At 49.0% G+C, this 288,358-nt stretch overlaps 1 protein-coding gene across 1 annotated transcript; it reads right to left on the reverse strand.

Annotated features, from left to right (window-relative positions):
* Positions 1–14,955: 14,955 nt before the first annotated feature.
* Gli2 (GLI family zinc finger 2) lies at positions 14,956–236,301 on the reverse strand. The gene is made up of 14 exons (XM_021165818.2): positions 236,224–236,301; positions 184,899–185,074; positions 71,533–71,638; positions 48,244–48,446; positions 46,839–47,024; positions 35,981–36,182; positions 34,993–35,209; positions 33,822–33,944; positions 28,700–28,834; positions 26,193–26,342; positions 24,615–24,779; positions 21,648–21,929; positions 19,503–19,839; positions 14,956–17,422 (listed from the first exon to the last, which is right to left on the reverse strand). Exons 2-14 carry the CDS (start codon positions 185,041–185,043, stop codon positions 15,030–15,032), a joined length of 4,644 nt encoding a protein of 1,547 aa, XP_021021477.1. The 5' UTR covers positions 185,044–185,074; positions 236,224–236,301; the 3' UTR covers positions 14,956–15,029.
* Between the last annotated feature and the right edge of the window lie 52,057 nt (positions 236,302–288,358).

Below are 288,358 nucleotides of genomic sequence, written 5' to 3' on the forward strand. Positions count from 1 at the left end.
CCCACCAACTTACTGCTTCACTAATCTAGACTCAGGTGAGATGATACTGTCTGTGAGGGGCCTTATCTGAGGTTAGTGGACATTTGATCACCTCTCCCCAGGAAAAGTTAACACACCATCCCTCTCTCTGACTCCCAAGTGAAATATGACAAGAGGCCAGTTAGCAGTGTCTTGAGAAAACAGTGATCACCACAATGGAGACAAGCCACACCAAGAACCACAAGAGGAGAGCTGGCTTGGAAAGAAGCAGAGGTACCTGCTCACCAACCCAAGAGGCCCCAAGTGCCACAGACCTTGTGATGTCCTAGGCCCACAAGGATGTCATCACTGTGATCAGATACCATGCCTTTCTTGTAGAAGGTTTGCTGGTTGCAGACGCTGTGTCTCCTGGCACCCTTCTGGATCCTGCTGCTGGAAACAGACGGTGGCAAGTGATGTTAGGTTGGTCCTAGGGCCTCCTAGAGGGCTAGCCCCTTCCCACCTTCCAGGCAAAGAGTTCACACACACTGGAAAGAAAGTCTGGAAGGGCAGATTCGAGAGCACTGGGATTTCCACTGGTTTGTGGAACCCACCACTGGCCTTCCTAAGGGTTGACTGTCCTTTCTGCTGCCTTCTCCCTTGTGTAACTGCCGGGACATACCATACTGTTGGTGCTGTGTCAGTGCAAACAGAGCCAGAGGCTGAGCATCTCTCAAGATGCACTTGGGTGTTGGACAGGCAATGGCTGTGGGTAGAACACAGATGAACAAGGTCCTTGCCATCCGTGTTAGAGACAGATGAAGGTGTTGGCATCTTGAAGTGAGATAAACTTTAGGTAAAAGGGAAAGTGGAGGGTGGCCTGGAAGGATTAGTGTGGGGACCAAGACCCTTCCTTGCCAAGTTGATATTTGTAGAGGACTGAGAGGGGATCCCTGCTTTCGTGTTACCCCTACTAACATTTATGCTGAGAGGTGAACTCATTCCAAGAGCAGCTGGAGAACAGTCTATTGTAGGTAACAGAGTCTGGGAATGACTGATCAAGGGACAAATGAAAGTAAATAATAAAACAGTGGGCTTAGGTACAGCTCATTGGGACCATGCAAGGCTCTGGGCATGATCAACAGAACTGCAAAACCAACAGAAAAACCAACAGCAGGGACAGAAATCTACCTTAAAGCCACAATAAAGCAAGCAAATGGTCCAGTTGCCCTTTTTACTGGCATCTAGGGCCAGCAATTCCAAACAGCATTGGCAGTAAAATTTTCCTCTGTGAAAAACAAAGCAAAACAAAACAAAACAACCAACAAACCAAATAAACAAAACCCCCAATTTTGTTGGTTTAAGGTCTAAACAATTGCTGTAGTTAACTTGTTCTCTCCTCTCCTCTCCTCTCCTCTCCTCTCCTCTCCTCTCCTCTCCTCTCCTCTCCTCTCCTCTCCTCTCCTCTCTTTTCTTTTCTTTTCTTTTCTTTTCTTTTCATACAAGAAAGATGGCTCAGTAGTGGTTAAGTGCACTGTTTGCTGTTCTAGATAGCCCAGATTCAATTCCCAGCATCCACACAGTGGCTCACAACTGTAACTCCAGTTCCAGGGGATCGGATGCCCTCTGCTGGCTTCCACAAGCACCAAGAATTCAAGTGGTGCACAGATACACATGCAATACACATTAAATTAAATTATTATTAAAAAAAAAAGAATTTGTACTGATTTTTCAGAGGACAAGTGTTCAATTCCCAGCAGCTAGGTTGGGCAGCTGATAACCACTTCTAACTCCCATCCCAGGAGATCTGGCACCCTCTTGTGGTCTCTATGGGTATTGCATTGGTGTGCACATAATCCCACTCACATGATTTAAAAAATTAGTCATATATCTAGGTATGATGATGCATCCTTTAATCCCAGCAGTCAGAGGGCAAGGGCTGGAAGATCTCTGTGATTTCCAGGCCAGCCTGGCTTATATGTCAAGTTCTAGGCTGGCCAGGGTAACATAGATAGACTCTCTCAAAGACAATGAATCAATTAAAATGTTTTTAATACACGGAAGCTGCAAATGAGCTGTTTTAGCAATTATTGTTAATACAGAAAAAAACTACAGCTGTCATCTCAGAAGGAATAAGAAATAGTTTATTCAGGACTCAAATACAAGTGACCCTCACCTGAAAACACGGATTTAGGTTCACAAAACTTCTGTATTTCAATGTGGCAATGGTTGCATGAAGTTTTTATTACTACGAAACAAAGGAAGTCATAAGTCAAGTCATTTTTTTTGAATAATTAGTGGGAACATCAAGTTGGTGGCTTTCAGCTAAGTGGGGGAAGCCTCCGCTCTTGGTCTCAGATGCTGTCTGATGACATTCTTGACCTTTCAGTTGGTGTGAGCTAGTCATTCCAAAGGTCTTACCAAATAGCCACAAAGGTGTTAAATCACACACAAAAGTGTTCAATACATGGCTACTTAAGGAACCAGCCCTCAAATAATTTGTCTGTGGAGCCAATCAGCCTAATACAGTGTTTGACATCGCCGAGGCTCCTTGTCCTGGAATTCTTCAGTTCATGTTACTCTTATATAATGCGTGGATATTGTTTGGAAGGTAATCTGAGAATATGTACATGCACATGCATACACATACATGAGCACACACACAAACACACATACATACGGACACATACAGACAGACACATATAGACACATACACAAACATACACATACACACACACATGCACACACAGACACACACATACAGATATACACAGACACACACACAGACACACAGACACACAGACACACACACACACACACACACACACACACACCTTGCCTCACTGCCTCACTGCAGGCAGGTTCACGGAATTTGGATTGTTTGGGAGCAATCATGCTTCCAGGTGCAGTAGCAATAAACTATCCACAAAGCTGAAGTCCTCAAACTTGGAAGTTGATCACCATGAAAATGGAAAACTGACCTGGTGCCAACTGTTGGGTGTAATGCCTTTGGTAAGTTCCGGGCTTCGCTGAAAGACCTTTTAAAGCTGAGTGTATATTCTCTGTGTTAATAAAGTAACACATTACATCACCATTAGACAGAGGCAGTACTCAATCAGACTGGACACTTTGCAGATGTTTTGGTTTTATTAAGTCCTGTATTGGATATGGGACAATTAGTTGCTTAAAATAGTATCACTTTAGCCAGTTGGTGAAGAATTAAAGTTGGTATGTGTAAAGAATATTGTAGTATAATAAGTAATATTAAGTAAGTACTATAATGTTGAATTTTTTCTTTACCTGAGTGATTATATGTGTATATTATATATGTATGTGTGTGTTATATTTAAATACATAGTTAATATGAGGTATCAAAACCCGATGTGGATGGCTCATGAGGAACAACAGTATGTGCGGTTGTGAGTTCTGTCTCACCACTCACCCTGCCCTTCAGGAGCATGGCAATTAGTCTGGGCTCAATGGAGGGCCTTGTACCAGTCTGAGATTTACCATACCCAAGGTTCTGTCTGAGAGTGGAGATCGCCATCTTACAGGGCTATTGGGATGTCCATGCACCGTCGGTCTCAGCACAACTGGTTCAGGCCTTGGTGGGGGAGCTGCGGGGTGAGGACAGAGGTCTGGCCCAGGGCAGGTCTGGGGTCTCCACCCAGGCAATGCTGCAAATGTTTATCCTGAAGCCTGTTTTCTCAGCTGCAGGAGCACAGTCACAGCTCCCTCTGCCTAGGGTTAAATGGGATAGCATAAGTGCAGGAGCTGGGCTCAACCTCGAGCTGGGGAGATGGCTCGGACAGGAAGCGCTTGCCTTATAAGCATGAGGACCTGAGTTTGATCCCGAGGACCCATGTAAGAAGTCTCATGTAGCCCAGGCTGGCCTCAAACTTGATATAAAGCCAAGGATAACTTTGAACTTCTGACCCTCCTGCCTCCAGTTCCTATATGACATGATGATTCACATGCATCATCATGCCTTGATCTGAGTTTTAATTCAACAGCCAGGGATGGAGCCCCTACCGTGGTACCCCAGTGCAGTTGTGCCCTGGATGCCATGCCAGATGACTGGTACCCACTCATCAGAAGCTGAAACCTGACCCAGGTATTCCCAGTCCATAGTGTGCAGAGCACAGATGGCCGAAGATAACTAGGAATGAGACCTACCTAACCCAAACTTCAAACATTATGAAACTTTTAAAAAATGACTTCAGTTGAACTTTGCAGGTAACCACATCATGTCACCCTGTCAAAAGGCTGGACCCGGGCCGGGTGGAGAAGTGACCGCTTAGCCTGTAACCTTAGCACTGCGTGGGGAAGGAGAGAGGCAGGGGCTTACTGGCTGCCAGCTCCAGGTTCAGTGAAAGACCCTGTCTCAAGGGCTAGGGTAGAAAGAGATGGAACAGCCCACTCAACATGACCCTCTGGCCACCACATGCGTGTATAGGTGCTCACACACACACATCCACACACACACACACACACTCCATACACTGACACACACAGTTGGGCATGCTCAGAGACAGACCAAAACCAGGTGGTTCAGTACTGAGATGGGCATATCCAAGTGGAGACATTACCCCATGTTTTGCAAAGAGAGTGGCTTACCTGGGGAGAAAGGAATGCAGGTTGATTTGGTAGGAAATGACCCACCTATCCCCAAAACCCTGCTCGTTGGGTGTGACGCAAAAACCCTATGCAGCAGGAAGTGAGTCATTTGATTTCATTTAAGTTTTATAGCCAGCGTATTTAACAGCTATTTCTGTTTTCCAGTGCCTGGCAAGTCCACAAAGCTGGCACATACAGCCACGGTCGTGCTCGCGGGTGCGCAACATACACACGTTTGTTTTCTAGCTTCCAAATTTCTTAAGGATTAGGTCATTTTCTTCCCTGGCCAAACGGCTGTCTGCAGGGTGCTGGGCCCCCCCATAAATCGTGCGGCCTGTGATATAAAACACAGCCCTTATTGACAGCCACTGTGCTGGTTGAGCCTACGCTGCCACTGCCAGATCGTAAAGCAGAGGCTGTGTCACCCCACCGCGTAGAGGCAATAAAGGACACTGGGGAATTACCTTGAGCCGCAGCAGCTGGCTGTGCCACGGGTCGCCCGAGGCTCTCCCTACACCTAGTAAAAACGTTGCACTGAGAAGCACGGAGTGGGGCAGCTCCCCCAAAGAAACCTTGTTCCCCAACAAGGCCCAAATAAGAGTCAGAGACATCTCTTGTTCCCGGACATCGTCCCACGCGGGCAGATGGACTTTTCCCAAGCCTGGCATGTGTTCAAAGCCCCGTCGGCAGCCCATACTCAGGCTGCAGCCAGGCCAGTGATAACACAAGCCTCAGACATCCTCCACGACTTGACCTGTATACCAGTTGGAACAAGGCTCCTGCTGGGCCTTGTCTTTCGTCCACATGAGTGTCCTTCTCTGTGCTAGGACAGCATTTTCTAGGCTGTCTCAGTCTCAAAGCCTCTTCTGGGCCCCTGCTTCTTCTTTCTCCTGGGACACAATTTTGACTCCTGTGTTGAGAGACAGGACAGCCAGCTTTTTTCCTCCTCAATTCCAACCGCCTGACCTCTTGTACTCTTATCTTCATCTCTAGTTCCAACAGGACACGCCCATCCTGCCCAGCAGCTTCCCCGTACACTGCCCTCCTGCTAACTCCCAGTGAGCACTTCAGTTCTCTCTCACACTGTCTACTGGGATCTATGTCCTCTTACCGAGAGTCTAAGAAATCGTCACATGCTTCTCTTTCCTTTTGAAGCGCATAACCAAGGGCTGGATGGAAGTGTGGCTTTGTTGGTACAGTGCTTGTCTTGCACACACAGGACTCTAGGTTCAGTCCTCAGCTTGATCTAACTCAGGTGTGGCACCACCCATCTGCAGTTCCAGCAGGAGGATCAGGAGTTCTAGGTTATCCTTGGCTACACAGGATACAAAACAAACACACAAACCCTCACCATCAAAGCCTCTCCTTCTATTGTTCTTTCTGCATCTTGGCAAACTTCTGGAGAGCTCCGTGACCAGCTGCCTTCATTTCCCTCCTCCCAGCCGGCCTGCACACAAGCTTGCCCGGCTCCCATTCCCAGTGAGCTCATTCAGTAGGTGTGAATTACAGTTTTGAAGGCCATCTGTGCTTTCGGGAAAGGCATAGCAGGTAATAGTTTATTTCTTTCTGGTGCTGGAGATCAAACCCAGAGCCTTCCACACACCAGGCAAGTGCTCTACCACGGATCCCCCCACCCCCACTGCCCCCAACCATTTAAGTAGGGTGGTTATGGGAGCAAAAGCCTGAGAAAGGTATGAATCGTTTGGCTGTCTGAGGGGAAAGCGTTCCAAACGATGGGAATGGCCATGCAAAGGCCCCAAGGCAGCATTGCTGGCTATTTACTTGGCATAGTAACGAGAATATACAGATCAAATGAAGTGAGAAGGTGAGGCCAGGTGATGAAGACCAAAGATCAGTGAGCCTTGGGACCTCGTTGGGGCGGGGACACTAAGCAGGAAACAGTGTTTGAAGGGATGCTCTGACAGGGAAGAATGGTGGTTCGAGACCAGGGTGGGGAAGGTGAACAGAGTTCTGTAAACCAACTCCATCACATCATTTTGGATTGAAGACTTTCATTTCCATGCACATGACAGTACCACAGGGATGCAAGCTTGTGAATCTATATGAGAGACTCAAGTACAGAGTAGAGGCTGGGAGGTGAGGGTGGTGATACAAAAGCTAGGGGCGGGGGTTGGGGGGCTGATGCAAAGGCTGGGAGGGTGATGCAAAGGCTGGGTGTGTGTGAAGGGTTCGGGAGTAGGTATGGAGATTTCCTGTGGCCGGGATTTAGGATGGGAGAGGAGGGTGTGTGTATGTGTATATGTGTGTGTGTGTGTGTAAGAGAGGGAGAGAGAGACAGAGACAGAGAGAGACAGAGAGGCAGAGAGAGACAGAGAGAGGCAGAGAGAGACACACACAGACAGAGAGGAGGTGCTAAGATGAGTTGGTGGTGGAAGAGGAGGAAGAGGAAAGCAAGGCTTCTGTGTTCCATAAAATGAGCCTCTCTGGCTAATGACTCCTGCCCTCCTGTGGAAGTTCCTGACCTGAGCCATCTGTCCCTGCTCTCCTCTTCTCTCAGGCCTCATATTTAGACTCTACCATCAGACACTGGGTCTTCTCAAGGCTCTGGAGACCCCTGTCTTCTTTGAGGACCCACACAGCCAAGTGATGTTCTCTGTGGTTCCAGACATCCTAACGTAGTACAATGGACAGTGTGACCCATGCCATGGCTTCCTGCCATGATAGATTGTGCCCTCAAACTAAAAGTCCACACGAACCCTTCCTTAAGCTGGCTCTTGTCAGGTGAGTTGTCACAGCACATTAATGGGCAATGAGACAGGAACCAGCACACTCCTTGACCACCTCCAGCCTGACTCTTCCTACAGAAGCCATCACTGCATCTTGCTGGGTTCACCCTGAGTAAACCCTTCAGCCTATCACCACTGTCCATTTCTGAGGCCCTGCAGTGGCCTGTGACAGGCTGTAGAGTTGCCTGGGACAGCCTGAGATGGGCTGTGGGGTGGCCCGAGGCAGTCTTTTATGTCTGGTTCCTCTCTGAAGTTGGATGGAGTTTTCCAGTATGTGGGCCTTGTTCACAAATCCTTTCTAATGTCAGAAGACACTGTGGGGGACACTGAACTTCCCCTAGCCTCTAAATAGGCTATGACTCTCTCTTCAGCCCCTCCTCTGTCTCCCTGAGCCCATGCTAGCTTTCCTCAGTGGCTTGCTTCTACTGTGCTCCTTCCCTCCTGCCTCAGGACATTTACACAGACTGTTCCTTTTATCTAGAATGCCCTTACCCACCATTTCTGTGTGCCCATTCCTCAGGCTCAGTGACGGAATCCTCAAAGAACCCTTTCTCACACTCTGATGTGGTCAAGTCTGCCTGGGATGTTACCACATGGCTCACACAAGTTCTGAGGCTAGGCCCTTAAGAGATCTTGCAAACACTGTATGTCTTCAGTTTTCTGACACCACCATAAGAAGAATCTTGCCTGGGTCACTGCTGCTCCTTGGTGACCACACACAGAACAGGACCACTGAGCCCAGCCTGGAGGCTCTGCTGTTTGGTGAGGACAGATGTCCCTTGTTTGTCATTGTGAATTTGGGAGGGGTTGATAGCAGCTTTCTATGGCAGGAGATGACCTTGTTGGTTCAGTGTCTGTGACCTGGAAGCATTCACAATGGTTCCTTCCCCACAGACGCTTTCCTTTCCCCAAACATCATCCTAGGCAGAGACACCCTTTGAGATAAGAGACAGATGGACGGGAAGCTGAGGCAGAGAGAGAGAGAGAGAGAGAGAGAGAGAGAGAGAGAGAGAGATGAAGACATGCTTAAATGTGAGATTGGTAAGCATGAACGGACGGGTGAGTGACGGGTGGCTGGAAGGTGGAGGAGAGGTAAGTGGGCAGATAGACAAGGTACAGGTGGGTGTATGAATAAACGGAGAGAGAGTTACATGGACAGAGCTGAGGAATGAGCCCATGGTTTTTGTTCTTGCCAGATAACTCATATGATAGTTATTAGTACAAAGCAGTCTAGCACTGAGCTAAGTCCCAGACCCCATGCCTAACTTTCTGACATTGCTACATCTACAATGTTCTATCATCTACAAAGTTCATTCTCATGAAGTACACACACACACACACCACTCCTAATGACTTAGGTAAATTTATGATTGTGTGCATCATAGCTATTCTGGGATGCATGCAGCCTGTGGGTTCCAGGCTGGACAAGCCTTTCAGAGCAGCCATTATTTAGTCTCTGGTGATGTCTGCTGACCACCTTCTGTCCCATGCCACCCATCTGTAATTTTACCATCTCCAATTCTGCTGTCTTGACGACGGCTGCTTTATAGGAAGTCTTAAAGCTGCATGTTTAAGGCTCTGGCCCCGCTCTCTGTGTGTGTCTTAATTGAAGCTTTTAGGCTGTTGTGTTTTATGTAGTTATCGATGGGACTGCGCTTAGTGCCGCTTGCTGTTGTTCTTAATTTATTTCCTTCTTTTCTGTTTTGGATTGCGATTTGTTCCCCATGTCCTCCCTTCTTCGGGCTATTTGCAGATTTTATTTTTATTCTGAGGTAGGGTTTCATGTAGCCTGTGGTCTCAGATTTGTTCTGTAGCCGGTGATGACCTTGGCCCTCCTGCATCCTGTGCTGGGATTGTGGATGAACACCACCAATACCAATTTCATTGGATGATTTTTAGTATTTCGATTACCTATTGTGTTCTTGCCCAGAATCCCCAGAATAGTCACTTCCCTCCCTAATCATACAAGGCATCATTACAATCTCCATACTGGAATTCTCAGTCTAAAAAATACGTATTTTACCATTTCAAAGACAATGTGACCGTGTAACCTCATATGGGTCACAGGTCTGCCTCTGTTTATGTGATTTTTGCCTTATGACATCTAAAGATATTGAGAACCTGGTTGGGAAGTGCTGCACTATGTGTGTTTGTATATGTATGTGTTTATATGTGTGTATGTATGTATGTATGTATGTATATATGTATGTATGTATGTATGTATTTGTATGTATATGGGTATAAGTATGTGTGTGTTTGTCTATATATTTGTGTGAATTTGTATATGTATGTGTTTGGTTGTTTTTGTCTTCTAGGCTTAGAATAAACTGAGACAGTCCCGCAGGATAGAAGGAGGCTGCTATATCAGTTAGTCTTGTAGCCCTGCTAGCCTGGAACACACTATGCAGGCCATGAATCTCCGAAACTATGGATGATGCCCTGCCTCTGCCTCCTGAGGGATGGGATTACAGACATGCATCACCACACCCTGGTCATGCTAGAGAATGTGATAGTTATTAATACTGTCAACTTGACAGGATCCACACTCAGTTAGGAGACACACCTCTGGGCATGTCTGGGAGGGAGTTTCCAGATTAGGTTAGTTGAGGAGGGAGGATGTACCCGAAATATGAATGGCATCACTCAGTGGGCTGGAACCCTGCACTGAATGAAAAGGAGCCTTGAGCCTTCATCTTTCTCTGCTTCCCGATTCTGATGTAACGTACCAGCTTCTGCTTCTGCTTCCAACCCTTCCTTTCCTAAGCTGCTTTCATCAGGTGGTTTGTCACTAATGCTGTGGTCTTATCACGAGAAAGGCTTGGTGGGAAGATGGAAGGGTGGGTTCCTCCGATATTCAGTGCTCTCATTCTTATCTATGTTTCCCAGGCAATTGCTTTCTGGCCCAGCTCTGTGATTTGCTTCTGGTCCCTGGTCCAGTCCTGAAGAGGCCTCTCATGTTCTCTCTTTCCTGTTATAATGTCCTTGTCATTAGATGTCCTCAGGAGCAGAGACAGGCCGTCTTCTGTGGCCACCCAGGTAATTCCACCCACTCTGCCACTTCTGAGCCACATCAGAGCTTCCTGCTGGTCACTGCTTTTATTTGGCAGTACTCATTAGGCTAAGGTTCACATATATAGAATGGTCATGAATGGGAGATGACTATTCTTATATATAACACCTAGACTAGGAAATGAAAAATAAGGAAATTCACTGATGGTTATAAAAGGGCAAGAAAAAATAGTGTCCCATGTGGAGAAACGCTTGGTGAAGATTTGTCTATAAGCTAGGAATGTAGCTCATTGGGTAGACTTCTTGCTTAGTATTCAGGAAACCATGGGTTTGATCCCTAGTATTACACAAACTGAGCTTGTTGGAACCTGTCTATAAACCCAGCATTAGAAGGGAAGGTAGGGGGATCAGAAATCCAAGGCTATCCTCATCTAGATAGTTAATTTGGGGCCATCCTGGGCTCCAGGAGTCCCTGGGTAATTTTGTTTGTTTTGTTTTTGTTTGCTTGCTTGTTTTTTTTTTTTTTTTTGGAAGGCGGGGGTCGAGACAGGGTTTCTCTGTATAGCCCTGGCTGTCCTGGAACTCACTCTGTAGACCAGGCTGGCTTCCAACTCAGAAATCTGCCTGCCTCTGCCTCCCAAGTGCTAGGATTAAAGGCATGCACCACCACTGCCCCGCTGTCTTTTTGTTTTTTTAAAGATGTCTTGAAGGATGCCTAGAAACCTTCAAGACATAGTCTGTAGCAGGCTGATAAAATAAGTAAATATATCTCTAGAGAGAGATCACCAAAGGAAATTCGGTATGGCTTTTGAGACAGGGTGACCCAGTGTGTGGGAAACCACTGTGATGTTTGAGAGCGAGCCATGGTCAGCGATTGTCACTGTGGACTGAAAGGTTCCAAGATCATTGGGAGGTGGAGACCCTCAGTCTCAGGGCTAGGGAGATGACTGTCAGGAAAGTGCTTGCCTGTGAATTCTAGGACCAAAGTTCCGACATTAAAAAAACAGAGGCAGACATGGTGGCACATGCCTTTAATTCCAGCACTCGGAAGGCAGACTGCTGAGCTTGAGGCTAGTCTGGTCTACAGAAGTGAGTTCCAGGACAGCCAGGCTACATAGAAAAACCCTGTCTCGAAACAAAACCAACCAACCAATCAAACAAAAATTAAAAATAAATAAATAAATAGCTAGCTGTGTGTGATGGCCTGTGCTAATGCCAGCACTGGTGAGGATGAGACAGGTGGACCCTGGGCTCGCTGGCCAGCCAGCTGAGCCTACAGGCCAGTGAAAGACCCAGGACTAAAACAGGAAGTGGACCACTGACTGAGAAACGAGAGCTTAGGCTGTCCTCTGGCCTCTACATGTTGTTTTATTAAAAAGTTCTTTGCTTTTAATATTTATTGGAGGTGTCTGAGCATTTTGCCTACAGGTATCTGAGTATTTTGTGTGCATGCCTGGTGCTCAAAGAAGTCAGAAGAATACATCGTTTCCATGGAAACGGAGTTATGGGTGATTGAGAGCCGCTACGTGGGCTCTGGGAACTCAACCTGGATCCTCTGCAAGAGTGAGATGGTTACATCTGTCTATTTCTTCAGCCCTCTATTTTAACTTTATACGTATCCGCGTGTCTCTGTGTATGTACACATGCATGACAGTACCTAGAGGTCAGAGGAGAATGTCAGATCCCCCTAGAGCTAAAGTTACAGTGGTTGGGAACCTTTTGACATGGGTGCTGGGAACTGAACTAGGGTCTCCTTCAAGAGCAACAAATGCTCTTAATCACTGAGCTATCATCACAGCCCTTGGCTTGTTTTTAATCTGTGTGCACTTGCACTCTCCCCACACGTGTGTGTGTGTGTGTGTGTGTGTGTGTAGGCATGCACACTCCCAGTGTAGATGTGCAGGTCCGAGGACAACCTTGTGTGTTGGGTCTTCCCTTCTACCTTGAGAAGGGGGTCTCTGGATTTCTTTTCCACTTCATAGGCCAGGCTAGCTGGGGAGTCTGGTTTTGGATTCCATCTCCCCATAGGTATGCTACTACTGTGTCTTGCATACCTTTTAATTGGGTTCTGGGGATTTGAACCAACCAAGCTATATTTCCTCCTTCTGAGGCTAAAGTTGCCCAATCACTGCCCAGGGCTGACTTGTCAATTTGCTGATCCAGGGTTCTCCCTGTCTCTCTGCCAGGAGGCTTTCCTAGGCTCAGGGTTCTAGTCACAGCCCCTCTCCCCTGGCCCTTCACCTAAGGCTGGTAGCGATGTATCCAGGGCTTCCCTTGCCTGCCTAACAATCTCTTTTGCCAACTTTGGTGGCCTGTCCCCTTTCCCACTCTTCACTCCCTTCAGTGATTAATCTCAAGTTCAACCTGATGGGTTCTAGGATCATCAGGAAACAAGGGAACAAGCCTGTGGGCATGTCAGCGAAAGATAATCTAGATTGGGTAAACTGTGCTGGGAAGACCTACCTTAACCATGGGCAGCGCCATCATACTGGTTGGGGTCCCAGACTGAATGAAAGACATTGAGCTGACCATCAGCATCATCTTCCTCTGCTTCCTATCTGTGGATGTCATGTGGCCACGCACCTTACGCTCCTGCTGTTGTACATTCCCCACAAGGACAGACTGACTTTGACCCAAAATAAACCCTCCCCCTCCATTAAGTTGCTTTTGTCTGCTATTTGATCACAGTATGAAGAAGTAAACAAAACACCCCCAACTCCAAATGGGTATCACCACAGAAACCACAGACTGTGCCTGGGTCTGTATTGAGATCTGGCATACTGGGACTTCAGCTACATGACTCAGATGTGCTAAGCTCACTCGCATCCCAGTCTTGGTAAACTGTCTGCCCCCGCCCCAAAGTGACAGAAAGCAAACAGCCAGTAAATGATTTTGAATTAAGCCTGTCTGGGTTAAGGTGGGGTAGTCAGTTTTGACACTGTTATGAAAAAAATACAGCCTAATTTTTGTTCAAATGCACCAAATTTACTGCCTGGATTCTCATTAACTACTGTCAAGGGAAAAGCAGATCAACAAGATAAATTATGAAAAAATTACTTTTAATGTACAAAAAGACTTATTTACAAGTTGAGCATGTCATCTCAATTTATAGCATGTAGAAAAAGCTAAAAATGTTTGGCAATATAAATTTGGCTGGACCAAATTTGGATTCACCCACAGTCTATTCAGGCAAGACGATGTCTACACAAAATAGATACAGACAGAATGGGAAGCTAGGGTCTATGTCAGGCAATGAGCCCACACCACAAGAGCCAGAGACCCAGGGGCGTGGCCCAGAGCTGTCATTTGGAGTTGGTCCTGTCTCTGGATTGTAAACAGAGAAGTTTGCTGCCCTGGGACACAGAGGGTCCAAACTCTGTTAAGAAGTTCCTCACCACAGTCAAGGTCATGGCCAGAAGGAAGCTCTGATTGGTGAGGTTTGGTTGGCAAAAGTTTCCATTAACTCAAAGGGACAGGTTTGGGATACGCACATGTCTGTGGTGGTGGTGGAGGCATGGGTTCACCCTGCAGTGTGCTCTGACTGACTCTTTTTGGAGTCAGTTTCCACATGCCATTTCTTATCTGGGGCCAGGCCATACTGAACAAGCAAATTCAGTTAAGAGTTCCTCAAAGTCCAAGAATCAATCCCTCAACCTTCGGCTCAACCACAAACACCATGCATGTCATCACTGGTCCATGCCAAATAACCTGGAGAGGAGGGCAGAGGGCAGGGCCAGAGAGTGTGGAGGCTGCAGTGGTCGCTCAGGGTTGTCTGCTGGCCATCAGCCGGTGTGGAGGAGCCCTGGGACCTCCCATGGGAGTGGTCAGATAGTGCACTGGAGAAATAGGAGTGGGTAAACATGTGACTTCCTTTTCCTGGGGAAGGCCTCTTCCACCTCGAGGCCCTGCCCATTCCTAGTCCACAGCAACCCAAGGCATGGAGACACAAGTCTTCTTCCCAGGGAGGGCTTCACTGTATACCTCAGAACACTGTAAACAGGCCAGGAGAGACCCCGCGCCTCCCCATAGTAAAATACGCGTTTTATTAATTCTTCTCCACTCGGGAAATCTGCTGGTCCCACTCTACCTAAGGAAATGGAGATGCTAGCAAGTAACTGAGGAGACCATCATATCCCAGGGGATGTGCCTTTCTCCTCCGTGGTGAGCAACCTTGATGAGCTTCATGGAAGAATCCAGGGGAAGCAGTAATCCCTTTTCCTCGCAGGTGGCAGAATGGCAAACTCATCTTCTCAGAGCAGAGAATATCCAGCATGGTCTCAGATTCAAACCCAGAGTGGCTCCCCTCCCCTCTTTGGGCATGTACTTGGAAAGCCCTTGGCCCAAGTTCTCTCTCATTAGCTGAATGATAGAGGCAAAGGAGCCAGAACCTGGGAATCTCACAAACACCAAAGGCTGGCAAGCGTCATGTGAACGAGTTTCTTTTTGAATAAGACTTTGGGTGTCCCCCACCCCCACCCCAAATAGGCCAAACAGCAGAGAGGATGCCCCTTAATCTTTTCTTAAAACATCTGCAAGAAGATCCCTGGGCATGGATGGCCCAGAGCTGTCATTTGGAGTTGGCCATTGCCCAACCCTTCTCAGGCCTAGTTAACACTTTCGGACAATGAAAACAGACCAGACCCTCATATTCCAAGGAGCTAACGTTGCTCAGATCTCCTGTGCCAGGAGCCAGGGCCTCTAGGTCATCATGTTTAAAAACTTGCTCTCTTCAGCCAGGCTGGTGAGCATGGAACTCATGTCCCCCACGGCCATGTTGCTGATGCCCGCAGGGATGGAGGGCAGTGTCAAGGAATTCCGGGGTGTGGTGAGGCGTGAGGAATTCTGGGAGAGATTGTGGAGAAGGGTTGGGCTCAGTGCACCAGAAAACAAACTTGAGTGATCACCATCATCCATGATGGCATCAAAGTCAATCTGGGGAGGCTCCAGGAGCTGGGAGTCCACGGTGCTAGACACCTGGTTGACTCCCGGTGAAGGCAGAGGCTCAGGCTGGATACTGTCTGAGCAAGCTTGTGGTTGTGGCGGCTGGGGCTGCACGGCTGGGCAGCCTCCATTCTGTTCATACATGTGGATCTGGCCATAGTAGTATAGCGTGTTCTGATCTTGTGCCTGCCCTGTGTCCTGAGATGGCTGAGGAGCTAGGGATACCATGGTCCCTGCTGGCCCCTTGGGCATAGCTTCTGCTGTCTCTTGGTTGGCTGATGTGGCCATGGGTTGGCCAGTGGTCCTGGCATACAACTGCTGTTGCCCAGAACGTACTCCACGGTGACGGCTGGCCGTGTTGGGTTCCAGGGGTGGCCGAGGCTGCATGAGACCAAAGCCCGTGTTCTGCTGGGACTCCATGAAGCCAGGCTGATGGGATGACAGAAGGTTGGAGCCCTGTTGGTAGCTGTCCTGCTGGGGATAGCTCAGGACTGGGTGAGGTTGTGACACCGCAGCCAGGGATGAATTGGGAACCCCAAGCTCCCGTTGATGGCCATTCATGATGGTGGCATTGGGGACAACTTCCATTTGCTGAGGGAGTCCCAGGTGGCTGGGCTTGGCTGCCATATTGCTACAGGAGGGAGAAAACTGGTTCAGAGATCCGCTGACAATGTTTGGGCTCAGCTGGGGGTGGGCTTGGCTGTAGCTGGTCTGCGGGCTCATGGCCGCACTCATACCCAGGCACTGACTGCCTGCAGCTGGCTGTCGAGGCTGTTGCGTGTAGCTCCCTCTTGATGCAGAGGGGGCTCCTCGAAGCTGTAGGTGTGGCTGGGTGCTGTCTAGACCTCCAGAGCTGCTCTGCACGGATTGTGGATTATATCCTGGATACTGGCCAAAGGCTGGCTTCTGTTGGACCACCGCCAGGTTGCTGTGAGGGAAAGGAGGTGGCTTCACCTGGGTAGGTAGGGCATCCACGGTGCCAGAACTCACCTCATTCCACTGCACAGGCATGTTGCTCTTGTTGAGGTTGGAGGAGGGGCTGTAGCTCAGCTGGCAGCCCCCGAGTCCAGGAGCAGAAGGACCCATGTTGGAGTCGGCAGCGGCTAGCCTGCGGTGGCCTTGTAGCCCAGGACTGGGCAGTTTAGAGTTCTCGGGGAAGCCAGTACCTTCTGTGGGATACCCCTGCCGAATGCCGTCATCCAAGGTACCACCGGTGTGAGCCTTGATGTACTGTACCACATCATCTGGCAGCACCAGCTCATCTTCCACCAGCCCCAGGTCGCACTCTAGCCCTGGGCCGTCTACCCCAGCAGCCACGGCCTCCATCACCACGTTCTCATTGATGCTAGGGGGTCTGGGAGAGTAGGCGTTGCGGGTCAGGTTGCTGTCTACGCTGGGGTGGCTCTGTACGTGCAGGCCACGCCGATCAGAGCAGGGTGGCAGTGAACCTGGATTCATGTTGTGGGTACTGTGGAAACGCTGCACTCGAGGCAGAATAAGGGGGTCAGGGCGCCGCACAGGGTCGCTGGCCCGCCGCGTGCTGCTGTTTGGCCCCTCGTGGGGGAATGCTGGAGCTGCACCTACATAGCCATGGCCATGACCATGGCTATAGGTAGGCCCGTCGCTGCCACGCCGTGGCCCCAGTGGATGTGGGCAGGCGCCAGGCAGTGCACGCTCAGGAGCATCCAGCAAGGCCAGGCGGGTACGAAGGCTTACACGATCGAGGCCCGGCAGTGGCGTGGGCGGTGGTCCACCTGTGGCCGCTGCGTACTTGGCACGCAGGTTGTACTGCTGCGCAGGTGTGAGGTTGAGCAGCCCTGGGCCACCGCCACTGCACTGGCTGGCTTCACTGGAGCGCCGAGAGGCATCTGTGGAGATGGGGTCATACGAGTCTGCTGAGCTGGCGTTGTGCGGACGTAGGCCACCGAGAGGCGAAGCCTCGCTGGAGCGACGGCTGGAGAAGTATGGGGAGATGCCAGAGGAGCGGCGGCTCACAGTGTAGGCCGAGCTCATGGTGCTGGTGGAGCTGTCTCTTCGTTCCTGCAGCTGGCTCAGCATCGTCACTTCGGTCAGCTCTGGTAGCCGCTGGCCGGGCAGCAGTCCTGCTGGTCCACCGCCCCCAGTATTGTTGAAGTTTTCCAGGACAGAACCTGGGGAAAAACAGAGGGGTTACAGGAAGCCAAGGGCTATGCTCCGCAGAACCCAGATTCCCTGAGCGGTTTCCCAAAACTAAAGGATCATCTACATCTTGTCTAGTAGAGGTAGTAGAACTAGTAACCAGTTCGTCTACCACCCCCTCTTGACCAGACTGATCCTGGAGCCCTATCACAAGGCCAGGTACACAGCAGGCACTCGATGATAGAAGAGTTCTGGGTTTAAGAAAGGATGCTGAAAACCAGGTGAGGTGGCACACATAATTCCAGCACTTGGGAGGCAGAGGCAGAGGCAGGCAGATTTCTGAGCCCAGCCTAGTCTACAAAGTGAGTTCCAGGACAGCCAGGGCAGCACAGAGAAACCACCCCAGTTTCTTTAGCTATACATAAAATTCATCTGTACCTATGGGGTTACTGACAGCAGGGCTCATGAGGGCCCTGGCTTGAAGACTCAAGGTCTTAGGTATCCCAGGTTGGCCTGCAACCAAAGATGACCTTAAACCTCTGAACCTCCTGCTTCTACTTTTAGAGTGCCGGTGTTACAGGTGTGTACCACCACATGCTGTTGAGTTGGTAATGAGGATTGAAGTTGGAACTTAGGGCTGTGTGTGTATGAGGCTAACACTCCACCAACTGAGCTATGCATCCAGCATTTGGTTTGTTTTGAGGCAGGGTCTCTCTATGCTGTATAGACTGATCTCAGAGTAGGCAGAGGAGAAGTGAGCCCAAGATTGCAGAGGCCAATCAAGGCCTCTCATAGCACTTCAGGTCTGAGACAGGTGGTCACCTTCCCTATGAACAGTCATGACCTGAGTGCAGGCAGCTGTCTGCAATCCAAAAGATTCCAGACGTGCAATGTTCACAGACTCGTGGTAGGAATCCTTCTAACAGTGGGGCTGGTGGTGTGCCAATGTACACCACCATAGGGGGTCAGCCTGGTGTCTATGTGCCCAGCGGCACTCCAGAGATGCTCTTGGAGATAAAAGAACCTGCTGAACACAAGCTTACCTCCTCTGAGAAGCCCCCTGCTCGTTCCCCATGGAAGGCACCTCCTCAGTACATCAGTAACCCAGCACGGTGATGCTTTGGTGCTCTATGGCTTGCTCTGCATGTGACTCTGACCCTGGGTCCTTTGGGACAGCAAGCATACTGCCCTTCTTTCCTTAAGTCTTTGCCTTGATACCCTAAATGCTGAATGGTTAGATAATGAAGGAGACACAGCCTATGTTTAGAGGCTGGCAGCAGCACGCAGCATGAAGAACAGCATGCACATTGGGGCTGCACAGACCTGAGCTAAGTCTCACTTACTGCTGGGTTTGATTGAGGTGCCTCTACCTCTCTGAACCTGTTTCCTTTCCAAGGTAGGGCTGAAGCAGACAAGTGCGTGGAAGGAAGGCTTAGTAGTTGGGCATCACTTGGATCACAGCGCACATACCCCTTTGCCAGGAGCTTGCCCTCCACTGAGCTTCATCCAGACCCCTCTCCAAACAAAAGAACCCAGTCACTTTGATCTCTCCCTCCCTACCAACCCTTAGGAACCTTTGGAGACCAGACGTACAACCTACAACCCAGGTTGACCCAGCTTGGACTTGTTTGGGGTGCATATGCAGTAACGTAAACTATATCCTTTGAATGAACTTTTAGGGAGAATCCCCCATTCATCATGTTATACTTGTGTATGATTGAGTGTGCATATGGTTAAAATTAGGGCATGTCCAAACAAGTGACATAAGGCTTATGTCACCTAAGCCTGTCAATCAAACACAAAGCATCATCCACACCTTGCCCTTAGCAACCAGCGCCTCCCCTTCCTAGACTTCCTAGAGGAAGCCTAGGGCAATACCCAGGAATCTTGAGCTTGTAAACCTGCATGTGCTCATGCTTCGTTCGATTCTGAATAAAGCTTTTCTCTGTTTTGCAATTTTTGTGGGCTTCTTCAGCTCTTTGATTGAATAAGACACCAAGAACTTAGAAGCATCTGAGCTGCCCCATTGTGGGCAGCTAGTCAGACTGTGCGTGGAGCCAGGAGGAAAAAGCCCCAGGCTCTCTCCCACAGGGTCTGTTACACCTCACTCACCATTGGCTGGAAGGGGAGGCAGCTTGGTGTTGCGGGTGTGTGGAGCTGGGCCGGCCCACGAGCAGGAATCCTTCAGTGACTTGAGCTTCTCTCTCTTCAGCTGCTCAAAGCGATGCATGGTGGTCATGTGTTTGCGCAGCTGCAGGCCACCAGTGGAGGGTGCAGCCAGGGCTGAGGTGTCAGCTCCTGGAGATGTGTCATCCAGTGCTGTCAGGTCTCCCAGACTCCCGGGCCCTGTCCCCGGCATCTCCATGACACTGTCATTGTTGGGGGCACTGCCCAGGGGAGAGGGCTCACTGCTGCAGGATGACTGGGCCCCGGGGCTGGACTGACACAGCTGTAGGGACAAGGTAGAAGACACAGGGTCGGAGGGTGTGAGACGTCACCCGGTCCTGTAACCCATTCCACACTCCTACCATGCTCTGTATGCTTGGGCAGGGACATGAGGAAGCAGGGAACCGCTTTAAAGAGGCACTTGCAGCCCGTCCCTTGTGTGCCTGTATAAGGTCATTAAGTCTAACCATGTCCCTTTTCCCCAACTATAAGTCTGACCCAGACTGCCTTCCATGTAGCAGCACGTGCAAGGATTTGTCATATTGTAGGTAGAAGGTGGCTAAGTTCATCTAGAGAGAAGGTATTCAACCCAGCACGGCTGATGTGCCCACAGTGAAGTGAGGGATAACAGAACTCTGGTGACTTGTTGGCCAGCTGCCTTCTGCTGCAGAGGGTAGGGGCAGAAGACAAAGAGTTTGAGGAGCTGGGAGCTCTGGGGTGTGGCCATTGCTTGCATGGCCACGCCAAGCTGGCATGCTGGTTAGCTTTAACTATCAACTTGTCACAAGCTAGATTCACCTGGGAAGAAATCCTTAATAAGGAATTTGTGCATGCGTGTGTGTGTGTGTGTGTGTGTGTGTGTGTGTGTTTGTCTTAATTGTTAATTGAATGTGGGAAGACCTATGCAGAGTGTGGGTGGTAGGGGCTGTGTGTGTCCTGGACTGTCTTAAGAGTGAAGCTGATCGAAGCAGCAGACAGACAATGACACATCTATTCTCTTTGCTAGGGACTGTGGATGTGATGTGTCTAGCTGCTTGAGTTCCTGCCTTGATTTCCCCAGAAATGGTGGAACTGCAACTCAAATCCTCATCGCACGCTTACCCTGCCTTGCTTTTTCTCAGGGTCTTTATCATGGCAACGGAAATGAAACTAGACTCTTTGGCTCTCCCTCTGGGCTGGGCTGGGCTGGGCTGGGCTGGGCTTGGGTAGGCAGACAGATAAGGAACACCACAGAATTCTACAACATCCAGTGCTGCCTGAGATCTGGGTTGGGAAGCAAATTCTGTATGCAATAGTTTGAGGCTCATCTCTGGGTCAGATGATTTCCCTCTTCCTTGGGAAGATGCAATAGTGCTACACGCTGAGTTTAGGGGAGACAGTCCCAACAATCATGGTGCCCTTCACAATTCTTTGCTCTATCTAGTTTAGACACATCCCTGCTCTCTCTTGATCTCCACACCTCACCCCTACCCTCCCTTCTTTCCCATACCTGCCAGCCTCATTCTTGCTGCCTATATCCACCTATTCCCACAGTGCCACCTGATACCTGTCTCTCCAAAAGCCAGTTCAACCTCTGCCCAGCCAGGAGCACTAAACAGCACCCAGCCCACCCTCTCTCCCTGGATGCTCCCACCCCTACCCCATTCTTCTGCTCACCTCAGTAGCGTCTATCCTTAGGGGAGGTACAGTTGGGAAAAAGAGGTGGAGACAAAGAACAGGTGGTTAGAACAGAAGGAGCACAGGCTAGAGTGGGGAGGACACAGACAGGGAGAGAGGGCTGGGGACCCACAGTGGCACCCGGGTACTGGAGAAGAGGCAAATGCATCCTGTGCAGACTGGCCTGGAGGAAGGGCATCTCCCAGCCTCAACCTCAGTTGCCCAGCAGGAGCTGGGTCAGAGAAGGTGAAGGAAATAAGACAGGGTTCATGAGGGGGTGCAAGGTGGTAAATGAGGAGAGCTGAGCTGCAGTGAGATGGGGCATCGTTTTGTTCTGAGAAGGGGGTGCTCTAGCAGGACCCTCAAGAGGAGGTTGGGCTTCTGGGCCTCGTGCAGAGCTGAGCTCTGCCAGCTGGGCACCCAGCTCTGTCTTACCCCGGAGCTCTCTGTCTTGATGGCTTTGATATGTAGGCAGTCTTCCACAGTGTGGCTGGTGCTACTGGCCTCCACACTCTCCTCAGGTCCCCGGCCACCTGGCTCGGCGCTGGCCTCATTGTCCCCATTCTCCTTGAGCAGCGGAGCACGGACGTGCACATCATTACGCTGTTTCTTGGTGACATGGGCGTCTGGCCCATGGACGGTCTTCACATGCTTGCGGAGTGAGCTGGGGTCTGTGTACCTCTTGGTGCAGCCTGGGATCTTGCAGATGTAGGGTTTCTAGGAAGAGAGCCAGGCCTGGGTTATGGACGGGGACCCAAGGACAAACTCTGAATGGGTGCTATAGCTGTTCTGAAGTCATTCCGTGTTCCCTGGCAGCCCTGGAGCAGGGGTAAGTGCTCTAACACATTCACGGCCTGTGGGTTGAGTGCACCAGGTCAAGTCCGTAAGAACCTGGCCTTCCATCTGCCTTGTATACTACACTTGCATGCAGGGGGGTTACAGTGTCAAAAGAACTGCCCAAAGAGGCTGGTTACATAGATCAGAAAGAGTATGGGAAAGACCCACGTGCTCCCGGGAACTAAGACAGGGATGTCAGTCTCATTAGACTTTAGCAGATAGTCCTTAGCAGTTCTTAGTCCTTAGCAGATAGGACCAAGGAAACTTTAAGTCACCTGTCCACTTGGGGCACACCTGAGCATCTGAACATCTTGTTTCTGTCCTAGGCTTGCACACACTCAAATCTACAGACACAAACCACCACCTAATGTCCCTAAGCCTGCACATATCTTCACACATGTATAACATACATACACACATGCACATACACATATAAACCACCCTCATTCATATCCACACAAATCCGCACTTGGCCCTATATACACTACATATGTGCACCCCACCACACACATGCAGATGCACAACACATGCATGTAAATACCTCCAGACATATATACATGCTCCTATATCTACATGAGCATAAAGTAGTTATATACATGAACACCTTTCATCTGCACTGACATATGCACCATTTTCACACACACACACACACACACACACACACACACACACACACACACACACATATGCTAATCTTTTAATTCATGCATATGTAACATACCTTACTCCAACATCTATACATATGAATATAGATACACACATGTCCCCACATCATCTACCTGCATAAGTGCACACATATCTATCTGCAGGAGCCACACTCCTCCTCAAGGATGGCTTCAGTCTGAAGAGACCCCAAGGTACCCAGAGTCCTTTGGGAATGCCTCTCACTTCTAACATGCACTGAAGCAAGGTCTCTTTTGGAACAAAGTACATCCAAGCTGTTAGAAATATTCTTTCTCCCAGGGCTGGAGAGATGGGTCAGTGACTTAGAGCATTTATTGTTCTTCCAGAGGACCTGGGTCCCACTCTGAGTACCTATATGGTGTCTCACAACTATCTGCAACTTTAGTTCCAAGGAATCTGACCTTCCTCTTCTGGCTAGGCACATGCATGATCCAAAATATTTACACACACACACACACACACACACACACACACACACACACACAAATGTTCTATCTTTGGTCTGCCTGAACTACAGAAATTGTATAACTGAGCAGGGACTAGGGAGTCGTGTTGAGTTCCCTCTCTTGGGCCATCTAGGGGCTCCACTTGCTCCGGGCAGACAGATGATGGCCTAGTGGATCCCAGGCAGCCTAGCCTCTGCAGCAGGAGTTGCCTGCCACATATGCCATGTACCTATAACACTAGGGCAGCTGTTCTGTAGGCACATACCTACTTGTAGGTAAAGCAATGGCCAAGGATGGTTTCACAGCTTCAGAGTGGCCAGCAGGCCTGCCAGTAGGCCTGTGACACCCCCGAAGGTTGTGTCTCCTCTGAGTGCTGGTTTCCTTATCTGCAGCAGAATCCATTCAGTGGCCAGAGAAGCAGGTGGGGGAGGGGCACCTGGCATGTGGTTTGTGCTGGTTAGCTTTATCTATTTAGAATCATGTGGGCAGAGAGTCTCAGTGAGGGACTGTCTGTCTTGGACTGACCTGTGGGCATGTCTGTGGGATATTGTCCAGAGTATCTCTTAGGACATGCTCAGAACCTTGAGACCAGAGCTCTTTTTGGCATCATGCACCTTGACTTTTGAGAAGGGTCTCTCATTGTCCGGGATCATGCTAAGCTAGACTGGTTGACCAGCAAACCCCAGGGATCTGCCTGTCTCCAGCTCCCCAGCACTGGGATTAAAAGGACACACCACTACATCCAGCATTAAGGCCATTCTGTTTTTATCTCAGTTCCTGCAGTCCTTGTGGTGGCATCTATAATTGTTACAGACACGAGGGAACTGAGGTACAGAGAGTGTCAGTGTGCTAAAGGAACTTTATGGCGCACCTGCTAAATGGAGGAGAGGCTGTGGTATATAGAGGGAGACCCGCTGGCATGCAGAACTGTGGCTAGTGGGGGAGGGGCACCTGCATATGGTTTGTGATGGTTAGCTTTACCTTGTTAGAATCATGTGGGCAGAGAGTCTCAGTGAGAGATTGTTTTGGACTGGCCTGTGGACAAGTTTATTGGGTATTGTCTTAATTACGCTAATTGATATTGGAAGACCCAGCCCACTGTGGGCAGATCATTCCCTAGGCAGGAGGTTGTGAACTGTATGAAAAGAGAAATGGAATCTAGTACAAGAAATCAAGCAAGTAAGCATGCAGGCATTCATTTTGCTCTTGAAGAATATGATTAGCTGAAGTTCCTGACCTGACTTCCCCACAATAGACTGTAACTTGGAATTCTAAGTTGAAGTGAGTCTCTTTCTCTCCAAGTTGCTTTTTGTCAGGGTATTTCACCACAGCAATAGAAATGAAACTAGAACATGGTTATCCACTAGTCAAGGGTGATGCATTTACACACGCCAGGGCCACTGCATGCATTTCTGCATATCACAGCCATGCGTACCTCGTTGGAATGAGTGCGGTTCTGGTGTTTGGCCCGGTCTGAGGCATTGGAGAAGGCTTTGTTACAGCCTTCGTGTTCACACACATATGGCTTCTCCCCTGTGTGTGAACGCAGGTGTGTCTTCAGGTTCTCCAGGCGAGAGTAGGCTTTGGAACAGCCTTCGAACTGGAAAGAAGTGGACTGGTCAGATAGGACACTCCAGATGCATGGCAGGCAGCTAGACAGACCCAGGGGCTCCCCTGCATCTCCTTCCCTGCTCCCACTGCCACCCCCGTGGCACACATTCCCACTTGTGCACCCCAAAGCATGTGTTTTAGTAATGACAGTTACTCTCTCTTCTAGAAAATACTGAAAGGGTTGTAGTATAAAAGTAACTTGCACGCATCAAAGACCTTGGTGGGAGAGCTTTACTGTGAAATACAGGAGCGTGCATGTATTTGTGATATTTACATGAACAAAAGCACACATTTATAAGATGTCCAGTCCTTCACTATTTTATACGCCTGTCCGAAGCACATGGATGTTTGGATTTCTCTATAGTCTTATTATCTTATATTTTATGTGTACAGGTGGTTTGTTTGTATGTATGTATGTATGCACATTACATGTGTGCCTGGTCCAAAGAGCCAAAAGAAGTCCTCTGGACCTGAAGTTACAGCTGGTTGGAAGCCACCATGATGATGCCAGGAATTGAACCTGGATCCTTGGGAAGAACAGCGAGTGCTCTGAAATGCTGAGCCATCTCTCCAGTTCCTGTTTTGTTTTTAATCTTTGAGACAGGATCTCATAGAGCCCAGGCTGGTCTCAAACTCAGTGTGGCTAAGGATGGTCTTGAACGTCAGACCCTTCTGCCTCCACGTCCCAAGCTCTGGGGTTATAAGCATGCACCACCACCTCAGTGTATGTGGCCTGGGGATGGAAGTCAGGGCTCACACATGCCAGGCCAGCACTCTTACCATCTGAGCTATGCTTGTCCCTGACTCCTTCCAAACTCTTATAAGAACCAAAGCAGGAGGGTAGGCTAAGCCACTGTGACCATGGGTTAGGTAATCATTTCTTAGATTTGGCAGCTAAAAATTGGATTTTGCTAAATCAAGCTTTTGTGCTTCAAAGGAAATTATCAAGAAAGTGAAGACAACACACAAAAGTGAAAAAAAATATTTGCAAAAACTGTATGATTGATAATGATCTGGAGCCTGGTTACAAAAATAATTCTTATAACCAAGCAACAAAATAACAAGTATTGATTCCCAAAGAAGTTGTACAAATAGGGGTTGGGGGTACGGCTCTGTGGATAAAGGGGCTTGCTGTCAACCCCGATGCCTGGATGTGTCTCTGGGACTCACATGACAGAAGGAGAAAAGGTCCTGACAAGCTCTTCTCTGACTTCTATTTCACCCCTTTCTCCTCCTCTGCCATATAAATAAATGTAATTAAGATGTTTTTAAGTGTACAAATAGCCAGTTCAATATTATTGGTCATTAGAAAGCACTAACCGGGACCATAAGGAAGAGCAAGGGGTCAAGGGAAACAGGGCCCAGCCGTGTCCAAGTGTCTCTGCATGGGGAGGAGGCTCACCGTGCACTTGTGTGGCTTCTCACCCGTGTGTCTGCGCATGTGAACAACCAGCATGTACTGGGCCTTGAAGGGTTTCTGCTCTCTCGTACAGGCCTGCCAGCGGCACACGAACTCCTTCTTCTCCCCGTGGATGTGTTCATTGTTGATATGCTGGAGGGCAGTAAGACAAGGCAGGGTGGGAAGGTGAACGCGGCTCCCTCTCTTCAGCTGGGTCCATCCCATGCAGAGCCCCTCCTCACACAGACCTCCTCCTGCCCTCAGGGACCATCATCCTGTGCTAAAGCCTCTACCCTGGGGCCTACGTAGCACCCGCCTTGGTGAGGATGAGGAGCACTGCAGTGGCTGTGTATCTGTGTGTGTGTGGGATGGGGGTTACGTGTGCACACATGCGCAAGCTTGAGTACGCATGCATTCTTCTATGTGTGCACAGCACATACGTGGATGGGGCTGAGGACAGCTGCCGAGCCCCTCATGGCCTTGGTGGGGGAGGAATGACATGGCTCCTGCCCCTGGGACAGGACCAACTGGGCACAGGGGGAGTGTAGCTTAATGGTAGGATGCTTGTCTATCACTCATGAGACCCTGGATCCAACCCCTCCCAAATGCTTCTATGTGATATATGAGTGTGTGCATGTTTGTATGTGTATGTGCTTGTGTCTACAGGTGTGCATAGAGGCCAGAGGTCAACACAGGGTGTCACCCTGCCCATTTCCCCCTGGATTCTTTCAGATAGGGTTTCTCGGTTCTCCTGGGTTTATTAATCAACTAGCCAGTGGGATTCAGGGAGCCTCTGTCTGCACCTCCACAGTGCTGGGATTATAGGAATGCACCACACTGCACTCGGCTTTTTATGTGGCTGTCGGGGATCCGAACTCGGGTCTTTAGGCTTGTATGACAAGCACTTGTCAACTGAGCCATCTCTCTGGCTCCTCCTCTAAGTTTACTGATGATTAAAGGAGCCCACACATCCAGTTGAAGCTCAGGGCCGGACCTGTGTGGACATGGTGACTATGCGGATGCTCCTGACATACAAGCTAAGTGTGCAGTGAAGCAGACATACTGATCCTCTGGCTTGCGAGATGTATAAAGGAGGCATCCAATCAGTGGAAAATAGAGCTTCCTCAGCTCCATTTTTGAGAGAGGCTAGAGCCAGATCCTGACTCTCAGCTTCGGGCTCTAGGCACAGTGCCTTGCTGACACGGGCTAAACAGCCCTGATGAGTGAGGCGGGTCAGCCAAGGTCACACAAAGCCACAGCCTGACTTCTGCCTCTGGATTTTTACAAGGTACTCCTGGAAAATGTAAACCTGTGAGCTGTAGTCTCTCCCAGACAAATACATTTGCCATCTACACTGCTATCCAGGAGCTGAGTAACATGCTCTGGTAACACTATGTCCTAGAAGAGGAAAGGCCACTGGCCCGATGTCCTTTTGCAGCATCCCAACTGTCAGCATAGATACCACCACCTTGGGAGCCTGTAAGACAGCAGCCCTTTGAACGTCCAGAAAAATCTTCTCCTATCAGCCTCCCTTTCCATTCACAAAGCCTTTCAAATGAGAAAAATGCTTCCTGACTACGCCTTTCATTTTTTTTCTTATTGGTTTACTTAGCGACAAATTGTTAATAATGGACGGGGAGTCTGGCTTGCCATCCATCTTCCCAGAGAGCAGAGAGGCAGTGCTAGGCAAAGGCAGGTCCTCTTTGTAGAGCAGCCTGCTTTCCAGGGCCAGGTAGGAGTGATCCCCTAGGGCCACAGAGATATCCCTAAAGCAGTCCTCCTCAGGTCACAGCAGGAGTCTAACTAGGGGATCCTGTCCACTGGGTACTGAGGCAGAGACTCTCACTGGTCTGTAACTCATCAGGCCGGCTAGGGTGTTGGTATGCATCTTTCTTGGCCGCCTCACCAGTACTAGGATTAAAGGCATCTGACACCACCCCCAGCCCCTTTGTAAAGGGTTCTTAGGAACTGGAGCCAGGCCTTGCAAGCACTTTGTCCACTGAGCGGTCTCTCAATCATAGAGCACATCTTTTTACATTGTCACCTCTGTATTTTTGCTTGAGCCCAGTCCTAGCCCAAGCATTGTCCCCGTTTCCCCAACCTAAGTACTTGAACCTGCAATGCACAGTTCTGATCGCTATCTCTGCCTTCGCTTGCTGCAAAGAGATTGGAAATATAGATTCAAGTTCTAGAATGAACTTCATGTGCATGTGGACTGCAGTTCAGAGCACTCAGTTTTGCTGTGCACCTCCTGTGGGGTGTGTGTGTGTGATCTTCATTATTCCTTCCCCTTATTCTCACACTTCTGTATTTTCTTGGATCTTCATGTATACTACATATGTGTTTGGGGTAGGGTGAAGGGCCTCTAAGGCACCTGGTCACCATACCTCCCATTTTCTACGGGTGGGGGGTCCCCCTTCAACCCCTTTGAAGCACAGGCCTTGGAAGGCTCTAGGTCTATTGTGGTTGGGGCTCTGCATCCCTGGGTGGGAGCTGGGGACAGAGCTTACATGCACCAGCTGCTCCTGTGTGTCATACTCCTTGGTGCAGTCTGCCCAGTGGCAGTTGGTCTCATAGATGACCACCTCGGCCTCCTGCTTACAGTCATCCCTGTCCAGGTCTTCCTTGAGATCGGCCAGCTGCTCCTAGGATAGGGAAGACCACATCCACATGAGCCATGCCTGGTAGCCTGGTCCTAAGGCTAGGTTGAGATGAAACTCAAGGGTTCATACCAAGGGCCCAAGGCTGCACAAATGTGGACACACATGCACACATACAATATATGTACTTGTGCATACACACACACACATATGTACACAATGCATGCATACGTCTGTACACAAACAAAATAGGCACACAGAGTCACACTCCACAGCCTTTGTCTCTTTCCTCAGCTCAGCATAAGGGAACCCCTTGTTGCAGGCAACTGTCCTGGGCCCTTCCTGCTCTCTGGTCATCATGAAGAGATTCTAACCAGCACTGCTCCCCCCCACCCCACCCCTCATTTGCAAGTGGAAGAAAGGAATGTGGGTTTGGTTTCTGTTGTGGGTATCTGAGGCGAGCCCCACAATCACTGGCGATGTGGAGATGGAAACTCCATTAAGTGTGTGAGGTTCCTGCCTGGAGAACTGCCTCCCCCCTCTAAGTCCTTTTCCTTCTAAATATTTTTTGTCATACTGTTTCTTCTTTCTCAAGTGCACTATGGCCACTCGGCTCACATCAGCACAGTGCCAGCATCTGCCAAGTGCTCTGCAGAGAGAACACACACCCCTTAGACCCTTAGGCATGCTTCCCTGCCTCAGCCCTTCTTCACTCTTGTATCACAGTTAGGGAATCTGAAGCTCAAGGAGATGTGGCTTCTCCTCTCCATGGCTGATATGGGGACTGGAGTAGTTTAGATATGGACTTGTGTCTCCGTTCCTATTAAGGGACCCTCAATGGAGGGACTGTCTAGATTGGAATGGCCTGTGGGCCAGTTTGGGGGATTGTCTTGATTGTTAATTGATGCAGCAGGACCTGTGGGTGGCACCATGCTCCATAGGAAAGCTAGCTGAGCATGAACCAGTAGGCAACGCCCTCCATGGCTTCTGCCTTGAGTTCCTGTCTTGGCTTGCCTTGGAGATGGACCTAACTTGGACGTGTAAGGCAACAAACCCCTTTCTCTCCTACTTGCTTTTGGTCAGAGTATCTTATTACAGTGATGTCACGGAAATGGAGCACTCTTTTGACCACATTAGTGTTATGAGGCTATTTCAAAGATGAAACTTAAAGAACCAGCCTCATGTCACAGTGGACCTGTCTGGAATGGGGGTCATGACCAGGGATGCGTTCTCCAGGCTGGGAGGCAAGGTCCAGGGAGGGCTCATGAAGTCTAGTGAGATCAATCCAGAGTTTAACAGGTCTCCCAGGCATCCTGGGAGACAAAGTAAGGCCAGAAGCAATGTTACAAAGACAGCCCCCCCCGCCACCCCCCCGCCAGAAGCAATGTTACAAAGACAGCCCCCCCGCCACCCCCCCCCCGCCAGAAGCAATGTTACAAAGACAGCCCCCCCCCCCCCGCCACCCCCCGCTTTTTTTTTTTTAAGTTTTTTGAGACAGTTTCTCTGTATAATCCTGGCTATCATGTACCTCACTGTATAGACCAGGCTGGGATTAAAGGCATATGCCACCTGGCCATGTTCAACTTATTTTTAAAAACAGCAGGAATGTATCCTGACTCTCCTGGGTTGTGGCTTTAGATCAAGCCTAACACACATAAGACACCAGGTTTGATCCCCTGTGCTGCAAAACAGGAAAACAGACACAAGGAAGAGCTTCGGGGGAACAAGGACAGTGCTGGCTAACAGGGACAAGCTCTTTGCCAGGTTAAGGACCGGAGTGTCCACTGGCACAGTCACTCATGAATAGCAAGCTCATCTCAGAACGGCCACATTTCCCACAGTGGGCCACAGACACAGGCACTCTCTGATATTGCTACAACCTCTTCCAAAAGGGACCCCGGGTTCACCATCAGGGACCCTCTGAACAAGTGCCCTGGCTGTACAGAGAACAATGCTACTATTATGTCGATGTAAGCAACCTCTGCACTGAGGTCAGTCAGAACACCTTACTTCCGGGTGTCCAGCAGCCAGTGCTATTGAGATGACAATGTAGAGAGGTCTCCTAGTGCCCACAGGGCAACAGAAGAACATCTGGGATTATCTTCACTACACATACACTGCAGGCCAGCTGGACTAGCAGTGGGCTGCCCCAAGGCCAAGGCAAGAATCCTCCCAGTCTGCAATTTGAGGGCTTCAGCAGAAAGCACCATTACCACTCTATCCTTTCTGCCAAAAGGGAGGCAAGTGAACCACACATGGAACGATATGGACCCGACTCTGAGGGAAGACCTTCTGCAGTGCCTGTGAGTGGACTGCCTTCCCGGGCTCCCATCCCTTACTTATCTGAGAGAGGGATTCACAGAGAGCCAGCCTGGCAATACTATGCTGCCAAGGCTGGCCTTAATCCCCAGTCCTCCTGCCTCCTCCTTCAGGGCTGGGATCCCAGGAATGTACCACCATGCCCAGTTTGCTTTCATAGTTTCTTTCTCTGCATGTTCCTGGTACACAGGAACATGACTGACTTCTGTGTGCTCATTCTGTAGCCTGTCATTTTGCTGCAAGTGGTTTTCAACTTAGAGAGTTTTCCAGGGGAGTCTTTAGGGTCTCATCCATGTCATCTGCAAATAAGGATGTTCTGACCCCTCCCCTTCCTATTTGTATCTCATGTGTTCCCCATGCCATAATCTCATGTGCTGACTGAAACTCTAAGCACTGTGTTGAACAAGTGTGGGGAAAGCGGACACCCTTGTCTTCCTGATTATAGTTTCATCTAGTATCATGTCGGATGAATGTTACAAACTAATCACAGTAAGGAAATTAATTAATCGATCTCAGAAAGACAAATACTGCATTCTGTCTCTTACCTATGAGACCTTGACTTTATAGGTGCATAGAACCCTATCTGCACAGGTGACATGAGAGTAACAAGGCCATCAAGGGGAGTGGGGGAGGGGCTAGGGGTGAGGGTGGGGTGGGGTGATAGTGAGGGTAGAGGGAACTAGGCTATGGGGAGAATATGCTTGAACTGCCTTATGCACTTATACGAAACTGTTCTTATGCAAGTGTGTGTGTGTGTGTGTGTGTGTGTGTGTGTTTGTTTTCAGGTACACTATTGTACATGAATTGAGGGCCAGAGGACAGCCTTAGCTATCATTCTTCACTACCTACTTTGTTTTTGTTTGTTTGTTTTTGTTTTGTTTTTTTTTTTTAGACAGGGTTTCTCTGTGTAGCCCTGGCTGTCCTAGAACTCACTCTGTAGACCAGGCTGGCCTTGAACTCAGAAATCCGCCTGCCTCAGTCTCCCAAGTGCTGGGATTAGTGGCATGTACAAATGCCAGAGCTTGCTGATGCGGTTAGACTGGTTGACCAACAAGGCCCATGTCCCTGGGTCCAGCTTTTTACATGGATGCTAGGGATTCGAACTCAGGTCCTCACACTTGTATGGCAAGCACTTTACTGACTGGATCTTCCCAGCCCTTGTAAAAGTTCTTTCCTCTCTCTCTCTCTCTCTCTCTCTCTCTCTCTCTCTCTCTCTCTCTCTCTCTCTCTCTCTCTCTCTCTCCTCCCTCCCTCCCTCCCTCTTCCTTCCTAAGTGCTGTGGGCACAGGCAAGAAGAAGTCCTCTGGGTGGCTTTCCTAGAGCATAGGGCAGTAACGAGGCCCCACCCATGCATGGTGAGACTCCAAGGTACTTAGCAAGCACCCACCATAGTGCCCCTCCCTGTCCTCAACATTTCTGCATGTTTATCTTCCTGGATGTGTGCTGTCCTCATCAATTTCAGCACACACCCCTCCCCGTGATGGCCAGCCTCGTGGAAACTATGCATCATGTTCTGACTAGTGCCGGTGTCAGTGAGGGGAGAGGAATTTGTCATCAACCCCTCTGTTTGCCTGACAATAAGAGGACCTAATATTTCATGAAAATTAAGTGCCTAGAGCATGCCTGATGGTTTACAGTCTTGATAAAGGATAGGCCAGCAGATGCTGGGAGCCAGGGACTGGAGGGAGGCATGAGTATCCTTGGTGACTGCATTGTGGACTAACAGATGGAGACTATACCACTGTGAGGGCATAGGGCTCAGAGCTTTAAAGCCAAGGTCAGCAGCGGCTAAGCCTTTCGAATGCCAGAACCCTGCTCTAAGAGTAGCAATGGCCTGTGTGTCCTCCTAGGAACAGAGTGAGTAGTAGGACTTCCAAGGGCCCCTCCATAGAGGCTGGGCCCAGTCATGCTGACTCCCTTACTATCAGGAGTTATCCTTCTTCCCACCTGAAGTGACCCAGCAGCTGGCATTTAAGTTCCTCAAGTCGCCTTACCCGGGAGCACCAGCACTAAAGGATCTAGTGTGAGCAGTGGGCTCCAGGAGAGGGGGCAGCCTTGAGAACCAGAGCCACTCAGGGGAACGTGAGAAGCTCAGACTCAAGGCTGAGGCTGTATGTGTGGATAGTTGAAGTCTGAAGGAAGTGGAAGGGAAGAAAACGTTAGTACTCATTCATTAATTCAGTCATACATATAGTAAGATGGAAGGGTAGATCATTTGTTCATTCATTTACTCACTTATATTAGATAAAAATGATATATGCTAAGGCAAGAGGAACTGTGCAGGACATCTGTGAGCTCGCCCACACTAACTCTCTAAGTTCTGCAGATGGCCATCAATCCACTTACCCATTCTATTTTCCATCCATCCGTCCATCTATCCATCCACCCATCCATCCATCCATCCATCCTTGTATGAATGCATGCATCCATTCATCCATCTATCTATCCATCCATCCATCCATCTACCTATCATCCATCCATCCATCCATCCTTGTATGAATGCATGCATGCATTCATCCATCCATCCATCCATCCATCCATCCATCCATCCACCTATCCATCCATCCATCCATCCTTGTATGAATGCATGCATCCATTCATCCATCCACTGCTACCTCCTCCCCCATCCATTAACCACTAGGTGCTCAACAGCCAAACCAGGAGATCCAGCCTGGTCCCAGCCCAAGGACAACGGCACTGAGCAGCAGGTTACCTGTGTCAGCCCAAGCGGAGAGGCTGGACGCAGGCCCTCAGCCTCAGTCTTGACCTTGCTCCGCTTATGAATGGTGATGGGGTTCACGGTGCTGCTCACAGCTGACTCGCTGTTCTGCTTGTTCTGAGGGAGACGGCAGAGGACAGTCTGTCACATAGGCACAAGACAGAGGACCCCCAAATTCTATGGGCCGTGGCTCTACAGTTTACTCACATAGACCACCATTTATGTGTATGTGTAAACATATACATGCATGCTCATATGTGTGAAGTACACTGTATATCTGTGTGTATGTGCATGCACATACGTAGAGATAAGAGGTTCCTCTCAAGTGTGTTCCTTAGTCAGCATCCACTTTTTGAGGGTCTCTTACTGGGACCTGGGACTCGACAATTAGGCTAAGCTGGATGACCTGTAAGCCCAGAGATCCACCTGTCTCTACCTCCTCAGAGCCACGATTACAAGCATGCATCAACACGCCTGGATTTTCTTTTTCTTTTTTACTTCCTTATTTCTGAGACAGGGCCTTTTTGTGTAGCCCTGGCTGCTCTGGAACTTACTATGTAGACCAGGCTGGCCTTGAACTCAGAAATTGGGCCTGCCTCTGCCTTTTGAGTGCTAGGATTAAAGGCGTGTGTCCCCACTGCCTGGCAATGCCTGGCTTTTTGAATATGGATGCTGGGAGTCAAACTCAGGTTCTCATGTTTGCAAAGCATCTCGTCAGCCACTGACTTATTATCTCCCTAGCATTTCCTCCCTTCTGTAGTTTGAAACATCAAAAACTGAGTCTCTTAGATTGGTCCTCCAACCAGGGCCAGCCAAGATAGGAGTGGGGGGTGGGGGATGCGGGGTGAGGGGTAGGGGAAAGGGAAGGCACTTTGGTTCCCATGATGTATGTAGTGTCTCCATGCAGCACCCCTGCATGAGAGGGTTTCTCCATCCCTTTTAGCTTTTTGGACAGAAGACAGAACTGAGTGACTAGGAGCTTACCATGGGCCCAGGCCAGGGCTTCTGGCCCAGTTTAAGGCCCTTGCCATCATGTGATCTCTGTCCTAAAAGCAACCAACCAGTCAGGCTAAAGTGCAGAGATCTCTACCAGTTCCTAGCATGAACCGCCCTTGGGGATGGGGTGAGCAGTGAGGACCCACCCCAGTTTCCTGCACCCACCTACCTGGTTGGCATCATTTAGACAGTTGCTGCTACTGCTGCTGAGTTGGGTAGGCATGGTGCTGATGGAGGTGAGAGTCATAGGCTGCTGGGCCAAGAAGGTGGGTGAAGGCTGGATCAGGGGTGGTGTGTGTCCAAAGGCTGAGCCCAGGCCCCGCTGCTGGTTCAGGATCTGCTGGTAGGCCACGGGATTGATGGGGTGGGGGAAAGTGAAGGCTGGGCTGCAATGGAGAACGAGAGGATTGGGGAAGGATTGGGTTCACCACCAAACCAATATCCTTGGCAGAGAGGACCGTATTCTGAGGCTCAAGATGGCAAACATGCCTTGCAAACGGATGTCCTTAGCCTTGCTGATCACACCTAGCTCCTTGAATGCAACCTTGAGCTTGCAGGACTCTCCTGTCGCCACCTCCTTCAGCCCAAAGAAGTGCTGGGCTCTGGATACTTGTGCTATGCCTGGACATTGATGGGAGTTCTGAGGATTCAAACTCAGGTCTTTATTCTCACACGCCTAGTGTTTCTACCCACCACATAGTCTCCCCAGCTCCCAAGGAGGCCACTTTTGACCTTGGCTACCTCTGACATCATGACGGAGCCCCTGGTGGCAGACTTACTACCTAAGGATGTACTCTGGTGTTGGTGTGAGTGTGAGCTCCCTGTGTCACGATGGCTTTGCTGTTGTTCTTTACAGAATGACTCTCATGTATCCCGCTGTCCTCAGACTCACTAGGTGCTACGATGACTGGAATTTGTCACCATGCCTGATTTTATACAATGCTGGGAATGGATCACAGAACCCTGCATCCCAGTCAAGGACTGTACCAAAGAGCCACATCCCCACCCTCATTATTGCTTTTGAACTACCAATACAGTTGCTAGCATGTTGAGGCACTAGTATTAAGTTCTGTATTCTCCAGTGTAAAGCCCCACCCTGCCACGTGGCCCCAGACCGGCTCCCAGTTCTCAGCCCACTGCTTACTGTTGGGGCTCACCTGAGGGCACCGGCAGACAGATGTCCATAAGAGCCACTGGCTGCTGAGCTGCTCCTGGAGTTGTTGATGTAAGCTACCAGCGAATTGGGAGAGGTCCGAATCATGCGTTGTAGGTCGAGGCTGGCATCTGAGAGCGGGGAGATGGATAGAGCCCGCTTGCGGCTCAGTCGCGGGGTCACACGTGGACTAGAGAATCGTGATGCTGGGAGACAGCCAACGGAAGGCTTGTTAGTATCATAGATTCTCCCCACTCTACACATCATGAATATTCATGATTTCTCCATGCCACTGCATGGTGGTGGTGATGGGCCCTTTCCATAACTGAAGAGAATCTCACGAGGAGCAGACTGAACAGGGTTACAAGTCACAGGACCATGAGCTTTGTTGCAATGGTGGTCACACCAGAAACACCTCCCCAGGGGGGTTCACATCTGAACCCCTTGAAGGAAACTTACTAAGCAGAGCTGTGTGTGATGCTGGGCTCCTGGCTGAGACTTAGTCTCCTAGGATTAAAGGTGTGTACTACCTTGCCTGGGCCTAAGCTCTCCATGGACACTGTGCCTTGAGATCTCCATGGCAAGATCCAGGTCAGAAACTTGTGTCTCCCAGCCTCAAGATCTGGATCACAGGTGAGCCCTCCAATTCCACATTGTAGACTGGCTGCTCCGCAGAACCTACTGAGAAGGCTACCATGAGAGACCAGGGAGGCAAAAGAGGAGCAGCAGGGAGAGGCCATGTGACACACAGATGTGCTCACACTTGGAGACCCTCAGGTCTGGGCTACTGAGTGGTGGGAATGTGTTGTCTTAAATGTGTACACCTCATGATTATGCATGCATATAGCCCTGCATGTAGGTACACACACATATGCACTACAATGGCTATTCATGGTTGTCAACTTGACTATATCTGGAATGAACTACAATCCAGAATGGAGGACACACCTGTGATCCAGATCTTGAGGCTGGAGGACACAAGTTTCTGACCTGGATCTTGGCATGGAGATCTCAAGGCACAGTGGCCATGGAGAGCTTAGGCCCAGGCAAGGTAGTACACGCCCTTTAATCCCAGGAGACTAAGGCAAGGAGATCTCTGCGTTCAAGGTCAGTTTGGGACAAAGCAAATCCCAAATCCAGGTATGGTGGAACACACCTTTAATTTGGGCCACACCTTCTGCTGGAAGGTAAGGTCATCGGAAGAAGGAAGATTCACTCTTTGACTGCTTGCATTTACTTGCCAGCACATCTGTTGGAACCTACTTCTACAGAAGACCAGCTGAAACAATTAGCCTCATAGGCCTGAGCGACTACGAGATCCTTGGACTTCCCATCCACAGCTGCCCATTGCTGGGTTAGTTGGACTACAGACTGTAAGCTATGACAATAAATTCCCTCAATCTCTCAATATAGAGACATTGCATAAGTTCTGTGACTCTAGAGAACCCTAACACACCTGAACCATGCACACACAAACACACACACACACACACACAAACACACTCTGTTCTTTTCCCCATCATCATTACCCCCCCACCCTCCTAGGAATTCTGGATCTCTCCTTTAGACAAAGTGTCCTAGAAGTGGTCTGACATCACTAGATGACTGTAGTCCCTATTGCTTCTTCACTGCCTCAGCTCACACTTTACAGCAGGGGTCTTATGGTAGCAGTACCCTTCAGGGCTGCCATAAGACGTCAAGTTAGGTGATGGGTGGCCTGAACTGTAGCAAATTAAGGTGAATGCTGAGATGTGTCTTTGCCTTCTAGAAACCTACAAGGAGAAATGGCTGCCCTGCCTTTCTGGCCTCCCTCTGGAACCTCTGGGCCTTCATATATATGTGTTGGCTGCAGATGCTGCCTATAAGCAGTCCTGGTCCTGCCCAAATGCTGGACAGGACATCATACAGACATCCCCAGCTCCCCTCCAATCCAGGCAACATGCTGTATTGTGCATACTTGCTGTGAAGTCATACAGAGTTCCGAGGATGGTGCCTATGACCCTGTCCACATGTCTGTGTGAGCTGTCTAATTCCCAGGGCTTCTTTGAGGGGTGCAGATGGGCAGAGTGGACCTGCAGTTTAGGATAAAGGAAAGGCCCAAAGTCTAGAAAAGATGACTGATCCCGGAACAGTGAGCTACAGCACTTTGCCCGACAGGCCTCCATCTGGGCGTCCTCTCCTCTCTGACACCTTAATTTCATGTCTTGATAATCCTTATCTCATGGGGTTCTCCTACAGACTCCGTGTTATGAAATGAGGGGGACACGAAGATTCTAGCATCCACTAAAGTATGACTTATCCATGCCTTTGGTATACATATTTTCTTTGGGTATGTGTGTTTATGTGTCTGTTTGTGTGCACGCATGCACACGTGGAGGCCAGAAGACATTCCCAGGTGCGGTTCCTCAGGAACCGTCCAGCTTCTTGTTTAGACAGGGTCTCTTACTCAGATAGAACTCACCAAGGAAGCTAGGCTGGGTGGTCGCTGAGTCTCGGGGATTCACGAGTCTCCACCTCCTCAGTGGGTGCCCTAGCACACCATTTTTTCCCCAGCGATCCTAGGGAACCCAGGGCCCCAGGCTTGCAAGGCAAGCACTTTCTTGAGTGAGCTATCACCACAGCCCATCGTCATATATTTTTCAGAAAGAGATTCTGCTGCTAACACTCTGACTCCCACCCTCTCGGGTGCCCCTAACAAGAGGAAGCAGGCTCAAACTGACAGTAGTATTCATCTCCGTTATTCCTGGCCCTCGAGGGAAATGTGTTTATTAACGCGCCTCTTCCCTTGATAAATCACTAAATAGGAAGAAAAGCCTGGCACTCATTTCCTGTGCTTTTCCTGTGATTTATGTTCGGGGACTCGAGCATTCACAGCCACCATCCATCTGTGGTTGCTGCCTGTCCTAACACTGGCCAGCGAGTGACCAGCCACTTGCCTATCGTCCCTCAGAGGATGCCTGATGTGGCCTGTTCCTCCTACGTATCTCTGACTCTGTCTCATCTGTTAGTTCTCTTTCCCCTCCCCTCCCCTCCCCTCCCCTCCCCTCCCCTCCCCTCCCCTCCCCTCCCTCCTCCCAGGCCTCTCTGGCCTGGGCACACTGATTCAGCTAGGCTGGCTACCCTCCAAGTTTACAGGGATTCTGGTGTATCTGCCTTCCATCTTTCCACCACTGGGATGACGGGTGCGGGTCACCCTGCTGCTTTCCACGTGGATTCTGGGGATTTGAACTCCTGTTCTCATGCTTTCCAGGCCAAGCCCTTTATGAACTGGTCAAATCTTCCTCATCTCACCCCATTGTTTTTTCTTTTACTTTTTTGAGACAGGACTTGGTGTAGTGGAGGATGGCCTTGAACTCCTGACTCTTCCACTTAACCACTTAACCCCTTCCCAGTGCTGAGATTACAGGTATAATCCACTGCAGTTGGCCCAGGTCTTTTCTATACTCACTCTCAAGTTGTGTTCTGAGGAATTCAGCCCAAGTATTTTACTCATCTATACTCCACGGACTCAAGCCCCCATTCTCCTCATGGGGGAGCCTCCATGGCGAGGCTACTGAGCTGGGGACTTAGAGGCCAGTGGCCCCATTTTTCAGTCATGTCCCGAGGGCAGAGAAAGCCAAGGCCTGGGCTTTGAGTTCTCCAACTGAGGAAGTAGAATCGTATCCTGGTCAACTCAAATTCACCAAAGGGCCTCCCTTCCCCAGCTCATTCCCAGCCTGTGCTCAGCAGTCTGTGGGACCCATGGTTGTTCTCCTCTGCCTCAGTCTCCCCTCTGTGCCAGGATGGGCCTGGATTCCTGCCTGAAGCAGTCCCCTGAGACCCCAGCGATGTCTGCCTCTCCCCTGTGAGATCAATGCCATCGGTTTCTGAGCCTCCCCACCCTGCATAAAGAATGAGCATCAGGATGGAGGTGACATCCGAGGCACATTAGTGTCAATATGACAATAAAACACACAGCTGGTAGGAGTTATAGGGCTGTGAGCAGACAGTACTTCAATCAGGACATTTCAATCTTCTCAGGAGGGATGGGGGGTGGGGGTAGGCTGTGGCTGCTGGGGCCCTGCAGTTACACTGCCAGCATCAACAGCCTAGTTTGAGAATGTCCCTTGCTAGGGACTGGTGACAAGCAGTGAACTCCTCGCTCTCCACAGAGCCACCAGCAGAGGAGTGGATGACCTTGGGCTTCTGACTGGTTCTGTTTTCTTTTTCATGGCTCAGCTTCTGGTCTTCCTGCTGAAAATCAGGCAAGAGAAGAAGAAAGGACATGGAGGGAGAGGCGAGCCTGTATCAGAGCCTCAGGTTAGCCTCCTTTTGGACCAAGGTGGATGATGGCATTGGTGTCTGGACCTGTCATAGGCCTTGCTGTCTTTCTGACCCATCTAATGTGTCCCACATGTGGGGTGTACACAAAGTTCAGGAGATATTCTTGTGGTTCTCAGAGACATCCCCTTCTGTTACGGTTAAGTTTGCCCCTTTGGGAAGAAAAAGGAAAGTTCTAGGGATGGGGATATAGCCACTTGGTAGAGTCTATCATGTATGAAGCCCTGGCCTCCAAACCCAGCAACACATAAATCGCCATAACGGTGCAGGCCTATAATTTTAGCACTTGAAAAGTAGAGGCAGAAGGATCAGCTACATAGTAAGTTCAAGTCTAGCCTTAATTACATGAGTCCCTATCTTTAAAAAGTTCCATTTTGTGATGGGCTTTATGTGCATGGCCCAGGGGGTGGTACTATTAGGAGGTGTGGCCTTGTTGGAATAGGTGCGACACTGTGGGCATAGGCTTTGAGACCCTCGTCCTAGCTGCCTGGAAGCGGTCTTCTCCTAGCAGCCTTCAGATGAGGAGGTAGAACCATGCCTGCCTGAACACTCCCACCTTGAGGTTAATGGACTCTACTCTGAACCCGTAAGCCAGCCCCAATTAAATGTCCTTATAAGAGTTGCCTTGGTCAGCCGGGCATGGTGGCACATGCCTTTAATCCCAGCACTTGGGAGGCAGAAGCAGGCACATTTCTGAGTTCGAGGCCAGCCTGGTCTACAGAGTGAGTTCCAGGACAGCCAGGGCTACACAGAGAAACCCTGTCTCGAAAAACCAAAAAAAAAAAATTGCCTTGGTCATGGTGTCTCTTCAAGAGTAGTAAAACCCTAACTAAGACCACTTTTTAAGAAGCATTCATTTAATCCCCAAAGTGAAGCCAGTTATGAATGCTACACGCACTATTGTGCACTGGGTCCTTGACTCATATATGTCATTGAGTTGGAGAAGGATCCGAGGGCCTTGCCCACCAGCCTTCTGCTCAGGCCACCTCACATTTGACAGATCCTACTACCTCTGTGCCTCTATTGGACACACAAAGCCTTTGAAACATTCTCTTCTCTGCTGGGTGTTCCTGTCTCAAGACATGAAGGTAGGTGCTGAGAAAGGGGGCAGTCAGAGGTCAGGTCGGGTCAGGTCAGGACCTGCATCAGGGTGCTTACCAAAAAGACGCCTGGTGCCTGGCCAGACAGACTGAGAACTTGATGTGGTGTTCAGCCTCTTGCTTAGTGCCTAGAATTGGCCTGGCATGTTTACTTGTGTGTGTGTGTGTTTGTGTTGTGAACTTGCCACAAACTAGACTCATCTGGGAAGATGAGAGAAGAAGACTGTGAGATTGTCTCCACCAGCTTGGCTGTCGGCAAGTCTGTGGCAGCATTTTCTTGATTGATGATTGATTCAGGGAAGGCCTGGATCACTGTGGGTGGTGGCACCCCTTGGCAGGTGGTCCTGGGTTGTACAAAAAAGCCAACCGAGCAAGCCATAGGGAGCAAGTCAGCCTGCAGTGTTCCTGTGGTCTCTGCTTCAGTTCTTGCCACCAGGATCCTGCCTTGGCTCCAACCCTGGCTTCCTTCAGTGATGGACTGTCCCCTGGACATTGTAAAGGGAAATAAATCCTGTCTCCAACAAGTTGGTTTTGACCAGCGCTTTATCACAGCAACAGTGAAACCTAACTGGGACGCACGCTGAGTAAGCAGGTAGTGAATGAGTGTGCGCACCATTTCTTCTGTCAGAGTAAAAGGGAACTTGGTAAAAAAAAAAAAAAAAAAGATCTAAGTTTTCCATGAGGGGACTGAAGCATCCTATGGGGGTGGGCTGCAGAAAATGCAGCAGTTGGCAGGGGCTTCCCTGGCTCACGTGCTCTACTTAAGTGCAGAAGGAGGAAGGGGCAATGCTCTGGAGGCAGGTTGGGCAGGGCCCAGCCTTATTTAGCATTTAGCATCTTTTGCAGAAACACAGCAGATTGGGTATCTGCACAGGTACCTAAATTGGGTGGAAATGCCCCCAAATACTTTTAAAAATCTGAAGCCAAGTTTGAAGCTCTGCCTTCCACTGGTTTGGAAAGAGCTGGGTAGATCTGAGATGGCTGATGGTGGTACTTGCTGCCGAGTCTGATGACCTGAGTTCCATTCCCCAGTCCCACATGGTGTAAGGAGAAAACCAGTTCCCATGCGAGCACCGTGGCATGCATGCTTACACAGGCACAATAAATAAATAAAATGTAGAATGTAAGAAAAAAGAAAGAAAAGTCTGGGCCTCGCTCCGTGGTTAAGTAATCACACATAGTGTGTGAGAGACTCTAGGTTCCAACCTGAGAGAAAAACCGAACAGTGAGTCTGCCTGGAAAACTTCTGCTGAGAAGCACCAAGAGGAGAAATAGAAGACTGCTATGGATTGGTATGGTTTTCTTGGGTTTATAAAACCAGTCCCCAGCCGTCCCCCGTCACTGCCTGCCATCCCAGTGCTGCTCAGGTGTGTGGGAATCTACTGATCTGAATATAGAAGTGGAGAGAGGAGGTGGCTGTGTTAAGTTATCCACCAAGTGGTCACCAGTCTCACCCTTGGAGGTGGGTATTCCACCGGCCCATGGACTCCTCCTGCCCGGGGCCTTCCTGTTTCTTAGACAGGTGCAGTCAATGTTGGATGTTCTGGGGAACGGAGCTGTCCCCAGTCCCTTCTAGCCCACTCGTAGCTGCCAGCAGCTCCCTTGTCCATTCCAGTGGTTTCTGTTCTGTGCTGCATCTTTCTCTCCCTGGTCTTCTGTGTTGGCCACTCCTGACACATCAGGTCTTACAGGCTGTGAGCCACCTGGTATAGCAGCAGAACTGGCTGTCTTAGGTGAAAGAAATCCAGGTCGGCTAGAATTGGGTGCCTGGAATTCCCATGGTGCCTCAGGTGCCCAGGACTTGATGTCCATGATGCCTTTGGTGCTGCATAGCCCTTAAGCCCTCAGGCATGGCAGAGCAGCAGACAGGCAGAGCAGGAAGCATGAGGGGATCTGCTCTGGGAGCCAGCAATGAGGCTGCTGAGAAGACATTCTAAAGAAACACCTGTGTCCATCCCATTGGTTAACTGACAATGGATGCTAAACAAACAAACAAACAAACAAACAAACAAACAAACAAACAAAATGGAACTTCCCCCAGGAGACTCATGCTGGGAGAAGGACAGGGCTGAAACCTGGTGCTGCTGGAGGGGGAGGGGGAGCTTGTCTTCCAAAGAGATTTACCACAGTTGTGATAACTTGCCAGACCACTTTGCAGGGAGCATTTGATGGCTAGACCACACCTTGATCAGGACTGCTTAGCCGCGTGTGACTCTTGCCTTCCATGTAAACTTAAACATAAAGCTCTCTGTTCCTCTTCCCCGTGTGGCCACAATGAATAGGCACCTCCCCCCCGCCCCCTCCACCAAAACACACTTTTCTCTACTTCTGCTTCGTTTAACTGGCCCATTGAGGATGGGCTGCTGAGCCTGGTTTGTTATTGCTGCCACGCTGGTAACAACAGTGCAAGGGAGAGAGGGGACAAGCCACACACAGCATGCCCAGGGACAATGGATGGGGAGATGAAGAGGACATGATGCCCAGAGTGGTCCATGGCCTGGGAGGAAGCATGAGGTGATACAACTGGGGACAACTATGGGTCCCCAGTGATCAGGGCGGATCCGAGTGGGATACTGGCAGTGAGAGGTCACACCAGCATTAATTGAGCACCCAGTCTACATTAAGTAGATTATGTAGACAACATTTACCTTCATTCTACCTTTACTGCATTCTCCTTCAGCCAACTTCACATTCCCTGTGTCCCACTCACTGTCCTCTCTGGTGTCCCCTCACTAGTTTGCATACTGGCCCCCTTTGCATCCTGCCCTGCTGCTCTCTGCTGGATCCAGACCCAGCAGCCTTGCCGTCTTCTGGAGGGTAGAGCTCAGGAACTGGCAATGGATGGTATGGCCCAGCTAGAGCAAGGCTTGGAACCCCGCCTAGAGGCCTGGGGACTTGTTTGCTCGTCCTAACTCCAGCCATAGGAGAAATGCTCGCTGTCATTCCTCTCTCTGTCACATGTATGGCACTGCATGGAGATGCATGCCCAGTCAAGCACTCAAGATGGCTGTCACAGGATAACTCCTGTCTGCCCAGTTCTGCCTCTCCTGCTGTGTGGGCCACCTGCTCAACTTGGTCCCCTAGCCATGGCATCAACAAGTCTGTCTACTTGCCAGTGATGTCCACGGTCGGGCTCTGGGCTTTGGAGGGGGGCTTCCCAGTGTGGCAGAAGCTGGCATGTGGGCATGACTCTGCTCTGGATCTCCATATTCCTCTCCTGCTGTGTAGTTGTGGCTGGGTTTACACCGTGTCCAGGATGCACCCTCCCTAGTCCCTGATCTCACTGTGTCAGAGGCAAGGATGGGACTTAATACCATGCTGTGCTGAATCCTGGACCCAGCATCCTCCTAGGGAGGGAGAGACACTCAGCTGAGTGTTGGGGACACTGCTTTGTCACTCAGGAGCCTCCCATCAGGGAATGGCAGTGATGAGCAGAGCAACTTGACCTTGTGTTTGTGGTGGGGTGGTTCTTTAAAACTCAGAGAGGCAGGATGAACCAGAGGAGGCAGGAAGCATCTAGACAGACTTCCTGGAGAAGGAGCACTCTTGTTTCTGCCTCTGTGGAGAGATAGCTCAACTGGAGCAAGGCCCCTGAGCAGAGCTGCAGTGGTGGTTGTGGCAGGAAACCCAGGAATGGGGCCTATGATGTGAGCCGAGGCCTGGATGATATGGGCCCACCCTGAATCTTGCACCCTCGGCGGCCTCTTAACAGCTGCCACAGCCCATTTCCAACCTGCTACCCCGCAGGACCAGATGGCCTCTCTGCAGGTCTGTCTCCTCCCACCTCTGTGGCATGAAGATGCTGTTCCCGGCAGGACTAGAAGACAGCAGCCAGAAGGTGGCACCAGCCTAGAGTTTGGTGGTGGTTCCCCACGCCTCTACTCAGCCCACATACCAGGCATCCTTGGACAGCTCTAGGGTTGCCAGGTGGAGTGGAATCTAGTTGGAGGGGGGCGGGCAACAGCACCGAGCTTCAGTTTCCTTCTCATGACAGGGGTTGTATGCTGACCCAGGATCTCATAGTCAGGGGGCTAAGACACCCCGTGAAAACAGTCACCAGGACTGCTTCTAGTGAGAAGGAAGAGAGGGCTTGGCGTCTGATGGGCACTTAGGACCTCCTTGATCCAAGACTTCTAACCTCCTATTCTGCAAAGCAGTCTAGCATATGCACCGCCTGGATCAGTGAAGCCCACCCTATCACTTGGTCCCTCGATCCTGGCTTTGCCCTTGACTCTTTATGATGGTTTATAACAATTGTTAACTTGGAGAGATCATTATCTAGGAGACACATGTGCGGAGGATTTTCTAGAATGCGCTGACTGAGACGTACCCTGAACATGGGTTATTCTATGTGCTGGGGTTCCAGACTGAATACAAAGGAGAAAATGCCCTTTCTCTGCTTCGTGACTATGGATGTCATACACTCCTGCCACCGTGTCATCTCCACGATGATGGACAGGATCTCTTTAAAGTGTGAGCCACAACCAACAAGCCTGCCTAAGCTGCTTTCATCAGGATTTGTTTCCTGGGGGGAGTGAGAGGTTAGATACTTGGTCATAGCCAGAGCACACTAAGTAATGGCCTCCTCCTTCCGTGCACACCACACCTGTGCTGGGAATGTGTCATACATCTCTACCCAGGCAGTTCCCTTAACTGGATTCATCTACAGCTCACCAATGGGGTCCTACTGCTGCTCGTCGCTCCGACTTGGTTCTAAGACCAGCATGAACAAGATACTTTCAAATGGAACATCAGAGCTCTTTACTTCTCTGCACATCCTCCCCAAAATGGTTCCACAGCCTCATCTCACTCCAGCAATGTGCAAAGCCTTAGTCAAGTCCCAACTCGTTGGCACAGCCTGGCCTGGAACACTGACCCCAGTTAGCACTCCTGTCTTTCACCTGATGTCTGCTGATCACACTGGTCTCTCAAGCTCAGATCACACTGGGCTCCCAGCAGGAACACAGGCCCTTTGCTGGGACTGCTCTTCTCCAAGCCAGCTGGTGGGTTGGCCCTTCAGTTCTGTGCTGGAATAGCATCCACCACACCTTAGTGAGGGATACCTTGACTCTCTATGCCTTAAAACTGCATCCCACTACCCTAATATGCGTCTCCATTCCTATTTTGCTTACCTCATTCCCTCTTAGCTTACCAACCCCCAGTGGTGGGTGGTGTCTGTACTTCCTACTAGATTCTTCCCAAAAGTTAAGTGAGTGCATCCCATTCTTTGTGATGACCACAGGGTTCTTGGCCACCCATCCTATTACTTGGGCTCAGTCCCCATGTCTGGTAGTATAGACAGTGCTGGGACGCAGTGCAGACTTCTCTTTGTGTCTCTCACCTCCAAAGGGAGGGCAGACCTGTTTTCTATGACTGTCAGTCAGTCACCCTCATCCGCATCATCCCTGACCCCCACCCCATGTTACACCCTCTGGTACTCACCATCCACAGGGTTGAGGTAGTCGTGGAGATGGGGTGCGCTAGCAGCACCCCCGCTCTGCATTAGAAGGTCCCCATAGGGGGTGGGGTGGCTTGCCATGAGGGTCATCTGGTGGTAATAGTCTGAAGGGTTGGTGCCTGGGGCAGCGAGGCTAAAGAGTCCCCTCTCTTTCAGATGTTCGTGGGCCACTGTCACAGAAGGCAAGAGAAAGGAGCCATCAGAATCTACTGTCCAAGGGGTGGCTCAGCAGTTAAGAGCACATACTGCTACTGTAGAGAGCCCGTGTTCACTTCCCAGCTCCCATGCTGGGTGGCTCCCTACCACCCCTAACTCCAGCTCCAGTGGGTCCAATACTTGTTTCTGGCTTCTAGGGGAACCTATGTAAACATGCATGCACACCCACATAAAATGAAAATATATAAATAAAATCTTTTTAAAAAATTACTGTTTAAAGAAGGAAAAATAATTCACCTTTGGTCTGGGGTCTCAACGCTTGACCTCCTAGCCCATCCATCACCTTCTGTGCTCACGTGGAGACCAGAGATCAACACTGGGTGCCTTCTTCAGTTGCTCCCCACTGTCTTTGAGACAGGGCCTCTCCTTGAAAAGGGACCTCACTGATTCCACCAGACTGGCTCACAAGTGAACCTCGGTCCCTGCCTCCCCAGTGCTGGGATTTCAACTGCTTGCCACTGGGCCCTGTTTATTGATTACTTTCTTTTTAAAAATCCTGGGTTCTGGAGGACTGATTTTATACCTACCAACTGACCTGTCTCTTCAGCCCCAAGGAAAAATTTAGATCTGAGAAAGTAACTATGTTATGTGATTCTACTCACCTCTGGTTCAAATCAACCTGTTCCAGTGGGCTGGTCCACTTTCTCAAGCAGCTGAGCCTACTCAAAGTTATTGGTCTATCCCTGGGGGATGGGGCGCCAGCTGCCTGTAACTCCACCTCCAGGGGATTCCTGGGACTTGAGAGGCCATCTGTGCTGACCATCACAGGGACAGAAAACAGACTCAGGCAGCAGCCAGCTCTGCTCTGCCTCCCTTTTGATGCTGACTTCAAGGAGATATTCCCACACAATCTCTTACTTAACACTGGCTTCCGCAGCCTTTGGCGTGTTGCAAGCAGTAGTCTGTCCCTATGATGTGGCTGCTATGGTCTGGATATGAAACATCTCTCAGTGGCTCATGTGTTAAAAGCTTGGGTCCCCATTGCAATGTACAGAGGTGGTGCTCTGGGGAACTGACTGAATCATGAGGGCTTTGACCTAACCAACAGCTATATCTATTGATGAAAATTTAATTTGATGTGTAATTGGAAGATGATCAAAGTGGCTGTGTGGACTGAGTCACCCCTAGCACCACCCCCAATGTCCCTGCTGCCTCTGCTCCAGCACTACTTACCATCAGCAGGGCTGAGGCCCCTGGCGGCAGAGATCATTGAGAGTGTGGGGCTGCTGTGCACAGACCGGAGGTAGTGCTCCATATGGGGGTTCACGTAGGGGTGGTGGGCGCTGAAGGGTGATTCTCCAGGGCCAGCAGGGTGTGGAGAAAGTCGTATCAAGGAGATATCTGAGATGACAGGGCTGCCACTTAGGGTGGGAGGCCTGTGGAGGCAAAAGGTGATATTCTCAGAAAGAAGACCCACGGGGCACAAATACCTCACTAAGAACCCCAAACCACAGGAGTAGCCATTGACGTGTGCAGACACCCACAGACTTCATTCAGAAGCTTGCCATTTTAATTTTCTATGCCAAACTCCTTGTCAGCTCTAGCTTAGAGTCAGACCTTGAAAGAATCAGTCAGTGGACCCAGACTGGAAGCTCCAAAGGGGTTTGAGAGATGGCTTAGTGGGTAAAGTGTCTGCCTTGGAAGCCCGAGGATCTGAGTTCCATCCCCAGAGGTGACTGTAAAAACAGGGAGAGGTAGCTATGGACGTGTAATTCCAGCCACATTGAGATGGAGAAAGAGACAGGCAGAGCACACTGGCTAGCTAGTCTAGCTGCTTGGCAAAGGTCAAGGACAATAGAGACCACAAAAACTGGATGGCACCTGAGGAGTGACACTTAGAAGTTGTGCTCTGACCTCCATTATTTGTTCACACCCACAGAAAGAAGGCTATGTAGTGACCCTGTATCACAAGAATCCTTGTATTGAAACTCTGGATACCTCCTTCAGGTTTGCTGGGCCTGAGCTCAGCTGACCACATGTTTGGGTTGCAGCCCTGCTCCCGTGTGCCTATACAGGTCAATGCATGGGCACATGCATGAATACTAGAACATGGACAGTACATAGGACCTTGGCCACACTAAATCCAGGAATAAGGTCCTAAGAGCTCATTGCTATCAGACTGAGCAAAAAGCTGTAGAAAAGGACAGATGTTCAGCTTCAGTCAGAACACTAGGATTCGGAAGCAGCTGAAGGAAAAGTTCACGATTCAAGGTAAATCTTTCTGTGTGAGGTGTAGCGTGTGTACACATACACATACGTGTGTGTACACATACACATACGTTGGAGGTCGAAGGTCAATCTGAGCTGTTGGTTCTCAGATGCAATCCATCTCCCTTGTTGGCTTTTTGAATTCTATTTTAAATATCATGTCTGTCACCAGCGTGGAACCCAAAGAGGCTAGGCTAGCTAGCTAGTGAGCTGTGATCCACCTGTCTTTGTCTCCATAGGTTTGGGATTTTAAGTACATACCATGACACCATGCTCAGATCTTTTATGTGGGTTCTGAGGGTGAGTCTTACTGCCTTGGAAAGCAAAAACTTTACCAACTGAGTTACATGCAACTGCCCAAGAATGGTGTTCAAGCTGGTGAGCTGAACTAAAATACAGAATATTGTTCTAGCTCTCTATGTGGTGATGCTTTCCATTCACAGTCCCCTGACTTGAATACCCTCAGCAGTCACGTGGGCACTTGGCTTGGTTTTCATTGCTTGGGATGACTGCAATCATCTATATGCATTGGAGGCTATGACTCTACTCAACATTTAATGAGTCTTTTAGAACCCTTGGCCACCTGACCTAGGGCCTCCAGGTTTTGGAGACACCTACTCCAAAATCCATTCTCACCAACTGTGATTCATTTTAATTGTCAATTTGGTATAACTTAGAATCAGCTGGGAAGAGAGTCTTAATGAGGTATTGTCTACAGTAGGCTGACCTATGGGCAAGTCTTTGGGGGGGACTGATTGTCTTAAGTTAATTGGTGTAGAAAAAAAAGGTCTACTCCGGGTGGCACCATTGCCTAGGCAGTCCTAAACTGTGAGAGTGGTCAAATTGAGCTAAGCAAGAGAAGAAAAAAAGCCATTCAAGTAAGCATATGTGCATTTATTTCTCTATGCTTTTGAGTCTGGGAGTGATGGTATGATGGGACTATTTCAAGTTTGTGTCATGACTTCTTCACAACAATGGACAGTAACCTGGAATCTATGAGTTAAAATCAACTCCTTCTCCCTTATTGCTTTTTGTTGAAGTATCATCACAGCAATAGGAAATGAAACTAGGACAATGACCCGCATCCAAAGTATGCATGAGCCACAGTATAAGTTAGAAGTAGAGTGTGAAGCCTGGAAAGGCACCACAGCAGCGCCCCAGATTGGTGAAGCTGTGTGGGGTTCCATTCTGATTGGCTACTACAGTGGACAGTGTGGCTACTGAGAAAACCAGATGTGATGATTCAGTGTGTCCAACTGTGCATGAAAACTAGCCTGCTTCACAACATAGCACAAGGTATGACAGGCAGGTGATGGCCAGATGCACTCACATCTGAGCTTTACAAATATCAATCCATTGATCCAGAAGGAAGCTTTCAACTATATCACTCTTCAGCATCTGTGATGTAGGAGCCTTGGTCTTGCAAGCCCAATGAGCTTATCTAGCCTCGAGCAGCCCTTGTGGTTTTTCCACAGCCCGAGATGCCTTCCTTCCTGCATTTTCTATCTCATGCAAATCTCTTCTTGTATCTGAAACCTGGACACTGAGGGACCCCTGGGGTAACTCCCTTCCTGAAGCTCCTTCACAAATGTATTTTGCACCCCTACCAAAGAATACCAGTAGGGTCTTAGGTTGGTATCTTAGAGACCCGGTTCTGCCCAGTAGCATTGCATATCCAGGCACCTTTTGAACATGCATATCTGCCCAGGAATAGAGTTCTGAAGGCGTAACAGAGGCATTTCCCCAGTGGACTACAAGCTCATGGGCAGAGGAGAGCCTATGGCAGAAGTCACAAGTCACTTTGAACTGCTGTCATGCTCAAGCCAGCTACGGAGGGGATCCACCTATGCAGAACTTCACTATTTTGAGGCTTGATTGTGGCCTTGCTGTGAAGAGGTTGCTGTGTGTCCCAAGGGAGGAGAAGCAGGGCTGGCTGATGGACGTCAGGCTAAGTGGCTCTCGCTGTGACTATGACAGGATGGACATTTGTGTTCCTGTTGCACACAGGCACTTTTGGGAAGAGGAGACTCAGGCAGAACCTGAGGGATAAGCCTGAGAGGTTAATGGAGTGTTGGAAGCTGAGTGCCCTGCAGGGGAAGGTCGGTGTGCTATGGGCAGCAGGCTGGGGTTTGAAGACTCTTAGTTTTCATTGTTAATTTGACACAAGCTAGCATCATTCAGGAGAAAAATCTCAGTGAGGGGCCATCTAGTCCAGGCTGGTCTGTGGGCATACCTTGGTTGTTAGTTGATGTGAAAAGACCTAACCCACTGTGAGCAGAACCATTCTTCAAGTGGGGATTTCTGGCTGTATTTTGACATAATATAGAGAACAGGCTAGATGCAAGAAAGCATGCATGTATGAATTTATTCTCTCTGTGCTCTTGACTGTAGCTGTGATGTAACCAGCTGCTTTTGGTTCCTGTACCCTTCTCCAAGGTGCCTTTTGTCAGTGTATTTTATCACAGCGACAGAAATGACAAGAATACAGAAAGTGGTGGCTGTAAGTGGCCCCAAACCCAGGAGTGGGGCCTCATTGGCATTAAGCTGGCAGTGTGGTCTAGCTTAGCTAGGACCCCAAGACAGTCAGTGATGACATGAGATGTCTACCACCAGGCTGAGACTACCCAGCAGTCCCAGGTAGGCTGTTTGATGTGACCCAGATCCCTCTGGACTCTGGGGCAGGAGTCAGGAGTAAATATTGTTGAGGTATTTTGACATGCACTCAAAAATAGGGCCACTCTGTAAGGGAAGTAAAGTGCTCAGGGTGGTGTCTGTGTCCCACACAGAGGAAGAGGCTGTCTTCAGAGAGTAGGTGATGCCCTGTAGGGGAAGAGGCATGCTGCTTCCCTTCCCCAGAGACTGCCTCCATCACCAAGGGATTTCTGCCCAGGCACTGCCTTCCTTCTTCTCAGCCCCAAGCTCTGTGGAACACACAGAAGCTCCCTGCAGGGCCCTGGACACCTTGTTATGGTGGTCATCAAGGAAGATGCATTGCTACCAACTCCTGTACAGCAAGTAGCCCTAAGGAGGACATGGGTCCAGAGAGGGGGTGGGGGTCATGCTTTCTTGCCTCATGCCCACAGCTGGGAGGTAACTGGGAGTGTGCCAGAGCAGAGCTTGCACACTGGATGGTGTTCCAGTCTCTGGGGCTGCTCAACTCTATTAGAGAACAGTCCTTGAGGACTTTCAGTCCGCTGGTGGCCATGGGTAAGACACCCAGAGAAGCTATGACAGCTTCCCCAAACAAGTTTACCAGGGTACAGTGGGGTGATTGGCCATTCCCTGATAAAAGATTTGATCAAAAGCCTGGGGAACAAGTCTTTACTCTTCCCTCATGCCAGATAGTTGGCAGATTGGGCCTGCAACAGTAGGATCTGGGCCCTGGAGCCATGGGGGCAATGAGTAGCCCTGAAGGTTTTTCTGGGAATGCTGAAATTAGGACTCAATTTGGGAGGGTACTAGATTGTGGGTGCATGGCTGGATCTGGCCCTGGGAGTCAAATCAAGACACATGCTATCCACTTCTGAACTCTTAGAGGGTCAAGTTCAGAAGAGCTCCAGGTTGGACCAGGGGAAGAAGACAAGAAGGGCCAGCTATGTCAGCTACTTGATCATAGCCTGGGAGTATGAGAGTATGCTTATGCACACCTGTGCTGTGAGAGGTTGGGGGACTTGAAAAAAAAAAAGCCAAGGATGAAATGGGACAAAGAGTAGGAAGTGGAGAAGTGGGCTGAAGACAGGATATCTTGGTGGGTAGCGCTGACTGTGCAGGCATGAGGAGGAGTTTAGGTCGACAGCATCCATGAAAAATGCTAGGCATAACAGTGTGCACCTAAAGTTCTAGCAGTGGAGAGGCAGAGAGAAGAGGTCTCTGGGGCCCATGGGCTAGCTGAATGGGGGACTCCAGGTTCAAAAAGTAAGGAAGAGTGATCCTCCGGCCTCCACATGTCTATGTGCACACATGCATAGACATTTGCACACACTCAAACATGTACCCATGCATACCTTCCCTCAAATATGTATAAGAATGTCACGAGCCTTACCCAAGAGCCAGAATGAAAAAAAGCCAGCCTCTGCTCTCAGGAGGACATTGGACATGCTGATATTTCCAGTTCACTAAGGTACAAGCTTCCCCTCGACAAATCCTCACTGGTGCCCTCCCCAGAAATTCTGCCTGGCAGTCCCTCTGGGGCATCACTCAGTTGGTCTCCATCTCACCCTGGGGTGGTGGTGTCTGAGAGGCCACTGTACATGTTGTAGGTGGAGTTTGAACTTTGGAGGTAGACAGATGGAATAGACTAAGACTAAGTCTCAGTGCTGCGACTCGTGTGTGACCTGGTAGAGCCACGCATCCTTCACCTGCTGGCTGGTGAGAGAGTAGATGGATGAGCAGGTGTAGACAGAAGAAGGATGTACGAGAAGTGTGTGGAGTAACTGTACTGGGTCCTTAGTAGGTGCTCAGCCAGCGCTCCCCCTTCTCATATAACAACAGAACAGAAGAGCTCAGCAGGGAAGCATACCCCGCTCACCCTCCTGACACCCCAACTCATGCCCCCTTCTCACATGTCAGCACAGGAGTTCTGGCAGGAGACAAAAGGAGAGGGTGAGGTGATGAGAATCCCACGTGCACCCTAGCACCAAGACCGGGCCTGAGCTAGCATGCCCAGAGCCTTGGTAATGGGTCCCTGGTGAGCTAGAATGACGGGAGCCATGTCTTCCTGGAGGGGAGCTATGAGGGTGATGCCGGCTGGGAGTATGAGCAAGGCTCTCACAGATGGGGACATGAAGGGAGGGCGTGGGCTTTGTAGCATGGAACAGCCCTGGGGCAGGAATGGACGTGTTCCTTCCTAATGGAGTGAGAGGAGGGAAAGAAAGCAGGGGGAGGGAGGGTTGAGGCCCCTGAGCCCCACCCAGCGATGCCTGTCTGGGAAAGTGAACAGCATGCTGACTCACCCAGACTCAGCCTGAGCACCAGGGTGGGCCCTGATCTCCAACCAGGGAAGGGAGAGAGTAGAAAGACCAGACCTGAGCAGCTGAGACAGGACCATGAGGCCAGAGTCAGGCAGCAGCCTGTGTCCCATCTCACAGACAGAACTACTGAGACCCAAAGAGACACTGGCATGGCAATAAGTTGTAACACTATGAGTTGATGGTCCCTAGCCTGGTTTAGGGGCCTCTGAAGATGGGAAAGGTTAGACCCGACATTTTTGACTGTCAGCCTACACATCTCCTGGGCTGGATTCTGGGGTGACCTGTGGCTACAACTCTGACCCCAGCTCCTGCTTTCCCATCTGTATCCTCTCAGCTACCTCTATTCCTCTCCTAAGACTGTCATTAGAAGCCCCTTGCCAAAGAAGTGTCCCTCCTCCTCCAGTCCCAGGTCAAGGTCAGATCTCTCGAGAGGCACTGCTGTGGAAGACAGAGCCTTCCTCAGTTTGAGTTTAGCAGATGACTGGGCTCCCTTGGGAGGAACTACAAGTAGTGACATGCTCCTATCTCCCCAGTGGGTGGACAGGCCCAGGAGCAGGTACCAACTAAGTCTGCTTGCCAAGTTCTAAGCCTATGCCCACTAAGAGGTTTGAGCATTCTAGTATGTCAAATGAATGGAAGATGGATGGATGGATGGATGGATGGATGGATGGATGGATGGATGGATGGATGGATGATGAACACCCAGTGAGAATAGCAGGCATAATAGCAAAAGACCTGGGTTCCACTTCAGCTCAGTTCAGTTTACTCTGAGCTATGTGGTTGGAAGAAAACTGTGTGCCCCTCTTTGTGCCTGTCTCTTCATGAGCAAAAAGCAACCACAGCAGTGATTCTGTGGATCAGGTGTGAAGAAAAATGATTGCAGAATACATGAAGGAAGCTGGTGACATTGCCTAAATTCCTGAAACCTATGGTCAACTGAATCTAGACAACAAAGGACATGGCAGACATAACCAAGGTGACATTTGCAATGACCCGAGTAGCCAGGTCTAAGTGTCATCACAGGGTTCTCAAAAGTCCTAAAGGAACACAGGGCTCAAACAGAGAGGGCCATGTGACCTCGAGGCAGAGATCACACTGAGGCAGCCCTAAGCTGAGGAATGCTAGTCACCAGCAGAGGCTAGCAGAGGGAGAGAGAAGCATCTCTGTGAGCCACTAGGGCACAGTCTTGTCTTGCCATAGGCCTGGTGAGGCTGCCCTGTGACTTCCTATCTCCAGAATCAGGAAAGAATACATTTCCACTGGTTTAAGCCCCCACTTTCTGGTTGGTAAAGATCCTGTCTAGGGGTGGGGTCAGCCCTTGAGGGGCAGGAGGTGCCACCCTCCACGTTCCATCCTGTGCTCTTCAGGGCTCCAGATCGTGATTTTCTGCCGCCACCGGGATTACACGGTCATTGATTCCCCATAGCAGAAACCACTTGGCATGACACACAAAGCCCTTAGGCTCTGAGGAAGGCTGGACCGCATACTTCATCCCAAGATGCCTGCCACCCACCAGGATCACAATGCAATGACAGAACTGGGGAACCCGTGCCCTCGTGCCATGGCTAAGCTGCCGGGAGTCAGTGGTTACTAGCTCCATGGAGTTTTCTGTTCTCCTTCTGCCCCAGGCTGGGCCCACTGACCTGCCAGGGAGGGAACTGTATTCACAGACCTTGAAGCTTGGGCTCTCTCTTTTCCCCTCTGCTGAAGTGGGCAGGCCTGTGTCTGTTCTTGTAGAGTAGGCAGGCTATCCCAGCACCCAGAAAGTTCCCTGCAGGCTCACCAGAACTCCTGATGGCCCTTTGTTGCTTGGGGTTTTGTTGGGTTTCTTTGCTTTGTTCTGTCTAGGAAATTCGATATTGGCAAGCTTGTTCATTATGTTCTCTATACATCTACTTGGAAAATTCCAAAAATCATATTAAAAAAAAACCATGTACTCGGGGCAATTGTACTTTCAGAAAGTCAGCAGGTTTGTTATTTGTTTTGGGTGATACTGGGCCCATCTCTTCATGGGCCCTTAGCAATTCCTCTACTCTGGAATATATTCCTGGCCCAGAAAAGAATGAAAACTTTTATCTAGGGATCCATCCCATAATCAGCTTCCAAACGCTGACACCATTGCATACACTAGCAAGATTTTGCTGAAAGGACCCAAATATAGCTCTCTCTTGTGAAACTATGCCGGGGCCAAACAAACACAGAAGTGGATGCTCACTGTCAGCTATTGGATGGATCACAGGGCTCCCAATGGAGAAGCTAGAGAAAGTACCCAAGGAGCTAAAGGGATCTGCAACCCTATAGTTGGAACAACATTATGAACTAACCAGTACCCCAGAGCTCTTGTCTCTAGCTGCATATGTATCGAAAGATGGCCTAGTCGGCCATCACTGGAAAGAGAGGCCCATTGGACTTGCAAACTTTATATGCCCCAATACAGGGGAATGCCAGGGCCAAAAGAATGGGAATGGGTGGGTAGGGAAGTGGGGGGGTGGTATGGGGGACTTTTGGGATAGCATTGGAAATGTAATTGAGGAAAATACGTAATAAAAAAAAAGAAAACAAGAAGCAAGCTGGTATAGCTATTCTAATAACTAACAAAATATACTTCAAATTAAAATAAAAAAAAACAAAAAAAACCCCAAAAAGAATGAAAACTTTTTTTTAAAAATGTGTATACTTCTAAGGATAGTGGTGGTGCATTCCTTTAATTTCAGCACTCAAGAGGCAGAGGTAGAGACAGGAAGATCCCTATGAGTCTGAGGCCAGCCTAGTTAACAAAGAGAGTTCTAGGCCAGCCAGAGCTATAATTTGAGATCCTGTCTCAAAACCAAAAGTTTGTGTGTGTGGGGGTGTTTGTGCGCACACACTAGAGGATGACCTCAGTTATTATTCTTCATGCATCATCCAGCTTGATGTTTTGAGACAGTGTCTCTCTCTGGTCTGGAATTCACAGACTGGGCAGCAGGTTCGTCAGGGAGCTGGATCCACTAGTGTTTACCTCTCCAGTCCTGGGATTACCAGGGTGTGCTACCACACCCAGCATTTCCTCCTCTCCTTTTCAGTGTGTGTTCTGGGAATCATACTTCCTAACTGATCCATCTCCCCAGTCAGTACTGTCCTGCTGTGGCTCAGCTGCTCAACCCTATGGGTGGGATCTTCCGTTGGCAAAGTTATGGAGCAAAAATCTCAGCATACTGGATGACAAGAATATGAAATCCCTGTGACTTGGAAATTCCAACCCCCTGGGGTTAATTACAGAACCCACCACACACAAGGAGCCCAGAGGACAGGACATGGGAGTCCCCCGTGATGAAGGGCACAAGTGCACCCCAGATGCCTGGAGATTCAGATTGCTGTAGCGCAGCAGGAAAGAATGAGCTAATAACATCAAACAGATGAAGGAAGGAATAAAGGCAGAGAAGATAAAACACTGACTATAAAGCATGAGATCCAAGTTCCCCAAGAAAATACCTGCAATTGCATTATTTATAGAAAGAGCCACAAAGCAAAACTAAGCAATACATCATTAGGGAAATGGGTAGCCATAATATATAAAATGCTCATCCAGGCCAATAACACTATTAAGGATATGTGCCAAAGAGAAATTGTCATGGAAATTGGGGATGAAGAACTCATAATTGTAGATAACAGAGAAGTGAGAGACCTAGGGCAGGAAGATGGGAACATGGGGCTCCCAAAGTCCTGGCTCATCCCCAGTGCCATTTTGGAACTCCAGAGGTAGAGGCATGAACATCAGGAGTTCAAGGTCACTCTTGACTACACTGGAAGAAGTACATAGGACTAGAAAAAAAAAAACCACATCAATAATAATATATAAAATAAGCCAGTGGTAGGAAAAAACTAGAAACACTTAGTTGCCTGGACTTCATACAACACACAGAACAAGAAAAGCTCACAGTAGGTAAATGTGTGTGAGTTAGGTGCTACATAAATGACCTACAAAGGGTCATGTGGCTCCTGGCCAGTGCTTTGAGGGCTTATCTCTAAGGACTAGTTGTGGTGGTTGGTTTTAATTGTCAACTTGACACAATCTAGAATCACCTGAGAAAATTTTCAGTGAAGGATTATCAAGATTGAGCCACTCAGTGGTCATGTCTTTGGGGAACCTGTCTTGATTGCAGTATCTGATTGTCAACACCCACCTACTGTGGGTGGCATCATTCCCTAGGCAAGGGATCCTGACCTGTCTGGATGCATTTGTTGGTCTCTTCTTCTGACTGTAGATGTAACGTGACCAGTGGCTTCAAGTTCCTAACTCCTTGACTTTCCCTGAACCCCAATGATGAATTATAACCTGGAGCCCGATAAATCCTTTGTCCCCCAAGTTGCTTCCATCATACTATTTTATCTTAGTAACAGCCATGAGAACCTTACCCATTCTCATTCTCTAGGATGCCTTTCCTTTCTCAAAAACTCTATTTGTATGTCTAGCCCCCAGTCTAACCTGGAATACAAGAACTTAGATGCCTCAGTGGATTCCCTGGGACTCAGACCCTCTCTCGTAACACCCAGGCTGGGCACAGCATGAGAGTGCCTCGGTCATGCTGGCTGATCTGTCTCCGTGAGGCTTCACTGAACCACTTGTTTTTGATATTTAGCAGACCCAGATTTTAGAGAAAGGATGGCTGCAGGGATCCAGGCCTCTGGTGAGGTTGGCTGAATGGCTGAGGTCCCTGGAATGGAGAATTGGAGCCTGTAGTGAAGAAATTATGGAAGCTACTAGAAAGCATTTCAGGCGTGTCCCTCTGTCACCCTGGTGTTCCATCAGAGCTGTGGATAACATCTGCTGCTCAGTATCCCTACTGGCCAGCCCTAGGCCTATCTGGTGGATTCATTTTGACAGATGCACTTGTATCTACATTGGGCCCTGCAGTTCCCCAGGCCTGCTACAGAGCCTGTGTTCACCAGACCCAGCTGAGCTCTGGGTTTTTGCCCTCATCCCTCAACAGATTCTTGAAGAGTAATCAGTATTTAGATTTGGAGATATCTCACTAAGTAAACACTGATGTTTGCGTAGGGAAATGAGGTCATAAAACGGAGGCCACAGAGGCCATACAGAGTGGTTCTAAAAGCCCCAGCTGCAGCAGTTAACAGAGGTTTGGTCACGCCCACACACTCCTTCTTTATCTCAGTTCCCTGAGAGCCAGAAGGGGAGGAAGGCACTGCTATTTCACACGCCTAGTTCCAGATGTGTTCAAGAACATAGGAAGGGCCTGGGGACACAGCTCAGTTGGTAGAGGGCTTGCTTAGCATGCACGAAGACCCGGCTCCATCCTTAGCATGGAATAAATAAAGCAGATGTGGTAGTTCATGCCTACAATTCTAGCACTGTGGAAGTGGAGGTAGGAGGACCAGGCATCCAAAACCATCCTTGGCTACATGATGAATTAGATGCTGGCCTGGGCTACATGAGATCTTGCTTCAGAAAAAAACAAAGGTTCAACGATAAGAGCTAGCAGAGTGCTTGTTGTTCAGGCGAACAGGTGCTGGGATACAGGCTTAAGATAGCCTCGGACTTGCTCCAGGTAAGAAGTAAGGCCAGGAACACAGCTGGGCCAGGGGAAAGGCCAGGAGCGCCTTGTCAAAATGAGACCCTCTCTGGGGGACCTGGACACTGGTTACCGCTGGGGATGTGAAGTCTTGGTCTATAGTATAACCCACCCTTGGCTGAGCACAACTGAATGGAATCTTCTAGAAAGTCAATGCCTTGAAGCCCTGGATAGGAATAGGCAGATAGATACTGGTCTCAGAGGTAGAGGGGTATGAAGAAGAGGAGGATGCCTTCAGGAAAGAAGAGTCTGTAGGGATGGCAGACAAACATGGCGGACTTGACAGCTTAGCCTTGCCAAGATCTGTGTGGAATGTCCTGCTGGCCCATCAAAGCTAGACAGGTTAATCCTGGGCTCAAATAAACTCTCAAAGGTAGTACTGGCTAGTGCGTGCCTGGGGAAGGTTCTCTCCTCAGCAGCACTGTATCTAGACAGTCTCTGTGGGCTGGCTTACAGAGAAGAGGCAGGCCCTTCTGCTGATAAACACTGGCCCCCTTTTCATGTGTGAGGTTCCACATCTCCTTCCTTCCAGCCTGTTAGCCCACAATCCTTTAAGCCTGTCACCCTACAATCTGCTCCTCCCTCCCTCCTTCTTTTCTATCTTTCTTTTCTCTGTGTGTGGGATGTGTGCTCAGGATGCTGTGGGAGTGTCATGCTTCTGCACACACGGTGTCACTGAGCTTTGCAAATATGTGAGATAAATCAACTCAGAAAGAAGGACGGCTGGGGCTGGGAAGACAGCCCAACTGTGAAGTGTTTACCAGTCAAGAATGAAGACCTGAGTTTGACTCTCTGAACTAATTTAATAAGATAAAAACAGGGTGAGGTGGTGTACCCTTGTAATCCCAGTATTTGGAAGAAATAGGATTCCCAGGGCAGCTCAGCCACCAGTGAGTTCTAAGCATGTAAGAGATCCTGTTTCAAAAACCAAGGTGGAGGGTGATAGAGGAATTGACCTCAGGCCTCCATGTGCACATGCATATACATACAATGCACACGCGCTCGCTCACACACACACACACACACACACACACACACACACACATGGTTTGTTTTGGCTCTCAGTTCTGAAAGTCACAAGCACCAAGTCCTTGAGTGCTGGGGTGGGATTTGACCTGGGGTTGGCAGAGAACATTACAGGGAGGACAAGGGAAGGTGGTCGGGCCAGCTTCTCTATCTCACAGGAGGCCAGGGTCCCAGTATCTCTTCCAGGAGCAACACCCCCATGACTTAACTTCCTCCCGCAAATCCGTGGACAGGGGCTTTTGGGGGGACTTCTAATCCAGACTCCCACGACAGCACACACGGTATGTAATGATATGTAACAACTCACCTTACCCTCTCATCAACCCTATCCGTGCTGCGTTGGCTCCTTTTCTCACTGCTGTGGCAAAATGCCTGACAAAAAGTCACTTAAGGAAGGAAGGTTTATTGAGGCCCACAGTTTTTAATGGTACAGTCCGTCATGGCTGGGATGGTCTATGTGGTGGCCGGTCACATCGCATTTAGTCAGGAAGCAGAGAGATAAATGTTGGTGCTCTGAAAGCTTTGCCTTTTAGTCCAGGACCCAACCCACTGAAGGATGCCACTCACGATGGGAGTGGGTCTTCTCATCTTTACCTAATCTAGCACTGCCCCACAGCAGGACTAGAGGTTTCTCTCCTAGGTGACTCTATATACTGTCAAGTTGACAGTATCAACCATTACAAGGATACAAACACACCCCCATTTTAGAGAAGGAGAAACTGAGGCATGTGGTGGTTAATCAGCCAGCCCTTGTATGTACTGAGAGTATATAGTAAGATTTACATCCCAGCCCTACCCAGCTCTGCCTTCATCCTTAGAGTGCAGAGGGGGCGAATGTCCAACAGAACCCCAAGGGACAGGAGAGGAATCAGAGGGTCACTTCCTGATGTTGTAGGAAATCCTGGTCAGAAGCCTGCCCCTGCAGCTTCTGAGAACACAGGGCTCCCCATGCAGCCCTTCTCTACAGGACTAACTACATCTTCACTCCCCACTGACTGCTGCCCCCAGCTGACCCCATCAATGCTCCCCAGAGTCACGGCCAGGAAGCGCCTCTTACATGAGCAGCTGGCATTCACAAAGATCAAACACTAGGCATCTTATCAGACAAGCTCCTCATTAAACTTTTATGGGCCAGGCTCCATTATAAATGAGCTGTCTGCCCCATGCCACAGAGCACGTGTCTGGGCTGAGAATCTTATGTTCTCAGAGTAGGGGGAGATGCGGCAGGAATCGGGCTGCCTGGAGTTCAAATCCTACCTGTGCCATGGCTGGGAATGTGTTATAGTTTAACTCTGAAGCGTCTTAAAGGCCTGCCTGAGAGCTGGAGGGCAGCATCCTGGGAAGTGACTGGATCATAAGGACTCTGCTTTTCATTAACAGATTAATGAACCATCAAGGAATCAACCCATGGATAGATACATAATTGATGACATTATTGGGAACTGAGCCTGGTTGGAGGAAGTAGGTCATTACAGGCATGCCTTTGGGGGAAGGAGAGAGAGAGAGAGAGAGAGAGAGAGAGAGAGAGAGAGAGAGAGAGAGAAGAGAAGAGAAGAGAAGAGAAGAGAAGAGAAGAGAAGAGAAGAGAAGAGAAGAGAAGAGAAGAGAAGAGAAGAGAAGAGAGAGAGAAAGGGGAGAGAGAGGGGGAGAAGGACAGCGGGGGAGGGGGAGGGAGAGAAAGGTAGAGAGAAAGAAAGAGAGAGGGAGGGGGAAAGGGGAGAGGAAAAGAGAGGGAGAGAGAGGAGGAGGGAGAAGAGGAGGGGGAGAGGGAGAGAAAAGGGAGGTAGAAGAAGAGGGAGGGGAAGGAAGAGAGAGGGAGAGAAAGAGGGAAGGAGGGAGAGGAAGAGGGATACAGAGAGGGGAGAAGGGAGGGAGAGGGAAGGGGGAGAGTTGTTCAGGCATGTCCATGAACCTGTGAAAGCCAGAGGTCCGCATCAGGTGGCTTCCTTAGTTGCTTTCCACTTATTTCTTGGGACAGTATCTCTCACTTCAGCAGACAGCTGCCTAGTAAGCCCCAGTGACCTGCCACCCTGGCACCAGGCTTACAAGTGTTCACCACCATGACTGGCTTTTTCAAGTGCATCCTAGGGGACTGAAGTCAGGTCCTCGGCTGGCACAGGACCGACTGAGGCATCTTCCCAACTCTAAAGGGGTGTGTTTTACCTCTGGATCCCTCTTAATTCTCTGTTTCCTGGATGCCATGTAATGAGCAGCCTCCTCTGTCACAAGATTCTGCCACCAAGAGACATGGTGAGCGTCTCTGCCTCACCATGGGCTTATGGCTATGGAGCCGGAGGACATGGACTGAAGTCCACGAAATCTGAGCTCAAATAAATCTCCCCTCAAGTTATTCTCTCCGTTACCTATCCCAACAAGAGATAGTCTAACACAAGTTATGCCAAGGAAGGGGCAGGTTGCTGTCCAGTGCCTCGGTTTCCCTCTTATGAGCAGGAGGGACAGCATCACCATGTTTGCAGGGCAGCAGTCTTGACTGCTCAACGGCTGGGCTGGCCTCGAGGGAAGCAGGAGTCTCCTTGTCTAAGGGTCCCTCCATCAAGGGCAGGCTGTGTGGGCAGCCTGCTCCAGGCTGTGTGCTCTCCTTCTGTCTGCTGACCAGTCCATCAGAGGTAGAAAGTTGTCAGTCATGGCAGGTTTTACAGAGAGAGAGAGAGTCCCAATGACAGAGAACAACATGGTGGGGATGAAGTCATGTCAGGAGAAGGGACAAGGCTTCTGGTAGGTGGCCTGAGCCCATCTAGCACCTCAGCCTAGGAAGCAGGCAGACATGCCCTTCCCAAGTCTCCACTCACCAGGCTTTAAAAAGGAGCACACACACACTTGCTGAGGGAGAAGATGATTCTTTAAGATGCACAAACAAAGCTAAAACTGGGGTACAGAGCTAAGAATTCAGAAGAAACCAGATAAACTTTTGTCTGCCCAGCTGCTGCCCTTGGGGAATGGTTGAAGACTGTCACAGGCCCCAGAATCACGCTAGTAAGTCACCAGGTGGCATGTTTTTCAACAACCATGACCTTGGAAGAGCTATCTTCAAATCCCACAGACTAGAAAGTTAGCTACCTGAGCACAGTCACAGCAACGAAACGACCATTTTAAGTGACAGTGTGCCAATTTACGGGCTGACATCTCCATTTGTACATTCCTGCTGGGGACAGGCAGAGACTTATATGTGTAAAATGGTTCCCTTGGGGGAACTTTGGGTAAGGTGTGCCCACCACCTGGTATCCCTTCTCCTTCCTTAACACCCCAGTCCAGTGTGTTGACTTTCCATGAGCTGAGAGCTATACCCCAGAGCCATCTGTCCCCACAGAGCCTTTCTGCCCTCTGTGGAGAGTGTGACCTTGCCATAAATACTAACTAAGTGCAACCCAGCACCAAGTGATCTTCTGGGAGCCATTAGCTGTAGTCAGACACAGAAGGTGGGCTGGGTGGAAATCATGGTGGTCAGGCCTGGTGCCAGACAAGAAAGGACAGCAGGACACTGGTCTCTGTGGCTGAGAGGTCACGGTCTCTCCCCAGTACATGGTCCATGCCTCCTGCAAGCTCAGATATGGATGGGTTTAGGCCAACCAGGAGAACCTCAGCTATGAGTGGGAGGGCAAGAAGCACAGGGGACTTTAATGCCCCCATTTCTGAGGTAGCATTGCTGTTGTTGAGAGTGTAGCTGACTCCATGATTCCAGAAAGTTAATACTCTGTGCTTCTTTCCTGGTTGTCAAAGAAATAGGAAGGTCCCTAAAAACTGGTCTGTGTAAGCTTAGAATTAAGGCGATCCCCAGGCCTCATCCCGGACTTGGAAAAATCAGAATATTTGGACTAAGTGTTAGGAGCAAGCATCTTTAAGACATGGGTGTAGGGTGAAAGGGGCTGGAGATGGAGCCCAGTTTGTCATGTGGTACCTGGCAGATACACCGTCCTGGGTTTCATCCCTAACGTGATATAAGCCAGGTGTGGTGGTGCACATCTGTAATTTCAGCACTCTGGAGGTAGAAGCAGGAGGACTAGAAAGAAGCTCTCAGCTACAGAGCGAGTTTGAGGCTAGCCTGAGCTTCATGAGACCTTGTCTCAAAAAACAGAACTGCCAGACTGCTCAGATGGGGATCTGCTACACTGAGGAGTTCCTCCCAGTTCTTCTCAGCCAGAGGTAGTTCCAACCGCCTCCGAAATGCCAGGACAGAACAGATCAAAGCTGGAGCCCACAAACAACACAGACTGAAGGCAGAGCCTCCTGAACCAGTGGCATGGACTCCATAGCTTCCACTCAGGGACACAAAGTACTCTTGGCCCAATGTGTACCAAAGTCCTCGTTCTTTTCTGGGGACCAGCCCCACCACACTCTACCACCCTCCCTCTAGCACCCTGCCAGACTCTTTTAAGAGCAGAAGCCCAGCGGAAAGCAAGGTGCTCCTCTCCTCCCGGACAGACACTGCAGGTCGGGTTGTTTCCACTCTCAACTGGCTTTTTCTTCTTCCTTTGGGATCTCAGGAGCATGTCCTCACAGGGGTCAGAGAGAACCCCTGACTGATGTGTCTCCTTGCATTTTCCATAGACCCAAGACGTTGCACTTCAAGTTCAGGGACAGCACCATTGCACATTAGCACTGTGAGCAACACTGCCACTCGAGCATCAGGAAGCAACGTGATTTTCTTCTTTGCAGTACTATGAACTCATGTACTGGAGGTGAACCTTCTACCGCTGTACTGGCTAGTTTTGTGTCAACTTGACACAGCTGGAGTTATCACAGAGAAAGGAGCTTCAGTTGTGAAAATGCCTCCATGAGATACAACTGCAAGGCATTTTCTCAATTAGTGATCAGGGGGAAAGGTCCCTTGTGAGTGGGACTATCTCTGGGCTGGTAGTCTTGGTTCTATAAGAGAGCAGGCTGAGCAAGCCAGGGGAAGCAAGCCAGTAAGGAACATCCCTCCATGGCCTCTGCATCAGCTCCTGCTTCCTGACCTGCTTGAGTTCCAGTCCTGACTTCCTTGGTGATGAACAGCAGTGTGGAAGTGTAAGCTGAATAAACCCTTTCCTCCCCAATTTGCTTCTTGGTCATGATGTTTGTGCAGGAATAGAAACCCTGACTAAGACAACCGCTAAACTAAAGCCCTAGTTTTCAGTGTGAATCTTGTTTTGATGCTGATCAAGAAATAATCTCCCTACAAGGAGGTGGGAAGAGGGTGTTTCTGGGAAGTCATCTAATTGGCTGGGCAGCAAGATATTCCCATGCTGAAAGCTGTGCCCAGCAGCTCTTTGGGGGCAGGGTGTTCAGTCCCAAATAAGGCTGTTAGGACACTGTCTTTTTAGGGTTGCTGTTGCTTCAATGAAACACTATGAGCAAAGGCAAGTTGGTATGGAAAGGGTTTATCTGGTTTGTGCTTCCACATCACAGTTCATCATCAAAGGACAGGAACTCAAGCAGGGCAGGAACCCAGAGGCAGGAGCTGATGCAGAGGCCATGGAGGGGGTGCTGCTTACTGGCTTGCTCATCATGGCTTGCTCAACCTGGGTTTCTTCTAGAACCCAAGACCTCCAGCTCAGGAATGGCCCCACCTACAACGAGCTGGATTGATCACTAATTGATGCCTTACAGACTTGTCTACAGCCAGATCATATAGAGATGTTTTCTCAATTGAAGTTCCCTCTCTCAGATAACTTTAGCTGTTATCTGACATAAAACATAAAGCTAGCCAGCAAAGACCCAGGCAGGCCTCACCATGGTTCCATCCTCCTAGGTCCCCTGATAAATCTGCCCATCATCTCTGACTCTGGGGCTTTAGGGACACTGACATCCAAACTCCTCCACTGAGAGAAAGTCTCCCTCCTTCTTTATGCTCATCTGATCTGCACCCCAGCCCCCATCCTCTTCTAATGGCAAGCCATATTTGTCGTCTGGTCTGTGGTGAAGCCTCTTCTGAAACAGGTAACTGGGAGAGCCACAGCAACAATAAACTCTAGCAGGATATCCTAAACTTTTCTACCCTCTTCCCTGCAATATCCGATCTCATTCTCAGAACAACGAAGGGGCTGGTGAGATGGCTTTGCCAGGAAAGTGTTGTCCCCTTCAAGCACAAGGACCCAGCCTGAGCCCCAGAACCAATGTTAAGCAAAAAAGGGGTGGTGGTGGTGCCCACCTATAGTCTCAGCACTTGGAAGGCAGAGGCAGACAGGTCTCTGAGTTCAAGGCAGAGCAACACAGTAAGACTCAGTCTCAATTCCCCCAGCACCACCCCTAAAATAGAGCTGAGGGACCAGGGAGTGCTTATTGAGCAAACCCAAGCACTTGAATTTAGATTTCCCTGATGCCCACATAAAATTAGGATGTGGTGGCAAGTGTCTGTAAGTCCAATGTTGGGGACAGAAACAGGCAGATCCTAGAAACTGGCTGGCCAGTCAGCCTAGCTGTATTGGTAAACTCTGGGTTCAGTTAGAGACCTTGTCTCAAAAGAATGATGGTGATGGTGATGGTGATGATGATGGTGATAATGATGATAACGTGCAGAACCATACAGGAGGAAAATCCATAGCATGCATTTTTATCCCAGTGCTAGAAAGACACACAGCAGAGCCACAGGCCTCATTGGCTAGCTGTAATAGTTTACTGGGGATATTCCCAGCCAGTGAGAGATACTATGTTAAAAAACAAGGTAAAACAAGAGCTCCCAAGAAACAACAGCAGAGGTTGTTTTCTGGCTCTGCTCATGTGAGCACTCACCCATGGCACACACCACATAGCCACACAATTGTTAGGCCTGTGACTGTTACAAAACGACAACTTGGTGGATTCTGCTATTAAGATCATGGAAAGGTTTTGAGTTTGGCATTCAAGGGGATACTAAGGTAGATTTGAGGGGTAGAGGAGATGTATGAGAAGAATTATCAGTTAGCAACACGGACCGACAGACAGATGACAACATAGCAAAAGCTCTGAGGAGTGCTCGGGACCACAAGGCAGAGAGGGGGTTCCCTTCTTCTAGGCCTCGGAGGAACAGGGAGATTTTCTGCCACATCTGATGGGTGGTCCAGTGTGGGTCTGCATTTGGTGATGGGGTGTGCGGCTCCAAGGATGGGGCGGAGCGGTGCATCTAGGTGAAGTGTGCCAGTTACACCCATAGTGCTGCTGTTCTCAGGTCCCAGAGTCTGCAACCTGAGGCCTGTAAACTTCCTGGAGGACCTGAGAATGGCACCTGTCACTCTCCTGGAACACTTTCCAGCACTTAGCGGGGTCTGTGAGGAATGAGGTTGAAGATCTGCAGACCAGCTATTGGTGGGGGCTTGCCATTCCTGTCACAGCAGCTAGAAGAGGTGACTGGAGGTCAGCATGGCTTCACTAGCCTCTGGTCTGAAACCTAACACTCAGTAGATATGTTTGCTTCATAGATGAAAAGATGAGGCTTGCCCATTCACAAGAGACCTATTGTGCACTGGCAGACATGTGGCAGTCCCCCCACCCCCTTGAGGGTCCGAGACAACAGCAGATCTTTGGGTAAGACCGAAGGAGTCCTGTGAGCACAACAGGGGTCACTAGACTTAGAGCCTGCACTCTGGGATCCTCCACTCCTGGGACCTATCAGGATCCTAAGAGCCACAGGCAGGGATCTGAGTGTTCTGGTAGTGTGGGGCAAGAGCAGCAGGTGCATCCAGCAGCAAGCAGAGGGCCTTGTGGTTCCAAGGGGGCAGGCAGTGGCCTAGACTCTTCTGACAAGAGATGACACGGTGCCTCATTTGCTGCATGCCGCGTGTGTAATTAGACACATTGGTGGTAGCTGGCAGCCTACAACATAGGCTTGATGGATTGGGGACTTCACCAGGCTCGGACCACATTAATCACTGAAGCTGGAACTATGGGGCCATTTTTCTTCCAGGGTTTGTCTAGCTCTCACCTGGGATAAGGGGAGTATGGGGACGAGGAGTTATGCCTCTCAGCCCGGAAGCTCTTATCATGTCCCTTCTTGATCTTCTTGGTGGAGACATACTATCCTGAGCTTGTCAAGGCCTGCCTCAGCAGAGCACAGGTCCTAGAAGCTGCTTCCTGGCGGTGGGGATGACAAACAGCACCCTCCTAGGCTATGCCCCACAGTCTGGTCCCCTAGACCTCACAGAAGCATGTGGGCCCATCTCCCAGGCTTTACACCGGGGCTTAGTGATATCAAATGATAAAGCTCCTAAGAAGGCATGCATATTAATCTCATCTGCATCAGAGTAGGGGGCTGGGAGAAGATGTTGGGATGTAGAGATGATTCTGGACCCAGCTGGATTGTCTTGAAAAGCAATAGCAACTGTCTTTGATGAAATAGTCAGAGAGAACATTGGAGCAGGAGAGGAGACTGACATGGGGTCAGGTCCAGGGGAAAGGCGCAATGGTGTGAGGTTGGGGTTGTAAGTCAAAAGATGCAGGAGTCTTCCAGAAATGGGGAAGGACAAATGCACGTTCCTTCCAGAAGTAAGTCCTGTCCACACTACGTAAGACTTCCTTCTGGTCTCTGGCCTCCAGAACTGTCTGAAAATACACTTGTGCTGCCTTAAGCCACAGAGTTGACTATCTGTGATAGCCACAGGAAATGACCACACATTCCTCAAGGTATTCAGTGCAAAGGGTATGGAAGTCAGTGAACAGCATGGTAATTCTCGTGCCTAAGGAGCTAGGGAGAGGGCTCAGTGGAGAACAGCACTTGCTGTGCAAGATGTGGACCTGTGTTCTAATCCCCAGCACTCACTTAGCAACGGGCATGACTTGTGGATCTCAAAGTCCACTGTGGGAGAACAGAGACAAGAGGATTACAGGAGCTTATTGGCTGTCAGCCTAGCTTCAGGTTCAGGGACAAACCTGTCTCTAGGGAGTAAGGGAAGTGATGGAGAAGGACATCAGATGTCCTCCTCTGGCTTACACACACATGCACACACACACACACATACAAACACACACACACACACACGCAAACACACAGGATCCTGAACAAGGAAATAAAGGCTTATGAGAAAACTATCCACATTAATATCAGATATGTGGATTAGTTCACTATATTGGTATTAGATGATACAGGATGTTAATGTCTGAATAGCTGGGTGGAGGGCATGTGGTTTATCTTGTTCAATTATTACAGCTCTTGCATGCCTGAATTTATTTCAAAATTTAATTAATTTATTTGAAGGTTATTGTGTATGCACCTTGTGTATTACCTTTGCATATTGGTGTTATGTGTGCCATGAGACACATGTGGATCAGAGGACAACTTTGGGGTTGCTTCTCTTCTTCTACCATTATACAGGGTTCCGGGATTGACCTCACTGCAAACACTTTTACTCATGGAACCATCTTGTCATTCCCCCAATGTTAAACTTAAAATTTGTCTTAAATGAAAGCCACAGTCCCAGGCTGGCTGTCTAGTAGGCAGGAGGTGTCCTGAAACAGGTGTCACTGGACAGCTGGCTGGCAGACAACAGAGGCACAATGCTTTGAACATCTGGGCACTCAGCTATGCTGACTAATTTTATTCTAGTGGGAGTTAGAATCTCATAGGTGGGGACTCTCTGCTCAGCACTCTCTGCGTACCTACTATGCACCTGCCACTGTAGGTACAGCAGCCTAAGGAGATCTCAGAGTTATGTGCCCTTGCTCTGATCTGGCAATGGTGTTGGAATTGAGAGCTGGGTCCCACTCAGGGTGGGGCATTCCATTCTCCTCGGGAGCTGGATCTCAAGCTGAGGGAGTTCAGACTGGGCAGGCAACAGGTGCCGGTCATCCCGACAAGTGACAGGGACTATGATTCAGCACCGCAGACAGCAATTTGATGTGGACAAGTGAGGAGGTTTGAGAAGGGTGGGAGGGGAAGGCGACAGACAGAGGGACTCACTTCCCATGCATGGAGGGCTGAATGAACAGCCAAGGCCCAAGCCTCTGTGATGGTTAATTCTGTTGTTCAACCTGACAATCTAGAACCTCATAGGAGACATATTATATCCCTGTAAGGGCTTTCTAGATTAGGTTATCTGGGGAAGAACTACCCCAGCTGTGGTGGCACTATTAACTGGGCTGGGGTCCCACACTGAAAGAGAAAGAGAGGTAGGGCAACCGAGCATCCATCTCTCCCAGCGCCCTGAATGTGGATGCCATGTGATCAGCTGTCATGACTTCACTGCAATGGACCCTCAAACCATGAACCAAAATAAACATTCCTTCCTTTGTTGCTTTGGTCAGCTACTTTATCACTGCAATGATGAAAATAACTGGTCTCTCCTCTGGAGGGGACCAGGTGGTGCAGGAGGGGGCGGGGCTCAGAAAGGAGCAAATGCCAAGAGAATGAACACCAGACAGGGCTGGAGGTCTCCCTTCCCCCGGGGAAATGCTGACTCAAATCACATCCTTGGGGACCTCAAGGTGGGAAGCAGGAAGAGACCTAAAGGCTCACTCTGAGCTAGTTGTAAAAGGGGGAGGGGACTCCAAACCACTACCCCAGGGCAGCCTGTACTTAAGATTACATTGTAGGGACCAATAAGGAAGCCTAGAGCTGTGGACCACGGTGATCCACGGAGACACATGATCCAAGCCTGCTACTTGGGGCTAGTGTGCACTGTCACCTGCTCATGGGTTCACAGTCACAGCACTTTTGTGACCTAAAAGGACAGAGGCAGGCAGCTGCACAGCAGGAGCAGTGTATGGAAGCCAACACTTACCCGTGTACACTGTGGACAGAGTGAGGGTCATAATGGTACCTTCCCTCCTGGTGTCTCATGTCAATCGGCAAAGGCGCGTGGAAAGCCGGCAGGAGCTGCTGAGGAACTGTGGAGAGGGAGGGAGAGAGAGAGAGAGAGGACTTCAAACACTTTCCCCCTCCCTGGAAAAACAATTTTCAAAAGGCTTTAAGCTCCGTGAATTCCTGAGCAAGAGTGGCCAGGACAAGGGGCTCCATGATGCCTGTGCTATCACACACCCACGAAGGGGGATGAATAAATAATCAAAGCCAGTCTGAGAATCCTACATCTTCCACATAAAAGATCCCCAGCCGTGCTCTTGACAAAGACAAGCAGCTCCATGCTCTTTGAACTTGGGGAACCCAGCTTGGCCACAAATCAGGACTGACAGTGCTGACAGACTCTGACTCGCACCAGCTTCTGCCCACCCCGGCTTGGCTGTGTGTGGCTTCAGTAGCATCAGGTACCAGCCTCAGATCCGCTGTGCACACAGGCTGCACATATTTACCTAGAACCGTCTGTGAAGCAAGGCCAGGCGAAGCTTGGGGGGAATCTGCTTAGGTAGCTAATTCCCTACTCTATGTGTATGTGCGTGCATGCCCGCATGCATGCCTGCACAGGTGTGTGCGTGCATGCATGTGCTTGAGTACACATGTGTGCATGAGCACCTGTGTGTGGTATGTGTGCACATATGTTCACAAGCATGTGGAGACCATAGGACAACCTCAGGTGTTGTTCATCTTCAGGTACTATCCAACTATCCACACTGTTTTATAAGGCAGGATCTCTCACTGTGATTTCGCAGTCTCTGATTCAGCTAGGCTGGCTGGCTAGCAAGTCCCAGATCCTCCTGTCTCTGCCTTCCCAATGCCGGGGTAGAAGGCACATGTCCCCACACCAGGCTTCTGACATTTATGGTGGTGACTGGGCTCTCATGCTTGTGCAGCAAGAGTTACTACCACCCCAGCCCCCAACCATGGTAAATTTAATTTTCACCATAGTGCCATAGAAGAGAAGTTTCTGTTTACAAAGAATAGCCTTATTTCGGTGAATCGATCAAGGCACACCTAAGCTGTCAGCAGCCCTGATGATATGGCGGATGAGGCAGATAGACTAGGCCCTACTTCCCTAGGCCAGTGGCCTTCTGACTAAGGGAAGAGTCCACAGAGGAATGAGGAATGCCCCAGCCCTTAGCCTTTTCCCAGCCTACTTGTTAAAAGGCCCTGTTTTCCTAAAGCCTATAATTATGTTTGCCTCTGGGGCACCCAGGCATTTTCTTTCAATAAGCAAAGAGCATCCTGCAATTACCATGTTGATTTGTTGAGCGCAGGCCAAGCACAGACAGGGGCTGACTCAGCTCCGAACTGACACACACGTGTTGGTGTTTTCAGTTCTGGAGGCACCACCAGCACCAAAGGGCTGGTAGTTAATATCAAGAGTGGAGAGCCGGGGCTGTGAAGATAGCTTAGTGGACTCAAGTTCAAAGCCCAGAACCCACATGAAAAGACAGTCAAGGTGGTGCACACTCATAAACCCAGAAGTGAGGAGGCGGAGGCAGGAGGATCCCTGCAGCTCTCTGACAAGACAGCTTAAAGCAATTGTTGGGAACCAGGTCCTAGTGAAAGACCATGTCTCAAAAAACAAGGCAGGCAGCACTTGAAGAATGAGCAGAAATAGCCTCTGGCCTCCATACATGTGTGTGTGTGTGTGTGTGTGTGTGTGTGTGTGTGTGTGTGTGCATGCACCAGCACAACACATGCACCTCCCACTTATGAGCATGCTCACAAACATTTACTATTTTCACAGTTGTAAGTAGAGAGTTGAGCAGCAGTGTCATAGTCATGGCACAAGGCTGTCAACACCTCCACCCACAGGACTTTTCAGTGTGTTAAGGGGGAACACCACTAAACACTATCAGTCCACTAGTCCCTGTCACTGACAACAGTCCCTCTGCATTCTGTCTTTGTGAACTTGATAACAAGTTTATTAGTATAGGACTTGTCCTTTTGTGTCTGGCTTACTTCTCTCAGCATATGTTCGTGAGGTTCATCAGTAATTCCTCTCCTTTGAAGGCTGACTGTTGCTCCATTGTTCAGATATACCACATTTTGTTTGTCTGTTACACTGTTGATAGGCATTTGGATTTAGTGCTATCAATTTTGAGGAGAGTGAGAGACAGAGTCTCACATTGTAGCCCAAGCTGGCCTTGAACAGATGACAATCATTTTGTATTCATCTTCTGAGTACTGAGATTATAGTATGAGCTACCCAACTGGCTTTAATGTTAACAATTCTCAATGAGGTGGCGCGTGCCTTTAATCCCAGCACTCAGGAGGCAGAGGCAGGTGGATTTCTGAGTTTGAGGTCAGCCTGGTCTACAAAGTGAGTTCCAGGACAGCCAGGGCTGTACAGAGAAACCCTATCTCGAAAAACCAAACCAACCAAACCAAACCAAACAAAACAAAAATACTGGTTTGTATTGTGTATGTGCACACATGTGAACGTATGCTGCATTATTGTGTGTGTGTGTGTGCATGTGTGAACGTATGCTGCATATGTATGTCCTCTGCCAAAGAAGGCAGTGTTCTTACCCACTGAGCCACTTGCAAGCTTTAAAAAAAAAAAAAAAAGCTTTTCTAAAAAAAGTCCCCCAACCTCAGCTTTAAAAAGAAAAGCTCTGGGACCTTAGAAACTAGAAATAGACATCAGATGCCCCAGAGCTGGAGCCACATCAGGCAGTTGTGAGCCGCACGATATGAGAGCTGAACTGAGAGCCGTACTGAGAGCTGAGCTCAGGTTCTCTGCAGGAGCACAACCTATACTAAGCTGCTGAACCATTCAGCCCAGTGACGGGAGCCCCGCTGTAACAGGATAGCACACACTCATTCATTCCCACTCACTCTCCCACTCACAGATTCACCACACAATCATCCCAGACCAAGTTTTCATACAGGTAAGTGAAGGGATGCAGGCTGGAACCAGCTCATCTGAAGTCAGACATTTCAGCTCAGTAGGGGCTTCCAGAAATAAGTGCTTGCTCAAAGCTCTCAGTGAGGAAATTTTAGCTTCTGAGAGAAATAACCTCCCATACAGAGGCCCCAGCAGCAGCTGAAGAATGCAAAGAGAAACAGAGGAAGCAAGAGCTACCTTCGGCTGGTAGACAGCTCAGTGGGTAAGTGCGCTTGCTGTGTGTGCACAAGGAGCCGAGTTCTAATCCCCGGCACCTATGCACACAGCTGGGCATGGCCACCTGTGATCCAGAGCTGTGGGGACAAGCACAGAAAGTCACTGAGGGCCTGCTAGCTGCCAACCTAGCTCCAGATTCAGTGGGAAACCCTGCCCAGAGGAATAAGGCAAGTGATAACGGAAGACAGCGATGCCCTGCTCTGGTCTTTACGACTGCATGTGCACCTGCACACACACGCAAATGCACCAGAGATACACACACACACACACACACACACACACACACACACACACACACCTCTTTACCCATATATACTTCTCACACACACTCAGACCCACATACAAAAAAACAGCCACCCCAGCCGACATATTGAATTTGATCATTCCACACAATGTTTTCATTGTGGGGTTTTTTTTTTTTAAGGAAATCTAAATTAAATCATGTCCTCCGGCAGAAAGGGCACACACACACACACACACACACACACACACACCCCATATGCCATTTCAAAGAAATGTCTCCCTTTTTAAGTTTCTGAGGGAGAAGCTCAAAGTGGAGAAGGCTTGGCAACCACGCCCTGTCCCTAGAAAAATGCACATTTTGCACATTTGTTTTTGATCTTGCACAGAAAGTCCCTGAGGAAGTGAAGAGGAGGCAGCTGCCATGAAAAGTCCAGAATTTTTGTGTGCTAACTGAAACACCAAATGTTCCCTGACTGGTAGGGTCTGGTGAGGAGCCATTTGTGTGACAGGGTCCTGAGGTAACCATTTTGCTGTGTATGAGGAAGACGTTGAAAGGAGATAAGGGACAGGCTTTCCTTGGAGGCTGAGCTCAAGTTAAAGCCCCATCATGACCACAGTGGTGAATGAAAAGGGGTTCTTACAGGAAGAATGCAGAACATCTGGGTCATGAAAACACGTCTTGAAGTCACATCAGCTGACAGAGTGTTATGAGATAGTCACATGTGGCCATATCCTAGACACTGCCTAGAGAGGTGCTCAACAGACTTCTCGGTGGCCATGACCCACATATGGGACATTGTGGAGACACCACAGCCTTCTAGGATGTCCAGTCTCTGCAGAATGTGGTTCTCCAGAGCTTCCTGCCTTTTCAATTATAACTACAAGATGGAATCAGCTTGGAGGACATGTGTCCTCTGTGAGTGGGACCAGAGAAGTGGGTTTCTTTGAGAAGCCCTGCTGCCCAGGTATTTAACAATAGCCAGTGGAGACAAGCAACTCCAGGACAAGTGATTTTGTACAGTGCAGGTGGTGTGCTGGTTGCTGTTAATTGAATTGTCAGTGGGATGGGATTTATAACCACCATGGAATATACTCCTGAGTGTACCAAGGTGTTTCCAGAAAGGTTTACCTGAGCGGGGAAGACCCGCCCTGAGTGTAGAATGGTGTATTAGTTTCTTTTCTGTTGCTACGATAAACACTATGAGCAATACCATCTATTGAAGGAAGGGTTGGTTTGGTTTCCAGGTCCATAGGAATAGGTTATTGTGACAGTGAGACATGGCAGCAGGTGGCACGCACCACAGCTGGAGCAGAAGCTGAGGGCTCACATCTTAAAACAGAAAACACAAAGTAGGGAGAGCAGACTCCAACTGATGTGAGTCTTTAATCTTCACTTCCTGTGACATGATTCTCCTAACAAGGCCACACCTTCCCCAAACTCCCAAATTGCCCTGAACCACCAACTGGGAACCAAGTACTCAAATGCTCAAACTATGCAGGGGTTGGGGGAGGGGGGATGACATCTCATTTAAACACCACAGGTAGGCTGGAGTTCTGGATGGAATACAAAGGAGAAAGCAAGCTGAGTGTCAGAATTCACCTCTTTCTGCTTTCCAAGTACAGAAGCAAAATGACCAGACTTCCTGCATCTGTGCCCTCCCACCATGACCAGGTCCTTCCTTTCTTGGAAGATTACTTAAGTCATTTTCACTCGTCAGTATTTTGTCCCAGCCACAAGAAAATTAAGTAAGACAACAGGATGTTGTGCTAAGGCTCAAGCATATATAAGTGCAACCTTCAGGGTGACCAGGCCAAGGATGAGCGGCTGGCTGAAGTTCAGAGTTCTGTGGATTCCTGCGGCTCCACTATCCAGCCAGTATCCAGCCAGTCTAGATGAATCAATCAACCAGGTTAATGAGGCAGTGTCTTAAAACAAACAAACAAACAAACAAACCCAGACGCAAAGGACAGGAGTCACAGCTTTGTAGAAAAGGGCTTTGACAAATGGATTCTTCTGGCTTCTCATCACATCCTCAGGTACAAACCCCAGGAAGCCCAGCCTGGCTATTCCACACGAGCTTCCGGTATACAGGACACACAGAACAAGGGAACGTGCAAGATGTCTAAACAGGTGCTCCTGGAATTATTAGGTCACCTAGACTTTCCACTGGTGTAAAGATGAAGGAGTGGACCAGAGCTAGGGAGCCCTCTCTGAGCTGGGCTTGTCCTCAGCCCAAATGGGAGCTGGGACAGCTTCCAAGGCTGGCCTGTCAGTCAGGTGGAGTCAGGAAACCAAGTGCCTGATGCCCGTGCCTCAGAGCTAGAATAGCTGGCATTAAAACAGCCTAGAAGCCAAAACACCTCAGTCCTCCAGACTGAGCATGCCTGTCTTCAGGGCCCTGCACAAATGGCATGTGTTCCCAGTAACCAGCCGCAGGACAGGCTGACTTTGGAGGCCCCTGTGGGAGCGACTGCCTCACAAGGATGCTTTTTAATAACTATGATATCCAGAGTAGTTACTTCACAGCATGTGACTGAGAAGTGTTACAGTCTCCGTTGGAAGCGGGGCTTAAAATCAGGCCCAACATTCAAACAGCATAAGCTGACTGTTGTCCAGCAGGCTGAATGAGCAGCTGGACCATCCCCTGGCCTATCCCAGTCAAGGAATTACTGACAAAACAGTTGTTGGAAGAGTGCACAGGGCTGGGCTGGAGCCAGTGTGAGCTACTCCGTATGGACAGCGCCCTGAGACTGAGCTCAAGGTTGGGAAGGCAAGAGAGAAGAGAAAGGACACTCCAAGAGAGTACTCCAGAAAATGCCATGGAAGAGGCCAACTGAAGCCTCAGGGAGACTGGACCAGGCAATCTGCCCCTTTAAATGATGTACCTGGCAGGAACAGACTAGGGGCCATCCCAGAGGCTTGGGATGTGACAGGTAGTGCTGAAGTGGCTGTCTCAATGAGTTATTCTGTGCCTCAGTTTTCCCAAGTGTGAAATGAGGGCAGTGACAGGGCCAAGGGACACAGAGTGTGTGAGACAATACAGAGAGCAAGAGAACCAGTGTGGCTGTCTCTACTGCCAGCTCTGCTGGGCTCCCTCCTCTTCAGCAGGGGTGGGGACACAGAGGGGAGTTTCACAGGACCCCAAGGAAGCCCCCACCACCCATTATGGGGAACAGCAGGGGCTGTTCACCAGTTCTAGTGGACCAGCTCTTTGCCAATAGACCTGTCTCCTCAGCCCCAGGTTAGGGAATCGGTCAGAAGAAACATGAGGAAGATCAATCCAGACTAAAGGGGACAATAGTCTCGGTCACAAAATCTGTTTTCTAGAAAGTTGTGGGATGGCCCCCAAAACAATCAAAGGATTTGAAACACAGAGGATTTTAGTTCTAGGGACTCGGAGATCTTGCAGAAAGTGTGACTCTAGGGGCCCCGTTGCTGAAGGGCCTGTTTTATAAACACAAGGACCAGAGTTTGATCCGTAGAATAGAACCCACATAAGAAAAGCCAGGCACAGTGGTGTGTTTGCAATCCTGTAGCTGGGGAGGCAAAGTCAGGCAGATGCCCAGGGCTTGCTGGCCTGCCAGTCTAGCCCAGCTGGTGAACTCCAGGCTAGAGAAAGACCTTGTCATCCAAAATGGAAGACAGACACAGCTCCTGAGAAATGACACTTGAAGGTGTCCTCTGACTTCTACATACATGCATACAACATGGGCATACACAGATGCACATGAAGGGAACACACATACACACACACATATAAGGAGGGAGAAAGAGGGAGGGAAGGGAAAAGAACAAATCTAGGCCAAGTTCATGGACTTGGCGATAAGAGCAGCCAGCAATTGGTACCTGGGTCCCCATGCTCCTTGCACCCATTGTAGGGATGGAGCTAGATGAACTACCTTGGAGAAGATGTGGTCCCCAAACCGTGCTATCTTTTGATAGGCTCCCTTGCCCCTCTGACTGACTCCCCTGCCACCCCACCATCTGGCAGCTTCCAGGCTGTGTGGTCAGAGTCTCAGAGGTACTGGCTCCTTTTAGAGGGACACCTGTGACACTCCACTATCAGGTCCCTATGGTCCACAGTATTTGCAATTGATGCTCAGCTCCCATGGGAGGAGGCTGAGAGAAGGAGACAGGGAGACACCTGGAGCTCACTAGCTGACCAGACAACCCAGGCTCTTCAATGAGTTCTGGGTTCTGAGAAACTGTCAAAAAAAAAAAAGCAAAAGCAAAATGAAACAAGACAAAACGGTGGACAGATCCTGAGGACTCACACCCAAGACTGTCTTCTTACCACCAGACAGATGAGTTCACATGCCTACACATACATGTTCTCACACATATATGAACAAGCACACATATATACACATAATTAAAACTTCAGCATGAATGCAGTATAAAAACTGTTAATAAAATATTTTGTGTTCTTTGTTCCATGAAATCTTCAAAATCTGGTGCAGATCCTTCCCTTTTGTGTAGCTTACTGGGACGATTGCTCAACTGCATGGTGACAGGCAGCTGTGGCTGCCATGTCTAACAGCTCTGGACTAAGTAGTCATTGTCACCGTCTTTGCACACTGATTGAGCTCTAGCCCAGGCTAATCATAGGCCTCCTGACACATAAAACACGGAAATGAGAATCACCCACCCCTCAGTCCTTCCCCTCTTCCACATCTTAGCTTAGTTAAGTTATGCCACTTAACAAACACAGCAAATGGTTACGATATCTTTCCTTCCTTCCTCCCATCTTCCCGTTCACTGAATTCACAGGGTCACCCAGGTCCCTGTGAGGTCACCGAGTGGTGTTGTGACACTCCTTATAACTTCCTATCCCCTTGGCTGGGTCAGAGCTGTGCTGGTCAGTGCAGCCTGCCTCCAGCCTGGCCTAGATCATCACCTGCTGCCTTTCTGGCAAGCTGGGGGTGTGCACAAAAATAGTCAATGGGTACGTGGACCCATTCCGAAGCCTTCTGATGAATAAGAGGGTCCTCAGGATGCAAAGTCAGAAAGAGGATTCTGAGTGGGAAGGGAGCAGGGGTGTGCAGCTGCACCACCAAGCCAGGGAATGTGTGTTGGAGCTTGACTCCCATCTGCACCACACTATGAATTGAAGGACACTTCTAGTGTGTCCTGTTCCCACCGAGCTGTCCCATGTTTCTTCTTACCCACTCACACTGCCACTGACAGAAACGGTGGCTCCCTTGAGCAGGATGATGTGGGGTCTACCGGCAACTCTAAAGGCTGTTCCACAAATCCTTTGTCCCTGCATGAAGAAACTAAGATGTGGAAATCTGGCTGTAGGTAACGGGGTGTGTGGCCAAGCTCGATGACCTGAGTTTCATCCCCAGAACTCATACGGCTCAGGGTGAGAACCAACTTCCACAAATTGTCCTCTGACCTCCATATGTGACCCGTGACACACACAAACCCATGTATGTTCTCATAGACACATACAAATAAATAAGTGTGATTTAAAAAAAAAAGAAGAAGAAGAAAAAGAAAAACATGAGTCAACCTATCAAACAAAGTGGTTTCTAGAATCTTTTTCCTGGAATAAGACTATATAAAGAGGAGCCATTCCAAAGGCTTCCTGGACACCAAAAGGCCTCTTGCAAAACAACATTTTGATGAGCTAAGTGTGTGAATTAAAAGCAGATGAAGCTGACTTCCTATAAAATAAACAGGGCTCAACATCCAGGGAAAAACTCCCCACACACTTGGCCTGGGGGCTGGTGGAGTGATCAGAACTGTACTTCCCTCTCAGAGGGCTTCTGACAGCCTGACTGTCACAGGAAGGACTCTCCTGAGTGTGTCCCATTCTTAACATATTGATACCTGAAGCCCTCAAGCAGGAATCCGTTATCTTCTACCCCATTTTACAGAAGGGGAAACAGAGGCATGGAGAAACATGGTGACTTGCCCCTAGTAATGCATAATTAGTGTCACAGTCTGGCCTCGCACCCACCCACACTGATTCCGGTCCATCCTCACTGGTGGGATAAGATAGTGACATTTCTTCGGTGACCATTGTGATGGTTAGCTTTGTCATCTTGGTACAACCTAAAACCACCTGGGAAGAGTCTCAATGAGAGATGCCAACAGTGGGTTGGCCTGTGGGCAGCATCATTCCTTAGGCAGATGGCCTTGAATGGTATAAGAGTGAAGAAATCTACTTGCACACAAGCAAGCAAGTACATATTTATTTCTGCTCTTAACTGTGGGGGTGACCAGCTGTTTACAGTTCCTGCCTCCACTTCCCTACAACGATAGACTGTAACTTGTAATGGCAAGCTGAAATGAACCCCCGTCTTTCCTAAGTAGTTCTCTGTTTTGTTCTGCTCTGATCCAAACAGAAATGAACTCCTTGAGGGAGATCCAGGTTCTGGGCTCTGTCTCTATTCCATTCACTACGGGTTCTCCTGTAGGGCCCAGCTCCCCTCTGACACCCTTGGGCAGGTGTCAGTGTGACAGGGCCACACGTGGGAGTTGGATGAAGAGGAGCACTCTGATACCCAGCTCCTTTATGGGGTGTCAGAGATGATGATGCCAAACAGACACAGGGTGAGGCTTGGTACTTCCGCCTCCTTCCTGGTCATCCAAACATAAACGTAACTGGCCAACGTAAGGTACTTGTGCAATCCTTCTGCAGGCCGCCAGGTAGGCGACAACGTGGGTGCTAAGAGCAGGAGAGTCTCTCGGGAGAGGAGTTATCTGTTCTCCCCAGCTGTGCTCCTGGTCCCTACTAATAACCTCCATGGATCATCCTGCTTGGCTCAGAAAACCTTCTGCCTGGCATTAAAAATGGGCCTCTTTCCTGTCCGTGGCTGGGTGCCCCTGCCGTCCACGTGGGATGCTTGTGGTTAGCATGCTGCTTGTGTAATTAGGGCATTGAGGATGGCAAAGGGCCCACCTTGGGTCCCCAAGAGTGATGGAGGTTCAGAGAAAGCACCCACCTGGGTTCGCACTGATTAATGGTGGGCCCCATTAATAGCCCTGCTTAACACAGGAGTTTGTCAAGATTAAGTAATTGCCTTAAACAAAAACTGTACTATCTTTTAAGGGCCTGATGAAGGATGACTGTGCTGGGACATGGGGTGATGGATGTCTGTGACTCTGGCCACCACCAGCCCTCCTTCATTTGCATAAATTATCACACAGATTTTGATTTGGGTGAGAAGTTCTGGACAGATCTGGGGACAGGGTGGCCAAGTTTGAGGATACGGTAGCTACTGGGAGACTCCAAGAGCACAAGGGTGTTGTAAGCCTCTGGGATGCACCACGTCTCATTGGGAGAGGTGACCAGAACCCCAGGGAAAAGGAGTTTGGGACAGGACATGGGGAGGGGAAGTCGCTGCACAGGGAAAGTGTGGGAACACAGGGAAAGAGGACCAACGACCCTGATCGTGGCTAGTAGGCTCGCACACAGCCCAGAATGCCCTCACAAGTGAGAAAGCTCTCACAGACTCAGGAACTTAGAAATACATCACAAGGGATGGAAATATACCCCGTGAGGGTATATAGGCAGTTAGTAGGTGATGGGGAGGGACACACATTTTGTGATGAAGCCACTGGTAAGAAATCCACACTCTTATACACGAACCCTCACCTAAGCTTCTTTAAGCAACCCAGTGGAACTCCTTAGGCCACAAACAAACAAAAACAAGAAACAAACCCAAACATCATGAACCCAAAAGAGGGACAAGGAAGGAATCTCGGTGTGTGGGGTGGGGTGGGGCAAAGGGTAGTGATAGAAAGTGAACATGATCAAAATACATTACATACAGTATGAACTCATGACTAAGTGTAATTGGTAAGTGCTAAATAAAGAAAGTGCAAAAAAAGACTGCATACCAAGGCTTGTGAAGGCCCTGCTGTAGCCAAGACTATGGGCACAGCTGGTGGCCCTGGATGACTGAGGATGCTCCTCTTATAAAATGGGTTCCGGGATGAAGTGTGGGTCTAGCCACTGACCTGCCCTAGTGAAGTTCCTCCCTCGGCCTGCCTGCTGCCCAGGCCAGGTGGGGGATTTCCCCCTTTCCTTTCTATGAAAATATGATTCCCAAACCAAGCCAGCCACCCAAACTCCTCCCAGCAGAACCAGCAGCAGAGCTGGGAACTGTTCCATAACAGTTGATTTCCTCCAAACCACAGCTTTAGAGAAGAAGCCTGTGTGGCCCATCGGTGGATGCTGGGGCCGTGCCCAAGGGTACACGATGCCCTCTCCCACCTTCTAGATGGGCGACAGGGCTCACAGCTTCATTTCTCCACCCAGAGCCCTCGGCTTCTTTTCTGCTTTCTGATGCCCAGAGAGGACACATGCCTTCAGGGGGCAGAGCACGGGCTCTGAAAATGACAGCCTGGACACAGCCAGGGCCCACAAGATGTCTCCTGTGACTACTGGCTAGAGGGACAGTGGAAAATTCTCTTTCCCACCACACTCAACACACAAGTTCCATGCTCTGAATGGTCTTGCACAGCCCTGGTTACCCCATGCCACTCAAGCCAAGTACATAGCCCCCAGCACCAAAGGATGACAGGTGACAGAAAAACCTCAACCTGACATCCCGCTTATTACAGCTCTGCTGCCCCCAGCATGACACAGGGCAGATCAGTAACTGGCATACAGGGTCCTGTCTGAACACAAAGTCTTGGAATGCTATCCACACCTCTCACCAAGAACAGGGCAGACCACACCTGCACTGATCACAGAAGTTCCTGCCCATGCCTGATGCATTACTGATACCCTCTCTGTAAACGTCTCCTGAAAGGAAGTGGCAAAGCCTCTCTATTCTGCCAGCACATGACAGCCTCATACAGATCAGGATTGGCCTTTCATGCCACCTGGGGTCCCGTGATTACTATCACAACCCCCATTTTACAGATCAGCTCAGAGGAGTACCCCATGCACACCACAACCTCCCTGAGTCCTAGGAACCTGCCCCATGTAATTCTCTGACTGTCCCTGGGACCCTACAGTGAAGACACACAAAGGTCACCAGATTGTGCGTGTGCCTAGCTAGGCTGTTAGCCCTCTCCCATTCAAGTGGTAGGTGGGGATACCCAAGGCACAGCCCCATTTGAGCTTTTTGGATGCTGCATCGGGATCTAGCCAGGAGCTGCTGGTGGTTCTGTCCTCTCCTCCTTGTCCTCCGTCTTGGCAGGAACTGCAGCTCCCTTTTACAGCCCCTTACCGCCTCCCTCCCACACCCCCCATCAAGAGCCCCAGGCTGGCAGAAATGACTGCTAATACTCCCAGGCACATTTACTGAAACCCTTTGACACAGAGGGTATTTTTATGGGATAAGCACCCTAGCCTCCGTATCAACTGGCAGGTTTCACTGCTCACATTTCAGTCCTGCAAAAAGCCTTTTTCAATCACTGCTGTGGCAAACGATAAACTTTAATGGCCCAGGGAAGCCTGAGGCTCTCTGTCCTTCCCGCCTCCTGGCCCAGGCAGCAGGCTTCCCTCCTCCACTCTCCCTGCTGGGCCAGAGGGAGGCACAGTACAGCCATCTCAACCCCAGGAGCCTTCAACTCTGTTGCACAAGGCCACTGGGGAGTTAACAAACACTGGTTCCCAGCTCAGCTCCAGTGGCAGAAACCAAGGTGCCGCTCCCTGTATATGTGCACACGTGTGTGTTTGCTCATGAGTGTGCACGTATGTGTGTAGAGGCAGAGCTTTGACACTATCTTCAGCAATCACTCTCCACCTTACTTTTTAAGAGATTAAAAAATTTATTTATGACTGAGTTTTTGCAAGTTATAAGGGTGTTTTTTGTCAACTTGCACCTAGCTTTAACAGATGTTCTGGGGATCCAACTCAGATCTTCACGCTTGCGTCGTGTGGTGCCATGAAAACTAAGACAGAAGTCGGTACCAGGGACTGGGGCATTGCTGCGATAGGGCAGTCCATGTTTTTGTTTGGAGGAATATGGGGACACTTTGAGACACTGGACTAGGAAATCGATTGGACATCTTAAGTGCGACTTAATGGGCCATCCTAGTAGGCGCATGGAAGACAGTGGTGCTGAGGGTGATTTGAACTGTGGAGGCCTGGCTCAAGAGGAGAAGACTAGCAGTATGTGGCCTGGAGATCATCTTATGATATTTTGTCAAAGAATGTGGCTGTTTTCGATCCTTTTTAAAAAACAAACAAACAAACAAACAAACTGCCTGAGGCTGAATTGAAGAGTTTTGGTTGACGGCATTAACAGAACTTTCCAGACAGTCTAGTATTGACCGTATTGCTTGGTTATTAGTGGTCATACTTATGTGAATCTATAATGAAAAGGAGCAAGAAAAAATACAAAATGTATGGTTGGAGGAGTAAAGGGGTACCGGGGAGTGTAAATTTTTATTATTATTATTATTATTATTATTATTATTATTATTGACAAGCCTGAAGCCAAGAGGAATAAAGGGAGTGGTGACCTCAGGGCCAGAAGCACCCAGCCAAGCTTCCAACCTGTGAAAATACAGAAAAGTTAAGGGCTGGCTGTGGTATCACACACCTTTAATCCCTGCACTGGGAGGTAGAGGCAGGCAGATCTCTGAGGTCAAGGACAGCCTGGCCTACAAAGACAGGTCCAGGGCAGTCAAGCTTAGGCAGTGAAGAAGACCATCAAAAGCAAAGCCGGTGAAGAATGTATTCCAATGAGGGAGCTATGTTCTAGCCCCAGCAAGCAGCAGAACCTGGCGGATCAGACACGTGGTTCGGGCTTTAGAGTTGAGGATAGAAGAGTTCTGGAGTCTTCTCCCCCCCACCTCCCCCACCCCATGGATGAGGAAAGCCACTGAGGTCAGGCATGTGACAGGGGTATCCCTGCATGGAGGCCTAGAGAGACTATCGTGTGAAGCTGTGAAAGTGAAGCCTGGCTTGCCTTGGAGACCCCGAGATGGTGGAGATGTCAGGGGACAGCTGCTGAGGAGAGCTGCTCAGAGGGAGTGGAACCAGCCCAAGAGAAAGAAGTGCGCTGCAATTAGCAAAGCTGAAAGGAATTGGGGTCTAAAAAATCACCATGACATCAGACATGGAGATGCAGTCTGGAGTTTGTCCAGATGGAGTTCGGCCTTGCTTTGGTCCAGTGTTTCCTCACTTGGCTCCCTTTCCTGCCTCTGAGAATGGCAATGCATGTGCCGTTGTATGTCGGAAGTATGCGATCTGCTTTTTCACTGTGATTGTACAGTGGGGTTACAATGAGGAGACTGCAAGGGTCTATGAAGAGACTTCACACTTTTAAACACTGTCGAGACTGTGATAGACTACGGGCACTTTTGAAGTTGGACTAAGTTAATGCATTTTGCATTATGATATGGCTACAAGCCTATGGGGGCCAGGGAGGGGAAGCAACCATTTGTTTTGTGGTTCAATCTGCATCACAGTCCTCAAGTGCCACGCACATTCTCTGTGTATAAAATGTTTCCATTTTCATCGTTTTTAAGAAAAGCCAAGTGATGGTGCCGCAAGCCTTTAATCCTGGCATTCAGGAGGCAGAGCCAGGTGGATCTCTGACTTTGAGTGGCCTATAGGGGCCAGAGAGTTTGAATGAAAATAGCCCCCCATAGGCCCATAGGGAGAGGCCTTGTAGGAGGAACTTTGTCACTGGGGATGGGCTTTGAGGTTTCAGAAGCTCACACCAGGCCCAGTGTCACTCTCTCTTCCTGCTGCCTGTCCTCTGGGTGTAGAACTCTCAGCTACCTCTCCAGCGCCATATCTGCCTGCATATGACCATGCTCCCTGCCGTGATGATAGTGGACTAAACCCCTGAACTGTAAGCCAGCCCTAATTAAATGGTTTCCTGTAAGCTCTTGTCTGTCTCCCCCGAAGCTCCCTCTTTTTAAAACCTTAATTTAAACCCCGTTAGTGGTCTACTATGACCTGACCTCAGCGAACATCTCTCTACCATGAATTTCTTGAGCCTTACTTCCCTCCCTGCCTCAACATAATCAATCTATTTACTACAGTCTTAAAATGAACAATGTAGCAAGGGCCCCAGTACACTTACAAGCTCTGCTGGCCCTCCTCCATCCATCAAGACAACACAACTCATTTCTCCTCGGAGATGAAACAAGCCCAGCCCAGAGGGACAAAGAAGCACTTCCTTTGAAACTCTGGCATGATGTGAACTCTGACCCTGAGACTGCAACAGGAACCAGATGCTCAAGCTTGGAGGTGAGAGCATTCTGCCATGGCAACTCATGGCCTGGGAGGGATTGGCCAGGGCAGCATCTGAGCGGGCAGCATGGACTTTCCAGGGGCTCTGGCTCATGTCAAAGACTAGCACCATCTGGAATTTAATCGCAGTCCTGACTGCAACAGGGAGAGAGAATCAGCCCTACGAGCATGCCAGACTCCAAGACCCCCTATTTTTTACCCCTTCACGAGGATGTCTCAAACACCCTAGCATGGGCTTCCTGGAAATACCAGCTGCCTCATTTGCATGTCTCCAATGGACTTTGATATTAACTGTTGTTCCTTTAGCACTCTAAGCCAGTTAAGTGGCCATAGGGGTGCTGATGAACGTCAGCAGCCAGCTCTCTTGTAGGAAGAGGGATGTGGAAACCAGGCTTGTCTGCTCATTACCAGGGTCTAAATGTTGGCACAGTAGCAGGTTTCAAGTCATCAAGAGAGGCCACTGGCTTTGGAGACAGAAAAGTGCGCTCCTGAGAGCAGCTAAGAGTCAGCTCAGCTGCGAAGCAGCGGCTTTCTGGCAACACTTGTGCTCTCTTGAACAAGGACCCATTCTTTTCCTTTGCAAACAGAGTACTTGAAAATTCATTTAGACAATTTCTGCCTAAAAATTTAACTTTTTAGATGAGCATATCCAATGCACATAAAAAAACACCATAGAGCATACTGTTAGAAATGAATTGGCAAGTACAGGCAGAGATGGCCCTTGCAAACATGAGGATTGGAGCTTGATCCCCAAAACATGTACAAAAGGCTAAGCATGGTGTGTTTGTAATCCTGCTGGAAGACGGACACAGGCAGGTTCCTAAAGCTCACTAGCCAGTCAGCTTAACATATGTGGTAAGCTCCAGGCCACTGAGACCCTGTCTCAAAAGAACAGGTGAGACTGTACCCCAAACTCTTCTTTACCCTCTACACACACACACTTCTCATGGGTTATGAAGGGGTGAAAAGTGTTAGCATACAGTAGAGCTTTTATTTGTGTGTGTGTGTGTGTGTGTGCGCGCGCGCGCGCGCGTGTATGTGTATTTTGAGAAAGGGTTTCTCAGTGTGGCCCTGGTTGTACTGGAACTTGATCTGTAGACCAGTCTGGTCTTGAACTCACAAGGGATCTGCCCACCTCTGTCTCCTGAGTGGTGGGATTAAAGTGGTGCACCAGTACTGCCTGGCTAGAACTTTTAGTCCTAGTTAGGAAATTAGAACTAACTAATGAAATAACTGGATACAACCCAAAAGTTCTGCCAAGGGCAAGTGATTAGGTGACGTCTAGACCAATTCTTTAAGAATTCTACATGAATAATGTCCCAGGGGCTCCAACAGCTTCTGTTGGCATCAGAACTCACTGCACATATGTGGCTGGTACTCATGCAAACAAGCAGGTCCATGTATATACACGATACAAAAAATAAATAGATTCCCAAAAGAGGATGAACTGCCAATGCCGTGATACTGAAACACTGAGCAGTTTCTGTCTTGTTCTCTGTCCCTGTGCGTACACTTGTCCTTTTGTCTCCACCTTTCAAGGGGCAGCACAGAGCTGCAGCTTCAGACAGTGGGCGTCTAGCCTCAGATTGTGAGCATGCTGCACATTTGTATGTGTGTGTGTGTGTGTGTGTGTGTGTGTGATATGCATATGTGTGTACAGGTATGTGTATGCATATGTAGGCTGGAAGTCTTCAACTGGTGTCCTTGTCAATCACACACAATCAGATCTCTCACTGAACCTGAACTCACCAGTTCCTTTGGACTACCTAGCTAGCAAGCCCCTAGGGACCCCCCTGTCTCTGCCCCTCCTGTAGTGAGGTTATAGATGTAGACAACCACACACCTGGCTTCTTACCTAAGTGCTGGGGATCCAAACTCAAGGCTTCACGCTTGCACAAAAGTGCATTGCTAACTGAGCCATCTTCCCAACCCCCAGATTACTTTTCTTTATAAATTACTGGCCTTGGGGGCTGCAAATTTAGCTCAGTGGTTAAAAGCATAGCTCACAACCACTTCCAACTGAAGCTCTGGGGCACCCAACCACTGCCCCCCTCCCCACTAAATAAATAGTAAGTAAATTATTGACCTTAGCTATTTTGTTCTTTCTTCAGAAAATGGACTAGAACAGGTTAATTTTATATAAAGGACAGCTCACTGTCCTCTTTCTCGAATGGGTCCATGCTGGCTCCTAAGTCCCAGGGTCCTTCCCAGAGATAATAACTGGAGCCACGAAGAGTCGAAGGGCCTACCGACTATCACCTTCCGCAGCAGACACTACTTCTCCAGCACAGCCAGACTGACAGGATAAATCAACGGCAAGGACACTGTCACCCCGCCAACCTGATCCACTCAATTTTCCTGTGAATTTAGCAGCCTGTGTGCTTTGTAAGAACCCAATTGTATCCTGACACTTTTTAAATGATGCTTTTTTAGATCCTGCTATAATTTATCTTTTACTTGGGAACAGCTCTACTTCCATAACCATTTGGAAGAAAGAGAGTTGGAGTGTGGGAGAACCACACCACAGTGGCTTGGCTTCATCTATAACAGTCCACACTCAGTAAAACACACGGAACAGAGGTTTGCCAAATGTGAATTCCATGTCAAAGGCCCGTCTGGGTAAAACTTGAGTGGTTTTAGTTTGAAAGAAAATACACATTTCAGAGATGTTTACAGAGTCGAGTCAGAACGAGGATAAGCTTGTGGGTGTGTGAGAAAGAACATATGTGGGTGTAAACAAACCCCAAAGCTAAGATTTGTACTCATCAGGAAAAGGGCTCCGTTTTCCTCTTTTTACTCAGAGAGATAACTGTGCGTGTATTTACATGTGAGCATGTATGTGTGGGTGCTTGGTATTTGTTTATGTGTGTATGTGTATGCATATGCATATATGTGTGTGCATGCATGTGTGATGTATGTTCATGTGTGAGCATGTATGTGTGTATATGTACATGTGTATACATATGTGTGCATGTGTAGGTACACATGTTATGTGTTCACATGTGTGCTGGTATGTATGGTTAACTTCAGGCTTTTTCCTCTACTGCTCTCCACTTTACTTTTGAGACAGGAATTCTCACTAACCCTGCAGCACAGGAAGCCGGCTAGACTGAGCTTGAGGGATCTATTATGTCTACCCCCCACCCCGAGCACTGGTGTGACAGAGTATACTATGCCCAGTTTTTACGTGGGTGCTGTGAACCGAAAGTTAGGTCTTTATGCTTGTGTGGCTGCTGTCACAACCACAGCCATGTCTCTAACCTGAAAGAGACGATTTCCAATCTGTGAAAACTCAACGTGAAGTGAGGCACCACGAAGACTCTCTGGAGGATGTCTGGCCTCAGTCTCAGCCTTAATATCTGCCCTTGAACTTGGTGGCCAAGGGGTCATCCCCAGCTTCTCCATTCAACAAAACATTCAACAGTCATACTTCTGCAGCTTGAATAGAGCTCTGACCACATGAGTCACTTGACTATTTTATCCAGGGGCAGGGGCCATAAATAACAGTCAGGGAAAAGTGAATTGTGTTTAGCTGGATCTAAAAGGATCATTTAAGTTTGTTTACACAGTCATCTTGATGTACCAAGGAAACTGAGGCTGCAATGACCCCTACCTAGTGTGGCCAAGTCAGTTGGAGAGACTTCCATGACGACAGATGCCACGGTTGGGGAAATGGCTCAGTGGGTAAAGCGCTTGCTTCAGAAGCCTGAGGGATTTGACTTCAGGCTCCCAGAACCCATACAAACGGAGATGCAGTAATAAATCGAAATTCAGCATAGTTGAGCCCAGGACTCCTACAGTGAGATGGGAAACAGTCAGGAGACTTACCCAGAACCCCATGGTGAATAAAAGACCTTGCCTCAAACAAGGTGGAAGACAGGAACGGACTCAGAACCTGGATCCCAGTAAACTTCCCACAGCACTTTGTCTATTGTTCCTGAGTCAGCAACCTCCTAGTTCCCTGGGGTTGGGTGGGAAAGTCAGAAACGCAAGAGACTAGCACCTCACAACCTCAGAGTGAGAAATGTTGGCAAGCCCCACAGCAGCAAGGTCCTTGGGAAGGGAGCCCTCACTCTGGGGGGAGGGGCTCCTACAAAGGACCCTTGTCCACTGGTAAAGTCATTTAAATTCTCCTGCAGACCCACACCTGGGTTGGATGCCAGCTTGAGGAAACAGCCGCATTTGTTCTAACTGGGCAGACCTCATTTCCAAGGCGCTTTCCATCTGTTACCTGATGTGACCCTCTGGGGCCTCAGCGAGAAGCAAGATGGGAGCTGTCCTTCTCAATGGCCCAAGGAAGGAAGACAACACCATGCTGGAGTTCTGGGATGGTGTGTGTGGGGACTTTCTCAAGAGCTGTCACACACCCCACATGGTTCTCTACAGCCCAATCCAGCCCCCAGGTGCCTTCCAGCTTGTCTCCTAGGTGACTCTACATCCTGTCAAGTTGAAAGTCAATGACTAACCACCACACCCAGCAGGTCTTTACAGAGGTTCCTACAGGTACAGGCAGGGAAAGTATTCCACTTCTGAGTAAAGGATCAAGATGGGAAGCACGGTTTTGTCCACAACTGCTTGAAACAAGAGATGCCACCCCATTTTTGGCATCCCACACTTCTCCCCCCTTGAGTCCCCTCCAGAACACAGCTATAGATCCACCAAATAGGTCTGAGGTGTGACCTTAGCATAAGGACTGACCAGGAGCAGTCTAGAAGGAACAAGAGGGGAAGAGAATGCATAGGAGGAACAAGACCAGGGCTGCTGAGAGCTACAGACCACAAATCTGTCAACCTAGGGGCATGAGGGCTCCAAGTAGCCCTTCTTTGTGACAACATATGCATCTGTTACAAAAAGCCCACGGTAAAACTAAGCCAAGCTGAGGAGACGGCTCAGTTGGGAAAGCAGTCGTGAAGACCTGAGCCTGATCCCCTGTAACCAGTGTCTAAATGTGGAGCAAGGTTAGAATTCCAACTCTAGAGAGGTAGAGACAGAAGGATAGCTGGGGCTCAAAAAGCTGGCCATCTGATTGGTGGGTTTGAGGTCAATAAGAGACCCTGTCTCAAAAGAGGTGGACAGCTTTCCTGAGCATGATGTCCATTTTATCATTTGGCCTACACACATACACACACACACACACACACACACACACAAACACACACACGAACTCGCACCTGTATGAACACACAAAGACATGAATAATAAAATAAAACAAGGTAAAAAGTAAATAAGTTTTGTTGAGATCTCAGAGACTGGGCAAACATCTGGAGAAACCAATTACATCCCACATTAAAACTTGGCAGTGATGCTGAAGAGACAGCTCAACAGGTAAGAGCACTTGCTGCTCTTCCAGAGGACCAGAGTTCAAATCCCAGCACCCACATCAGGCAGCTGACATCCAGTCACTTGTAATTCTAGCTTTAAGGTGGTCCAATGCCCTCTTCTGATCTCTAGGGACACTGACACACATATGCTACACACACACACACACACACACCTGAAAATAAAACACTAAAAAAATAAAGTGTCCACAGTAAGCAATAAGTGGGATTGTCAGGCAGCAAGCAACATGAATTGCAAATGCCCCTAAACTCAGCTGGAGCCACCACAAAACCCTGGCAATTCCCAGACAGTCACCACAACAGGCCTCTCCTAGGCAGTGATTAATATGCAGTCGGCTGAGAGGAAAGCCTTCCTTCTGCCAGTGGGAAGGGGGAGAAGGTCAGGTGGCTCTTCCCAGAATCGGGAGGCTGTCTGCCATATACAATCTTGCTCCCCTCAGGCTTGGTCAGTACTAGGGCTGATGCAGAAGAAACAGCTTTGCCCAGTATTCCCCAGAGCCAGCTCCACAAAGGCCTAAGGAGGCGCAATCCGAGGGAGACCACCACTCAGCTGCCCTGCAGGGATGGAGCTCAGAGGCCTGTCCATCTTTTTAGTGGCCTGCTTCTGAAAGTTTCTTCATCTTTCTTTTCTTTTTCCCTGTGGTAATTCCTTCTAAGACACTGCCCTGAATACGGACTCACTTGTTCTTGTAGGGCTCAGACCAACTCCTGTCACTTTCTTTTTTAGGGTACGCAAGACTTACAATTCCTAGTTTTCTATGGGGGAGCTGAGCCAGAAGTAACTGCTTCGCAATGCTCTGAATAGAACCAGTTCTCAGAAGATCCTTCAAGACGGCTCAGCTGCTGGGCTGCAGGCGCCCAGCAGGAATCTCCATTGTCAGGGAGCCACACACAGGCCCAGAGGGGGAGGGGATGAGGGGGATCTTGGGGCCACCTACTTTTGAAAATGAACCCTCTTTGGGGGTTGGGTTTGAATGCTTACCTAGGGCCCTCCCTCCCTTCTCCATCCAATACTAAGAGCAAAAAAAAAAAAAAAAAACCCGCCAGGCTTAGGTAGATGTCAGCCAGCACGTACATACACACACACACACACACACACACACACACACACACACACACACACACCAATAGAAACGAGAAACAGTGGACTGGCAAGATGACTCAGTCCATAAAGGTGCTTTCTGCACAAGCTTCATGATCCAGTGACTGGAGAGTTTAATCCCTCCAATCCCTGTAAAGGTAGAAGGTGAGAACTGACTCCACAGAGCTGTCTTTTGACCTCTACACATACACTTAAGCACATCCATAACCCCTGACCCCCGACACACATGTACCACGAATGCACACATTACAATAATAAACACAAAATTTAAAAACTAGAAGAAACAAAAGCACTGACAACCCACGGTAACCTAGCCACTCTCCCAAACCACTTGAGGACATGCTAAGTTGCTTTAATAGCTCAGAAAGTCACCTCAGTCTATAATGGAATGATGGTGTATACTCCTAAGCACACCACTGGCCCCATGTCACAGGGAAGTAGTTTTGTAGAGGAACACTCTATGGCCCTCTAGATTTCAAATCCACTGATTCAAAGCTGCAGGAAGCCTACCTCATCATGTCCCCAATATGATCCCAAGATAGGGACATTAGTAAGAGTGACTTGCTTTGGAGACAGTGGGACACCTCCAGGACATTGGGGACAAGTGGTCAGGGAAGGTAAGGGGGCATCAGCTGACATCTGTTATCTATGGGAAGCATGCCTGTTGGGCCATACTGTGTGTACCAGACACCCTGACAGCAGGCCAGAAAGGGGGGGATAGCTCAGGTGACAGACAGGCAAGCAGCAGGAGCCACAGCAACTGTGTAGCAGGATGGACAGAGTGTGGATTATACACCCATGTTCCCAAGGGCAAACAGAGGTCTGGACACTGTCCTCCTACTTGTGTGTCCAGCAGGGACACTAACTGTGTTACCTTAAGGTTCCTCACTACCTCCAGACCTGGGACCCCAATCCCTCCATTCACACATCCCTTTCCTGAGAAAACCTCGCTCTGTGGAACCAGAGAACCTTCATGAGATCATAAACCAAGAGGGGGACAACTAGAGGACTTGAACAAAGACACCAAATCTCCCGTCCCTTCCCCTGCCCTGCCCTTCTTTAAGCGGAGATGGAGTTCAAGCTCAGACCATCCCGCACAACTCTGTTGATACACCTCCCCAGGAACACCTTCTCTGCTCTATACCAGTGTGCTGTTCCACAGGCAAGCCAAGCAGCCCTTCCTCCAGGAAGGCTCCCTGGCTTTCTCTTCCCCTACCTTGGCCTCACCTCAGCACTCACTGTTGGGTGAAATTCACCTGTGACCTGTCACAGCACCTGATTGGGCATCACTTACACTCATCTCGTCTGCTCTACCCACACTGGCAGGTGCCCAAAACCTACTTTTTCATTTGCCTTGTGCCCAGTGGGTGCCCAAGAAATTTTGTTGATAAGTGGACTGGACAGAGAATGAAAAACAGACACAATACTGGGAACTGTTCAGAAAAAAAAAAAAAAAAAAAAACAACTCCAAGAAGTGAGTGGAAGTGGCTAAGACAGGCAGAAGATGCTTGTCCTGGCTCCTCCCCACCACCTGGCTCCAGCTCCGTGAAGCTGATTCTTGGTGTGTGCGCGCGCATGTGCACACACTCATTTCTAAGACCCTGTAGCCTGTCACAATAGAGTAAGCACAGATGTCTCGGGGATGGGGGGGGGAGTGAGCGCTCACCATGCCTCACCATCCCAAACACAAACTGGCAGAGCAGTGCTCCTAACCCCACCCCACCCCCACCTCCCCCAACACCGCTTCCAGTCTGCATGCCTATAGCTGTTGTCTACCCCTTCCCTGGGCCACATGCATAGGGTCTTTTGTGTGTGCAGAAGAAAACAAGCCCTTTAGTTAAGAAGGTAAATGTATAAACGCACTGGGGATGACATTCAAAAGGGGGAAGACTCAGAACTACTGAGCTTGGATCTTCAGGCTCAGCCATCAAAAGGAACGAACAAACAGAATCAACAGGTGTCGCAAATGTCCCAGAAAAACACCCCCAATAAAACCAAAAACATCTCCCATCCTGCCAAAACAGACAGCCACGAGGCCAAGCTGCAGGGCACTTTGGCAGCAGAAAATGTTTATTAGGAGCAAGCAGCCCTTCCCCGTGAGAGCCCTCTTTAGCCCACTGGCTGTTCCTAGTGAGGCTTCTTTTCAGCATCCATCCAGTCAGAGAGAAGGCAGCCTATAGGGCAAGGGCTTAAGAGGGCCCATGCAGGGCTGCAGCAGGAAGGGCCACTCCAAATCACTTTGGCAAACTCAAGAGGCCACCATGGCTGGTAAAACAAACAAGAGGCTCCAGGCACCATCAGAGCAAAGTTGCCTCTTTTGCTGTGTCCTAGAAGGACACTCACCATGAAAAGGGCTCATGAGAGCTGCCCCCGAGCGTCTCATATTGATCTAGCACCATGTAAGGCTCCTGGCATCTCAAGGACCTGGGCAAACACTGGGCAGCGCTTCTCCACTGCACTGAGCAGACACTCCACAGCTTCCCAAGGAGGAGACCCCCCTCCCCCAACCCTAGCAATCCATCAAGTGGATGCAAATCTGTCCAGGACAAAAACCAGGCAAACAGCACCCCTCTCCACATAACGGCCCTCACAGGAGAAGGGCGCGTGCGGCACTGTTGTGTACACATTTCGCTAAGTACCCCAACTTCTGATTAGCCTCATCATGATTTGTGTGCACACTCGCCTCTTTTGAAAGGCTCCCAAGTGCTCAGAACAAGTTGACTCAAGGCTAACCTCAAACAGTGGCTTTCCTGAGCTTGGTCTTTTAGAAACAGCACAGGCCTGGGCCCTGGGAAAAGAAATGCTGAGAGGTGGGGGTCCTAGGGGAAACGACTCAGTTAGTAAAGCACTTGCTATACAAGGACAAGGACCTGAATTAAGGTCCCCAGAACCCACATTAAAAAAAAAAAGCAAAAACAGGCACAGAGGCACTTGCCTGTAATCCCAGTGCTAGAGACCCCATGGCCAGGATCAGGGAGCTCCAGGCTCATCAAGGGACATTATTCGATCCCAGTACTTGGGAGGCAGAGGCACAGGGCAGACAGGTAGGGAAGGACTGAGGGAGGCTCCGATATGGACCTTGGACCTTCACATACACATGTAAACACATGTAAAGTTGAAACTGTTCATACCTTTGCACAGGTGTGAGTATACACACATACACACACACACAGAATGTTAATCACAGGTTGGAGACTACATTGGGAGTATCTATCTAGGCTCAGGAAGAGGAGACTAAGAGACCAACCTTGAGCTATATCCTTTGCAGGTGAGGGCCAAATGCATGTGGTGAGAGTCCTCTGTATCTTGTAATGTCTGTGACTTCCCAGGTGGGAGTTTTTCACCAGTGCATCTGACCACCTGCTCTCAACAACTGCAGGTGTTCATGGAGAACCAGCTGCTAAGATCTATTTGTGATGCTGGGTATCTCCCTTTAGTATCCTAGTACCTCCAGAGAAAGCATGTAAGTTTGGAGGAAGATAACTTCCTATGGTCTTCTGCATCTTACATATTTAGAGTACTGAATTCCTGTACATCCCTTATATGAGCTCTGGGTGCCCTGGGCATCCCCTATTTAACAGATACACACTGGCAGCTTCTACCACACCCAAGCCCCACATCCTGGTGCCTACTCCTCTGATACCGCTTATCTTGGTGAGGCTCCTGCCATCCAGGCACCACTGTCTTGTCCAAAGTCACACAGCAGGCTCAGCCCTGAGCATGAGCAGCAGTGATGTCTCCTGCATCCTAGGCATTCTTTATCCCTGTCCTCTCACACTCCTGAAAAAACCTTCCATGCCTGCCCTTACCTTATCTGGTCAGGATGAGGCTGACATGCAAATATATATGTATTTAGTATGTGTATGTGTACGCTATATTTTCCTATTCATGGCATACTTATAATAAGGTTCAATTTATAAATCAGGCACAGTAAGGGTAAACAGTGATGCTACATTGTAACAGAATAGCCAGTATTGCCCCTCTGGGCCTTTGGGCCATTTTTAGGTAAAGTAAGGATTCTTAGAATGGGATACTAGAAAGCAAAGCAGTGGTTAATGGGAAGGTAAGATCCATAGTGAGAATACAATGAACCAAGAGGTCACTCACATGTGAGATTTGGAACTAGAGCTGTAGCTCAGGCCCTGGAGTCCTTGCCTAGCTTGCTGGAAGCCTTGGGTTCGAGCCCCAGCACTGTGTGAATTGGGAAGGATGAGGCACGCCTGTGACCCCATGACTTGGAAGGTAGAGATGAAATAATCAGAAGTTCAAGGTCATCTTCATCTACTCACTATGTCAGAAGCTAGCCTGAGCCACACAAGGCTAGCCTGAGCCACACAAGGCACTGCTCTAAACAAACGAATGGTAAAAGTTAGATAAACCGACAAGATACTGTGAAATTTCCTCACCCTACTCAGAAGAGTCACACAAAACGTACAAGTTTTGTATTTCTCAATTTTTATCACACTCACTTTGTGTATATGTGTTCATGTGTGCGAGCATGCGTGCACGCATCTAAGTGTATGTGTGTGTGTGTAGGCTCCTGAGTTCCAAAGGGTATGTATGTGGGGAGGTTAAAGGACAGCTTTCAGGAGTCCTTCCACCATGTGACCTGGGAATTGAACTCAGGTTGCCTGTCTTAGTGGCAGGCTGCCTACCCTTCCTGCCTGCCTTTGTTGTTACTGTTGCTGTTGCTTCATTTAGTATAAACAAGGAGGTAACTCCAGTTAACAGCAGGCATTATTCTTCTTTCTTGGCTTCTTAGAGCCACAGAAAGAGCAGAGAGAGAAATGTCAATGACTGTGGTAGCTTGTGAACCAAGCTTAGTACTGCAAGATTCTTCCCCCCTCACGCCATGTCTGGCTCCCCCTTTGACTCAGGGTATCAAGACCTTCAGATTCAGGGAACTGAAGAGATTTTACTTTCAGTCAGTACAGTGTCCTGAGCCTGACTCACCCCAGCACCTCCCAGATGCTCGCTGTCACCTAGGGGGTTGTACAGGCCGTCTGTCCAGCATACGTTGGCTGCCAGCAGCATATTGCCACAGCCTTCCCCACAGAGCTCTGGCAGCCAGTGAGAAAACACAGAGTCAGGAAGGGAAGGGCCTGAATACACAGCTGCCTCAGAGGAGAAATGAGGGAAACAGAAGCCACCTGCATGGTGTGGTGGGAGGCAGGATGGGGTTTCATGGACGTTTCCAGCACCCATGCAAAGGCTGGCATTGCAGAGTGGGGGCAGTCGTGAGAGACTGGCATTGCCTCATTTGTGGCAGGGGACGTGAAGTCAGCCATCCTCACCATCTGGAGTGAGGAGTCGGCAGAGCGACCTTGTAATGACTGCTAATCGCTAGAAGCCCAAGAGCGACTGGACATATAAAGAGTTTTCAGGATGGGGGAGGGGTCGAGAGGTGTGTGGCTCAGTTGGTAAAGTGCTTGCCTTGCAAGCTCAAACACCTAACTTAGTCCTTAGAGTCCGCGCGCACACACACACACACACACACACACACACACACACACACACACACACGTAAAGGAAGACTTACTCTAGAGGGCCTAGAGAATCAGTTGTCTGTTTAGGGGCTAACCAGATGTGATGTCTCTCCTTTTGGGGCAAAGAGAATCAAGGAAGGCCTCTGAAGGCTGTATACCATTTCAGCCAGACATTGATTGGGGGCAAGAATTGGATTCAAGGAAACAACTTAGCATCTTCAAGGAGGAAAGCCAGGGACATAGAGAAGAACGAAAGTCATCAGGTCAGGGGGCAGCATCTCTAGCAGCGAGAGGGAAGTAGAGGCAAGTTCTGGCCAGCGTGGCCAACAGGACAGGCATCTGGCAACTGTGTCGCCCATTGTAGCTGGATCCCAGCAGTGTCCTAATGTCACTGGGCTTAGGGGGTAAATGAACTTTGGGGACCTGGTCTGATTAAATCTACCATCTCAACACAGACCCAAGCTGTATATCTCTGAGGTGGGGGAAGCTACACCTCACAGCCTGCACACTGCTTCATTTCTGAGAGGAATGTGAGAGAGGGGGAAGGTCAGGAGACAGGCAGCGTCGTAAATTTGATGGAAGGTTCAGCTGGAAGCCCCATTAAATCCACAGACGGCTCGGTGCCGGGCAATGTCCTTCCTCTGGTTTGCCGAACAGGGCCAAGGAGGTGAGGGACTCACTAAGTAATGTCCTCATTCTTTGGTGTCTCCTATTACTCTGGGGATGAAAAACCCATTACCCACAGGTTTAGAGGCACTTGGGTCCAAGACTGCAATATTGTCCTTTACCCAATCTCTCCCCTTGATCAACACACATGGCATCCAGGAGCCCCTTGGCCTCTTTCCTGGTCACCATCTGCTCAGACAGACTCACTCTTCCTGAAGGCCAGGCCAGGGATAGGGACTACAAGCTTCACACACTCTGTTTCCTGAACTGGGTGCTCCTGTCCCTACCCAGTGGGCATAGGCTAAGTGTGAGCCACTATCCCCCACGTGCTGGGCTGCCCTCAGGTCAGGTGACAGATTTGCAGAATGGTTCAAGATATCTCCAAGGGAGAATCAGAAGAGCTTACTATTTTTTGCAAAAAGGATCCTGTCCTAGTTACCTTTAACTGTCCACTCCACACAGCCCAGAGTCAGATGAGAAAGCAGCCTCAGTCGGGGAATTAGATGAATGAGATTGGTTTGTAGGCATGGCTGTGAAGGATTGTCTTGATGTCGGAGGGCCCAGCCCACTGTGGGCAGTGCCATCCCTAGGCAGGAGGTCTAGTGTTGTATAAGAAAGAAAATTAGGGACTGAGCCAGCCAGCAGCATTTCTCTGTGGCTGTGGTTTCTACTTCAAGCTCCTGCTTGAGTTCCTATCCCGATTTTCTCCACCAATGGACTGTACCAGAAATGTAAACCAAGCAAACTCTCTCCTCCTCTAAGTTGCTTTTGGTCATGATGTATTTCACTGCAACAAAACCTACAATATAGAATACAGCCCCTAGTGACAGGGACTGAAAGCATAGATAAAGGATGCCACCCTCCTACTTCTCACCTTGAAACCAGAGTCTTGCTAGTCACCAGCAAGAATCACCTTTCCTCAACTCAAGAATCCCACAGAATAGAGAGGATGGTCAAATCAGAGATCAGATCCTAGCTGTGCAACATTGGGAATTGCTGAACAACTCTGATCCCCAGTTTTCTCACTGGTTCAATGGGATTACAGAGGTCTTACCCTCATGAAGCTGCTGTAAGAACATGTTGGGTCCAGAAAAAAATGCCCAGCAAACACCAGCTAATATCCTGGCTCCTGGACAGCAGCTCACCTCCCCAAGGCCCGGGGCGCACGGGGGACAGGGGTGTGGGTAGGAGAGGGAGAGAACTTTCCTCAGAGCAGGCTCAGGGAGAGTGCTAATCCCTTCTCATGCTAGGAGGGACCCTGATCTTTGTCCCTCAAAAGTCCCAGTTGAACCTGCTTTATGGGGCTATTTATATGACATTCTGGAAAAGGTCAAAGGGTAGGGACAGGATTCAGTCCAGGCTGCCAGGGGCTGTGGGGACACGCAGAGGACAAGGTGGACATTTTGGAGAGAGGGAAGTAGCCTGTACCTTGCCAGTAATGAGGGTTCTGCACTTGTGTAGATGTGTCAGAATTTGCTATTAATTTGTTTATTCACAACTTTACACCTCTTAAGGGTATATTTGGCTGAATAAATCTTGCACTTTAATAAAGGAACTTTAAAATAGGGGTGGGGGAAGACATGTCGGAAAAGGGACTCAACACTTGGAGAGGACCGGGGTTCAATTCCTAGCACTCATATCTGACAGCTCACAATGTTCAACGGCAGTTTTGAGGAATGCACTGCCTCTTCTGGTATCTGAGGACACCTGGATGCACAAGGTGCACATACAGACTCACATACCCACACTAAAGTAAATTATAAAACACAACTTAAAAAGTGGGGGCTGGAGAGATGGCTCGGTGGTTAAGAGCACTGACTACTCTTCCAGAGGTACTGAGTTCAATTCCCAGCAACCACATGGTGGCTCACAACCATCTGTAATGGGGTCCAATGCCCCCTTCTGGTATCAGATACAGTGTACTCACATGCATTAAATAAATATTTTAAAAAGAAAAAGAAAAAAGAAAAAAATTAGACTCAATGAAAACCAGATGTGAGCTCAGACTGGCTTTCTGAGCCAGAGGTGAAGATAAGGAACTCACTGAAGAAGCAGGAAAGAGAGGGGTTGAGGAGAAAGGTCAGTCAGTAAAATCCTTGTCTAGCACACATGGGGCCTGGACACATGCTGAAACAAAGAGACAAAAAGCTGAGATGTTGGTCTGAGATGGTAGCTCGAAGGGCAAAGTGCTTATTGTGCAAGTGTGAGGACCCGAGTGTGAATCCTCAGAGTGGAGTCCATGCAAAGCCAAATGTGGTGGCATTCCTCTGTAATCCTGGAGCTCCTACAGAGAGATGAGAGGTAGACTCCAGAGAGTCCTCAAAAGCGGATCAGTAGGTTAGCTTGGTGTACACAGTGGCTAACAGCAAAGAGACTTTATCTTAAACAAGGTAAAAGGTGAGGACTGACACATAAGATTGTCCCTTTGACCTCCAGACGCACACAAAAGTATGTGTATGTGCACACCAGTATAGTATGTGCATTCACACACAGGCATAAGTGTAAGCATGTGAACTCATGCATGCACATGCACATACACAGAGATGTGGTGGTGTGCACCTGTAATCCTAGTGTTGGGAAACAAGGACCAAAGCATTCTTGGCTCCTGTCCACTTGTCGTGATTTACAGTCACCTAGGAAACAGACCACTGGGCACAGCTGTGAGGAGTCTCCAGACAGAGTTTGAAGTAGGAAGGCCTAACCTAAAAGTGGGTGGTATGATTCTGCAGCCAGGGTTCTGGGCTGAGCACCAGCACCCATCTCTCTCTGCTTCCTGACTGTGATGTGAGCAGACACCTTGCGCTTATGGATCTATGACTTCCTGCTATGATTGACTGTCCCCTAAAACACTAAGTCAAAACAAAGCCCTCCTCCTCTTTAGTTGCTTTCGTCAGTTTTTTTTTTTTCTTTAACACACATGAACGTTTTGCCTGAATGTATGTATGCACCATGTGAGGGCAGTGCCCAGAAGAGGGCATCGGGTCTTCTAGAATGGGAGTTACAGGTGATTGGCTGCTGCTGCTGCTGTAAAGATTGGGAAAGGAACCTGGGTCCGAAGACCCAGAAGTAAGAACAGGAAATGCAGAGCGGTATCTCCAGTCCCTTTGGCCAGGTAGAGTTCCGTCACAGAAATGGGAGAAATAATGAATGCGTCCTGACATTCAGCATGACCCGCAGGTAGGGTCCAGGCGGACAGGCACCTCCATGGTTCAGAGTGTGACACAGGCACCTTCAGAGTTTTTGGGAGCAGAGCCCAGAACCCTGAGCTTGAGTCGCCTGTCTTAAATCATCCACATTCAAGGTCTTGGCTAACTTTACAGGCACACACAGATATATGCTTCACACAGATTCACTTAATCCTACTAAGTAACGATTAAGGCTTGAATGTGAAGCACCCCCTCAGGCACATGGAATTGAAATGCGTGGTACTCACCTGGTTGTTGAGGATCCAGTGAGATCTTTGTCAGGGAAGGGACTAAGAACTGGGGGCAGGGGAAGTTTGAGGTTTACAGCTGGGCCTGGCTTTCTACCCAGTCTCTGCCTCCTGGTCCAGTAAAATGTGAGGAATGCTGGCTATATAGAACTCACGAGCCAGCTCTGCAGGTAAAGGTGCCTGCCACCCAAGTCTGACTACCTGGGATCTGATCCCTGACATCCACATGAGAGGATGACAGAAACTGCTCTTACAAGTTGTCCTCTGGTCAACACATACACAGCACACGCAAAACCACAGACGTGTAAAACATGAAATAGGGCCCACACTAGGACTTTTTAGTCCCCTGATTTAAATATGTCTGCAAAGTAATTAAACTGGTCAGTTCCCTAACTTAAATGCTCAAGTGGCCAAAGCTAGCACTAAAAACTCATGCAAAACCCAGAGAGGAAAGAAATCTCTAGAAGGTGCATTCAAAGATGGCAGCCACCAATGACAGTGCCAGGGGGCGCAGCAGCTGCTGCAGGAGAAAGGCAGTCTGCTTTTCCACCCAACCCTGAGGTCCTTAAACAAAACCTTGCTGCTCCCCGCAGGATGGAGGTTGAGAAGTCAGACCCATGTTACAGATCAGTAGTGAGCACAGGGGTGGGAGACAAGGGCTTGAGAGGTCCCTCGGTCTGCCCTGATTATGCATAATACATACAAAAGTACAAGTGCTCCACACAGGCCTTTGAACCAGCACTTAAAGCTCTCAATGCTGAAACAGAGCTGGTGGTGGAGGAAACGATCCCTGCACTCACTGGCTATGGGGTGCGCCTCCCCAGGCCAGAAGCTCTGTTAGCAATGCTGAGGGATTATTAGAACAGGATATGCAAATGGAGTTTAACACGGCGAGCTAGAATCTACTGGTCTGCATCCACAAACTTCTAAATAGTAATTATGGGTTAGCCCGGCCATCAAGTGACTGCAAGCTTAGGTTCACACTGGGCTGAAGCCAAAGGCAGGTGAGTGGCTGGGCACCATGTGAACATCTATTTAGCCTGTGGGGCCTGGCTGGGATTCTGCATGTCAGTCACCTACAAGGGCCTGCTAATGGCATCTGTTCCCAGGCACCAGCAGAGTCACCACCTTGGATCAGTCACTTGGCTCAACCTGGCAAGAAGCTTAGTTGCCTAGTAGGTCACAGTAGCTGCTCCAGGCCTCCAGGGCTCTGTAAGTACCTCAGCCAATAAAGTGCTTGCAAGCATAAGAACCCAGCTCCATCCCTATAGCCCTAATATGAAAAGCCCTGGGTGAGATGTGCTTAGCCACTTAAGGCGCCTGCCCTCAAGAATGACTACTGGCATTTGATCCTTGGAATCCCCGTGATAGTGAGAGAAGTGACTCCTGAAAGTTGTCTTCTGACAACAACATGAGGGGCTTGGCATGAAAACACACGCACACATGCACAGGCACACACACACACATGGAATTTAATTTTTCTAACTTATTCATTTTTATGTGTATAAGTGTTTTGCCTGTGTATGTATGTAGGTGTGTCATGAGTATATCTGGCATCCATGAAGGTCAGAAAGGAGAATTGAATCCCCCAAACTGGAGTTACAGATGGTTATGAGCCATTATGTAACTGGGAACCAAAACTGGGTCTTCTGCAAAAACAGCAAGAACTCTTCACTGCTGAGCTATGGTCCATCCCCAGAGAGGCGGAGACCGGGGCTCACTGGTCAGTCGGCCAAGGCTGCTTAGTGAGCTCTAGGTCTAAGACAGATTGAGTCATTGGGGGTGGGTTGGGGGAAGAAAACAAAATCTGAGGGTGTTGTCTAGCTTCACACTCACATTCATGGTGTGTGTGCACATACCCATCTACCTACCCACCTACCAACACACACACACACACACACACACACACACACACACTATACACCACACACCACCCACCTCCTCCAACCACCAACCTGAGTCCCAAGCTACTCATCAACTCCATGATCCAAAGTGACCCACCCTCTGTACCTCAGTGATACTGATGATATCTAACCTGATACCCAGAACCCCAGGTGCCAGGTCTTTACCCACTTCCCCACAGCCAATGGGGTTCCCCTGGCAGTGACAGCTGACAGCGTTCCCCAAAGCCACAGCCTGCCATGGGACATTCAAGCTAGGTGGAAGAGAAACTGGTGCTTGAAAATCAAGGTCCTGCCCTGTCCGGGCCAGGAAACAGACCCATCTCTAAAATCGATGCTAAGTCAAGGACCAGGCAGCCAGCTGTACCCGTGAACCCACAGTGCAACATGAAGACACTCAGTGCCCCTCAGGGACTCCAAGGAGCAAATACAGGGGTGAGCTTGTCAGGCTGCACACAGAAGAAAATTTAAACTAAAACCTCTGAAAGTCTGGCTCTGAAATTGGGCTATAAGATAGGAGTTTTAGAAATACATTTTATACTGTGTACAGAATTTGGTCCTCTTCCCTTGTAGTCTTGTGGTATGCCATACAGATTTTTGATAAATATCTTATTAGCGGGTTCATAGTATCTTCATCCAAAGCTGGGCATTAATTTATTTAAACCTTCACTCTTACTCAACCAAGTCCTTAAACACCATAACGTGCTTTTACTACAGCCATGATTCTGCACAGGCAGCTCCTCCGGACCTAATTATTTGTATAAAGCAACGGACTTCTCGTTAATGGCCATTTCCAGCAGCAAGAAATAGCTACTGTGCTTGAGTGTGTTAGCATTAAGAACAGGCACATTTGTTTCCAGTGTGCACCCAGTAAATATCTGTGGCTGGAAGAAGGCTGGGTAAGTGAGTGAGCCTGTATTAGAAACACGTCCCCAGCCCCAACCCCTCTCTAGTCCTGCTTCTCTGAAATTCATTATTCTTCCCTTTGTCATCAGGGACCCAGGCTCAGCCAGCACTTCAGCTATCCATCTCAGTCTGAACAGGTTCTCCAAGACATTAAAAATGAGAGATTTTGTTTTTGAGATAGTCAGTCTTTCATGCTTGCTGTGTATCTTGTGCTTGGCTTATGTGGTGCTAAGGACTGAACACAGGCTCCATAAATGCCAGGTGAACACTCTGACCGACTCTATCCCAGACCCACTGCTTTTCTGTATCAACTGCCTAGTCCCTGGCATTCTGTAACAGCAGCAGAACAGCCATCCCTATTGCAAATAGGTTAAGGGGCTGGGAAGATGGCTCAGAAGTTAAGAGTGTCTGCTTCTCTTCCAGAGGACACAGGGTACTTCCTAGCACCCACACCGATGGCTCACAACTGTCCCTAACTCCCAGTTCCAATGGATCTGATTCCTTTTTCTAGCCTCCACAGACACCTACATGCACAGACACAAACACATACACATAAATAAAAATGTAACCTTTTTGAGAAAAGACAGGCAAAGGGTCTGGGGATGTTGCTCAGTCAGTAGATGTGACATGGCATGCGGGAAGCCTTGGGTTCGCTCGCCAGCAGCACATAAACTAGGAGTGGTGGCATATACCTGTCATGTCAGCACTCAGGGGTCTGAGGCTGGCCTGAACTACATGAGACTCTGATCAACCAACCACATGGGCTATCACATCTTGTTGGACTCTGTTCTACCACGGTTCCTTGTATTAGTCACCATGACTTTGCTCCATGACTTAGAAACCATCGAGTGAAACTTCTGGCATGGCCATAGGTCATTCCATCCCCACCGTCATCAAAGAATAGTTTGTCTCTATGGTTATTTCGTGTAGATTTGGAAGAACTCTCCCGAGAGTTATATGGTGATTGTGATGGCTTAAATAAGAACTGTCCCCCACAGTCACATGTATCTGCCCAGCTGGTCACCTGTCAGTCACACTGTTTGGGGAGGTTATAGAGCTTTTAGGAGGTACAGTTATGCTGGAGGAAGGATGTCCCTAGGGACAGGCTTTGAGAGTTAGCCTTACCCCACTAGCCTCTGCTTTTTGGTGTGCCGATGAGATGTGCCTGGCCAGCTTCTTGATCTAACCACCTGCTGCCAGGCCTTCTCCAAAGTTACAGACTCGGATGGAACCGTAAGTCAAAATAAATGCTTTCTTTCATAAATAGCTTTCGGTCACGGTATTTATCACAGCGACAGAAAGGAAGCCAACACAGTGATCAAAATACTGAAGTCTATAGGTAATAATACAAATACAATACAAATACAAATTAAACAAATACGAATCACACAAATATTTGTGTGTGACCACAAGTATAAGCATATTTGTATATGTGTGCATGTGGGTGTGGTTGGGGGCAGAGGCGGGGGTCGGGGGGATCAGCCTTTAGAGTCCATCTGCAGGCACCGCCCATCATTTGTGATACAGAGCCTGTGACTTTACCTGGAGCTCATATGACTGACCTGGCTGGCCACACGGCATGTCCACCCATCTCCACCTCCATCCCTACTCCCAGTGCTAGAATTACAAGAGCACATCACAACTCCCAGCTTATTCTAATGTGTGTACTGGGGATCCAGTCAGGCCTTCACGCTTGCACTGTGACCAGTTTATTGACTGAGCCATCATCTCCCCCAGCCTCACGTGGATGAATTCTGGCAAAAGAGGAGAGATGGAGCACACAGGAGTCTGGACTGCGGATGGAGGGTAACTACCACCACGTTGCTATGGCTATGAGCAGGACCTGGTCACCAGGACACATCACGTCTACTGAGGCATTTCCTGAAAACCCTTCCTTTTCCCCGTCTGCTTCAGAACTATTTCTCCAACATAAAGGATTTGGCTTCTTCAGCCCTCCCCATCAAGCATGACTTCAGACTTCCTGCACCCAGGATGAGTCTCAGGTTCAGACTCAGGCTATGTTTGAGCTTCCCTTCTTGATATGGTCCACTCTTCCAAGCTCTGCGTACACGGCACACTTGGTATCATGCAAGCCAACTAGAGACGCTGCTCCAGGCGCTCCAGATACAGCTCAGTTGGTACAGTTTTGTCTCAGCATGGATGAAACTCTGGGTTGGATCCCCCATAGCACAGAAAACAGATATTTGATTGGAGGCAAACATCAGGAATCATGACCATCCTTGACTGCATAATGATCTTGAAACCAGCCTGTGCTACTTGAGACCCCGTCTCAATAGAAGGGAAAAGGAAGGATGGGGAGACACTACTCCCTGTTCCACTCTTTCCAGGCACTGTGTACGGGGAGGTGTAAGGGGCTCACTGGCCCAGCAGGTTCACACGTGGCTCCATACCAGGCACCGGCATTGCCAAGAAGCTCCTAATCACTAAAAACCCAGCAAGACCCAAGCCACTGGCTTCTTCACTTTATAGATAAAAAGGCAGGTAGAAAATATCTAACCCTAACCCAGGTTAGCTCACACACCCTGGGCTACATTCCTACCAGTAGTGACTGGTGTCAGGCTGAAGGCTAGAGAAGCAAATATCTCTGACACCAAGTCACTTGCAGGGGAGATCCTTGTCCTTGCCAAGGTTCTCAGCAAACCCAGACGCCACCAGCTGCTTTGCCATCAACATCTCTCATGCCATTTCTTCCTCAGGACAACAGCTGCCACCGCATCCAGCTGTCGACAAACTATAGCCAGTGCACTGCTGAAGCATCTTTCAAAACTGCCTGCATCCTCCAAAGCAGAGATGGCTCATTAGCGTGCCGTATTTCAGTTCCGAGAAAACAATGCATGCCCAGAGGCCATAAACAAGTAGGACTGTTGCAGGTCATGGATGATAGATGCCATGGGTGGTTCAATGCAGGTTACAGGAGCAAGGCCTGTTGCTGGGCACATCTGTCTTCCCCAAATGCTGACACAGGGAGAAGTCTGCACAAGCTGGGCTTCCCACCCAAGCTCCAGGAACCTTTCTCCTGGTGGGCATTTGGCAGTGTTTTGTGATGACTTTCTAATACTCCAAACAGGTCCAGGAAACTTTCTCTTTGGAAAATCAAGTTTAGGGCTTGGGGAGATGGGTCAGTGGGCAAAGTGCTTGAAGCATAACTAGAGGACTGGCCTTCGGCATGCACATAAATGCCAGGCAGGAATGGCAGCACACCTGTAACCTAGCTCCTGGGAGACAGAGACATGGGATCCCTGGAACAAACTAGGTAGCCAGGCTAGCCAAATCAGCAAGTGCTAGGTTGAAGGGAGAGACCCTGTTTCAAGAAACAATGTAGATAGAGAATGACTGGAGAAAACACCCAATGTCAGTGTCTACCTTCCACATGTACATACACACATGTACACCCAGGCACATGTGTACCTACATACATGAGAATACCTATGCACACATGCACACACACACACACACACACACACACACACACACACACACACACACGAATGAATGGATGAGAGAAAAGAAAATAGAGTTTCAAAACACACCAAACACATTTTGCAGAGAGCTGGCCAGCCAGTTGAGAAGACAAGCCAAGGCCAAGACAAATAAACAGGCGCTCTGGTGCAGACTATGTAATATCACAGACCATGCTCTGTCATCTACACGGTCCTGTGGAGTGGAGTTGCTCTAGCCACTGGGGCCCAAGGCTGCATGCAGCTGGGAGCTGTCTTGGGAGGACAAGGCAGGAGACAGTGGTTCCCTGTGGCCAAAGCTCCATAGAATAAGTTCAACCCCCAGAACAGACCTCAGACCTTGGGGACCAGAACTCTTTCCCAGAGCATGTTCCTGCGAATCTGGCAATAGTACCTGCTGCGAGCCAAGCCTGCTGTGGACTCCAGGGACACAGGGGCTTTGTCCTCCCCAACCACGAGAAAGACCCTGAAACGCTCTCAGTGGTGTGAACTGAATGGTGTAAACAACTGGCTGTTACGTTGGGGCCTTTTCTGAGCAAGGGGGTGGGGAGGCCACGTGTCTATGGATGTGAGTGTGGTCAGATGAGGAGGCCCAAGGTGCCTGTGGTTACCAGAGGCATGCTCCTGGCCCAGCCTCGAGCAGGAACGTCAAAAACATCCTGTGGGCTTAATAAAAGAGTCTTTAGTAGTGTCTGAAGGTGTCTCAATGTCTGTGAAGTCACTTTTTCTTATTTGCTCTGTGTGTGTGTGTGTGTGTGTGTGTGTGTGTGTGTGCATGGATGAATGAGTGTAAGACAGAGAACAACCTTGGATGTTGGGCTAAGGTGCCACCTAGCAGAGTTTTGAGGTGGGGTCTCTCATTGCACTGGAGTCAGTTCACTGGCCAGCCAGGCAGTCACAGGAAGCGCCTGCCTCCATTCTCAGTGTGGGGACGACAAGCATGTGCCACAGTGTTCGTCTTTCTCATGTTGGTTCTAGGCACCCAAGATGGGTCCTTAGACACACAAGGCAAGCACTTTATTGGCTGAGTATCACCCCAGCCTTCAAAATGTTTAAAAAAAAAACCTCTCTACTGGACAAAGTAAGTGACCTGCCAGAGGTCCCCAGGCAATTGTCAGCAAAATGCTTCAGCAGTCAAAGGTGCTCAAAACTGACAGTCTGAGTTCGATTTCCCATGGTGAAGGAAAGACTCAACTCCTGTAAGGAGCCTTCTACCTTCACAAGTGCAGTGTGGCATAGGTGTACCCCCCACATATACCCATGTGCACACACACACAGACACACACAAATACGTATGTAATAAAAATATAAAAAGCAAACTGTCCATGGAGATCAGTTCACTCAACAACAGAAAATTGAATTTAAGATTTAAATGTCTCATTTTTGATTTCTCAGATGGTAAAAATATCAACAAACATGCACTGTCAAAATGAAGGCTCCAGCCAGGCACACTGGGTGGCTCGTGTCTAGAATCCCAGCACTCAGAAGGTGGAGGCACAAATTCAAGGTTATCCTAGCTACATAAGGAGCAGAGCTCAGGTGCCATGACACTCTGTCAAAAAAAAAAAAAAAAAGGAGTAAGGGGCAAACTCCCCAAACCCACTGACACTCCCAGCACTATCCCTTGAGAAAGACGCCCTGAACTTGAAGTTTGGGAATGCCACTGAAGGAGGGCTTTGACAAGCAGAGGCAGCTGAGGGGCAAGAGTAGAAGACTTCCCAAGACAGTAATAGAATCTGACTCCCTTCTGGAAAGGGGAGAGGACATGAGCTCCAGTCACAGTGTGTACGACACACAAGGAGAGAAGACAGCAGGAGCGTTATTCTAAAACCTTTGTGGGCCTTTATGAGTGGGAGATTCCTGGGCTTTGCTACTTACACCTGTGACTATTGCTGTCACACGAAGGGCTGATGACTGCTCTCTTTATCTCATCCCACTCAGAGGAGCTTTGTGAACCAGGGCAGTGCAGGCTGTTATCAAGGACACCAGGACCTGTATCACACTAGATCATCTCCCATCATCAGTGCCATTTAGAAGCAGGAGTCAGGCTACAGTGAAGCTGAGGTCCACAGTCATGTGACAGCTAGGTGCTCCAGAAGCAAGACCCTTTTCTATCACCAGAAAGCTGCACTCCCAGACTCTGGACCAGGTGTTCTGTGTGGCCTGAGAGAGCAACTCTGTAATGAGGGGGGGGGGTGCTGAAGGGTCTTAACACACACAATAGAGCACTCTGAAAGGAGGGAATCTTAATTGAGGAATGCCTCCATAAAATATAGCTGTAAGGCATTTTCTTAATCAGTGATTGATGGGGGGAGAGTCTAGTCAGTCCCTTTGGGTGGAGTCATGCCCAGGCTGGTGGTCCTGGGTTCTACAAGAAAGCAGATTGAGCAAGCCAGTAAGCAGCATCCTTCCATGACCTCTGCATCAGCTCCTGCCTCTGGGTTCCTGCCCTGTTTGAGTTCCTGTCCTGACTTCTGTTGGTGTTGAACAGCAATATGGATTTATAATCCAAATAAGCTTGTCCTCCCCAACTTGCTTATTTGGGGTCATGGTGTTTTGTCACAGCAATAGTAATCCTAACTAAGATGGGGGCTTGGGGTCCTCCAGTGTAGCTGATGTATGTTGTGCACAGAGTTCACCTGTCCTGGGTCCAAGTAGTCTATGTAAGCTGAGCCTCTGTGTCTATCTGTGCTCTGAGAAGATGGCTAAGGGGCACAACTACACAGCAGAAGGCCTTTAAGGATGAAGTCCCTAGAGAAGTCTACTATGGGCTGACAGACTCCTCTCATGGGGCACACTCAAATCATTATCAAGTCTCCACCTGTGGGGCTGGGCTACAACACCCTGGAAGTAAGGTCTTAGCTATAGGACTTTTGAGGACACAATTAAACCATCCCATATCAACTTTTGAGATCATGACTGAGAAAGCCTGGAACAGGTGGAGAGCATGCATGGTACATCCCAGGAGCCCACTGTCTCCTCTAGCTCAGACCCCACCATCAGCACACACCACTGACTGTGTAGCACAATAATAAACTTTGAACACGTGTTCCCCTGTAGCCTGTGCAGGTGATTCCTGGTCTCTCTCGTCTCAGGCACAATGTGAAGTTGTCATCATCACAGGTAGACCCTTTGGGGATCCCCCCACCTCACTCAGCGAAGGGCTGGAACCCTTAGCCTGTTTCCAAACTGGTGTGCTGGCTAGGGGAGTTAAGAAACATAATAAATGGGCCAGGCTCCTTTTGAAGCACCTAATTTGCAATAATATTGAAGTCGCCAACAATAACTCATTTACTCTTATAATAAATATATAAAAAAAGACAAATTGCTACATTGAACATGCATTTTCTTCACTGCGAGTAGCTGGTACCCCTGGGAGAAAGCCCTGTGCCGCTAACTAATAGTAAATCCTTTGAAAAACCATGTGTCACAATGATGGACAACCTGGGAAGGGATATTAAATAGATTTAGAGGTTAGCTACTCTAACAAGAACAAAAGACGTCCTTTGCAAACCCACACCTAGAGAGCACAGATCGGCCTGTGATTAGCACATATGGTCCAAAGCCTCCACTGGAAAGAAAAGTTCTTGGTGGGGTGTGGCAGGCAAGGTGTTGGGACAGAGAAGTAAAGGGCATGGACCAGAGGAGACCTGGGCATGTTCTTAAGTTCCAAGCCCCACCCTCCAAGACTGAAGGTCTCTGTTTTGCCTGGTGAGCAGAGAAGCCTAGAGCATTGGCCACAGGGTCAGGGCAAGCAGGACTTGTGTGCAGGAACTTACAGCCTACCTCTACATGCAAGCACACATGGGGAGACCAGAGGTTAACCTCAAGTGTCTTCCTCTACACTCTCAATCTTACGTCTTACGTTATTTTCTCCAATCTTACTTTTATTTCTGTATGCCATATGTGTGCAGCTATAGAGTCCCCTAGAGCTGGAGTTACTACAGTTTGGGAGCCACCTGATGCAGCTGCTGGCAACCAAACTCCCATCTTCTGCATGAGCAGCAAGTGCTCTTAACATCTGAGCCATCTTTTCAGCCTCACCATTCATTCATTCATTCATTCATTCATTCATTTTGAGACAGGGTCTCTCAATATATCAGGGACTCACTAATTTGGCTAGACTGACTGGCTTGGCTGGTCAGCAAGCCACAGAGACCGGCCTACCTCCACCTCACAGTGCTGGGATTACTGGTGCATTCTGCTCTGCCTGGCCTTTTTGTTATGAATGCTAGAGACAGGGACCAAGGTCCTCATGCTTGCATGGTATCCTGATTAGATTTTATTTTCAACACACTACAGTCATCTAGAAAGAAGGAACCTCAACTGAAAAAAATCTATCAGATTAGTCTGTGGCCATGTCTGTGAAAGAGTATCCTGATTGATGATAGTTGATGTGGGAAGGCCCAGCCCACTGTGGGCAGTGCTATTCCTAGGCAGGTGAGCCTGGGCTAAAACTGGCTGAGCATGAGGCAGTGAGCCTACCAATAAGCAGCATTCCTCTATGGCTTCTGCCCTGACCTCCCTGAAAAATAGACTGTAATTTGTAAAATGAAACATGACCCTTTCTTCTCCAACTTGCCTTTATTCAGTTTTTAATCACAACAACAGAAAAGGAAGCTAGAACACACAGCAACACATTACTAGCTTAGCCACCATGCAGCCTTTTGCCCAGTCTTTATGGGGAAATCATGGCTTCGGCTGGGAGCCCAGTCCTGCCTTGGCGTGGATGTTTGAAGACAGTGCCTGTGGACACCGAACCCTGGCCAAGAGAAGCAAGTGTTGAGTAGCAGACAGCTTCTGGTTTTACCATGCTGTTTTGCAGACCCACAAGCCCATGGGTTTTTTCCAACTGATTTGAGTCCTGGGATTCACCTGCCTCAAGCCAGGACTCTGAGGTTGACCCATGTCATCTCTAATCGATTTGACACCAATCTTGTCCTCACTGGTTACTGCCAACCCATCTGTCTCTTGCCTGGGTTACTATACAGGGATTTGGTCCTGAGTGGGCACGCCATGGTGCTCTTCTTAACTGAAGGTGACCATTTGAGGTTGCAGGCAGATCTTCTTGCTGTCTGTGGGCTCTATATCTACAGTGACTTATGCCACAGGCAGGAAAGATGAGGTCCCGGGGGGACTCAGTTCTATGGCTTGTGGAAAATCACAAACACACAGACTGTGGGGAACAGCAGCTATATCTCAGGTACTGGACTCCATCTGAGAGTCAGGATATACACCCTGGAAGGAAGAGGACTGGCTCATGCCATAGCTACTTGAAGGAATTAGGACAGCTTAGATCACCTGGAGGGACTTGAACACCCACTCATTTCACCACAGTGTCAAAGGCTGTTGACTCTACAACCTGCATTCCCAAGATAAGCACTATGTCCACAGATTCAGATGTGATTCAATGTGACCGGCGAAGCTCAAGTATAGTAGACACCATCAAAGCCAGGACTTCTCTAGACTTCCAGTTTCCCACAAGCTCTGGAACAAGCTTACTGTGTTCTCATGGGACTTAATTTCTCTACTGGCAAAATGAGGTTATTGACTAGATGCTAAACAGGATTTCTATAAGGGCTTCTTGCCATTCATTCATCACTCATTCATTCATCCAATGAAGGAAATGTTTCCTTTTAAACAAATGCTACATGAAGATGGTACCCATGCACCCTTGGATATTCCAGGGGAGCAATGCTGGGATTTGCATTATTTTTTCATTAAAAACTATAGAGTATACAGAAACAATTAAACTTGAGAGCTGTGTGCATGTATTTTCTGCATTTGTGTGTGTGTGCATGTGCTTTCTGCATTTGTGTGTGTGTATGTGTTTTCTGCATTTGTGCCTGCATGTGTGTCTTTATGGAGGCTATGGACCATGCTGTCTTCATTTTATATTTTGAGACAGGGTCTCTCATTGAATCTGGAGCTCTGGTTCAGGTTTAGGCAGTCTGGTCAGCCAATGCACTCTCACGTGCCTGGCTCTGGGAGTACAGGTCCAAGCTGTTGGCCTTTTTTGGAGGTTCCTGAGGATCTGAGCTCGGGTTGTCATTCTTACACAATAAGCACCTTTGTAGCTTAGACATGAGGGATTTGGGCTCCAACTCTTTTAGATCTTTGGCAAACTGCCTTAAAATTTATCACCTACTGTGTGTGGTGGTGCACACCTTTAGTTTCACCCCTCAGGAGGCGGAGGCAGGCGGGTCTCAGTGAGTTCTGAAACAAAGTATGTTCTAGGCCAGTCCCGGATACATGGTGAGATCCTATCTCAATAACAAACTAAACACAAAAATCAAAGCCCAACCCCCACAAATACCACATAAATATAAGTATCTATTGCCACATGGTTAGCTCAACAACAATTTTCAAATCATGTGTTTATTAGTACGTCTGTGTGTGGGTGTGTGCACCCACAAAGACCTGAAAAGGACACAGAACTCCCTGGAGCTGAATTACAGGCAGTTGTGAGTCACCCAAAGAGGGTCCCCTGCAAGAGCATCATGCAATCTGAGCCCCTAGCTCAACATCTTTCCACATGATAGAATCTGAAAAACTTCCCAACACTGTCTAGAAAGAGTTCCGAAATACTATGGGATCAAGAAACAGCTGTAAGACTCTGTAGTCCAGAGCCCTGGGAGGGGGACATGTCTTGTCCTTAGGGCATGGTTTTGCTGGTATAGTCTTTCTTTCTTAAGTAGCCCGAGCTGTTCCACACCTCTGTGTCCAGAATACAAATACAGAAATTTTCTTTTACTGCTGCTTTATGGCTCCAGGGCTGCCAATTGTTTCTTCACTGGCTCCCAGCAGCTCCCGTCTAGAAGCCTTTCTACAGTTTAAGCAACACACCTCGGTGATTGATGGAGATTTTTGCAACTGCTATCAGTTTACTATTTTAACCCATCTATCATAAATCAAGAAGAGGGATGCTGGGCCCAACTGGAGGGCGTAACTTTCACTCATTACCTAGGAAGATTATAGCCATTTCATCAAATCCATTATCTAGAGGAAGGATCCTATTGGCGGGGCCCAGCAAAATTCATTTCATGCTTCAAAAGTTTGTGATGGGACCGGCTAAGGGGAGAGGGACTAAAAAAAAAAAAAAAAAAAAAAAAAAAGCTAAATTGTTTAGAAGGTGTACCACCATGATTTGTTTAAAAACCACAAACTACCAAGATAGAGCTATGTTCATGATACCAAGTAGCAGTTTGTGCCCAACTGTGGCCCCAGGGATGAGTCCCTGACCACAGACCTCTCCGGTCACACCAAGATCCAGACCCCTCCCAGGCTCCACAGCAACCAGCGTCTCTCCTCAGTTCCAGGCTTGGATGTGGTACCTTTGCGGCCTCCCATCTTCCTGGCTTGGCTCTCTAGCCTTGTCACCCACACATCCTTCCCTTAAGGATAAAGATCCCAACCCTGCTGTTTCTAATGGCATGCCTACTGCTCCCTGCCAGGGTCTGGGGACAGTGACCACTTCCTCCTCTTGGAGTTAGCATCTCCCTTGCATAGAGAGGTGTAAACTGGGTACCTTTATAGGTGACCATTCCGGCTCTCATCCCCATTTCCCCGACCTGCTGCTACCTGGGCTTCCAGACAGCCTTCCCCAACCTTTTTCCTTCTCGCAGACATAATCTGACTTGGTTTATCTGACACCAGAAAGGTCTAACCTCCTTACCTAGGTCTATTTCTGAATGTCTCAGGGCCTGCACAATCAAGGTGGTGGGGGGATGGATAAGTGACCTCACCACCTCTGCTTGTCCACCCCACAACATGTGGGGTTCCCACTGCACCAGGGAACAACTCACAAGAACTTACTAGTATATTACCTTCCCAACGGAACAAGACAACCCCCACTCTTAGTCCCCTCGGGGCCCTGCAGGCAGTGCTGGGTGGTGCTTTCCGAAAGCCCAAAGAGGAAACTCAAAGGGATGTTAAAAAGAATCTCCTCATTTTTTTCTGAGTCTCTAGAACATTCCTTTGCCAATGTGACTCTGTTTCCTTCTCTCTGAAATTGAACTTTCCTCCCAATTCATTCCTCATGCACAGACAGCCCCGTCCCTGGGGAAACTTGCTTGGTTTTAACGCACACATTTTTTCTAAGGAACTTGGAGCCGTGGCTTGCTGCAGACAATAAAGATTCCTGTCTGCAAGCCCTCCTGGCTGCTCAGGCCACCAGGGGATTGAGGTGGTGAAGTCGCAGTGCTTAGAAGCCAGGCTCTTCTGGGGCTCAGAAGGTTCAAAGTTCTCCCCAGCATCCATGGGGGAGGCGGGGGGTTGGAACCCTGTCTATTGCCCTCCTCAGCTCTCCCTGACACCTTTGGCCAGAGCCACATAACTTTCTTGTTTCAGGTTTTTCTTTGGAGTCTCATATCCTTCCTCCAGATCTGTCTGCTGGGATTTTTTTTTCCTCCTCTGTAGCTCCCATCCCTAACTCTGGTGTACCCGGCCCACACAGCTCCCCCTGCCTCAGAGGCTGGCTAGTCTACACAGTTCTTCCTGCCTCAGTAGCTGGCTTCAAACTTGGAGTGCACCAGGCCCAGACAAGGAGGCAGAGACTGAGTTGCACGCCAAGCCTGTACAAACACAGTGACTGCCTCCTTGCTTATACTTGAATGGTCTCAAGAAAAGCTGTCCACCTCTTGCTTACCCAGCACGGTTGGGATATGGCCAGGGGTGTTGGCAATGAGCCAGCAAGGGACACTAAGCAGGCATAGCCACTCTGCAGCAGTGACTTCCATGGACCTGGGAGGGAGGTGGAGAGCTTGAAGCAGGTCACATCAGAGGACACTGCATGCAGGACCTGGGTCTCAGCACTGCTGGAACAGCCGGCATTCCTCCCACTGTGTGGGCCTCTGCAGGCTAGCTTCCAGCAGGGGCAAAGCTTCCTGAGACAGAGGCTGAGGCCAACACAACGGTCAAGAAATAGGAGGTAGGAAGAGAGGCTCAAATTCTTGACTCTGCACGGAGAGATCGAGAGCGAGGGCAAGTGAGCGAGCGAGAGGAGAGAGAGAGAGAGAGAGAGAGAAATCTGGGAGGGACTGTAGGTGATATTAGACACAGAAAGCCTATTGGATAAGGGGAAATTGAGACCCAAGAAGAGAAAGTGACTTATTTACAGCAAGGTTGCAGAAGATACAGAACAGGCCAAGGTCACTGCCCCAACTTGTGTACGTATGATGTAGACATGTGTGTACATGCACATGGAGAGCACAGGTTCATGCCAGGTATCTTCTTCAGTAGCCTTCTACCTTGATTTTTGGTTTTTAAAAATATTTATTTAGCCGGGCGTGGTGGCGCACGCCTTTAATCCCTGCACTCGGGAGGCAGAGGCAAGCGGAAAAATCAAAAACAAAAACAAAACAAAACAAAACAAAACAAAATGTATTTAATTTTTATGTGTATCTGTGTGTGAGATACACACAGAGATGCAGGTACTCATGGACAACTCGTGATCTCCTGAATCAATCCCCGCAGTTGTGAGCTGCCCAGGGCTGGTGCTGAGGCTCCAGGTGTTTTGTAAGAGGAATCCGTAACTTCTGTCCTCTGAGCCACCCCCCTAGCCCTTCTCTTTATTCTTGAGGCAGGGTCTCACACTAAACCTGGAACATGGCATTTTGGCTAGAGTGGCTGACCAGAGATCTTTCTGTCCTTGCCTTCTCAGGACTAGGAGTTCAAGGCTCTCCCTGAGTCCTGAACCATACTGTCCTGCCCAAGCCTTCTTTAGAGACCCTTGACTCCATGTTCTCATGTGAAGCCCTCTGAGCCCTACCATGTGGGACACTCTAGCACACACTCCTCCAGGTTCTATATAACAAGACACACTTCCTGCAAAGTGAGCAGAGCCCCTTCATAAGCTACAGCAGTAGCTAGGACTCTGGGAAGATGGCTCGGTCAGTAAAGTGCCATGCCTTGCCGGCATGAGGGTCTGGGTGTGAGAACTCAGGTATGGTGGCACACTCGTGTCATCTCAGTTCTGGGGAAGTGGAGACAGGTCGTTCCTGAGGCTCCCTGGCCAGCCAGCTTACTGGAATCACTGAGTTCTAGGAAAGTGAAAGACCCTGTCTTAAAAACAAACAAGCAAACAAAAACATGGTGGAAAGCTATTAAGAAAAGCACTCGATATTAACCTCTGATTTCTTTGCACACATGCATATACCCACATGTAACCTGTAACACACACAAACATGGACAAACCCATGAACAAACAGACACACATACATGCATATGGACACACACAATGACACACATGGACATACATATATACATGGACACACACAGACACACAGATGCACAGATACACACACACATGTGCATATGGATACACACAGATACATGCAAATATACACATGGATACACACAGACACACAGACACAAACATATGCATACATATGGATACACACACAGAGATACAGACACACAGAGACATACATAGGAACTCAGACACACACATAGTAAGAGGAGACTGGTGGCCATCTCTCAAAAGGAGCAGAGAAGCTGCTCTATCAATGCCAAATACATCTCCAGCATCGTTCAGGGTACACTGCCGGAGACACAAGGCTTTGGGCTAGAAATAGCCTGCTTGGCCACCATTTTGTGCCTTCTTTGACAAGGACATCTGGGCTCCAGAGTGGAGTCTGATCCCTGACATAGTAGGAACCCCACATAAAGGACCTAGAGAAACACTCTGCCCTAGAACCTGGGCAGGGGCTCCTGGTTATCACACAGCAGCAGCTAGGGCCTGAGTGACTCACAGTGTCTCCCAGGCCAAATGAGGCGGAGGGACAGCCAAGCCAGACACGGCTGCAGGGCTGTGGGGTTGCAAAGGGGTCAAGGGGTCTGCTTTGGTCTGTTACAGGAAAACCTCAACTCCAAAGTACCCAGCTCAGCAAATCGAAAGAACAGATCCCTTCTTGGGTGGTTCAGCTTAGAATGGCATGGCAGAGCCGCAGAAAGAAAACAAGAGATGGCAAGCAAACCCTGCAACCTCACAGGGAGAGTGAAGTCCCTCTGGGACGGAGGCTGACAGGTCAGGGGGCTTCAATCCCTTCCCTTGGGAATGAGCATGTGGCATTGCGGGAGGTGCACACAGACATGTATGTATAGGCCCAGCAAACATCCACTCAGCAGCTTCCCCAGGGAAACCCAGCTCCATGCAAGGTGCACGGTGACCAGAAGTCCGACCCTCACGTATTTGGTGCACACCCCCTATAATACTTCTATAGAGTTCCTTGGGAAACATCAGGGTCAGAAGGTTTTACCGAATGGCAAGAGGCCATTGAGATGGCTCAGAGGATAGGGGCACTAGCCACTAAGCCTGGGGATCTGAGTTCCATCCCCAGGACCCACATGATGGAAGGAGAGAAATGACTCCTACAAGCTGTCTTCTGGCCTCCACATGTCCACCCTGGTACATGTGTGCTCTACCACATAAATAACAAATAAATGTAATGGTTTAAAAGTAAGGTAGGTTCCCCAGACCCACCCCACCTCAGTGAGTAACGTTCCACAGCAAGGGCTCTCAGTGAGCCCCTGTCAATCTCAGGGATGTGCCTTCTCAAAACATTTACAGCCAGGCCAGGCCCCTGTGCACAGCACCAACTCTGAGCTAGCTGTCTTTGGATAGGCTTGAAAAAAAGCCAAACCAGATCCAAGGCCCATCCTGGTAAACATCGTGGAAGCCACCCTCCAGGATGGCTGTCTGAGTCCCATAACTGGGCCCCAAGACACCCTTGTTCCTGACAGGACTCTTCAGCCTGAAGCTGGTGAGTGGGTCTCGCATTGACTTTGGTCCTGGAAACATGCTATGGAACAAAATTAGTCTCCCAGGAGACCTGCAGCCAACAGCATTCCCACACCAGCCCTCACAGGGTCTCCTCTTACACCTAAAACTCTCTCTGCTGCCACCAAAACCCAAGGAATAACATCCAGGGCTACAGACTGCTGTAGTTGAGGCCTATCTGCCTCCCAGCTGCCCCATACCAGGCCACTTTACCACCAAACTGGCTTCCTCTCTCATCCCTCCCAGCCTGGCCCTGCCCATCGCTGGACTCTACCCTCCCCCAGGCCATACCTTCTCTTGGCTCCCCTTCTCAGCCTCTCCCTCCCATGTGAACACACTCACATGTCTATGTACTATATACATAGTCACATAAATAATATAGTACCAGTCATTATGCAGACAGGACATGCTTGAGTATTTGGGTGTACCCCAATAAGCCAGACTTTGTTCAAGCCATGTCCAGGTACAAAATGACCATAATGAAAAATGTGACCTAAGGGGTCAGGTGAGGACACTGCCAGGAAGGAGGAGGCACACTGATTGGGTCAGACAGTCCTAGGCTAGAGCCGATGCGGGCACTCTCTAGAACAAGGTGGGCTGCAGGCTCTGGAAGCAGTCGGTTATGCCAGAGAAATATTCAGAACCTGTACTCAAGGGAACTCAGTGCAAGTCTTTACCTCCAGGGCTCTCACAGGCTTCTCCAAAACCATCAACAGAACCACCATCTCCTAACGGCCCAAGGCAAGAAGAACCCCTTATTTTTAATAAGGACAACTTATAAGTGGTCTAAGCTGCATCCTCCAATAGACCAATGTTCTAATCTAGGATTATCCTACAAAGCAGATGATTTTAACATAGTTGGAAGTCCAAGACTCAAATTTTCTCAGTTTAAAAAAAAAAAAAAGGCAGAGCCAACAGCAGCCACGGGGCTGCCTCAGGCCACTCTCCCAGCTTAACATCGGGTAGGTGCTGACAAGGAGTTGGGGGGAGAGGGCTGCTTCCCTCCACATGGGATCAGAGGGGAGACAAAACGTACCTTCATGTTACCAAAGAGCCAGAAACAGTGTACAATAAAAACAGTTTACAGCAGGCTTTCTCGGCTTGAGCGGGGTATCTGCTTGAAGGTTGACAGCAACCTTCTCTGAACTGAGCCAGCCTTCTGCTCCACTGGACTGTTGAAAAAAGTTCCTTGGGCTGGCAAAGTGGCACCATGGCTAAAGGCATTTGTTGGGTAAAGACACACAATTCCACCTGTGTATTAAGTACAGAGAAGGCAGAATGGTACACAGAAACCTGCATAGTATACAGATTAGGATACAGGGATGATTGGAATCACATGTGTGTGTGTGTGTGTGTCTGTCTGTCTGTCTGCATGTGGTGATGAGAATGAGGCTTGGCAACAAATGCCTTTACCCATGGCGACTTGAGCTGGATCCCAGGACCCACGTGGTAGAAGGAGAGAGCTCTCTGTCTCTCTTTCCCTCACATGTGTCACACACACACACACACACCACACACACACACACACACAGAGAGAGAGAGACAGACAGACAGACAGACAGACACACAATTCCACCTGTGTATTAAGTACAGAGAAGGCAGAATGGTACACAGAAACCTGCATAGTATACAGATTAGGATACAAGGATGATTGGAATCACATGTGTGTGTGTGTGTCTGTCTGTCTGTCTGTCTGTATGCATGTGGCGATGAGAATTTGCTATCAGGTGTCTTCTTTCACCAGCTTCTTCTCCACCTTATGTTTTTAGACAGTATCTCTCATTGAGCCTGGAGCTCTCCTGTTGGCTAGGCTGAGGCCAGTCCTCTTGTCTCTGCCCTCTCTGCCCTCTAGCTGTGAGGTTACAGGCATGCACCATCACACCTGGCTTCTCATGTGGGTGCAGGGGATCCAAATTCAGGCCTCTACACTTGAATAGCAGGCTCTTTACCCACTGAGTCGTCTCTCTAGCCCTAAATTATTTTAAAACTCAATTGGGCAGATCTCAAACAGCTCTGAACTCTGTAGATGTCAGGGTTGGTGTCTCGATGTCCAAAGATTCCATGCCCCTGCAGCAGGTCACCAGAACCCTGCCTGTCTAGCCCAGGTGCCTTCTTCAGCTTGTCTGTTCCCAATGGGAAGCAAGAGGAATTAAAGACTCCCACATGGAGACAGAGTCACCCCTTCCTTGGCGGCTGCACACTTCTGTGTCCCTCCTCCCCATCTGGGGTGACTCACCCCTCAGATGTATAATGAATCAGGCACTTGCTCATTAATAAAAAATGACAAGCTATCGTCTTCATTGAAATCTGCCGAGCGAGCGCCTGCAGATACATCCCTGCTCAGCTCTGCAGTTCCCCCTTGGTCAGGTGGTAATGAATCCAGGAGAAGAGCCAGAGAGCGCAAAGCCCAGTGCTTACTGAGCAGGCGGGAAGCCACCTTTCCTCAGCGGGTGGCCCCTGGCCTGCAGGTCTAGCAGAGAGAGAGAGAGAGAGAGAGAGAGAGAGAGAGAGAGAGAGAGAGAGAGAGAGAGAGAGAAAGAGAGAGGCCTTTTTCATCTGTTTTAACAAAGGAGCTTGGCTCAGCAGGCCTAGGCCTGGGGAGGTCAGGAAGGCAGGAGGAAGGTCCCAGCTTTGATAAACTCATTCTTGCTGGGACAGTCAGCCAGCGAGAACCACTACATCCAAACAACCAAGGAGGGCCAAGCGCAGGCTAGACTCACTTCAGTATTTCCTTTTTGTTTGAAAGAATGAGCAAAGGCGGCTGAGGAGATGGTGGATAAATTGCTTGCCCTGCCCTGAAAGTGTAAGGACCAGAGTTCGGATCTCCGGAACCCAAAGAAAGCCAGATGTGATATCGCACAACTGTTTCCCAGTGTTCCTATAGCAGGATGGGAAGCAGAAACAAAGGGAGCCCACAGAAGCCACTGTGCTGGCATCCACAGCCATGGACAAGAGACCCGGCCTCAGATGGACACCAGAGGCTGCCCTCTGACCTCTACACGCGAGAGGCCAGCGTTAAGACCTAGCTTCTGCTCCCCAGTACCTGGGAAAGGAAGGCCTGGCCAATAGCAATGTCCCAACAGGCACCTCCATGGAGCCACAAGGAGCCTGTCAGGTTTCACCCAACAGACACCGCACTGCCTTGCCCAACTTGTTCAGTACCGCATTGCAAGAGGACAGACAGCCCTTGATGGACTTTCGGCTTTTCCCTCTGCCTTTCTGGATGCTTGTAAATGGATATGGAGGCCTCCCTAATGGAGAAGCCCTAACCATGTGATTGCACAATAACGGACACTTTCGATAAGACTTGCTCCTTTAAAGGCCTGGTGGTAATGCCTCCGCCGCATCAACACGCTCTTTGATCTAGTCCATCACCACCCTCGCAGTTGTCCGCAGGTGTTGCAGAGGAAGCCGTGGTGCGCTACCCGAACGTCTCAGTCTCGTGGGCAGCTAGGCTAACTCCTAGCCCAGGTGAAGCAGAGTGATCGGGGTAGCTGAGCCAGACTCATTCCCACCTCATTAAGTCCATCTGTGCTGCCCCACAGCCTTTTACAGCTCCCTATTGCCAGGGAAGCCAGGACCAGGCTGCCCTAATAAAATAAGCCCTGCTTACGTAGTGCTATTCCACATAGGGGGCTTCTTCAGTAGTCCCTGAGGGTAGCCAAGCCACTTTGGCTACTGATGAAGACGGACTCTCAAGATGCTAATAGCCAACTGTCTAGGGCAGTGGTCCTCAACCTTCCTAATGCTGCAGCCCTTTAATGCAGTCCCTCATGGTGTGGTGACCCACCAACCATAAAATTATTTCATTGCTACTTTGTAATTTTTCTACTGTTATGAATAGTAATGTAAGTAAACATCTGGTATGCAGGATATCTGATACACGACCCCAAGGGGGTCAAAACCCAGAGATCAAAAACCACTGTTCTAGTGACTCTTGGAGCTTCTGAAATGGGGACTGGGAGCCGGCTGGAGTGCAGGCAGCTTTGGAGCCTGGATTGAGCTTATTTCAGAAGTGGCAATGACACAGAGAAAGGGCATCTGGAGATGCAGAGGAAAGGCCCCGTGTTAGGTAAATTAGGAACTGGTGGACCAACAGGAACAGACAAGATAGGGCAAAGAGTATCTCTGCGAGTTCGGTACTGTTTGCCTGAGTGGTACAAAGACGATACACTTGAAATTACTTTTAAGTTTACTATTGTTTATGTTCACTGTTTGATGGGATGGGCATGTGACATGCACTGTGGAGGTCACAGGACCGGTCTTTGGAGTTTTCTTTCTAACCTTCAGGTGGTTCTGGGAACAGAACTCAGGCCATTGCCTTACTGGATGTGTTTTTCCTGCTGTGATGTGTTGTCTCCGTTTTCCCTGCTGAGCCATGTGGCTGGTCCAGCTCCTTTTAAAGACAAGGTCTTGTCTCATAGCCCTGGCTGACCTGGACTACATAGTCCAGTTTGTCCTCAAACATTCAGCTATCCCCCCGCTCCTGCCTCACCGCCCAAGTGCTTGGATGACATATAAGTGCCTTACTAAAGGGAACTTTATCACAGTTATTTATTTGGAAGGGGTATGAATGCCATGGAGTAATACGAAGGTCAGAGGACACTTGCAGGTTCCCTCCTCCTACCATATGGAGCCTGGGACTCTCATTCAGGTGCTTGGGCTTGGCACCAAGTGCCTTTACCTAAAAAGCCAGCTCCTAAAACCTTCTAGTGACAGAGGAGGGCTCACCTGTAGGTAGGAGCACTGTAAGGCTGAGCTGTACTCATTCAACACAGCTTTCTTGTTCTGGAATCCCTTCTACAAGGGAAAGGGCCAGTGTGGATGCCTTTGATGTCACAAGACAGAAATGAAACAGTAGGCAGATCTGAATGCAGAGCCCCAGCCTGTGCCAAAGCCCCTGCCATCCCTCGCCCCTACTTGGGCATTTGGGGAATCCTGTGGTCAAGGTCTAGACAGGAATCACCAGAAACAGAGCCCTGGATGGTTTCCTTCAGAAGACGACCTCGAAAGTCCAGAGCTTCGAAGTAGCTCAGTGGGTAGTGTCAGCCTAAGTTCAGTCTTAGAAAATGGGCATAATCACACCTGCTTGTATTCTCAACACTGGAGGGTCTGGGGGAGGGAGGATCAGACGTCCATGCTTAGTTAAGTAAAGAATTTGGAGCCAGCCTTGGCTACGTGAGACAATAATCTTGTTAAGGAATATAATTCTACCACTTGGGAAGTAGAATCAAGAGAATCAGAAGTTCAAGGTCATCCTTGGCTACATTTTGAGTCCACTCTAGGCTATAAGACACAATGAGAGGAGGGGAGTAGGAGGGAGGAAGGGGAGGCGAGAGGAGAAGAGAGGAGGTGGGGAAAGGAAGAGGAGAGGAGAAGATAAAATCTTAGTGATGTGCCTTAGCCAGGATTTCTCAGGTGCAGAGAGGCATGCCCAGCCCCGGGGTGCTTCCAGAAGGCCTGGTTTAGGGTTAGGCCCCTGGCCAGGGCAAGCACACCACAGTCCTGCCGAAGTCTGGTTGGCTCAGGCAGGAGACAGCACATTGCAAAACCTGGGCCCCAGGGGTGGAGTCTGCCCTAGATTAAGAAACGCTTTCCAAATGAGATAATTATTTAATAGGTAATAAACGCAGTTGGGGAGATGGCAGTGAGAATTCAGTTGACTAAATGCCTGTGGCCCCTAGCACCGTGCACACTCCCTGGATTCCACCCTGCTGTCACCCACCTCCTGGTAACTCCTCGTGCTCAGCTGACCGTCACAAGCCTTGTGTGCTAAAATCAAGCTACCTGGTCACTAGGCTACAGAACCAAGCCAACAGGGCCACAGCAAGGCACCTAGCAGGCTGCCTACCTATAACTCAATAGCTTGTCTTTTATGTTGTCTTTTCCTGGGGACTTGGAGCCCAGTGACCTATGAGGTGAGCTATGGGAGAACGGGAGCCAGAAACCAGAAGATGTTTTTTTTTTTTTTTTTTCTGCTCACCTGCTTGATCCTGGCTTGGGTGACCTTGGCCTCAGCAAGAATTGTGTAGCTCTGCTGAGTCCTCCTAAACACGGTGGCCCTGATGCACCTTCACACCAATGGGTGTGAGCAGAGGGGAGGGGAGACCATCAAGTACTGACCAACCACATGCCAGGTACCACAGGAGCATCCACCAGGGCACTGCACCGTGCAGAGAGGTTTGTGTGCTGTTTCATGACCAACAGAGGCACCGAGGTTCAGGTCAGGTGATTGTTCCCAACCCACACAGATGGCATCAGCCCCAGGAGTCAATCCTACTCTTGCTTGGCTGTATCACATGCACCCCTGTTTTCCCCACCGTAGACTCATGTCAGACATTCACTACTAACTTTCCCACGGACCGGAGAAAGATGTCCAGAGTGACTTCTTCAAGTCACGTTTTCAGAAAGACACAGGGAGTTAGAAGCAGCTGTGATCACAGTAAACGAGCTCTCAGTCTTAGGTGGGTCACAAAGAGGGACAAGAAGAATCACAAGAAAGTAGTCTGAAGGGCTAGGAGCCAGTATCTGTGTGTGTGTGTGTGTGTGTGTGTGTGCGCGCGCGCACGCGCGCGAGAAAGACAGGGAGGGAGAGGGGAAGGGAACAGAGATCAGGAAAAAATGAGTAGATGTCAGGCATGGTGGCCCTCACCTGCAATCCTAGCATTCAGGGAAAGAGCAGGGGAAGAAAGGAGGGGTGGCCAGCATGCTAGAAACTACCCTGCAATACAACCTGGATGAAAATGGCAATAACAAAGAAGGTCGTTAACAACAACAACAAAATGCATTAGATCAGTGAGTGGATGGGAAGATGAGAGGGTGGAAGGGTTGGTGGGTGGGTGGATTGAAAATGGGAAAATGTGTGTGTGGGTCAGTGGATGGTTGGAAAAATGGGTAGATGGGTGAGAGGGTGGATGGATGGATCAGTGGGTGGTAAAAGGATGGAGAAATGGTGCATTAGTGGATGCGTGGGCAGGTGAGTATGGGGGAGCTGATGGGTAAATGAGTAAGGAGATGGGTGTATGTGTGTCGGATGACTGGCTGAGTGTGGATAGACAGACAGACAGACAGACAGAGCTTTATACCTATGATGGATGACTGGCTGGATAAGAAGTAAGGGTGATGGGTGACTGCCTGAGAATGGATAGATAGACAGACAGACACACAGACAGACAGAACTTTCTAGTGTAGCATTTTCCTTCTTGTGTCTCTACCTTGTTCCCACCTCAGCCCTCTTTCCTTTTGCATAGCCCTTTCACCTCAGGCTTCCCTGGTCTCCTGTAGGAGCACTGAGAGGAGGGAAAATGGCTTGGAAGACCCTGTTCCACAGTGTCATCACACTGGAGTATGCCATGTACCCCTCTGGGCTCTAGACTAGCAGAGTTGGGGCCTAGAAGGATAACTTCTGATTCTGGCTCTCCCCTGCTGACTTTTCCAGGCCCCCAGCCTACGCCGTTATTAGCCTTGCCTGTTCAGGCAGCACTTACCTTGATAGAAATCAAAGGGCCTCTGGGCCCAGTTCTATCAGAGCATGCCCGCTCCCTCCAGGCCTGAGTGTGAGCCAAACGCACCCACAATCCATCAGTGGTCCATGCACTTGCATTTCAGTTTCCCTCTAGAAAGCAGGGTGATCTTGAAGCGGGGTTGGGATTGGGAGTGTCAGGCAGGTGCTTAGGACATGTGCTTAGGATGGCAATCCATAGGACTCTGAGATCCTGAGGGTTCTGAGGCTCTAGAGATGTCATGGGCATCTGAGCTTGTTCCTTGACACAAGTACATGGTCCTAGGCCAATGTGGGCCCAGTCCCATCGACAGGCATGTGAAAGCTGGAACATGGGTGAACCACAGTAGAAAGTAGCCCACAGCTCCAGCCTCCATCACGATCTCTCTATGTAAGCTGTACTGCCTACCCCGAGAAGCTCTCAGCCCAACCTATCCTCCAGCCTGCGCCCCTGCATATGAGCTCTGGTTGGATCTCCAGTGGAGAGTGAGTTAAGAGCATTCCAGGCTTTGAGTGCAGGAAGCCCACAGGCCACAGGGAACAAGATGGGTAAAGACCTCCAGTGCCTCTGGCGGGTCCGCAAAGCAGCAAAGAAGTCAGGAAGGACACAGGCTCTCAGGTGAGTGACCTAGGTCAAGCTCCAGTGACACCAGCCTGCATAGGTAGCATGCCTCTCTGAGCTTTGATCTGCCCCCTCTCCCTTCAGACAGGTCTCCAGGTTAAGTATCCCAGGGTGGCCTAGAAGTCACTACTACAAAGCCCAGAGTGACCTTGAACTGATTCTTTTGCCTGGTCTCCTGAGTGCTAGAATTTCCACATGCACCACTGTACCTGGTTTATATGCAATGCTGTGGATCAAACCCAAGGCATCATTTATTCTCAATGGGCACTACGCACTGAGCTACACTCCCCGCCTGTTGACATCCCCTTTGCAAACAGGCAAGCACAATGGCCATGCTATTAGCAAATGGCCAGAAGAAACCTCAGCTGCCTGGCTCAAAGCAGGCACTATGCAAGTAGTACTTGCCAGCGTTTAAACAATACACTTGCCTTTCCTGAACACATTTTAGGTCCTGCATGTGCCTTAACGAGTGATTCAGACAGTAGCTGAGGACAGCCATCTAGGGGCAGACAGCCATGGCGAGGGTAGTGATTCTTCAGCTCGGTATCAGTGGAACCTGAAGTTGGGCATATAACCTCTCTAGCTTTCCTTTTCCAATCTGTCCAGTGAGGCACCATGGGATTGTTTTCTAGACCTACCAGAAGGATAGAATAAGCAGACGAAAGACCAACTTCCAGTATTCCTTTGGTTTTTTGAGGCAGGGTTTCATGTAGATTAAGATGGTCTCAAACTCCCTATATAGACCTTGAACCCCTGATCCTCCTGCCTCTACTTTCTCAGTGAGGGGATAAGACGCATAGGCTACCACACCAGGTTTATGTGGTGTTGGGGTGGAATACCCCAAGGGGTTTGTGCATGCTGGAAGATCACTCTTTCACTTAGCTGCATCCCCCTCATCACTTCTCCCAGTTTTCCACATCCATTTCCATTTCCACATCTAGGAGACTCCACACCTTCTCTGCCTGCTGCCTTTTTGTGCACACACAGCTGCCCCCATGAATGAATAATGTAATTTTACAAAGAGAAAGAGAGAAAGACCAAGAGTTGCATAGTGATACCCTGTTTCAAAAAGAAAAGAAACAGGAAAAAAAAAAAGCAAGCAAGCAATGCACAGCCTCTGGCACCTCCAGAATCAGCCCACAGCTGAGAGGCCTTCGCTCTTCTAAGAGAACCATCTTCACTGAGTCTTCCCTGTTAGAGCAGCCCTGGGCACCTTTACGCTGTCAGTCACTCCAGTGAAAGCTGTCAGCTCTTCTGGTGAGCTGGCGTACCTTGTAGGTTGTGCATCTCTGCTTGTCTGCTGGGTTACCAATGATTCGGCATAGATGGCCTCTCAGACGATATTTGAGGGATTGTGGGTCTTCCCCAGATGGCCTCATGGGGATCTTGTTCTGTGTGAGTGAGCAGCATTGCTCCACCCTGCTCATGAAACAGTCTGGCCCCAAGCTAGCCCTGCCTGGCCCACACTCTCCCCACTGAATCTCAGACTTTTCCCAACTGGTCAAGCACCAACAATGTCAAGCAGTATCAGCAGCATCTAAAGTTGGCAGAAAACACAAACTTGCCTGGTCCTGGTCCTGAGTCAGGATGCAGCACAAGCCTTGTGTCACTAAGCCTTGGGTTGGGATGAAAGCTGAATGGGTAAAGCACTGGCCATGTGTACTAGCTTCCTTCAGGCTCCTGTGATAAAACATCCTGACCAAAAGCAACTAAGCTTTCAATTCCAGGTTCCAGTCCATCACTGCAGGAAATCAAGGGAGCTGGTCATAGCTCATCCACAGTGAAGAGCAGAACGAAACCAATACACGCATGCTGCCTGCTTACTACTCAGTCAGCCCTCTCTGCTCTTACACAGTACAAGGCCCCTAAACAGGGAATGGTACCGCCCACAATTGGCTGGGTCTTCTTACATCAATTAGCAAGCAAGATAATCCCCCACAGACATGCCCATAGGCTAACATGTTCTAGAGAATTGCTCAACTCCAGTTAAAACTAACCAGCACACCCTAAAGCATGAGGCTCTGTCTTTTGATCCCCAGAACCCATGCAAAAAATCAGACATGGTGGTGCACATTTTTAATCCCTAGTGGAGACAGATACCTTTGGCTTGCTAACCATCCACACTAGCATAATAAAGGAGCTCTGGGTCCAGTGGAAGATACTACTAGCTTGAAAATCAAGGTGAAAAGTAACCAAGGAAGACACCCACTTTTGCCTCCACATGCAACTCAGGGTTTAACTTAGTTTACAATTCCAGGTTCCAGTCCATCACTGCAGGAAATCAAGGGAGCTGGTCATAGCCCATCCACAGTCAAGAGCAGAGTGAAACCAATACACACCAAGAGCCAGAGCGGCATGGAGACATGGAGTTGTCCCTCTGAGATCTCACCTCTTCTTCTCTGTCTTTCCCAGGTCTTAGTCACTGCAGCCAGAAAGCATTCATTTTCCATGCTCATGTCTCCAGGATCTGGCCTGGTCAGGCTGCCCTGCTCTTGGTAGCCTGAGCTCACTCTCATGCTTTCTACCCGGCAGCTTTTTAGCCCCAGACAGTCCCCGTTTCCACTTGGGGAAGCCTGTACCAAGCACCTCTGAGAGCTGGCATCAGACCTGCACAGTCTTTGCTAAGAGTAGCTTGCCCAAGGACACATGACACTACCCATGTCCCTGTGTTTCTTCCCTTGGCAGTTTCACAGACTCTACCATATCATCTTTCCTAATTTCCTTCACCCCCAAGAAAGTAGGGGGCAGGATATAGACCATCATTGCCTCCAAGAGCTAGGACAACCTCCAGGACATAGGGCACAATGAGTGAATGCTGATTGGCTGTTCAGTTGATAGAAGATGGTCCTGCTGACCTATCAAGGCATAGAGAAGACTTAGAACTGGTAACAACTCAAGACTCACAGTATCTACAGTTTAAATCAGAGGTATTTGGTGGCTATAATGGTGTCACTGGTATTCCAAGCCAAAGGAATGTGCACATATAGTGGAATTCTAGGCTTCGCCTCCAAATGGGCTGAGGAGGCAAAAGAGGTACCTGTGGGCAGAGAAGCCTTGCTCAAGCCAGTGGCAGGAAGACTTGCCTGCTCTGTCCAAGCATGGACAGCTTGCTGCTGGCCCTGGTTCTGAGTGGTACCTCATAAGCACTCATCCCTCAGTCCTGTCTACGTCTGCTTGTCTCACAAGTGTCATGGGAGTCTGGGGACCTGAGGAGGAGGTTGTACATGTACCAGCACCTTTTCTAGTCTGACATGGTCTCACCCTGGTTCGACTTCACCAAGAAGACTTAGGAGGCCTGGGGTCCAGCTTTCAAGTGTCTCTGTGATTTTCCAAGGTCTCAACAGAAATTCTCCAAGCTCCAGTCCCTCCTTCTCTCTGGACTCCCTACAGAAACTCAAGCTCAGGATCTGCCTCCAAGTTCCCTCTATACAGCAGATTCCCTCAAGGCTCCAAGACACTGGTACTCTAAGCCCAAGCCTTGCAAACAGTCTCACAGAATGGATGTTTCCCTCTAGGCCTCAGCTGCTCCCCTGAGCAGGGAGTTAAAAGTTTCCATCCCCTATAGATATCTTGCCACAGCTGGATCACCTTTACTAACCACTGTACTTTCCTCCCCCTCCAACTGGACAATCTTGGTGACTCTTGAATTCCTGATTACCCTCACAGCATTTCTATTGCTGTAATAGGATGCCCTTACAAAAAAACAACCTAAGGGAAATAGGGTTTGTTTTAGCTCAAAACTCCCAAGTTATAGTCCACCCAGGCAGCAAAAGGATAAGGTGGCTAGCCAAATCTGCTTCAGTCAGGAGTGGAGAGAAAGGCAGGCATACACATCTACCACTCATCTCATCTCTCTAGTCTTATACAATTTAGGACCCAAACTCACAGAGTGGTGCCACCCACAGGGGGCTGGGTTTTCTCACATCAGCTACCACAACCAGGATGACATGCACAGAGGCCAAGTGGGTCCAGACCATCCCCCACTAAGGCTCTTTTCAAAGTATTGACTTGATATTGTGTCAAGTTGCCAGGTAAAACTGCCACACTTCCTCAGAAAACCTCCATGCCAGCCCATGAGGCTTCCACACTTCAGCAGTGTTCCTGACAGCTCTCCCACACCTAGCTCTGTTAGTTTCCCTCCACACACCTTTCACTAAAAACACATCCACTGTGAACATCAGGTCAATACAGATGATTATTCTGAAAGCAGAGACAGCAGTAGTATATAGTCCAGTGTCCAATGTCCAGCTGGTAGTTTGCTGTCCTCCCCTTGCTTGGGGACCCTATACAGGCCTTTTCTTTCACCATGGGTCATAAGGTGGAACAGACAAGACAACAGATTTCAAGGGCAGTTGTCAGATCTAAGTCATAGTCTTCGAGACATCTCAGCACCAACAGTGCCTATGCACCCTTAGGCTCTGGAGAAGGTTCATCTGGTCGTTCAAATATAAAATAAATAAAACCTAAGAAAGCGAAAGAACAGCATTGAGTACTTCTCACTTGAGAGGCCATCCAACAGTCTGGCCCGGCTGAGCTTCCTGAAGATGGCTGTGGTGACAAGAACACCAGGAGCCAGTTAAAACTCAGAGCACTCAGGTGTCCTCAAGACCACTCCAATAAGGCTTCCTCACCCACGTCTCTCAAGTGCGTGGTCGGGGGCAGGCATGTACAATCATGCGCATGTGTGGAGTCTGCCCATGCAAAGGAGGATGTGCGTGCCCAGGTCTGAGTTTGACATACACCATCTTCCCCAGTCACCTTACTTTTGAGACAAAGTCTCAAGTTGAACCTGGAGTCCATAGACTGCGCATGATTGACCAGGAACTGCCTGGAATCCTCCAATCTCCACCTCTTCAGGTCTGGGACTCCAGAGAAGCCCTGCTAAGCCCGCTGTGCTGTCTGTACGGCTGCTACAGATTCAAACTGGGGTCCTCGTGCTTGCTCAGCAAGCCCTTCACTGATGGAGCCTTCAGCCCAGCCCCCAACAAGTGGTTGCAAACTAGGGCTTTTCAAGTTGTTTCCTTTGAATTTTCGTAATGTTTTTGGGCTTTAAAAATAAATCTTATCCATCCCACATATGATTTAAAAGAAATCAAACAGCACAGCAGGACTTATAAATGAAAGCAATAGTTCCTCCCCAACACCCTCAAGGCAACCACTTCTTACAGATTTCCCACACTTAATTCCGCCCGCAGCATCTGATCTGTGTAAGGAATACTGTTTAATAGCGTATGTTTTCTTTCTTGAGCTTGACATTGTCCTGACTCCTCCCTGCATCCCACACTTACAGGATTACAGCTGGTGCTTTCCCCAAGCTAGCCCTGGACTCCCTCACATCTGGTGGTCTTTGTACTGTCTGGAGGTTAGGCCTGGCCACTGCTCCCTACCCCAGGTTCTCCAGGCTGGGATACTGCTCACTTGTAATCGCTGCCCCTCCCCCTACTTTACATGAGAGAGCATTAGGGAGTGGGTAAGAAAGATGTGTGCCAACAAAGTTTAATTCCACTGTGCATCTCTGAGAGCTTCCCTATCTATTACTTGGCCTGGTAGATTGACTGGGTTTGGCAAGTAGTAGGACTGGCAGGTTCTCCCTTCCCTACCCTTTGGAGAGCAAGTTCTACCATCCCCATCTCCTGCCCAACACACATCCCCTGTATGTGTTCAAGTGCATATAAGTGTGTATGGAAATGATGTCTATAGGCATGCATGCCTGCATGTGTGTGCACCTGCCCCCCACCCCCCGTGTGAGTGTGTGTGTGTGTGTGTGTGTGTGTGTGTGTGTGTATGTGTGTGTGTGTAGGTCAAAGGCTGGCCTTGAGTGTCTTTTTCTATCAATCTCCATCCTATTTTCTGAGGCAGGGTTACTCACCGAACTTGTTGCTCATGAGTTTAGGAAGAATGGTGGTGGGTGAGCCCCAGGGATCTTCCTGCCTCTGCCGCTACAGTCCTGAGATTACAGGTATATGGTGCTGCCCTTGGCTTTTTATGTGAATTCTGAGGACCAAACTCAGGTCCCCAGCCCCAAGTCCACAGCCTGATCTGTCCAGTGCTACTTCCCAGCTGAGCCTTCCGCCCCTATAGAAAACTTCTGTCTTCTGTTTGTTCTCCTTTCCTTTAGAAGTTCTTCAAAACATTGTTTTATTCTTGGTTATTGAAATTTCACAATTAAATTGCTTAAGTCAGACTGTTCCCCTGTTCCTTTTAAAATACTGGGGGGAGTCAGAGCTATTTCAATGCAGAGATTTTTATCATTCTGTTATGGTCAATTCTCTTGTAAAAATTCTTTCATAATCTTCTTCCGTCTGTTTTGTGTTTCAGTAACTCAGACTCCTATGAGTCACGGATTCATGACTTGCTTTCAAGTTCTGCCTTTCCCAACGCTCCTTTCAGATCTTCCTCTGTCTTTTTGTTCTTCTGCTGCAGGCTCTCCATGAAATCTCACCTTCCACTTGTTTAATGAGCTTTTAATTTCAATCAGCATCCTTTTATTTAAAAGTTGTTGTTTTTATACACTCTTACTTAGTAGCACCCTGTTCTTATTTCAGACACGTAATGCTTCTAGTATCTCCTGGGGGATATCAATGTTAATGATTTAATTTCCCTGTTGTTGTTTGGGTTTGTTTGTTTGTTTTGAGACAAAGCCACAGATAGCCCATTTGTCTGGGCTTCTCAGAGACCCCGATCTCCTTCTTTCTCCAACTCTTGCCAACAATCATGCTCTTCCTACTTTCGGAATATGAATAGTTGAGGGTCAGGTCATTCAGTGCCTATGCTTTTGAGACTGGTTTGTTTCACTGTGCACCCTTCATGTTGCAGTGTGGGGTCGCCTCATTTTTCGGACTGAGTGATATTCCACTACTCGATCACACGGTGGCCTTTGCTTATTCCCTCCCACATCGCTCATTCCACCTCAAAGTGACTGAGAACAACACCTGGCAATCCTGTACTCCCATCACTGCTCTGACAAGTCAGATGGCCAAACAGCAGCTCAGAGGTGACACCCGGGCTCCCTCTTCCTTTCCTTCCTTCTCTCTTCCTGTCACTTTTTCCCAGGGTTACAGTACATTTATCTTCATTGGCACAGGTGGCCTTCTTGGCCAATGACTAGCTATTCTCCATAGGAACTTAAAGTCATCACCATTTGTAGCAGGAAAAGGCCAAAAAAGCAAGGAGATAACTTTCTCTACCCATTCCCTCCCCAGCAGCCCTTGCTGCAAGATCCTTTTTCAGGACAGAACAAGAGATGGGAAACAGGTTCCAGTGTTCATGTTCTTGTCTGAATACTCTACCTCTACCCAAGGACTGAGAAAGGTGTGACAGGGCAGATGACCCAAGTTCAGATCCTTGGAACCTATATAAAGCCAGATACAATAGCAGGTGTCTGCAATGCCAAATGGAACTTGGAGACAGGAGAATACCCATCAGTTTGTGAGCCAGCTTAGCCTGGCACACTCAGTTTTGAACAATAGCGTAGAAGGACTAGTACCTGGGAGCAGAGCCACTCAGCAGAAGGCCAGCACTTCCTTACAGATAACTTACACAGCTACTGCGCCCTCCCTCTCTGGGTACACATCTACAGGTCTGATGAGACAGAGAACGGTGCTACACAGTTCTGAACAGGGGAGTGCAGAGTCCAGGCTACTGGTAAAGCCCAGGCCAGAGCAGGGTTTCAGCTGGCCACACCCATTCTGTCCCATCCCACCCCATCCCAGGAGGTGAGAAAACCATTCTCGAGTTCAGGAGCCAAAAGCATCCATAGCGCTGGCTCAGGTGTGCACAGCAGCCCAGCAAGCTCCGTCAAGATACAGCCTGTATTATTCATGCCTGCTCTCTCCTCCCCAGCTTCTGAGGGAGACCGCCTTGGTGGAGCGGTCTGCTTGCTTGCTCCAAAGGGCTGCTCTGAGCACTGCCCCTGCATGAGCCTAAGCGCCTGCCATTAATAAAAGATAAACAAGAAGCGTTCACCATGGTGACATCTGCTACATACCCCCCCAAGCAGATCTCCCCCCTTTCTGGGCTTTGTAGCCCCATGTGGTAGGGAGGAGGACTTGGCAGAGACCCAGCTGTCTTCTAAGCCTCCATGAAGAGGCCCTGGCCTCAGCTGGATTAAATCAGCCACCTGGCTTAGAAACAGGAACACACCACTGCCATTTCTTGCCCCCACGTGGCCCAGTAGGCACATCTGAGAGGCAGGGTCTCCCAGCTCACTCCCGGAGGGCCATCAGAGTGGTACAGGGCTTCCCACCCTGAGAGCTCATCAGCTTGTCATCACCCTCACTGGAATTCTTAGGGCTTGCCAGGCTCAGGAACTGCCAAGGCTCTGCCTCCCTCCTCTTACTGGAGGATGGAAGGGTCCCCTGCCTCCTCCAGCTCTGGGCCCACCACCCTCTCCTTGGGTAACCAGTGACCCATCTCTTCTTCCCAGTTCCCTGAATGGTCAGCTATGCATATCTTCCTCAGAGCTGATCCCAGAGTTTGTATTCCTGTGTGTCCCTTCCTCCACAGACACATTAAAAATGACATTTTACAGGCTAAGGAGATAGCTCAGTGGGTATAGTGCTTGCTTTTCAAGAAGGAGGACCTGAGTCTGAGCCCCAGAAACCACATGGCAAAGCAGGTACAATAGTGTAGGGTTTAAACTCCCAAGAGCTGAGGGGTGTAGACAGGTAGCCCCTGGAACTCAATGGCAAAAGCCTAGGTGAGCACCAGGTCAGCAAGAGATGCTCCCTGGAGAAAGAGTGGCAGTGCCCATGGAATGGCACAAAGTTGTCCTCTGGTCTCCATGCACAAGTGCACACATGTGCATGCACATCTACAACACACACACACACAGAGACAATAGTCTATAAAGGTGAGTGACAAGCTTCTGTGCTGGCTTCTCATTTGCTTCTGGGTAAGCCTACAGAGCCTAACAGTGCAGACACTGTTTTGCTTGCAGGATCCCCAGGGCCAGCCTGAGCCTGAGTGGTTGACTCAGCCAGATGTGCACAAAACTGCCCCAGGAATGCCCTCTGTGCTCAGCAAACTGGATCAGCTAGCCACCTCCACCGGTCTTCCCATCTATGCTTAGAACAGTCAAAATCAAATTACCATCACCAGTCTACACATGCAGACCGGCAGGTAGGCTTGTGTGCATGCACATGCGCATAAAACACACACACACACACACACACACACACACACACACACACACACACACCTTCAGAGAAGCCAAAGCACCATGAGGAAACAGCAGGGATACAGGGCTGGAGACCCTGTGTCTACCTGGATTCCTGGTGTATCTCTGACCATCTGGTCTCAGATAGTCTCCCTAAGCCTCTGATTTCCCCCTGTAACACAGAGAGGATTACAGAACCATGTCAGGGACCACACTGAATCACTCAGCCTGAACTCTAACAATAAGGAAAAATCCAGAAAACAACCTGTCACATGAGCTACGTTGTCCAAGGACTCTGCCTGGAACCTAACCAGCAAAGAATATCGCGGGTGAAGGATCTGCCACAGAAAGCAGACTGTACACCAGGGAAAATCTGCACACCCGTGTACCCACCCACTCACCGGATCCCATCAGGAAGCCAAGGCCCCAGAAAGCCAATAAAGGCCCTAAATTCCCTAGTGACAGAATAGGCTAAACCAGAACAAACCTGAGGTGCCTGGATGCTCTGCACATTGCTTTCTGGCTCTCCCAGGAGCCACCCCATCAGGCCCTGGCTACAAAAGACTTTGGGGATATCAGAAAAGGGGAGCAGGTGGTCTCCAGGGTCTTTAGTCAGGGCTTTGCCACTACACTTGGTAATGACACCTGGAAGCATGGAGCAGAGACTCTCTGAGCCTCACTCACCAATAAACATAAAAGAGATGGTGTGTGTGTGTGTATGTGTGTGTGTGTAGGAGTGTAAAGGTCAAGGACAACTTGGGGTGTTGGTCCTCACCTGGTTTTTATAAGCAGGTCCCAATGGTCTGGGGCTCAGCTCATCAAGGAGGCTAGGCTAACTGTCCATCAGGACCCAGGGATCTTACTGTCTTCATTCCCCCTGGAGAAAGGACTACAAGCATGTGCCTCTTTGTTTGGCTTTTTTCTCATAGATTCTGGAAACCAGCTTAGGTCATCCTAGCAAGCACTACAATGACTAACCTATCTCCTCAGATCCAGGAAATGGGGTTTATACCCAAGTGAGGCTAGAGTCATTCATTCTTAAGCAGATTCAGCTTAAAGCCCTTAGTCAGCTAGAAGAAAAACTAGCAGACTAAAACTCAGAGCCACATCTGCCCCCTGCTTGCATTAATGTCACGCAGTCCTACCGGATCATCACATACTTTCTGTGTCACTCTCCATAGCAAGCAGCTATGACTAAGACCCTGTGTGTGTGGCCTCGAAGGAGAAAGACCTGCCTATGGCCTTCTGCAGAGCAGGACACAGACTGCTGCTGTGGACACAGGGACTGTCCAGCACATGCTACCAAACCTGGGGCTAGACCAGAGGAGGCATCTCAATCTGTAAGGCAACTGCTACATGACATGATGACCTGAGTGTGGGTCCCCATCACCAACGTTAAATCAGGCCACAGTCCTATACACCTGTAACCCCAGCACAGAGGTGGGTGGGGAATAAGGATGGGAACAGAAACAAGAGGATTTCTGGAGCTCACTGGCCAGTGAGCCATTGACAAATGGTGAACCCCAAGTTCAATTAAGAGATCCACACTCAAAAGGCAAGGTGCTGAATGACTGCATGCAGCACTGACCTTTGGATTCTACATGTGTGGACAAATCAACACACAGATATATGCACACAGATATATGCACAAAGAACCAGGATGCTCTGGAGCACCAGAGAAGACCTTATGCCATGAGCTGAAAAGGAAATGAGATTGGCCAGAAGAAGGAGAGGTCTGGCACAGACCACCCCCAACACCTCTCTAGTCAAAAGCCCTTGACAATCTAAGACTATGTGAAAGTAACCTTCTTATATGGAGCTGTAACCAGAAAGAGTATGAATGGGGGCTGGAGAGATGGCTCAGCGGTTTAGAGCACTGGCTGCTCTTCCGGAGTTCCTGAATTCATTTCCCAGCAACATGTGAGTCAACATGGTGGCTATAATGGGATCTGATTCCTGCTTCTGGTGTGTGTGTGAAGACAGATCACTCATATACTTAAAATGAATAAATAAAATATAAAAAGAAAATGAGTATGAGTAGCTGCTGTCCTCTCTAAAATTCTCTGGCAGAGCTGGGAAAGATGCAGTGTCTTCATCTGGCTCTCACCACTGTGGTTTGATTGTTATGGATTTAGGACTATGGCTGAAAACCCTCTGGGCACAATACTTGCATCCTCTGTAAACCCATTGTCAGCTGAAAATCTAAGTTAAGCAGAAAACGCAAGAAGCCAGGGAGTTGGCTCAGTCAGTAAACTGCTGGCCACTCAAATGTGAGACCCAAGTTCTACCCCTACATGTGAAAGCACCATGCATGGTGATACACGCTTATAATCCTAATGCTGGAGAGACAGAGACAGTTGAATTCCTGGGGCCCAAGCAGCCTAGCCTAATCAATTAGTTCAAGGTCAACGAGACACCCTGTCTCAAAAATAAGATAGAGGCACTCTCTCCTGTGAATGAATGGGTCAACTAAACCATCATGAGCAGCTGGTGTGGTCCATATACAACAATCCCTATTAAAACCTGCTGCCTTGGGCTTACCACTCGACCGTGTGTCTAAGTTCCAAGGTGCCTGGATAGTTATGCCTGGAACAAGGACCTAGCAGGAATCCAGGTGAGTGACCTTGGGCACGAGTCATAGGAGTCTGAAGGTTTCCAGAAGGAGGAGAGGAACCAGGCTATCCAACAGTACAAAACTCAGTAAAAGATGGCTGCCAAGGCACTGTCTATATATCCCTAAACACAACAGGACTTTACCCAGAGAAGAGTCCTGTACTGGCTAGTTTTGTGTCAACTTGACACAACTGGAGTTATCACAGAGAAAGGAGTTTCAGTTGAGGAGATGCCTCCATGAGATCCAACTGTAAGGCATTTTCTCAATTAGTGATCAAGGGGGAAAGGCCCCTTGTGGGTGGGACCATCTCTGGGCTGGTAGTCTTGGGTTCTATAAGAGAGCAGGCTGAGCAAGCCAGTAAAGAACATCCCTCCATGGCCTCTGCATCAGCTCCTGCTTTCTGACCTGCTTGAGTTCCAGTCCTGACTTCCTTGGTGATGAACAGCAGTATGGAAGTGTAAGCCGAATAAACCCTTTCCTCCCCAACTTGCTTCTTGGTCATGATGTTTGTGCAGGAATAGAAACTCTGACTAAGACAAGTCCTAAGATACACAGCCACTTAGAAAGGTAACACCTTATCATGTTGAACCAAAATGGTTTCTTTTTCTTTGAGACACAGGATCTCCTACAGCACAGACTGGCCTTGAGGTCTTTGTGTGGCTAAGGATGCCCTTAAACTCCTGCCTCCACCTCCAGAGTGCAGAGGTAACACTTGAACCACCACATTCTATTTATGTAGTGCTGGGGGCTGGGGACCTCGGCATGTGCTAGATAAATGCTCTACCAACTAAGCTCCACTCCCCACCCCAACCGTGCCTCTCTTGGTACATTAGTGTGGTGGAATCTCCCCTTGACCCTAATTTAAGCATCTAACCAGATGTTCATGTGGATCAACAGATGGATCTCAGTTGTTTGTGTTTCAAAATCTAGTAAAAACCCTTCTGTGTGAGACTGGTTTGAACAACTTAGAGTCTCAGCATCCATCTTCCTGCAAACAACCTAACTTTGTTCTCTGCAGCCACAATATTCCATATAATCCAAGTGTTCTTATCCAGTCCACTGTTGGACACCTACGCTGGTTCCATAACATAGCTGTAGTGGTTTGTACTACAATAACAGAGTGTGCAAGTATTCCTTTAAGGTGCCCATGTGGAGTCCTTTGGGGAGATACCTGGAGCAGTATAGCTATTAGGTCACTTGGTAGACTTATTTTCAGTTTTTGAGGAATATCTCTCTTTTGTGATTTCTAGATTTTATACAGATACACAAAATCATGTGTGTGTGTCTTAAGTTAGGCATTCTATCATTATGATAAGACACCATGGCCAAAAGCAGATGAGGAAGAGAGAGTTTATTTTAGTTTATAGTTAATAGGTCACACTCCATCACTGAGGGAGGTCAGGGCATGAATTCAAGACAGGATCCTGGAGACAGAGGCTGATGGAGGAACATTGTTTACTGGTTGGCTCTCTATAGTTTCTTGTTCAGCCTGCTTTCTTATACAATGCAGGGCCACTAGCCAGTGGGTAGCACTGCCCTCAGTAGTCTGGGCCCTTCCACATCAAATACCAATGAAGACTGTGCACTGCAGGCTTGCCAACAGGCCAGCCTGGTGGAACATTTTTCTAAAATGACTCTAGCCTGGGTCAAGTTGACATAAACTAGCCAGTGTGACATATAAGATATAAAAGAATATGTGGAGCCATCTATGGACAGAGGAGACAAATAGAATAAAGAAGGGGTAAGAAAGAGGGGGTAGGGGGTATGGTGGTTAATCTCAATGGTCAACTAATAACAGAGAAAATCATCTGAGTGATGGCCCCCAGCATGCCTGAGAGAGATTATTGTGGTTAATGAAGGAGAAAGTCCTGCCCACTGTGGGTGGCACCATTCCCTCGGCTGGAATCGTGGACTTTACAGAAAGTAGAAAGCTGACTGAGGCAAGGATCCACCTGGCTTTTGAATCTGGAATGCAATGTAAGCAGCTGACCTGAACTCCCACTACTGTGACTCCCCTGCCAGATAGCCTATAACCTCAAACTGTGAGCCAAAATTAACTTCCTGCCTTAGTGATTATTTTCAGGTTGTTTTCATACAACAGGCAGAGAGGACAAGGGAAACTATACTTACTAGAACAAGATATACTTGTATGAACTTCTGTTTTAATGTTAGGGTCAACAAAATGACTTAGCAGGGAAAGGTGCTTACTCAGAGCCTGATCTCTGCGACCCACAGGGTTAAGGAGAGGAGAGACTCTTACAGGCTGTCCTCTGATCTTCACAATCATGCTGTAGCATACAGGTGTGCACGAGTATATATGTACCTGTGCACATGTGTGCACACATGCACGCACGAGTGAGTGTATACACACACACACACACACACTTTTAAAAACACTTCTTTGAGTTGATTGCCAAACAACCTATAAATGGACCAATACATTTACTTCCTGTGTATTTGGTTTACAGACAGAGTCTCTGAAGTCTACCTAGTGTCATTCCTTCAGAAACTATATTGGAGGTCAGGTGTAGTGGCATATGCCTTATTTCCCAGCACTTAGGAGGCAGAGACAGGCAGACCACTGCCTGTCTACATACAACTTAGTCAACATACAACCTGGTCAAATACAAGCCAGAGCTACACAGTGCCTAAAACTAAAAAGAAAAGAAAAGAAGAGAAGAGAAGAGAAGATGAAAGAAAAGAAAAGAAAAGAAAAGAAAAGAAAAGAAAAGAAAAGAAAAGAAAAGGAAAGGAAAGAAGAGAAGAGATGAGAAAAGAAGAGAAGAGAAGAGAAGAGAAGAGAAAAGAAAAGAAAAGAAAAGAAAAGAAGAGAAAAGAAAAGAAAAAGAGAAAAGTCAAAGACAGAAACTCCAGCTATGCAATTGTAGGTAAAGATAGTAGGCAAATTCCTAGGACTACAGGAGTGGTGGGCAAGAAGCCCAAAGGCCAAGGGCAGCCCTCACTAGCCAGGAAACCTTGGCCATGAAGCACTGATTATCTCTGCAGCAAAGCTGGAGTTCCTCATGAGCTCTGCCCTGAGTTCTCCACGTAAACTCTCTAATAGGTGAGTAACTCACGCACAGGGTGCCTTCATACGGCACAGTATGGAAATGGCAGAACTTGGCAATCTAAACACTCATCAGAAAGGGGCCTTGTTAAATAAATTACAGCCTGTCTGTATAACGGAATAGCAGTCAGCCATAAAAAGAATGAAGAAGCATTTCTTTCTGGTGTGGAACAATTTGCAAGATGCATTGACAGGGAAAGCGAGAGAGACGCCGACAATTGCATTAGGAAATATATATGTGTATATATGCATGTATGTATACAATTTATAGATAAGCACACACACATAAATATTGCAAAATTATGTACGGGTTACATGTGCACATCCAGAATATCTCACCACGGATGTGTGGTTAACAGGTAACACTGGTGCCTCTAGGGAGGGAAGCCAGTTGGCTGCTTGGGAGCTGAGCCTGGGAGGCAGGGCTCTCAGCTGGCAGCCTTTTGCCACTGTTGAATTCATTTTCTGCCATTACAAACCCTCATTAAATGAGCAGCTTTGCATGTGTGAGTGTGTGTGAGGGGGGGGGGGGTGAACGTGTCCACATGTGGACATGTGATTCAGAAGCCAGAGGTTAATCCCAGTGTTTTCCTCGGAAATCTCTACCTTGTTTGTGAGACAGCATCTCTCACTGAATCCGAAGCTCACTAGTTTAGCTGGACTGACTGGGCATTCCTGCCACCTATCACTGCCTTCCATGTGCTGGAGTTACAGACATGTGCTGCGTGTGTTTGAGTTTTTACACAGGTTCTGGGGAAACTATCTCAGGTCCTCACACTTGTACAGGAAATGTTTTCTCAACCAAGCCATCTTCCCAGTCCCCAACACTGTGCTTTAGTCGACAATAGCTCCCTACAGGTTGAATGCCCTTTACCTAAAAGTGTCTGAGACAATGCTCTACACATTATGGGATTTGGAATGTTTTGGATTTCAGAATATTTGTATGTGCACAGGTCTTGAGACTCAACCAAAGCATACGATTCAGATTCAACATATAGCCTATATGTTGAAGCCTTCAACTGTAGTGCTTGAAGCAAAGCCTCAGAATGTATAATTCTCCATGGGTGGTGTCTTGTTCCTGCTCAAAAAGATTCATACTCTCCAGCATTTTGTATGAGGAATACTCTGTGTCAACTGAATAAAGAGTCAAGCAAGCTACTCTATTTAAAGATTAGGTAGCAGTGAAGAGATGTCTCTGTCAGTAGAGTGTTTAAGGACCAGAGTTCAAGTCCCAGAACCCACATAAAGAAGGCAGGTATGGCAGCCTATGTTTGTTATTCCAGAACTGGGGGGACAAAGACAGCTAGATCTCTGGGTCTCACTGGCTAGACATCTGGCCTACTTGTTGAGTTCCAGATCAAGAAGGTAGATGGTACCTAAGATGCAGCATGCAAGGTTGTCTTCTGGCCTCCATACTCACACACACACACACACACACATGCACATATATGTAGACAATGAAATAAAATACCAAAATAAAAAAAATTTAATAAGAAACCAAATACTCTATGCCAATACTTAGAGTTTTAAGACCGCCGCCGCCGCAGCAGCAGCAGCAAACTCATGCACACAAATGTATACACATACACACCCCACCCACACTTTCCAGACTGAATATACCATGGACCACTCCCATGTAGGACTTATGTACCCTACCTGACCCCATGTTTGGGTCTGCACTGGGAGTGGAGTGCTGGGATGACCCTCTATCCTACACACACATAGCCGGGCCAGACTAAAGGAGACTAGTTTTCCTTTAACTTTCTAACACATGATACACCAAAATAATTAAAACAGTGCCCAGCGCAGACAGTGCAGGCCAACTGAGGAGATGGAGAATCCAGGAAGGTTAAGAAGTCACAGCCCACTGCCTCTCGGCCTTTTGGTTAAGATCAAGTGAAGAAGTCAGATCCTGACACGATCACTTACAACGGTAACCCCAGAACTAGAGAAGAGGAGCGAAAAGGAAAATGTCTCTAAGTTCCAGCCTAGCCCAGGAGACAAGTGACATGCTGTCTTTAAGCAATACAAACAGAAATCCCTCAGATCCCAGTTGGTGGAGTGCTTACCTAGCATGCACGAGGTCCTGGGTTCCATCCCTTGCACTGCATAAATCAGGTACAGCCTATAACTTCAGCACTCAGGAGGTGGACCAGAAGTTCAAGGTCATTTTTATCTACATAGTATGTATATATATACATATATATATGCATATATATTATACATACATACATACACATACATGTATAAATCTCTGTACTAAGTAGGAAGGTGGGGGGAGGGGACTGCCCTTGCAAAGGTGTCAGTTTATCCATAAGATAGTCATATGACCTGAAAGAAGGGCACAGGTTAGACTTCAGTGAGAAGAAGCTGGCCTCTGGCGACCTACATCTTTATTGAGGCTGTAAAAGCCTTGGTCCCCATCCTGCCAGCAGAAAGTGGCTGAAGCATGGGTTTTAGAAGAAGGCAGAGGCTAAACACTTCCTCCCCAGAACACCGACCACTTCACAGGACTTTGGCTTGGGAGTGGATAATAATTACCATTCTTCCCCAAAATACGGGGTTCTACCTTCCTCTCATCCTCTACCTTTAATCTGCCTTGGGAGAGAGAAGAATGACTGTTCACTTATGGGGAGACTGAAAGCCTTCCAGACAGAGGATGAGGAACACCTGCCCAGACGTGCACAGGGCTAGTGAGTAAAGCAGCCACCTGCAGGTGGAAGACAGGGGGCCAGGGTCAGCAGGACACCCTGAGATGGAGCTGGTGTCTCAGGGGTCACAATAAGCCCGTGTCATGGAGGAGGGGGTGGGTGGGAGTGCATATGTGTCTGTGGGAGTTCACACACACACAAACCTGTGAAGGTCAAAGGAGATATGGGGTGTCCTGGTCTATCCCTCTCCACCCTTGGAACAGGGTCTCTCACTGTCCTGTTGATTATTGTCAACCTGACCCAAGCTAGCATTACCTGGGATAAGGAACCATGATTGAGATGTTGCCTCCACCCGATTGCTTGTACACAGTCAATAGTGTGCATTTTCTTGGTTAATGCTATCTGTGGGGGAGCCCAGCCCACCCTGGGCAGTGTCACCCCTGGAACGGTGGTCCTGGGTTGTGTAAGAAAGCAGGCTGAGCAAGTCAGGAGGAGCAGGCCAGTAAGCAGCACTCCATCATGACATCTGAGTCAGTTCCTGCTTCCAGGTTCCTGCCTTGAGTCCCTGCTCTGACTTCCTTTGGTAACGGAGTATGACTTGAAGACTGTGAGAAGAAAGAAACCTTCTATTCCCCAAGTGACTCATGGTCATGATGTTTATCACAGCAACTGACACCCGATCTAAGAGAGCCCAGAACACCGGCGGCTGCTCTTCCATGCCCAGTAGCGCTGGGGTACCATCGACGCTGTGATGTCTCTTCCTCTTCTTGGGAAAGGGGTGCAGGTTAATGAGGTCCCTCCCGAAGGGTGGCAGTCACAGGTTTGGGCCTCACTGGGTAAAGAGTCAGTCTGACAATCTCACCCCACCTTTAACACCAAGCCTCAGGAAGGATTTAAAACTGATCCCACATCTGTGCTGCCTCCAAAGATCTGGTAATCGGGCTGTTGAGATGCCTAAGTGGGTAAAGGTGCTTGCTGCCTAGTCTACCCACCTGAGTTCGAGCCCCAGGACCCAAACCCTGCAAACTGTCCTCTGACCTCCACACCCACTCTATGGCATTTGAGTACATGCACAAACACACACACACACAAACATTTCATGCATACATATCAACAAATAAAAAAGTGTGGGGTGGGTTTTTTTTTAAACTTGAAACACCTGGCAAGCATCCAGAAGACCACTTTGGAAGGATCACTCAGGTCAGGCAAATTTCCCACAGCTCAATCTCTACTCATTACCCCAAATTACAAAGTACATGCAAGCACGCTCATGGGCAAGAGTCAGCAGAGAGCAGAAAGAGCCTATTGAGTCAGCTTAAAAAAGGATTAAAAGGGTCTAAGGGAAAAGTGATGGGTAACAGAGAGACGAGGTGAAGGGGCATGACTCGGAGGGGGACATCACAGAAGGAGAAAGGCAAGAGAACAGACGAGAGGCATGACTCGGAGGGGGAACGTCACAGAAGGAGAAAGGCAAGAGAACAGACGAGAGGCATGATTCGGAGGGAGGAGATAGTGGTTGGCAGGTACTTGGGACCCAAGACTTGCATGACTTACGAAAGAGCTGGAGGAAGCTCCATGGCTCCTTACACTACAGATTATAAAACTCTGGCTCAATACCTATCGCAGTGCTCAGAAAAATGTAGGTACTGTCCCCAGCTCCTTAAGGCACATGAAGCAGCCATCAATCAAGAAGCAGAAAGGGTACGTGAGAAATGACAAATATGGATATTGCAAATAAGTTGCTGATAACAAATGAGACAAGAATGTATTCCTGGAGAGAGATGGAGTGAACTGCAAACAACTCAAAAAGAAATAGAAAGTGGAGCTGATCCCCAATTCCTCAAAAAGCAGAAAAAAGGGAGTGGGGCAGGAAAAGGAAGCAAGGTAAAGGGGGTGGGGCAGGAAAAGGAAATGGAATGAAATAGAGGTGGGGAGAAGAGAGGGAAAAGGAGGAGTGAAAGAGAAGGAAGAGATGCTAACTCTACCCAACTGATCTAGGCTGTAGCATGTTTACAGTTTGGATTTTATCAAACCCTGGAGAGCTGGGTAATCCTGGGCATATGCAAACATGGAATCCAATCCTTACCATATACAAGTCTATCAACCTACATTTACCCAAAGACAATCATTAACACATACAAACATTTGCATATTGAAAGAGGAAAGTTTCTTGTGTGTATTTGAGCATAGACTCTGTGTGTGTGTGTGTGTGTGTGTGTGTGTGTGTGCCTGTGTGCACGTACACACATGTACTCTTCTGCATGCTGTGCCACAATTTTTGAGAGTTCTTTACTTCTACCATGTGAACCCTGGCATCAAACTTAGGTCATCACACTTGGCAACAAGTGGACTTTACCCAGTGAGCCACCTTGTTAGCCCCATATTACTAAAGCTGACCTCACCTATTTCTATCTTTTTAAATGCAGTTGCTAGAACATTTTAATTAAACATGGCATGCATTCAATTTCTATTGGAGAATCTAGAGAACACAGAAAGATTCAAAATGGAAATAGGACTTAAAATTGAGAAGGAAACGAAAGGTTTGGCCTTACAAGCGACCTAATTAAATAAAATATCTAGGAAATCAATGGGATTTTAACAGCCAGGTCTTCAGGAGCCATGCAGATGTGGGATCAGTTTTAAATCCTTTCTGAGGTTTGGTGTTAGAGATAGGGTGGAGTGAGATTGTCACTTTAACTCTTTGAAGCCTTGTTGGTGACTGGCAGGGGACACATAAGACTACTAAATGCCAGCACTGAGAGATTTGGAACTGTGACTTTTAAACATATGCCATTTACAGGAGGAGCAAAGATGGATGAGGGACAGGGGCTTAGTTCAGTTGGCAAAGTGCTTGCCATTCAAGCACGAGCACCCAGAGCTCTGCTTGGATCCCCAGGGACAGTGTCTACCATCCCAGTGCTGTGCTAGGGAGGCAGAGACAGAAGGAGCCCTGAGCTTGCAGGCCAACCAAGCTCAGTCAAATCCTTCAGGTTCAGGGAGAGACCTTTTCTCAAAAATAAATCAGAGATCAATTTATGAAAAACCCCCAATGTCAATTTCTGGCTTCTGCTCTCTCTCTCTCTCTCTCTCTCTCTCTCTCTCTCTCTCTCTCTCACACACACACACACACACACACACACACACACACACACACACACAAATATAAACCTAAGAAATTATAACATTCAGTTGCTGCCCTAACCAAAACCAAGCCATGCACTAAGTTCCTGAGTAACAAAAGATGGAAAATAATTACTTAGAAAGCGTATTAACAAGACATGGTTAGCATCTCTTTAAACAACTTTCTTTCCAGGAAAGGAAACTGAGGAAAGGAAACAAATATGCAAATAAAGAAGGAACACACATGTCCAGTGCATCAGAAATAAGGAGATTACAAATTACAGAAGCATCAGTCATACTGATTGGATTGGCAAAAATATAAAATATAAAAATATCTGAGTTCAGAGAAAAAGCTAGGTATGGTAGCTCACACGTGTAATCCCAGCTCTGGTGGGGGAGGGGGTGAGAAGATTCTGGGTTCAATGAGAGCCACTGTCTCAAGAAAAAAAGTTCAGGAGTAGCCGAAGGTTACTGAAGATGACACCTGGGATTAACCTCTGACCTCCACACATAAGCATATACATACACTAAAGTGTGCGCACACATAAACACTCACACACGCATATATTACAAATACGTATGTAAACACACACGTACATGCTACAAGCACACATATAAACATACATGCACATACTCCAAAACTACACACACACACACACACACACACACACACACAAAGTCCACTAAGCCCAAAACTGATTTCACAACCTCCTGTCCTCAAAAGCTCCCTCTCTGTGGATGTGGGGGAGGCCCTCCATCCACGGCAACCACATGTGCAACAATAAACACTGGTGAGCAACTTAGGAAACCCAGTTTAGTCTTTTTCTGTGTGCTTGAAGTATTAAATATTTAAATTTATCCAGTCAAGTCTAACTGTGGATGAAGCATCCCTGTTTGCAGAGGTCTTCGTCAACAGATTCAAGTTCACAAGTTCTACACACTGAATAAATGTCTGGGAAAGATGCTTTCCATGAGGTGAAGATATGTCTGTCAGGAAAGTGCTTGTCATGAGAACCTGTGCCAGAATCACATAAAAGGATAGGTGTGCTGTGTGTCATAACAGTCACACCAGGAAGGGGGGTGGTAAAAAGATTCCTGGGGCTCAATGACCAGTAAGGTCTAGTCTATTTGGTGAGAATTACACATGACACCAGTGCCCACTGGTCATGTGTGCATGCATAGCCAGGTATACATACATGCACATACACTGACTACAATGATGATGATGATGATGGTGGTGGTGGTAGTGGTGATGATGATGATGATGATAAATTCCAAGTCAGGCTGACCTCTGGCTAGCAGCGTCTACTCCATATCCACTGAGCAGCTAGCTACCTGCGTGTTTAAGGACTGCCCTCAGCTGCCTTCAGAAGGCCTGGCATTGACTTCCAGTTGAATTTTAAACGTTGGTTTGTGGATTCTTATGAAAGAGAATCTTAAATCCAAAGTCCAAGTGTCCCTAAATGGCCCGCCTGTGTTCCAGCTGCCAGGGAGGAGGTTTGGGGAGCTAAAGGGATATCTAGGCCCAGGACTCTTGGCACTTCTCAGCTATGTTTGTTACCACAGGGGTGGGGCACAGTGGGAAGTGGCTGCGCTCATCAGAGTGCTGGAGGGGTCTGCTCATCCAAGGTTAGGGGTTGAAACTTCCAATCCACCCTCATATTAAGCTCAGTTTCTCTGGCTGGTCTAGGTGGGAAAGCAGGTCTCAGAAAGGGACAGTGACTTGTCTAAGGTCACACAGCCAAGGAACAGATATGGGAGGTATTCTTGGACTATGAATGCACAGAGCTGGCACCCGTGAGCCATTAGCACTTAAGGTCTTCTCTGGGCCTGGGGCTCCAGCCATGCTGCTTCTACAGACTTGGAACTCCATTCCAGGAGGGAGGGAGGGAGGGAGGGAGGGAGGGAGGGAGGGAGGGAGGGAGAGAGAGAGAGAGAGAGAGAGAGAGAGAGAGAGAGAGAGAGAGAGAGAGAGAGAGAGAGAGAGAGAGTCTCCTAGCCATGGAGGAACAAGAAGAAATGGAAAAGGGGGAAGTTCACAGGGACAGTGCGAACAGAGAGACAAAGGGGAAGGGGACTGTAGAGGTTTCATGCGAGGCTGGGGGAGGAAGAGTCCCGCACCATCCAGGTTGGAAGGATAGAGCAGGTATAGCCTGCTCACAGGGCTCCCAACCTCAATCTCCCTCATCAGTCCTGTGCACACACCATGACATCACCATCCCAGGGAAACAAGCCTGTGCAGTGTCCCCAACCAGCACATTCGAGGGTGACAGAAGTAGCCACCAACATGGCAGAGAAGGATGGCTGAGAGACAAGGGGCAAGCACAGCCCCCAGGTCCCCCTCTCCCAGGCCTGGCTTGTCTAATACAGCCCATGTGACCCCCCCACCCACCCACCAGGAGCTCAGCAGTCTAGGGGTTTGGAGATAAAGTGATCTGGTCACAGATCAGCAAGGAGGAAGGAAAAGTCATCGGCTTCAGAGGCCCCTACCTGTCCATTGGAGAGCTAGCTTCACATTGGGAAAAGAAAAGCAGCAGCCAATGAGGGCTGCAGCTCAGGGCTGGCTGGAACCAGAAGAGCCACTGTTTTTCAGGGCACTCGGGAAGGTGTGGGGATGTCTCCCAGAGGAACGATCATGAAGAAGGTAACTGAGATGCAAGCTACTTAGTACTCACCACCCATCTGCCCTGGCACCAGCCTCAGGCTTCACGAGAGAGGCTCAGCCTAGCCCTCATGGCCACAGGGCCTGCCCAGACCACCCAGTCTCCAGCAGCCACTTCCTGTCATCCTGGATCCAAGAGGGAGATTTAATCTTCTGTACTTGATGTCAGTCTCGCCACTTGGCAGAGGTGCCCAGGGCACAAATGCACCACTCACATGCTCTCAAGGTTCACAGACATCATGTGCAAGAGCCGTGGTCTCCAACACCCTCCAGGGACATGCTGCCACAGCCTGGAGCAGGCAGAGCCAGACTGAGAACCAAGCCACTGTAATTCTGCTTCAAGGAATGAGGCACACATCCCCACTGTCCTGCTTATGGTTGACAATGAAAACCTGGTCCTGGGCCTTATTGTCAGTCAGTGACATGCTTGCCTTGTCAAGTTCCAGGAACTGAGCTACATCCCCAGAAACCTCAAGAAAGGCTGGTCCTAGAGACATGCACGTTCAATCCCAGCACCAGGAAGGCAGAGCCAGGAGGATGCTGGCAGGCCCCCTGGCCAGCTAGCTTATCTCAGTAAGCTCTGGAGTTAGTGAAGAACTCCTATCTCAAAAAAACAAAAACAAAAACAAAGACAAAAACCCACCACTACCAAAACAAACAAACAAAAAACCAAAAGCAAGCAAACAAACAAAGAAAAAAAACAAGATAGAGGGGCTAAAGAGGTAGAGCATCAGTTAAAGTCCTTGCTTTCTTGCAGGGATGGGGTTTGAGTCCCAGCACCCACACTGTGCAGCTCACAGTCACCAGTGACTCCAGATGCAGGGGATCCAGTGCCCTCTTCTGGTCCCCACAGGCACCTGCACTCATGTGCACAGGCACATAACTAACCAGAAATAAATCCTTAGAGAGATTAAGGTGTAAGGCAAGGGAGGAAGATGCCTGATCTCGGTCTCTGGCTTCCCTGAGCATGTCTACACACATACACACACACACCACACCACATATGTACATGGTCACACACACATACACCACATGCACACGAAGAAAGGAGGAGGGGTAAAGAAAGGAATGAATGAGAGAGACAGAGAGAGGAAGAGAGAGAGGGAATTTCCATGTTGCCTGTGCATATCCTTATACTTACATCATCAAAGATTGCCTCTGGTACCGAAGACAACATGAATACTGTGGCCCTGTACCTGCTCAGCAAGCACATGCATGAACACACACACTCTTGGCTCAGTCCTCAGGCAAAGAACCCGGGGAGACGGTGGCTAACTGCACTTAACTGACCACTCCCAACCAAGAAAACGAACCTGAACACCTCAGGCTTGGCTCTTACTCCCCTGACTTAAATGCCTGTGGCTTAACCCTCCAGGAAACACAGGTGCCTCCCTGTCTGACGTCAGTGTCCTTGTGGGCACTTGGCTGTCCCAGGACACCTGTCCCCACACCACAGGCACTGCCCGTCTCCAGGGAGGTCCAGTAGCTGTGGCCTGGGCTTTTGGGCTGTGAAGTTTTTTTCCATGGGAGGAGTGCTAGCCAACGTCCTGTGTTCTGCATCAATGCTGGGATGACAGTTCCTTGGGGAAGGTGGACTGAGCATCAGGCATCGAGATGGTGTGGGCTCAAGGTTCAGACAGACAGACAAAGGGACAGAGAGACAAGGAAGGAGGAAAAAAAGAGAGGCAGAGAGGCAGAAAGAAAAGGAGAGGGATGAAAAGACAGGGTGGAAAGGGAGTTGAAGGGGTGCGGGGAGGCAGGAATCAGCCAAGGAACAGAGAGGACATGGACACCAAGGCAGAGTGAAAGGGACAGACAGACAGACAAGGAGACAGACAGAAGGAAAGACAGCAAATAGAGCCAGCATAGAGAGCAAAGAGGGTAAGATGGGGTCAGGCAAAAAGGAAAGAAACTCTATACAGAGGGGCCCTGCTCTGTTCCCCTATGATGGCCTGTGCATCCACATCCCCTTCTTCATCTTCTTAAAAATTATTGTATTATTTTATGTGTGTGGGTGTTTGCCAGTATTTATGTTGTTTGTGCACCACCTGTGTTCCTGATGCCCATAGATGGTAGATGTCAGGTCCCCTGGAAATGGAGTTATAGTATACACACATGCACACATACATACATACATACATACATATCCTCTGGATGAGCAGCAATGCTCTTGGCCACTGAGCCATCTCTCCAGCCCCCTTCATCATGCTAAGTGCTTCCCTGTCAGAGCCCCCAAGGAAGAGCCCCATTACCTTTTCCTTACGCTTAGTCTCTCTCCCGGGCCTCCAAGGGCCACTGCTATGGGGACCATGTTCCCAGGACCCTGCAGCCCAGCCTACAGTCATACATGGGGCTTGGCACACACCTGTGCACATCTGTGCTGTGTCCATCTATCCAGGTCCATCAGGGAAGCCTGGGCTCATTCTCATTCCTCCTCACCCTGGCTGAAGGCTCCTAAGTGCCTGAGTGCTGCTGGGGCTCAGAGACCGTGCGGAAGTCAGGGAGGAGATAGGAACCCTCTGAGGGCAGAAGGAGCTGAGCTGTTGAAATGACCTCAGGAGGCAAGGAAGAACACATGATGCATCCAGCAGTAGCACTGCACACTCGGGTTCAGTCTGGGTAGTACATGCTCAGACTAGAAGCAAGATATAGGCTCACACCTAAGGACCAGTGCATAAATAGAAAGTCCATCGTCCAGCACAGCTCAACTACAACCTAGTCAGCAGCGAACACTATACCCCCAACAACCCAGACTGTCAGGCAAAGCCCCTTCACCCATCAGTGACCTGTAAGCAGTCTTACACACAGTGCGTGCATAGTCAGACACACGCAAGCATGTATACGCTGCCCACAACTAGCTAACAGGGGTGGAACCCTGCTGTGAAACCTGCATATAGGTTTACAAATGTCACCCCACTCTGGTCTCTGAGCACCCAAAGACCTCAAGAAATGCTCTTAGTGAGTCAGAAGTGGAAGTGACAGAAGCAAGAGGCCTGGAGAGCTCATACAGACCCCCTACCCCACACTAAAGACCTAGGGTCTCCTACCAAGCTTGCCCACACTTCCCTACCTAGCAGACACTTGGGAAAGTGGTGAGGCACCCTATTATGGAATGCTAATGTGGGCCAATGAGGGTAAGATCCTGGGAGAGGCACTGATGTTCATCTTATTTAGGAGTCAAGCACACCCTAGCAGGCTGCAATGCTTAACACGCTAACTGTCAACTTGGTAGGGTCAACAGCCTATCTAGGAGACAAGCCTCCTAGTCTGTGAGGATCTTTCTAGATTGGGCTGACTGAGGTGGGAAGGCCCACCCTTACTGTGGGTGGTTATGTTTTCTAGGCTGGGTCCTAAAATACATAAAAGACGGGGTGGGGAACAAACTGAGCACGAACACTTATTTCTCTGTGACTACAGAGGCAAGATCACCAGCAGCGCCAAGTTCCTGCCACCATGTTTTCTCTGCCACCGCGCACTGTGTACCCTTAGACTGTGAGCCAAAACAAACCTCTCCTTGAGTTGCTTTGCTGGGTATCTTGTCATAGCACCGAGTAAAGTAGCTAACACAACCCTGATTCCCAAATTGGGACAAAGATGGCTCCCCAGAGACACAGCTATAGGCAGAGGTGGCAGCTCCACATAGACTACTGTGGTAAACTCCTTGGCAACTGGGTGCTGTTCATCTGGCAGAGCTGATGTGGCTCTCTGGACACATGAGTGCATGTGTGTTAAGTGTGGGAGGGACGTAAGGACCGTGTGTATGCACATGTTCCGATGTGTGAGGGGTGTGTACAGGTGTGAAAGTACATGTATGTGGATGACAAGGTTGCACACATGTGCATGCATATGTGACTGCCAATGTGTGTGAAGGATTCAGGGGGTGCATGTGTGTGATAATAGTTGGTGCACAAGTGTACATGTATGTGTGGTACGTAGGTTTTGGCTAAGGATGGGGAACGTATGCATGCAGATTGTGTTTGACAAGTAGGTCTGTGAGATGGCTGTGCATGTCTCTGGTGTGGAGCATGCAAGCACATGAAGTATGTGGTCCAGCCCAGCCTGGTGATCTGGGGACACCTTTGGAATGGTTGTAAGGAACAATGACTATGGGCAATCATTTAAGGAAGCTGGTTGTCACAGAGAACAGCAGTATAGTATCCCTTTTAATATCAGGAGAAATGGAGTGAGGCCGTCAAGGGGGCTCAGAGGCAAGGCTGCTCGCTGCCAAGCCCCACGACAACGGGAAGGAGAAAGGACTCCGCACATACAGTGTGGCATGCAGCCACCCTGCCCCGCTGCACAGACGTGTAATCTGCAGGAGGAAAATGGAATGATTCAGTAAACTCCAGCATCCAACCAAATACACCCTGACTTCTGCTTTGTTCACATTTTGTTTAGAAGTACACTTTCACCTTCATGGCCAATACCACCAACAAGTGTTCTCTGTGTGCCTGGGGCTGTGATGAATGGGAATTTAACTTTCATTTCTTTCCAGGGTCCAGACCTGGAGAAGACAGAGGGCAGGGTTAAAAAAAATGGCCTGGCGAAGGCACAATAACCCTAGGGGCTGGACACACAGCCAGGGCAGGGAAGAGGCGAACTCACCTTTAATTGCTGCTTCCCAAAATCACCTCAGCCACTGTAACGCGTGGGTTCTTAGCTCCCTTCCCAAACAGAAACAGGAATCACTTAAATATCTAAAGTCTTTGTGTTCCTAACCCGGAAGCCTTAGCATCTCTTTGGGGTTGACAGCTCTAATGATATAGACATCTCCAGGCAAGGGAGACCAGACTCCAACAAGAGGCTGGCTTCACAGTTACTCCATCTTCATCTACAGCAGCATTTCCTCAGAACAGCCAGCTGGCTCCCGACCCCAGCAGGCCTTCCTCACAAATAAAACAACATGGGGTCAAACCAGGGTATAAGGTCTGAAAGCTTTAAAAATCCATGAGTCTTTGAACAAGCTCTATACAGATTCTTTTAAAGTATTTCTTTCTTTCGTTTTTTTTTTTTTTTTTTTTAATGTGTTGAAAGGGCTGGGGCTGAATCTCTGTTAGCAGAGCATTTACCTTGTATGCACAGGGCTCTAGATTCTATCCCCAGCACTACCTGAGCCAGGTGTGACAGTGCACATCTGTAATGCTGACACCTGGGCAGTAGAGGCCACAGGACCAGCACTTCAAGCTCATCGTTGGCATCATAATTACTTTGAGGCCAACCTGGGCTACATGAGACCCTGTCTCCAAAAAATGCTAGTAAACTATAAAAAAAGTTAAATTTCCCATTATAATCTTTTTTTTCTTTCTTATTCTGAGTTTATTTTGTTTTGTTTTTTTAATTAGGTATTATTTCATTTACATTTCCAATGCTATCCCAAAAGTCCCCTACACGTTGTTTAACTTGTATTTATTTTCTCACTGGGAAGGAGGCACCCATGCAACTGAGCACATGGAGGACAGAGGACAACCTCTAGAAGCAGGTTCTCATCTTCTGCCACGTGAGGCCCAGGGACAGCTCCGATTATCAGGTTTGGTGCCCACTGAGCCCTGTTGGCTGAGTCGTGTTGGTTATACTGGCCTCCACTATAGCCATCTTTACCACCAGCCCAGTGGTGTGGTTTCTCCTGCGTGATCTCAGCACCACCTCCAGAACCTTCTTTGCCATCATCCATGACGTACCCACCCCTTCCTTTCATTCACCTCTGTTTACTTTCTTCCTCTATGAGTAGACTGACTACAATTGGGAAGGCACAGGGCACTGCTCAAGAATCACATGTGGGGTGCAGGATGGCTCAACAGTTAAGAGAATCTGTTGCTCTTGCAGGGGACATAGGTTCAGTTCCTAACACCCACACAGGGGTTCACAACTATCCATAACTCCAGTTCTAGGGGATCATAGAACCTCCTCTCATATCTGTGGGTACCAGGCATGCATGTAATGCACATATACATATGCACACAAAACACTCACACACATGAAAAGAAAAGAAAAGAAAAGAAAAGAAAAGAAAAGAAAAGAAAAGAAAAGAAAAAGAATCAAACACTATATATCTCCTTGTAACTGGCATATTGCACTCGGCACCATATCTCCATGGTTTGAGCTTATAGCATGAGTCAGGGTTCCTCCCTCTTCAAAGCTGACTGATACTCCACCCAATCTACAGACTACACTTTGCTCACTCACTGTGATGGTTTGTATATGCTTGGGCCAGGGAGTGGCACTATTAGGAGGTATAGTCTTGTTGGAGTAGTTGTGTCAATGTGGGTGTGAGCTTCCTACTCCTAGCTGCCTAGAAGTCAGTCTTCCACTAGCAGCCTTCAGATGAAGATGCAGAACTCTCAGCTCCTCCTGCACCATGCCTGCCTGGATGCTGTCATGTTCCTGCCTTGATGGTAATGGACTGAACCTCTGAGCCAGCCCCAATTAAATATTGTCTTTATATTGTTGCCTCGGTCATGGTGTCTGTTCATAGCAGTAAAATCCTAACTAAGACACCCACTTGCCCATCAGTGGACACTCAGATTGATTCCCAATGGATCCTCAGTTATCCCTGGGCAACACTGCCAAGAGATGAGCTACTCCTTCTTTGGTCATTGCCCAGGGTGGTCTAGATTAAAAAAAGCAGCCAGGCAGTAGTGGCGCATGCCTTTAATCCCAGTACTTGGGTGGATTTCTGAGTTCAAGGCCAGCTTGGTCTACAGAGTGAATTCCAGGACAGCCAGGGCTACATAGAAAAACAAAACAAAACAAAACAAAACAAAACCACAAACCAAAAAACAAGCAACAGCTTTGCTGATCATGGGCTTAGCTTCAAATCCATTCCCCACCTATGTGACCAGGAGTACTCAGATCACAGGTCCCTAATCTGGAAAACAGGAAAGAACACAGAGAAACCCTGCCTTTGGAAGTTCCTACCAGAGATCTGTTAAAATCCTCAAGTGAGGCCCAGTCAAGAGAAAGTAGGCCTAGCTGAGGAGTCTCTGTTCTCTAGGGCATCCCCACTACCTCCCTAGCCAAGGCCAATGGAAAGTGTGCACTGACTCTGGTACACACACAGACTGTGTGGATGGAAACCCAGAAACAGGCTGCATGGAAATGCTAGACAGAAAGGCCCACCGTGTGACTAAAGAAAGCTTACTTGACGGTGATCATGAATGTGAAGTAATGGAGGCTGACCAGCATGGCTTGCCTCTGCTGGCAGCTTCCCAGAACCCATCATGGTCTCCTCTCTCTGACTCACTCAGTGGGATGTGTGCTACAAGCAACCTAGCTGTCTCCAGACAGAACCTGGCTGCCACCCAAGGCTCTGCTCCCTCACAGCAGAGTCATCACGGGATAGTCTCCCAGTGTGTCCAGCTGTGAGGGCTTAGGGGAGCCTCACTCCTGGTGTTCTGTCCCACACTGGGACGCTGCTGGACCACAGCTGACACACAAGGCTCTAAACAGCTCAGGCTCACGTACAGACATCTGTCAACCAGCAGACATGGGCGGAAGCAGGGTCCCTGTGATCACCCACCCAGTTATGCCCAGTTTATCCAAACATCCGACTGCTGGTGGCAGGGAGGATGGGCCTGGAGGGCAGAAGGCAGCAAGCTGGATGGGGAGACAAGTTATCGGAGCTGACTACAGGGGGCTGGGGTTCTTGCTTCACAAGCACAGAGCCCTGGGCCTGTTCACCCAGCATAAGTCAGGCGTATGGAACACACCTGAAATCTCAGCATTCTGGAGCTGGCGGCAGCAGGACCAGCAGGTTCCTAGAGAGGTGGGCACTGCTCCTGAGTGAGGCAGAGGCTCCACACACTTTGCAGGACATAGGATACTGCTGGGCTACACCTGAAATGGATGATTCTGTCTGGAGGAGATGGTGTGAACAAGGAACATCCAGATTCTCCTGACACCTGGAATCACAGGCATGCAACAACCACACCCAGTTTATGCAGGGCTGGGGATGGGACCCAGGGCCTCAAGTACACTAGGCAAGTACCCTAGGAACTAAATGATAAAGACGGTAAGGAGTTAACGTCAGGTCAGGGGAAAGACATATTCTATTTCTTTCCCCCAGGTCAGGGGAAAGACATATTCTATTTCCTCACTGTAGACCTAATCACCTTCCCCAACTGAAAGACCTCACAGGCTTGTTTGCTTGTTCTGTCTCCTTCACATATGCTGTGTGACCAAGAACAAATGGCTTAACCTCTCTGAACTTAATTTTTACTGCTGTTTCCACTGCTAAGAAGATAGCTCAAGGCCAGGCATATGGTTCAGTGAGTAGAGGCACTTGAAGCATAAGCCTAAGGACCTGAGTTCAATCCCACGAACCCATATAGGAAGTAAGATGCATCTGTACACATCTGTAATCCAGAGAATCAATCTGTGGACGCTCACAGGCCAGCTAGCCTGGACTTCACAACCATGAGAAGTGAGACCTGCCTCAACAAGGCAGGAGAACTGACTCCCAAATGTTCTCTCTGACCCCCCACACATAGGTGCTCACACTCACTAACTATATGTGCACGTGTGTGTTTTAAGAAGGCACCCCAACGACAACCCAGCGAGTACTGGCCGCTTTGACTTCCAGAGCCAACAAGTCAGAAAAGTCTTTTTCTCATGTCTCAAATAAAGTTAACTTGCTACAGAACTCCATTAATTAATGAATCGCGGATTTGTGGTTGGTTTGTTTTGGAGACAGGGTCTCATGTGGTCTAGAGAACTTCAAACTATATGCAGGGGAGGATAAGCCTTATCTTCTCCCAACACAGGAATTACAGGCACACATCACTATGCCCAGTTTCTGCAGGGCTGGGGATGGCACCCAGGGCCTCGAACTCGCTCAACAAGCACCATAGGAACGAAGCTACACCCCAGGCCAACACACCGCTTTTGGCCCATAAAGCATAAATAGTTTTGATCTGTGCCTAGTTTTATAGGAATGGGGCCAAGGGCTGCCACATATGTAAATCCTTCTGTGGGGACAGAAAGGGCAGCCCCTCTCAGACTGAATGATTGGCACTGTCCCTGTGGTCTCAGCCTGTCAGAATCCCACAAGCATCTCTCCCTCTACCTAGCCTCATCCTCTGAGTCCTAAGCAGGGCAGCTCTCCTTTTTCAGCCAAAGTCAGGGAAATCAGCGTTCTCTACAAGAGACACCAGCAAGAGCCGGCAGTGGTGGTGCACGCCTTTAATACCAGCACTTGGGAGGCAGAGGCAGGCGGATTTCTGAGTTTGAGGCCAGCCTGCTCTACAAAGTGAGTTCCAGGACAGCCAGGGCTATACAGAGAAACCCTGTCTCGAAACCCCGCCCCCCCCCCCCCCAAAAGTGTGCATCTGACTCTTCCCATTGAAGCACAGAAACAGATTTCAGTATCTGCTGACCTCATTCTCTTTCATGCCTATTGAGTACGCGGGCACTGTCCCTAGAAATGCTAACGGGGGTCTCCCTATCTGTTCCTGACTCCAGCTCCTTCACCCCAACAGAGAAGTTGGGTTTATAGGTTTAGCACTGCTGTAGGTTGTTACATTATGCAAGACCAGGGGCGGTTCCCACGACAGAAATTAAAAAGTGATTCAAATAAATGATCTTTGGCTATGAGATAGCATCCTTGCAGAGCTTGCTATAATTGGGACCAGAGGAGGGGTGTGGCCACTGCCCTTCTTACATGCTTGGCTCTAGAAGCAAGATAAAGGAACAGAGCAAAGGGGGGGGGCTCACCCAATCAACCCAAAGCCTTTCTCTCATCATGAACTCAACCTGCTCAGCATCTCAGATGAGAGCTTCTGGGATCCACCATACCCGGGCTGTGCAGTGAAAATCTCCACTAGGGAAGACCTCGGACTGCATTGTGGATGAAAACAGGAATCCCATGCTTTAGGAATTAACTCTCTCTCTCTCTCTCTGTGTGTGTGTGTGTGTGTGTGTGTGTGTGTGTGTGTGTGTGTGTGTGTATTTTTGTTGTCAATTTCAGAACTATCCTGGCAAAGTTAAGTCCTGAATAGAAAGAAAAGACGGAGGCAGGAAGATGAGGAACTCAAGGTCATCCTCCAACACAGAGAGATCAACAAGGCAGGCTGAACTAGAGAGATGAAAGAAGGGAGGGGAGGAAGGAAAAAGGGAAGTAACTAGGAGAGGGAAAGGAAGTAGGCAAAAGGGAGGGAGGAAGCGAGTTGGGAAAGGAAGGAAGGAAAGAAATGTGCTCTGGCTTACAAAGCCTACCTACCCTTGGAAGGCAAGAAGAGAGGTCACTCTGAGGGTGGCCTGTGCTCTTTAGCATTCATCCATTGTTGTTGTTGTTGTTGGTGGTGGTGGTGGTACAAGGTGTCATACAGCCTAAGCTAGCCTCAAACTTGCTATGAAGCCAAGGATGTCCTCAAACTCCTGACCCTCCTGTGTCTACCCTGTCAGTACTAGAATTAGAGACACATGCCATCGTACCTGACTTATGGGTTGCTGGGTTGGTGGAACCCAAGGTTTCTTACAAGCTGGGCAAGTCATCTATACGCCAGTCCGCATCAACTTCTTTTTTTTTTTTTTTAGGTATTTTTTTTCATTTACATTTCCAGTGGTATCCCAAAAGTCCCCAATACCCTCCCCTTCCCACTCCCCTAACCACCCACTCCCACTTCTTGGCCCTGGAGTTCCCCTATACTGAAGCATATAGAGTTTGCACGACCAATGGCTCTCTCTTTCCACTGATGGCCGACTAGGACATCTTCTGATACATATGCAGCTAGAGAAAGTACCCAAGGAGCTAAAGGGATCTGCAACCCTATAGGTGGAACAACAATATGAACTAACCAGTACCCCCCACATCAACTTCTTAATACTTCAGTGAACAGAAAGTGTGGTTTGAGGATACTGCCCTGATGAGCTTCTGCTGAGGACTGAAGGTATTAACCATGATGACTTCCCACAAGGAGCCCTCAGGAAGGTCAGACATCTGGATTCTCACGCCTTCTGCGGCACCAAGGACAATCCTGTCCTTTTGCTTTCTGTCATAACTAAGACCCCTCCAGTGGGCTGCCCTGAGCATCCGCTGTGTTGGGCAGAGCATCTGCGAAAGGCCTGCAGCTATCTGAGGCTGAGAGAGGAAAGGTTTGTGCTGGCTCACAGTCTGAGGACTCAGGCCATCATGGCGGGGAGGGCACGGCAGCAGGAGCGAGAGGCATCTGCTGGTCGTACATCATCCACAGTTGAGAGCAGAGGGTTGAGTGTTTGTTCTAGCTCACTTTCTTTGTTTTATTCGGTCCAGGACTCCAGTCCATGAGATGGTGCTGCCCACAAGCAGGTTGGGTCTTCCCACACCAATTAAGCTAATCTCAGTTCACTCACAGACATGCCCAAAGGTTTGTCTCCTGGGAGATTCCAGACCCTGTTAACCATCACAGTCACCGTAACTGTGACTTTGTGGCCCTCTGAGCACCTCGAGAAGTGTCCCATTGCCAACAGCTCAGTCTGTCCCTGAGATAATCCTTTCACCCTACTCTGGGACAGGACACTGATGTTTTTGTCCAGGCATCGCTGGCACAGTGAGAACATGAACTTGGCTCCCTGCCCAGCTTAACCATCAAAGCCTCATCTCCAAGTCAGAGACGTGGGACCCAGCAAAAGACCACGAAGAAGCAACGGCTGCCCAGGCCACTGTGCTCTGACCCAGTGGAGTTAAAGGCTTACGGGAACACCTACTGCATACCACAGAAGGTAGCCCAACCCAGGTTGAGGCTGGTTGAGTGCAATGAAGTTGGGAACTGTGACTCCCAACACCAGAACCACCCACTTGGGTGGGCCAAACCGGTCATCTCAGCTTTCCCATCTGTAATAAGGACACTGCACTTGCTTAGGGGAGTCAGTGTTGGCTCACACAACCTCACAAAGGGTTGGCTGGGGCAAAGCAGAAAGAGGTTGTGCCCAAGGCGATGGCCTCTCTAAGTAGGCCTCCTACTCCTCCATTAGTTAGAACACGTAAAGGTCTGGTATAAGCTCATTTGCCTGTCTCTTGTGCCAGAGCTCGAGTTACAGCCACTGTAGGTCGGATCCAGAGCGACACATAAACAGCCTGGTGTTGCCCAGGTGCAATCCCAGCACCCAGGGGGTAGAGGCATGAACGTTACAGGTTCAAGCTCATCCTTGGCTACACAGCAAGTTCCAGGACGACCTGAACTCAAAGAGTTGAAAAATGGAGGCAGGGAAAAATAGGGCTAGGAGAAGAATTGGCCAGGTGTCCCCTTAAAGTGTAGAGACCCCCTACAGCAGTCTCAGACATGAAGCATCGGACACTGGACACTGGTTGGCTGCCCAGGCCAGAGTGAGAGGTCCCCTCTCCCCCGCCTCTTTGGCCAGAAGTGTCCCCGAGACCTCAGAGTCTAATTAGACTCTTCTCTGCACTCCGCTCAGCTAAGCCACAAGCCCATTCCTAATTTGGACATTTTTTCCCCTCCTGACCTCCAAGCAAACTAGGAAAACACACATCTCAAGCTAGGCTTCCTAGCGCCATCCATGAAGCCCAGGGGACAATGAAGCCTTCTGCACACATCTGCACTTTTGTAACCTCTGCTCAGAAGCCCTCCCCACAACACTGTCCCATCACATGCTGGTGGCCAAGACATCAGTGAGGCATAGTAAAACAGCCTGCCAGTCTCACAGGGGCAGGTCACTGTAACGTGGTCCTCAGGCCCCTGAAAAGCTCTTGTTGCATTTCTCTGGGGAGGGGAAGCCCTGGTCTTGGCGAGCCATCTGAAACCACAGGGCGGCCACACACTAGCTACTGACTCGGCACATGGCAACCCCTTTGAAACGCCTCTTGGTCACAAAAACAGATGGAGAAAACATGTACTTAAGCCACCTCAGCAAATTGTTCCCTGGCCTCTCGGGACTTGTATGTCCTGGGAAGAGGGGGATGGGGTACCACCTTAGAGAAAGCTGTCCCTAGGAAGTTGTTGGGACACTTGAAGGTTTAAGAAAAAGTCAGCCTTTCCCAGCTCTCTGGGGAGAGCCACTCCCTCTCTTTCTCTCCACTCGCCGGCCCCCACGCCCTTTCTTTTTCCATGAAGTTCTGGCCAGCACAGAACTCTTTCAAAAGACAAGCATGCGTGGACACACACACACACACACACACACACACCATGAGATATCACATCTACCTCAGGGTCCTGCATCCACAGCCAGCCTACCTGGGGTTTCAGTCTGGGCACCAGGCCACGTGCCCCCCAACGGGAGAGCCGAGGAGGGGCAGCTCCCTCCAGTGCTGGCCACCAGCTCACTCTCTGCCTCTCCATCAGCCAGTGACGTGACGCAGAGGGGAACTAATGTTCACCAGCTGGCTTGGTGCTTTAACCCTCTCAGCTTCCAGGGAGTTTGGCAGCCAACCAGGCTGAAAGCGCGCGCAGTCTCCCTAACAGGGGCCCCCAGTGAATGGCTCACTGCAAACAGCAGCTGAAGGCTTGGCTGAAGCGGTAATGTACAGTCTGGGGGTTGAGATGGGGGCAGGAACTGACCCAAATCCACACTCACTCCGCTGGATCCTAAAGGAGCCAAGGAGAGCCAAAGAGAGCTCAGGACACACTAAGACAAATGTAGAGGATTGAAAGGCCTTTTCTTGTCTGCCACTCCAGCAAAATAGCCAACAGTCCCAAGTGCCCCCAAGCTCTCTGCCTCTGCCCACATACAGTTCCATATGCCCCACTTTCCAGCCTAATGAACTCGTCCTGGTTGGGTTTTTTGTCAACTTGACACAAGCTAGAGCTATCTGAGAAGCAGGAAGCACAGTGGAGAAAATCCCTCCATTGGGTCGGCCTTAGGCAAACCTGTGGGATGCTTTCTTGATTAATGACTGATGTGGGAGGGCCCAGCTCACAGCAGGCGATGTCAGTCCAGGGTGGGAGGTCCTAGGATGTTTAAGAAAGCTAACAGAGCAGGCCATGAAGAGCAAGCCCTACGAAGTGTTCTGAGGCCTCTCCTTCTGTTCCTCCACTGTCTTCCTCAATGATGGCATGTGGCCTGAGGGTTGTAACCTGTTCCTCCCCAGGTTGCTTCTGGTCATGGCGTTTTATCACCGAAACAGAAATCCTAATCGCCTCTTCATCCTCCAGACTCAGCTCAGACAGGCCCACCTAGTCCAGAAGACTTCCCGGCCTCTCTTTCCAGAAGCAGGAAAAGCAGCAGCTAGAAATGACTTCTCTCCTCTCCTAGCACTAACCACACCAAAGCCTTCTCCCCATGCTTCCCAGTCTGTCTTCCAACCTGACAGGCTCACTGAGAGATGGAGATGGGGGGAAAATAATGAATATAGTCACTATGAAAGTCTGATGTGAATGCCTCAGGTTGCTTAGGACAGAGAGCAAAGGTCACAGCATGGGCTCCTCTGTACCTGGCACTGGGATTCAGCTGCTGGCAAAAATGGCAAAGAGAGAAGAGAGGCAGACAGAAAATGTGAAACCACCTCTGTCCCTCGAACCTCATAGATCTCAAGGAGAAAGCACTCCCTGAAGGTCACTCAGCTCTAGAGAGCAACTTTCTACCTGGGGGGCTGCTTGATGCCTCCAAACACATGGGGGGTAGGGGGAGAAAGAACAAAACAACCTTAGAGCCAGGAGCGGGGCACATGCTGATAATCCTAGCATTCGAGCGGGGTGGGGGGCAGAAGAACCACCCTTCTAGAAGGCTTCATCTACATACTGAGTTCCAAGCAGCCAAGGCAATGTAAGAGACCTTATCTCAAAGGACAAAATGGGGCTGGGGTTACAGATCAGTTGGTCAGCATTAGGACCTGAAGCTCATCATCATGTATAAAAGTAAAAAGCCAAGTATGGCAGGGGATGCCTGCATCCCCAAAGCTGGGTTCACTGACAGGCCAGCCAGCTAGCCACACAAGCACACACACTCACACACACTCACACACATGTACATGCAGCACATGTACATGATGAGCACACTGCATAACCCTCCATTCATTAGCTAATTAATTAGTTAAAACACATTTTAAAAAGCATCCTGGGGCCCTAAACTCCATGCCCCAAGGGCCTTGAATAATAGATGAATGTCCTAGGCCTCACTCAGGGCACATCACTCAGCAGTAACCCAGCTGCATGTGTCCCCAACATACAGGGGAATGAGAAGTGACAGAGGGTAGGGCTTACGGCCACTCTACAGAAACAGTTTGCCATAGGAAGTAGGATGGCAGTGGGACCCGAAGGAAGAAGGCATTCCCTAGAGGGTTCAGGCTGACTCAAGTTCAAGTCCTGACTAAAGCACTTAGTGACCGGGTGGCCTTGGCAGCAATGCTAACCAGCAGCCTTCCACAAACATCCAAACGCCTTTTGAATTAAGCACAGTTGACAAATCAGATCTGGCCTGGAAGGAACCAGGGGATGGGAAGAGGCAGAGTGTCTGCCGGGAGACACCGAAGGCAGAGGATCCTTTTAGCTCAGATCTGCTGGGACTAAGTGAGCTCTTTATAAGGCTGGGCCCTCCCAACGCTAACAAGTCCTCAGTAGGCCAATTAGACAAACCAGTCATAGTGAGAAGCAGAGAATGGAAGGCTGTCCTCTGACTTCTCTGCCTCAGCTCCCTTCTCCCCCGCAAAGTGGTTGCATAAGTTGTCAGAACTGTATGAAATCTCATCCTGGGAGACGAGGTTTCCACCTGGCAGGCACTTGGCCTTTTCCTTTTCCTGCCATGAAACTCTGTGGAGAATTCCAATTGCTTGAGGTCCATTGTTTGAATAGTCTGATAGCCAAGAGTACAGGGATCTCTTTCTTTGGAATATCTTCATTCTTTCTAGGATGGTTAGAAGCTCAAGGTAAAGTGTCAGGCAGGTTTGAGAAGTAAGAGGGAAGTTGCAGGTCCTACATCCAGAGGCCCAATTTTCTCCCTGTCTGCTGTGCCATCAATCCTATACTGTTAGGATGCCAAAGCCTGGTCTGGCTCACTGAATGTAGCATCAGAGCCTCCTTTGGACAGAGAGCAGAGAGAATAGACACACAGACCCCTGCCATCTCTACACTCCTTACCAGCCCCTTAGAGTGGCAGAAATGACTCTCTTTCTTGAATGAAGAACCAACTTCCCTAAATCCATCACAGAGTCAGATTTAGCTCATCACTTCCAGGGCAGAGTTCCCAGCTCTGTGATAGCTAGTCTTGGTTGTCAACTGACACCATCTGAAATTAACTAAAACTCAGGCAGCTGGGCACACCTGTGTGGGATTTTTCTTAGTCGGATCATTTGGGCTGGAATTTAGACCCACCCTAAATCCAGATCATCTGAGGTCAGAAGACCCACCCTAAATCTGGGCCACACCTTCTGCTGGCAGCCCACATAAAAGGCCGTGCAAAAAGAAAACTTCTGCCTTTTGCCTGCTTGCCCTTGCTCCTGAGGCCAAGTTCGTCTGTCCTGTCCTTCCTTGGTGCTAGAACCTACTTCTTCAGAATTCAAAGAAGAGCTCCAGGACTTCCCTGGGACTGGAGCACCAGACTAGGCCTGCTGAGACATCCAGTCTTGTGGACCGAACAACTGATGCACCCTTGGCCTTTCCAGCAGGAGACAACTAAGGTTGGGCAACTTTACCCATCCATTCCTTTAGAGAACTTGACTAATTCAGACATGCATAAACCTAAGCTTACAGAGAAATTACTCCCCCAAAGGATGGATCTGGGGTTCCTTGAAGTTTTAGCTTTTCTCAAGATTTCTCTGTAAGAGGTCAGGCACTGGAGTTTGGGCAATTCTGAAGGGTAGAGGCACACATGAGACTAGTAGGGCACAGGGTCATGGTAGGGTGGAAGTGGAAGAACACGGGATTCAAGAGGAGACCCCATCAGACCCGGCTCCCATTCCTTCTCCTACACCAGCCGTCCAGACAATCAGAGGATGAGTCTTCAGGAGGTAAGAGGGGGCTCTGATAGACTTGGGCCTGGCTGGTGCATAGGACTCTTCAGTTTGCTCTATACAGACTGACAAGTGACTGGTGGCCCCACTCCTTAGGATGGAAACGAAGCATTTAGTATCTAGCCACAGGTCCATCCAGGCCAAGAGCAAGGGGGTGTCAGACAGGCGAGAGGGCCTAGGTGTCCAGAGGAGTAGGTGTGAATCCAAGATCTGTGGCAGAGGCCTAAGACAGAGTCCTGGGGACAGAGCCCAAAGACTCAGTAGAGGAAGAGTGGGCTGAAGAGGGGGAGGGGTGCCGTGTTAGGTAGGAAATGGCTGATGAAAATGTAACAATGGCAGGCCATTCCAATGGCCCTCAGGGACCTCAGGGAGTCATTTGGGTTAGTTATGGCCTATAAGGTGTGGGTGGGGTGACAAGAAACTCAAATAGCCACTTCCAGCAATGCAGCAATGTAAAGTCAGAGCATAGAGAGCATAGCAAGAGACCCCAGGGAGGCACTGGGAGATCCAGGAAAGGCTCTTGGGCAGTGGTTCTCAAACGCTGATGCTGTTACCCTTTAATACATCGTGTGGTGGCCCCAACCATAAAGTTATATTTGCTGCTTCTTCATAACTGTGATTTTGCTACTGTTATGAATCATAATTACGGATCTGTGTTTTCTGATAGTCTTAGGTGACTCCTGTGAAAGGGGCGTTCATCCCCAAAGGGGCTATGACCCACGGGTTGAGAAGCAGTTCTCTAGGGGAGCCACTGGGAAGTACTATGAAGACCTTCAGGGAAACTGACACAACCTCCAAGTGTCCTCGCAGGCTCCAGCTTATCCCTGAAGGCAAGTCTGCCATCTGTCCTGGAGAAACCCATTAAAACTGCCAAATTAATAATCAAAAGCAGAAAGAGGAGACTTACTCAGAGTGGCCACATTGGGAGGGGGTGTAAAGTCTGCACCCCACAATGTCAAGTACAGTAACAGTATCATAGGGGGTGTCTGGACAACTCTCCCGGGAGCAGAGGAACAAGACACTTGGGGAGCACTGCGAAAAGTGCGGAGGTAACAAGAGGGCCACGCGGGGAACCAAGGCTCTATGGATACAAGGCCTGATGGGCAAGCAGGAAGACCCCAGTTCAGTTCCAAGCGCTCACAGAAAAATCCAGGCATGCTGGCACACACCAGCAATCCTCATCCTGGCACAGCGGAACCAGGGATCCCTGGGGCTCACTGGCCAGCTAGCCTAACCAGACAAGTGAGCTCCAAGTTCAGTGAAAGAGAGGGGGTCGGGGGAAGACACCCACTGTCAATCTCTTATCTTCCAAATGCGTGATTGCACACGTGCACCTTCAATCACCTGTGACACACACACACACACCAACAAAGAAATCCTGTTGGAGGTACAATAGGAGGCTTGAAGTCATAGGCTAGTGACACATGGGAATAAAGAACTCAGATACCTGGGAGCCACAGCAGATGGCTGAGATAGCGACAGGGCAATAAGATCCCTGCATGGGTGGAGGAAGGGGAAGTGGGATGCACATCACTGTCTGCAGTCTGGCTTGATGCTCCATCTACCCACAACTTTTGGACAGGATGGATGGATGCCGGGCAGGTGATTTGCAGCTCCCACTACAGAGAAGCCTCGGTTGGTCCATAAAAGGCTGACTGCTTTCTTTCCCTGGCTTCTCGGTGTCTGTTTATGAGTAAACATTTCTCGATAAAGACTTACCGTCTGCAGAGACCCCTTCATACCCCAAAGGGAAGGGTTTAAGTGGCTTGGAAACCGCCGTTACTTATCTTTACAACAGCCACATTGCATGTCTGTCTCCCCATGTATATTTTCTGTGACTGCTTATAAATCAGGCTTATCCCCAGGACCGGGGTATCTGGGGTCTCGTTCATTCTAAAAGGCCCAGCGGGGAAAGGAACAAGCTAGGAAAATGGCTCTTGGAGCAAAAGTGCTTGCTGCATATGTATGAGGTCCTGAGTTCAAATCCCAAGCACCCACTTCACTGTCACCTACAAAGTTCACACTGCTCAATCGAGCCACACAAATGAAATCATAAAGAAAAAAAAAAAAAAACCTCGTGATATCTTCAGTATCAGTTCATATTCACAGCTATTCAGGGGTACCTGTGGCCCAAAAGGTTGAGGGCTGGATGTGCTTAGCTCAAACGTTGACTGGGAAACAGCGATGGGGGTGGGGGTCAGGTGGCAGAGGAAGACACACTAACTGCCAGGGTCACAGACTTCCCAGCCCCTCCCCCCAGACACAACAGCTTCTTTATCACCTACAAGCAGGGAGGGCCTGCCAGCATCCTTGTTCACAGGAAACCAGCCAAGGACAGTGCTCTAAGACAGGACTCCTCAGCCTGGGAGGCAGAGGGGGCCAGCTGGCCCCAGCTGGAAGATGGATCCAGGAAGGACCACTAGACACGGCCTCTGACGGAAGCTTGTGCCAGGGTCAGCAGCAAAGAGAACCCTTGCAATAGGACTGTAAAACCAGCTTCTTCGCTAGTAGTCTTTACTGGGCTCTTTGGACTCAGACACCCTGGAACACATACAGACCCCAGGACATTTGCCCACGCCATTCCTTGGGTTACGTGTCACAATACACCATGTGTGAACTGCTACTCACAACGAAGACTCAGCTTCATTCGCTCTCAAATACTTATCAGTAACATACATGATACTCCGAGGAAACAGTTCTTGAATTAATAACCACAGGCCAGTGAGAACAGCAGCGCTTTGAGCAGCAACGGCTGTCCATCGTACATCCACCATGTGCCGGGGAGCTGCCCAGACACATTATGCTCCTTATGTATAAATCCTAGCCCTCCATGGTAGCAGGTGTCTGAGATGATGATGGCAGGTCCCCAAGGTAGAAGGTCTGGGAGAAGGTTCAAGCCTAGGCTTCCAGCTTCACTGTCCCTCAGGGAGCATGTGCCGGCCACACTTCATAAACCCTACTGTACTTGTGTCTCTGACAAATACTGAATGAAGGTAATGTCAGAAAGGGAGGCAGGGTGCACTTTGGCCCACATCCCAAGGGTAGAGACCAACACAGTGGCAGTGGGGGAAGGTGAGGTGGTGGGAGCAGGAGGTGGCTGCTCACATTGCATCCGAAGTCAGGAAGTGGAAATCAGTGCACGCAGGTGCTCAGGAACTCACTCCAGCCGTGAAATGGGGAGATCCACAACTGGGGCGGGTCTTCCCACCTCAGTTCACTCAATACAGACACTTTCACAGACACGTCCAGAGATTTGTCTCCTAGATGCTTCTAGATCCTGTCAAGTTGACCATCAAGATTAATCACCACAGTGATTAATTGGTCAGAGTGTGTAGGCCTCCTACAAAGAGGGTAGGGGACAGCAGGTGACAGTGTCCCCCAAGCCTCGTTGCTGTTTTCCAAGGCCACACTGCAGTGGATGATGCCCATATCTGCCAGACGAAGGGGAGTCTTGCCTTTCTTTGTGGCTACTGTAAGTTCTTGGGGACAGAGAACAGGGACTCTGCTTCCTGGATCCCCCTTCTGCACCCTGGTCCTCACATACAGACATTGATGGACTAATTTTTCCATTCATCCATCAGCATCCATTCGACGACCACCCAGGGGCTGGAGAGTTGGAACGACAGTAAAGCACTCACCCCACAAGCATGGGGACCCAGGTTCTATGTTCAGCAAACACATAAAAACTAGGCATAGCAGCATGTGCCTTAATCACAGTACTGAGGAGGCAGAGGCAGGAAGATCCCAGGGCTGGGTAGTCAGCTGGTCTTCCCGAGTTAGTGAGCTCCAAACTCAGTGAGAAAACAAACCTGACAAAACTAAAGAGGAAAGCAATAGAGGAAGACACCCAGTGTCAACCTTTGGCTTCCACAAGCATGTGCATCCCCCGTCCCTCCACACACACATGCAAACATGTGCACACATATACATACATGCACAAAACATCACCACACAGATGCACATACACAAATGTGTATACATATACACCACACACAAATATCTACATGTGCTACACATACAAAATTAATGAAAGAATACATAATATTAAATAAATAAATATGGATAATTGAGGGTCATATGCTTAACTCTGTTTAGAGCTTGTTCTCTAGGTCACACCCTGACCAAGGAGTTATGTGAGTCCACTGGTTATTGTCAAGTCCATGAGCTCTCAAGAAGCTGCTCTGGGGGTCACCCCTCTTTCTTTCCAGCTAGGGACACTCAGCCCAGACACTGTCCCTCCTGTCGAGACCCCACCCCTGCCACCCCATATGGGATTCATCACCATGCCCTGGGAGTCACCTCCAATGGAAAACCGCTTAGAGGGTGGAAGCAGGGTCACCCCCATCACCACATCCAGGCCATACCCCACAAACACACGCAAGCCTCCCTTACACCCATTCAGATGCCAGGCTCGACTTCATTATCCTCCAAATGTTCCCCAGATTAGAGGCAGTGGGACCTGGCCACAAGCACAGAGTAAATTATCCGACCCCTCCCCACCCATGATAAATGGTTCTATTAGCTTTCCAGATTGTTAAAGCCCGATAGAACAGAATGCAGGGAACGGGCCCATCCATTCTCCCTCTGGCGCACACTGAGTTGTAAATAGGTTATTTTGTGTGTAAATAACACATTAAAACACAGCATTAGCTGTGTCTTTTGATAGGGTGGAAATTGTTCCGAATAAATAATTCCGGACAGGAATGTAAAAGAAGCAGGATTTAATAGAGCATGCCTGGTGCAGCCGTGTTAAACATGACTAAAATGATAAACCTCAGAATATACGAATAGTAAACTACACACTGGCACCAGAGTAATGAGGCTGTATTTCCACCAAGCTTTAGAAATGCTAAAATTAGTCCTGACAGAACCAAATGTCAGAAAATCGTCCACCACATGAACACTGTCAATTTGGGGAGGTGAGGTTTGGGTCCCAGGCTGAGGGACAGTTGTCCCCAACCCAGTGAGACTTTCTAGTATGCCCTTTTCCAGGACTAATGATATGACCATGTGGCCACTAACATGCCTGGTCTCAGGACCTCAGTTTCCAAATCTGTATCATGAGCAGTTTGAACTGTTTGATCTTTTTGTATTTTTTTTTCTCATTCTGTAACTAGAAATGACTTCAAACATGCACAGCTCCCAAGTCCATTTAATATCCATAGTAAGATACAAGAATGGAGCTACTGGCAGGTGGGGGCTGCCTGGGAGGAGGCATGTGTGCATCAGTGACTAACCCCACCCATGCTCAGCAAGCGACCCTAACTTAACTCAACAAATCAAACGTGCAAAAAGACATGCAAGTAGTGGGGAGCTTGCTGGAAAGAAGGGGTTCAGAGGGAGAGGGAGAGGGTGAGAAAGTGGATACAGTCAAGATATATTATATAACAGGCATATCTTATGAAATTGCCAAGCATTTTAAACTGGAACAAAGGGGACAGAGGAGAAGGAGTAGTGTGCTGGCTAGCTTTTGTCAACCTGACTCAAACCTACACATTTCTTTCGAAGAGGAAATGTTTGTTTGTTTGCTTGCTTGGCTGTGACAAGGCCTCAGTATACAGTCCTGGTTGTCCTTGTAGACCAAGCTGGGCTCTAACTCACAGAGATTCACCTGCCTCAGCCTCTGCCTCTGCCTCTGCCTCTGCCTCTGCCTCTGCCTCTGCCTCTGCCTCTGCCTCTGCCTCTGCCTCTGCCTCTGCCTCTGCCTCTGCCTCTGCCTCTGCCTCTGCCTCTGCCTCTGCCTCTGCCTCTGCCTCTGCCTGAAGGTCCCTCCCCTGACTTCCCTCAGTCACGGTGTTTTATCACAGGAACAGAAACCCTAAAGCAAAATTGGTACCAGGTTCCTGGGTTATGCTGAGACATGCCTGATGCCATGTTGTTTGGGGAGGATTGTGGGAGAGCCTTGGGGCAGAAAAGGCATTGGATGTTCAGAGCTTAATGAACTGTGGGGGACACTTAATAAAGCTGAAAGCAGTGAAGGCAATGGAGGCTGGGCTTGTGATGGTCCAGGAGGAAGTTTGACAGTCCCTCAAAGACTCTTTTTGGATTATTATTTTGATATTTTGAATTAATAATCTGTGTTCCTGGTCAACTGGGGCTCAAGAATCAGCTGTGATTAACAAAGGATCAGAACCACTAAAATTAAAACTTTGCTTTGCTGCGGAAATACTGGTCAGCAAGGGCTGAAGCGTCAGCTGTGATTTTGAAGAGACCAGAGTCACTCAGGCCAAATCCTCTGCCGTGTGTTTCTACAGGGTTCTCAGGTTTTGAAAGCACTAAGGCATTATGGAGAACAGCTGAGTCTTGGCCCTGGAAGAGACCAGAAGAGACCATTGACGAATGTCCCACCTCGGCTGAAGTTGATAAACCCTAGGATTGAAGGGGTCATGGAGAGGAGTTGAGGCTTGGCATCATGGTTTAGAGGTTTAGAGTTCCAGAAGAGAGCCAAGGAGACCTAGCTAGTATCTTGGAGATGAGGGTACCATGGGATAACCGCTGTGGAGTGGAGCGGCCTAAGCCTGTGAGACATGTTATATGTGCTGTGGATGGCAGATCCAGAGAGGTCTTCAAGAGTCCAAGAGATCGTGGGTCCCAGAGCTCTGATGCAGACTTCGTGTTGCTCTGATTTAAATGTAACTGTGCCTGGGGCTTCTTCCCTCGTGGGGTTAGAAAGTATATAACTTATTTTTTAATTTGCAGTGGAGAGATCTTCTAAAGAGATGTTTGATTTTTAAAGAAAACTTGGGCTTTTAAATTATCTTTTTTAAAATTGGGGTACTTTAAAAGTTATAGTATATTAATAATGAGATCTTGGAGTTAAGCAAAAAAGAAAAAGGTTGTGGTTTAATAAGTGACATTTTGTATGTTGGGCTGATAAGGAGTCAATTGTGCTGACTGGCTTTGTCAACTTGAAACAAACGTAGACCTATCTGAGAAGAGGGTATCTTAATGAAGAACACGCTCTAGAGCAGTAGTTCTCAGCCTGTCAGTTGAGACCCCTTTGGGGAGCGGGTTAAAGGACCTTTCACAGGTTTTACTTAAACTATCAGAAAACACACGTGTTTGCATTACAATTCCCAACATTAGCTAAATTACAATTTTGAAGTAGCAATGAAAATAATTTTATGGTTGGGGGTCACCACAACACGAGGAGCTGTATTACAGGGTCATGGCATTGGAAAGGTTGAGAACCACGGCTCCACAGACAGTGCTGGACAGCACTTTCATGTATGGGAGAGCTCGACTCACTGTGGATGGTGTCCCTCCTAGACGCATGATCTTGGGAGGTATAAAAAAGCAGGCTGAGAAAGCCACAGGGAGCAAGTCAGTAAGCCACATTTCTCCACGGCTTCTGTGTCCGTTCCTGCCTGCAGAGTCCTGCCTTGAGTTCCTGCCCTGACTTCCCTCAGTGATAGATTATGAGCTGTGGGTTGTCTGTGGTCATTTACCACAGCGAGCACGCTGTGACTCAGCCAGCAAACAGCTGTGTGTTTACACTAAGGTTAGGAAGTAGCAAGTATCTTGGTTCTCTCTACATCACAGCATTTTATCACAGCAACAGAAACCCTAAGATAAAAAGGAGGAGGAGGAGGGAGGACAGAAGAGAGAGAATGGGGGTGGGAGGGAGGAAGGAAAGAAGGAGGGAAGGAAGGACGGACGGCAGGATGATGGATGTGTGTCCACTCAGCATAGTCAAAGCCCAGGGAACAAAAAGTTGCAGGAGCCTCTCAAACTGTAATACTCTTCCTTCTTTAAGTTGCTTTGGTCGGATACCTTGGTGGAGTAGTGAGTGTAGTAACTAACACTGGCTGTGTTTCCTAAATTAATTAATTAAGCTCATGGATAGGTGTGGATAGGCTAAATCATATCATCCATAGGGTTTGGGGCTGTCTGTTTGAGACCCAGCCTAAGTGACCCCAAACCAGCCTTGTTCTAACCAACAGACACTGCTTTAGACAGGGAGGAACCTCCATCACCTCTTCCCCATATTGGGCGCCCCAATACTCCAGAATGTTCAGAACCCATGTGTGTGTAGCAGGGGGTACTATCTCCAGTTTCATGGCAAGCCAAGCTGCTAGGGACAGTAGCATTATACTCCCTGGAAAGAGTCTGATGGGAACAAGCTGTTCCATGTGGCTGGGCCATAAAACCAGCCTCTGTGCAGTTTCAGCAGCAATCCTGAACATCACTTAAGTAAGAATAATTGCCCACTTAGTCACACCTGAGTGCATCCCAGCCTGTGTGTGGCCCCACAGAGAAAGGCAGGTAAGGAGGGAAGGCTGGATGCTCCGCAATTTCCCTGCTGTCCACAAGGCCTGGGGACCGAGGGATGTAGGATAGCACAGGACAGGGGCCAGCATCAACTGACTGTCACAGCCTGGAAGCTCAGGCCAGCAGGAGCAGCTGTCCATGACAGCCCTCTTGGCACACACCTGAAGTGATGGGGTTGCTCGGCAGACAATTGTTGGAGGAATGGTTGTTGTACTGGTGACAGTGGTGGACAGTAATGATAAAACATCATAAGGACAGTAGGCATCCAAGAGGCAAGGGGAAGGCATAAAGACAGAGGACAGACAGAGGACTCTGAGCAGTAGATGGGTAGAAGGATGTCTCACAGATCCCTGACTATGGCAAGGTAGTAAAAATGGAAGCACTGCAGATGCAGAGAGAGACTGTAGGTCTGAGTGGCTTAAATATTCTTCCCGGTGGGCTGGGGATAGAGTGCTTACCTAATCTGCATCAAGCTTTGGTTCCATCCTTAGCACCACAAGAGCCAAGCATAAAGTAGGCACACTCCTGTAATCCAGTTACTAGGGAGGTAGGTAGGAAGATTAGACGTTCAAGGCCATCCTCAGCTACATAATCATGTTTGAGGCCAGCCTGGACTATATAAGACCATAGATAGAGAGACAGATAGAGAGACAGATAGAGAGACAGAGAGAGAGACAGAGAGAGAGAGAGACAGACAGACAGACAGACAGACACAGAGACAGACACTAGAGGGAAGGTCTCCTAGTATTATACAGCATTCCAACACAGAAGAGATGTATCCACATACTCCAAGCCAAACTGTCTCAAAGATGCTTTCCAGAAAGCCAACCAGGCCAATGAATAAGACAAGGGGGTTACAATGGGAAGGTGGCACAGAATCTTCTTCCTGGCCATATGAAGCTAGCCTGATCCTCTCAAAACTCACGTAGCCCAGGCTGGCCTCAAACTGGCTGTGATCTTGAACTTCTCACTGTCCTGACTCCATCCTTGGAGTGCTGGGCTTACATACATGGGCTACCAGGTTGGGTTTCTGCAGTGCTGGGAGCAGGACCCAAGACTTCTGGCATGTTAGGAAGCAGTCGGCTGATCAGCTACATCCCCAGCTGTTCTCCCTTTTGGGCAACCACACTGAGAAACTAGAAAGGTCTATTGGAAGCAATTTTGAAGCCCTGACCTGGAGCCCCACTTTCAGTCTTAGGTCACCTTGGTCTGGTTGCACTCTTCAGTGTACAGGGGTGATGACTGAGTCAGAGGCAAGGGGCCTGCTTAGGACAGCCCAGCACATCAGGACAGGGGCTCGTCCATGCTGCCCTGGAGAATGAGAATATCAGAAAGCAAGGCTTCTTGTAGAAGCTGCTATGCCTCTGGGGGACAGGAGGCTGTAGGCAAGAGTGACCAATGGAAGGGACATTGTCTAGGTCATGCTGACTCATCAAACATTGAGGAAAGAACTCTAACAAGAACAGTAATAATAATAAAAAAAAAAAAAAGCCGGACGTGGTGGCGCACGCCTTTAATCCCAGCACTCGGGAGGCAGAGGCAGGCAGATTTCTGAGTTCGAGGCCAGCCTGGTCTACAAAGTGAGTTCCAGGACAGCCAGGGCTATACAGAGAGAAACCCTGTCTCGAAAAACAAAAACAAACAAACAAACAAACAAACAAACAAACAAAAAAGAACAGTAATAATAAACAGGAAAGACATCCCTTGTGACCCATACAAACTGTGCCCCTCTGTGCTAAGCATGCCCCGCATCTAACTCAGATAGCATTCAACAGCACTGCAGAACATCTACCATTATTGCATCCATTTTACAGATGAGAAAACTGAGGCACAGGCTTCCTGAGATCAAGGGGGCATAAACTACTAGTTCAGAGAGCCCAACTCCACTGTCTGCACACTGTTGCCAGTGCCAATGAAGCACCATGGGACAGGTGAGAGCCACTGGCAGCTGCTTGGGAACAGCCACTGCCTAGCATAAAGGAAGGACTCCCCTTCCCCCCAGGAAGCCAGAGTGTAAGAGGAATAGGCATAAGAGAGTCTCAGGGCTGGGGTGTGGCTCCATGACACTAGGAAAGCCTAAAACAAGAGCCCTTGGGTTCCAAGCTCAACAGGAGGGAGAAAAGAGGGAAGAGAGAAAATAAAAAGGGAGATAGACAGGAAGGGGGAGGAGAGGAGGGAGGGGGAGGGCACTGGGAGGGAGGAAGAGTGAGAGCGAGAGAGAGAGAGAGAGAGAGAGAGAGAGAGAGAGAGAGAGAGAGAGAGAGAGAATGAATTCTCACTTTCAGGGCCTTAGAAACAGCTCAGTGTACACTGATAACTTAGCATACAACAGGCTAACAGTTCCATTCACTTCCAGCTCTTAAGGGGGTGCTGATGCTGCGGGAGAGGAAGGACCATGATGGCTAGCCACCTGGCTTTGTCTCACAGAGAGAACGTCACTGTCAAGAGTTGGGCATTGGACCTCCGGGTCCTGAAACGGGACTTGGTGCTTGATTCCAGCCCAGGAGACTCAACCCCAGCTCTAAGTTTCAAGGCTGTCCCCAAGGCTTCTAGAATGGTCCAGTACCCATGGAAGCACATGAGACAGCTCAGAAATATTTTTGGAAAAGAACCCGTGGCAGACAGGAAAATACAACAGCATTTGGACAGACTCAGTGGAAAGCACCAAGAAACATCTGACTTAAATTGCTTTGCAAATTACACCATTTTAAAAATTAGAGGGTGGGGGGACCCTGGGCCAAAATGTATTTTTAAAGATTTATGGCCTCCAGAGTGTTAGCTCAACAACCGAAGAGGCTGTGAAAGAGCCACCCAGGCTTCTGCTTGGGCTTTTGGGAAGCCTCCTACTTGATCCTGAAGCCAGGCTTTGTCAGCTTGTTGTGTGCAGTGCATACCTGCACACATGCCTCTCTCTCTCCCTTCCTCTCTCTTCCTCTCTTCCTCTCTCCCTCTCTTCCCTCTCTCTTTTCCCACCCCGTGTGTGTGTGTGTGTGTCTGTGTGTGTGTGTGTGTGTGCGCGCGCGCACACGCATATACTCAGAGGTGAAAAGTCAGCATCAGAGGCTATCCCCAGGTGCTTTCTTGATTATTCTCATGAGACATGGTCTCTCTCTTTTACCTGGAGCTCACTGATGACTCTGGCTGGCATCAAGCTCCAGGGCTCCAGCTGTCCCACCTCTAGCTATGGGACTACAAGCAGGCACCAGGACACCCAGCTTTTTCACAGGGATGGAACTCAGATTTTCAGGCTCGTGCATTTTACCAACGGAGCCTTCTCCCCAGCCCAGAGAAGGTGCTCTAACACATACTTTAGGACTGCCAGCCCTTAGCCTTGTGGACTCCTTTAGAAGCAAACAAGAGACCCCATGCATCCAGCCCTCTGCAAGGGATCAAGAGCTGTCAGCCTTGGGGCAGAGGAGGATGATGAGACACGGGGACGGACATACAGGAGGCCTTTCCAAGGCTGACACTCAGATTATAGTAGGGGCAAAATTATGGCTCTAGTCATACCCAAGCAATCTAAAGCAATGATCTAGAAGCAAACAAGAGTTCAGCTCTCTGTATATGAGGGCTCTCTGCCTGACAGATATAACTTACCAAAGACACAAAGTATTTGGAGAGTTGAGTGTTCTGAACATGTCTGGATTTTTTTTTTCTGATAATGAGATTGAATTTAGAGCCTGCCACGTGTGACATCATCCAGAATCCACAGATGCATCCAGCAACACAGTCATTGACAGGATGTAGGACTAAGTGTTTTGGTCATAACTGCCCCTATCTTGCCATTGTGCCCCCTGCCATGAGCAGGCAAGACCCACTACCACAGCCCTCCACAGATGTGTAAAAGGCAGGACATCCTAGGCCCATGTAAACCACTCTTCCTGCCAGATGACTACAGGTCCTGGCACAGACCATGTGAACCATGTCTCATGCTCTGAAGGAATAAGCGATTACCTGACTGTCTAGCTCTGGGAATCAACTCTGCAACAATCCTGCCCTAGCTGTCTCACATCAGGATATCTAGAAACAACTCTGCAAAGGGGGTCTTCAATGATTAGTGTAGGTCTCCCTGGATGTACTGCACCTGCAGGCCTCTAACCTGAAGCCTAGCATGCATCTGCAGCTACATCCCTACACCTGCAGCCTAGCCCACACCTGCAGTCCACACACTAACAGTCAGACACCTGTAGTCCGGCATGCACCTGCAGCTAAGCACACACACACACACACACACACACACACACACACACACTTTCTAGCATATTCCTGCACTGCCCTACATACACCCGCAGTCCAGCACACACCTGTGGCCCCACATATACCTGCAGTTCATCATGTACCTGATGCCCTACAGACACATAGCACACACTTCTTCAGTCCACATATGGGCTCCAGCACCACCCCCACCTGCAGCATTTTCTACCCGCCAGGCCTCTGTGTCCCATGCATTCTCACGACAGATACGCACATATGGTTGCAAGCTGAGAGCGGCATGAGCGAAATGCCTCAGAGGCTAAGCAAATGTGGCTGGTTCCCAGCAGCCAGCCTCTGTGGCTGGACTCTTTATTGATCATACATGTCTCCCTTCACTGCTTATGTTTGAAGATATCCTTACAACCCTCCTGCTGGGCCCCCACGCTGAACCTCGACCAGGCCTAGAGATGATCCCAGAGATCTTTACCCCAAGGAAGCCCATGGCAGCTTCCAATGACTGGCTCCTGCTTCTTACATTCATCTCCTGACATAGAGCACACTCCTGGGAAGTTAGCTAGCCCATATCTGACGCTACAGAGCAGTGGCTCTCAACCTTCCCAGTGCTGTGACCACCCCTCCAACTATAAAATTATTTTTTTGCTATTTCATAACTGTAATTTTGCTACTGTTATGAATCATAATGTAAATAACTGACATGTGGGATATCTGATATGTGACCCTGTGGAAGGGTCATTCAACGCCGCCCCCGAGCCCCAGCAAAGGGCCATGACCTACAGATTGAGAACCACTGGTCTGGGGCATACTGGCCCTTGGGGGTCTGAGCACAAGAGGTGTTTTTTGAGGAACCTTTGCTCTGTCACGGAGAGTTTAAGCAAGAGTGGCATCTTAAAATATTTTCTTAGGTTTGAATTACACTCATTTAAGGGGACACATGCATGCATGTATGAGAGTCAGATGGCTACCTGCAGGAGCTGGTTCTCATTTTCCACCACATCACATGGCTCCCAGTGACGGAATCTGAGTTAGCAGCAAGCACCTCTACCTGGAGAGGCATCTTGCCAACTTGGTTTTAAGATCTTAAGGACCGCAGCTAACATAGAAGTCAAGTCCCAGCAATATCCTCTGGGTTGCACCTCTGGGCTTCCTTGCCCCTGCCTTTTAGCCCATCTTCAGTAGAGACAGATCACATGGGTCCCCTTTAACACAGGCACAGCCACTCTTCCCAGACTCCTGGACAGCCTTCCAGATTAGCTGTTCAGAGAGCTGGTACAGCACATTTCAGTGGAAGAAGACATTCCTGGGTACCCCTGTCTCCTGAGGGCATGCACCTGGCCTGAGACTTCCGCAGGCCATAAACTACCTGCTTATGTGACAAATGTCTGATGTGTGAAACCCTCATCAGCCCAACTCCCTAATGAAGGGCACCTGAGAGGGCATGGAGTAGGCGACGTGTGGGGCTGGTGCTCCTCTGCAGTGGCTGTGCTCCACACAACATGTGGGGCTGGTGCTCCTCTGCAGTGGCTGTGCTCCATGCTTTTCCCCCTTTCCCAGTAGATAACCCCTCAAGCATTTGCTGTCACTGGCCTCAACAGTGACAACTGGGTCTGATGCCACAGGGCCCCTCTCCCCTCAATTATGTCCTAATTACTGTCTAATTACTGCCTAAGTCTACTCTCTGTTGTTGTGACAGGGCAGGGAATGGCTCTGTTTGTTTGAGAGAGGAAGGCTAAATCAGGGCGTTTCCCTCAGGACAGGTGGGAGAAAGCTCCTGGGAACTCTCTCAGCCTCAAAGAATGGGGCAGGGGAGATCTAAGGACCACCACTGCCCAGGAATTCACTCCACTGTGCTGTGCCTCCATTTATACCTCCCTGGCTGGATGACATATTGGGCTGTGGCTCCTCTTTCCAGACCTAAGAGTTAAGCCTCCACACCAGGCCCACAAACTCAGAGCCTGTCCCCAGAGGTGCGCAAGGCTGACCTCACTCACATCTCCCACTTGTGACTTGATAATTAATTACCTTCAACTTAGAATCGTGGGGAGAGAAGAAAACCAATGCAGTGTCAACAACCTGTGTGACTCAAGGGTGGCTCCATGTCACGAGTTCAAACCCCTGATGCTACTCTAAGCACAGTCCACAGACCATATACACAGCCTCACTCAGGGGCAGAGAGAGACAAACAAAGCCCTTCCCTTGTGCATGGCCCCTCGGGTATTTGGCCTGGACAAGCAAGCATCAGAGCACAACTAAATGTGTTTGAATTAAAAGGGATCGAAAATAAATCTGTTCCTTTGCTCTGAGACAGAATAGTTGTGTGGCCTCCAGATGGACAGCCCAGTGACAAGGGAGGTCTCACCTTCCCGCCAAACTACCCAACTAGGATGCTGGCACGGACCGTGGAAACCGGAGAACATCTCTCTTAGGGACAGTGAAATGAGAGACCGTGGCTCGTGGAGTCCCTTCTGTTGTAATTAAGTTGGCCAGAAATTCACCTAAGATAGTAAATTCCATACCTGACCCTCTAATTACAGCCAGCAGGCATTGGCAGACGATTGCTTTCTGAAATAGTCCGCAGCGGGCAAGAGGCAAGAAGCTCTCAGGATTCATCTCCCTGGTGCCAGCTGAACACACCCCAGGGTAGCCAGGCAGCTGCCCAGTAAGACTCTCCCCCCCACCCCCACTCCCTGCTCAAGCCTCAGCCACCAGACTGGGAGAGCCAGCTCTCCAAAGAAAGCTGCAAGCCACCTTCTTGGGGACTGGGATTCCTAGGGCAGAGGCACTGCCCTCCATAAACCCAGCGTGCCTCCCAGATGACAGGGGCCAGCGCACTCATTAAATCCTAATGACCTCGTGAAAAACACCCCTGCCGCTCTCTGGGCGTGCAAAACAGAAAGTGTACCTCCTTGGGCGGCTACAGCTGCGGCCGCTGCGGCCACCGCCAGAGGACAGGCCTTTTTCCCTGGGTCGGGGAAGCTGCTGTCCTCCAAGAGACCACTCTTGGCTTCTTTCTTCTCCAGTGCAGGGGCTGGGGCAGAAGTCTCCATCTCAGAGGCTCATACTCTTTGGTGGCGGACCCTGGAGGAAAGGACACAGACATTCAGCCACGACATTGCACCCCGAACCCATCCAGGAAATACCAGCCCAGGTCCACACCACACAGGCCTACAGCACCAAAGTTCACACTCAGTCTCCAGGAGGGAAGGCCTAGATAATTTTGACATAGTCATCCTGAGAAACGATGGGTCTGCTGAACATTTTAGTTTGTTTATTGTTTAACCTGAATTTTAAAAACAAAACAAAACAGCAACAACTTCTTAATTATGAAAACATTCAGGAGCAGAGAACCACCTGACCCGGAGAAACAAAACCGGGACAGAGAGCCCAAAGTCTAGGAAAAAACCAGAAATACAACAGACTTCTCCAAGAACGGCCCCAAACCGCTTTGCCTCTGCGCTTCCTTCATTGGCTGACTCATATGGATGTTCATTCATTCAGTCAGTCAGTCAGTCAATATTCATATCACTAACTGTCATCGTCTTGTGGACCCCTGTGGGGGTGGAAGGACGCTTTCACGGGTCACCTAAGACCATTTGAAAACATATTTACATTACAATTCACATAGCAAAATTACAGTTATGAAGTAGCAATGAAAACAATTTTATGATTGAGGGTCACCACAAGAACTGCTGCTATCAGGGCTCACATAGCCCAGGCTAGCCTAAAGCTCATCCAAGGATGACCTTGAGCCCCCGAGCCCCTGAGCCTCCTATCTCCGACTCTTCAATGCTTGTATTATAAGTGTATAGCATTAAGCCTGGTTTAAGCTATCTTTAAAATCCATCACTTTAGAGCCAGCAGTATGGCTCAGCAGGTAAAGGTATCTTGCTGCACCAGGGTGACAACCTGAGTTTATTCAAAGAAACCCCCTATAAAGGTGGGAGGAGAGAACTGACTTCAGGGAGTCAGACAGCACGTGCATGTCACTACATGCAAGCCACGTGCATATCATCATCATCATCATCATAATAGTAATAGCATCTGCTACTATGGGGTTCTGTCATGAGAATAGTCACCAGCCACCTGCTAAAGCCTCCTTTTCTTACACTGTCCCTTAGCCTGGCATCACCCTATCAGCTGCTCTTATTAGGGCTGTGACTGTCACGGCTGCACCAGGAGCAAGTAGCCCAGCAGCCAGTGGTGCCTCTCCAAGATTACACTTCACTTTTGCCTGCAAAACCCCATTAAGATGCCACCTTCCCCAGGAAGCCCCCTGCTCTGGACAGTCCACGGTTGGAACCCTACATCAGCCAGATTATGAGTCTACCTGACACTCCACACCAGCATGTTCTCACAGCTATGCCCATTGTCTCCTAGGTGATTTTAAATCCCACTGGGTTTTTTTTTATCAAGTTTAACCAGTAGAATTATCTGGAATGGTGGCACCTGCCTTTAACCCCAACCCTCGAGAGGCAGAGGCTGGGCGGTCTCTGTGAATCTAAGGCCACAATCTACATAGTTAAGGTCCAGGGCGACTACACAGAGAAGCCCTGTCTCTAGGTAGGTCGGTAGGTAGGTAGGTAGGTAGGTAGACAGACAGACAGACAGACAGACAGACAGACAGACAGACAGACAGATGTAATTGATGTACTCCCTACACAGAGAGACCCTATCAATAAACAAACAAACAAACAAACAAATGCAACTGGCCTGCTCCCTCTCCCCTAGGCTAGAGCTCCTCTAGTATCCTGCTGGGTCCTTTTTAGCTCTTTACTTTGAATATGTTAAATTATGCATATGCACAGGAGTCTGCATAGAATGAGTGTAGGTGTCCTCAGAGGCCAGAGGTGTAAGACCCCCGTGGAGCTGGAATTACAGGCTGCTGGGCATAGCCACAGTGGTTGGGAACTGAACTCCTTTGAAAGAACAGCAGAGCAGCAAACATTCTTAAACCACTGAATCATCTGGAGCTCCTCTTGCTGGGTCCTGGTCCTAAGCCTCTAGCAGAGGGAGAGGCTGGCTCCCTGTGCATCCCTTATCTTCCTTGGCAAGAGGACCAGGCTCCTGTTGACAAGGGTCTGGAGGTCTAAAGAGTAGGGAGGAGTGAGTAGAAGAGAGAGCAGTGAGAAAGGAACCTCTTTTGTTCCCTTACTCCCAGGCACTGACTTGGCAGTGGCAGCTCAGCCCCCTCTGTCCTACCTTAACAAGTGGCAGCATCCTGGTAACCCCCAATTCACTGAGGACAGGATTCCACTGGGAATGAGCTGCCGGGGGACCACTTCCCACAGAGGCAGCAGAGCATGGTGTCCAGTTTGGTAGTCTACTGACGTGTTACCTAGAAGCCCTGGGGGGAACAGCCACCCAATGAAAAGCGTCCTGAGGGCTTAAGCACAAAATTGCCAGGGGCTTCAGCACTTTGGCTGTGGCAGCAGATTCTGAGTAAAAGGAACAGCTGCACACAGAAGAACCAGGGATTCAGGGGGGCACCCCTCCCCACTGTGCAAGTCAGTGCCACCACGGTCCCCCTCCCCCCTTACCTCTGCCAAAGGAGAGGAAGGCAGGAGACAGAGCCAAGAGTCTTCATAATTCACAGGAATTAGTGGGATTAGCTCAATTTCTGGGTAAACACCAAGCACCCTGGGTCCCAAGCAGATAAATTCACTCCTGGGGACAGCCAGTCACCACTGTACCTGCATCCTTGTGCGACCCCATCCCCCACCACCTGGGGACAGCAGGGAGGGGTCTGTGCACAGCTTCGAGGGTACTGGCTGGGTGAGTGAGTGTCTATGTGGGTTGATTCCCACAGGCAACACAAAAGCTTCTTCAAAGAAGGGTCTGAGAGCCACAGGACACTCCAGGGGAGGAGAGTCAACACCCCACTTTCTTTTACAGCTCTGGAAGTGCCCACACATTCCACAGGAATCTGCTACACCAAGGGGAGCCTGGGCCTGCCCTGGGGAGGCGCCCCTTTCCATTAGAGATTTTCCCCAGGTCTCAGGCCCTCTGGGGCTTTTCCATGAGACCTCTCATCCAGACATATGGCTGGAGAACCCACAAAATGTGCAAAGAAAACACTGCATGTTTTGGTGTGTATTCACAGGTATTGGGGGAGGGCAGTGCATGTGGAGGCCCTATGTCAACATTGATACCTTCAGCCACTCGATGGTTTGATGAAGATGATGACTTTGAAGTAGGGTCTCTTGGTGAACCTGGAGCTCACAGATTTGGATAAACTGACTGTTGGTGTGTAAGCACCAGGGATCCCCTGCCTGGTTTCAGGCAAACCAAATCCAAACCGAGGCCCTTACATTTGTGTGGCAAGCAGTTTGCCAACTAAGCCATCTCCCCAGCTCTCCGCATTTTAAAGACACTCCATGAGTGCAGGACTTAGCAGAACATGCCTATAAACCTAGGCATGGAACCAAAGCCTGGAAGTTAAGAGGTCCAAGCATTCACAGTCACCCTGGGGCATATGCAAAGATCCTGTTTCATACAGATCAGAAGGAGAAAGCTCTTCAAGGGTTGTGTTCTGCGAGCATGCACAGGACAGGACGGCGAGGGAAGTGTCTATCACTCCCTGTTGTTTGTCTCCAAGTAATTTCTAAGCAACACTTAAAACAAGACTTTATGGACTAAATATTTCACTAAGCCAGAGGGGGAAAAAGTGAATCTGTGGGGAAAGCCTTCGCCATGAAGCCCGAGGGCCTGAGTTTGATACTCGGGACCCTCATCCTCCATGGCACTGAATACCAGCTCTGTGCACGGTGGCTTCCTACTGCACCTCCAACCCTGCACTTGGCCTGCAGTGAGAAAGCCCAAGTGTTACCGTATCACAAGCATGGTGCCTGTGAAGCTGCTGCACTTGATGGAAAGTGGGGTCTTTTGTGAGTCACACTTTCTGTTCCATCATTTACGGCACGCCGGTGAATGATAATCACAGCAGGTGTTACAGGGTCCACAGCACAGGCCAGGGTAAGGAGCCTTACAGGAGTGGCATGAGTACACTGATACTCAGAATGAGGAACTCCGAACTCCTGGGGACCCACCACCACCTGGCTGCTTTGAACTCCTCTGTGAGTGAGTCATACACATAAGCACTTCCTGGGGTGAAATCAACCTCCAGGAGGGAGGCAGGAGCTGGCCTCCCAGCCAACATAGCCACCCACCACAGGCTCTGGCACACTCGCATCCTTTCTGATCTCAGCCAGGCAGCATGCCTGTCCCGACTTACATACATGAGCACATGGGAATGCATGGGCACAGCATATAGAACATACGCTGCACTATTTGTGTACGAAGGTATCCGTGTGTGCAAGTACACAGTCATACATACATACATGTTCATGCACTCATGGTCTCATTTAACACAAACAGTGCTACTGCATACACCTATCACATATATGTTGTCAGAAGGAATTGCACGCACATGCACTCATGCATCCACAATGCATGTGCAAAGACACATACAGATCAGATAGGCACACATACATGCAAGAGCTATTGAAAACCTACCCTGCCTTGATTGCAGACATTTTTTTCATGCATTTATTTAATGTATGTGCACACACATGCACATCTGTGGAAGTCCGAGGACAACTTATGGGGTCAGTTCTCTCTGACCATCATAGGCTCCAGGAATTGAACTCAGATCATCAGGCTTGGTGGCAAGTGCTTTTCTCTAATGAGCCATCTTATCAGCAGGACATCTTCTCTGCATGTTTCTTTCTTAAAGAGCACAGGCTGGCCTGGAAGTCACTATGCAACCCAGGATGATCTTGAACTTCTAATCCTCCTTCCTTCACCTCCCAAGGGCAGCACCACGCCTCAGCACTGTGCGGTGCTGGGGATCCACCCTAGGGCTTTGTGCACGCATGCCCATCCCTACTTGATTTTACTATCCAATTATATAAACCATGAACATTGCTGGAGTAGAAGGGGGTAGCAATGCAGCATAGTGAGCAGGTTGGAAATAATCACACAGTGCCGAGGCTGAAAGTGTCAGAGCAAGCAGGGCTCTGGAGAAGACAGACATGTCAGAAGCATAAGCAGGCCTGTGACTCCCTTGGGTGTCAGCCCGCCTTGGCCAGTCTGGCTTCTGGTCCCCTAGGCTCAAGCTTTTCCCAGAAACCTACAGGTTACAAAATGACCCATTGCAGCAGGTCACAGCCACATCATGCAAAAATCAGCCCCAAGGCAATGCACCTGCCCCTTTTCTAGCCCCTTGAATTTCTTTCTCCAAGTACAAAAGCTCCTGGATTTGCAAGGCCCCTGAGCTAGAGAGCTGGTGTTAGGAAAAGTGGTAATTAACCCTAATTCACTGACTGGCTGGGCAGGGGTTGGGCCCCAAGGGCATGATGGGTAGGCCTCCTTCCTGAGATGAGTATCAGAAAGGCTTCTAGCTCAGGCTCCAGAAAGCATCCCAGTCCCCACTGTCTCACACTCCGATCTATTCTCTGAGAACACAGGCTGATTCCACTTCCTGTCTTGGCTTCCTTACCTGATCATTCAGACTTTCTGTCCCACTAACACCGTGGACTTTAAGACCCAGAACCCTACACCAAGGGACCTAATTCACAGTCCCAGAAGCCCAGGCAAGCAAGTGACACCATTACAGGAAGGACAGTGACTGTGGACACCAGAGATGGAGCATGCATTTGGACAAAGTCCAAGTCTCAGTTTCCCCATCTGTAAAACAGAGGGGCAGAGTCTTTCTCTCAAGCTGGGCAGGCAGAGTCCCCGTAGCCACAAGAGAGACTGTCTAGGACTGGATAGCAGAGTTCTACTGAGGCTCCTTCTGACAATGGACCAGCCTCAGTCTCCCCTGTTAGATCCTGAGAATACAACACAGTATAGCAGCATTTTATAAGATAGAATCTTCCTAGGTCCCAACCTCCCATCCCTACCCCACTGTCAGGTCCCCTTCCTCTCCAGGGGCTTGATGCCCAAAGGGCCACAATCTCTCCCTGGTACCCCTTCCAGCTGAGGACTGGACCACACTATGAGGCCACATCGGCAAGCAAACAAGGATGCACTGTGTCACCTGCCTGCCAGACCTACACGGGCAGATGGGCTACCACAGTGTTGTGTATTTCTGAAGCTGGAAGGGAAAACAAGGCTGGCTTCTGCCCTGGGAAGAGAAAACAGACTCCTTAGGACAGTCCTTAGCAGGCACCTTACAAAGATGCCAGGGACAGACCAAGGCTACTTCCTCTGAGAACAAGCTGAGCAGCAAGGACCAAAGGTCATCAGAGTACCATGGTGCGCTCTGAGAACAGAGTTTGCATCCCTTGGCGGCACCAAGGCCCCACTTCCAGATTTAGATCAAGCTCGCTGTCCCATCCCATCCTAAGCTTGAGCTTGTCACTATTGTGAGTGGCCATGCTGGTTCCTCTATCAGAATGCTAGGCTAGGATGCTAGGCTAGGATGCCAGGCTAGGATGCCAGGCTAGGATGCTAGGCTAGGATGCTAGGCTAGGATGCCAGGCTAGAATGCTAGGCTAGGATGCCAGGTTAGGATGCTAGGCTAGGATGCCAGGCTAGGATGCTAGGCTAGGATGCCAGGCTAGGATGCCAGGCTAGGATGCCAGGCTAGAATGCTAGGCTAGGATGCTAGGCTAGGATGCTAGGCTAGGATGCTAGGCTAGGATGCTAGGCTAGGATGCCAGGCTAGGATGCTAGGCTAGGATGCCAGGCTAGGATGCTAGGCTAGGATGCTAGGCTAGGATGCCAGGCTAGAATGCTAGGCTAGGATGCCAGGTTAGGATGCTAGGCTAGGATGCCAGGCTAGGATGCTAGGCTAGGATGCCAGGCTAGGATGCCAGGCTAGGATGCCAGGCTAGAATGCTAGGCTAGGATGCCAGGCTAGGATGCTAGGCTAGGATGCCAGGCTAGGATGCTAGGCTAGGATGCCATGCTAGGATGCCAGGCTAGGATGCTAGGCTAGGCTAGGCTAGGCTAGGTTTTCTGGCTTGTTCCTATGACCCCTAAAATGATGGCTCCCCTGCCCTGCTTGTTTATCTGTTACTCTTTCTGTTCGCCTGGGCACAGGCTGAGTCAACATTTGATGACTGACACAGAGTGTAACTAAACACAGGAATGTTCTCAGGGCACTCAGCAAGCACCCCTTTCTCCTCCTAGTATCACCTCAAGACTTAGTTCTAACAAGAACAGAGCAGCCAGCAGGTCTCAGCTTCTGTGACCCACTGACAACCCTCTGATGAGTGCTGGGTTGAGGGCAGCATCAAACTATTATGCTAGGCCTTATACAAGTTGATGTAATCATTAACTTACAATGTCTGCCATGGAAGATGCAGTATTTAACTGGTAATGTCTGTTGTGGCCAGTGCTATTGACACTAGGTTAACAAGGGGAAACCAGCTTACATAAAGTCTTCATGTGGGTCCCTAACAATTGGAATGGTGGTAATCCCAAAAGCTGTTGCCTGCAAGTGAAATATGTTCTTCTAGCTGGGCTGCCTTGTCTGACCTCAGTGAGAGAGGAAGCACATAGCCTTGCAGAGACTTGAAGTGCCAGAGTAGGGGGGGGATAGCCAGTGGGGGTGGGGGACCTAATCAGAGGAGAAAGGGAGGGGGAGATGAGGGAAGGATTGTGGGAAGAGGTGACCTGAAAGGAGCAGGGGGGCAATGAGTGGGATGTAAAAAGTGAATAAGTAAAAAAAAAAAGAATTAAATTAATAATAATAATAAAAAGAATGCTTACCTTCCCTTAATCCTAACTCACATAGTGAAGTAAGACTTCACTATGCAAAGAGATTAGTGCAGAACCTTCATATCTGCGGAGCACCTACTATGTTCTGGGGCACACAGTAGTTCTTGTGATGTATAATAAAGTAACTTTATCAATTAAAAAAGCAAGGAGCTTGCTGGGCATGGTGGCACACATCTTTAATCTCGGCACTTGAGAGGCAGATCTCTGGGAACTAGGGGCTAGCCTGGTCTATATAGTAATTTCCAGGATAGCCAGGGCTATGTGAAGAGACCCTGTTCTTAAAAAACAAAAACAAGCAAACCAACCAACCAACCAACCAACCAAGAGGTTTTAAACTATTAAAGCAATTCTCTCCAGTGAAACGCATACTGAGGATGGCACTTTAGAGTCAGGGACAAGCAAGGCCCGGGTTCTCACAGTGGGTGGAGGCGAGAGGCTGCAGGGCTTGGGGAGGTGTAGACCCAGGGCAAATTTACAGACTTCTGACCAGGTTTACAGTACCACACATGCGTTCTTTCCTTCAGACTCAAATCCAAGTTTAAAAAAAAATCAGTTTGTTATCCCCATAACAATCACACTGCTGTTACACCAGTAAGTGTTTTGCCTAGCATCTCAGTAGCATGCTACTACACAGCTGGGCAAAATTTGAGGCTGCCTGGGACGGAGCCATCCCTAGACCCAATTCCTCTTGTCCTTCTCCCTCCAACCCTAGAGACAGGTGTTGACCATGGCCTCCAATCGTATCCCCTTTCCCCCACCCCCCACTCCGGCTCCCCAGTAGCTCTTGCAAAAGGAACTATCACAGATAGTTCTCATTTACAGCATAGCCGGCTGTCAGCTACATCATCTCCCAAACCAGACTGACAGGGTGGGTGCCACTCCCAACTCTTAGGCCCAATGTGAGATCGGCAGGCTGGAGCCCCAGGGAGTATGTACGAGGCCACAGTTAGGTGGAAAAAGGAACTGGGCACATGGCAGGGTGCAGACAGGATCCAAGCCACCGGAGTTGTGAACCAGCTACTCTATGTGGAAGGGAGGGTCCCACCAGCGAGGCTTCTAGGCCTGAGGTCACAGGGAAGAGGGCAGGGTTGGGAGATCTCTGACTGCAGGTGTAGGGTGGGGCTCTCCCGCCTCAGGGCTCTAGAGAGACCCAATCTCAGTCCGTGTGTGGCCCTGGCATCTCCAAATTCGGCTGCTGCTCTGACTTGCCAAGCTGGAGGCCTCCCCACACCTCACAGGCACCACCAGTGTGTGCCTCTGCACGGGCACTGCCTTCACCAAGCATATCTTTTTATTATAATAAAACTAGCAGGATCTCACTGGGTAGGATCTCCCTCCAGGAGGCTGTGACTATGACCCCAGGCCAGCCTGCCATTCAGTTCCAGGTGAGCCTGGACCCTGCCCAATCCAGGCTTCCCAATCCTATCATCCTCCATGTTCAGGACCCCACTGGCCTCCCTCTCAACCCTCGCTCCCTAAATCAACACATCAAGTCCAGGCTCCTGCCTGGAGTTCCGATGTCCACTCCGGCCCACAGCTCAGCTGCAGCCTGGCACCCACCTGCCCAAACAAGAGGGTAAGGAAAGAAAGGTATATCTGCTTCAAGACTCAGAATAACACAAGATTCCAGGATCCTACTGTGCAGCACCTGCAACTATGTCAGGGCATTCAGCCCCAGCCTCCATGAGGGGAGGCAAAGAATGGCAGGCCAGTATTGACCTGGAGGAGGAAGGCTGAAGGCTAGGCAGAGAAGCCTTGGGAGGAAAAGGCCCTTAATAAACAATGTCAAGAAAGAGCAGGTCAGGCCAGCAGAGAACCACAAAGGCAGATCCAAGCATGAACTCTCACCTCTTTGCTCACAACCCTTGTCCGAACACCTATCCCACCATGGCACCAACTTGAAAAAAAGTACAGGCCATGTCACCTCCTATCCAGGCTGCATATCTTCACTGCATTCTCACTTGGTGCCTCTGGGTGCCTTGACCCTCTGGCCTTAAGTCCCATCCCCTGGGGGATGGCTCAAATTAGTAAAACTCTTGCTTTCCAACCATGAGGACATGAGTTCAAGTCCCAAAACCTACTGTAAAGACAGGCAGGCCTGGAGGTATACACGAGAATGCCTGGGATGGACTGGCCAGCCAGCCTAGCCAAATCAAGTTCCCTGCCACTGAGAGACTGGCAAAAACAAAACAAAACAAAACAAAACGAACAAAATGAACAAAACACACACACACACACAAGATAGAGATGTCTCAGGTAATAGTAACACCAGAAAATGATCTCTCTGTCTCTACACACACTCATATCAGTAAAAAAAAAAAAAAAAAAAATCAGTGATCCAGAAAAAGACTAGACCCTCTTCCCCATTAGCAAGGACTGTAAGCAAGAGACAGCATGCATGGTATACAAGCTGAGAAGGTGAGGACTGTGTAAGCGATCCTTACAGATCTATACCATAACGACTGGCACCAGCAAGCCTCTAACCTTTCATAGCTCCCTGGACTACTGCCTTGCCTGGAAGAGCTCTCTCTCCCAGTAAATCACCTCTATTTCTACCACTACCCATGTGTTCCTGGTCCAATTATTTGTTGTGGAGCACAAGAGCCAGAAAAGCCCATCAGATGACCCTGGGACCCTGGTCCTCGACTATAACAATGCTATGACAAGAGGCCTGCATGATCCAGAGGAGAAAACTGGGGAGCTATGAGAAGAGAGCCAGAGTCTAGACTGGATTCTGAAGGCCCTGGAGGGGGTGTGATTAGGGAGAGCAGGGCTGGAGAGACAGCCCAGTCCTTAAGAGTACCCAACTTCTTGCAGAGGACCTGGGTTCGGTTCCCAGCATCCATTTCATGAGACTTACAACCTCCTGTACAGGGGAATCCAGCATCCTCTTCTGGTCTCAATGGGAATCTGCTTATATGTGTCATACATGTACATGCCTACACTCTGACTGAAGGTCCTAGGGACCATAGAAGAATATCAAACCAGAAATAATGCACTCAACATGTAGTTTACACAATGTGAACTTGCACCGTTGTACAGCTGCTCTTTAGGAGTTTACAGACCTGTACAAGACCTTGATTTTCCTCTAGCTGGCCAAGCAGACTCCTGACTGCAGTTTCTAAACCCCGAGAAGGTAGTAGATGTGATGGAGTGAAATGGCTCACAGAGAGGGTAAGGTAATGGAAGCCTGGACCAGGGGAAGGGCGTCCAACCCCTGGGACAGTGAAGCACAGCTTACCCAGGGCCAGGCTGAGAGGCCTGGACCTGGCCTTGCCACTTAGCAAGGGGCACTGATAACAGATTTAACTCTCTGAACTACTGCTGGGGATTTTGTTTGTTTGTTTGTTTGTTTGTTTGTTTTTAAAGGCATGCAAGTTTTTATGGGTAAGTAAGGAGGGGTCCCTCAAACAGACTGCTGCTGGTGTTTCCATTCCTCTTCGTCTCTTCCTGTCTCTGTCTCTTTCTTATTACTTTCCATCTTTCCCTCCCTCTTTCCCGCTTCTTAGCCAGTGCTAGGCCAGCACTTCTTCTGGGAGGTAGCTGTGTGCTCCTCAGGAAGGAAGAAAGGAGCCATCCCACGCCAGGATCAGCCATTAACATACCTTCCTGGCCTCTGTACGTACTCAGAGTCACTTTCCAGCATCAAAATACAAAGTGTGTGTGTGTGTGTGTGTTTCTGTGTACTCGCATTATGCTTCTCTTTCCACAAAGACCTGTTAAGTAAGAGCCGAAGGATCCATGCCTTCTGGAATCAGAGACCAGGGATGTTTATGCTTTTACCAAGAACCAACCTGCAGGGAACTCACATTCCTTCACCATGAGTGATGTCTGTGCTGCAGAAGGATGAGCAAGCTGTTTTCTTTCCCAATTACATAAACATAAACACCAATGACACATATACACAGACATGAATGAGTACATGCACATACACACACATATATACACACACAGAGAATGCCTAGATGGCTTCAAACACACACACACACACACACACACACACACACACACACACACACCTAGACAGTTCCAACCTCCTCCTCCCTAGGTTTGAAAAAGAAAGCAGGCCAGCCAGGGTAAACAGTCCTGACAGGCACCAGTTAGGAGCCAGGCTTAGATGTCTAGACTCCCTGAGCAAGGCTACCTGTGCTCCTCAGTTTTAATCTGCTGTGTGCCCTAGGGCAAGTTGTTTTTCATCCTTTCCCCTACTTCCCTTTGACAAAGGGTCCTCAAACTCGTACGTAGCCAAGGAAGACCTTGGACTTCTGACCCTCCTGCCTCCACATCTAAAGTGCTGTGATAACAGGTGTGCACCGCCACATCCAATTTATGGCATACTGAGGATAAAACCCAGGACTTCCTGCATGATAGACAAGCACTCTACCAACTATGAATGCACCCCTAGCTCAAGCTATTACTACATCTCTAACCCAAACTAGGGATTGGTGTGCCTCAGCTTCCCTCTGTAAAGAGTACCTTGAACAATGGATACGGTATGCCTCGTAGACAAATCCCACTATGAATGTCACTTGTGATTATTATCCAACCAGGAGAGTCCACATCCTCTTGTAGGGCAGAGAAAATGAAGACACATTAGGCACAGACCCCACTGGCAATGGCTGCCATTTCCCAGCTTCTGTTGCACACTGAGGCACACCAGTTCCTTCTCCACAGAGACCTTTCTTCCTCTTGTTTCAACCTCTGTGGTTTCCAGGGCTGAAGCAGAGAAGCCAGGAGCAAACCACAGGTGGTACAGTCCCACTGTCCAGCCTTGGCAGTGCTCAGACAATGTGCGGGAGCATCAGGGGCTAGGGGTGTGGCTCCATTAACAGAGCACTGCCTAGCATGCACAAAGCCCTGAATCCAATCCCCAGCATGGCATAAACCAGACAGGATGGGTTGCGCCAGTGATCCTAGCGGGGGGGGGGGGGGGGGGGGGGGAGGGGTAGAGGCAGAAGGATTTGCAGATCAAGATCCTCCCCAGTTACAAAGTAAGTTTGAAGCCAGCCTGGGCTACTGGAGACTCACAGCCTGGCTCCTGAGGCCTCTACCATGCCTTCTCCCCTCCCCTCACACATTTCCACCTGAGTCCACCAGACAAGAACACTTGTAGGCTGAACCCAGCCTGAAATATCTCCGACTCCACCCAGCACTTCCAGTGGCAAACTCAGGAGCATGCCCGGGGAAGTGGCTCAGACCTGAAAGCCTAAGTCCAATCTCCAGGATCCACTTGGTGGAAGGAACGAACTGACTCCAGTAGGTTCTCTTCTGACTACAACATATGTATCGTGGCATGCGAGTGCGCGCACACACACACACACACACACACAAAATGTAATTAAAAATAACTTTTAAATCACTTTGACATTCACAAAACTTCCGTCTTCCCAAGCCAACCAGGTGACATCCCTGTCACAGCTCATGCAAGCAGAAGAGACCCCGAGCGAGTGCCTACAGTGAGCAGCACTAGGCTCTCCAGCCAACCACCTGCCTGGCTACCTGGACACACCCCTCACCCTGCTGTCCATCCATTAAACAAGGAAGATGGCTCCTGAGGTGACTTCATCATCCTAACAGAGGAGCTCTGAGCAGACTCCGAAGCGTCACCCACCTGTCCCACAGACAGCACTGAGCCAGCCAGAGCATGCTGTTTACATGTCTGTCACAGAATGCAGAGCTTGGCTCAGCCCTGCGTCACCTGCCCTGGGAACCTGGCAGGTCGCCCTCTCAGCTCCCCTAATTACCTTCTCTGGCTGTGTGGGTGATGGCATGGGCCTCGGGGACTGAATTAGGAGGGGAGGAGGGGAGTTTTGAGTCACAGGTGAGGAAGAACCTATAAGGAGTCTTAGCTGCCAGCTCTGGGCTGCCAGAGAAACAATCAGCTGTTCCTCTCAGCAAACAGAGGAGGCAAGGCACAGCCCCAGCTACCCCAGGCCAGGCTACCCCTGGCTCTTGTGGCCATTAGCTCTGGAGGTTACAAGGCCACAGGAGGACCACCAAGGGGGTGGCAGTGGCTCTTTTGCATTTAGTACTTTCTACCTTACTACGAACAAGCCCTGACCCTCCCAACTGCCAGTCTGCCTAAGTTCAATGCCACTATAACTGGGCCCTACATCTACCAGCTTGGGATGCAGACCCCAGCAACTGTCACACTCCTTAGGTTCTCTGTCTTCTCCACCCTGGGCTTTGTACTATACCCCACCCTGACTTGGGTTCTCATAGCCTATACTCCAGATGCACAGCTTCACAGTCAGGTCTTAGGTATTAGACGCCCATGGGCCACGAACCATTGTCTCCCCAAAATGGATATCCTAGAGGAAATGTCGGCCAAGACTCCACCATTGAATCTTGGCACCTGATTCTGCTCCCAGCTGCACTGAGCCCCGAGATGATCTGGGCACACATGGGTGTACTTGTATGGCCTCTTGGCCCCTAAACCAACCTTAGGCCCATTCAAGAAAAGTACGAGAGGGTCAGTAGAAAGGTGTAGGGGAGATGGTCTAGTGGTTAAAGTGCTTGTTTCACAAGAGTGGAGACCTCAGTAAACATCTTCAGAATCTACATAAATGTTGGTTGTGCGTGGCTTACCTAGAATTCTAGCCCCAAAGCATGGAAGACCAGGGATTCTACAGAACAAGTTGCCTAACAAGACTGGCCATATGGGCAAGCTCTGGGTTTGCCTGAGATTTTGAATAAAACAGAAGATCAATAGAGGATGATTTCCAACATCAACCTTGGCCTCCACCCACATCACATACAAAACATTCATACATACATATACATAACACACACAAACACACAAATAGGAAAGGGAAATGCAGGCAGAGAGGTGAGAACACCCAGTGGGTCTACACGCCATTCCCTACATCCATGCCTGGCCCAGGCAACATGGATGCCGGCTACAGCTCCCATCCATCCATCTCTCATGGAACCCCTTGGCCTGTTTCAGTCAGACTCACTAAGGTTCCCTCATACACACCCACATACACGCATGCTGGCATGCACTGGCTCATACTTACATGTACATCTCTGTTCACACGGCTGTTCACATCACGGATTCACTCACACCCACCAAAGCAAACACAATCCATGCTCAAGGTCACTGTGATGGTTAAAACTGGCAAGTTTACGAGTTCCCTATGCTTATTAGAGAACAAACACCTATGCCTGCCTGTGAGGGAGTCTCTAGACTGGATTGTGAGATGGGAAGACTCCTACACATAGACAGCATCATTATAGGAGCTGGGTCCCAGACTTGGGAAATAGAGAGAGCTGAGCACAGCCTCTCTCTCTCTCTCTCTCTCTCTCTCTCTCTCTCTCTCTCTCTCTCTCTCTCTCTCTCTCTCTCTCTCTCTCTCTCTCTCTCTCTCAGATTTGAGTGCAGACACAGTGGGGGCAGCTGCTTCACACCACCTCTGCTATGCCTTCTCCTGCACAACAAGCTACACTCTCCAACTGTGAGCCAAAATAAACTCCTCCCAGAAGCTGTTTCTGCCAAGCATTTTGTCACAGCAACAAAAATAATACAGTCACACTGGCTTGTGCTCTCCTGTAGACACATACCCTCCACGGCTCACTATGAGGACAGTGACACAACAGGGTCCTTCAGGAGTGCCCATCTGGGAGAGGAGGGTTTGCAGCGCAAGAAGTCCTGGCTGTCTCACTCCCCCGTGAAGTTCCCATGTCCACTCCATCCCTCCACACACAGGTTGGCCCAGAAATGGTCCAAACCTGAGCTGGACCTGTCCCTCACTCCCCTCCCTCTTTTGCCCTCCCTAGAGGGTTCAGCTGCCCGGATACTGGCCCCTCAACTCAGTCCTCAGTCTCTGTAGCCTCCCAAGATCGCTCAGGGCTCCTCTTGAAATCTGAGAGCTGGAAGGGGGCAGGTGAGACCTGGACAAAGCATGACCCAAAGCTAGCAGTACCTCCTTTAAGCCATGAACCTCAGGTTCCTATCTGGAAGAGAAAATTATATAACCATCAATAAAAAAACTAAACATGGGCTTCAGGGGACCCAGAACTCACCGCTCTTCTACCAATTTCCGGCTGGGCATAATTGATTCTAAGGGCCGCCACTGGAGACAAATGGGTATTCAGAGGATGTGCCAACACTTGCCTCGGCACCAGACAGTACTAAGTCCAGCCAGGAAAGGGCTGACTAGGAACCCCAGCAACCAAGGACATAGAACCCAAAGTGACTGGACACAGGGAAAGGACTGACTCCACAACTGGAGGCCTCTGACAGGCAGTGTGTGCCAGCCGTACACCAGTGGTTCCCTCACATGAAACACCCTTGAGGGAGGAATGGCTCCTTCCATCTCACAGGAAAAGCTAGAGTGGTGAAGCCTGTGCTCGCACCTAAAAGTGCAGGCTGGCACTTGTTGCCAGGCATGAGTACCCGCATTTGGATATCCAGCACCCATGTGAAACATAGCCCACGCTCACACACGTGCCTGGAGAGAGACAGCACAGGATTGCTGGAGCTTGCTGCTCTCAGCCTACTGCCAAGTTCATTGAGAGACCCTGTCCCAAGGGAACAGTGGAGAATAGTAGAGCTGGGCCCTCACTGTCCTCCTCTGGCCTTTGTTAAGATAAATAGGCAGACTCACATACATACTCCACATGCACACATATCTATATGCCACACACATATAACACACCCATATCTACATCACACACATGCACAGACATTCCCAAATACACACATACTCACATCCCACATATATCTGCAGGCCCCACACATATGACACATGGACATCACACACACATAACCATACACACTCATATGCATGCATGCACACACCATACATCCAGGTATGCACACAAAGCCAAGTCCACAGAATGTTCCAGATCCCAGAGTTTCCTTCAATGGACTCTCCTAGCTATACAGAACAGATCTTTTACGTGAAAAGCTCATTTCCTAGCTAAAGGAACCAGGTTCCTCCAACTATGTTGGAAGCAGGAATCGAGTGCAAAGCCCTTGGCTCTCTGTTTAGATCTAAAAACAAGCAATGCCCTTCCTCCGCCTTCCAATGCAATGCCAGCAGGCTCCTTCAAATGCCCGAAGGGATTTCTCACTTGGCAGCAAGGCAGGCACCACCAACTAACTTCACCTGAATGGGTACCACTGGCAGGAACCAGGGCCAGGAAGGCTATATACACATAACACACCGTCATGGAGAGTAATTATTAAATGTTATCAGTTTGGAAGAAAATTAATTAGCAGTCACTGTGGCTGTCTTGTGTCTGCTTAAGGAGTCCATGTCTCAATTAAAATGTAATTGCCACAGCCTCAACCACAGCAGGCTAAACTGTTTGTAGTGCCGGTCAAACTCATAGCCACACAAAGCTTAAATTTCTCTAGATTACAGGAGGTGTCATAGATGGGAAGGGGTAGCCAGGGAAGCAAGCAGGAGAGCGAATTCCAGCGCACACACACACACACACACACACACACACATATCCTGGTATTTGCCAGCCCTAACAAGGGAAGACGTTAACAGAGTTGGAATTAGATGTGGTTACTGTCCTGGCCTTGTAGAACCACCCTTTGGAACAGAGGTTCAAAGCTAGACAAGAGGTGGGTAGGAAACCAAAGTGACAGTGGGTGGACAACAGAAAGGACTAGTAGCTGAGGCACAGAGGTCAGAACCAGCTGGAAATGAGCCACCAGGAGAGGGGACAAAGGCCTAGAACAAGAACTCTCCATTCCAAGTCTACAGAGTCAGGCAGAGAGTTGGGTTGGAAGCAACAGGGCCCAGTGAGGGTCACGGTAAAAGGATTGCCAGACCCAGGAAAAGTTGCCAGTCTTCCAAGACCAGATAAGCCCCAATCAGACACTGAAGTTAATTTAAGTTGCCTGAACAGAGGATAGATCTCTGAGCCCTGAGTTATCCATTTGTGTAGGCAATAGATAGATGTGTTTGCATGTGTGCATGCATTCATGAATCCATGTGTGTGTGCATATGCAAGTGTGTGTGATCCTATGCAGATCAGAGGACAACCTTGAGTGCTGTATCTCAGGAACTTTTACTTTTAAAGACAGGGTCTCCTGTTGGCCTTTAGACACACTCACACACACATATATACACGTACACTCACACACATATACATACACGTACACACACAAAATAAATAATAATTTTTAATGTCATAGTAAGCAAAATAGCTGAAGTGAGAGAGATGGTTGTTCCCCTCCCCAGCAGCTTCTGGTTACCTCCTGGGTGCCTCTCTGCACTTAGCTTTCGCTGTGTGCTGAGAGCAACACAGGCAGACTCTGGGTCAGTGGGACAGAGGCTTATGACGTTCTAAATTGTCAGGTTGTTTCAGGAAAGCCACTCTTTACCTCAAAATCAAGACATAGGGGCTAGAGAGATGGCTCAGTCAGTAAAATGCTTGCCACACAAGTGTAGAGATTTGGGTTTGGACCCCACAAATGCTACTTAAAAAACAAAAGAAACAAACAACAGCACTGCCCATAACCCCAGCACTGGGGAAGCAGGAGTAGGCAGATCCCTGAGGCTTGATAGCTCAAAGAGAAACACCTTGTCTCAAAAAACAAGATGGAAAACAATAGAAGAAGATATCAACAGTGGCCTCTGCCCTCCACAAAAAAACACATGCTCATGTGCGCAACCACATACACACAAGCACACACACATACACATGTATGCACACATGGACACACATGTATGTACTCACATGCATGCATACATACATGCATGAACATATGGATGTATACATGCATGCACACACGCACACAGTGCACACACATGTGTGCACCCATGTACATGCATGCACACATGCACACCTGCACACGTGCACATGAACACACACGCACACACACGCACACACACACACACACACACACACACACACACACACGCACACACAAACCAAAAAATTTAAAAAGAGAGGCTGTGAGTGGTGGGTAGTGATGATGGGAGGGGTAAGGAAAGAGGAACACTCAACACTGTCTAAGTTCATCTTTTCTTCCCTCCCTGCAGAGCCTCTTGCTCACCCTAATCTTTAGGAGCCCTAAAGCCACGCCTCACCCAACACTCTCTCCAATACCTCTATCATCTTGGCTAGGAGGGAGCTAGCTGCCTGAAGGCAGTGCCAAGCTGCAAACTGCCACTGTGGTTGGCGTGGGCAATTCTCAGGGGACCCACAACAGGCAAGTGGCATCTGTCATCGCTCTTTAGTGCCAACTAACACATGGCCTAGTACCATCAGGAATACTATGGGCTTGGCAGCATGTCTGGGAGGATATTAAGCAGCCTAAAGGAGGATCTACCAACAGCCTTCCAGTCCTCCCGCCCACCCAAGCTGCCACCATATAGGTGACACATAGGCAGGAGTCCTTCCTAAGGAGTCTGTTCTTGAGCAGCAAGAGAAGACTCCTTAGAAAGGCAGCCCCAGAATGTCACACCATTCACACACCAGGGTCTTAACCCTGTCATGACTCTATAGACAATGTGAGAGCAGTTCCAAATTCTTATCCTGGTCACCTGTTGTATATTAATTTCTCCAAGATTGAAACAAATTCCATCTTGTAGAGAAGCTCCTTAAGCAGGAAGGTAAACAACTCCAAAACAGCTTCAGGAAGTTCCTGAAACTGACCAGATTCACTAGGGCCCTCCCTGCCAGAGAATACCATAAAAACTGAGAACCCACCTCAGAAGAAGGGAAGGTGAGTTGCAAAGAAGACTATGAGATCAGACCAGCTGCCTGAGAGAAGCAGAGACAAGCTGAGCTACCTGGAAGAGGTTTAGACTGGAGCCCTTTGGAAAGAACACTCTCTTAGTTGTTGAGCTGCCTGTAGCTATTCAGTGTGCCCCAGCTTCCCAGCCTTGTGAGCTATCACCCATCCCAGAGTGGACCTTGGTGATACTGCTGTCTTTGAGTCATTTTTGATCCTCTGAGTAATTTCTCGCCCATGATCACGTAAATAACCCTTCACCCATATTCCTGTAAGCAATCCCAATAAACCTTATTGGTTCACCAAGTTGAACTTCAGTTGTATCCATACTTTAGACTGTGATGGGTTCCTATGTGAGTGAGTAGATCTGTACATTGCATTTCCCCAGGAAAAGTTTTGTCCCACAATAACCCGAAGTGCCTTGAAACACTTTCTGTAAGCCTTAGCTCTGCCCTCTGTATTCCAGTCGGGGCAAGAGACCCCACAGAGAGACCTCAAAAGCCGTCGCAACAGGGCTATTTGTCACAGGGAAGTCTAACAGACTGAAAAGACTGCTAAGTGTGGGGGGGGAGGGGTGCTGGGGAGATGGCCTATTGGGTAGAAGAGATTGCCATGCAATCATGAGGACCTAAGTTCAAATCTCCAGAATGCATGTAAAAGCCCTCCTTAGAACCAGTGCTCCTGTGAAGCCATGGGAGGGGGATAAAGGACAACCTAGCTAACCTGGTGGACACAGCAGGTGAGCAACAGAGACTGTTCCAAAAACAAAGTGTGTCCTGGACACCTGGTCCAGAAGGGGGGAGGGGGGGAAGGGCTTTCTATGCAAGTCTGATCACCTGAGCTCCATCCCCAGAACCTATGTCATTGTAAAAGAGAACCAATTCCACAAGGTTGTCTTCTTACCCCCACAGGCACGCTCTGGTACATGCAAACACACACACACGCACACACGCACACCCCACCCCATCCATGCGCACACACACAAATAATAATTCTTTAAAAAGTGGACAGTGTGTTTAGGCATGGTGGTCCAAGCCTTTAATTCCAGAACCATAGAGGTGGAGGCAGGTGGGTCTCTGAGTTTGAGGTCAGTCTACGTAGTGAGTTCCAGGCTAGCTGACCACTGGCCTCCAAAGCCATGCCCACACACAATGAATGTCTACCTGCACTAAAATGTCCACCTTGCACTCACAAACATGAACACACATCCACACACACAACAGATCCTAAAACATCTACCTATAGTAAAGGATACTAAATCCCCCACCCAGCAAGCACCAAGTGTCCACTGGAAGGCCTGGTGAACTATAGCAGACCTGGCTTCGGTTCCTCAGATCCTCATACAGAAGCTCACAGCTATCTATAACTGTAGTCCCTGGGATATGACACCCTCCTCTGGCCTCTATGGGAACTGCATGCACATAGTGCACAGACACACATGCAGGCAAACCACTCATACACATAGAAATCCATAAATAAACTTAATTTGAAAGAGCCAGTTACTCTATCACTTATAGAGTTCTCCCTGAGTATCAAGCCCAACCCCATCCCATTGGATAGCAAAATGACTGTGCTTTGTACCTTCGAACTCAGTAAGGCCAGTAATGATTTATAGATGAGGACTCTGAGTGTGGCAGAGGCCAAGGAGAGTGAGAAAATCTTTCCATGACACCCAAGAATTTGGCTCCTAGCCGCAGGTTGGCTTGGGACTCACAATCACTAATCCGCCACAGCCCTTTCCTCCAGCTATCCTTGGGTCTTCTCTCTTAGAGATGGAATAGTTTGCACCAATCAGACAGTCCTAACACAGATATAAAAAAAGTTTCCTGCATTAATCTCCATCTATGTGGGAGGTAACCGGAAGTCTGTGTCAGGGAGTGGCAGGACCACACAGCGTTTGACACAGGATCTTTCTGGAAAGGATCCCTCTGGAAATGAGGGCAGCCTGGCAGCAAAGAGGCCCCATCAGGCTACAACTGTAAAAACCCAAGCTCCAGAGGCATCAAATATGTGCGTCGTCTGTTAGACATGTGGCTGGCTCCTCGAGAGACTTCCAGGGACACAAGAGAGGAGAGAGAGCAAAAGCAGCCACATGTAGGCTGGCTTCCCCTCTCCTTTCAGACAGCCTGGGGACCTTCTGGAAGGAAGAAGGTGGAGGTGCTAACAGAAGGCTGCTGGGACTCCACGCCAGCTGTATCAGGCAGCAGAACATGGGGATAAGGAGAGGGGAAGAGTCTGAGACACACGAAGTTACACTAAGTCAGGCTTAGTAAATCAGACACCATAGTTCCTGACAGTGCACACCCTGTGTTCACAGCAACAGCGGTGTTATAATCTCTGCCCTAGGCCATTGACCAGTCTGCATGCCAGCTGGACAGAAACATGTCTTGCCATCTGCACTTAAACACGCCCACCCACAGCGCCATCCTATCCCCATGAGTCCCTGCAAGCTCCACCTGAATCCTGGCTCTGGGGTTCCTTTACCTGTCTGCATCTATCTCCTGCCCTATAAAATGAGAGTGCACCTCAATAAAACATTGCACACACAGGTTGCATGGCATACTGAGCCTGGCACAGAATGTGACTGGGGACAGTCGAGGGCCTATGATCAGAAGTGCTCATGGTCACGCCACAAAGCAGATGTCACACCATGCCAAAAACAAGGCTTCTAGATGCAGAGGCAAGGTTCCAGAGAGAGGCAAAGAACATTCTACACAGTGCTGGCTATAGTAGTGACAGCAATGGTTATTACCTGAGTTTCAGCCACAGTGATTGATGGTGGCCCAGTAGGCCCCAGACCCCATGTTATTCTCCCAAGTGTCCTTTCCTAAGTGACAACCAAGAAATATAGCATGGAGAAGAACTTAAACAGGGTTCCACATTCGAAGTCCAGGAGGTGTAGCCATATTGGCCTTCACTGCCAGGACAGGGACCCCATGAGTGAGTAGGGTTAGGGCAAGCAGACATGGCCACTTGAGCCAGTGGGAAGGAGAAGCTGGGAGAGGCTCCAGCACTCCTGTGCCCCCTTGCCAATTTGGTGAGTGTATTAAAAAGTTTCTTTTCAATTACCTCTTTCTTGAAAATTCCTAATAGCACTCTGACGGAGACACGATTTAATTTCCCAATTGGCTTGAAAATTAGGAGCCCTGTAATTGTTTGACCTTCTCACTGAGGAGGGGGCGGGGGTTGGCTCTCCAGAGACCAGGCGGGAATAAGAACATCTCTGTTGCACGTGCCTGCCCCCAGGCACCTGACAGTCTCACCCTGAGCCCTGGCACCCTACTCAGTAAACCCAAAAGACCTTCCTTATACTCTGTCCTGTCCTTGAAAAAGCCATGAGGGAGGGGTGGGGGATGTCTCTGTAGGTAAAACACTTGCCTTCCAAGCCTGGGTGGCAGGGATGAGTGCAAACCTCAGCACCCCCATAAAAGATTGTGGTGAGATGAGGAGGGAGGAGACAAGCAGGATCCTTGGAAGCTCATTGGTCAGCTAACCTAACCCACTGGGAGAAGTCCTAAGTCAATGAGAGACCCTGACTCAAACAAAAGGTGGAATGTGGCAAAGGAATGACATCACAGGTGTCCTCTTACCTCCACAGCATATGTGTAAAGAAAGATGTTGGGGGGTAGAGTGGAAGAGGAAAGATGGAAGGAAGGGAGAGGAAAAAGCAGGAGAGATGACAGAGGGGAGGGGAGGGGAGGGGATGAGAGAAGAAGGGGAGAAGAAACAGGGAGAGGAGAGGGGTGGGAGGAGAAAGGGGGTGAGAATCATCTGTGCTCTGAGCTGGTGATCCAGTTGTGGCTTCAGGAGCCCCCGGCAGTAGCCCTCAGGAAAATGTCAACCCTGAACCAGCTTGGCCCCTCTGAGGCAAGGGCATGGCTTTACAGGGCCCTTTCCTTGCTCTGGAGATGGGCAAACCCATCCTGTCTTTGAGAGAAAGAGAGGAAGTCCTCTTAAGGAAGGATTCCATCCTCAGCTGGGTGGTTTTGTGCCTTGAGCTCACAAAACCACACCCAGAGGCTGGGGGATTGAAGGCCAAGTGTCCAAACGCCCTGAAGCCATTCCACTCTAGAAAGGGCATCATTTCCCCAACTTCTTTCCATCTTTTCACAGAGATCCATCCTTTATCAGGGCTGCCTGGTGACATCCCAGACCAGGAGACAGACTCTACATAGCCAGTGCCCCAGGATTGCCCCAAGAACTGTGCTAGAACTTTCTGAACTCAGTTCATATAATAACAATGATGAAGTTCCAATTGGTTCAGATGTCAGCTCATCTATCACACCACATTTTCTCTCATCGACCATAAAAAAAAAAATCAATCTTGAGGGTCAGGGTTTTTATCAGGAAAGTACTTGTCTTGCAAGCACGAGGATCTGAGCCCAATCCTCAGAACCCATGTGAGAACAAACACCAAGCATGCCAAACGGGTAAATTCCAGGCCAGTGAGAAACCCAGTCTCGAAGGAAGTGGACAGCATTTCAGGAGATGATACTTGTTGAGATTGGCCTTTGGTTTTCACCTGCACACACCTGCACACTCACAGTACCTCCCCCTCTCTCCCCACCCCCTGTAAGCATACATTATGGTGCCATTTTACCAATATAGAAACAGAGCAAAGATAAACCTAACAGCAGAGCCAGCAGACTCCAACCGTCCTGGACATGTCCCTGCTGTTGCTTGCTGCCCTCACAACCTCACCAAACCTCTCCTAATTCCAGTGAACACAGAATCTTGAGCCACAGAGGGACTGATTTCTCCCACTGCTGAGGCGAGATCCCTCCCGAACACCATGCTTTCTTCTTTGCCCAGTGCAGTACAGTGCCCCCTTCTTCCAACCCAAGGCTCCACCTACATCCCTCTAAGACCAATGAGAAAGATCTGGGGGCAGCTCCTTTCCTCCACAGCTGGGGGACTTAGGAGCAGAACAGCAGAACTCGAGTCCTCCTGCAGCCAGTTGGACAAGCACACGTCTGTCCATCATGAAGGCACATTGGCTTCTCTTCACACTGCCTGGAGGGACACGGGATGTACTGAAGCCATGCTTCCTGGGCAGGTTAATACATCCATCTATGCTGAGGCGCCACAGCTGGGCCAAAGGCTATGAGGTCACAGAGGGTCAGCCAGCTCCAGACAAGCCTAGGGACAGCAGGGGTAGATCAACCCCCCTCCCCTCCCGCTGGCACGAACCCCTGAACCCAGCCACGCGAGCGAGAGAGGGTGGGTTCAGGCCAGGGACCCAGACAGCCCTGAGATCTGATCAACAGAAGGGACTTTTGTTTGGGAAAGCAGGCTGTCTGAGATCAGAGGGAAGTTTTCTGCTGCTCTTTCATTTCCAGACTCTGTCCTCACATCAACAGACTTCCCAGCTCTGTTACACACCCCTGTGTGTCTCCTGCACCAGTACTGAGCACAGGCCCAAAGGAAATCAGGTGGCAGGCTTCCAAAACTCACACTAACCAGTTTGTTCTTGTTTTGTGTGTTCGTGTGTGTGTGTGTGTGTATGTGTCCATGCTTGCCCTCATATGTACTTGTGTGAGCAGGTGTATGTAACTGTAGCAGCCAGAGGTTGGAATTAGGTGTCTTCCTCAATAGCTCTTCACACTATTTTTTTTTTTTGAGACAGGTCTCTCATCGAACCTGGAGCTTGAAAATTCAGGCAAATTGGGTGGCTAGCAAGACCCAACTGTGCCTCTCCTGTGGTGGGATTAACGGTGCAGCAGCTTTTCACAGAGGCGCTGGGGATCCAAGCTTTAGTCCTTGGACTTCCATTTACCCACTAAGGCATCCCATCCCCCTCCCAGACTTCTCCCCCATCCACAGCCCATAACACACTCCCCTGTGCATCTCCTGGGTCAGTGCCAGCTAAGTCAGATGCAAAGGAACTGGGCTGCAGACTTCTAAAACTCAGGTTGACAGCAGGCTGCAAACTCCTACCTTCCTCCTGACTTCAGTAAGTTCAAGGGGACCATCCTGCTCTGAGTCTCCTGTCACCCTCGAACCTGTACCCCAGACGAGTGAGAACAGGCCATGATGGTGGGAGGCATCTCCAGCTGCACACCGATAGCAGGAGAAAGGATGGGCTTCAGGGGAGAGTGCTATCATCAGCTAGGAGTGAACTGCAAGCCAAATAAACCCTTTCTCCTCTCAGATGTGTTTTGCTTCCTTTTATTGTTTTTGAGACAGGGTCCCGTTCTGTAGCCTTGGACGGCCTAGAGAGCTATGTAGACCAAGCTGGCCTTGAACTCATAATTCATAAAGATCCACCTGCTCTATCTTTTGAGTAGATGTAACTTATGTGCCACCATGCCTGGCAGTTACACTTGTTTTTGGTCAAGGTTACATTATCAGAGCATCAGAGCAGCGGGCACGAGGCCCCTCCATCCACCTCTAGCCACTCCCACCAATAACTGCTTTGTCTCTGCCAATGTGCGTAACAGTTCCACTTTGATGGCTGATGCTCCTGTTAGCCATTTGTCTGAGCACCCAGAGGCTGGCCTCCCTCAAAGTTAGAAGAAGATACCACCACAAGCAGGTACCAGAATCACAGCGCAGCTGTGACCCCAGAGCATCCTGAGGTCCCCTCTGCCATCCCCTAACAACCCCAAAGAGTGTTTATGGTCCCAGAGATGTCCCTAGAAATAGTAGAGTTGATAGACGGGGGTGGAGGTGGGCGGGGGTGGGTTACAGTGCTTTAAGTGAGATCTGAACACTTGGTCCCCAGTTGGTGGCTGTTGGGGAGGATTAGGTACGGCCTTGCTGGAGGAAGTACATTATTAGGAACAGGCTTTGAGGTTTCAAGAGACTTGTACTCTTTTAAGTGCGTTCTCTCCCCGCACCTCTCCTTCCTGCTTACGCTCATGATGATGATGTGAACTCTCAGCTGTTCCAGCCACCATGCTTTCCCTCCACTATCGCAGACTCTAACCCTCTGAAACTGTAAGCCCAATTAAACAATTTCTCTTAGAAGTAGCCTTCATTATGATGCTTTATCACAGCAATAAAAAGGTGACTAATAGATGTCTTAGGCAGGAGGATGGGACGGACACCTGCAACAAAGAGGTCTGTGAAGAATGAGACATATTCGACCCATGACTCTAGGGGCAGGAAACCGGAGCATGCTTGCCATCAACAGCCTCTGTTGGAGGTGTAACATAGTATGGAGCCCTGCTCTGTGGACTCCTGGATGTCCTGGAACTCCATTTGTAGACCAGGCTGGCTTTGAACTCATAGAGATCTGCCTGCCTCTGCCTCCCAAGGGCTGGGATTAAAGTCATACACTACCAGACCTGGCATCAGAGCCCTTCTTACTAACACACTAATGAACGATAGGAATTTAGCTCAATTGGTGAAGTGCTTGCCTCGAATGCTCAAGGTCTGGGTTTGATCCCCAGCACAGTAAAAGCCAGGTGGCTAGGTCCATGCCTAGATCGTAGCACTCAAGAGGTAGAGAGAGGCAGGAGGATCAGACGCTCAAGGTTATTCTTTTGCTACATAGGGAGTTTAAAACCAGCCTGGGCCACAAGAGAGCCTATCTCGGAGAACAACACAGAACAAGATTGCACAGAACATAAAGGCACTTCCCACCGAACCTGATGACCTGAGTTCAAGCCCTCATCCCACACCATAGAAGGAAAAACTGATTCCTACAAGGTGTCCTCTGGCCTCCTTAGGTATGCCATGGCACCCTCATGCTTGCACATATACACACACCAATACGTAAATATGAAAAACTGTATTCCTAAAAGCTGCCAGTTCCTTTAAAAAGCAAGTAAAAGGGATGGCTCAGTAGTTAAAGACACTGGATTTTCACTCAGAGGATGCAAGTGGAATTCCCAGTACTCACATGGTGGCTCTCACAGCCATCTAAAACCCCTTTATGTCCTCCTTGGACACCAGGAATGCATGTATATACAGACATATATACACAAACAAAACATTTGTACACATAAAATATTTTCTAGCTTTAAAAGGTAAAATATAAAGAAAAAGGGAAAGAGAGATTTGAGCTAGCACTCAATAATGTTCCACCATTAGCAAAATTATTTAGAATATTTTTGTCAAAAGTAAGAACCCCACACTGGACATCGTAGAAGGCAAAAGCTGGGTCCCTGTCACCAGGACAACTGCACACAACTCATGCTTTCAAAGTTCTGGGAGCTTCCCCCTGAGGCCCTTGGCCAGTGGCCTGAGGACCTGTGACTACACCAAAGCACACACACACACATACACAAACATACACCAACAAAAGGCTTGGGGCCTTATCCCAGCTTGCCTTCCATAGCCCCACCCTGCAGCCATGTTACTGACATGAGAAACCTAGTTCCATTCTTTAGCACAGTGTCCCCAGAGCCCACTGAATTTCCTGGGGGAACAAGGTAATGCAAGCCCCACAGCTGACATGACGGAGTATTCATACTCTCTCGCTCTGACAAGAAGGTCATACCTAGACAAAGTCTCTCTACCTGCTGGGGTGGAAGGCTAACCCACAGCCCAGGGTGTCTTGGAGCACTCCCAGGGCCAAAGACCCAACTTGGGCACTTGGCCATGATCATTACCCAAAAGCTTGTCCAGCAGAACAAGCATGCCAAGACCTTTTCCCACTCCAAGACTTCCCTATTTACAGCCCAGTCGTTCAAGGCCTTCATGAGACCCCTCACCCAAAAAGTCTCATTCATTCACTCACTCATTCACTCACTCATTCACTCACTCATTCACTCATTCATTAAAATCTGAGATTGGCCGATGTACACCAATGACTTTTTCTGGCAAACATAGCATATATAGATGTGGGACCCCGCAAATCAGTCAATGTAATGACAACCTACCTCACAAAAGGTGATACCAGGTCATGGCTAGAAAGATGAAGAGTTATGCCTTCAGGCATAGCATGCCAGGCCCCAGAACCTGCAGTTCCCTTCTGGAACGCCTCCTGCCCTCTGTCTTACCAAACATTAATTTTGTCCTCAATGTCCCACCCAGTCCTCAGTGGAAGGAGCCATCCTCCCCATTTAAGAGTTGTGCCAGAGCCAAGAGTCCTTGGGGTGTCTCTCCAGTATCACTAAAGGTAGAAAAGCCACCAAAGACCCCATTTCACAGGCTGTCCTTTAATGAACAGGGTACTGGGCACTTGAATATTGGAGATGATTCTAAATTAGCCATGGCACCCACACCCTCACCATGGAAAAGCTTGTCTACTTCAGGATGACTCTACCCCTTAAAAAAAAATCCATCCTCCCATCCAAGCTCTTGTTCAAGCACGCAGCCTTAATTTCAGCTAAAGGCTGGTTCTCAAGGGTGCTCCACAAATGTTTGTTGACTGAATGATGGTGAACTGATGGAAGGGTGGATGGTTTAGATGAGATGGACAGACAAGATAGACAGATGGGCAGGTGGGAAGATGAATGAATAGAAAGAGGGAGGGAGGGGAGGAGGGAAGGAGTGGAAGGGGAAGAAGAGTGAGCAGGTAGATGGATGGATGAATGGATGCACGAGTGGGTAGGTGGATATATGATGTGTGATGCATGGATAGATACATAAAAGAACAAATACAGGAAAGAATGCATGGGGAAGGGAGGGACAGGGTGTGGTTGTGCAGAAGCAGGAGGAAAAGCCCCACAAGTGTAAGGAAGGCACGGAGAAATAGGTACCACCTTCCCACAGCGACCTCAAGGTGTGGCCCAGGACAGCCTTTACCCCCTCTTCCTTTCCATGGGCCTCCTGGCCCCGTGCAGGCAGATCCATCTCCACAGCCTATTCACCACCCAGCAGAATTGCACAAGAGGGCATCCAGGGTCAGACAACCTTCCCAGGACAGACTGAGCTGGGGAAGGCATGCCTAACAAACAGGAATGAAGAGGCAACATTCCAGCAGCAAGTTTTGGTTTGGTTTTTGCAAGAAAGAAGACACGGAACTTCGGGAAGAAGGAGGGAATAAAAAGAGATGGTGGAGCTTGGTGAGGAATAGGTTGACCACAGGGGTCCAGCAACAATAATTGGGGTGCTGGACAGACAGAAGGTGCTCTGGCTGGTCTGCTTAGCGGGGTCTCAAGGAGACTAGTACCCAAGGAGCTCAGATAATGATTTGAAATAAAAAATTAAAAAGAAGTCTCCTGTAGCCCAGGCTGGCCTCAGCTTCTCTATGTAGCCACAGACAACGTTGGATTCCTGCTCCTCCTGCATCTACCATCCTGCTGGGGTTACAGGTGAGCCCCACCACTGAACTGTACATTCAGTTCTGGGGATGGGACCCAGGGCTTCATGCATGCTCAGCAAACACCAGCTAAGCCCTATCTCCAGCTACATCATCAGGTGACAATTAAAATGTGGTTACCACTCCTGCATAACCCTGCAACTAGACCTTCATGCACAAGTAAAGGAAAGTCACCTCAGACTCTTAACACAGCCTCAGGAAATCAGAGATGACCTGATCTCCGGGCACACCCTAAAAACACTGTGATGCCCAGTGGGTAGGCTCAGCCATTTCAGAGCTCACTGTCTGCATCTCACTCACTGCATCTCGGAATTGGCACCCAAGAAGGACTCAATCCCAGAGTGAACGAGCCTCTAAGAAGGTCTAAGGTTGGGACAGGTTCTAGTACCAGGTGGCACGTCCCTTCCATAGGACAGAGATAACAAAGACCTTGCCCGAGGTCGCACAGCTAAACCATCTCACCTGCAACAGGTGCTGCCCCAAGTGCCAGAGCCGGGGACAACACCTGCTCAGGCACAGCTCTTTGCTCTCTGTAGGGCATCTAACTACAGAAGCCTCTGACTAAAGTCCCTGGAACATGTAATGTTCTTCAGGGTCTCTCAACTGGGGACATAGACTGGACTGTCCAGCTCTGGGCTGTCCTTAGGATCACATGACCTCATACACATGTTCCTACAAGCAAAGAGAAAGCTACCAGCTATGTGTAGTAGGACACCGAGAAAACTCATGCAGTATTAGACACAGGAAGGTCTAGGGAGATGGCTCAGTGGGTGAGTGTGCTCGCTACAAGCGTGAGGACCTAAGTTTGAGTCCCCAGAATCTATCAAAACAAGCAGGTTTGCCTGTAACCCAAGTGTGTGTGGGTGGGGTGCAGGGAGTCCAGATGGATTGCTGGGATTTGCTTGTTCCAGATTCAGTGAGAGACTGTCTCAAAGGAATAGGCTGAGAGTGATAGCACAGGACACCTGATGCTCTCCTCACCCACCCAGAGAGCACACCACACACATACATACATGTGCACACACACACACACACACAGACACACAGACACAGACAGACAAACACACACCTCTTTCATTCAAACACACAAGTATGCAATCATCCCTTAGGATAACCTTGGAAAAGCCAGACAGTCAGAGTATGGGAAGAAAAAACCAGACCCCTTGATGATAAAACCTTGGGGCTTGGAGGGGCTGGGAGAAGCATCAGTGGGCAAAGGCCTTACAGCACAAGCATGCTGACCTGTGTGTTAGGATTTCAGGTGAAGTAGCCTGCATCTGTAATCCCCGTGCTCCTACAGAGTGGGGTGAGATGGAAGAATGCCCCGAAGCCCACAGGCTAACTAGACTCCTACAAGTGGGCCTCTGACCTCCACAGGCATGCTGTGTCTCTCCATGCCTGCGCACATACACACAGTGGCAGACAAGAGTGTGTTTCAAATAGAAGGCAAAACTCCTCGCCCGAGGCTGCCATATGACATCCACAACACATCTTGTACCTGTATGCACACACACACACACACACCACACTTACACATATACACATATACACACGCATATGCAGGCTCGCACACATACACAAAATTAAGCAGAGTACTGCTGGCTCAGTCCCCAGCCTCTCCTTGCCTCTCCTTTTCTCTGGGCAAGGAGGGCAGGCCAGCTGGCCTTCAGCCTTGGGTCAGCCTGGACATCCCCAGACAAATCATCCCAACTCCATTTCCTTGTGGCCAACCAGAGCTCTGGAGATGCAGGTCCCCAGAGCCCACTGACCCTCACTCTGGCTCTCAGAGTTTCCGGCTCCTAGCCTGGCATTTGGACAGTGGGCTCCCCAGGGCCCACCCACAGCCCTCTCTTCAGGCCACAGAGGGCCACAGGCAGCTCTCCCAGACTACAGATGATTTACAGCCTCTTCAGCCATCCATCTCAAGGCCACAGGCTGAGCAGATATTTTCCATCTCCACAGCTGAATGCAGACATTCCAGAGAGCCCTGCTTCCTCTCTCCTGAGCTTCTAGGCAGGCGAGGGTCTCAGGCACAACATCTGTGCCTAGGCCCCAGCTCTCTGTCACAGGGAAGGAAGAGACAAAGCCCAGGGTCTTGCAGCCAGGCCTGAGAGGCCCAGTCAGGGGGAGCAAGCCAGGCCTCCCAGCCAGCACCATTCACACCAGGCCCTTCCCACTTCCTCTTTCCCCTTTCTCCCCATGACAACATCTTGAACCAGTGCCTTCGCTGGCAAGCCCAAGCACTCTGGGGTTTTGTAGTTCTGAGGAGGCTCCCACGCTCAGCTGTGCACACAGCCCTTGGACAAGCTGCTGAGGTTGCCTATGGTACTCAGGGCAAAACACGAAGCTCCAGCCCACACATGTTCTCTGAGGCCTCTGCTTCAGGGACGGAGGTGAGGTGTCCCTGGCCCTCCCAGCTGTAAGCGCCTCACACCCTCCACAGACACACTCAGGGGTGAGGACCGCAGGACCGTGGAATACTTTCCACTGTTTAAAATGATAACAGCCCTCCTCGTGAGAAAAAATGCAAATTAAATGTCCCGCTGCTGGCCGAGATGGAATAACAGGGACCAGATTTAGGCTCCCACCCGAAACCACCAAAAAACCAGACAAAACATTTAAAGCACGCCAGGCAGTGAAGGGAGGTGAGCCCTACGAGGAGGCCCAGCTTACTGTCTGGAGAGAGTTTGCAGTTCCAGTGCAGACCAAGCAGATCAGCAGATTGCTGGGTGGAGGAGACAGTAAGCGCCTGAAGAGTCCCAAGGGTGCCAGAGTTTTCATGACAACTTCAAAGAGGGAAGATTCGAGCTGGTATCACAGAGGAGATGTGAGGGTCTGGAGACCCTGTAGAATATACTCAATTAGGTTCTGTTCTTCCCAGGGTACCGAGAAGGAAGCAGGCTTAAGGCTGCCAGAGAACGGTGCTTGATGCACATTTAAGGACTGGTGCTTAGACCCATCAGCCAGGCCCTAGAAAGCACGGAGCTCAGAAGCAGTATGCCTGGACGTAGACGAATCAATACCTGTAAGCAGCTCCCACCCCCATCCCAACTAACACAACGTCAGAGATGACACTTTTGAGCTGGAGGTACAGGTAGGAGGTAGGGGGCCGGCCTCCCACTCAGGAAGCCCTGGATTCAATCCTCAGCGCCACATAAGTCAGGCATGGCGACTCACACTTGTCATACCGGCACTTGGCAGGGATCACACGTTAAAGATGATCCTCGGTGATCCTCGGCTACATAGCTAAGGATCAGCCTGGGCCACAAGAGACCCTGCTCTCCCCTATTCTCCCCCACAAAAATATTAACCTTCCCTAGCCAGCAAATTAACCACATCTCAGAGAAAACATAAAATTTTCAGGAAAGCAAAAAATGTTAACCAATTAATAGCAGAAAATTACAGCATCAAGAATCTACCAAGATTCTCTGGCATGGGATCCCCACCAAAAGGCGGCAGGAAAATGTAATCTATACTGAATAAAGAAATACGTAAACCATCCCTGAGCCAGAGAAGACCCAGCTGTTAACGGGAGCTGACAAGAATGTGAAGCTGCGCTAACCGTAAACCACATGTTCCAGAACTGAAGAGGGAACTCAGGAGACATAAGAAGACCTGTCAAACTTTCAGGGCTGGACCCAGTGTGACCTGTGGTGGATTCGAACGCTTAGGGATGGCGAGAGCCTCTGTCCATCTACTGTGAAAGAGATGAAACACTCTCCAACACACATGTAACTGAGTCCCCAGCACAGCAGGAGGGGAGAAGGAAGAACTAGGGAGATAACTGCCATTTTTGCCCCTCCTCCCAAAATCAGTTTGAAAACTAGAAACATAGACAATCTTCAAAGCAGCCCAGGGTCTGGAGAGATGGTTCAGCACATAAAGGCACTTGTCACCAAGGTGAGTTTGATCACAGAGACCCACATGGCAGAAGAGAACTGACTTCCCCAAGTTGTCCTCTGACCTTCTTCTCGTGCATGCTACGGCAAGTATGTACTCACATGCACACACACACAAAACAGACCAACGTAAAGTATTGAAAACGCAATTGGAGCATGAACAGTAAAGGAGGCCATGGGGGTGGCTCAACAGAGAGTGAGCCTGCTGGCCATGCACGAGGCCCTGAGTCGCAGCTGCAGCACAGCAGAAATCAGGCAGTGTCACATGCCTGCGAGCCCTGCTCTCAAAAGGAGGAGGCAGGCGAGGATCTCCAGCTAAAGGCCATTGTCTGCTTCGTATTAAGTTTGAGGCCAGCCTGGGCCACATGAGAGCTTGTGTGCTGGCTAGTTTTAGGTCGTATTGACACAACCTAAGAGTCATTTTGGAAGAAAGAACCTTAATTGAGAAAGTGTTACAAACAGATTGGCCCCATGGGCAAGTCCATTAGACATCTTCTTGTTTAGTGATTGATGTGGGAGGGTCTAGCCCATTGTGGGTGGGGACATCCCTGGGCTGGTTGGTGGTCCTGGCTTACAAGCCAGTAAACAGCACTCCTCCATGGCCTCTGCATCAGCTCCTGCCTCCGGGTTCCTGCTCTGAGTTCCTATCCTGACTTCCCTGGATGGTGGACTACGAGCTATAAGATGAACTAAAAACCCTTTTCTCTCCAGGTTGCTTATGGTCATGGTGTTTTTATCACAGCAAGAGAAATCCTTAGACACCTTGTCTCAAAAGAGGGGAAGGAGGTAGGAAAGAAAGTAAATCCGGGAAAGAAGAAACCCTGCCTGCCAAGGCTTGACCTCTCCTGGAGAGAAAGAAAGGCATACAGCATTCTGGTGTGGGTGCGGTAAGGGCGGCTCCACTCACTGCCAAGATAACTTTTAGCAGCAATTGAGCTCTGAAGGCCCAGGAAGGCAGGAAGCCTGGTGTGCACCGGCAGCTCAAGCCCTGGAGAGCGAGGATTGCACTTAACTAACTGTAGTGTAAGTGAGCCACCAGTATGATATGGCTGACAGAGGCCCCAGGGCTACTCAGGCTGCCTTCTAAATAATAATCACCAAGATTTACAGGTTTACTATGCACCGGGCACTTGACACATATTAACTCTTTCATACCCTCTGTGAGACAGAGCCACACTCATCCCTGTTTGTTCGTCTCGTTTGAGAAAGGCTAAGACAGGGTCTCACGTAGCCCGCACCGGCCTCAAACTTCTATATAGCTGAGAAAAATGGTGAACTCTAAAATTAAAAAAAAAATGGTACTAAGGCTCTTTTGTGGACCAGACATGATGGCACACGCCTTTAGTCCCAGAACTAGGGACATCAAGGCAAGTGGATCTCTGTGAGTTTGAGGCCAGCCTGGTTTACATATTAAGTTTCAGGTAGCCAGAACTACATAATAGAGAGACTGTCTCATCACCAACAAAAAGCTTCCATGTGTGGGGAGGGGAGATGTGGGGTGTATGAGTATGGGATGTGTGCACGTGGCCATGCCCAACTTTTTGGGTACTGGGGATTTGAACTCAGGTCTTCATACTTGCAAGTGATCTCCCCAGCTTGATCTCAAATTTCTGATCCTCCTGCCTCTGCCTCCAAGTGTGGGGGTTACAAGTGTGAGTCACCTCCACTGGCTTATGTGGAGCTTAGGACTGAACCTAGGGCTTTCTGCATGATAAGCAAGCGTTCCCCCAACAAAATGACAATGCCAGCCCTCCAGGTGCCCTCATTTTGCTTCATAATCTGTCTGCAGGGCCTGCTCTGAGCCAAACCCACCCCCAGTGGCATGTCCCAGCTGAAGCACCCTTCCTATCTGGACAATCCCTTTTGGTGAAGTCACTGAACGAGAGGATACTCATAGACTTGACCATGTTGTAGCCTAGTCTAGGGGAGACAGTCAGGGGAAGCTCAAAGGAAATGCTTATAAGCCTCTCTTCAGAGAGCCAGTGACCGCAGCAGGGACAAGTGGGTGGGCTTCCTCTTGGAGCAAGCAGTAAAGGAACTTGACTAACTGTGACCACAGAACCACATTCTGGATTTCTGGAATCTTCCCTGCCCAGATCAAGCTGTACCCTTCTACTGACTTCATCCCTCCACTCTCTTGTCTCCTCACCGCCCCCCCCACCTCTTCCCCAGAAGAATATGGCAGAGCTGAACCCCAGAGAAGGAGGGAGTTATGCACTGACATTTTATGTTTTGGAACTTGAGCAAAGCCAGCAATACCACAAAGACCCAGTGGCATGTGTAAAATCCACAGGCTCACAACCAGGCACCAGAAGGCATGCCATACATGGCCTAGGGCCAGCCAGATCTCCAAGGCGACTTCCATCCTGGAAGTGCTTAGCATCCAAGGGCGTGGCACTTTCCATCAGGTAACCAAAGGCAATGTAAAATGAGATTCAATGAGCACAACCCTTTCTATCACAGACAGAGAAATCCAGGCATCGAATGTGACAACTTAAAAGAGTGACAGAGATGGGCTGGAGAGGTGGCACAACAGGTAAAGGTGCTGGCACCAAGCCTGAGGATCTGAGTTAGATACCCAGACCTTCATGGTGTTTCATAGAATAGGTGTTCCTACATACTGATACACAACAAAATAAATAAATACATGTGGCAGAGAGAGAGAGAGAGAGAGAGAGAGAGAGAGAGAGAGAGAGAGAGAGAGAGAGAGGCCTGCCTGTAAGTAGTGGCTCAAATGCAAAACCAGTCTCCAACTCTAGTTTCTTCTGCCCATCACAACAGAATCCAAACAGCTGCTTCCCATCCCATACTGATTGTGTGGGGGGCCCAACAAACTGTAGCACAAGCTTAGATGATGAAAATTACAACCTGGATTCTGCCTGGTTATCTTAGATTTCTTAAGACAAACACCAAAGGAAATGCATAACCATTTCCCTCATTGAAAAATATTCCCTCTTCACACACACACACACAGACACACACACACACACACACACACATCAAACACTAAGTACAAATAAACAGATTATAAAAAGACAACATTAATTCATGCTCTTAAGAAAGGAAACCTCAGTGAAGCTTGAAAGCCTAGGGCTAAAATAGGAGGACTCCACAGAAGAAGTGACTGTTGGCTTCATCAGTGGGGAAAAGAGGGCACACTGAGCATCAACACAAGGGCCATTCCCTATCATCAAAAGTGGATGACTAAAGAATGGAGGCAGAATGCAAGGATGGATAAATAAATAAAAATAGATGGATAATGGAAGCAAGGATGATGGGTGGATGGCGGAAGGCTGGATGGAGAATGGAAGGATGGAAGAATGGATGGGTGGATGGGTGAATGGATGTGTGGATGGAGGGAGGGATGGATGGTGGATGATGGATGGATGATGGATGGATGAATGGGTGGATGGACAGATGGATGAATGGTGGATGATGGATGGATGGATGAATGGATGATGGATGGGTGGGTGGTAGATGATGGATGGATGATGATGAGTGGATGGATGAGTGGATGGATAGATTAATGGGTAGATGGATGGATGGATGGATGATGGATGGATGGGTGGATGGATGGATGGATGGATGGTGGATGGATGGATGGATGGTGGATGGATGGATGATGGATGGGTAGATGGATGGGTGGGGGTGGATGGACAGGTGAGTGGATGGACAGGTGGATGGGTGGGTGGATAGGTGGATGGATGAATGGGTGGATGGACAGATGGATGGATGGTAGATGATGGATGGATGATGATGAGTGGATGGATGGATTAGTGGGTAGATGGATGGATGGATGGATGGGTGGGTAGATGAATGGATAGATGGTGGATGGATGATGGATGGGTAGATGGATGGGTGAGGGTGGATGGACAGGTAGATGGGTGGGTGGATAGGTGGATGGGTAGAAAGGCAGATGAATGAGTAATGGATGGATACACAAAGGTGAGTGGGAGATGAACAAGTGGGAGAAAAATAGGGGATGATGGAGGGAGAATGGAAGGATAGATGGATGGGTGGACAGTGGATGTAGGCAAGAGTAGATAGAGGCTGGGCAAAGGACGAAGAAGTGGATGATGGAAGAATGAGTAGGTGGGAGGGGCAGAGGATGAGTGCCAGATGGACAGATGAACAGATGATGTATAGACAACTACCACTGCCCTAAAACCACTGACGCCATTCCTGAAGAACCAACTTCAGCCCATTTCCCCACCAGCCATTCCCTCCAACTGGTCCAACAGATTATCACAAGGAGAGCTCTCCCCAGGAAGGCACAGGAACAGGTAGGGGCAACCCCTCCCTACCTCCCCTCAGCCCCACCTACACACAGGGTTTGGCATACATATTTGCTAGGAATTCCCTCTTTTCTACAGTTGTATGGGACCCACTCAGAAGAAAAAGGGGGACCCGAAGCACCCCGAGGCTGGCACTGTTAGCACAGTAGGGAATGTGCTTCCCCAGCAAGCACAAAAGCCTGGGCTTGAACCCCAGCACCACATCAACCTGGAACCACAGCACTCTGAAGAGGAGGCAGGAAGATGAGAGGTTCAGGGTCATCCTCCGCAAGTGTGAGGCCAGCCTGGGCTACATGAGACACCACCTCTAATAAATGAATCAAACCCACCACCCACCCAAACTCTGCCAGCCCAAACTCAAGGTAGGGAGAATAAAAAGTTCATGGGGAGGTTAATTTAAATTTAGTCACATATCAAGCCAGATGTGCTGGCACATGCCTTTAATACCAGCATTCGGGAGGCAGAAGCAGGTGGATCTAAGTGAGTTCGAGGTCAACTTGGTCTACAGAGTGAATTCTAGGACAGCCAGGGTTACCCAGAGAAACCTTGTTTTGAAGGAAAAACAATTGTTGCACATGAATATTGCCAGGGGTCTAGTCTCAGAGATTTGCAGGCCATTACTACTCTACCACCTAGGCATCACACATCTGCAACGCCCGGTGCATCACAAGTTGCAAATCCCCACCACCACCACCACCACCACACACACACACACACACACACACACACACACACACACCCCAGAAGGCTACTTCCTGCTCGGCTTCTGTCCCTGAGGACTATTCTACCCAAGCTATCCTTGTTCTCTTTCACTCTACTGGACAGCCCCAGGTTGGTGCTCTGTGGGAAGAAGCCTTCCCCGACTGCTCAGCACCACTGTTGAATTAGGTAAAGAAGCATTCGCCAGCTAAGCACAATGGCATATACACATCATCCCAGCACATGGTTGGCAGAGGAAAGAAAATCTCTTGGCCTATCTGGTCTATATAGTGGTCTCAGACCAGCTAGGGCTACATCGTGAAATGGTAGAAACAAACAAATAAATAAAAACCAAAGGATAAGGCTGTGGGTAAGATGGCTCAGTGGGTAAAGGTGCTTGTCCACTACCCTGACTGACTTGAATTCTATCCTAGGGACCGACATAGTATGAAGAGAGAACTAGCTCCTATAAGCAGTCCTCTGATCACATCATCACTTCAAGGCATGAGTACATGCACACACACTATGCATGCATGCATATATACATACATACATACATACATACATACATAGTAGTAATGATATTTTTAAAAAATATTTGCAAAAAGGAGCCGCTGGCTAAGGCTCAGGTCTTGCTTTCCCTACCTAAGAGCTCCCAGGGACCACCCATCCGAAATCTGTTATGCTCTAGGGACTTTGCCAGTCTGTAGCCAGTAAAACAACCCCATTCTGCTTCCCTGGGACAACAGTGTAGGGGACTCCCTGCTGAGCAATGTCTCCTAAAGTCATCTTTCACAATGACCTCTAGCTTTTCCATCATAGCTCAGCTCCCCTGCTAGACTTAGAGAAGCTGGGATTTCAGCTTCTGGATGCTAAACCAGGCTAGCAAGGGATGTCTGTGGTGCTGAAGTTTAATCAGCACAGGGCACCTAACAGATGTTCCAGTATCAGCTGATTGACTGATGGATGACACAAGGAACTCCTTTTGATGGCTTGGGCCAAACCATTTCAAACACAGGGCACAGAAAAGACACAGCTTACAGGTGAGGACAGATTATGTAAAAAGCTGTGCCTGCTGTCACACTCCACACTAGGGACCCCTAGATACCTACCTCACAGCAGCATCTTGGATGTCAGTCATCAGGCACACCACGGCAGGCTCTGCTTGTGACCATCACCCATAGAGATTCCCCCATTAGCAGCACTTTGACATTGTGACATTCAGGCTGGATAGTCTCTTGTCATGGTCTCTGACCATTTGATACTATCAACCTAGCCGGCTGTGCCAAAATGCCTCCTGAGACATGTCCAGAAGATCTGGCTCCAGCCTTCCGACCATTTGCTTTGAGTGAACCATTCAGGCCTTGCCTCGGATTTTTAATTCACATCGTGTATATAAATGGAGAAGATAAGGGGTAAATGGGTGGAGGGAGGGTGAATAGATGGAGACATATGTATACAAACCTCTGCCCTTTTTGCTGTTGTTTTAAGGCAGGGTCTCATTAGCCCAGGCTGGCTTCAAACTCCCTTTAGAGAAAAGGATGACCTTAAACACTTGTTACTCCTGTCTCTGTTTCTCTGCCTCCTTTAAAAATCTACCCTTAGGGGAGCCTAAGTCCATAAATAGTCCATAAACGCAGTCAGGTGAGAATCCTGCTCTCAGATGCACTAGGCCCTCCCTATGGCCATCCTCTGACCAAGGATGAGGACTGGCCTGTACATCACAAATTCAGCCTATCAAATAAATAGTTTTTCCTTGGGTTGAGGAGGTAACTCAGGCAATAAAGTACTCACTTTATAAGCATGAGGACCTGAATTCCATCTCCGGATCCCACATAAATATCTGGGTGTGGAGAAAGCAAGATGGCTCATTAGGAAAGGCGCTGTAGCCAAGCCTGCCAAACTGAGTTTGATTCCTGAGACATCCCCACTCCCAAAATGATGAAAGATGATAACCGACTCCCACAAGTAGTCCTCTGACTTCCACATCCTTACAGTGGCATTTATGGCATCCTACGCCCAACACATACAAAATAAATAGATAAATATCATTAAAATCTAAAGCCATGTATGGGTGATACAAGCTTACAGTCCCAGTGCTAAGGAAATGAGACAGGTGGGTCCTTGGGATTTGCTGGCCAGCCAGTCTAGCATACTTGAAAAGCTACAGGCTAGTGAGGGAGCCCATCTCAAAAAGTAAATTGGACAGTATCTGAGAGAAGCAGCTAAGGCTAATCTCAGGAACACACATACGCAAACACACAGCTATGTTATGTGTCAGAGCACCGAAGGCTAGCCCACATGGGCAGACCCTCAGATATTTAAAACTCTGTGATGGTCAGTCTTTAGCTGTCAGTTTGACATACATATAAGCACTTGGAGAGAAAGTCTTAATTGATGAATTATGCAGATCCAGGTGGCCTGAGGGCATGTCTGTTGGGGATTGTTTTAATTGTTACTTGTTGTTAGAGGATGAAGCCCACTGTGGGTGGTACCATTTCTTAGGTAGGAACTCTGTAACTGGGTAACAGATAAGTATGCAAGCAAGCACCTTCTATGCATTTATTTCTCTCACCTCTTGACTGTAATGTGATGTGACAAACTGTTTCAAGTTCCCCATCTCCTTGACCTCCCCACAGTAATGGGCTGGAAGTCAAAATTATAATCCAAATAGATAGACATTTTTCCCGAGTCAACTTTCATCAGAATATTTGCAGCAACGGAAATGAAGTTATGAGAACACCCCCTCTCTACAGCCATCAGGACTGCAGTGACCAATAAGGCCACCATTCTAAGGATCCTAACCCTCAGATGGACCATGCTGAGTACCAGACTGATCTTCCAGTCTTGCCTTTATCCTGCAAGCCCTAGAGATCATTTCTCTGTGCTATTTTGGTCCAGAAACAACTCAGTCCTCACTTAATCTGCTTGACTATTACACCCAGTCCAGCAACAGTGGACAAAGCAGGTGAAAGTCTTCCAATCTGCTGATAAAGGAGTCCTGGACTGTCCTGAATCTAAGGGCCATCATAATCTTAAATAAATAAGTGACAATAGGGCTGGTGAGATGGCTCAGTGGGTAAGAGCACCCGACTGCTCTTCCGAAGGTCCAGAGTTCAAATCCCAGCAGCCACATGGTGGCTCACAACCATCCGTAACAAGATCTGGCACCCTCTTCTGGAGTGTCTGAAGACAGCTACAGTGTACTTACATATAATCAATAAATAAATCTTTAAAAAAAAAAATAAGTGACAATAACCAGGAATAAAGCCCCAGTTGGTAGAATACTAAGTTACCCAAAGACCTAGGTTCCTTCTCTAGCACTGCATAGATCTGGCAATGCAGCAACACCCCGATAATTCTCAGCTCTTGGAAGGTAATGCTGGGACATCAGAAAAGTTCAAGGTTATCTTAGCTATGTATTTAGTTTGAGGACAGCCTGAGACATATGAGACCCTGTCTTAAAACAAAAAGTTTGGTCTTCCATCATCCACCCTAATAAAGGCACCCACTGAGGCAAACCTCATGCATGGATTCCCCCCCCCAGGGGGGCTGAGAATCTGCATATTTAATGGGCTTCCCACCTGAACCGCACCTGAGTGAACCAGGAGCCCCACTTGGAGACAATCTATGCCGGTCAGCCTCAGCTCTGCCGCTGCTCACTTACTTTGTGAGGTGTGTGTGTGACTTCCTCAATTTTATGATGATGATGAATGTATTTGGCGTGTGTGTCTGTGTGTGTGCGTGTGTGTATGTGTTATATGTACTAGCTCATGTAAGTGTACATTGCACATATACATGAAAAGGCCAGAGCTCAATGGCAAGTGACTTCCTCAATTTTATGATGATGATGAATGTATTTGGCGTGTGTGTCTGTGTGTGTGCGTGTGTGTGTGTGTGTGTATATATATATATATATATATATATATATATATATATACTAAGTATGTGCATGTGGGCAGGAATGCAGAGGTCAGAGGACAGCTTTCAGGAGTCAGTTCCTTCTTCAACTACGTGGGTCTCCTGGATCAAACTCAGGTCATCAGGAATGGCAGCTGGCACTTTTACCCACTGAGCCATCGCCTCCACCTTATTTTTTGAAACAACGAGCTCATCAACTTGGCGAGGCAGGCAGGGCAATAAGCTCCAAGTCTCTGCCTCCCCAGACCTGAGATCACAGACACACCTGGGCAAGCCTGGCTTTTCTGTGGGTACTGGGGTTTTAAGCTCAAGACCTCATGTTGCAAATACTTCACCAACTGAGCCACTTTCCTCAGCTCCACTCCTATCTCTTGTTTATCTTAAAACCAGAAAACAATCCAATTCACAGAGAGCCGGCACTTACGGCTTTACTGATATAAACGGATTTCTGCATAAATACACAGATCACACGTCTCTCCTCACATTTACCAGTACAAAGAGCCCAGGAACAGACTCTATTCCCAGTGTAACCTCCTATATTATGTCTATTACACACTTCATCTTCTCTAGACAAACATCCACCTCACTTTCTCCCTCCCCTCCATTCCTGATCTGCATACCTAAGAGGCCTTGGTGGATCTGCTGACTTCCTCTCTTTGGGCATAAACAAGGCGTGGAGCATATACCTTGCCCTCGAACCTCATCAGAGCTGTCCCCTCTCCTTGATCTCTTGAAGATAAGGAGGGACAGCCCTAAATATTCTGTCCCTGCCTGGACACACACCATGTATCACAAAGGCACAGCCCAGGGCTGTCTGTGGAAGTGTCTGAGCGATGGGCCTTCAACCCGTCATTGCATGTTTGCGACCTCGATTTTTTTTTTAAATCAAAATGCTGCCTTCATCTTTAAAGATCTGAGACATATTTATGTGTCAGCCCTTCCTAAACTGCCTTCAGCTTTCAGGGGAGTGTAAAAGGGCCATCTCTGACCAAGTGGCCATCAGGATACCCATGACCACTCTACCTACCCCTTTGATCAGTCACTATACCTTAGTGCAGAGGTTCTCAACCTGTGGGTCTTGACCCCTTTGAGGGTTAATCAACACTTTCCCCAAAGGGATATCAGATATTTACAGTTCATAACAGTATAATGTTATGGTTGGGGGTTGAGAAACTGTATCAAAGGGTCACAGCCTTAGGAAGGTTGAAAGCCTTATGCCTTATAGCTACACTGAATTCTGAAGCTGCCTAGCAAGAGAGATCAATGATGGGAAAGCAAATCCCTTGCCACAGACCCCAGAGGTTCCCAGACGCTGGTTACTCCCACCACAACCCTGTCTCCCTCTGATTCTGGGTACTGACCCTACTGCCCAGGACATGTTGGCTACTGGGGAGAACAGGCTGCAGTCGCAAAACCTTCCCCCTTCACCATATGATGGTTGACACCGATTATCCACAAGATCTAAAATCACCCTAGAGACAAGCATTTGGACATGTCAGTGAGGTATTTTCTAGATTAGGGTAGCTGAGGTAGGAAAGCCCATCCTAAACGTGGGTGACATCGTTTCCACAGGGTGGAGTTCTAGACTAAAGAAAAACACCCCAAACTTAGTACCAGCACTCATTGCTCTCCACTTCCTACATGTGGGTGCCATGTGCTGAGTTACCGAACCCTCCCGGTCACCGTGATTTCTCTGCCTGGATGGACTGTGGACCAAACAAAGCCCCCTTCCTTCAGTTGCTTGTATGGGGTGGAAGCAAGGAAGAAAGGAGCATGCACACAGTCACCAAGCAGTGGTAGGTGCGGCTGGGGCTCCTCTTCCTGAGAGCAACACAAATGGTTGGACCTAATCTCTCTACAAAGTCCATCCATCTACCACTTTTCTCTCTGCCTCCGCTTGTCCCCGAGAAAAACACCCTGTGTAAGAAAAGAAATTCCATGAATTGCCTGTGTGGTCCTCAGCCCCAGGTTCCACAGCATGGCCACCTCATATCAAGTACTTAATGAGCAACTCTTCAGTTTGAAGGGAGAGCCCCGAAGAGGCATCCGAACCCACCCACACCACAACCCTGCTCCCTCTGCCCAGCATCACTGTAGCCGCACTCCTGGACTCCACACTTCAGATTACACCAGTGCGTTTCTGTGTCTTTCCCCTAGACCACACTGGGTCTGTCCCTAGCTACTCTGGCCAATGCTTGGTCAATTACAGATTCTCAAAAAAAAAAAAAAAAAAAAAAAAGTAACAAATTAAGGCCCTGTTTCCAGTCCTCCATCTCTGCCTACACTGCAAACACTTGCATACTAATCTCCCCATCTTTGGTTTAAAATATATGGACCTTTTAAAAAAAACTCCCAGCATAATGAATAAGCCTAAATATTAGAAATTGAAATTATTAAGTAAATCATTCCACCTGCAAAGTTTCGATTTGCATACCATTAATTCATGATGCCATCTAAAACAAACTCATCACATTCTGTATATTAGAAGCTGATTTATGTAAGAATTGAAGAAAAAACATCCCGAACTCAAATTTATGCTGACATGATGTACACAGTCAATGGAGAAAGATTTTTCTTTCCTCCTTTCTACCATTTTTTTTGGTGGGTGTGGGTGTGGGTGCGCGTGTGTTTGTGTGTAAATTATTCAAGCAACTGCAATCTAGCAAGAAGGGAAAGGATCTGAGGAATGGACTGACATGTAGTAAGATGCATAATGCAGCTGCCTCCTGTGTGTGTGTGGCAGGCTCGAGGCGGACTTAGCCTCCTGTTTCTCTCTCTCTCCTCTCCTCTCCTCTCTCTCTCTCTCTCTCTCTCTCTCTCTCCCTCCCTCACTCCCTCCCTCCAGTTATTAATGTCAAGTATGCCAAAGATACGCTGGAAAATCATTACCATTCATCGCCACTAACCGCCATTAAACCTCAATCAATTCAACTTAGCACAAGTGTACTTGAGCGGCCCTTACAGTTTCTTATAAATGAGGCTCCAAAGTCGGCCTGACTTATTTCATTGTCCAAGGCACAAAGACAGGGCGTTAAGCAGGGGCTGAAAGGGGCCTATGCGAGGCCCTGCACGATGTTCTTTTAAACATTCTGTCCTAAGTGTTCAAAGATCTTTTTATGCAAGCTGAGAGGTCAGGAAGAACGGGCATAGCCCCGAGAAGCGCCCGTTTCTTCCTAGCTTTGGGGCCTTGCGAGCTACACGCTACAGATAGATGTCTTAAGGAAAGTTTCAAACACCCCTGAAAGTTTAGCAACCGGATCTCTCTCTCTTCCCCCCCCTTATCAAAGGCTCCGATTCTCTAAACTTGAGCATCTGCGGAAGGCATGAGGAAGGAGACCCAGGCGCAGGAAGGTTAGGGACACAGTGTCGGCCCCAGGCTCAGGTGGGCACTATGCCCCAGGCGGGCGCCAGGACTTGGCCCTCTGGCCTTCTTCCTTCCCAGCCACGAGCAGGGCCACGAGCAGGGTCCCCGGCGGCTCCCGCCACCCGCCGCAACAATGTGGCCATTGTTCGCGCGCGCGGAGCGGGCGGGCGCGCAGGTGGGAGGCCGCGGGCGCTCGGGCACGGAATGTTCCCCGGACCGGGCGCGCTTGGCGCCGCCCGGACACGCGGCCTGCGCAGCCCCACGGGGACGGCGGAACCTCGGAGGGGCGGGGCGGGAAGGGATGGGGCGGGGCAGACGGGCGGGGGTGGGGCGGAGGAGGGAGAGACAAAGAGGAGCAGGGGAGGAAAGGAGGGATGAAGAGGGTATGGGAAGGGGGGCAGGGGAGAAGAAAGTGGAGACAGGAAGAAGAAAAGGAACGATGGGGGAAAGAGAGAGGAAGTTAGGAAGGGGAGAAAAGGACAGAAGAGATTGTAAGGAGGGAGGGAGAGGAGGAGGGAGGGAGGGAGGGAGATAAACGGGGAAGAAAGAATAAGTGAGACACCCAGCAACCCAGAAGTATGAGGGCCGAGTAAGATGAGGAAAGAGCAAGAGTTCACCCTCATACAGAAAAAGGACTCCAAGCCCTGCCAAGTCAGCAGCCTTAATCACACCCGGGGCTTTGCCTAATTACAGGGTGAAAGCCAGGTCTAGAGGTAGGGAGATACTTAACTGTGTCCCAGGGAAAGCAGAGGGCAGAGACAGGCTGTGCGACTGTCTCTCCTCCACCCATGCCAACCCCTCAGAGCCTGGATCCTGGAGGAAAAGGCTGGGGGGCTGCAGCAAGACTGGCCACCGGCCTCTGAGACCCCGGGTTTTACATTCCCTTGGGTGGGAATCCAGTCTGTAGTAGGACCACCCTCTGGCCTTCCTGAGTTCTCTCACTGGAGGACTGGGACCCTCTGCACCCAAAGAGGCGATTCAATCCTAGTCCCGGGCTGATAAATTAAAAAGTTCTCTTTATTTCATTTGCTGGTTTGAGGTTCATTTAAATTTTCCACAGATTCGCAGAGAAGAAAGCAGTCAATAAACTCGGACAAAAGTGCCCGAATCAAAAAGGGCAGAGAATTGGGAAAAGGCAAGATAAAAGTGTTATCTGATCCCAGATCCGCAGGCAGCAAAGGAGCAGGGGCTGCCGCAAGAATCTCAATGGGCCATCACCCTTCTCAGCCTGCCTCCCCGTTAGTACCAACTCCTCATTCAACACAAAAGCCAAAGCACTAAAAGTGGTTTTCTTATGCTAATGTTGAAACCCAGTACTCAGTTAAAACACACTGCCCAGAAACCTGCCTTTTTAAAAGACACACATGTGAAACACACACCAAAAAAAAAAAAAAAAAAAAAAAAAAGAGAGAGAGAAAGAAATAAAGAAAGAAAGAACCCACGTTAATTCGTTCTATTTAAACCCAAGTCTCGAAAAAAGAAAAAAAAAATCAATGGGTCCTGTCTGGTCACATCTTGAAAGAGTTATTTCCCAGATCATGTATATGATACGTAACAAGCCAGAAGGAAAACCTAAGTAGAAACAAGACTTCTTCAGTTGTTGGAAGGATTCAGGACAATAAGCCCCTCCAAGAGAGGGGTCATCTCCCTGGGTTTTCCCAGGATTTAAAATGTGTGTTTTAAAAGTGACACCCTCAAAAATCTAAAAACAATGGCCAAAGTTTTCATTTTCTAAGTCCTTTACGTTTTCCACAAGCCTTCAGATTGGAAAAGAAAAAAAAAAAAAAAGACTAGTGCTGAGTATGGATGGTGCTGTGTTTTACTTGAAAGCCACAGAATCATAGAGAAGGTGGCCTTCTTTACTCTAGGATCCTATCGGTCAGATGACAGCCACTGCTGCTAACCTCAGTCCATACCTATCAGCAAAAGACACCAGAGTTTATCCTCTTCCCCTAAGTTCTTTTAAAAAACGAGAGCACACTGGGCACTAAGTATCTGGGTAGCCTGGCTGCCGACTCAATCACTGACTCTGCCCCTCCTGATGTTCTAGAATCTGAGAACACAGTCTTTAGTTGGCATTCTTCACATGTCCATGCCTCTGATGCTTAGTGAAAAGAAGAAAGGAGGGAGTTGCTTCCCTGGGGTTCCCTTTCAAAGGGCCCTGGCCCAGCAGCTGCAGCTGTCCACAGAGAAGTCCACCTGGCCTTGTGGCCCCTGATGTGCCAGTTAACAGGCGCTATACAGGTAGACCTCCCACCCAAGACCCCCAGCCTAAAGACCCAGGGAAAGCGGCCCCACCTTGTTCCCTGTGGTTTGCACCAGCGAAGGCCAGCTGCACCCACAAGGTTTTAGGACTCTGTTTTTGAGCTTTAACAAGCCAGCTGGGTGTGAGGGGTCACAGCCCCATTCACAGTGCATACAACAACCTCATGGTCTCATTTAAAGGGAACTGCTAGTGTCTGGGCACTGGAGCTTTCCGGGAGTGGAATGCCGAGGGAAGAAGAGGACTTAGTGTAGGCAAATATCTAATTTGGTCTGCCTGCTTGCAGACTGTCCCGGATTCACTAATCCAGCCCCAGGGGCTGCACTGTGTACAGGGCTCTTGTAGAAGTACAAAAAAAGAGTGAAGTATTTGTGTATTTTTCAGGCTGCAGTGCAAACAAGCCAGCTACAGGACACAGCCCCTGAGACCCCCACAGCAGCTCGGAAATGAGCCTGTGACCAGTAACCACACACACACACACACACACACACACACACACACACACACGCACGCACACACAAACACACCCTCTTACAATTACGCAACTCAAAAGCACATCCTCTTTCATTGCTCAGTGCTCAATGTTCTTCCAAGCCTGCAAGGCTCAAGGAACATCCTGAGAAAGTGAAGCATCGTGGCTAACTCCATATACACTTCAAGGTGGTCCTCCTTCCAAGCAGGCCTGGCTTGAATTTGGGAGGAGACCTCAGTGAGTCTGAATTCTGTGCATATTTCCACCACCTCAGTTCCCACCTAAGCACAGAAACAGATCTATCAATCCCAGTCCCAGTTAGTTCATGGAGGAGTCCAGCCCCGGGTGGGAAGATACTTGCTTCCCATCAGCCTCTCCCACAGATACAGGACAGAGACAAGAGCAGATCTCCTACAGGGCACAGTACACAGAACCTTCTTCTGTGTGTTGTGACTCTAGGCCCCCTAGAATCAGGAAATACCTCATGACATTTGGGGGCATCCTAAGTCTTCCTAAACATAATTAATGTTAAAACTCATCAGGTGAGCTTTCCATACAGCAGGCAGCGTCTGAGTAGAAACTGTATCCTGAAGAGGCCATACCCAACTCTTGGAACCCTCTAGAGAGAAGCAAGTTGGAGAAAGCGAAAGCAAGATGTAGAGACTCTAGGAGTGAAGCCTTAAGCAGGAGGGGTCTGCATGGTTTAGATTAGACATTCTGGGATTAGTGCCCAGGATAGAACAGAAGCTGGGAGAAAGCAAGAGCCTCAAAACTCAAAGCGAGTAAGCATCCGGAATGTTTCCTCCTACTGGGGGAGACCAATCCAGGTAGTAACACAATGTATTCCCTCCCCCATTCCAGACCAACTGAGCTATTGAAGGGGCTAGCCCCCCAGACACACGGAAGCCTACTCAAAAAGGGAAACCGCAGCCAAGGTGAGGAAATGGGCGGTGAGGGGGCTCGAAGGATAGGTGGCTAGAACAAACAGATAACATCAGGGAGACTTGTGACAAGCCCGCCTATTCTGCCCGCTATCCCTCCGTGCTGTATATTTTGGATTTCACCGTTTATTTACTTTTCTTTTTTGGCACCGAGCCCCCGGAGCATGCCAATACAATATTTGTTTAAACACTATTTTATGCCGCTTGCGAGGGAAACGTTTACTTTCAAATTCTCCAACATCCCCCAGAGCCTCGTCTGCAAACAGCATATGAGCGTTTTACAACTGTTCCCTTTATCTGAAGCTGTGGGGATTAAACCTTCACACGCCCAGCGAGGGCGGAGGGGCAAGGGGCCCAGGACATCCTGCGGCCACCGAACAGCAAGATGAAGGATGCCCCATCTGGGGAACAGAGAGGTTACAGAACCCATCCCTTCCCAGTCTCTGAAGGACGAGACTACCAAGAGACGTCTCTCCTACCCCTGCTCCAACTGGGATCAGCTCTGGGAATCACAGGACAGTTACACACACAGAGGCACACACACAAAAAGCCTGGAAGGAGAGGCACCCTGGGGGATCCCCACAAACTCCTTGCGTCTCTGTAGCCAGGTCACTCGAGGTGAAGCGCAAGGGCTCCATCCTTAGTGTCCTCAAGCTCTAAAAGTCAGGTTTCCTAGGAAATGAGAGCAATTGCTGCCGGGCTGAAAAGGAGCCCAGTTGGGTGGACTTCCAGCTCCCGGCGCGGCGGGAGCCCTCTCGAACTCACTCAAGCACACGGTCCCTCCCCCCACCCCCAATCCCGGAGGAAAAAAAACCGCTCCCCTCTCTCTAAACCCTTAATAGGATTGGCGCCCAACTCTGTCCGCGCCGCTCCTCATCCATCACACACAGATCAAGTTGCAGTAGTGGATTTTTCAAATTCCTCAGCAAATATACTTGTTGAGAGATTGCTGGGGGGGGGGCGTTAAGTGGGGGCTAGGATGAAAGCGAGGAGTAGGGGGAACCGATCCCTCGGCGAAGGATTACGCGTGGATCCATTCGGGAAGTCAAGGGGATCTGGAGACCTAGGATAAGAGAGAAAGGTAAGGAAGCCAGAACCGAGGTCCAGAGACTGGCGGCGGAGGGAAGGGGCAACAGGGTTCAACGAGGGGGAAAGAAGGAAGAAAGAAAAGACTGGCTCCTGGACGCGGACTCGCAGCGCGGAGAAGTAGAGTTGCAAGTTTCCAAGTGGCCGGCAGCGGTTGCAGCACACCGCACAGTCCCGCAGGCGCGCTCCCAGCTGCCCATCTAAGGGAACTTCGGCGCACCCCAGCCCCCACGTCGCCCCCAAACAGTTCCAGGCTCCAAGAGGTGCCACCGGTCAAAGACCGGCCTACCCGAGCAACCCAAGAACAAGAAGCACTTCCCCTCAAGTGGAGGGCAGCGGTAATAAAATCAACCCCGGCCACGAGTTCTGATCCCCAAGATCCTCCTTAAGCCCTGCCGCTGCTGGACCAGAACACTAGTCAGGGTTGCCCTCTTTGGCCGGCCCCCTAAAATCAGTGTCACGATCTCGATTCCGGTAAACGGATGAGAGATACTCCAAGACCGCCACAGCATCTCAGCCGAAGCTGGCCAGGCTAGGAAGTGCTTCGCCACCAAGAGTAAGGGGAGGAGAAAAAAAAAAGAGAGAAAGAAAGAAAGAAAGAAAAGAAAAGAAAAAAGGAGGGTGGGAAGGCCAATGCAACTTTACCGAGGAGACAAAAGTTTGCCTCTAGCATGCAGGTGGCCTCTCGGGCGCCGGGCAGTGGTTGCAGGGCCCCATCCCAACTTGGCTGGAGTGGGGCTGCCGAGTGCGGGGGCTCCAGCCGCCGGGGCGGGGCTGGCCAGGCAGAGGAGGGGACCAAGGCGGGCGGGGGACCCGGGCAGTCCCTAAGGACACCAGGCCAGCAGCTCCGAGCGGCTGCGATGCTACGCACGACCCGCGCTCCTTCCTCTGGCTCCTCCTCGCCTTCCTCCGCGTCCTCTGTAGCCGCCGCCGCCGCCGCCTCCCGCTCCTCCTCGAAGTCTCATTGATGAGAGGAGTTTGAAAAAAAGTCCGCGGAGCCGTGCTGCCTCGGCTGGCGAACGCCGGCACTCCTGCAATCCATCAGCGTCTCTGGGATGGCGCAGCGCCCCCGCGCGCTGAGCTTGGGCAAACCCTGATCGTCGCGTCCTTAGCTTGCCCGCCCCCGCCGCGTGCACCCCGCCTCTGAGGCTGGGGGTGGGGGGACACCACCCTGGAAGGGGATAGCCAGCGGGCGAACACAGACTCTCCTCCACCTCAGCTCCAGCAAGGAAAGCACCCCTTCGGAAAGTTCCAGCGGGGGACCAGAGAACCCATGAGTTAGGGAGTGGGGTTGGGGGGTGACGACCCAGTCGCCACTCTGGTGGAGAAGAGCTGGGACTATCGCAGATTCTTCCAACCCAGTTCGGAGGAAATAAAGCACCCTTACCAGAAAGTTCCAGCTACAGGAGCACACGCCAGTCTCAAACACTTTTTCTAAGGCGCCGGGGTGGGGGGTTGCTAACTCAAGTCAGATGAGCTCCGGAGCTCCGGCGCTGCGACTGCTGGTTTCAATATCTGAATTCCCCCTTTCCTCCCAGCCCCCTCAGCCCTCCGCTGGTTGTTCCCAAAACTCCCGGATCCTCCGTGCGCCGTAGCAGAAGGAAGACACGTGAGTTGGGAAGCAAGACTGGATTCACGCAGGCCCTCGTCGCCCGGGCAGCTAGTGCAGGTGCCCGGGGTCCCAGGCGCCCCTCACCACGGCTCGCTCACGCCGCCATCTGAGAGCACGCCGGCGACAAGTGACGCCAACCTTAGGCTTGCTGCTTATGTTTTGCAGTGAGAGGGGTTTTTCTTTCTTTCTTTCTTTCTTTTTTAATCCCGGAGACTCCACTGAAGCTGCTGCAGCCAGATGGAAGTAATCAGAGGGAGAAGGAAGAATTAGGCTCACCGACGTTGCAGGCCAAAGTGTAGATGAGGCTGTTCATGAAAGCATTTGCTTAAGTAGCCCTGGGCTTTCCATACAGTCCAGAACTGTCCACTCCAAGAAGCAAGCAGGCAGCTAATGGCCGTGCCCTCCCAAGCCATAGGACTCAGCTTTCTCTTCTGGGCTCTGCTCCTAGAAAGCTGCCCGCGGGACTTCTTTATATTTCTTCCTGAGGTCTAATTCCTTTGTATTGCTTAGCCTGCCTTAGGGTCTCCGAGGCCTTTTAAAGGTGGGGTGACTGATGCCTGAGGACGCTTAGAAACTTGCCCACAGTAATCTAAGGTCGATCCAGTTAAATAAAGGTGTCCTGTTGAGGATGTTGGTCACATCTCTTTCGATCCCCTCCTTCTCAAAGCAAGAGAACCAAGCCTCCAGACCAATTCCACCCTGTCTTAGAGAAAGCTCCTTCTCAGCCCATGTTACTCACTGATCGGATCACTGCTGGTGGACGGCACAGTTTACACCGTGGGCTCTCTCTTAACTTTATTTATTTGTTTCTGCAAGTCAGTATCTACTTTATAAAATAGCCCAAGGCCGTCCAAATGCTATGGATACTCTCCCTCTGAGGTCCACTTCCAAGACCCTGAGTTTTACATTTAAAGTTTATATTCCACGTATTGATTTTGTGGGACAGGGTGTGAGGTCACAGTCCTCTGGCAGCAGTCAGAGGACAGGGCAGAGGGGGCTGTTTCTCTCCTTCTGTCATGTGGGTGCTGAGAACCCCACCCAGGCTCGCAGCAAGCACCTTTATTGGCCTAGTCATCGCACTGGCCTTGACTTTTACTTTTTAACAGAAGGGGAAATGCTGTGTCCCCATTCTTCATTTCTTGTTACCTTCCTTCTTGATCTAGAGTGGGGAAGGGCAGAAAATGCTACAAGGATTTGATGCTAACTTTGTCTTCCCCAAAGTCATCTTCCCGGGTTGGAAGTCAAGGGGAGTGGGGGTGGGGAGGTGGCAAGGTGCTCAAATGGAAAACTTTCTGGTGTGGCGATACATGGTGGGGTGTGACAGAACGTTTTCTGGGAAGATGCAGCTTGTGTCTACTTCTCTGCCCCTCACACCCAGGGAGGAACCCACAATAGTCCAAAGTGTGGATACCACTGCAGTCTGACTTGGTGAACCCATGAGTTTTGTGACTTACAGGCTGTGGACGAGGAGTTACTTACAGGAACGGAAATGACTCAAAGACAGCTGCACACTGAAGCCCACCCCAGTGTGGGAACAGCTTACCAAGCTGGGAACCTGTGCACCAGGCAGCTCAACAGGCTGGAGAGTGTCCTGTGCTCTCCATGCCTCTGTGGGGCTAAACCTTTTCCAGACAGCTCAGCCGCTGTCTGCTTCTTTCAGGCTGCTGCTCTGGTGTCCAGACTTTGCCCCTTTGGCTTGTCTGAGCATCTCCTTGGCAGCTCAGTTTCTTCATGTGAGGGAGACTCTCCACTTTTATTATTTATGCTGACAGGGAGGGGCCTAGTGAATCTGGTAAGTTCCAGGGCCTTCCTGAAGCTATTTTGAGTTGTTTTCCTTCCTGTTCAAAGAGTTTCCCTGTAGGGTAGACTCTCTTTCAATCTCAGAGGAAACCTAAGTTAGGCAAGTGCCTTTGGTCCTAGGACTCCAGAGGCAGACAGACCTCTGAGGGTGAGAAGCTAGCCTGGTTTACACTGCCAGTTCCAGACCAGCCAGAGTCACACAATGAGACCCGGTCTTTTAAATAAAAAAAGAATAATAATAAAAATAAAACCTTACAGAAGTCAGTACGGAAAATGCGGGATAAAGGCCATGGAGAAGGGCCAGAAGTCAGGGCACTTGCTGTGGATCTATTCTGACTTGATTGGATCCCTAGGACTCACGTAAAGTCAGGACAGACTCTAGCAGATTGTCCTCTGACCTCTACGTACCATCTGTGACATTTGAGCCCCGCCCCCAATACATGTAAACAAACCCCAGAAAAACAGAAAGAGATATCTGAAGGAGGCTAGCTTTTTCCTTTAAATGTCAGAACATCAGATGGTCACTCCTCCCGGCTGCTTCTTCTCACTCCCGCTGAGCTTTCCGAACATAGACAGCAAAAGTGAACCCTCTCCCTCCCTTGGCTGCATTTAATGACGCCATTCATATGGGCCCTGTGAAGCCAGGACTCCTTTCTCCTGGCTGGAATATTAGCGGAGTCAGCTGATTACTTCATTACCAGCTTGTCTCTGTGGGTTTCTTTGCGTTGTAAAGTTTGTGGAGAAATCTAAGCAAATCAGCATCTGGAAAAAGAGGGAGAGATTGCTCTTTCTCTGTTTTTCTTCTCGGACCAGCTCAACTCTTGCCAGAATCCAGGCCCTCACCCAACCTTCCTGGCTTATTTTGGCAAGACAGTGGTAGCAGAGATGAAGGTGGAAATGTTTGGGGTTTGAGGGGAGCTGAGAAAACAGCACATCCCACTGTCTCCAGATGGTCAGAAGTTGGGGGCCTCAGAGGAAGAGAGGCTTTGGAACACAACATCATTATTGTGGCAGAGGAAGTCCTTGTAGGCACTGGGACACTGGGTGCTCATCCCAGAGCTTGTACTCAGTGTAGGGCATTAGTCAAGTCAGGCTTTCTTCTGCAGCTTTCTGTGTAGCCAGTGCTAGTGTCGTGACACCCACCACGGTGAGTAGCACCCACAGCATCCCTCCTTCCCTATGCTTCATAGCGATAAACTCGTACGTCACCACAAACAGACAAAAGACAAGGGAGGCACTTTGAGAGAGCATGGGGCCTGTGGGCAGAGAGGCCTGTCCTGGGGACGTGAAGAAGTGCAGAAAGATGGACAGGGATGGAGAAAGTGGAAATGGCTTTTCTAGTCCTTCTTGGTGATTTGAATGAGGATGTTCCCTGTAGTCTCATACACTGCAATGCTTAGTTGCCAGTGAATGGAATTGTTTGGGAAGAATTAGGAGGTGTGGCCTTGTAGGAAAAGGTCTGTCACTGGGAGTGAGCTTTGAGGTTTCAAAACCCACCAATATCCTCTTCTTTTCCTCCTCTTCTCTTTCCCTCTCCTCCCCACCCCTGCTCCTGCCATTATGATAATGAACTAACCCTCTAAAACTTTATGCAAGCCCCAATCAAATGCTTTATTTTATAATTTACCTGGTCATTTTGTCTCCTCTTAGCAATAGATCACTGACTAAGACACCATCTGAATGGGTGAAACCCTGTTCCCCGAGGGAGCTGTCTGCAATTCAGAGCCTTCTGAACCATGTTTCCATCCCCATATTTGTGTGGGAGTTTGGGGAGAGGGTACATTAAAAGAAAAACTTTTTTGAAGGCAGGATTCCATGTTACTCTCAAACTCACTATGTAGCCAAGGATAGCCTTGAACTTCTAATTTTCTTCCTCCAGCTCTGAATGCTGGGGTTCTAGGTATGCAGCATGAACTATACAGTTTGATGCATGCAGGGGATGAAATGTGGTACTTCCTAAGTGCTGGGCTAGCTGTCTACTGTGCTACGTGCTCAGTACTATATGTCTTAGATTTTTATATGACTGGCAGTGTGGTTTCTTCAGGCCATTGTCACCACTCAAAGGTAACACATCAAAACAAGGCATTACAATGTCTGTGACACTGTCAGGCAATGATATATCTTTTTTCTTTTCTTTTTAGGGAGCATATGTTTGTATGTACAGAGGCCAGAACACAGCATCAGTGTTTTTCCTCAGAAGCCATCCACCTTCACTTTGGGAGGGGCTGTTTGTTTTGAGAGGTTACTTTTAGATTTATTTATGTTTATTTTCTGTGCATGGGTGTTTTGCCTGCCTGTATGTCTGTGTACCACATGTGTGCAGTGCCTGTGGAGGCCAAAAGAGGGTATTGGATCCTTTGGAGCTACAGTTACAGATGATTGTGGGCTGCTATTGAGTGCTGGAAACCTGGCCCTCTCCACTAGCCACAAACGTGCCAACTGCTGAGCCATCTCTTCAGGCCCACCCTTACCTTTGTGGTTTCAATCAGGGTCTCTTCCTGAGACCTGGGCTCACCCATTAGGCTGGACTGGCTGGCCAGCAAACCCCAGGGATCCCGTCTCTGGCTCCCGCAGTTAAGATTACATGTTCTATGTTCTATGACGTTACTACATTCAGCTGAGGCTTGAACCCAGAATCCTCATGCTTTCCCAGTAGCACTCCACCAGCTAAGCTGCAGCCAGCCCTTCATTGCAGTCTTATGAGACAGCTGTCATTTACCAAATCATAGTTAGTTACACGGCTGTACCAGGAAGCATATCACCCAGAGCGTAATGACATAAACACACAACTTCGGACAAGATGGACAAGAAAAGCAGGAGTTTGGTTCTGCTCCACAGTGTTGGGGACTCAGCTAGAAGGCTCTGAGGCTGGCTGGCACCAAGGGATGGAAATGAATTATTCTCAATATAAAGACAACAGAGGGACTAGAGAGATGGTTCAGCAATTAAGAGTGCATCCTGCTCTTACAGAGGACCTGAGTTAGGTTCCCCAGCACCGACGCCAGGCAGCACACGACCACCTGTAACTCTAGCTCCAGGGAGTTCAACATTCTCTACTGACTTCAGTGGGTACCTGCGCTTACACACATCCCCAACACTGACACACACAACTAAAAAAAAAAAAGCTTAACTACTTAAGATGGCACACACACCCTTAATCCTAGCACTCAGAAGGCAGAGGCAGGCAAATGTCTGTGAGTTCCTGGACAGCCTGGTCTACATAGAGAGCTCCAGAAGAGCCAAGACTAAATAGCAAAGCTCTATGTTTAAAAATATAATAAATGCATAAGTAAAAATTTTAAATAGAATATTTTATTTTATGTGTACGTGCTTTGCCTTCATTCATGTCTGTGTACCATATGTGTGCCTGGTGCCCACAGAGGCCATAAGAAGGTGTTGGGTTCCCTAGAACTATAGTCACAGACAGGTGTGAGCTGCCAAGTGGGTGCTAGGACTGAAACCTGGGTTCTCTAGAAAAGCAGCCAGTGCTCTTAATCATTGACATATCTCTCCAACACCTAAAAAATAAAAATGTAAACAAGTTTCTTTTGTTGTTGTTGTTGTTTGGGTTTTTTGTTTGTTTATGGTTATTTTGCGACAGAGTTTCTCTGTGTAACAGCTCTAGCTGTCCTGGAACTCTGTCTGTAGGCCAGGCTGGCCTCAAACTCACAAAGATCCACCTCCCCCTGCCCCCGACTGCTGGGATTAGAAGTGTGCACCTCTTGACATAATCAAGACTTAGGTGACCACATACCTGCAGATTGTGCCAGCTGCTGGCCAGGGTCCCTCATCTGCATCTCTTCCACCTGCAGCTCTCTGTGGGTCTCTGGTTTTAGGCTAGATGGGACTCACTCATAGTGTGGTGGTAATTGTAATCCATGTGTTATATCTTGGGTATTAAATGTCTATCAAAGGCCCAAGTGTCAAAGTGTTTGGTTTCCACCCTGTGACATCCCTGGGAGGTGGTGGAGCCTAGCAGAAAGGGTTGCTGCGCACACACCCTGGGAGGGGACGTTGGGATTCCTACCTCTGCTTCTGGTGTTTGCTTCCCAGAAGGTAGAAAGCAAACAATTCCCTCCATGACACACTGGCTGCCCAAATGTACAGCATTGTTACAGACCTGGAAGCAGTGCAGCCACATAGCCTTCGACCTCAGAAAAGATGGTTCCAAATAAACTGTCTCTCCTTCAATTGCCTCAGGGGCAGGAAAGATCACTTAGTAGTGCTGCCACCAGGTCTTCTCCTATTTTCCCTATATATTTTGTGTGTGCACGTGTGTGTGTGTGTGTGTGTGTGTGTGTGTGTGCATGTATGAGAGAGAGAGAGAGAGAGAGAGAGAGAGAGAGAGAGAGAGACTACTCACAAGTATAGCGCAGTATGGAAGTCAGAGGACAGGTCTCAAAGTTTGGTAGGAGTCCCTTTATTGTCTAAGCCGTCTCATTGGCTCCAAGTCATACATATTTGATGAAGATTTAACATCAGAATTGGATGCAAAATATGCCTTGGATTTCAGAGACCAAATACCGATGATGATGATGATGATGATTGATTGATTGATATATTAACTATGGCTTGCATGAAGCTATTATTGTCAGCTTTCGAGGATGTAAAATCACCAAAGAAGCCTTTAGGCACAGCTGTGAAGAATGACCTGAGTTGGGTTGGCCTTTGGGCTTGTCTGGGAAGGAGTTAGGTTAGGTTCTCTAAGGTGGGAAGATCTACCCTAAATGTGGGTGGCACTGTGACTTAGGATTCTAGACTGAACAAAAAGGAGAGAGCAGGGGCTGGGGGCCTGGGGGAGGTAGAGAGGATCAGGCATCAAAGCAGAGGTGTCCTTCACGGTCAGCACTTACACAGCATGTGTAAGGTTCTGAGTCCCATCTCCAAGACCAAGAAGTAAAAAAATCACTTGCTCCATTTTCCCACTTAGTCTTCACCTCAACATAACAAAAGAGTTGGTCCAAGATGGTGGCTCACACCTTTAATCCCAACACTCAGAAGCATACACACTATACATACGCACACACTTTACACATGCACACACTATACACATACACACACTATACACATACATATATACTATACACACACCACACTATACACATACATACCCATTATACATACACATAGACTATATACATACATACATACATACATACATCACCACCACCAACAACAACGACCAAATAAACCAAAGAGTCAATAAAAGTAAGTTTCTCTTTTCAGACAAAATACCTCCCGGTTCTAGTGATGCAGGTTTGTCAACTACTCAGGAAATTAAAGTTTGATATTAGCAAGTTCTTGCATGGAAGGAAGAGAGAGAGCGCGCCCCCAGGCCTTCCAAACACCAGACAAGCACTCTGCTACCATGTTTTAGCTCATACTACAGTCCATTGTGGTGGGGGAGCTAAGGGCCACTGGTTACATAGTATTCATAATCAAGAAACAGGGAGAAATGATGTTGGCTCCTATATCTGTCAGGATTCTCTAAAGGAACAAAACAGGTAGAATATATATAAATATACTTAAAGGGGGATCTCTTAGGGTGACTTAAGGATGTGGTTGGCTAACCCAACAATGGCTTCTGACAGAAAGGCCAAGAATTTGGTAGCTGGATGTCTCAACAACCCCAATCTGGTATCGGAGCCAAGAGGATTCCTAGAGAGCTTTTGATCTGCTGTCTATGTTGGAGTCCTGAAGAAGTAGGTTCTAATACCAGCACCAATGAGGGAAGGCCTCAGCAACAGGGAAGATGAACTTGCTAATGAAAGCGAGAACACGTAAAATTAAAAGGTGAAAGCTTCTTCCTTCCACGTCCTTTTATGTGGGCTGCCCTCAGAAAGTGTGGTCCCGAGTTACCACAAATGATCCAAAAAAGAAGATCCCTATGAGGGCTGGAGCCATAGATGGCCCAGAGGTTAAGAGCACTGATTGCTCTTCCAGAGGACCCCAGTTGGCTTCCCAGAGCTCATGTGGCAGCTCACAACTGCCCCCAGTTCCAGTTTAATGTTTTCTTATGACCTCTGTAGGCACCAGGCATGCCTGCAGTGCACACACATACATGTAGGCAAAACAGCCACACACATAAATAATAAGAAGTAAATAAAAACACTGAAGAAAAAAGGAAAATCCCTCTGAGATGTGCCAAACACTTGGGTTCTAGTCGATTCCAGATGTGGTCCAGTTGACAACCAAGACTGGCCATGACAGTTCCCTTTGTCCTTTTGATCTTTTACATTTTATTTTATTAGTCCAGTATCCTGACCCTTAGAATGGTGTCATTGTAACTTAGGGTCTCAGTTACCTGGTCTGGAAGCTCCCTCACAGACAGGTCCAGAGGCTTGACTCCTGTGATGTCCAGCAGGTCCTGCCCAGCTGGCAGCCACTGCTGAACATCACACCATGTATCTTCTTTGCATGGATAAATCCCATGAGAGAGCAATGGCAGCATTAAGCAGATGAGAAAGGAGAAGACCATCATGCACTTCTAGTGCCTCAGTGATGACGAAATGTTAGTAATCAACTGTGAGCCAGTGAGCAAACACGGTTGTGGTGGGCAGAGCATTTACACAGCCCGACCTTGGGTCTCGAAACTTAATTCTCAAAGCCATAGGATTGACTCTGGTCTTTTAGAAGGTCTCTGATAGAGTTTGGGTAAGTATCCAGGTGCCTGGGGCTCTGTCAGGGAAAGTAGAATAATAGGAGGTCTGAGCTAATGGGAATCAGATGGCTGGGGACACTTCCATAGATCCCCTACAGGGAACTCTGAGACTCTGATCCTTCCTCATTCTCCCTCACTAGGAGGAAGAAAACATCCTCTTCTGTCACATAGCCATGTAGCCCAGGCTGGACTTGAACTCACTGTATAGCTGAGAATGATCCTCCTGCCTCTGCTATTCCAGTGCTAGGATTACAGGTGCGTGCCACCACATCTGCTATGTGTAGCTCTGGGGATCCTGCAAGCTAGAGGATTTGTTCTCTCTCAACTGTGCCACATCCCCCAGTACCCTGTGTATAAGATGCCAGACAGTTCTATGAGCCACTCTTACAAATTGATCTTTGCTTGTTTTATGTGGGTTTTTTTTTCCTGTGCTGTGAATGGAACCCAAGGCCCACCCAAGCCAGGTCCAGTGCTTTACCACCAAAGCAACCCTCTTTTAGCAAATGAATTGAACCCAGTGAGAGGGAACCCCAACTTTTACTGGGCAATTGGAAGTCCCAGAGGCCCAGGTTTACTTCTGACTGTAGTGAAGGGGACAGTCATGGTGGGCTGAGCCCTGAAACTGTTGGACCTGAAACTGCTTCCAGATAAGTAATAGAAAACTGACCTGAGGGCTGGAGGTGTGGCTCAGTGGGTAGTGCTTGGCTAGCGTGCTCTGAGCCTTGGGGTTCACCCTCAGCACTTTATAAACCAGGACTGGTGGTGCACACTTATAATCGTAGCACTTGAAAAGTAGAGGAAGGAGAATCAGGAGTTCCAGGTCGTCTTTGGCTGCATAGCAGGTTTGAGGCTAGCCTGGGCTACATGAGATTCTGCCTCAAAGACAGACAGAGACAGATACACAGAGACAGACAGACAAAAACAGACACACAGAGACAGAAACAGACACACAGAGACAGACAGACAGACAGACAGACAGACACAGACACACCAAGATAGACAGACACACAGACAGAGCACCACCTGACTTGAATAATAGAGCATCCATCCAGGTTGGCTGCTGAAGAACTAATTATTTGCTGAGCCCCTCCTTTGGTCATAGAAACCTTTTGTGTTGGTTTTGGTGGCATAGCCAGTGTGGTGGCAAAGAAACTGGAAAGCTGTGCTTTGTAGTTTCCTGCTATGGCAAAGGCACCCTACCCTTGTAATGAAGTTAGAGTCTTGAAATGCAGATCTTGGGTCTGCCCAGTCAGTCTCTGAAGTGGAAGGGAAGGATGAACAGTGGGTTAGGGAACTGGTCTCCATAGCCACTGCTAGCTTTGAAGATGGGTAAAGCACCGTGGATTAAAGAAGCTTCTAGAAGCTCAGGACTGTTCTGGTTCTCTGTGGTTGTGCTAGGTGTTTGCCTATTCAGGATTGTGTGCATCATGCTGTGTGTGTGTGCGCGCGCGCTCCCCAGAGGTCACCCTAAGGTGTTCCTCAGGAGCCACTCGACTTAGTTTTTGACAGTCTCTCACTAGAACCTGGGGCTTGCCCATTAATTAGGCTAACCTAGCTGACCATAGATTCCCAGGGATCCACTGTCTCCAGCCGCAGTAATGGGATTATAGTCACAGATCTAACTGTTTAAGGGAGTGCGGGGGATCAAATTGAGGTCCTTGTGCTTTTGAGACAGCCACCATTACCAATTTAGCCATCTCCCCTACCCCCATTGTCGGCTTTGAAGATGGATAAGGGCCCTGGGCTATGGAATGCAGCAGCTTCTGGAAGTTGAAAACCACACTTTTTCACAGCCAGCAAGAAAACAAAGTTCTCTGGGAACTGCCAGGAACCAACTTCTGCCAGCAGCCCCAGGACCAGGGGCAGTCCTCCACCGGAACCTCAAAACAAGCTTGCTCCACTAGATACTCTGGTGGGATCTCCACCCGGCTTCTGACCCTCAGACAGTAGAGATGCACATTTGTGTCCTTTTAAGCCGTGAAATCTGTGGCTATTTGTTACTGAGCGTGTGGAAAACTATTAGGGCTGGTTCAGGTTTAAACTATTAAAGGCACCTGCCGCCAAGACCAACAATCGGAGTTCCATTCCCCGGACCCACGAAATGAAAGCTGGGAATCAACTCCTACACTCCGCGATCTCCACACAAGGTCCGGGTCTGGTTCTAGTGTCTGTGTGCCCTTGAAACTAGCTTTTGGGGACTTCCTCTTCCACGGATGTAGTTATAGACCTTTTTGGCGTCTTGCACTGATTGTCTGCCCAGTGTGTACTTTATTGGCCTTGAAGTTTGGCAAGGAAGTTAAGTTTTTTCTCGTTACAAAGCCCGGGATCCGGACTGCGTTCATCAGAAAGACTACAGGGAGTGGGTGAGGTCAAGCGAAGCGGCAGGGGAAGAGCCATTCACTCAACTGCGCATGCCTGTGTCTGTATGCGAGTCCTGAGGGTATTCAGGGCAGGAAGTGAGTATAGAGCACCCTGACTTTCCCAGACCGCCTAAAAGTTTCCTGCAAGCTTAGGCTTGGGTAAAGTGGGGTTTATGGCCACGAATCGAAGCTTCTGGAGAAGCCTACGTAGTTCGTCATCTTCGCTCCCACCTTCACAGACTCCCCTCTGGGGCACCCAGGCAGAGGGTCTACCTGTCACGGGAGCGAGAAGTCAGGATGGCAGCAAGACTGCTTCGTCTCCTTCCACAGCACTGCAGCCTTTAACTCTCTGCTTTGATCCAGCGCAGACAAGCCCGGGTGCTCCCTGTCTGTTCCTGTTGCTGGGCCTCAGCCAAGGATGGAATGTGGGAGGCCTTTGTGGCTTGGGGCTCTCCACCCTGTCTGAGCACCGCACCTTCTAAAATTGAGGCAACCTCTGCTGGTGCTTGGGTCCCATTGCAAAGTAACTTGTTACCCAAAGCCTAGCCTCAGTTTCCCCATTTGTCAAACAGTAAATACCACTTAACCAAAGAAGGTTGTTGTAGAATAGTTTTGTCTTTAATTTCTGTTTTCCTTCCATTTGGTTTTGAAACAGGGTCTCAAATAGCCTAGGCTGGCCTCGAACAAGATATGTAGTCAAGAATTGTCTTGGGTTTCCTAACCTCCTACCTCCACCTCCAGGATGCTGGATTTATAGGCATGTGCCATTACACAGTGTTTAGGCAGGGCTGGGTGCATGCTAGGCCAGCCTGCCGCCATCAGTTCCAGCCCCTGCCCCACCCAACATATTCATATGTGAGTATCTCTAAGGAGCAGTAAGTATGTCTGCACCTCGAATCTTATAAATAACTGTTAACAAATGGCCACATCTTATTGTTTGTTATAACATTAACCAAGTGGTTACAATGTTGGGAAGGTTTGAGCAGAACAGTTCTCTCCCTCGCCCTAGTTTCTACATCTAACAGGAGCAGGTAACACTAGAACCTGGGTCCCTGGGGTTTGCCTTTCCCTGGAACCCTATGTTAACTCCAGTGTCCCCATCTCCTTCTGGTCTAGTGAAATGTAGTAGGCACAGGCTGCTTTCTGTCCCAAGCTGGAGACTCAGGAAGACAGCAGTACCTGATACCTGATGATGTGGTGTATGTGTGTGTGTGTGTGTGGGGGGGTGTCACACATGAAAACAGTATGCAGAACCGTAGACCTTCCTATGCCTGCCTCTGCCTTTCTTTGCCAAGTATCCTGTCAGCTTGGCCAGGATGGTATGGAGATCCATGAAGTCTGAGAGAGCTCAGTGCAGACCAATTTAGGCTGTGGCAGTGTTTCCTAGTCTCCAGGGCCTTATGCCTACCCCTCATTGTCTTTGATACTTCTCCCTGTCTCTGTCTCTCTGTCTCTCTGTCTCTCTGTCTGTCTCTCTGTCTCCATCTCTCTCTCTGTCTCTCTGTCTTTGTCTTGCTCTCCTAAGTCCTAGCCCTTCAACTCCATATGACTTTGAACTCCTAATCCTCTTGTCTCTAACTCCTGAGTGATCGCACCAGTTTATGTGGTGCTGGGGATGGAACTCAGGGCTTCATATGCACAAAGCCAACATCTACCAGTGGGCTCCATTACCATCCTCCATGTACAATGTCGTCATTCTCGACATGTATCCTGCCTTAGAGAGCTGTCTACTGGCCTGTCAGCCTTTTCTGGGTTTGACCTGCTCCCCAAAGGTGACAAAGGTCCCCACTTCATTTCTGTGCTCAGCACTTATCCCAGGCTTTGAAGCAGGAATCCAGAAATGTTCATTAAATCAGAGAGGGTTATGCTTAATCCCAGTGGCAGAGCATTGGTCCAGCAATCATGAAACAAAACAAAGCAAAAAGAACTAAGCACCAAAGGCTGGGGACGAGGATCAGCGGATAGACTGCTTGCCTATCACACACAAAGGGATCTGTCTAGTACTGCATAAACCAGGGATGGTGCCGTGTTCCTATAATTCTAGTACTTGGCAGGTAGAAGCAGAAGGATCAAGAGTTCAAGGCCATCCTCAGCTACCAGAAAGGTCCAGGATAGCCTGGGCTACATGAGGCTCTGTCTTGAAAAGTATAGCTGCATGACAGAGTGCTTGCTCAGCAAAGCTCAGGAGATATGGGGAGGGAATTCTTATAGAATGCTGATACGATGGAAAGTGGACAGTCAGTAGAGAAAGGAGTTGGAAATTCCTCAGTACAGCCAGCTGTGCCACATCTGTATAAGGAAAGGAAACTGGGATATGAAGCCTTGTTTACACCTGCACTGCTCTAGAAACAAGAGACGCCAGGGACTGAAGAGATGGCTGCTCTTCCAGAGGACCTGGTTCAATTCCCAACATCCTCATGATGGCTCACAACTGTGCCCAGCTCTTTTGGTGTCTGAGGCATGCATGTGAGACACAGAGATGCATGCAGGCAAAATACCCATATGCATAAAATGAGGTTTATAAAAATCTTTTTAAAAAAGTATTTTTTTTTAAAAAGAGAAGCCTTTTGAGTGTTCAGCAGAGGAGTCAATAATGAAAATGTATATTGGTGGAGGTTATAAGGGTAGGGACAGGTACGAGTGGAGGGGGATGAGTGGGATTGGGGTGCATGACATGAAATTCACAAAGAACCAATAAAAAGTTAAACAAACAAAAAAATGAAAATGTGGTAAGTGGACACGATGGAATATTATTCAACCCTTAAAAGTATGAAAGCCTGTTCTTCCATACTACATGGGGGAGCCTGAAAGACATTGTTTCATCTGGAAGGAGCCATGCACAGACAGGCAAATACTGTGCGATCTTGCCCAGATGTGAATTGGGAGTGGGGAGTTTGATTTAGATCAGAGGGCAGCAGCTGGGGAGGGAAATGGGAGGAAGGTGGGGTGGTCAAGGCTCTGCATACAAAATTAGAGTCAAAGAGGAAGCCCTGGGGTCCCTTCACTCTGTAGTTATTACCTCAAACAATAAAGAATTGTTTATTCCACGCAAGCTACAGGAAAGGACATTATCACAGACATGACGGATGTAATAACTATTCAGGTAGGGTCATTACATAAGGTATGGAAAACATACATGGAAACATGGTGGGTAATTTTTATGTGTAATTATAAATATGTATAATTACTATGTGTTAATTAGGAATAACATAAAGCTTTTTAAAGGGCCCATTGTAAACAGTGAGTGACTGAATCTGTGAACAGGTAAATCACCTCTACCTGTCCAGATGCACATCAGTCGACCAACCAGCAGGGCAGGCAGCTCAGAGGGGGGCCACCACCACCACAGATCGGGCTGTGTCACTGCCAATCAAAGGACTAGCCGGGAGAGATGGCTGAGCAGGTAAAGCGACTCCCTACCAAGACTGACAATCTGAATTTGTCACATGGTAGAAGGAGAGACCTCACTGCCACAGAGGGCTGGCTCTCTCTGGACTTCAGGGAGGCAAAGGAACCCTGTGGTTGGGGCGGACCTCCAGGGAGAGGGACCAAGGCTGAGGAAATGCTGAGCCCAGGATTCCTCAGCTGCAAATTGGGGGAAAACCAAATCTATGAACAGAAAGCAGACACAGACCTATAGACACATGACCTGGAACTCTGACCTCATGCTGGCTTTGACTTTGTGAAAGTCATGTATGGGACCTGCAAGGTGGCTCAGTGTGTAAAGGTGCTTGCAGCTAAGACTGAAGACCTAAATCCAATCCGTGGGGTCCACTTGATAGGAAAGAACCAACACCCCTGTAAGCTGTCATCTGTGGGTTCCATGGGACACGTGCACAAGTTTTTACAGTCATGCCAAGTTTCTTTAGCTGCTAGTCAAGTTCTTGGCTGGCTTTTGCCTTGCTTCTTTTGAGACAGGGTTTTGCTATGTAGCCCTGGCTGGCCTGGAATTCCTATGTTGTCCAGGATGGCCTGAAATTGACAATCCTCCTATGAAAGCCTTCCAAGTATTATGGTCTGCACCAGCCCATGCCCAGACTTTAAGTTAATTTTGTTTCTTCGTAGTGTGTAAGAGTGTGGCATTGAGGGACAAAGGACAACTTTGTGGAGTTGCTTCTCTCCTCCTACTTTTAGCTGGATTCTGTGCATTGAACTCATGTCTTCAGGATCTTTTTCCAGGTGAGATGTGTGTGTGTTACATATACATATATGTAAATATGTGGCATATATGTATCATACATATGAGATACATGCGATATATGTATACATATATATTTCATATGTATGTATGTATATATATATATGTGTGTGTATGTATATATGTGTATATGTATATATATATACACACACACATACACACACACACACACACATATATATATGTATAACAGAGAGAACACACACATCCTAGGGTTCCCTTTTGGGAGTCAGATCTCTCCTTCCACCATGTGAATTCCAAACACCGAGCTCAGGTCATCGGGCTTGGTAGCAAGTATATTTACCCACTGAGCTGTTTTGCTGCCCTGCCAACACATCTGGATTAAAAAACCACTAAAGATTGCTACACTACTGTATTAGTCAGGGTTCTCTAGAGTAATAGAACTTATAGAATGAATTTCCTTTTTTACATATATAGAAAGGGCATTTATAGCCGGGCATGGTGGTGCATGCCTTTAATCCCAGCACTTAGGAGGCAGAGGCAGGCAGATTTCTGAGTTGGAGGCTAGCCTGGTCTACAGAGTGAGTTCCAGGACAGTCAGGGCTACACAGAGAAACCTTATCTCAAAAAACCAAAAAAAAAAAAAAAAAAAAAAAAAAAAACCAAACAAACAAAACAAAAAAAAAAGAAAGGAGGTTTATTAGAATCAACTAATCCAATAGGTTCAACTAGTCCAATAGTGGGCTATGAACAGAAAGTCCAAGAATCCAGTAGCTGTTCAGTCCCCAAGGTTGGATGTCTCAGCTGATCTTTAGTAAATGCTGGGATCCCAGAGAAGTAGGCACCAGAGCCAGTGAAGGAATGAACTTGATAGCAAGTTGAGGGCATGCAGGCAAAGAGCAAAAGCTTTCTTCTTGGATGTCCTTATGTAGACTTCCAATTGATCTGGATTAAAATGTGGCTTCCTGCCATAAAGATCCAGATTAAAAGCAGATCTTCCTACTCCAAATTAAGCAGGAATCCCTCAAAGGTCTGCCCTCTATTTTTGGGTTTTAGTTAATCCCAGATGTAGTCAAATTGACAACTAAGAATGGCCATCAAAACTACCACCCCAGGAGCTGGCAGATTCCATCAACCTTTTTTCTCTTATGTTTACTTACATGTGTGTGCGTGAGTACACACGTATGTATGTGCCCACCCTGGTACACATGGTATTCTCTCATGTCACCATGTGGGTCTCAGGGATGAAACTCAGGTTGCCAAGATTAGTGGCAAGCAGGCACCTTTACCCACTGAACCATCTCGCTGGCATGACCGAACCCTGCCAGCACCCTGATGGAGAACTTCAGAACTTCCGAAGGAAGAGGGCTGGCCGCTCACAGACCTCCCAAGACAGGATCAGGGTATGGTGGTTCACATGTTTGCAGAGTAGGGCTTTTACGGGCTTCCTATGGAGAAATCAGCCCCCTACTGCTGAAGCCAGGCCTGTAGCCAACATGCCAGCCTCCAGCAGGGTCTCTGGAGAGCATTCCTGGTTAATAAAACCAAGACCACTGGCAAAAAAAATAAAAATAAAAATAAAAATAAATGGAGAAAAAAAAAAGCTCCAAGTACAGCCGTGGGAAAATGAGAATTTTGGCCTTTGTTAAAAAAAAATCATAATGTTACTTTCTGGAAGCCAAATATTCCTCAAAGGGAGATGATTAAACACATAATGGCCCTTCTTTCTGACTTGGCCAAGGTCCTAGCTCAAGCTGTACATTCCCTTCAATCCAGACCTACATGGAAGGATGTGCAGCTCAGTTTGTTGACCTTATGACAGTCTGAGAGGACTGATGGCCCAGGAGTCCAAAGCTGAGAATCCCAGGTATGAAGGCTCAGTGGTGTGAACCATAGTCCCCAGAAAGCAGGCCTCAGCGTTTCCCAGTTCTTAAAATAGGAGTTGACTGAAGACTTGTCTTCCACTCAGTAGCTCTTGCCACATCCGTTTGGGAGGGTCTTCTAGGCGTTTCTCTGAGATCTTGCTGGCTGGAGTTGGGGAGCTGGAGGGCTGGGGAGGTCCTGAGGGGTGTGTCTGTGGGAGCCAGGCAACGTGGGGGGTGAAGGCAGGCTCAGGGACGGATGGGTAGGAGCCTGGAGGCATGAGAGACAGGGATGGATTCTTGGTGGTTGGGGTGGAATTTGACATCCTGCCATTTCCCCTTATCTCCTCATCAGAAGAGAACCAGAGGAGAGTGTGAGCTCACCCTAATGCAAGCCATTTTCACCTCCTGGTCCCTATCAATTAAAGCCTCTGTCATCTGCTGATCAGGTTTTGGAAGACTTGAAAGGCATTTCTGGGGCTCATTAGGCTATCAGAGCTCTCGTGAATGGTTGTCTCCCTCTGTACGACCAGGGAATCAATCTCTTTACAGGCGTCCACACAATGGCGCCGGGATTTGAAGCTCAATTCTGCCACTTATTAGCTATGGCGTAATCTCATGGTACTTTCTTGATTGAAGCCGCGATATCCCTCTGTATCAAACGGAAGCAGTAACTGTCCAGGTCCATGTACACACACATCAGTTGATAGCTCTCCTGTTAGGTTCATACCAACATACTGGATATTCCTTGTTTGTGTGTGTGTGTGTGTGTGTGTGTGTGTGTGTAGGGGGTGTTACACTACTCACATAGAGGACAGAGGACAGCTTGTAGGAGTTGTTTCTTTTTCACTATGTGAGTCTTAGGGAAAACTAACTCAGGTCTTTGGATTTGGCAGCATAGCAGCCTCAGTCTACCTTTTAAAAAAAGATTTTATTTATTTATTTATTTATCTATCTATCTATCTATCTATCTATCTATTTATTTATTTATTTGTGTGTGTGTGTTTATGACTATACATGCCCATGGATGCACGCAGGTGTTTGTAGAGGCCAGAAGAAGCCGTCATATTCCCCAGAGCTGGAGTTATAGACAGCTGTGAGCTGCCCCATATGGGTACCCGGAACTGAACTCTGCCCGTTTTGAGAGAGCAGCAAGTGGTCTTAGCCACTGAGTCCCACCTTGCGTTTTGAGACAGGGTCTCTCATTAGTCTGAAGCTCGCCAAGCAGTCTAGGCTGGCTAGTCAGTGAGCCTGGGGGATTCTCCTGTCTCTGACTCTTCAGTACCAGGATTAGAAGCGCACACACACCATAGAGTGCCTGGCTTTTTATGGGCTCTGGGGATAAGACTTAGGTGCTCAGCCTCCTCTGGGAACAATATACTAAGCCATTTACCCACCAGGGAGCAACCTCCCCTCGCTGGCTGCTGCTTGACATCTTTCCCCATCACATGCTCCTCTTCTGGCATTGGTCTCCTTAACAGTGTGCCCCTCCCCGCCCCCATCTCTCCCCGCCCCCGCCCCTCCCTGCCCCCAGCACATGAGCCAAGACACACCTGGTTAACTGCTATAGGAGAATACTGAGTATCTCCTAAGGCTCACGTGCTAAAAGCTTTGCTCCTAGGTGGTGCTTTGGAAAGCCTCCGGAATTTTTAAGAGATGAGGGCAAACGAGCAGTCATTAAAGCACTGGAGCCTTGTCCTTGAAGGGAGTCCAGCTCCATGCCCTGCTCCCTTGGCTCCCTGGTGAGGGGGTGAGTGGGTTTTGCTCTATCATGTACTCCAGCCTTGATGCTCTGCCCTACCACAGGTTCAAAGCCATGGGCTCAAGTGACCATAAACTAAAACCATAAGCCTCTATCTGTTCCTTCTTCCGTTCCTCTCTACCTCCCTCTCTTTTAGTCTATCTATCTATATCCATTTATCATCTACCAATAATCTATCTATCATGTTTATCTATCATGCTTATTTATCATTTATCTTTCCCTCTCTCTTCTCCCCTTTATTTCTCTTACTCCCACCCTCATCATCTTCCTCTTTTTTCCCTTCCATTCTCTCTCTCTTTCTTAAGAGAGGTCTCATCATGTACCGTGGGCTAGCCTGGAACACCTACTCTGCTGCAGCACCCCGAGTTCTGGGATTACAGACAGATGCCATCACACTGGCTGAACTTTTTCTAAGTTGATTTTCTCAAGTGTGATTGTTAAGGTTTACTGGCAAGTGGATCTAGAATCATCTTGGAGACAAATCTCTGTGGGAGGTCTCTAGACTGAGTTAACAGAAGTGGAAACATTGACGCTAAGTGTGGGTGGTACCCTTCTATGGGTTGGAGTCCAGGACCAAAGTTTAAAAGGGGGAGCTAAGCACCCACATTTACTTCCCTGCTTCTTACTTTCAGATGCACTGTGGTCAGCTGCCTCGTTCTCCTGTGCCAGGATGGACTGAGACCCTCAACTGAGAGCCAAAGGACCCTTCCTTCCTTCCTTCCTTCCTTCCTTCCTTCCTTCCTTCCTTCCTTCCTTCCTTCCTTTCTTCCTTAAGTTGTTCTTCTTGTCATTTTGTCACAGTAGCAAATAAAGTACCTGTGACATGCTGGTATTTTTTCATACGTACAGAGATTAAGCAAACACAGTATTTTAAGCAGGAAGATATCTTAAACTGTCTTTCCTCCAGGAAGCCCTCCTGGACAAGAACAAACCTTCTAGTGGCTTGACGGATACCCTCTACCAAAGATCCTGTCATCACATGGGTCCCTGACACACTCAACTGCATTTTAAGATCTCTTGATGTGTCTTTCTGTTGGCTCCCTAATTTCAAGACAGGAAACATGCCATAGTCCTCCCTGTCCTCCTCCCCTTTCTCCTCCTCTTTTCCCTTCTTTTTTCCTTTTCTTTTCTGACAGAGTCTCACATAGCACAGGCTATATGACTTGCTATGTAGCCAAGGATGACCCTGAACTTCTGATCCTTGTGCCTCCACCTCCAGAACATGGAGATTACACATCTGTACCACAGGCTTAGTTTACGAATCTGGGTGTGCTGGGCCAGCATTCTACCACCTGAGCCACACCCTCAGCCCCACTTAGTTCTTTGTTTCGTTTTGGTCAGGTGATCTTCTCTACACACATTTTCTCTTGTTGCTTCTTAACCAGCTCCACTGCTGAAGTCATCTATGGTATCACGAAGGCGGCAGATGGCAGCCATCCACAATTGCTGCCCAAGGCTGCCCAGTACCCAGGATCTCCTTGATGTTCTAAAAAGTCCTATGGCTAAAGGATGGTGCAGCAGCAGCTGGGCACTATGGACAATCTCACCAAAAGTGCTATTTTCATTGTCTAATGATTCTCTGCTCCTTTCTTTCTGATGACCCGGGTAGAGGCAGAAGGTACTGCTCTGTCTGGGTCTGTCTGCTCTGGGTTGTCAATTACATACACATCATCAGACCTTTCCAGTCACTGGTTACCTTGGAGACCTTATCTCCCTCTCCCAGCTTAGGGTGATGACCCCCTCTCTTTACCCCTTCTCCACTAGGGGGCCCCATCTCTGCTTTCTCGTGTTCTCCTTCCCGGGTCAGCTGAAGTATCTGCCACTCCTTCCAGGAAGTCCCTGCCTCTAAAATGTCCCTCCCACCTTCCTTCTCGGAGAAGCCCCACGCCATTGAGCATATAGTTCCAAAACTTCCTTCTTCCTCAAAAGCTTTCCTTGGTGGCAATTCCACAGTAACGCTATATATTTGCTGCTGCATCGCGTTTGACGAATCTGCTGGGGAGAGGTATTTAGGGTACGTCCGTCCGTGTTTAGCCATACAGACACTTGCAAAGAACATACTTTTCTTTCGAGGTTCTGTGTAAATGAGGTCTCAGTCTGTAGCACAGGCTGGACTGGCACTCACTAACGACAACCTTCCTGCCTCAGCCTCCCGAGGGCTGGGGTTTCACGGCTACAGTACCATGGCTGTACCCCATGGTACCACACCCATTCTTGGGTGCACAGATGTGGTAAGATAGTTTAGGACAGGACCTGAAGGTGGAGGCGTTGCTGGGTCCGATACCCCAGGCAGGGGTTAATTTAGAAAAGCTGGCCCAGAACTGAGGGTGTGGCTCAGCTCGTGGGTCTCACCTAGCACGCAGGAGGCCACAGCACTAACTGACTGCACTCCCGTAATCTTGGTATTTAGGAGGTGGAGTCAGGAGGATCGCAAGTTCAAGGTCAGACCTAGATCGAACTGAGGCCACCCTCTGCTACCTGAACAAGACAGAAAGGAAGGAAAGAGGAGGAGGAGGAGGAGGAGGAGGAGGAGACCTCTGGCAGAGAGCGAAATAAATAGGTTGGTGAGAGGGCACTTCAAGTTAAAGCCAGAGTGAGAAGGATGGAAAGTCGGTCCCCAGTGTCTTACAGCGAGCCCTGCCCGCTCCTTCCCTCTTCCTCTTGCTGGAACTCTTAGATCTTCCCAGATCCAGAAAGCCTTGGGGGGGGGGGGCACACCCAAGATAGGAATTTGAGGGGAGGGGGACCCAAAGCCATTAGTGCTTAATTTAAAACCCTTTGTCTTGCTGACAGACCTGCAGGATTTCCTACGGAGCAAACCTCAGGTGTGCTCTGTCCTTTGGGGTGACACTGGTTGAGGCAGGTGCCCAGAGAATTCAAAAGATGGTAGGTGGGGGAGCTGAGGTTGCTGCATAACAAAACCTTGGCGTTTAAGGACCAACTCTGGGGTATTTTCTAACCTCACTTATTCATTCCTTACTACAGCCCTTCCTACAGTGTTTTGTCTTGCTTATTTTTTAAACTTAAAATTTGTAATATTTTTCTATCTATCTATCTATCTATCTATCTATCTATCTATCTATCTATCTATTTATTGTGTGGTTTGACGCATGCCATGACGCATGCACAGAGGTCAAAAGACAACTTGTGGGATCTGGTTCTCTCCACCCCGTGAATTTCTGGAATCAAACTCAGGTTGCCAGCCTTGGCAACAAGCCCCTTCCCCTTTGACCCATCTTGCCCACTATCTTCTTTGTTTTTAAGACAGGATCACTGGTAGTTCAAGCAGGCCTCAGACTGTGTAGCCAAGGGTGACCTTGAACTTATGATCCTCCTGGGTGCTTGAGTCACGGACAAGGGTATATCGGGGTCTGAACCTAAGACTTCCTTTATGCATTGTACCAACTGACCCACATCTCCAGCCCCTCAGGAATTCTTTCCCTTAAACGAGTAACTGTGTGTGTGTGTGGGGGGGGGGGGGGATAGAAAGCCTCCTACCCATTGCCTCTTGAGAGTCACAGAGAAAAGTGACCTTGCAGGCTGCAGAGCAGTACCCTGGAGGGTCAGGCTGATTCACCTTCACACAGTGCCAGGACGCAGGGAGGCCTTCTCTGAGGAGGTGACTCAGAGGCAGAGTTTTGAAGGATTAATAGGAGTTTACCAGAGAACCAAATCAAATTGATTGATCTTGCCACTCTAACTGATCTTGCCTATTTTCATTGACATACATACAAGCTCTTCAAGTGACACTCCGGTGTCAGATTAGGGGTCCTGTGCCCCTTAAGAGGTGCTGTGAAGAGGGACCGGATGCTGGCTCCCTTGGGCTCCATAGCACTGAGTCCCATGCGATCCGGTTTCTCATTCAGCAGAATGCTTACTGATTGCTTTTGTCTCAGGGTGCTGATTCTCCCGGGACGGGAGATTTATTCAGTCCTAGTCTGCGAAGACTTGGCTCTTATTTGCCTGAGGAAATATATTTCTTGGGTTGTTCCCCGAGGAGCGATGCTAGGTCATTACGCTGTGAATTGTTAGTCCATAAAGGATCCGTCCCTCACTCAGCCCGACTCTGAGCCTGGGCTGTTTGGAACACCGGTTACCTTAATCCTTCCGTGGTGTCAGGATGATGGCTCTGCGTGGTCGGGAAGCGAGAGCTGGCGGGTTATTTGTGGATGAGAGGTAAGTGTGGCTCCCCTGCAGGACCTCTGTTTTCACAGAGCTTAAGACAGAGGCAGAAGAGTGGGGGGTGGGGGGGAGGGGCAGTGTTAGTCAGGAACTTTTAGTGCCTTGCTTGGCACTTGGAAGTGAGATAAACAGCAGCCATGGCTTGGCGTCAGTTCCAAGGACACCTCAGATCCATGGGAGGGCGGAAGGTGGCGCACCGTGGACAGAGAAGCAGGAAATACTGGATTCTGTCCCCAGCACTGTATACACCAAGCATGGCACATACGTAGGCAAACACGGCACTCAGGAAATGGAGGCAAGAGGATTAGAGGTTCAAGGTCATCCTTGGCTATATATATATATTGAGTGTGAGGCCAGTCTGAGCTACATGAGACTCTGTCTCAATAAAATAAAGAAAGTTATCTGGTCCATTGCTTCATTGTTCCACCAGTACCAGAGCTTTGGCTGGCCAAGGTTTGGATCTGTTCATCTTCCCTAGCCCCAGCATTAGCAGCTACCTGCCAAGTCAGTGATGCCCACACAGGGCACTGAGCTTCTCCCCATGGTCTTTGCATCAGGAGGGGCTGCCATGGTTACCTGCCTGGGTGTGTCCTCCAGCATGCAGTCTAGTCCCTTCTGTTGTGTTCTCTGCCTCCCGCTGTCTGCACTGTAACCCTGGCACCCTGTGGCCCAGAACAGGCAGCAGAGAGATATCTTTAAGGCTAGTCCCCTACTCTCCTCAACAGAGACACAAGGGACAGCAGTCCTGACTCAGAAAGACACACCTGTACCAGGCAACGGACAGAGCCAAGGTTAGTACGAGGACTGGACGCTGGCTCTCTCGCCATCTTTCTGAGCAAGCACCCTCCTTCAACCTTGAGCCAACTTTATTGCTAGCTATCAACTCGACATTTCCAAAGCAGAGAATGTTCTACAGTGTTCTTTGGTGACTCAGTCTGGATCTTGGGAAAGATTCCAAATTTAATTCTTAAATTGTTTTTGCATCATCATCAGCACCACCACCATCACCAGCAGCATGTATGCCATAGGAGATCCTGTTATTTTCTTCCACTATGTGGGTCTTGGGGACAAAAAGGATCTTACTTGGGATATTAGTCTTGGCAGCAAGTGGCTTTATTTGCTGAGCCATCTTGCCAGCCCTTCTTTCTTGTGTGATGTGTGTCTTGTGTGTTTATGTGCACAGACACATAAGCATTCACTAAAGGTCAGCTCTCTGTGTTTTGTTCCTTAGGACTCTGCCCACATTTTTGTTGCTTTTCTTTTCTGAGACAAAAACAACATGTCACTCTCTGTGTAGTCCTGGCTGGTCTTGAACTCACAGAGATCCTCCTGCATCTGCCTCCCTAGTGCTGGGATTAAAGGTGATCACCATGTCTAGCTGTCTGTCTTTTTGACACAGGGTTTCTCATTGTTCTGGAACTTACCAAATAGGCCAGAGAGCCCCGTGATCTCCTGTCTCTACCTCCTCAGTGTGATGACTATAAAAACATGCCACCATAACTGGACATATATAATGAATATATAATAAACATGATGTGTGTGTGTATGTTTTATGCCTTGCCCACATGTATGCAATACCATGTGAGCATGGTGCCTGCAGAAGTCATAAGAGAGCATTGGATTGCCAGAACTGGAGGTACAGAGAGTGTGAGCTGCCATGTCAAGGCAGGGCACCAAACCTGGATCCTCTGCAAGAGCTTCAAGCACTCTTAACTGCTGAGCTATCATCTCTCCAGTCCCTGATGCCCAGACATCTTTACATAAATTCTGGGTATTAAATTTAAATCCTCATACCTGCAAAACAATACCTGCACTTATTTTAAGGCTGAGCCTCTCCTCTGCCCCATCAATTTTAATTTCTGGTTTGTTGTTGTTGTTGTTGTTGTTGCTTTGAGACAGGGTCTTACTATGTAATTCTGACTCGCTTAGAACTCCCTTTGTAGACCAGGTTGGCTTTGAATTCCCAGAGATTTGCCTGCCTCTGCCTCCTGAGTGCAGGGATTAAAAGTGTGTGCTACCATCCAACTTTCTTCTAAAAAAGCAAAACAAAAGTTTGTTTTGATTTAAGGCAAGCTCTCATGTAGCCCAGCGTGACCTCAACTCTCTTAGCTGAGAAAAGCCGCGAACTTCTGACCCTCCAGCCGCTGCTTCCCAGTGCTAGAATTACAGGCACGCACTACACCACACACTTGTTCTGTGTGATGCTGGGATTTCACTCATGGCTTCATGCAGGCTAGACAAACAGTATCAGCCAAGGCATATCATCAGCCCCTAGGTTTATATACCTGACTCTGTGTGTGTGTGTGTGTGTGGGGGGGGGTAGAGTGCTAGAGGAGCATCAAGAAGGGAAAGAGGACTGTATTTTGGATGCTACCCTTTTCCAGATGTGCTTTGATGTTCAGTTACCTGGAAACTCAACACACAAAACAATCAGGACTTTGTGATGTTGTGTCAGTGTTGTTGACCAGGCTGGCCTTGAACTTTTCATCCTATGTCCTCCACCTATCAAGAACTGGAAACACAGGTGTGCCACCACCCCCAGAAAAACAGATCTTTTAAGATTGTGCCCATGGCTTCTATAGTTCAGGGTCCAGGCCCAGAGCAGGGAAGGGATGGCTGGGTCTTTGTGGTACTATCTGGCTGCTGACTGCTGGCTGTTGTAAAAGAAAGCACGCACAGTGGAGCTCACATTGCCCTTCCCAGAAGCAGGAGGCAGTGAGAGGATGGGAAGAGGAAGGGTCTGGTAGACGGAAGGAAAGCCTTTCCTTATATCACAAACTCCCTTACGCAGTGCCAGTGACATTTCCAGCTGGCCTTCATCTCTCCTGTCTGTCTGCCGCCTGTGGGCTCTTGCTATCTTCCTTATGCTACCACTAAAGAAGTCCCACACTCGGTCAGGAACGCACCAGGGACATGGGAAAACAGAGCCGGAAAGCTGGTATTCTGACTCAGTGCTGCCACCCAGTGGAGGGCAGCACTTAGCCTCTGTGGAACCTGGGCTTTCTCCATCATCACAATACAACAACAACAACAACAACAACAACAACAAAAACCGGCTTTGTGGTGATGCTCGCCTTTGATTTCGGAACTCTGGATGAAGAAGCAGGCAGATCTCTGTGAATTCCAGTCCAGCCTGGGCTACATTGTGTGTGAGAGACAGACACAGAGACAGAGACAGAGACAGAGCATACCATGGTGCATATGTGGAGGTCAGAGGACAGCTTTATGGAGTTGGTTTTCTTCTCTTACCTTTAGTTCTGGGGAAGGATCTCAGGTCATGAAGGCTCTTTTGCTTGCTGAGCCACCTTCTTTCCACCTTGTATTCCCTCCTCCCCCCACCCCCTTTCATGAATGAGGACATAGGGTGGCTTCTATAGCCTGTTAGACCTGGAAATCTTGTCTCCACCCTTACGGAGCCACCCACCTCAGAAACTTCCATCAGGGTTTCCTGTGGCCCCAGGCTGGCCTAGAAACCACTGTGTAGCAGAGGATTACCGTGAACTGCCCATCCTGCCTCTACCTCCCCAGCGCTAGTGTAACAGGTGTGTGCTACCATGTCTGGTGGGACTGAACCCAAGGCTTCTTGCATACCAGGCAAGCTTTCTACCCTCTGAACTGTATCCCCGCCCACCTAACGCGCCGCTTGGAGTACTGTGGATACCGCACGGATACCTCCTAGTTGCTTCTACATAAAGCAGTCAGAATGCTTCATGGAACTCGCCCCTGCAATTGCTTTGTTCTCTCTGTGTTTAGGGTCCAGACTCACTTCGAGGGATGGCGCCTGAGGACCACTGTGGAAGGCACTATTCTTGGTTTTCTTCTGCCCCCTGGTGGTGTAATTTGGAAAGGCACTAGTGAAGGTCGACTGAAGTGGGTGTCCTCAAAGGGCTGGGGCAGGATTTCTAGGGTCTGCAGGTAACAGAAGCCTCTCTATGTTCCCACCCTTCACCAGCCTCTTAGCTATTTCCGGAGCTCTCAGCAGGACCTTTTGTTTTTCAGGTCTTCTACAATGCTTCCAGAGGAACAGACAAGCCAAGGGCTGTGGGCACAGGAAGCTTTGGGCCTGTCCTTTCCCAGTGGGTCTTGGGTGGTCAGAGCCCAGGAGGACCTCAGCAGAGGAAAGATGGGTGGGCAAGAAAGCAATGAGGAGCCTCCCTTGGGGGAGTGTCTGCTTCCTGTACACTTTGTTGCATTTATGTGTGTGTGTGCATATGTGTGTACTTTCACGTATGAATGTATATGAATGCATGTGTATGTGTGTGTGAGTGAGTGAGTGTGTGTGCATATGTGTGTGTGATTCTCAGTGTACTGATGTATTGTTTTCTAGGTCCTTCATTGAATATGATATAGCTACACATAGACACTGCTTGTGGGCAATCTTGCATATGCGTATTGAGTATGGAGCCGTTGGCGTGCTGTAGAAAGAGTGCCATTGCACTCTGTAAGTGGTCAGTAGCTCTCATTCCGCTAGGAATAAGAACTATGTAATCCCAGTGCGACGGCCAGAACTAAGGCATCGAGCAAGCTTTATTAACACATAACATCCCTCATGCTCAAGAATATCTACCGTTCCAACCGTGTTCAGATTTTCAGGTTACTTAGAAAGTATCCCCTCCCCCCCACTTCCTGAAACAGAGTCTCCAGGGTAGCCATGGGTAACCTTTGGATTTGTGGTTCTCTTGCCTCTGCACCCCGAATGTTGGGATTACAGTAAGGGAACACCGTAGGCCAACCCGAGTTAGGAAAGGAAGGCAGAGACTCCAGTTCTGAGATGCTGCAGGAAGGAGTACGGTGAGTTCACACTTGGGAATGAGTAAGTAACTGCAAAGAGGTTTGGCAGATTAAGGTCCCCCAGTGGCGGTGGGCATGCAGCATCCGTAGGGAACAGCATGTGGGTGCCTCACTGATGGGACTCTGTTGTGGCAAGGCCCACGGAGACCCCTTCCACATGGCAAGGACCTGTGGTGAATTTGGTGGCCTCAATGCTTAGTACCTAGATTTGCGTGTGTTACGAGCTCTCCTGGCTTGCCCTATGCTGTCTACACTCAGTGATACTCAGTTCCACTTTGCTGATCATGGGAAAGGCTGGGACCTTGAAGGCTGAAAGCCCTGGGGATGATTCTGTGTCTGTCTCAATACTCTTTTGAGGGATAAAACCTTCCTCTCCTCTCCTCTCCTCTCCTCTCCTCTCCTCTCCTCTCCTCTCCTCTCCTCTCCTCTCCTCTCCTCTCCTCTCCTCTCCTCTCCTCTCCTCTCCTCTCTCTACCTCTATTGATCCTCCAGATGTGACCACCAATCTTGGATAGTTTGGGATGCGTCCCTAGAGAAACATCTACAGTCACAGAGCAAGCCTGCCTGTAGTACCTGTGGGGATACTGCTTATTTAACTGTTCCGAGGAAGGTATGTCTGATCAACAGAGACTTTAAAAATGGGTGAGCTGCGTCTGATCAATAGAGAATTTAAAAAATGCCTCTTGGCAAGATGGAATCAGAAACTGACACCTGCATAACAGGAAAGGTTTGATACAACGAGCATGTCTCTGCCTGTAATTTAAAAAGCCCCAGAGGACAAAAGATTGCCTTTGGATAAAGAGGAGACAGGGGTGGCCTATAGGCAAATGGCAGTTTATAAAGGTAAAGGGTGGGGAACCCCACGTTAGGATGAGGTGTTTAATTTAATTGGGCATGTTAATTAGGTGAGCCAAAGGGGGCTTCTGATTGCTGGACTTCAGTACTTTAACAGCTGGACCTTGGCAGTCAGCCTCAGGAGGGGAAAGGGGCCAAATAAGGGAATAGACCTTGGTGGCTAGCTTTAGGGATGCAATCTAATGTTATTTTAGCAAGGCAGGGGGGACAAGAGAAGCTGGCAAGGCCTGCCAGAGCAGCGCTAGCCCACCACATACTCGCCACGCCCAGCCACGCCCAGCCACGCCCTTGACACAAGCTCACCCTTCTACCATTCGCATTTCACTCTTTCTGCTTCTTGCTTTCAGTTCAGGCTATGACCACTCAGCGGCTGCTCCTTCTGCCATGTCTGCCTCTTGTTGCCACGCTTCTGGGCTACGGTTGAACTCTGAATCTCTGAGCTGAAATAAACCGTCTCTTCCTAAAGTTGCCTTTGGCCTTGATGTTTTATCACAGTAACAGAAAGTAACTAATCCGGACACTCATGGAGGCTCCAGATGTGTGCACAGGCGACCGGCTGTAAGACCCTGAATAGAGGACCTGTGTGTCTGCATGGGCACCCTGTATGTGCCTGGTGCCTTGGAGGCTGAAAGAGGGCATCAGAGCCCCTGGAACTGGAGTTAAAGATGGTTGTGTGTCATCACGTGGGTGCTGGGAACAGAACCCTGGTCCTCTCTGCAAGAGCAGCAAGCGCTCTTAACCGTGGAGCCCTCTCTCTAGGCCTTTAATTGCTCTTTAAGTACACACAACAATGCCTTTTAGGAATTTCGTGATGGTTGGGTCCTGATTCCACAGTCAGCTTTAGTCTCATGAACTTCTGATCCTCCTGTGTGTCTCAGCATTTACTACTATGCCTGGCAGTTTTGCAACGTTCCTTTAAATCTGTCTGTCTATCTATCTATCTATCTATCTATCTATCTATCATCTATTGTTGGGGGAGGGGCATATGTGCATGCTGGGCTTGCCTGTGGAGCTCAGAGACTAGCTTTCTGCAGCCAGTTCTCTTCCGTGGTTGGTTCTTGGCCCTGATCTCAACCATCAGTCTTGTGGGACAGACTTCATTTTTTTTTAAAATTTCACCTGTGTGAGTGTTTTGCTGATGTGTATATATATGCATGCCCTGGCACTGGAATCACAGATGTAGTGTGCTGCAATATGGGTGCAGGAAATGGAACCTGGGTCCTCTGTTACAGCTGCCACTGGGAATTACTGCTGAGCATCTCTCCAGTCTCCGAAACAAGCATCTTTACCTATTGAGTCATCTCTCCAGTCTGAGCGTTAGACTCTTAACTACCCTAAGAGAAACTCAAGGTTCAACCCTGATAGCATCCTTTCCATCCCTCCCCAGGCTGAGGCAGCCACAGCTCTTCCCTCTGTCCCCATCTTCTGGCCATTTCCTGTGAATGAATCGGAGCCTGCAAGGTCCTCTGAGACTAGGTCCTGTCACTCAGGGAGCCATCCCAAGTGCTTCAGGATGCAGCTCTCCAGAGCTGACACCCACACTGGGGTGGGCTTTTTGTGATGAGGCTGTCTTTGAGTCACTCATGCTCAAAAGTAACCCATGCTCTGTGCGCCCAATAAACTCACTGGTTCACTAATCTGGATTTGGGAAGAATTCTCTCTTTGGTCTGTCATTAGTCACATCTCTCTAGGAAAAGTCCAACAGTGAACAGTTCACTGGCACTACCAAAGACAGACTTCCCCTGGGCTCCTCCAGTGATCTGCCAACCCTCATTTTCAGTGAGCAGGACTGTGGGTAAGGAAAGGGCCCTTGTGAGCAGGAGGATATTTCAGTATGGTAGAGAGCTTGTTGTATCAAGTGATGGCCTGAGTTTTATTCCCAGGACCCACATGATAGAGGGAGAAAACTGACTCCTGCAAGCTGTGCTCTGGCCTCCATACATACACCATACACACGTGTATGCAAGCATGACGACTTGAGTTCAGCTCCCCAGTGCTCATGTAAAAGTCCAATAAGGAGATGCACTGAGTAGCCCCAGTGCTGAGGGGTTGGGGGTCAAAGCAGAAGGATCTCAGGGCTCACTGAGCAGAGCTGAAATAAGGAACTTTAAGTTCAGAGAGAGATTCTGTCCCCAAAAGTGAGCAATGAGTGATAGACGAAGACCCTAGAAGTCCACCTCTGGCCACTCTAGAGGCATACAGGATGAAGTGCACCTGGACACACACACACACACACACACACACACAGAGAGAGAGAGAGAGAGAGAGAGAGAGAGAGAGAGAGAGAGAGAGAGAGAGAGAGAGAGAGAGAGAGAGAGAGAGCAGGTGTACCTAGGGGAACTGTAATGTTCATGTTATCCACCAGGTGGCGATGTAATGCCACAAAAAGGCTATCTGGGCTCACAGCCACTCTTGAAAGGTCATCTCGTTGCTGCATTTGCTCAAGTCACTGGCACTTTATGTAAGGACCCAGGTGTGCAGGTGGCCTGGGGCAGGAAAATGCCTTGCTTCTCACCCCTTTCTCTTTATCATCCTTCCTTCTTTCTTGGAATAGGGATTGCAATGGGGGGAAGGGGGCGCTCCCATGTGAGAGGCAAGCACCTGCTACCTGACTACACCCCAGTCCATTTCTGTGAGAATTTTTAAAAAGTAAAAACGTTCCTATCATTTGCCACTTTTTAAAAAAGATGGGATTTCTCCGTGTAGCCCAGGTTAGCCCCCAACTCTAGTTTCTCCTGCTTCCATGTCCAAAGTCCTAGAGTGTGACAGGGTGCCTGGTTTAATATTTCATTTTCTTGAGATTTATATATTTTATGATTTTAAGTGTATGAGTGTTTTGTCCGCATGAATGTCTATGAATCATGTGTGTGCCTGGTGCCCAAAGTATCAGATCTGTGGGGCTGGAGTTACTGACAGTTGTGAGCTGCCCTGTGGGTGCTGAGGACTAAACCCTAGTCATCTGGAAGAGCAGTCAGGCTCTTAAACATTGCACCTTCTCTCCAGGCCTGGTTCAATAGAAAAACAAAAAGCAAAAAACAAAAAAACCCCACTTCTTTTCACTTTGCACAGTAGCTGACAGAAGGCAAGATACACGAGGAAAATGGTCAAACAAACAAGCTAAGAAATCCAATCATAGAGCCCCCGAAACATTTAAGAATGCACTTTCTCTCTTTAAAAGGTGGGGTCTTGTGTAATCAGTCTTACCTATAACGCACTATGCATCCAAGAATGATCTTAAATTCTGCTGTCCTCTTGTCTCTGTCTCCCTAGTGTTGGACTTACAGGCATGAAGCACTATGCTCGTTTTACATGGCGCTAGCGATGCAATCCAGGGCTTTGTGTAAGCTAGGCCAGTGCTCTCCCCACTGCGCCACATCCTTGGCCCTTGATTATTATTAGTCTTTTCATTTTTATGTCAAGGTCTGCGTCACGTGCTCTGAACCCCACTGATTTGTGGAGTTGGCCATCATTCAAGGGATTTCAGTACTAGTGCACAGTGGCAAAAAAGCCAGACTAAGTGTGTGTGTGTGTGTGTGTGTGTGTGTGGTGCAAGACAAGGTCTGGTCCTCGGTACTGTGTGGAGCTTCCACTGACTAAGTTCTATGATCCTCAGGGTCCCCGTGCTCTCCCTATGGTTGCTGTGACTCTGTAATATCTCGGCCTTCAGGGTAGTGGAGCCCTCCCTGAGGCCTTAGCCCTCGAGGAGACAGGAGGCACTGATAACATTTTCCAGCTCCCCTTCTTCCTTTATCCAAGCAGGAGCATGCAAGTTCTTTCACCAATCAGCTTCTAGAATACAAAGGCCACTGGAGACCAGTAAGGAGGCTCCACAGGGTGGGGCATGATTGTGGGTGTCTTGGGAATTTAGGATGAATTAGCTTTTGCCCTACAGAGGAGGTTCGGTACCGCAAAGAGGTGGCTTTGGTTTTGTGTGCACAGGGCCCCCACCTGAAGGCTACAGGGACAGCAGGAATCTTATTTCACCCTCCAGTGTCCATCCTGGCTTGAGGAGGGGGGAGCCTGGAGGACCACTTTGCACAAGCAGTCCCAGGCCTGAGGTCCTCCATCCCAAGGGAGCAGGGTGGATAGGAAGACTGAGAACTCAGCCAATGTGTACATTTAGGAGGCTCTGGGGCCAGTTGGGAAAAAAGTCAAGGCGAGCTCTGGGATAGCCCAGAAATGGTCCGGGGCCTGCAGATGGACAGCAAGAGCAGAGGACAGGGTGGGAGGAGCTTGTCAGGGGGCGGGTCCACGTCTCCCCGTGGTTCCTCCTGTTCAGGCTGAGACCTTGCCCCAAGAACTGTGTGTGTATGTTGAATGTGTGTGAACGTGTGTGGGGGTGTGAGTGTGTGTGCACGTGTGTGAGCATGTACGTGTGTGTGAATGTGTGTTTGTGAGTCCAGTATGAGTGTGAATGTGTGCGTTAAGTCCAGAGGTCCAACCTGAGTGTCTTCCCTCAATTTCTTTCCACCTTTTTTTTTTTTTCACTCCTAAGCCCTGAGTCATCTCTCACCTCATCTCCACCTTATGTTTTGAGACAGGGTCTCTCACATTTACTTGCCTTCCCAGTTTGCAGAAGTGGCAGTAAAGCTCTGACTGTTCACCCGTTTCCAGTTTCCACCGCTCCAGCACTGTGATTACAAGCAGGCGCCACCAAGCCTGGCTTTTGCTTGGGCGTGTGGGGTAGAACTCAAGTTCTTGGGCTTGCAGAGTTGAGCACTTTACCAACTTGGCCATCTCCCCGGCCTTCTGGGGCATTGTTTTATAAAGTGGAGAATTTTGAACCTAGACCAAGTAGAATCAAAATTGCAGAGGGCTCCTTGTCTGGCCCTCAGCAGCACCCACTGGGGACCCTGGTTGGGCCCCTCCACCTGTGCCTCAGCCCCCCTCCTGGGGAAGCAGCCCCAGCCTTCAGCTTGCTTGCACAGGCATCGGCCTAAGAACATTCCCTTGCAGCTGGCCCCTGGCTCTTAGGCGTTCTGTCTGTGGAAAGGAGAATGTTGTGTCCAGTTTGAGCTGGATCCAAACGAACTTTTCTCCAAGTGGCCGAGGGAGGCATCTGCAAAGTCTCCAAATTTCCACCCCCTCCCCCGAAATGTTCATTTTGAAATCACTTCAGACCTACAGGAAAGTTACAAAAATTGTACAAAGAATTCCCAGTATGCTCTTTGCCCAGATTCTTTGGATGCTAACATCTTACGTAACGGCAACATAACCATCCAAACCAGGAAATTAACACTGATGACTGCGTCTGATCCTTGGGTTGTATCTCAGCCTGGCCTGCTCTTTCCCACTTTCTGCTGGAAGAGAACGTTGGTCCTGCTTGATAGTTAAAAACAGGTATTGTTAGGGTTATTGTTATTATTATCGTTATTATCATCGTCATTTTTTAGTTTTAATCGTTTTTGAGAGAAGAGCTCATGTAATGCAGGCTCCCCTCACTATGTAGCTCTGTAGTCATGGATGACCTTGAACTTCTCATCATTGAGTGTTGAGACTGCATGTGTGCACCACCATGCCCTGTTTATACCGTGCTGGGATGGAGCCTAGAGTTTTAGGAATGCTATATCATCATCATCATCATCATCATCATCATCTTGGGCATCATCATTGTCAGCATCATCAGCATCATAGTCATCATAATCAACATCATCATAGTCACCATCATCATCATAGTCTTTGTCATCACCATTTTTTGAGACAGGATCTTACCATGTAGCTCTAACTGACCAGGAACTTGTTATATAAACCCAGCTGGCCTTGAACTCATGGAGATCTGCATGCCTCTGTCCTCAGAGTTCTGAAATTAAAAGCCTATATCACCAGGCTGGGCATTGTTATTATTTTAAAAGTGTTCCAGCCAGTTATTTTACACAGTGCATGCTCGGTTGGGTTTTATATGATGTCTCCTCTAGATTAACTTGGCTTATGCCTGGCTGTAGAGACAGCTCAGTAGTTAAGAGCATGTGTTGTTCTTGCAGGGGACCCAAGTTTGGTTCCCAGCATCTATGTGGTGGCTAACAACTATCTGTAACTTCGGTTCTAGGGGGTTCGAAGCCCTCTTCTGACTTTGGGTGCCAGGTGCATATGTGGTACATATACATATCTGCATGCATACACTACACCCAAAATAGAAATAAATAAATCTTTTTTTAAAATGCAATATAGCTGGGTAGTGCTGGCACATGTCTTTAATCCCAGCACTCTGGAGGTAGAGGCAGACGGATCTCTGAGTTCTCTGCTACACAGAGAAACCCTGTCTTGAGAGAGACAGAGAGAGAGAGAGAGAGAGAGAGAGAGAGAGAGAGAGAGAGAGAGAGAGAGAGAGAGAATCCAATTTAGCTCAAGCACTTTGGGCAGAAAGTCTGTGAAAGGGACTTTTTTGTGCTAATCCCTGACACAGAATGTCTAGTTTCTTCATATAAAGATACTGTGTTCCCCCTTTATAGTTAATAAGTATCTATGGTGAGAAAATTTGAAACTAAATTGCTTATCATACTTTTGCTTGCAGTCTTTCATGTCTAGTGATGTCCACTGTTGGTCCCTTTTTGACATTTTGGCTGCCAGCCTAGCCTCGAGTGGCTGAGTCATCTGTCCAGCCTGATGATTATTTTTAAAAAACATTTATTTATTTATTTACTTACTTATTTATTCATTCATTCCACAGCACATCTGTGAAAGTCAGAGCACAGCTTGTGGGAATCGGTTCTCTCCTTTCACTGTGTTGTCCTGGGGATCGAACTCAGGTTGCTAGTCTTAGCAGCAAGCTCCTTCACCCACTGAGCCATTTTGCAGACCCATTAATGATTCTTGTTTGAAACAATTCTCAAGGTGTTTAGTGACTGTTAGAAAATTAGCCTTCCTTCCACATTTATTATGTAAACTTCTTTGGGGACCAGTCTGGCTTTTTCTCCAATATATCCACTTATTCCTTAACTAGCTGGTATCTGTACAAAGTCGTAGATATTTTTTATTTATTCTATTTCTTTTTAAACTGTGTTATAAAAACATTGCAAATGAAAACATTACACACAGAAGTTAACCAGAGCCAAAGACTATACAACTCAATGGACGTCTAAACAGTCAGATAAGCATCCGATGGGAGCAGTGGGGCTTCACAACGGATTTCACTAAAATGATATAGTCTATGCACTTATCCACCACCAGAAATGAAATTTTATTTTCCTTCCAAGATTTGTTTTTATCTTATAGGCATGTATGCATGTACACCACAGTTGTAAGTGCCCTCAGAGGCTAGAGGTTGGACATCGGATCTCCTGGGAACGGAACCATGTAAGTACTGCAAACGGAACCCAGGTTCTCTGCAAGAACAGCCAGTGTGTGTATGCACCGAGCCAGATCTCCAGCCCCAGTGGATACGTCTTGAGTGTTCTTTGACCAGAATGAGCCATTTCTCTAAAGAACTTGGTTCCTGTTGTGAGAACAGTTGTTTAGAGACTGAAATCTAAGCTCTGAGTGCTGGAGAGATAGCCCAGTGGGCAAAGTGTCTGCCATTGGGAGTCTAGGGGCCCGAGTTCAAATCCCCAGTCCTCATGTAAAAGCCTGACAAAAAGGCATATGTGGGTAACCCCAGTGCTGTGGGACTAGGGGGTCAAAACATGAGGATCCCAGGCTCACTGGCTGGCCAGCAGAGCTGAAGTAAGGAACTCCAAGTTTAGAGAGAGACCTTGTCCTAAAAAGTAAGTGATAGAGGACACCAGGCATCCACCTCTGGTCTCCACAGAGTTATGCACAACAAAGTGCACCTGGACACACACACACACAGAGGCTTGATTAAGCTTTGGGATTGAAGGGTCTCTTCAAGGTTTGCAGGGCTCTCCGGGAAGGGAAGCTGGCCTGTGTGCCCAGCAAGGCCATCTCTGTGTGACCCTGATGCTGTCCAGGGCTGGGCTGGCTCCTTGCACACAGGAAGTTCTGGTCTTCTCCTAAAATGCATGATTCTCTCCATGGGGGAAGCTCCACAGAGTTTGAAATGATTGTGGGAACTTGCATGGTTTATTTTATTATTTAAAAATGTCAATGTGTGTGTGTGTGTGTTGATGGTTTGTGGAGCACATATGCAAGAGTGCCTGTGTGTGTGGAGGTCAGGGAGCAACATTGGCTATTTTCTTCTATTGCTCTTCCCTTTGTTTTTGGAGACTGGGTCCCTTACAGAACCGGAAACTCACCAGTTGGTTAATCTGGCTGACCAGTGACCTCTAGGGAATCCTCCTCTCTCCACCTCCTGCTCCCCAGCAAGCCAGTTACAGATCCACACTGTACTTTTGACTGGGTGCTGGGGACTCGAACTCAGGTCTTCATGTTTTTACAGTAAGTACCCTACCTACTGTGCACTCTCCCCCAGTGCACATTTCTTAACTTTCTTATAGCGTGTGGGTCAGGCAGTCCATATTCTTAACCTCTTCCACCTTTTAAAAAACGATTTCACCTCTTGAGAAAACACATTTGTTCTACAGTGCCTAGCGGCAATGTCTGATAGGACCACTAGAGGGAGGTGTTGTCCTCACCAATTGGCCTTGGCGTCCTGGCCCTTCCTGGTCCTTCCTCTGTGGTTACTTTATCTGCACAAAGCAACAGACACCTGCATTGCCCCCTCACCAGGCTGTCTCTGGCCGATCCCTGCCCAATGAGTGACATCGTGGAGACTGGTTAAATGCTGTCAAGGTGATAGTGAAAGATGGCACACTGGACATTTCAGGTCGACCTGGGGAGCACTGCAGGACGAAAAACAGAGACCACCAACCAAGTCCTGGTTCTTCCAGGCACTTCTCTTCTCTCATTTTCTCCCAGGTCCGACCTGAGGGACACTTTAGGGTGGGTCATGAGACTGTGGTTTGCAAACAGAAACTTCTTGCTTTTGAAGGGCAATGGGTGAGCCACCTTACAGTTTAAAACCCACGAATGGAATTGCTTTTTACTTTGCCAGTGCCTCTGTGTGGCCTGGTGGTTTATTTTCCTTTCCACAGCTGGGGATTGAATTTAGTGCCTCTTGTATGGTAGGCAGGTCCTACACTCCTGAGCTATGTCCCCAGAACCTCTCTCTCTACCCCTGTTTTGGGCTATTGAGACATGTAGCCCAAGCTGGCCTTGACCTTGCTGTATAGCTGAGGGTGGGCTTGAGTTCCTGATTCTCCCACCTCCAGCTCTGGAGTGCAGGAATTGCAGCCTAGCACTACCGTTCCTCATGCATAGGGTTCTGAGGACTGAGCCCAAGGCTCCACATGGGCTGGGCACGCTATCAACTGGACTACCTCCTTGCTCCTAAGTTTCACGAGTCAAGGCCTCTCTAAGTGGCCTAGACTGGCTTTAAACGCACTCTGGACCCCAGGCAAGCCTTAGATTTGTGGTTCTCTTTTCCAGAGTAGCTGGGAGTACAGCTCAGAGCCTGTGTGAGGTGGGTGAGGATCAGTTTTCTATAGAAAGCGTCAAATAACCTCTTCTTTGTCTCAATGACCCCACACCCTATAACACAAGTGCTGATATTACAAAACATTGGCCAGTACTGGAGACATGGCTTGCTAGTACGAATGCACACTGCTCTTATAGAAGACTCGGGTTCAGTTCCTAGCATCCACACCAGGCAGCTCACAACTGCCTGTAACTCCAGAAACAGAGGATCTGACGCCCTCTTCTGGCCTCCATAGGCACTGCAGGCACATGATACACATAAACTCACATAGGAGCACATGTACACATAAACAATAGTAAATAAATTTAAAAGATTAGAAAAAGGGTTGTGTGTATGTGTGCATGAGTGTACATGTGCTTGTGTGTGCACACATGGGTGCACGTGGGAGCTAGAGGTTGACATTGCATTTCTTCCTTGTTCACTCTCCACTTAGTTTATGAGATGGAGTCTCTTGCTGAGTGCAGAGCTTGCAGGTTTGAGATAGGTCAGCTCACCAGTTTGTACCATGGATCTCTGCCTCTCAAAAGCCAGGATTCCAAGTGGGTTACTACACTCATCTGGCTTTAATATTTTCTACATGTGCACATGTGTATATGTATGGACACTTTTTGTATATGTGTGTGTGCATGCGTGCATGTGTGTATGTGTGTGTGTGTGTGTGTGTGTGTGTGTGTGTGTGTGTGTGTATGTGTTTGCCTTGGCACGTACATGGCTGTCAGAGGGCAACTTGTAGGATCATCACCCTCCTTCCACCCTGTGGGTCTGAGGATCAAACTCAGCTTGTCAGGCCTGGAAGCAAGTGCCTTTCCCTGCTAAGCCATCGGTTTTTATACAGACATTGCGACCCAAACTCCAGTGCTCGTGCTTGCACATCCTGCACTTCATCAACTGAGCTGTCTTCTCTAAGCGCTGCTATTCTTGTTATCATTGTTATTACATGCTAGGTAGAACGCACAACGCACCCCCCCTCCCGAGTCCTAACCCCAGTTTTCATCTTATTATTATCCGCTACCCACCATCTTCAACCTGGGACAGTCCTTACCAAAGTGTTGGCAGGACTGGTCACTTCTGTGAGGTCAGTGTTGACCTGGCCCACGTGCTACGGTTTGCACAGTGCCCAGGAGGAGGTAGTGTTAGCTGCTTGCCCAGCCTCTCTCTGTGTGAAAACCTGCATAAGGAGTCTATGTGCATGGTAGCTCAGTGAGGCCTGCTGTTTCCATGCATGCCATGTAGGGGCTGCCCGGCATGGGCTGATCTCAGCCAGCCAGAGCTAGGTTGGTCTGTATGATGCACCCCTCCCTCCCTCCCACCATCTCCAGAGTCAGTTTCAGTAAAACCTACCCATGATACACCCCAAACCTGGACTCCTTCAGGGTACCTGAAGTCTGGGAAGGGTGATATCTCTCAGAACCTATGCTTCTCGTCTGGGTGATGGGGAGATCAGAGCAGAATATTGCCATACTTGGTGTCTGCCCGGAAGTTTCCACTGTGGTATCTGAGAGGTAGGATTGCAGAGTGGCCATGACAGGTCTCGTCTGCACTCGGTAACATCTGGGGAGCTGGAAGTGGGCACGTGCTGCAACCCAGAACCAGCCATCAGGCCTTTCCTAGGCCAGAGTGAGGGGGCATGGTCACCCTGGGGTCTGCACAGCTAGTATGTAGGCCTGGATTCTGTGGCCAGAAAACAGCAAGCTTCTGATATATGAATTATCCCCACGTTGAGCATGTCGTGGCTGTGGGCTCATCTGGTAGAGTTCATTTTTTGCTTTTGTTTTTGGGCACACACACATACACACACACACATACACCCCTCCAAAAAGCTGGTCATGCTGTAGCTGGCGTGGCAACTACTCCGGGTTAAAAACAGGAGGATATCAGCTTGAGGTCAGCTTTGGCTACCCAGAGAACTCCCCTTTCAGAAATAAAGCTTAAGGTCTGTGCAGGAGGTTAAAGCAAGCAAGCCGGGTTCTGGGGGCCTGAGGGCTCTGCCAGGCCTGTGGCTGTGGACCCAGCTCACTGCTGATGGAGTCAAAGGGCATTGTGGATGAGTGTGTCCCCTCTGAGGAGGGACTGTGGATTCCTACAGAGGTGGCTGGAGCAGGACTGGGGCTACAACCATCTCAGCGTATTCAGGTTGGGATTAGAGAGGAGAACAGCAGGCAGCCAGTCCCAGGTGCCCCTGACCCTGCAATGCCATTGCTCGGACAGGAAGTGGGCAGAGTGACACCTCAGCTCAGCAGTTCAGCTGGACGGACTTAAGGCTGCCTAGACTTCAGACCATAGCCCAGGGCAGCTAGGGTGTGTGCCGAGGAAAGAGAAACGGCAGCTTCCTGTTCTCACACCAGTGCCCAAACTCAGGACAGAGACCAAGGATGCCACTCAAGAGAGCATCGGGCTCTTTTCCTGTCTCTTAAACATGATACTTAAGCTATAGGCAGCCAGTGTTACAGACGTCATGGTGGGCCCAGTGATCCTGGGATGTCACCTGCACTCTCTCTGCCCTCCCTCCCCCTTTCCCCTCACACCTTTCCTTGCCCTCCTCTCTCTTCTCTCACCCTCTTTCCTTCCTTCCAATCTTTCATTTCCTCCCTCCTTCCTTTCCCAAACATATAGGAGCCCTCCCTCAGTGCCTGGCCTTGCCTGGGGTGTGGACAGAGTGATGGGAGACAAGCAAGTGGGTATGCATGGCGTGTGTGTGTGTGTGTGTGTGTGTGTGTGTGTGTGCGCGCGCGCGCACACTAAGGCAAAGCAAGTCTGGGCTGGAGCATGAAGCTTAAGTCAGGGAAAGTTGGGAAGGGCAGGCAGGAGGGCCGGGCCCCAGCTGGGGAGGCCATGCTGGTAAGCTTCCTTCTGAGGTTCACGTTTAAGGTCCTCTTTGAGGCAGATGAGGATTGACATGGAGGAAGTAGAGCTCTGGGTTCCTGTCCAGTTCTCTACCTCTATTCCCTATGGTCCTGGGTAGTGGTCTTCCCAGGTATAAAATGGGACCAAAGACACCCACGTGCGAGCAGGGGCTGGGGAACTGAGGTGGAGCCACCTGCCTATAGATGCCAGGCTGCAGCTGGGGAGATGCCCCTCACCTCCTTGGTCCCAGTAAGGGCAGGGAGAGGAACCCAGGGTCTGCTCTTGAGCCCGAAGAGCAGGCTCTCCAGCTCCCCAGGTTGGTCCCCAGGCAGCCTGGCTCAGAGCCTCACTTTCTCAGGAAGGCCAAGTTACCGAAACAGATAAATCAATCTGTCAAGATCAGCCTTGGAGAAAGACTCTCTCAGCTAGCTCAGCCAAGAAGCTCAAAGGGGAATTGTTCCCGGAGCCCGAGGAGGAAACAACAGATAGTTCTTCACAGCTCTTCGCCTGCGGCCTTGCTGCCCAGCCCCCCTCCTGCCTTCCCTGGGCTGTAGAGAGCACCTGTGCACCAGGGATCAGCCAGGGACAGCACCGCCTCTCCTTCTGGCTCCCAGGGCAGTGCCCAGCCCAGAGCCACCGTTGTGAGAGAAGGGCAGAGCCACTGTTTGGCTCCTGTCCTGGTTTTGCCTGGAGACCTTCTCTGGGCCCTGTGTGTTTGGTGGCCCTTGGCACTAGGAGGGTCACACGGCTGGAGGTGGGGCTGGCAAGCAAATGCCCATCTGGACAGACTCCTATTCCGAGCTTGAGGCTTGGGAGGGATGGGGACCAGAGAGGCTGAAGAGGAACCAAGACTAGGGAATAAGGAGCCCAAGGGGTCAATCAGTCCTCCAGTGCTCCCTAAAGAAAAAGGTTGAGGATGGCTTGTTTCTGAGGGCAGGGGGGACTCCAATCTGGAATCACAGCCAGCTCTGCCACTTGGCAGCTGGTGACATTGGGGCAAGTCATTTGTCTTCTCTGATAATCCCTTTCTTCACCTGGAGGCTTAGTGTTTGATGGTGTCTTCTGATGAAAACAGAAGGTCTTGACCTGGGGTCTCATGCTGGGAGCACCAACTGTGCAACAAGCAGCCATGTTGTTTCCTTGTCACGGAATGGGAAGATATTCTACACGGTCACTTGGCATCCATTTTCTCAATCTTGGTAGGGGTATCATGGGGAAACTGAGGCTCCCAGCTTGATATTTGGGTCTAAAGCTGTGTTACAGGAGTTTAGGGGGCCCCAAAGCTAGTGTGGGTATATGTGTGTTCCCACGCATGTGCACATGCATGTATAATGTATTCACATGTATTGTGGGGGTGTATGTGTTCTTGTCTGTGCTGGAGCTGGAGGCAAACACCAGGTTCCTTTGCTATCACACTCTGTCTTATTCTCTTAGGATAAGGTCTCCTACTGAACTTGGAGCTAGGTTGGTAGCCAGCAAACCCCAAAGATCTTCTAGTCTCTGCATCTTCTGAGTGCTTGGGTAACAGGTACACGGGGCCATGCCCAGCCTTTTACATTGGTTGAGGGAGCACAACTCAGGCAAGGAAGCCTGCCTACTGAACTATCTCCTGAGCCTGCTATTCCTGGGTCTGCTCCACGTTGTAAACCCAAAAGGGGGAGGTCCAGAGTCAGAGGAGACAGGTAAGTGGGATCTGAGCCCAGACTCCAGCACATGTCTCTCTTGCCCCTGTGATGCTAGAGTGGCTGGCTGATCACAGCTTTAAGAAAAGGGACTATGGCCAGAAGCAGAGGAGGGGAGGGGGGAACATCAGAAAGAAGTATTCCCAGAAATGATGGGCAGGGGGAAGGAGCTCAGGGCACACTGGGGACTGCGAGGTGCAGGACTGACTACCCAGCAGGTTGCCATGCTTCCAGAGGCTCCAGGAAAAGGGTTCCTGGGGGAAGAAAGACATTCATTGAAAACTGGGAAAAGTGCCCTGGAGAGGCCGAGTGGGACTGTGGACCTTAGAATACGTGAGTCAGAGGATCCAAGGGTCCTCACAGAGCCTGCAGGAGAGGCAGTCAGGGACATGGATCGACCATCTAGAAACACATACAAGTGCATGCCCTCCTGCATACACACATTCACACATGTGCACACACACATGTGCACATACATCCATCCTCACACATGCATACACATATGCACATACACACACCATGTGTACACACACCCGCACGCACACACAAAGCTACATCTGCTGAAAGGGGACACGTGAAAGATGATAGTACAGTGTCACCAGCCTGGGAGTGTCAGGATAACGTCATTGAGGTGAGGGGGGCCTTGGGGTGCGGCACATGCTTCTAACTTCCTGGGGGAGAAACTTGCCACTGTCAGGTACACGAAAGAACTGTCAAAGTGCACGAAATGAGCCGTGCAGATTGTGAAACTTAAGCCTCGCTTGTGTTTGTTTGGTGACAACATTGCAATCCACAGATGTTCTCTCAAGATGAAAAGGAGCAGCTGCCACAGATCTCTTCATTGTGACCTCTGTCATCTCCTGTGTATCACCAGCCTCTGTCTCCTGCTCCCGATTCCCTTCTCCCATCACCAGTTGGACCACAGCCATATCCAGATCTATGGCAGGAATTAACTGAAGGAACGGACCTGTGGTGGGATTTTTATGTGGAAGCCAGAGGGCAAAGGTCAAATAGAAGGTGATATGAAATTCAAGGGACAAGGCTGTGGAGGACCAAAGGCCGAGGGCTGTGGGCTACCAGATGTCTCCCGGAGACTGGCAGCCAGGCCTGGGAAGGCCTGGAGTAAGAGAGAAACCAGAAGACAGGGACAGTGTCATTGGAGGTCCGAATCTCTATTCCCCGCTGTCCATTCCTTGACTCTGGGGATGAACACCAGCACCTTGGTCTTGCAGAGAAACTGAGGCTCAGTGTATAGGAGCAGCTCGCTGCCATGTCTATGTTTCAAGTCATACCTTAGTGGTACTGGAGAAGTGGGTCTGAATGCCAAGGCTGTGTTTTCTCGGGCAGATTCATCAGTAGAACAGTTGTCAGAGAGACTGGGTCGGGCTGTGGGGTGGTTCAGTTGGTAAAGTGCTGACTCAACAAGCATGGGGACACGAGTTCTACCCCTAAAACTCAACTGAAAAAAAAACAAAACAAAACAAAATAAAACAAACAAACAAAAAAACCGCCAGGTATGGCCGCGCAGGCGTAAAACCTCGTCCTGGGGAAACAGAGGCAGGAAGATTCCCAGGGATCACTTATAAGTCAGCCCAGCCTACCTGATGAATTCCCGGCTAGTGAGAGATCCTGTCTCAGGGTGGGTGGTGTCTGAGGGGTTATACTCAGGACCTGTCTTCACCTTTTCATTGCTGGGATTAAAAGTCCCCTCTGCCACACCTGGATTATTAAGAGCCCATGCCACCCTCTCTACACAGCCTTGCCCATCCTAGATGGAATGGAACTCACTTTGTAGATCAGGCTGGCCTTGAACTCACAGAAGTCTGCCCACCTCTGCCTCTTAAGAGCTGGGATTAAAGGCATGCACCACCATGCCTGGTTTACACCCAGATTTTTTTCATGTGAGCTTTAGGAGTCTAAGCCAAGTCCTCATGATTTCAAAATAAGTGCTTTACCAACAGAGTCATGTCGCCAGCCATGAACTCCTAGTCTCTAGAAATTCCCCTCAGGTTGGCAACATGGTGTCTGTCAGTAAGCCTAACGGCCTGAGTTCCATCCCTGGGACTCACATGGTAGAAAGAGAAAACTGACTCCTGAAAGTTATCCTCTGGCATCCACATGTGTGTGTTCACTGCCTTCTCATGCACACACACATGCACACTTGAGGACACACAGGCACACACATGTGTATAGATGCACTCACACTCATACATATGCACACACACTTGCACACCTGCACACACTGTACCATGTACAGGCATGCACCCACACACATGTACATGCACACACAAACATTGTACCATGCACAGGCATGCACTCACACACATGTACATGCACACACACACACACACACATTGCACCATGCACAGGTATGCACTCACACATATGTACATGCACACACACATTGTACCATGCACAGGTATGCACTCACACACATGTACATGCACACCCACATTGTACCATGCACAGGCATGCACTCACACACATTTACATGCACACACACATTGTACCATGTACAGGCATGCACTCACGCACACATACATGCACACACACATTGTACCATGTACAGGCATGCACTCACACACATATACATGCACACAAACACACATTGTAATTTTTAAAATTCTATAAACTTCCATCTGTTGTCTTGGACACCAGGGACAGACTGGAGAACTTTCCTAAGGTTCCCCAGCTCTTGAGTGGCAGGAGTGCCAGCACACAGTGAGCAGTTGGTCAGAGTAAACCGGGAACAGCCAATGTGCCGAGGTGACTCCAGAGAGGTTTGTTTGAGAGGAGGCCATGGCTGGGCGCTGGTGCTCAGAGGCATTTGATCAGAGGGATACAGACCCAGAACATTCTGCCCTGGGGATGCTCAAACACTGAGTACTGTGGACAGACAAAAGCCAGCAAAGCCCTAGGTGGGTTACACATTTTCAAATTCATGACTCTAGAGGAAGACACGGGCTAAAATTAGAGAAAATTCAGAAATAAATGTGTTTTTTTTGTTTTTGTTATTGTTCTTTGTTTTTTTTTATAAAAAATTATAAACTTGATATGATGGGCACATCTTTCATCCAAACACTCAAGAGACAGAGGCTAGGTACAGACTTAGACCCTGTCTGGGGATAGAAAGGTTTCATGACATTTTGATTCATTTGTTTTATAGTGTGTGTGCGTGTGTGTGTGCGTGTCTTTATGTACCATGATGTACATGTGGAGGTCAAAGAACAGCTTTCAGGAGTCACTTCTTTCCTACCACCATGTGGGCCTTGGTGCTCAAACTCAGGTAGCCAGGTTTTATGGCAGGTGCCTCTACCTACTGGCCCATCCTGCCAGCCCATAAATCCGGTTTTGGTTTTTGACTTTGTTGGCTGTTTGTCTGTGTGTGTAGGTGCAGCCTCTCTGCTGTCGCTCCTCATAGGCCCTCCATCTCTATGTTCTGAGTCAGGGTTTACCAAGCAGGCACACGTGTCTCTCCAGTGGTCCCCAGGCATCTGCCTCCCTCACAATTACAAGCACAAAGCATCACACCGGGGCTCAAACTTGGTCCCCCAGTTGAGGGACACCTTGGAGATAACTCTGTGGAAAGAGTTGTCCATGAGCCTATGAGGTCTCATGAGCACTGAGAGGCAGGAACACAGAGGCCAAGCTGCCTAATGGTGAGAGCTCTCAGGATCAGGAGGAACCCCTTTGAAGGCAGCGTGACAGGTTTTCTTTTACAGTCAATGTATTGGTTGTTTGTCTTCTTGCTATGACAAGAGCACTTGACAAAGCAGCTTGAGGGGGAAAGGTTTATCTTCACGCACAGTGTGAGGTGCACTGCACGGCAGGGAGGGCACAGCAGCAGGACTGGGAGGCAGCTGCACACATCACATCCAGTGTCAGCAAGCAGAGAGATGAGAAGGTTGGTGCTCAGCTCTCGTTCTCCTTGTCATTCAGTGTGGGACCCCAGACTACTGGCTGCTGCTGCCCACCTCAGAGTGAGTTCTTCCCACCTCAGCTCCCATGGTCTAGAACTCCCTCACAAGCTTGCTGGGACCTTGTTTCCTAGGTGATTCTAGATCTTGTCAAGTTGAGTCTGTACCAATCATCAGAGCGTCTGCTCTTCCTTGCTGTGACCCCTTTGGTAGTTGCTCTTGCCCTTGTTCCAAGAGAGAAGAAGGATTCAGATATGGCCTCTGATGTAGCCAGACAGAGTTTAGGGGAAGGTCAGAGGTCTATCCAACTAGAGAACATGTTTAGTTTTTTGTTTGTTTGTTTGTTTTTGTTTTTATAAATAAGGTGTCACGTAGTCTAGGCTGGCCTAGAACTCAGCTTGTAGCCAAAGGTGGCCTTGAGCCTCAAATCCTCCTGCTCCCACTTCCCAACTCTTGGGATTACAGGAAGACATCATCATGCCCAGTTTATCTGGCACTAAGGATCAAACTCAGATGTCTTGTACACTAGGCAAGTACTCTACCAACAGAGCCGTATTCTTAGCCCCTTAATATTCTTAGCCTTTTTCCTTACACCTACATGGGCTTTTCTGACTCCCACAATTAAAACAGCCACGAGCAGCATCAATCAAAAAAATAATTTTTATCTAAGAACTAGAATTAAATGAACTAATCTAAAATTGAACAAGAAGAGACAGTAAGATAAACAGGATTATCACATTTTAATGGCTGACGAGATGGCTCTGTGTTTAAAAGCACTTAATGTTCTTGCAGAGGATCCAGGTTTGGTTCCCAGCATCCACAGTAAGTGGCTTGCAGCTATCTGTATCTCCAGCTCCAGGATATCTGATACTCACTGTGCCCCCCCCCCACACAAATAAATATACTTTTAAAAAGATTTATTTATTTATTTATTTATTTATTACATATACAGTATCCTGCCTGCAAGAAGAGGGCACGAGATCTCACTATAGAATGGTTGTGAGCCACCATGTCATTGCTGAGAATTGAACTCAGGATCTTTGAAAGAGCAGCCAGTGATCCTAATCTCTGAGCCCAATAAAGACAAATCCTAAAAAGGGACAATAGAAAAAGAGGCATAATATCAGACAACTTTGTGTATAATCAAATCTATTTGAAGAAATCAAGTGTGTGTGCGGAACACACACAGAGCAGTGAGTGGGGCAACCAGGCACATTAGCTTCTTCCCTCTTCTCTGGGACTAACCATCTAACACATGCACAGTGAAAGAGTGAGGATTTATTTTGGCTCCTGGTTTCATGGACTCGGTCCATGGTGACTGTCCCTATGCTGCTGGCCAGAATGTTAGGATGACCTGGAACATGTGTGGAGGACACGTTTCATTTCTTGGAGGACAGGGGGCAGAGGAAAGGGGGCCGTAGAAAGGCCTGAGGGGAGATGCAGCCCTCTAACTGGGGATCTCCCACCTCTCATCACCTCCCAATACACACCATAAAAAGACTCCATCAAGAGACAGAGCCCTCACGATCTCAGTGTGATCTCTGGAAAGATCCCACAGACACAATATTGAAGGGCTGAGTTGGATCTCCAGAGTCCGTGTTAAAAAGAAAAAAGAAAAAAAGCCAAGTACAGCAGTGTACACCTGTAAGCCTAGCACATAGGAGGCAGAGGCAGGAGACTCTCTGGAACTCTCTACCCAAACAATCTAAATGAACCTGTGAGATCAAGGTTCAGTGAGACACCTTGTCTCAAGGGAACAAGCTAGAGAGTGAGAGGCAGGACAGCCAACACTCTCCTCTCCTCGTCTGGTGTCTGTGTGCATACAGGAGCAGTGGACAGACACATACGTGTGTAGATGTAACACACATACATACATACATACATACATACATACATACATACACATACACGAGAGAGAGAGAGAGACAGACAGACAGACAGACAGACACAGACACAGACACAGACACAGACACAGACACAGACACAGACACAGACACAGACACAGACACAGACAGACAGACACAGACAGAGGCAGGGAGAGGGGATTAAATTGAGAGAAGAATGTGACACAGGCAGCAGACCCTGTAATAAAACTCATGAGCATTTTAGTTCATAGAAATAAGCACTATTGTCTAAGGAAATACTAATCCATGTAAGGAGTTAGTCAAGTAGAACTGAAAGACCATGTAGCAATAACATGGAAAATGCTAAATGATTGATTGACATAGAAAAACTTGTTTTTTGTTTGTTTGTTTGTTTGTTTTGATGCAGGAGCCTAATCTATATATCTATATCTAATCAATATCTAATCTATATTATCTATACCTATATTCCAGCTTAGACTTGAACCTTTGACCCTCCTGTTGACTTTGTGATCCTGTTATCGTCGTGTGTGTGTGTGTGTGTGTGTGTGTGTGTCTGTGTGTCTCTGTGTCTCTGTGTCTCTGTGTCTGTGTGTCCCTGGTCTCCCTCAGGAGTCAGTGTTGCTCAGTGAGAATCTCCGAGGCCTCACGAAGCTGCTCCTGTTTCTTCTCTTCCTTTCCTATCTGCTGTTGGAGCTGTAGTCAGGCTGCCCAACTCGGGTCACTCTGCTCTGTCTTCATCTTTGCTGGAGGAATGGTACACCCTCCCCCTCCCCGCTCGGTGCTAGCTTCAGACCACAAAGGCAGCCCACGGTACAGTAAACCTCATTCTGTTAGCTTCCAGGGACTGGCTTGCCCACTGCACTCCTCTAGAAAGGTCAGGGGTAATGAATTCCTCCTCTCAGGACCCAAGGCACAGCTGAAGCCCATTCACTTAGGCCCCCCTCGGCGTTTCCCCGATCTGAATAAATCAAGAGGGAGTCTGTCTGAAATTTATCTTTGTGGTGTTTACACAGACAGACCTTAAGAAGCTGGTCGATATGGTAAACAAGGATAATTAGAATATTTCAGGGGAGAAGGCTGAACATTCCAAAGCAGATGAGAAGGAATTGGAAACACATCCACCAGCCCCATCCATCCCTGGGGGACTCGAGAGAGTGTTTATTTAATCTGTGTGTGTGTGTGTGTGTGTGTGTGTGTGTATGTGTGTGTGTACATGCACCACAGTGCTTGTGTGAAAGTCAGAGGACAGATTTGGATGTTGTTCCTCTGAGGCAGGGCCTCTTACTGGCCACTGTGTACAGGCTATGAGTGCACCAGCTTCGGGGGATCCTTGCGGCTCTGTGTCGCACCCCGTAGGAGCACTGAGATTACAGATGTGCACTATTGAGCGTGGTTCTACAAGGATGCTGGGGAATTAAACTCTGGTCCTGATGCTCACACAGCAAGCACTTGGCTCAGAGTCATCTCCCCAGCTTCAATTACCATCTTTGAAATCCTGTTTTATTTATGTGTATGTGAACATGCATGTGTGTGGACATGCATCATGCATGTGTGTGGACATGCATGCTATAGTGCATCTATAGAGGAGGCCCAAGGACAACCTGTGGGAATTGGGGCCTGGAGGCAATCGCCTTTACCTACTGAGCTCAAATATTTAATTGTCAGTCTTTTTTTCCCCACTGAGACAGGTTTTCTCTGTATAGCCCTGGCTGTCCTAGAACTCACTCTGTAGACCAGGCTGTCCTCGAACTCAGAAATCCACCTGCCTCTGCCTCCCAAATGCTGGGATTAAAGACATGCACCACCACCGCTCGGCTAATGGTCAGTCTTTAATGACACACAAATCATTACACAAATATGACTCCACTGACTCCAAATGGTGGCTCCCAGACAAGGTGGGAACCTGTACTGTTTGGGCAATATCCCTTAGACATGATGCCCAGCTGAAGTAAAGGCTTACTGGGGCCTGGCTCTTCTGGACAGGGAAAGGATGAAAACAGAGGGAGGTATTCCTTGGCCCACCACAACAGCTATGAAATCTCTTGGGTGCCATGCCCCTGTGGAGACTCTGTTTCCCCATCTGGAAAGTGGGGGTTAGGTCTCCCTCTGAGGATCACACAGAACCTGCAGGGACAGATAGGACAGAGTAAGGTTCAGCTCTCCCCTTCTTTCCCCGCTTACCACAGAGGAAGGTCTGATGTTGCCTAAGGACCCACCATGATCTGTGTCCCCTCTCTCACCCCTCCAACCTAGAGAGCAACCGAAACCACCATGTGGGAGGCAGAAAGGTCACCAACCTACTATTTGGCTCAGGCCTAACTTGGTTCTTCCTGGGCCTTGTTGCTAGTTTCCTGTTTCTGTCACATCAAAGTGTTCTTGACTCGTGTGGGCAGGGGCTCTCATGGGGAAAATATCAGGATCCTTTTTTTGTTTGTTTTGTTTTGTTATTAGCCCAGGCTACCCTCTACCTCTCTACACAGCCGAGGATGATCGTGAACTCCTGATCTTCCTACCCCTACCTTCCAAGTGCTGGGATTATACTTGTGCTGAGGACCAAACCATAGGCCTTCTGCAGTGTTAGGCAAGCACTCTGCCAATAGAGCTACAGCCCATCCCGGCTGGGGCTCGGCTGGCTTTGGAGCCACAGTCCTCACCTCTAATCCTGCTAACTGTGATCAAGAGCAATGACTCTAGCTCTTTGGAATCTCTGCTTGGGGCATTCTGAATCTCTCTCGTAGGCGGTAAATGTTCCTGGTGCCGTTTGGTCAACAGAGTGGTTGTGTCATTGGTGAATGCTGTAATTATTCACACGCTATGTGCAGACACTTTTCCTTTGATGGGCAGTGGTTGATGTTAGGAGACTTTAGGGGAAGGGGGTCTTCACAGTGGGAAGATGCTGAGACGCATCACAGTGGCTGAGTAGGGTCTGTGTCAATCTTGCTGAACCCTTGACCTTCAGGCAGAAATGCATTTAGCTCTCAGCCCTGACCTGGGACAG

The sequence above is a fragment of the Mus caroli genome, unplaced genomic scaffold, assembly GCF_978045245.1.
Source record: "Mus caroli unplaced genomic scaffold, Mus_caroli_1 scaffold_1, whole genome shotgun sequence".
NCBI lineage: Eukaryota > Metazoa > Chordata > Mammalia > Rodentia > Muridae > Mus > Mus caroli.

Bases quoted from the DNA above. Each gene is read 5' to 3' on its own strand.
- Gli2 (XM_021165818.2), bottom strand. From the start codon at position 185,043: ATGGAGACTTCTGCCCCAGCCCCTGCACTGGAGAAGAAAGAAGCCAAG. The intron at 71,639-184,898 runs GTACACTTTCTG...CCCTCTCCACAG, and splicing joins AGCTGTAGCCGCCCAAGGAG to TTCCTCAGCAGCTCCTGCCG. The intron at 33,945-34,992 runs GTAGGTGGGTGC...CGTCTCCCTCAG, and splicing joins GTCTAAATGATGCCAACCAG to AACAAGCAGAACAGCGAGTC.